Source organism: Tauraco erythrolophus, chromosome 1, assembly GCF_009769465.1.
Source record: "Tauraco erythrolophus isolate bTauEry1 chromosome 1, bTauEry1.pri, whole genome shotgun sequence".
NCBI classification, from domain to species: domain Eukaryota; kingdom Metazoa; phylum Chordata; class Aves; order Musophagiformes; family Musophagidae; genus Tauraco; species Tauraco erythrolophus.
The window spans coordinates 128,829,207-129,033,235 of NC_141465.1; the positions used below are offsets into that span (position 1 = coordinate 128,829,207).

At 46.0% G+C, this 204,029-nt stretch overlaps 2 protein-coding genes across 3 annotated transcripts; one reads left to right on the forward strand and one right to left on the reverse strand.

Moving 5' to 3' along the window:
• Positions 1–4,483: 4,483 nt before the first annotated feature.
• Positions 4,484–154,731, forward strand: ME3 (malic enzyme 3). The gene is made up of 14 exons (XM_086614377.1): positions 4,484–4,672; positions 87,137–87,270; positions 88,833–88,982; positions 112,600–112,675; positions 117,803–117,964; positions 120,903–121,006; positions 136,468–136,577; positions 149,412–149,509; positions 150,816–150,929; positions 151,435–151,540; positions 152,047–152,189; positions 153,038–153,211; positions 153,641–153,739; positions 154,570–154,731. The coding sequence occupies exons 1-14, from the start codon at positions 4,484–4,486 to the stop codon at positions 154,729–154,731; spliced, it is 1,821 nt and encodes a 606-aa protein (XP_086470503.1).
• A 20,180-nt stretch (positions 154,732–174,911) lies between these two features.
• On the reverse strand, positions 174,912–176,012 carry FAM181B (family with sequence similarity 181 member B). Of its 2 annotated transcripts, XM_086614398.1 has the most exons (2): positions 175,574–176,012; positions 174,912–175,498 (listed from the first exon to the last, which is right to left on the reverse strand). In XM_086614398.1, the coding sequence occupies exons 1-2, from the start codon at positions 176,010–176,012 to the stop codon at positions 174,912–174,914; spliced, it is 1,026 nt and encodes a 341-aa protein (XP_086470524.1). The 2 variants fall into 2 exon arrangements, with proteins under 2 accessions (XP_086470524.1, XP_086470514.1); XM_086614388.1 differs by having other exon boundaries at positions 174,912–176,012.
• Positions 176,013–204,029: the final 28,017 nt, after the last annotated feature.

The window sequence follows — 204,029 nt, forward strand, 5'->3', positions numbered from 1 at the left end:
ACAATGACTTCATTTGGTTAGCTCACTGTGTGCTAGTTTATGGGCATTCCTAGTTAAAACAAGGTGTTCTGCTCATGTTTGTACAAAAAGAGGCTGTGATTCACAAGTTCGGAGAAGGCACCTCGAAGAACATAAAGAAGCAAAATAAAACTCCCGTAGTGTTCAGAAAATTGGAGCCCAGCCCAAAGTGGTGTCACAGTTGCCTTCATTCACTCGGGTCCAATGTCAAGAAATAACAGTTCCCCACACCATTCAGGAACAGACCAAAGCTGTCAGCCTGGCCAACAGTCCCATCGTGTGGGAAAGGCCTTTTAATGTCTTATTTCCTCCACCTCCAGCTTCTCTGTCTTTTATCAGGCAAGCATGGACCATAAATTTGGTTTTCATTATTGGTATTTGCTTTTCATGGTTGCTGTGCTGATGTCTGTGCTTTTGCATCTTATCTTTAACAGTACTTAGTCATTTACTTCTCCTCTGATGCGAAATGAAGTAAGGTCTACCAGAAGCTTTAGAGGATTAGGAGGCTGTAGGCTACACGGTTTGTAGATGCAGTAGCCAGGAGTGTCCTGCCCTTTTCTCAGACAGGGAAGTAGTATATCTTCAGTAGTTGCTACAGATGAGTAAATTTAAGCAATCAGTTCTGACAAAAAAAAAACTAATAAAAGTTATTCTTGCTTGGGTTGATCTAAAGATTCAAATCTATACCAGATGAAACTGCGAAACTTTTGTCATTAAATGCATCATAATTAGTAAATCGAACTCAAAAGTAAATTGACACAATAAAAAAATCTTTAAAATGTGTTCTCAGTAAATGATTTTCTTATAATTGATCTTTTTAATTCAAAATTGAAACCAGTTAGGCTTTCACCTTCACTGAAAAACTAGAACACTTATGTAGAAATGAAAATATTCTGTTATAACGCTCATTTTCATCAGTAAAACAACATTATTTTAAAAAAAAATTTCACTAGATCATATTCATACTTAGTATTTTACACTTTTATAGGCCTTTCTGTATTTCCAAAAAGTTGGAAATTTAGTCCATTGCAGTACTGAAATCCTCCTGAATTATTTGTTCCATCTACTTATGGTGACACAACAAGGAATTTTATCCAGCCTTGAAATTCTCTTTCCCTCTCTCTCCATTCTTATGGGGCTTGTATGTGTGCCCAGCTGTCACCAGGCATAGAAGAGATAATATTCAACATTCAAGGAAACCTTTTCTGTCTGTGGATATTGGGCTAAAAATATCAAAATACTTCATGAAAAATTTGCATTGAATACGTTGCAGTATAGATTTTTGGGGAATACTGTCTGTGTCATTCCGAACAGAGTTCTCCCTTTACGAAGGAGGCACTGATGAAGCCCATGCACGACGGTTTTGACTCCTGACAATTTAAGGTGCTAAAGCTACCAGTTAGTGAACCAGTTCAAACAAAACTAACTGGCACTCATTCGTAGCAGAGATGACAAGCACAAGGACCCCAAAAAGACCCGTATGTAGTCTACAGTTAACTCTTAGACATACGCAGCCAAATTATACAGAAATTCTGCTCTTCTCTTAGACCATTTTCGACACGGAATGCGGGAGGATTTTTCCAAGAAGAGGCACGCAGTATTTTACAAACAGGCAAAGTGAACTGATTTATTCTGAGTTTTGTTAGTGGTGAATCTTTCCCCTAGAAAGCACTAGATGGTGGAATTAGTTCCTGCAGGTAGGAAGAGCTTGTCTAGATTCTCCAAGGCAGAGTAAATGCATTTGCTCTGAGCCTGAGGGTGGACATCTATCACTAGGAGAGCTACTGCTACTGCCTGAGACACTTCTCAGCCGTGCAAAGCAACCTCATTGTGCAGGCTCTCAGCTTGGCACTTTTTTCTCTATGACATAAATCCCCTCAAACAACTTAATGGTGCACTTTTGCAAAGCAGTCAGAGAAGTTCCTCCTCTTTTTTTATCTTTGCTCACTAGGACCGGATCAAGAATCTGGAGATTTAGTGTTATAGACTCTCCTACAAACAGTGGTGCCAAATGTCCTGTTTGCTATGCACAGGGCCACAACCATCACAAAGACATTGCAAAATTTACAGCAGATCTGTAGTGGGATGGAGAATAGCTCCCTCAAGTTTAGCCTGGCTGACACTAATGTGGTGCTGCCTGATGGGAGCAGGAAAGCTTTGACGAGCTGCCGAGATATTGACTTTATTTCTATGCAAATTGATCCTCACAAGACCAAAGTCTCAATATTTTTCCAATTTATAGCTACACAAAAAAAAAAAAAGCAATAATACTGGCAAATTCCTTCTTGTGTCTTCCACGCACTAAGAATCTCCCTGATTATAATATGGCCTCTTTATCTCCACTGTCTGGGTCTCCCCTGTAGTGTGTCTCTACTTATAGCCAATTTCTGGTATTTGAAAGGAAAAGGGGAAAAAAAATCAAAGACCAGAGAAACAAACTCACTCTCAGAATGTATCTGACTAGTGTGGGGGGAAGTAGAGAGTTTTTTTCCTCCATAGTCCTAGTAATTAAGTGGCCACAGTCATCGAGTGTGAAGTTTGAATATAATCATTGTCTTACAGCAGAGGCGTAAATATCCTGGGCACACTGAGGGCAATGCACGAAGCCATATACTCTTTAGGGAGAAATCATGGAATCGAAATGGTCTATTCTATTCCATGGAGTAGCTATAAAATGCCAAGGCAAACGGACAACTATATCCATCTAATCAAAATCTTTTACTCTGAAGTCCATTCTTTTCTGCATGGACTGTATCACTTATCCCCCAAAAAATAAAAGCATAGTAAAAAATACATCTGCAGGCAGGGACACAAATGGAAAGAAAAGCTGGAGAACCCCCTTTCCTGAAGCAGGCCTGAGCTTTGTGATGAGGGCACAAGTACAGGAGGAACAGTGATCTGAACATGGAATTGAACATGAATCTTCCACTCTTTTGGGGAGTAATTCAGCCACTGGGTTTTTATATGAGAAGTGGCCGTAGTGATGATGATATCACCATTTTAAAGGATAAAAAGACCTCATTTCTTTGAAAAAATCATAGAATGGTTTGGGTTGGAAGGGACCTAAAAGATCATCTAGTTCCAACCCCACTGCTATGAGCAGGGACACCCTCCACTACACCAGGTTGCCCAAAGCCTCATCCAACCTGGCATTGAACACTTCCAGGGATGGGGCATCCACAACTTCTCCGGGCAACCTGTTCCAGTGCCTCACCACCCTCACAGTGAAGAATTTCTTCTTTAGATCTAATTTAAATCTCCCTTCTTTCAGTTTAAATCTGTTGTCCCTTATCCTATCACTACACACCCTTGTCAAAAGTCCCTCTCCAGCTTTCCTGTAGGCCCCCTTTAGGTACTGAAAGGCTGCTAGAAGATTACCCTGGAGCCTTCTCTTCTCCAGGCTGAATAACCCCAACTCTCTCAGCCTGTCTTCATAGCAGAGGTGCTCCAGCCCTCTGATCATCTTCATGGCCCTCCTCTGGACTCGCTTCAGCAGCTCCATGTCCTTCTTGTGTTGGGGACTCCAGAGCTGAACGCAGTATTCCAGGTGGGGTCTCACGAGAGCAGAGTAGAGGGGCAGAATCCTTTCCCTCGACCTGCTGGCCACGCTGCTTTGGATGCAGCCCAGGACACGGTTGGACCTGCCTTCTTCAGTGAATAGAATATATAGATTATGATACACAGAAAAATATATGTAATATACATAATATATACTATATGTGTAGTACATACTTTATATATACAGTATACTGCGTAGATAGACTTTATGCATAGAACATACAGATTATGGGTAGACTGAAATGCCTGACTATCCACAGCTGCTCACAGTCCGGAAAAGCGAAGACTGGAAAGTCCTTTCCAAGCGCTTCCCAACCACTTCCAGCCCAAACCACGCTCTGACTCTATGAGCAGCAGCCCCTCCGAGCAGCTTTGCTCCCCCTCCCCTTCCCCTCCTGCTGAGGGCCCCACACTGTGCCCGGGGACCGCGGCCCCAAAACCAGGTGCTGCGGCACCGGCCCCGCGCCAGGGCCGACGTGTCCCCCCGCTCCCCACAGCACGGGCCCGGGCTGTTCCCTCATGATGCGCTTTATTCGGGCTAACGGAGAAAACACAAGGCGAAGCCCCGGCCGGGCACACCCGCTCCCCTCCGGCCCGCGGAGGTGCCGCCGCGGGGTCGCCGGGCGGCCCCGCTGTCCCCGGCGGAGGCGGAGCCCCGGCAGACACCCCCCTCCCCTCAGCCGCCGGCTGAGCCTTAACAGGTAACGGAGGAGGCGCGACTGCCGCGGGGTCGGGGCGGGATCTGCTTCCTGGGTTTCCTTTCGCTTCGGCGGGCACCGCCGCTCCGTGAGGGGCCGGGCCGGGCGCACCTGGGCCGGGCCCGCCCCGCCCCGCCCCGCCGCGCCCTCCCGCCCAGCCGGGCGCTCGTGTCCGCTAACGCCGTCTCCGCAGGAGCCGCGGCAGCGCGATGGTGCCGGTGTGCGGCGGGGCGGGCGGCCGCCTGCTGCGGATGGCGGGGGCCGCCCGGAGGCCGCTTCTCCTCGGCGTCGCGCTGGGCCGCAGCCGCCAGGCGGGGGGCAGCCGCGCCGCCCATGGCGGCGCCCCGGCCGTCAAAAAGCGCGGCTACGACATCACCAGGAACCCCCACCTCAACAAGGTCGGTGCCGCGGGGGGCTGGTTTTCCAGCGGTGCGGGCGGCCTGGGTGGGAGGTGGGGGAAGGTGCTGGACAGGAAGCGCAGGTGTCCCGGCCCGGGAGTGCTCCCGCAGCGCTGGCCGTGCCCATCGCTGGGTTCAGCCCCGCTCCGAACGGGGATGAGGTGCCGGGGGAGGTGGGGCAGTGATGGCGGGTCGGCCCCACCAGAGCAGGGGGCAGTTCTGGGGGTGCCCGCCTGCTGGTTCGGCATCCGACGCCTCCTTCGGAGCCGGTCATCCAGGGGGATTGGAGTAGATGATCCTTTGAGGTCCCTTCCAATCCCTAACATTCTGTGATTCCCTGTCCGCTCAGCCGCTGCAGTGGTGGCACTGGAAGAGCCCGTGTAGGGCAGAAGTGCCTTCGGTGGGCACCTGAAGCCATTTGCCTGAAATCATGAAAAACTAGGAAGGAGAAAGCATGGCTTCTCCTAAAAACCCAATACCAAAACCTGGGGTATTTTGATACACATTGTGTTATGCGTGTAGCAGGGGAACCGATTGTTTACATCTTCATCGTAAACCAAAGACGTGTGGTTGTTCTTGTTTTCAATCTCCCTTTCGTAGCATATCCATAACAATGTGTGTCCCCCTACCAAAGCAGCGTGTTTTGCCAGGATGAAGATGTATTTGTTCTCAAATCTGCAGAAATGGCAATATTATTTAAAAACAAACAAACAAACAAACTCCAGGAGAAAGATTTTCAACAGTCTGCAAGGTGTGGAAAATGAGACCCTGTAATTTAGCCCCACACTACTTTTCCGTTGCTGCCCATAATTTAAAGGGGAGAAAAAAAATCTGGGTGCTAATTTTGGGATCAAATATGTCAGATTCAAGAATGTTGGGTTCTAGTTTCTTGTATTAATATTGCTAGAAAAAACTGCAAATACATGAATTACCTTAAAAATAAGCAGATACAAAATATGGTGTTGATAGTTGATGGGGCCATGACCGTTTATCATCTACTTGGTATGTAGTTATCCTGCATGTGAGCCTCCTATGTCTTCTTCTGGACTAGAGACTCTCTGGATGACAACTTTTCCTTTGTGTGATATGCTGTACGCTGGGCTGGACTGCATCTGCTGGTATTGTTTCAGCATCCATAGGGGTGCTCCCCTAAAGACCAAGGCACGCGATTACAGAGGGTGTTACTGAATCCATAACACCTTTGTAGACAATAATCTGATTTGAATTATTGTACAATGCGTGTCTGTAAGACTGAAGAGAAGAGGAATTGCCAACTCTCTTCATAAGCAGCAGTAATTCATCAACATTAAGTGGTTTTGGTGGGATTTTCTTCAATATTGGGCTTATTTTCTCTGATGTTCAGTGATAGTTATAAAGAGTAACATAGCTAGTGTATCTAGTAGTCTTGCATACATAGTTCAAAATGAAAAATTAATACTTTGACCTTCGCTCGGTGTAAAGCAATGATAACACGCATACAGTTGAATCTGTCACGTTTTAAATTGCTCTGGCTACCACAGAAGTAGATTTTGAATGTCCCACTTGATAATTTTCAGAACTGAGGCTTTTCTAAAGTGTTTTACCCCCTTCCAGTGAAATAAAGTATTTTTTTTTAAGTCTAAATGGGATTTTGGTCCATGTGCAGAGAAGGGAATAGAACTGCTTCTATTAGAGGTAAAATATATTCTAGTGTGCTGTGTTAAATTGGCCATGAGAAATCTCCCAGCTGGTCTCCAGCCTGGATGTTTGCTGTTTATGTTCTTGTGTTCCTCTGTCAGTACAGACCTTATGTTCATTGATGTAGTCATCTACAGAACGTCCAAGGGAGGACAGAAATGGCTAACATCTGTGGTAAGAGATAAAGACTACTTGTTTATGCACCTAGGTAACTATTAAGTAGTCGTTAGCAAACGCTCAGGCCCTCTTTCCAGACTTTTCTAAGCAGGCTTTTATTTCTCTGTTGCTCTTAACAGTTCATTGTAGTATCTAAGGAATTAAGTGTGTGCAAGTGAAATGGGCGATTTTGGACAGTTCATGTGTTGTCAACATATCATAGAATCATAGAATGGTTTGAACTGGAAGGAACCTTAAAGGTCATCTCGTTTCAACCCTCCTGCCATGAACAGGGACGCCTTGACTGATGGCCCTTTAGTCTTCTGTGCTGTGATGGTGTAGGCCAAAACTAGGGATCTCGATGGGTTTTCAACTGTTGTACACTCATCGCATAGCAATCGCTGTTTACCCCTGCGGTAGCTACATGCGGGCATGGGGTCATTGTTGCTTTTCTGCAGTGGATCTTACTTTAACCTAAGCTTTCATCTAATTGAAGGCTACTGTGCAGAGGATGGTCCTTACGTCTCTCCAAGAACCTCTGAAAAAGTTTTCTGGAAGTGATACTTTGGGCAGCAGGTCTTTTGCTGCTTTATTCACTGCCCTGGCTGTTTTATAGCTTTTTGGGTGAAGTTTAAAGTGTCAGTCTAAAGCTATGAAATGCGTGGTATTTATTCAATGAAGAAGACTATGTCCCTTCAGCAGAATCACAGACAGATTTATGGTCTGAGGTTATTGGTCCAAGTCTTTGCTTGTTTAGTAGGTTAAAGGTGCTTTGAAGAAGAGGCGGACTTGGAAGTCACTGCTGCCAGGTCCTCTGTAGTACCCTGAAATCAGGCTGTCCTCTGAGAATCTCCTCTGTTGTCCAAAGCTACCTGAGAAGAAAAAAAAAATAGAAAAACTGGTGATCGATGGAAGAAATTTACAGTTGTTTCTTTCCTTTAGTCATTGTTTACTCTGTGAAGTTGGCTGGTTTTTCTTTTGTAAAGGAATAGAATTCCTAAATATTGATCAAGAGTGCCAACACCGCATTAAGCGCAGATGGTAAATGAGTTATTTCCAGTCCTTAAATTATTCGGCCAATCTACACATTGTCTATAAGAGCTTGCTTGACTAGGCGTTTGGGGGAAATTTTAGAGGAAAAAGCTGTCTTGCAGTTAAGGCAAGACTGCGTTCCATCTCTGAGACTGGATTTGACTGTGTCTTGGACTTTGTGTGACTTTGGGGAAGTCGCGTGCAAGGAAATCTTGTAGCTTAAGTCCTTGGACAGTAGGAGGAACTTTGAAGACGGAACCTGTTGTGCTTCATCTATGCTGATGAGACTTCAAGCGCCCTGCGTGTTTCTGTACTATCCAAATACTGCTCTTCCTTCTGTTGTGAAGTATTACAGCACATTTCTGATCCAAGGGCAGGACTCGGAAAATGTCACTGTTCTTTTGAGGGGTACTTGCAGTCTTAAAAGACAATAGCAGTTGTTCTCAGCTGACAGAACAATCTCAGAAATAATAGGAGGATGACAAAGAGCTTGTCATATGTTTTCGTGAAGTGCTTCATGAAGTAGTTCTTCTTTTCTTGCCTTTGAATGCTGCAAAATTGGAAAACCTAAAAATTTTAACCATGTCAGAGAACCACTGACACTGTTCTGTGACGATCCAGGTGCAAGCTGCATTCCAGGAGGATTTGTTAGAAGGTTTGGACATGTGTAAGTGACTTGCTGACAGGGCAGCAGCAGGGGGACAAGTCTGTTCTGCTGTGGGACCTCAGCCTTGTGAACAGCTAATTCAGCACTCGGACCCTGGGAGGAAAGATGAGGCATCTCTTACCCACTGCTTCATTTCTCAGCGTTGCCTTGTGTTTGGTGTGGTCAAGGTCATGTTGTGTCCTCCCTCTGATACTGCTGTCAGTTCTTAAGATTGTGCAATTCTTCTCATCTTAGATGTGCTATTCATGATTCTCCAGTTCTTCCAGGGACTTCATCAAATCCATATGCCCTCTCTGTGTTTCAACAAACACAGACTGAGCTGGACAAGTCTCAGTTTGACCACGCACCTGTAGGAACTCAAAAGTCTTGTCCAAAATTGACTGTAATTTTGTTCAGGACATTTGGCTGCGCTATTCAGTTGAAAGGTTGATGGCACATCATGCATTTTGCTGGAAGTCCTATCTTTGAGATAAATCATGCCTCCTTGGAGCTCTGCCATCACAAACGGATGCAGAACTGGAGGTCACAGTTTGTTTTCAGAGTGGCAGCATGTTGCCATGTTTGAAGGGTTGAGATAATACACTAAACTTTTCTGCAAGGTGCAGTGCAGAGATCAAAATTTGGGGTCTTTTGTGTACATCTGCATAATACCCTGTCCTCTTTTGATATGCATGCATGTTCACCATAGATTTTCATGGAATGTGTCATAATGAATTACCAAATAACTTAAAAACAAAAAAAAAAAAAAAAACCCCAACAAAATAAAATTGCCAGTCTGGATCTGTAAGAATGAAACTTTAAAGAATTGCTGTAGGCTTCTGCAGCATTTTTGGAATGTACTGCTGTACACATCATTAAAATGCAGAAAGCTTGTTTGTCCTTCAGCTTTGAGGGGATCAGAACTGAGCTAACTGACGGTTCTGTAAACACAGTGTCAGTAATTTGCCACTGCAGCTGAGGAAAAAATGATAGTCTTGCACATGGCTGTACTCTGCAACTGTGGTGAAACAGGCCTAAAATTAGCTGGCTTTGTAAAATGATTGCATTTAAACAAAATTGGTAATGAGCACAAGAACAGTGCATCTGAAATGGCAGTTGGCAAGATCGAATCAAGGCAAGATACTGTTTTTAAATTAGTAAATGTCTTGTCTAAATGAACAGGGTTTTATTCTTACAACTGGAGTTCCTGAGTGGTTAGCTTTAGGTCTCCATAGACGTTCAAGCATTGAGGTGGGCAGAGGGCTTTACATGGCTGTGTGACTCCCAGCATTTTTTTAACTTGGCATGAGGAGGAGATGGGCAGAGTTTGTAGGTTCCCCTCTTATTTTTCAGGAGACTGTAGCTGTTCAACCAAGTTTTAGGGGACAAGTTTTAGACTGGAGAAGTTCCTTTAAAAAAAAAAATAATCCACTGGGAGTTACTAAATACACTAAAACCACACCTGGTTTAGAAAGTCCCCAAACTGAAAATGATGAAAGGATGGGAGTGTGCAGGGGAAGAGCGTCCCATTTGCCTGTGCTCTTTACCCTTCTTAAGGCTTATGGCTGCTGCTGGAGACAGGATGCTCGTGTAGATGAACTGACCTAGTAGGACTCTCAAATTTCTAGGGATATCAAACAAGATACTTCCATGGGCAAACCCTGCAGCACATGGGCCACTTCAAACCCGAGCCGGACGGTAGCTGAGAGCGAGCTCTTTGGCAAATCGTGCTCTAGCTCTTCTTTGTTCTGGAGTTGAAACATGAGCGAGCTGGAGCGCTGTGCAGTGTGGTGAGTCTTCCGTGGTGTCCAGAGCAGAGAGGCTGTTTTCATGTTTTCCCTTGTGCTTTATTTTATCAGTCAAGCCCAAGTGTGTTGCTGTTAACTTTGGTGGAAGCAAACTCTAAGGAGATGAGCTTTGGCCCAGTATTTTGCAAATGTGATGGTGTTCTGGAAATATGATTGCTCAGTTGGATTTGGCCTTCATCCTGGCATGTGGAGTTTCATTTTTGTTTGTTTGGTGTTAATGTCAAGCATATCTTTTTTGAGTCCAAAATGTCTTTTGGTAATGTCATTTCCTAATGTTTCGGTACCAAAAAACTTGTCGTTATGGCATGGTCAGCAAACTAAGCTCAAACTAAATTATCACTGCTTCTGGTATTGGCACCAGCCTGCAAAAGTCCCTTCACTTCCCCAGCTTGGATTCCAGTCCCTCTCCTTTATCATAGCCAAACCAGGAGGCCGTCTGTCTTCCTGTCCCTCTGCCTAATCTCTTGCCAACACGGTCACTCTGCCCTTTGGGATACCATTAATGCTTTGGGAATAGAGCTCTTGTGGAAAAGCTTGGAAGCGCAAAGGAAGCCTGTTGCTGCCGAGGTGAGAGGGGTGTGATGCAGACCCTGCCCCTGTCATACGTTGGTCCTTGTTTTGCCTTTAGCCCTTGTAAATGCATTGAGAGGTCTTGGAAGTATTGGTTGGGCAGCTTTTATGAGTGCTGAGTTTACGCTTACAGTCGCTAGAAGATATTAATAAAAATAAATTGTGTTTGGACCAAAATACTAGTTTCTGTTTTCTAAGCAGTTTATGTTGTAAAAATACCTTTAAAATTGCCTTTAAGTTGTGGAAATTCATCAGTTTGACAGCTGCCTCTGTTGCTTTCTTTTAATCATGCCCCTTCTTTTAGAGAAGCCTTGATCCTTACACCAGGCATGTTTGGCTAGGGCAGAGCCAAGACTGGACGTAGCTCTTGTTTCATAGGGTAGACTAAGTTTTTTTGACACTTGAATAAGAATTACACTTAAGTAACACGAACTGTTTGATAAATAGTGTGAAAATTGATATTGTTGTGGTTAGAATAGATCTAAGGCTGAATGTGACAGCTTCTGCAGCATTCCTGTTCATTGCATCTAGTGAAATGTGTGACAAACCACCAGTGGATTACTTTGGAAGCACTGTGCATGTTGGTGGGTTGTTGTGTGTGGGTCTGGTCCTGTAAACAGTCTGCACCCCACTGATCTCGGCAGGCTTCAAGCCTTGCCCCACGTGAGCAGCGTGACATATAATGTCATCGATGTTGGAGTCTGTGTGCTGCTGTATGTTGAGGTGAGTCAGTGGTGCTCGTCAGGTTTAGTGAGGATTTAACCAAAGCTGCTGAAAGGCAGCGCTAGTTCACAAGATGAAGTGGAGAGCAGTACTTTGTGGCTTGGTTTTGATTTCAGATGGATTTGCCATGCGGTGAGGTACCTACTAGAGATGGGTCTGGCAGCTTTGTAGTTCTGAGTTTGACCCCTGAATTTTTGCTTTTGGTGTGTTGTAGATCTGACACTTGCTGAACAAAACTGGACCTCGAGCAAATTCCATTTAAATTGGTTTTGGATAAAGCAAATGTAAACTGAATTCCTCTTCAGCTTCTGTAGCAGCCACGTCTGGAGAAACACTCTGGCTACTGTTACTGGCATTTGTTCAGAGCTGAGAAGGAAAGGTGAGCCTTTAATGAAGGCCAACCCCGCAGTTTCTTAGGAACAAGAGATAGAAACTATTCAGTAACTCCACTCCTCTGATTTGAAACCTGATGGTAGGAGAAACTGAGTGCTTGGGATGCTGAGCTTTGGGTCTCAGTGCACAATGTCCCTCTTTCTAGGGAGCAAAGCCCCTCTGACTGATCAACCCGTATGATCTGTATACCCAAAAGACCCATAGACTACACCAGCTCTCTAATAGTGTTACTTTAGTGCAAGCTGCACATGGATTCCAATTCCTCTCTTACAAGGTGAGTGTTTTATATACACACTAAGAGTGTTTATAAAAATGTCACTTTGCCCCAGTTTTATCACTTCAATATAATGAAATCAGTAAGTGTCAAAAATGGGGTTTGTTAGGCTTACAGCGGACACAGATATGCAAGAGCATTCTATAAACTTACAGGATGACCTCAGCTGTGTAATTTGACCCTTAATCTTGTATCTCAAATCACCATATTCCTAGTTTCTCTTCTGCTTTTCATCTGCTGACACAATCAAGTGCATTATGCGATTTCTTAAAATCAGCATAAATTTCGTAGCCTGCATATGCTATGGAACAGAACATAATAATTGCAAATGGTACTGTATTTTTTTTAGATTTAGATCACAATAAATGGGATTCAACGCAGTAAGAGGGAGTTTTTCAGCTTAATACACAGTTGAAATCTTCTTGCTGTACACAGTTTGTCCCCTTATGCTCCCCTCCCTGCCCCCGCAAATTATTCTTAGTTTTCATGGCATCTGCAGAACTTTACATAAAATTAACCATTTTTTTTTCTCTTTAATAAGAAAGCATACTGGAACAAAGCATACATGATCAGCTTTATATTCACTTGCTGTGTTTTGCTGATGGACTTGTGCTCCAGCACTATTCTGCAGTATGAATAAGGTGGACAGAGTTGCGCTTTACGCGTAGCAAGAAAGAACTGGACTCCATAGATTTGTTTATCTGAAAGCCTGGTTTGATCCTGCGGTAAACCATGGCCAGTTCCTGTGAGTTGCAGTAGACCAGGATTTAATCCATGAACTGTTAAAACAACTGCACTCAGTTGATACCCCGTGCTCAAGGGGGAAGTTATGTGTGTTTATAATATTTAGGCTCCCCTGAGGCTTTGGGTTAGTTTTCTTTCTCTGACTTTCTGTAGATGATGCTGATTTGCCTTTTTGCCCCCTGCAACTCGCCTGGCTGATGGGAGATGCTGTGCAAACCTCTACTTTTGGCGACTTTCCTGCGGTTTCAGTGTTTTGCTCATTCTTCACTTCAAAGAGTGCCACTGCCATCGCGTGCTCCTGTGCACACAGCACTCGGGCATTTCTTGCACAGAGCCCCATGCAGAATTAAGGCCTGGAGTCTGATGTTGGAGCTGCCAAAGCACATACCAGCTGTAGCTGAAAGCTGGATGCTACCCTGCACAGGAGAAGCCTTGCCTCTGGCTCTCTCTGATTAAACACCATGCAGGAGTGCATATTGTCCTGTTTTGTTGATTTCTTTTTAATCAAGGGAAAGGAAACTAAAAGGCAAATTATTATTTTAATTACCTTGGGGTTCTGGATCCATAAATATTCTTACACTGACAAAATCTAGCAGACAACTCAGACTGAAAAAACAAAGTTTTTTTCCTTTGTCTTTCGCTTTTCGTCTGCCTGCTACTTATTTTTCTGTCTTTTTTCTCACTGACTTATCAGACCTGCTATCAACCCTTGAACAGCCTATTGTAGCTTTCACCCAAATAAATTCTTTTGGGACAGACTTAGCTTTAGAGCTGTTGTGAGCAGGTCAGACAGGCCTTGATGCTTGGGGGAGAATAAACACTGTGCTATAATTCCTTCTCTTTCAATAGGGGGCTTAGCACAACAGCAAACTTGACTACTTTCAGCTTACAATGTGCTGTAGTAGAGATGACAAGCATGTTTTTAATTTTTAGCCTCCTCTCTGAGGCCCAGGGGTGACACTTGCTATCTGTCTCCCCAAACAACATGACGTTTTGATAAATGACTAATGTATTGTCTGCTTAATACAATATCTTTCTTTTAAAAATGTTTTAAATGGCAATGCTTTTTATAGTTCTGCAGCTGCCAAACACAAAACTCAGACATAAACTGAGCAGACTGTGGTTCTGACAAAGAAAATAACGCCGACAGAGAAGTTTTCTGCATATCAACATTTTCTGCTTTGCTTCACTTTGCAGCTCTCTGTTGCACATATATCCTTTTTCAACACGTGGAACTGAAACAGATTTTTGGTAAACTTCTGTATTGTATATGAAAAAGATTAGCTCCGCATCTCAGAGCAATTTTTTTCTGTGTGCCTAGCTTACAAAGTGATAAGTCTGTTTTGTAGTATGTCCATATGGATTAGCTCTGTTCAGCCTCGTAAAACACGTAGTTAAGGCTTTACTGTATTTCTCAACATAGGAAGGAATTAGTTATTTCAGATACAGCAGTGTTATGTTCTCCTGGACAAGACATCTTGAACTTTAGCTCCTTGGCTTGGCTAATGGATTTGTCGCTTCCTCTAGTGGTTAAATTAATTATGGAAACTATTAAACTCTGTTTAATCTTTATTTGAAGTTAAACCTGCATGTAATTTTAGTTGTGATTATTTGCGAATAAGAGAATGTGTTGTATGTGCCAAATCCTGCGGTTTTTGAAAGTGTCTAGATTATTAAGGCTTTCTGTTGTCAGGATGGTCTAAGCGTGTAAGCAGGGCAGGGGCTGGAGGGAGAGATAATGTGTTTTATGCAACCAACTGATTTAGATGGGGAGGAGAAGTAAAATCAAGGATTTTCATGTTCATAGCCCTTCTTCTAGCAACTCTATTTTTTTTTATCCCCAACTAGATCAGTTGGTCCAATATAAGAACCGCAACAACAGCAACAAAAATACCTGCCAAACTCAAAACAAAGCCTCTTCCCTGTGAGCAGTTTTGTACTCCAGAGGGAATTAGATGTCTTCATGTTACCATTTGTGTCTATAGCTGGGGTAAACAGTTGCTTCTGTAAATCTGATCCCTTGATCACAATTATTGGAAGGACGAGGCAAGGCCCTTCTCTCCCTTAATATTATATGAAATTTTCTAAATCTAGCCATAAAATGAGCCAAATAAAAAAAAAATAAAAAATTACCTGCTGAAGTGCCAAGTGGAAAAAACTAAATATAATCTAAAAATGTATCTCCTATTGATTTGGAATTTTTTTTTAAACAAATCCTCTTTAAAGACAAAAAAACAGCTGGGAGAGAAAACCGCTTGTGCTGGTGTGATGTGCACAAAGTCTGAATTCCTGCAGACAGTCTTGTAGGGAGGAGAAAAGCGTTGTATGATGGCTGCAGGAGCATGAAAGACGCTCGTAGCTGTATTAGAATAGTTTTGCAGTGTTGGTGCTTTCTGGGTGAGAGACGCAGTCTGCGCCAGAGGATGTGAAAGGGTTTGAAGTGACGTGGATGTTGAGAAGGAGAGTTGAAAGCTCTTCTCTCTTCCTGCAGTGCCTAGCAGATGGCTTGGCTTGGTGGGTGAGAGTGATGGGAAGCAATGATAAACGTGACCATGTGCTCAAGGTAGGTGCACCTGCAGAAAACCTTCCAAGTGTAAGCTGACACTCATCCTAATGCAGAATGGCTCGTGTTCTGCGGTGCCTGCTACTTTATACTCACTAGCAAATTTGCTTACTTTGGCATCTTACAAGCTTGTCGAGTAAATCACATTCAAACACACACTCAGTTGCTCAAAGGTAATAAAAGAATTTTTTTCCCTCTCAAGTTCGGAGGGTTTTCAGTGCATGTGCCACTGGGACTTGTTTCTCATGGCACACATGCAACAGATTCCTCTTAGGTTTGGTAAACTGCCCAGGTTGTGATGTGCAGCAGTATTTATTAGAAGGAGACACGTGTGACATGCCTTTCCCTCCATGTGCTGATGCCAGCAGCTTTGACTGGCTTATGTCAAGGGAAAAAAGAAGTGCTTGCACCAGCACAGAGATCTCCCTGAGCATTGTTATTTGGTTTCTAAGAGGCAGCACAGGCTTAAACCGTTGGGAGGCTTTCTGCTGATTTCAATTAACTTTGCGTCAAGCCTTCTTCAAATACAGGAGCAAGCAACTGCACCATTCAAGATGTGAGATTATTTAATCCCGAAAGGATAAGATTAAAGATAGTATAGTGTGAAATTTTACCATCTTGCTCTGTTAGTAGATAGTAATTAAAGTGGAAGCATGTGTGGAAATTTATACTTCCAAAATCTCAAAGCAAAAATGGAGTTTTCCAATATCATAAATTTCTGCTGATACAGAATCACATGAAGGCTCCAGCTGCTTCCATAGTTGTGTGTCCCAAAAATCAAAAGTGCCTTTTAGTACTCCTTATTTTAGCGTTATCCATCCAAGCTCATTCATCTTCCTGATGAGTTTTGGAGCAACCAACTCGGTGATGCCTTTCCAATGCCAAAAGCTGCCTCTGGCACGCAGGCAAGAAGAGCTGGACTTCTTCGCAAGAGGTGCTGGAGAAAAAATGAGGGTTTGAAGCAAGGTACCACAGAGAGCTTGAAGCTGCCCCGGAGAATTCTTGTAGTAGCTTAATAAAACTTAGAAAAGTGCCTTTGAATTGTGACCTTCCAAATGTCCACTGGTCAAGGGTAACTGGGATTATGAAACCAGAATGAATGCATGACTGATGCTTGCTGAAACTGGACCACTCTCCCTAAGGGCAAGTAATTGTTTTGGATTTAACATGTTAACTGTATTTGAAGTTATAAGATAACAACGTGGTTTCTCATAGGAATAGAAGGAAGTGATGCAAACATGCTGGAAAGCAGCAGCAAGACTGGCTGCAGCTGGAAAATAGGATTGGTGTTGGCCACTTTTAAGAAGTTAATTGCACTTTAAAGATAAGCTTTAATGGATTTGGCAGTGAAAGTGCAACTGTAACCAGATCTTGTTGTTTTGTACAAGTGCCTTTCAGGTTGCTCTGCAAGGTCAAATGTCCTGTTGACTGGCAGCTGGACTGCTCTGCATCTAGGAATGTAACTGGTATTTGGTGCAGTTGCAAAATGAGTTGCCCACTGAAGCCAAATATAAAAGTGTGTGAGAGTCCAGCAGTTTCACTTCCTGCAAAGCTGGAAACCCTTGTGGAATTTATTAGGATTTCCTGCAGGGAAAGAGGGATATTAATCTCTTTTGACTTACAGAATCATAATATTTGCATTGCAATTTGTGACACAGAGCAGGAAGTTTTCAATTAGTATTTCGTGAGGAGCAGCAAATTCAGTAAAGCAGTGGCTTTTAACTTTTTACTTTCTGTCAGAAAATAAAGCAGCTTGCAGAACCTTAAATGTTCCACAGTGTTGGAGGAGAGAACAACAGTGAACGAGGTTACAGATCTACTAAGAAGCAGTGAACAGCTGAAACTGTTCTCGTGTCTTTCTCCATGTCTTTGCTTGACATCATCATAATTTAATCCCTGAACTGTAGTACTGTATCAAGTGTGCTTGTGGGAGGCATAAACCTCAGTCTTGTTGATATAATAGTCACTTGGTCAGTTCACTACTGGTTTGAATTTTCCTAGTGTTACAAAATTGCTCTCACAGTCTGAGCTGATGGCAATGAACCCTGATGTAGGGCCCAACCCAAATTTACTTGAAGTTTTAGGAGCCTCTTCCCTTTCAGGTTCGTAGTAACTCCATACCATAGGACACGCTTTATGTCTCTTAGAGAGGCTTAAACCTTAATTTTGAGACATCGCTTTTTCCTATCAAGGCAGAACAACATTGCTAGGAGAGGTGAGGCATTCGGGCTGAGGAGCCTCTACTAGCTTCCAGATCTGCAGTGTGCACGTATGCATGTGGCCATGGTGGTGGGACCATCTTATTCTGTGCATTGCAAATATTCCCTGTCTCCATTCTGGATGAGATGAGGCACTCCAATCCCTTGAGTATAAGGAGATCTTAAGGTGATCCGTTCACCCACAGATACCCACACTGTAAATGCCTGAAGTAGCTGAGATACATTCATGCTGTGAATGGGCATGTGCTGGATGGCTCGTGCCAGAGTTGCTACTCTCTTTGTCACTTCACTGATGTTTCAGGTACTCTAGCAAATAATTTCTTCTCAGTGCTTCCGTGCGCCCATCACGTGCCCAGAGCATTGCTACACAGACCTCCTTTACATAGTGGTCTTTGAAGACTGATTTAGTCAGTCTTGTAGAACCTTGTAGGCAAAGAATACCAAAGGACAAACAGTGCAACAAAATGAACAACGAGTTCTTCGAACCAGTGTCTTTGTACTCCCTATTTTTGCTTACTGTTGTTTTCCTGGATGTGGCTGGAGATCCTCTCTTTACTCAAAAGAGGTGGGGAGAAGGGCAAAGAGGAAGGATGAAAACAGGGAATAGAGGGACAAATAAAGGAGCTCTCTCCTGTGAAATGAGGAAGAGGCTTTATCCAGCCTGAATTCTGTTGCTCAACACATACTTTAGTATTAAAGATAATCAAATTATCTCTGAGATTGAGGAATTTTCCCTGCCCTGTATGTTATATAAAGCAGGCAGAGATGTTAAGGGTTGCTCCTCCTGTGCAGACCACGAGCGTGCAGAGCGCCCTGACAGTTTGTAACTGTGTGGGAGATCCTGTGTCTGGTTCAGGTACTGAGTCTGCACGCTTGCCTGTGGCTTAATAGAAGATCTAGGTGAAAATAGAGAACATGCCTTGAGATACTGGTACTTGAGAGATTAGATCTCAAAGCTCATTCTTTAGAGAGGAAATCTGTATTCATATTTGGTAATTCATCCAACAAATATGAGGTAAAGAAAATAAATGCTAGAAGTTATAAAGATACTTACTTATTGCTCCACAAATTAAAAAAAAATATCTTCATTATCTAGAATGTACCACGTAAGTATAGAATGTTCTCCAACTTGAGCCTGAGGTGGGGACACTGGTTACTTTTTCACTTCAGTGAGACTGTGGTTAGGCACATCGTCCCTGGCTGTGGTTGCCAGATTGTGGCAAAATATATGAACTATTGAGTTTGAGCATCAAGACGTGGGGGGAAAAAAAAAAAAAACAAGAAAAGAAAACAATGTGACTGGGAGAAATACTTGTGGCTTATTTCTTATTCCTGACTCTTGGGGGCATTCAGCACATAATAGGACTTTCAAGGCATGTATCATACAGCTTCTGTTTTTCCTTAATGAGATTCATTCAGGCGTTGGAGTTGAAGCAAGTGGAGTCCTAACACGCTCGCTGTGTTGCATTCTCTTGTGCTTCCTATCAAATAGTTCTGGAGGGCAGTTTCTGAATCAGTCTGCTACGCGTTTGAGAAAGGATTGAGCAGTCATGGACATCGTATTGGTGTAGAATAGCTCACATTTAGTTTTGGAGCGCTCTTCTGAGACAGGGAAATTGAGTTATTCTCGCTTCAGTGGGAAACTGAATTTAGCTTGCCCAAGGTAATTCGGGATGTTTGTGGCAGATCAAGTAAGTGAGCATGAGTCTCTCCAAATTAACGTCTTACCAATTCAGCCAGCATACCTGTCTGCTCAGTTGTCTTATCAGAGGGTCTTTTATCTCTACCAACAATGATCTCAACCACAGTCTGTTAGAAACACATGATATTTCAACAGCTACATCCCATACATGCCATCAAATATGCATATTTTTATAAAACAAAAAGCATTTTGTGAAATATTTCCCAAAAGTTGTGTGCAAAGGAAGGAAGCACTAATAAGCAGCTGTTCTAGGAAGATTTTTTTTAATTCCGTTTACCAGAACTCACTTCCTTTTTTTCTTTCGTCATTAATATGCTTAGTTAATAACTTAAAAATTCTGTCTTTATTATATAACAGTTCAAAACCTCCAGTCTCACTGTCTATAAGTTTACAGGTGTTGGCATCTGTAACTTGAGGTAATTAACTTGTCTACATTATTAAAGTAATAATTCAGAGAGGCAACCCAAATAGGCTAAATACTTACGCTTAAAGCTAGTGTGCCAGAGATCTGGGTGTGATGTGTGGTCCTGCTGTGGCTGTTGCTTAAGCATCTGATTGGGCAGATACTGCAGGGATTTCTTAGAAATCAAGACATTATTGGCCTGACTTTCCTCTCATTATATTTAATGACACCTTCCAGCAAATGCCTAGGACTAGATCCAAAGCAGATTGAATTGGTGGGAAACAAACAAGTAATTACAGCCCTTTGCAGTAAAGTATTCAGAGTTCCAGCCTTATTGACTTCATATTGTTTAAGAAAGTGCTTTGCTGAACTGGGGCATAGGTTGTTGGTTTAGTATCCCACTGCTGTAAGACTACAAGTCCGAAGGCTCCGAGGAGTGGCTTTGTAAGAGCACAGCTGGGTTGTAAGCAAATGGTGATGCACTTCTGCTCTGCATTCAGAGGGAAGAGAAGCAAAAATAAAAACCAATAATGTATCTGTATTATTGAGTACTAGGCAGAAAAAATCAACTGCAAAACCAAAATGAACTTGCAGAATGAGATTCAGACAGCTTATAATATCTCTCCAGTTGGCGTTTGCTTTATTAAACAAATAAGAAGAAAAAAAAGTAATAAATACCTTACAGAGTGACACAGTCACTTCAGGTGTTAAAACTTTTGAGTGCTATGAATTTGCTCTCAGCTTCACACTGTTGAGATAACATGAAATGTTCTCATTGATTCACTTTCTTTAATCTAAGAAAAGAGGAGCTAAAGAGTAGTGGATGAAAGGAGAGGGTCCTGAAGCAGTATGACAGACTCTTATATTAGTAGTGGTCTTAGATCCTTTATTCTTTGATGCTAGTAGAGGAGTTTGACCTGTCCTTCCCGTGTACTACGCAGTGACTGAGCAGTTTGCTTAAAGTATGATATGATTAAGGATGTTCGGAGCCAGGGTCTGCCCCTAAGCCATGGAGTGCAAACCTTTTCTCCTCCCTGGATATTTAGATGTTAAATTTTGGTTCACTTTGTCTTGGTGCAAAAGTACCTGCTCTGATACATTTGCTCTTTTGGTTGACAATTCCTTTGTCTCAACTCCCTAGTTCCGAGGTTTGGGAAGTTCTGGAAAAGAAACAAAGTGTAGCAGTAACAAAAAACATAGTGAGGATTGCCTGTAAGCTATGGTAAAAGGAATAAAACCCCACAACCATGACAAACTTGGTCTCTCTTCTACATGTCAAGCCCTTTACAATCAAAAAGTGTATTTCTTGAAATGTGTAAATGTTTGTATTTTGATCCTACAGGTCTGTAGATGCAATGCTTACAGTCAGGAAATGGAATCATAGAATCATAGAATGGTTTGGGTTGGAAGGGACCTTAAAGATCATCTAGTTCCAACCTCCCTGCCATGGGCAGGGAAACTCTCCACTACCAGGTTGCCCAAAGCCTCGTCCAACTTGGCCTTGCACACTGCCAGGGATGGGGCATCCACAACTAAGGGGTAATGGTTTTAAAATAGAGGGAGGTAGATTCAGATTGGATATTAGGAAAAAATTTTTTACCATGAGAGTGGTAGAACACTGGAACAGGTTGCCCAGAGAGGTGGTGGATGCTCCATCCCTGGAGACATTCAAGGCCAGGTTGGACGAGGCCCTGAGCAACCTGATCTAGTTGGAGATATCCCTGTTCCTTGCAGGGGGGTTGGACTAGATGACCTTTGAAGGTCCCTTCCAGCCCTAACCATTCTATGATTCTCTGGGCAACCTGTTCCACTGCCTCACCACTCTCAGAGTGAAAAATTTCTTTCTTATATCTAACCTAAATCTGCCCTCTTTCAGTTCAAAGCCATTGCCCCTTGTCCTATCACTACATGCCCTTGTAAAAAGTCCCTCTCCAGCTTTCCTGTAGGCCCCCTTTAGGTACTGGAAAGCTGCTATAAGATCACCCTGGAGCCTTCTCTTCTCCAGGCTGAACAGCCCCAACTCTCTCAGCCTGTCTCCATAGCAGAGGTGCTCCAGCCCTCTGATCATCTTCGTGGCCCTCTCTGGACTCATTCCATTAGCTCCATGTCCTTCTTGTGTTGGGGACTCCAGAGCTGAACACAGTATTCCAGGTGGGGTCTCATGAGAGCAGAGCAGAGGGGCAGAATCCCCTCCCTCGACCTGCTGACCACGCTCCTTTTGATACAGCCCAGGATACGATTTGCTTTCTGGGCTGCCAGCGCACATTGCCAGCTCATGTTGAGCTTCTCATCCACCATCACTCCCAAGTCCTTTTCCTCAGGGCTGCTCTCAATCCATTCTCCGCCCAGCCTGCACTTGTGCATGGGATTGCCCCAACCCACATGCAGGACCTTGCACTTGGCCTTGTTGAACTTCATGAGGTTCTCAGAGGCCCATCTCTCCAGCCTGTCAAGGTCCCTCTGGATGGCATCCCTTCCCTCCAGCGTGTCCACAACACCACACAACAAGAATCCTTTCTCCTTGATCCATATAGAAAGACTTGTACCTGATAGCAGGTTCAGGATGAGGCACAAATTCCGAGATCTGCTGGGAATTTGTATTGTTGTGAGTAATACAAATGTGGATGACCAGATCTGTATAAAAAAAAAAAACAAAAAACACACTCCAAGGCTTGGATTTTCAATGAAGACAAAAATAAACCCAGAATGTTTGCTTCATGCTGAATCTTAGCAGTGCTGTTCCAAGACAAACATAGCTTAGAACTTGGTGGCTTTTGGAAGAAACCGTATTTTTATTTTTTTTATGTCTTTAAGTGATTCAGGTAATCTCAAACTTTGCAGAACTGCTTTCTTTTGTCTGGGGAGAAAAGGCTTGGAGAAGCATCAGGGCAACTTTTATGCAGAAATTTTGACTGAGACCAGCGTAACGGGGTAGGGAGGTACCTGATTTGATAAACTTACGTGTAACACAAAGCTGATTTAAAACGTTCAACTGCAGGGACACCCCTCTGCAATTCTCACAGAGTTTTAATTTGAAGTAAGATTTTGATAGGTACAAAATATACATCCCCAGCAGCATAGGAATTGAGCAACTTTAGTATAATTTGGATACTCATCAAAGTAGAACTTTATATCAAATTTGTCGGAAACCACTTTTTTTTTTTAAAAAAAAAAAAAAAAAAACAAACACATGTATGTGCCTAGACCATGATTTTTGGCAGAATCTGGTCTGTTTATTCTGAGTCCTAATTCACCCCTGCTGTTCTCTGAAATGAAAACCTTCTGATTCTCCTGCAGGAAGAGGCATTGGTACTGCCATCTGCAAAACATCAACATCTTCTACATCATGCTAAAATTTCTCTGACCTCTCAGCATATGATGACTTTTAAAGAATGTTCAAAGGCATACCCTTATCTTCTATTAAACACCAAAGTTAGGAGACTGAGAATGTCTTGTCATGTAACCAATTTGTTAAGGTGGGCATCAGTTAACTTATGCTGTTTCTTGTCAGCCATTAATCCATGCTTTCACTCTTGTATTCTAGTGATGGAAAAGTGATATGTTTATCTACTTTGTGTTAACCCATTATTTTGTGCGCTTCTGCATTTTACAATTAATGTTTCTGTGAAGCAATAACAGCTTGCAAGTGCTGAGCTTTGAATAGAATGTTTGGGATGTATTTGCACAAGCCATCTCTTTTAGAGCTCTCCTTTTATGAATATTGGATGTAGATCACGAATGGAAATGCCCAAGAGATGCATTCATAGCTTGAAGCCTAAAGCTGCTTTCTGTGAATAATCTGTAACACTTTTGAGAAAAGTATGAAACATTCCATGCTATTAATATAACCTCATTTTGAATATGACATACATGTCAAAAAGGGATTTTAATATAACAGTGGTAGGGTTTTTTTACCATCAGGAGTACAAGATAAGGAGATAAGCAAAGTCTCTGTGCTATAATAAAATGAAGAGTGATAGCAGAAAACAAAGCAATTTGGTGTGTTGCTTGTGTCTATACTGTACGTAGGCTGGCTCGGAGGAACCCAGGTCCTGGTTCTGTCTGTCCACTTATCCTGGTAAGCAGCCCAACTTCAGCTTGTTTGTGAAATTCAAAGACCCTTGTGCAGAAATATGTGTTGTCTTGCCTGTTGGCATCAGACCTCTACAAAGTAAGATGAGAGGTAGAGGCATCTGAACCTCACAGTGATCTGCTGCCCCACAGCAGATGGACATGTGCTTGAGCGTACTGTAAAGCGCAGACTGTACTTTGGACCTTGAACAGGTCTTGAAACTGGCTTTATAGAAGACATGGTAGAAGTAGGTGGTATTTCTGATTCTAAAATCTTGTATAAAATATTTTTGTTTCCAGTAAGTTCACTGTTCTACATCTTTAAGCAAAAACTCTTTGAGTTTGCAGCAAATTAGTACAGATACAGGCATCTTGTGCCATCCTGACGTCAAGGAGAGGATCATGCTGTCCTGGTTTAGCCCAGCCAGCAGCTCAGCCACCACGCAGCCGCTTGATCACTCCTGCCCTCAGTGGGGTGGAGAGAGAAAAATGTAATGCAAGGCCGGAGGGTCAGGATAAGAACAGGGAGGGATCACCCACCAACCATGGCCTTGGGCAAAACAGACTTAGCCTGGGGACAAATCAATTTAATTTGTTAATGGTTCATTCAGAGAGGATGACAAGAAACAAAGCCAGATCTTAAAAGCACCTTCCCCTCACCCCTCCGTTCTTCCTGGCTCTACCTCCTGGCCTTAAGGGATGGGGCATCCGACCTGCCCAGAGACCAGTCCGACGAGTTTTGGAGCTGGGGAAGCTTTTCGCAGCTACTTACAGGGACCGTTTCTGCTGCCCCTCCCGTAAACCCAGCACACATGCCTTTAAACGTTACTGGTATATCTCAGGAGAGCAAAGGTAGAATGAATACATATGCCTCGTTCTTACTCTTTGAGGACTTAAAAACCAGTGAGAATTTACAGTGAAGTTCATAGAATCATAGAATCGTTAGGGCTGGAAGGGACCTTCAAAGGTCATCTAGTCCAACCCCCCTGCAAGGAACAGGGATATCTCCAACTAGATCAGGTTGCTCAGGGCCTCATCCAACCGGGCCTTGAACGTCTCCAGGGATGGAGCATCCACCACCTCTCTGGGCAACCTGTTCCAGTGTTCTACAACTCTCATGGTAAAAAATTTTTTCCTAATATCCAACCTGAATCTACCTCCCTCTATTTTAAAACCATTACCCCTTGTCCTATCACAACTGGCCCTCTTGAACAGCCTCTCCCCATCTTTCTTGTAGGCCCCCTTGAGGTACTGGAAGACCGCTATAAGGTCACCCCGGAGCCTCCTCTTCTCCAGGCTGAACAGCCCCAACTCTTTCAGCCTGTTGAAGATTTTTGAGATTTTCTGTTTATCTGGCAACCTCTTCTGCTACCAAGGGAAGAAGAGGGAAACCCTTTTTTAATCCAGGTGCTTTTTGCCACAAATAAATTTATTCATTGAATGTAAACATATAACTACTTTAATTGCCCATAGTTTACTGAGCTTTCTGATACATCTAGAAAGACTTGAGGAAAATGCCTGATTTGAATTTGAATTGGGGATTTTCCATTATAAATACTTGTGTGTTCACCGTGCTTCATCAGATAGCAGGTTTTGGAGGTATGATGGTGTTAAAAGAGGTGTTTGTAACCTTTTAACAATTTTTAGGGGTAGGTAATGTACATAATAAAATAGAAGATCTTGGGGAAGTGGTGGCCATAAGCTTTTTGAAAGTGGTTAGAAGTTTCTGTGTGTGTGATATCCAGGAAGCTTGATCTCTACAATCAAAATCAAATATGATCTATTACCCATCTCAACATCCAGGTAATCTGCCAGATCTCAACTGTTTTGTGATCACTGGCAGCCTTCCTTGAACTGCTAATCAACAAGTGCATCCTGATGCTTGTTTAAAACTACAGCTGATGAGCAGCTTTGCCATGTGAGCTGGTCTTAATGACATAATTAAATGTTTGCATTCATAATCTGGTTACAGTCTCTTAATACAGGCTTTATGGCACGAGTCATCCCTGCCTCATGGGAAGGCTTTAGTCAACACGCTCTGTGAATGGGGCTGCTTTGAATTTTGTGTGGTAATGGATTCCTACCAACTCAAAAACTCCAGAAGCCCCAAATGACATACAGCAGATGTGGGCAGTGTCTGTACTAACAAATTAAGCACACCCAGGACCACTCTGCCAGCTGCAAGGTCTGCACGCACACTGCTAAACTCCTACTCTTCAAAACAGTGGGTCTGCTTACTGGGTACGGTCTGGGACCCATTGTAACTCCCACATGGCCAATCCAAGTATCACCAGCCCTATAAATAGGACTGACTGCTCCAAAAGTTTTGAATCTAACTGTTATTGGGCAACATCAGGGGTTTTCAGTTAAAATATGATATTGGTAATTACAGCTTTTGATAATCAGCAGCTGTTGTGTATTTAATTATTCCTCTACATTTGTTTTTAATATAATTTGTTATGAAACTGTGATTCTACTTTCAGTATTAACAAAAGTATCATTTAGGTTTTGTTAGCAAAGTCTTCTTTAAATCTCAAAATACAGACTAAGCTTTTAGTTTTGCAACTGATTTACAGCTTGCCTGTAGTCTTTCATTTCACCTTTCTATTTCCATTTTTTAAGCTAGGGAAACTTTTCATTCATACTGGGTTTTTTTGAAAGAGATGCTTTGTTTGGTGGCAGTTTTTTTTTTTTCATCAGTAATGACCCCAGGGTCTCATTTCTTTTGTTACATGCTTTCTACTTAGGGACTGGTGCATGAATCCCCATACGAACCACTTCTGGATAGAAATAGCATTTCTTAGTGGAGCCGAACCTATGTATAATTATATTAATAAAATACAAAATACAAATGCTTCTTACTGTCCTTGATGTACCTCGGTTGTGCTGTTATGTCTGTTCCTGTTGCTTTGGAATAGGATTTACAGATTAAATTAAGAATTACTTTTTTTCCTCTATTCTTTTTCATGTGACAGTTTCTTGCTTTAGTAAGACTTACAAAGTGGTGGCTGAAAGCTTAGAATATGGAAAAGCCTCAGCACAACTCTGCTTCCCCAGACCTCTGTGGCAGCACCTTTTCAGTGTAAGTCCTGTGTACTTAAAGGGGGCCTACAGGAAAGCTGGGGAGAGACTTTTTACAAGGGTGTGTAGTGATAGGACAAGGGGAAATGGCTTTAAACTGAAAGAGGGGAGATTTCCATTAGATCTAAGGAAGAAATTTTTCACTCAGAGGGTGGTGAGGCACTGGAACAGATTGTTCAGAGAAGTTGTGGATGCCCAATCCCTGGACGTGTTCAAGGCCAGGTTGGATGAGGCTTTGAGCAACCTGGTGTAGTGGAGGGTGTCCCTGCCCATGGCAGTGGGATTGGAACTAGATGATCTTCGAGGTCCCTTCCAACCCTAACCATTCTGTGATTCTATGTATGACAGCTGCTTGCTGATTTTTCACACTAGTCCAAAGCAGAGTCAAAGAGATGAAGACCTCATGTGCAACAGACAGGGATTTCCCACCCACATATTTTTAAGGAATTCTTTGAAAATTATATTACTTGCGGGCTACCTCAACGTTGGTGAATCATGTGGCACTAAAGCCACTAATTATAGCTTGGTTAAGCGGTCTACAGTAAACAAAAATTTCCAGTATTTGAAGAAGAATTTGTGACCCTGAAAGCTTGTCCTTTTTTTTTTATTCTTTTATTCACTCTATCAGTTGGCATAACTAAGCTTGGTGAGAATGACTGACATATACCAGGAGCTCATAAGTCTGATGCTGAGAATAGCAACATATACAGTTAATCCAGAAATGATTAATGTATTTGCTGAGCATTTCCAAGTGGAAGGTTGTTCATTGCCCCAGGACAGTACTTTTCACATGGCTTAGTCTTTCGCAATGGTTAGTACTATGAAAGTGGAGAAAGCAATTGCAGATAACTTTATATAATTGCATTGCTCTTTTTAGTTTTCAAATTTTATTATGTAAAATATTTCATTCTATAATAATGCTTTTTATCTCTTGGGTTCTTAATTGGTTTGCACTAACTAATTACTAGTTTACAGTATGTTGCTTGCTTCTTCGTATCTGAAGTGGGCAGCTCTTTCAGTAAGGAGTGAAGAACTAGAGCCCATTTATGAGGCCTGTTTCCTGCCAAAGTTGCTTAAAAACTCCACGGCTTCTGGTGATTGTCAGTACTCTGAGGTTTTTTTACCAGATGATGGAAACACCCTCTTATCTGCAACACCTATAAGGTTTATGTGACTGAAACGTTTCCATAGAGATATCTGGATGGAAAAGGTCACAAATACGAGACAAGTAATCTGATGGACCTCCTAAAAGTGGTACTTCATCAGCCCCAGAATAAGTGATGACTTCTGTTTCAAATAGTTGTTCATCATCCTTCCAGAAAAGCAGCTTGTCAAGGGAAGTATCTTTGGTGGTATTCAGTAACCAGTAATTGATGTTCTGGAGTTAATGAGACAAGTTCAGAGGGAGTTTGGAAAGTTAGGTCTATCTTGCTTCACAATTATCCCTTCATTGGTAATTTAAGCTCGTTACTTCATGCTTTATGTGGACACAGTAGACTCTTGCTCACTTTACTAGAGAAGCAATCAGCTTCAGCAAAGCCAGACGATCAAATTGGACCATCAGAGTTTGTAAGATGTTAAACTGCTGCAGCAGTTATCTTCAGGACCTTGTGACACACATTCTACCCTAAAGCAAATGTTCACGCTTGAACATAACAAAAAGCTTTGCTACCACAGTGGTTCACGGACCTTCAAAGGACTCTCGTCTGTGTTGTGGTGTGACCCCTTCTATGTGGGTGTTTGGATTTTGAAAGGGTTCGCTGCATCTGTGAACCCTGCAGAGACACCACTCATTTGCAGTGTTGTCAGGTCTCTTTCCTACAAATAAAGGATGTGTTTCTGTATAAAAAAGGAAAAGGTGTTTTGGGGTATGTTTTGCAGACAGATCTCACCTTCATTAAACACCGAGAAAAACCTGCTGTCATTATGCTTAGCAAGACTCAGCTTGGAAGCGTCAGGTGTTGGCGTAGGGTTTCAGACGGATCTGGCAAGGGGATGGGGATCTGACTGCATGACGCACGCTTTTTCTGTGCTGTGCTTCAGCACTTCAGAGAGGCGTTCAGTTCTTAAATGTCTTAAGCATCTTCCAAGAAGCACTGCATCTTCATTTCTCGCTTCACAAGCCTGTGAGACAGCGCTTTTGTCTTGACTGTTTATCTGAGGGAAACATGAAAGCTGGAGAGGGACTTTTGACAGGGTGTGTAGTGAAAGGACAAGGAACAATGTCTTTAAACTGAAAGAGAGGAGATTTAGATTAGATATAAGGAAGAAATTTTTCACTCTGAGGGCAGTGAGGCACTGGAACAGGTTGCCCAGACATGTTGTGGATGCTCCATCCCTAGAAGTGTTCAAGGCCAGGTTGGATGGGGCTTTGAACAACCTGGTGTAGTGGAGGGTGTCCCTGCCCATGGCAGGGGGGTTGGAACTAGATGATCTTGAAGGTCCCTTCCAACTCAAACCATTCTATGATTCTCTGACAGTTCACATAATGAGCTTCTTTTCTGTAAAGACTTGTCCTGGCCAGAGAGTTCACCCACAAGCAGAATTTTGAGAGACATCCTGCGATATTTAAGAGTTCTCTGTGTGTGAATATATAGAAAAAAAACTCTGGAAGATGTAGCTGCTTTTTAATCTTGCTTTAAATTTCCTTCTGGATAGCCTTGCATTAACAGTGGTGTTGCAGCCAAACAATTTCAAATTGCCAAAGTGCTCTTTCATCTGTTAATTTACAGCTGGTTCATCTAAAGCCATTCAGGCACGTTTCACTGTGTCGGGGGTGCTATTTCCATGGCACTACCTAGACCATGTCTGAGCTTAATACAGCATTTTTGCCTCGCTGCTGTGGCTGGAACTCCACATTTCTCAATGACAGAACACACTGGTTCATGTAGGGCTTTTTGGCCAATAACTGATGCTAGATGATATTTGGCTCTGTCAGCAGGGTTTGGCTGGTCAAGCTGACTCTATTCTCTCCTCCCTCCACCCACCCTCTCATTTGTTTTCCCCTGTTCCACAGCTTGGAAAGGAAAAATCTGAAAGTGAAGAAATCTCAGAGATTCCACTACTTCATTCCCAGTCCTCTGCCTTTAGGAAATCCAGTTCCCCAGTGAATAATAACCACCTCAGTGCAAAGCTTACTGCAGAGAAAGTGCAATCTTGTGTTGGTGTTAAGAATCGATTCCATGATGCGCAGCTACTTGCGTGGTTCCTGATGCTGTTACAGTGCTTTATAAACTATTAGAACATACTTTTGCCTTTTTAGGGGATCTTGTTACAAGCCAATACTTGGTAGTTGCAGAATTTTGGTTTTCGCCCAGACTGTGTGGTGAGATCCCCCGGCATGCGCCTCGGCTCGGCGATGAATTGGCCTTGGAGCATCGATGCTAAAGATGCCTGTGGAGAACCCCACAGCAAGAAACAGTATGAAAAAACATGAGAAACTTGAAATAATTTGAGGTTTCTTTGCATTCTTCCAACCAAATGGTTCTTTGCATCCTACCTTCTCTTATATCTCAGGTATCTTGATAAATTCACTGCTTTGATATGTCTACATGGGTTTAATTAGACCAGACTGTTTATGCCAGTATCCTGTTCTCACAGTGGCCAACAGCAGATGCTTAGGGAAAAACAGGGATAGGCACACAAGCATCAACAATGCTTCCGACTGCCAGCGGTTTGCGGCTCAGGGACCTACTAGCTTAAATCATTGCGTTTAATAGCCTTCAAAATACTTTCTTCCCCTGTTTGTTAAATGCCTTTAAACTCCATATTGGAAGAAGTAACATAGAAGGCAAGAAGTTCTTTAAGATGACTGAGCATTGCTTAAAGAAATACCTCATTTTTATTTTGAATCTGCACTTTAGTGGCATCATTTGGTGCCTCCTTGCTCTTCTGTTAGACGAGACTAATAACCACAGATTTCTCTGTCCCTCCAGGAGAAACATGATTTCCAGCAACTTCTTAAGAGAGACTTCTAGAGAATCTCAGCACCTGAGGTGATGATGGGATGAAGATGTTACTGATGAAGGCCTTGTGGTGGTGGGACGAAGGCTTTGCAGTAGGACAACACGTACTAGCCTAATTCAGTTTCTCAGATTTAGGGACCAATGACTAGGGTTAAGTAGATAGGGTGGCTATCTCTTTATTGTTAAGTTTTCTGCTTTACATAACACATTAGTAATACTCAGATGTTCATGACCTCCTGAATCTCAACCCCGTTTTTTTCTCTGTGTGTGGGGAAGAGAATAACAGTAAGAGTAGGAAGTGTGGATTCCCTTTGAAGTAGATTAGTTTTAAGTCACACCAAGGTTAAAAATGAACAAACAAACAAGCAATACCTCCCCAGCCCCACACAAGATGATCACCAAAAATTAGCACATCTAAAATCAATGAGTTTTTAAAAACTAGTTGGTTCTCAGCCTGTTGCTTAAATTCTCATGGGAAATGAGTGGAAAAATTGAAAATAAAATGGAGACTTGATAGTGAAAAGCCCTAGTGTGGTAGAGTAGAGATAGAAAATGAATTTGAAATGTGCAGTTATAAGAAGTCAATTTTCCCATTTCATAAGAAAATAAGAATTGTAAAGCGATGTCTAGAATACAGCTCTGCAATGGAAATTACTTTCATAAATTGAATCTGTAACTTCAAGTGCATCACATAAGCACATATTCCACAGCCTCAAAACGTATTTAATAAACTGATATGATAGAATTTCAATACAAATAGCTCTGTGAAAGAGTAAACAACAGCGTGATGGTAAAGCTGTAGAGATAAGCCTTAAGGGTCTTTACAGTCGTTTTTATATGTTGGATTTTTTTAAAATAACCTATGTTTTTAAGGAGACAGTCCTTGTCTGCTTTATGTAATAATCTACTCTGAGTCTGGCTTTAATTTAAAATAATTAAATAGCTGCAGTGCCACAGGCTGGGCTTGAAGTTTCTACATATTTTGAAGTCATCTGCTGCACAGCGGGCTCTGAGGATTCGTTATGAGCTGGTAAGGGATGAATGCAAAACGAGCAGGTTCAGCCTCGCAGCCTCGGCAGACACTCCCTGGGATGCTGCACCTGGGGAGCCGCAGGAGCAGACCATGAAGCTCGTTTATGCTCCCAGTCCATCTACTTTATCTTACTAGGCGCTCATCTGCTTCACTAAGGAGTGTATCTGAGCTGGGCTGAGTATCTCACACCGGGCTCTGATTCTGCAGAGAATGTGAAAGAAAATGAGGCTGAAACCTAGAACCAAGGGAAAAAACAGGGAAATAGGGAGACGGAAAGCCCTGTCATAGAATCATAGTATTCATGCCTTTTATTCTGTGAACTGGCTGAAGGATAGAAGCCAGAGAGTAGTGGTCAATGGGACAGAGTCCAGTTGGAGGCCTGTATCCAGTGAAGTCCCTCAAGGGTTGGTACTGGGACCAGTATTGTTCAACATATTCATCAATGACTTGGATGAGGGAATAGAGTGCATGGTCAGCAAATTTGCTGATGACACTAAACTGGGGGGAGTGGCTGACACACCTGAAGGCTGTGCTGCCATTCAGAGAGACCTGGACAGGCTGGAGAGTTGGGCGGGGAGAAATTTAATGAAATACAACAAGGGCAAGTGTAGAGTCTTGCATCTGGGTAAGAACAACCCCATGTACCAGTACAAGTTGGGGACTGAACTGTTGGGGAGCAGCACAGGGGAAAGGGACCTGGGGGTCCTGGTGGACAGCAGGATGACCATGAGCCAGCAATGTGCCCTTGTGACCAAGAAGGCCAATGGCATGCTGGGGTGTATTAGAAGGGGTGTGGTGAGTAGGTCAAGAGAGGTTCTCCTTCCCCTCTATTCTGCCCTGGTGAGGCCGCATCTGGAATACTGTGTCCAGTTCTGGGCCCCTCAGTTCAAGAAGGACAAGGAACTGCTTGAGAGAGTCCAGCACAGGGCCACAAAGAAGATGAAGGGAGTGGAGCATCTCCCTTATGAGGAAAGGCTGAGGGAGCTGGGTCTCTTTAGCTTGGAGAAGAGGAGACTGAGGGAGGACCTCATTAATGTTTATAAATATGTAAAGGGTGACTGTAATGAGGATGGAGCCAGGCTCTTCTCACTGGCATCCAATGATAGGACAAGGGGAAATGGATATAAGCTGGAACATAGGAGGTTCTGCTTAAACATGAGGAAGAACTTCTTCCCAGTAAGGGTACCAGAACACTGGAACAGGCTGCCCGGAGAGGTTGTGGAGTCTCCTTCTCTGGAGATGTTCAAAACCTGCCTGGATGCATTCTTGTGTGATCTGATCTAGGTGGTCCTGCTCAGGCAGGGGGATTGGACTAGATGATCCTTTGAGGTCCCTTCCAATCTCTAACATTCTGTGATTCTGAAAAGTGAGTCTGAATGATGAGATCAGTGTTATGCTCCAGTCTTGTTATTCTCTTTGCTCTGTCAAACCCACCTGGTTTTTGCAAGCTGCTGAGAGGCATGATCCTGAGCAAGCTGACCCTGTCTGAGCAGGGGTAGGACGAGATAACCTCTGCAGGTCCCTTTCTACCAAAATTAATCTGTGACTGTGTGACCTGCTCATGTAACTGAGGGACATTCTACTTCAGTGAATTGAATTACAGTATTTGGGGGTTTACCTCTGCTCCTGCCCTGGGCAGCTGGAAGAGCAGCTCTGTCCTTGTGGTTGAAGCCAGGAGCTCAAGGGGTTGAAGACTCTCATTTCTAGCTATTAAAAAAAATAAATCAGTTTGTTTCTTTTTATTTAGCTTGACTTTAATTGGTACTTTGTTGCTGCTTAAGGGATATAAAATGTAGGATTTTAATGTTCTGTGATGTTTATTTTTCAAAGGAGACCAAAATTAAACTACAACTTTTGGCAGAAGGCAGTTTGTGGTTTTTTTTTAATCTGTGCCAAGGAGAGCTGTTGTTTAATTTCTCCTTCCCTTTTCCTTAGCACAGAGCTCTTAAAATTAAAAAACCAGCACATCCATGCAGCATCTCTGAAGCAGTGAGGGGCAAGGACATTGCTCCTGCTAGCTAGGTCTTCACAGATAGCTTAAACCCACTCTTGGGCAGCAAGAAGTACTTTGACAACTTGTTTTCATGCGCAGAAATCTCTGGTTCATCTAAAACTTGAAGCCAGGGCTTGACCTGTTTTCCACTAGAAATATTTGGGCCATCACTCAAGATGAGAGTCCGTGTGCTCGGTATAGCGCTATAGGGGTGTGAAAAATGAATTCTGAGAAGAGCATCTCCTGACAGTGCTTTGTTTATGTCAAAGCCAGGCAGACAAATAGCTGCTGCCATTTCGTCTCTCACAGGCACTGGGTTAAAATCCTTACAAGTAGCAGTTCCATGTAAAAATGGGTTCATATTTTGCAGCAATTTTCCAGACTTTTTTTTTTGTTATTTAAAAAAAAAAAATTTTACATAGGTGATTTCTTTGTTTCTTTAAAGGCCATCAGGAAGACCTGTCAGTGGCTTATTTCAGAGGTAAGAGAGAGCAGAACAACTATGCTTCCAATATTTAGATATCGCTGGCCATCTATAAGGCTTCATTCACAATAAGATGTGAGTCTGGACATGAAATTGTGGTGCTTGAGCTCACTCAACCGACACACGATAGTTTAAAGGTCGGGTTTGGTAGCACTTGTTGCCATGGATTCTATACAATCTGGATTGAAATTTCATGTCTAAATAGGAAGAATATAACATTGGATCCTTATTATTGGCCCTTCTGCCAGGACTGAGACTCTGACTGCATAAATGGAGGTCACAGAGTCAGAAAATACTCTTGTATGTGGAAAATTCGGTTACCACCATATCTGTTGCTTCATGTCTTGTCTAATATTTGCCCAGAGGTGAAATGGGGAGACACAGTCAGCACTTGTTTCCTGCAGCAGCTGATCCAGGTGCACTACAAAAGAAAATACAACCCTTGCCTTGGCATTGGAAGCTTTGCAGTTTGAAGTGCTGCCCATACCTGTGACTACAAGGCATTTCAGATTCGGTGTCCCTACAGAGATAAAAAGGCCAAACATCCATGTCGTGGTTTTTGGACTGAGGGTCGAGACAAGAACCGAAAAGGGAGCACCCACCAAAAATGGTCTTGGGCAAAACATGACTCAGGCTTTCTTAATAAAACAAAACAATTTATTAACAGTTACTAAATAAAAGACAAAAGGGAACGAAACCGGTTACTTGAGAGGAGAAAGAGAAAACAAGGCCCGATCTTAAAACAACACCTCCCCACCCCCTATTTTCCTTTCGTTCCTGGCTCTGTCTTCCCCCCAGCGGCGCAGGGAGACAGGGAATGGGGGAGTACAGGTCAGTTCATCCATGTTGTTCACTGCCGCTCCTTTCTTAAAGGAGGAGGAGTCTTTACACCATTTTTCCCTTGCTTCGGTGGATCCCCTACTCACAAAGAAAAAAAGTCCCCAAACTTTTCCAAAGTAAGTCCTGCCCGCAGGATTGCAATCCTCCCCATGGATCGCACCAGTTCGGGCTTTACCAGTCTCGGCCCACGGTCTCCAGATGCCTCCACGACCTCGTCGTGCATTCCATGCCCCATTATCAACAGTACCTGGTCGCGCATCCCCTGCTCCACGACCTCTCCTGGGCTCAGGCATCTCCTTCCCGACGTGGGTTTCTCCACGGGCCACGAGTGGGTCGCTGCTCCGCCGAGTACACCCTGGCTGCAGGGGGGCCGCCTGCCATCTCACACCGATTGCAAGGGAAGCCTCAGCTCCAGTACACCTCCTCCTGCTCCATCTTTGCTGACCCGGTCGTTGTGGTTGTTTTCTCTTAGATATTAATCCTCTCTGGGGAAGCTCGGCCCGGCGGGCACCCCGGGAGTGGGGCGCTTACCGAGTCCCCCATGCGGCTCCCCCGGCGCCATCTTGAGCACATGGCGCCGGCCCGGGCCCGAGCGGCCGCTCGGCCGGGAGCCGGGAGCGAGGGCAGCGCCCTCCTGCTCTCTCCTCGCTCCTGAGCAAAAAGCCCCTTTCCCGCCCCTTTGTCCCAACTTAAATAGGGCAATTCGCAGAGGCGCCGCCTTGGCTCAACCTCCCCCGGGGGGGATGGGACTCAGATCTGGTGGCACAGGGAGCAAATCCCCTCCCCTGCCACCAGAACACCCCCCCACACATCAAACTATCACAATCCACCACAGTTGTGCTCAGCTTCTGTAAGCTTAAGTATATGTGTAAGAGGAATATCGATAGAAATATGTTAAAAAGGGCTTTTCAGGGAATTAAACACTTAGCAGGAGATATGGAGATGCTGAACACTACCACAATAGAATCACCAGTATGCTTCACCTTTTAATAAGGGCTTAGGAAATGGTCAAAGGGAGCAGGTACAGGATAAACAGCAAAGTAAATTAGGTTATGGAAACATGAGAAGGCAGTCTTCAAAAAGCTGAAAGCATATCCAAAGGACGGAAATAGAAAGAATCCTAATCTTTGACAGATGAGATCTAACACTATAAAGCAAAAAGAAGGAAAGACTAGCTAAAGGACTCAAAACTAGTACTAAATTCTTCAAACATATCAAGAGCAAAAAGCTGACCAGAGAGTCTGCAGGGTGACTTTATGATCACAGTTTAAAGAGGAGCAGTTGGAGACAATGGACACCCTATTGCAGAGAAGCCAAATTTTTTTTTTTTTGCATTGGTATTCACTATGGAAGAAACAGGTGAGACAGCCATAGAGCATTCCAGAGTAAACTCAGGAGAGAATCTGTCCAATATTGAGGCTACTGTGGAAGAAGTTACAGTACAGTAGATACTACAAGCGTGATGGTGTTTGCCTAGGAGCTCTACGGGAACTCAAGCATTAAGTAGCTGCATTACTTACAGTAAAATGTGTCGTCTCTTAAAACTTTCTCAGTATCTGAAGGCTGCAGGGTGGACAATCGATGTCCACCTTAAAAAGATTCTAAGGGAATGTGGGGAACTGCAGGCTTGCAACATCAGCAAATTAGCAAAGACTCTCTACTAAAGGATAGAATGAGTAGATGCTTGGACATATAGAATCTGCTGAGGAAGAATCCATATGACTTCTCCGAAGGCTTCCATAAACCTCTTGGTTTGTAATTCTCTGAAGGGATCAACAAATACATGGGTAACGTGGTTTGGTTGATATTGTCTGTATGGATTTTGATAAGTTTTTGATGCAGCCATTGCCAAAGGCTTTTTAGGATATAAAGCAGCTGTGATAGAGGAGGGAAGATCCCGGCATGGTTATATCAGTAATTAAAAGATAAGAAACAAAGGCTTGGGGTGAGTGGAAGGAGGTTACCAGTGAAGCCCAGGAGGAATCTGTGCTGAGATCTGTCTTGCTCAGCTTATTCATAAATGCCCTGCAGAAAGGGATGCCCTGGCAAAGGTCCAGAGAAGGACAGCAAGGCTGATCCTTAAAGATATGGGAGTGCTTCCATATAAAGAACAGTTGGGACTATTCGGTTTCCAAAATTGTGAGTGGCATGGAAAAGATGGACAAAGATGACTTTTGTTTGCCGAGCATGTATGAAATGTAGAATACCATTTTTATGGGTTATCTCATGGAAGAAAATCCCCAGTAATTAAAACAGGGAGATGAAAACGTCACAAGTTCCTGTCACAATTCTCAATTTCTTAGTACTTTCCTTGACTTTTCAGACCCTAAATTGAGATATGAGTTTATTTGCTTGGTTTCAGTCTTCTGTTTTCTTTTTTTTTTTTTTTTAAGTCCTGGCCATCTCCAGCGCTTGCTGAAGTCCTGAGTTCTCAGGTACCTAAAAATCAAACACAAAGTGCTTCAAAACAAGCACTTAAAATTAGTGACAATTTTCAAATTGTTCTAAGTGACTTTGAGTATTGCTCAGGGCAGTTTTGTTAAGACACACATTGTGTCTAAGCGAATGAGTCTAGAGAGACTTGAATTTACCTGCTTGTGCTAGAAAACTGGCCAGAAATAATATAGCTCCACTTCAGAAGCCTGTGGCCACGTTGGTCACTGATGAAGTGGCCCACTCCTTAGTTTCTAGAGTGGAGCAGGATTGGGTTTATTTAGATTGGAATGTGAGTAAATTTGTGCTCTTTCATGTACGATACAGTCTCCAGACTGTTCACAGTCTTCTGAAGGATGTTACAGACCTGCTGGAATAGAAGCAAGGTGAGGAAAGGCATTTTCAAGTTTATTCGTGTTGGGGGAAAAGTAGTATTTAAAGCAGTTTGCATTCAGTGGGTAACTAAGGGATGGCAAGATCAGAAGCAGCCAAAAATATTTCAGGGCATGCTCTTCCAAGTTTATTTTGTACCTCTCGTGCATTGTACGTGCTTGTTCTTTGTGAATACACATGAAAGTTAGATCAGCCAGGCCAAGCTTGGACCTGATATAGACAGGCACAAAAGTTTTGTTGCCTGTGGTCCTGAGTCCTTATTTTCACTTAGCCTGATTTTACCCTGTCGTTACATTATTAATGTCAGCGGAGTTGCTCCAGGTATTGCTGATAAGTGATATCAAAATCAGACTTTTAATGAGAACTAGGCTCACTGTTTCAAGGGAAAACAGTTCCCTTAACTGTTGCCCGAAGGAGAACAGTGCTCATTTCCAAACCAGCCCAAATGTTGCTGACATTTATTTGCTATGAGAGTTGTTGCAGAAGTATTGAGGTTTATGCTGATCAATAAAGGGACTCCTGTAAGCCATATGGGCCAAGGTATTAAAGCCGTTAACTTTTTCTCTGTGGGTCACTTAAAAGACTTCATTAAAGGGGCGTGGGCATTAAATCACTGCCATGAACATAAAATCCTGTTGTGTTCACATGCGATACAATTAAAGGTTTCAGGCATTCCAATAAGGATCAGCCCACGCTGATCCGAATCACTGAACAGGAAATGCTGCTAGGCAAGATTCTGAGCTTAACTAATTAATTTTAATTTATGTATTAAAGTGTTGATCTAGATAATGCAATAATTACAAATGCTTGTGTTTGAAGACCATGAAAATTGCTAAAAAATGAAATTTTGCAATCATCAGAATGTGAAGGTTGGTCACATTTGGCAAAGAAATGTTTGTCTTGTCCCAGGGCAATGCGTTTGTAATTAAGATGCAAGTAAAGACTCTTGAATAGACTTAGGTCTTGGAAGCAAGTACCTACTTTTAGACTCGATAATGCACTACGTTTGTTGCTTGTGCAGTCACAGAAGAGGATATTTTTGCAAGATGCCCAGCAAATAATTTCAAAACTAGCCCAAAGTCCTGAATACCCAAACCATCCTTTTTCAACTGTGTCCTTCAAATGGCTTATATCTTTCCAGGACATTTGGTTTAACCATATGAATTTCTGAATGATGGAATGAGACAGTGTTTTCAGGGTCGGTAGTTGATTTCACACTCCTGCTCTTTGCCTTTGGGCAATGGTTTCTCACCCACTAAAGAGACCTGAAGAAGTTTGTCTGTTGTCCCACCAGCCCCTAAATCAGCTGCTTTCAGGAGAGCATAAAGCATATCTCCAACTTTAGAGAAGCGGTAGCTCATGTCTGAGAGTATTTGTCACTTCGCTTTGCTTAATGAATTGCAACTCCCAAAGGTTCCTCACAACTGTCAGATCACTGGGAAATTGTTTTAGTGCCAGATAAAACGTAAAGGTAGGAATTAGGTTTGGCCATTATCTTCGTAGAACAGTCATAAGTTATGATTGTACTACCTTGAACATCTACAAAAGAAAATCATAAGAAAATGTATTTCTAGAGAGTATTAAGCAAATACCCTTCCTTTTTCATGGCAGTGTCTTGGCTCGCTGCAGCTGACGTCTCTTCCAGCCACGTGAGGCTGGTTTGCCAAAGAGTTCACTCTCTTCTTTGTGATGCCCTTGGGTCTCTCAGGCTAAATCTTGGCCTTCTGTAGATGGAACGATGTTTCCTCCTTTCTCTGTCCTTTTAGGCTCCTTGTTTCAGGCTTTTCAATAGGAGTTCTGCTTTAGGACTTGCATTAAATACATGTTGAAAATGTCTGTCTTTTTCTCCCTTTGCATCGGTGCTCTGGGTGGACACTGTTCCTCCATGCTCCTTCTAGACTGGACTTCCCTCTGCTTTCCTGTCCTCGTGTAACTTACACTACTACCGTGTGCTCCTCAGTCACCATATCTGGCTTTAAGCTGATTTTTCCTGTTCGCAGCCTTCAGAAAACCCAGGAAATGGCTGGAAATTTCCAGCCTTCAGAAATACACACATATCTCATTGGATTTGTCACGTGGAGCTTGCTGCAGGCATTTCATACTTCACATACAGTACAGTAATGTATATACAAGATTTGGCCCTGAGTCTGGTCCTAAATCACTCCCCCCACCTGCCCACCCTCCCTTTGTGCTAGTTGGAGGATTTTGCGATTCCAGCATCCATGGATTGCTTTGTTGCATCTGAGTATGCTCTGCTTGAGGCATAAGAAGGTTATATTCTGCCAGTTTCACAGTTTTGTTTCCTTTTGAAGATAAAAATACAGACTCTCAACATGTACCGTGAATGTTACATAAATATTAGAGTTGCATTAAAAATCTCCAGAAAGGCAGTTCCTGCAGGAACCTTAAAATCTAGTAGGTTCACAGTGTAGCTCTACTGCCTGTACAAAATCTCACCTGTGATTTGTTGTCACTTTACTTTTCATCCACTCTGGCCGTAAGTGTTCAAGGCCAGGTTGGATGAGGCTTTGGGCAACCTGGTGTAGTAGAGGGTGTCCCTGCCCATGGCAGGGGGGTTGGAACTAGATGATCTTTGAGGTCCCTTCCAACCCGAACCATTCTATGATTCTATGATTCTATGATTTTATATACATTTGATATGAAAATACCTCATGAAGTTTAATGAGGCCAAGTGCAAGGCCCTGCACTTGGATTCGGGCCATGCCAAGCACAAGTACAGGCTGGGTAGAGAATGGATTGAGAGCAGCCCTGAGGAGAAGGACTTAGGAGTGCTGGTGGATGAGAAGCTCAACATGAGCTGGCAATGTGCGCTGGCAGCCCAGAAAGCCAACCGTATCCTGGGCTGCATCCAAAGGAGCGTGGCCAGCAGGTCAAGGGAGGTGATTCTACCCCTCTACTCTGCTCTCGTGAGACCCCACCTGGAATACTGCATTCAGCTCTGGAGTCTCCAACACAAGAAGGACTTGGAGCTGCTGGAGCAAGTCCAGAGGAGGGCCACGAAGATGATTCGAGGGCTGGAGCACCTCTGCTATGAAGACAGGCTGAGAGAGCTGAGGTTGTTCAGCCTGGGGAAGAGAAGGCTCTGGGGTCATCTTACAGCAGCCTTCCAGTTCCTAAAGTCCGTTCTTTCCTACAAGAAAGCTGGAGAGGGACTTTTCACGAGGTCATGTAGTGATAGGACAAGGGGCAATGGCTTTAAACTGAAAGGATGCCCCACCCCTGGAAGTGTTCAAGACGAGGTTGGATGAGGCTTTGGGCAACCTGGTGTAGTGGAGAGTTTCCCTGCCCACGGCAAGGGGGTTGGAACTAGATGATCTTTAAGGTCCCTTCCAACTCAGACTGTTCTATTATTCTGTATATGGAGTTTATAATGTATAGGACACAGAAAGTTTAACTCCTTTAACAACAAATGATCTAGAGGTGGTGTATCTCTAATTTCTTCTGATTCTGGTTTTCATTTAAAGCCTAGTTCTGTATCTTGCTAAACTGTCTACTGCCATTGAGAGAAAAATGACTATTAGCCAACCATTTTTTTTTGACTCTCTCAGATTTTCACAGCTAATTCATTTCCTACATACATCCACTTCAGCAGCTGTGCGTGTGCCTGTCTACAATTATGGAAGTAAAACTACTGGTATTAGTTAGAACTACAGCGAGACATAAGTTGTGGCCTCATGTCAGCATGATTTCAGTTCTCCTGAAGTTAATGGGAAATTAGTGCGTGCTTCTGCACAAGCATTTTCTGACTTTGGGGCCACCCTCCAGGTAAATACCTATTGCATCTTCTGTGACCCTAATACAGCCAGGGAAGCTGAACACAGGGCGGTGGAAGAAGCACTAGGAAGAGAGCAAAGAAGAAATCGCAGCAGCATGTCATAAACACAGACAGCACTGCTCAGAGATTTAAGACTGTTGTCTCCTTTCATCAACTTTTCCCTAAAACTGTTTACTTAAGAGCTCCTCAGCTATTGCCAGGAATGCAGTTATCCTATTTTAGGCTATATGTACTCAATAAAGCCCTAAACCATTCCCACAGTGAATGAGAGAGGCTTTGAGCTGGTGGTGTGATGCTGCAGGGCTGTGGTCCACCAGACTGCAGGTTTTTAGAAGAAACCTCTTTGCTCCAAGGTGCTCACCCTCTCTGAAGGAATGAGCAAACGTTTAAACGTCGCTTTGCTCTTTGGTCTTTTTTCTCTCCCTTGTATAAACTGAACCTGCTAGAAGTAGAAAAAGTTGATGCCTCCAGTTAATCTACCAAAATTCTACAGGCTGAAAGAGTTGGGGCTGTTCAGCCTGGAGAAGAGGAGGCTCCGGGGTGACCTTATAGCGGTCTTCCAGTACCTCAAGGGGGCCTACAAGAAAGATGGGGGGAGGCTGTTCAGGAGGGCCAGTTGTGATAGGACAAGGGGTAATGGTTTTAAAATAGAGGGAGGTAGATTCAGGTTGGATATTAGGAAAAAATTTTTTACCATGAGAGTTGTAGAACACTGGAACAGGTTGCCCAGAGAGGTGGTGGATGCTCCATCCCTGGAGACGTTCAAGGCCAGGTTGGATGAGGCCCTGAGCAACCTGATCTAGTTGGAGATATCCCTGTTCCTTGCAGGGGGGTTGGACTAGATGACCTTTGAAGGTCCCTTCCAGCCCTAACGATTCTATGATTCTATGATTCTAAATCAGATGCAGGGGGAGAGGTTTGGAAGCAGAGGGAGTAGGCGGTAGACACGAGAGGCCATAGGGAGGATGTAAAGGAGGAACTGATATAAATTTAGCCTCGTTTTATGTGTGTTGCCTATCACCGATGCTTCTGCTGAATCAGGGGGTCTTGTGTTTTTAACAAATTACCTGCTAGTTATCTGTGTGAGAAACCAGCAGATACAGTGAAAATACAGGAAAGAAGGATTTTGTACTTATATAACCTGCTGCAGAAAAGTACGTGCTTATTCAGCCTGGGAAGCTATGGGGATTGTAATGCCTTTGCTGCTCTGTCTTTAAAGCTTTTTGTGTACAGCGTGGCCTCTTCTCTGAATCTAAACAAACCAACTTAAACAGCCCTGTGAGTGAACTCCATTCAGCTGCCCTGCCAGAAAGCCTCGCGTCTCTCATTAGCAATTTCGGATGGAGCAACCTTTGTTTGTCCGGCCTATGTTCTTCGTACCAGGTCTTTTTTTTTTTATGAATAGACTAAAAGGTGGAAAAATAGTAGCAGTTTGGGTGTGGGGAGGAGGAAGAACTGAAACAACCATCTTTGAACTGCTTGGATCAGATTCAGCCCAACAGCAGAAGTCCGACTCTGAATTTGGCACTGTCAGACACTGCTCCACCGCTGTTGGGGCTGGATTTGTCCCGCCTGGAATTTGAGAAACACGCTGTTTCTTGTGCTTTCTTCACTCTGCTGCTTATTAAGAATTTGACCTTTTGAGAGGTCAGTGTCGTGGTGCACCCTAGACTCATGTAGGTGAGTGGGTATTTGAGCTGAATCTTCAAATACCAGTCAGCCCCGCAGCTCTCTTGAGGAGCAACGTCTCTTCTGCTTATGGCCAACTCGCTGCCACTCCTCTGTGGCTTTCCATGTTGCACCATCACTCGTTTCTGTGAAGGCTTTTTGTTGGGACCCAAGAGCTCATCTCTGATTTCAGCTCTCTGTTATGCCTTCAGCTCATGTTGAAATCCTCTTGTGACTTTGTCCACCAAACAGTTATTTAATTTTTCCCGTTGCTCTCTACTAGGTGACACAGGGTCATCGGTTTACGGCCATGAGCTTTTCAGTAGTTTAAAACAAACGTATCTTTTTTTCTTAGACATCAGCTCATGACTTGATATCAACATGAAGGATTCAAGAAAGCCTGTTTTGGCTGGCATAGCAGGCTGTCCATCTGTGCACATGCCTAAGCCCGTCTCCTGCTGGGGGTCGGGAAGGGAATTCCTCTATCAGGAGCAGCACACAAAGAGCCAGGAGCATTTCTGAAGGAGGAAAAAGCTCACATTCCTCCAGGGCATCAGCTACCTGCGGCTTCAAGGGGCACATGCAACAGTGGACCTCTTTTTGCTCAGGGGACCAGCTTGGTTTTGGCATGTGGGTACCCATCTCTTTGACTCTCTGTTCAACACATCCTCCAGGAAGAAACCCTGACATCCAATTCCTACCTGCTCTTATTAAAGCCCTTTAATTTTTTTTTTTCTCTCTGGGTGAGTCGAGGGCACTGTGGTCTGGAGCTCCCCACAGTGGGAGATCTCTGGTAATGCCTCAGGCTTGAGTGAGTTTGCAGGGACGGAGGGGGGTGGCTGGATTTGGGGTTTTTTAACTATCTCTGCACTTGGCTTGTTTCACCCTTTGCAGGAGGTAAAATATGTCCCAAGTAATGAGATTTATTTTTTTTTATCAGTTAGTCTGCAAGGTTCAAAGGAGCAGAAATGCTTGGTAGCTTTTGTCTCCCCTTTGGGAAAGAAAAATGCAGCCCTCAGATTCCTGCTGCGCTGCTGCTGGGTGAAATCTGTGCTGAACTGCAGCCGTACATCGCGGAGGGCAGGCAGGGGAAGGGCTCTCGTCTAGACAGAATACAAGGACGCGGGCATCTGCAAGCCAAATACAATCCTTCATCAAAAATGAGGAGGGGAGGAATTTAAAAGCAGATTCTGGTTTCATTTAGGCCAGTACCTTTGGATAAGGTTTGAATCAAATGACATGGTTAACATTTCTCCGAGGTTTCACGCTCCTTCTCTGAAGAGCAGTGTGTGCTCTTCAGAGGAGGATGCCTGGAGAGGGGCCCCAGCTCTACTAGTCCCTTGGAACTTGGAGCTGGAATTTGTTGATGACTACAAGAGAGAATGATGGGAGGAAGATGGGAAAGAGAGTTGTGCCTTCATCAAGTCCCACCTCCAGCTGCTCAGGGCGGATGTTATATATTGAGACTGGTTTTGAGTACCTTCAAGCTGTGTGGAGAGGGAATGTCCCTCATAGGAAAGCCTTTAGCTGCAGCAGACCTTGTCTTGGACAAGTTATCTTCCAAGATTAAAACTCAGAAAGGTCCCTGTAGCTGGTTCCACAATGTACCAGTCCTGGGAAGGACACTGGTGAGCAACGGACCGTGGATGGACTCCTTGGGACTGTCTCATGGATCTGGGTCACACTGAGGCGAATGAGCCACCCACCACTGTTGACCATCTGCATTGAACTGGAGATTCAGTTATTTCAGTAAGCAACCACTTAATCATTTTCCAGGCTGAAGCAACACAAAATAAGATTTTCACAGTCCATGCACTGGCGTTTTTACAAGTGGCCGTTACCCACAACGGGACAATCCTACTTCCATGTCCCAGTCTTGTGTTTGCTCTTGAGGCCACGATAGTCACAAAGAACAGAAGAGGATCTTCCTCCTGACCTCCACCCCATCATGTTACCATGGTTGATTTGTGTATTTTTTTATATCTGTGTCTGTGGATAATGCTTTAAAATGCATTATTGCTTTAAAGCTTTAAAATTGCAACTTCAGAAGTATGATTTACCTCTTACATTTGGTGCTAATGAGCTTAGTTTTCATATGTGTGTGTTTGCTGCCACTTGCTATAGTTGCATTTCACTCAGCTGAAATAACAAGTGTCTGCACAGATCAATGTTCTGTTCATAATCTGTTTTGATTCCAGTTCAGTTCCCTGCATGCTCCAGCACTGGGACTCCAGCCTTCCATCCCTTCTTGCACCATGCAAATAGAAGAGGTGTCTTCTAGCCAGGAGAGGTCTCTCTGAAGGAAGGGAGATCTCTGTGTGGAAAATTTGAGAACTAGTGCATTAGTTTAGCATTGAAACTTTGGAACAGCACACGCAACGCGAAAATAGTAGCAGTCTGAAAACACTTTTCAGACCATTCCTCTTGGGCTATTTTTTCAGGTCAGCTGCAAACACAGACAGATATTGTGTGCCTCTGGTCAATATTCCTTTTCTTTTTTTCCTTGTACCTATATATGTACTTTATATGATGTCTTTATTGTCAAGGAAGTACGGTCTTTCACACAGATACTGAGAATGACCCTCTAGTATCTTCCCTTCAAGTCAGTCCTGGCCCGAGATAGCCTAAACAGTTTCTTGCATTCTACCTGGATTTGTGCAAACCATTTGACACTGTCTCGCATGATGTCCTTGTCTCTAAATTGGAGACATACGAATTTGATGGATGGGCCACTCAGTGAATAAGGAATTGGCTGGATGGTCACACTCGAAAAGTTGCAGTCAACAGCTTGATGTCCAAGGGGAGGCCAGTGACGACCAGTGTTCCTCAGGAGTCAGTATTGGGGCTGGTGCTGTTTAACATCCTTGTTGGCGACATGGACAGTGGGATCGAGTGCACCCTCAGCAAGTTTGCAGATGACACCAAGCTGTGTGGTGTTGTGGACATGCTGGAGGGAAGGGATGCCATCCAGAGGGACCTTGACAGGCTGGAGAGGTGGGCCTGTGAGAACCTCATGAAGTTCAACAAGGCCAAATGCAAGGTCCTGCACATGGGTTGGGGCAATCTCAAGCACAAGTACAGGCTGGGCGGAGAATAGATTGAGAGCAGCCCTGAAGAGAAGGACTTGTGCGTGCTGGTGGATGAGAAGCTCAACATGAGCCGGCAATGTGCGCTGGCAGCCCAGAAAACCAACCGTATCCTGGGCTGTATCAAAAGCAGTGTGACCAGCAGGTCGAGGGAAGTGATTCTGCCCCTCTACTCTGCTCTCGTGAGACCCCACCTGGAATACTGCGTTCAGCTCTTGAGTCCCCAACACAAGAAGGACATGGAGCTGCTGGAGTGGGTCCAGAGGAGGCCACGAAGATGATCCAAAGGCTGGAGTGCCTCTTCTATGGAGAGAGGCTGAAAGAGTTGGGGTTGTTCAGCCTGGAGAAGAGAAGGCTCCAGGGTGATCTTATCGTAGCCTTCCAGTACTTAAAGGGGGCCTACAGGAAAGCTGGAGGGGGACTTTTTACAAGGGTGTGTAGTGATAGGACAAGGGGCAATGGATTTAAACTGAGAGAGGGGAGATTTCAATTGGCATAAGGAAGAAATTTTTCCCTGTGAGGGTGGTGAGGCACTGGAACAGGTTGCCCAGAGAAAAGTATGGATGCCCCATCCTTGGAGGTGTCCAAGGCCAGGTTGTCTGAGTCTTTGGGCAATATGATCTAGTGAAAGGTGTCCCTGCCTGTGGCTGGGGGGTTTCTTTAAGTTCCTTTCCAACTCAAACCATTCTGTGATTCTGTGAATACATTTCATAGTGTTTAATTCAGTGATGATTTCTGCACCATGTTTTTTTCCACAAAACCCATCAATTGAAGGAAATATAAGCACAACACATCCTTATTTTGATTACATAAAATTTATTAAACCCAACTATAAAAATTACTGGTTTATATTGTATAACTTTTGAAAAACCGATAGTGAAGAGCTCTAGAGACCTCTTTGAAAAACTTATTTAAAGGGATTCTATTCAACTTGTTTCACTCTAATCATATTCAAGTAGCATCAACAGGAGTGGCTGGTGAGCTTCAGTGGGTACCGTGCTTCACACACTTGGGGTTTTCTGCCTTCGGTATTACACTGAGTGATTTGAAGAAGCAATATCATTTGTAATCATCTAAAAGCATGTAAAGTTTGGTTTTTAAAACCCACCACCATTGCATCTGTGCATTTCAGCTGCATCCCTGTGCGCTACAGCTGGGAATTGGCCCCTAAGCACTGAAAAAACGATCGTTTCCAGGCAGGTTGTTTCACAGGTCTGTGTCACTGCTCTAATTCTTGCCAGAGTTTTCCAAAGTTGTAAAAATCAAAAGCCAGTGCACTGGGAACTACGTTTTGCTATGGATACAGGTTAGTGAGGGCTTTTCCAGGGGAGAGGGTTCGCGCAGCACTGAGCGTCCAACCGTTCCTGTCCCGTGAGTTCAGTGCTGTAGTGGAAGGCTGCAATAACATCTTTGCTGCAAGCAGATTTACACAGATACACCCAGAACAAACATTTCCTGTCATTTTTTATCTCCTTTGTTAGGTACAAACACAAATGTCTCCAAGGACAATCAAATGGCAACACTTTGAAATGAACCCAAGCAGTGAGCAAGTGCATTAACATGCAGGATCCCATTTTAGTTTTTCTAATTAAACTCAATAGTGTTCTCTGACCTGCATTTTAAATACTGAATATTTAGTGAGATTCATACTTTTTTCCGCCTAGCCTGCCTCCTTTCAGGCTTTGTTCGGCGTGTGAATAGCTCCATTAGGGAAATGTGAAAGCACTGGACTATGCATTGAGTTGCTATTTTGACATTCCAGAGGGAGATGCTGCTAAGCTGTAAATTACAGAATTGGACATCATTGGTTTGAATTCAGATCAGTTTGGCCTGAAAAGCTGGGTTTAGCTGTTTGACCTGCCCTGACCCGTTTCTGTGCTTTGTTCAGTATGGCACCTGAGTTGTTTGCAAATTTCTTCCTACTTCACTGTGTATGGAAATCTGAAGCATTCAAATCTTTTAGCCCATATCTCTTGCTCTGATGAAATAAAAGTCATTTTGTGCCTCATCATAATGTAAGATTTTTAAACATTTTTATTGTTGCCCTTTCTTTTTCACTTTTTCCAGCATGCCTCAGTTTCAGAAGTGTAGCTAAAAAAAAAATAAAAAATTGCTTAGAAACCCATGAAACATGGGACATTGTGGAAACTAAGATTTAATGTGATGATTAAAGCCGGTATTTACAGTTACTTGAGATGATATTGGAAATGTACTGGTGTCGTGGTTTTTGGACTGAGGGTCGAGACAAGAACCGAAAAAAAAAAAGGAGCACCCACCAAACATGGTCTCGGGCAAAACATGACTCAGGCTTTCTTAATAAAACAAAACAATTTATTAACAGTTACTAAACAAAAGACAAAAGGGAACGAAACCGGTTACTTGAGAGGAGAAAAGAGAAAACAAGGCCAGATCTTAAAACAACACCTCCCCACCCCCTATTTTCCTTTCGTTCCTGGCTCTGCCTTCCCCCCAGCGGCGCAGGGAGACAGGGAATGGGGGAGTACAGGTCAGTTCATCCATGTTGTTCACTGCCGCTCCTTTCTTAAAGGAGGAGGAGTCTTTACACCATTTTTCCCTTGCTTCGGTGGATCCCCTACTCACAAAGAAAAAGTCCCCAAACTTTTCCAAAGTAAGTCCTGCCCGCAGGATTGCAATCCTCCCCATGGATCGCACCAGTTCGGGCTTTACCAGTCTCGGCCTCTTAGGGAGCTGCTGCCACTCGCGTCGGCGTGGGTCGTCCCACGGTCTCCAGATGCCTCCACGACCTCGTCGTGCATTCCATGCCCCATTATCAACAGTACCTGGTCGCGCATCCCCTGCTCCACGACCTCTCCTGGGCTCAGGCATCTCCTTCCCGACGTGGGTTTCTCCACAGGCCACGAGTGGGCCGCTGCTCCGCCGAGTACACCCTGGCTGCAGGGGGGCCGCCTGCCATCTCACACCGATTTGCAAGGGAAGCCTCAGCTCCAGTACACCTCCTCCTGCTCCATCTTTGCTGACCCGGTCGTTGTAATTGTCTTCTCTTAGATATTAATCCTCTCTGGGGAAGCTCGGCCCGGCGGGCACCCCGGTAGTGGGGCGCTTACCGAGTCCCCCATGCGGCTTCCCCGGCGCCATCTTGAGCACATGGCGCCGGCCCCGGGCCCGAGCGGCCGCCCGGCCGGGAGCCGGGAGCGAGGGCCGCGCCCTCCTGCTCTCTCCTCGCTCCTGAGCAAAAAGGCCTTTTTCCCGCCCCTTTGTCCCAACTTAAATAGGGCAATTCGCAGAGGCGCCGCCTTGGCTCAACCTCCCCCGGGGGGGATGGGACTCAGATCTGGTGGCACAGGGAGCAAATCCCCTCCCCTGCCACCAGAACACCCCCCCACACATCAAACTATCACATTCCACCCCTCGCCTCTGCGAATTCCCTATTTAGGCACAACTTCACTTAAAACATTGAACAAGAACACACATTTCACAAACAATCCACCCCTAGTCCCTTCACCAAACACAACAATCAAAGTTTCCCAAGGTCCCTCTGTTTTCACCACTCTGGAGTCCATGTTTTGCCCGTTACCTCTCCCAATCACTATTCCTATCTCGAATTCCTCAGCCCCACGTTGGGCGCCAAAATTGTCGTGGTTTTTGGACTGAGGGTCGAGACAAGAACCGAAAAAAAAAAGGAGCACCCACCAAACATGGTCTCGGGCAAAACATGACTCAGGCTTTCTTAATAAAACAAAACAATTTATTAACAGTTACTAAACAAAAGACAAAAGGGAACGAAACCGGTTACTTGAGAGGAGAAAAGAGAAAACAAGGCCAGATCTTAAAACAACACCTCCCCACCCCCTATTTTCCTTTCGTTCCTGGCTCTGCCTTCCCCCCAGCGGCGCAGGGAGACAGGGAATGGGGGAGTACAGGTCAGTTCATCCATGTTGTTCACTGCCGCTCCTTTCTTAAAGGAGGAGGAGTCTTTACACCATTTTTCCCTTGCTTCGGTGGATCCCCTACTCACAAAGAAAAAGTCCCCAAACTTTTCCAAAGTAAGTCCTGCCCGCAGGATTGCAATCCTCCCCATGGATCGCACCAGTTCGGGCTTTACCAGTCTCGGCCTCTTAGGGAGCTGCTGCCACTCGCGTCGGCGTGGGTCGTCCCACGGTCTCCAGATGCCTCCACGACCTCGTCGTGCATTCCATGCCCCATTATCAACAGTACCTGGTCGCGCATCCCCTGCTCCACGACCTCTCCTGGGCTCAGGCATCTCCTTCCCGACGTGGGTTTCTCCACAGGCCACGAGTGGGCCGCTGCTCCGCCGAGTACACCCTGGCTGCAGGGGGGCCGCCTGCCATCTCACACCGATTTGCAAGGGAAGCCTCAGCTCCAGTACACCTCCTCCTGCTCCATCTTTGCTGACCCGGTCGTTGTAATTGTCTTCTCTTAGATATTAATCCTCTCTGGGGAAGCTCGGCCCGGCGGGCACCCCGGTAGTGGGGCGCTTACCGAGTCCCCCATGCGGCTTCCCCGGCGCCATCTTGAGCACATGGCGCCGGCCCCGGGCCCGAGCGGCCGCCCGGCCGGGAGCCGGGAGCGAGGGCCGCGCCCTCCTGCTCTCTCCTCGCTCCTGAGCAAAAAGGCCTTTTTCCCGCCCCTTTGTCCCAACTTAAATAGGGCAATTCGCAGAGGCGCCGCCTTGGCTCAACCTCCCCCGGGGGGGATGGGACTCAGATCTGGTGGCACAGGGAGCAAATCCCCTCCCCTGCCACCAGAACACCCCCCCACACATCAAACTATCACATTCCACCCCTCGCCTCTGCGAATTCCCTATTTAGGCACAACTTCACTTAAAACATTGAACAAGAACACACATTTCACAAACAATCCACCCCTAGTCCCTTCACCAAACACAACAATCAAAGTTTCCCAAGGTCCCTCTGTTTTCACCACTCTGGAGTCCATGTTTTGCCCGTTACCTCTCCCAATCACTATTCCTATCTCGAATTCCTCAGCCCCACGTTGGGCGCCAAAATTGTCGTGGTTTTTGGACTGAGGGTCGAGACAAGAACCGAAAAAAAAAAGGAGCACCCACCAAACATGGTCTCGGGCAAAACATGACTCAGGCTTTCTTAATAAAACAAAACAATTTATTAACAGTTACTAAACAAAAGACAAAAGGGAACGAAACCGGTTACTTGAGAGGAGAAAAGAGAAAACAAGGCCAGATCTTAAAACAACACCTCCCCACCCCCTATTTTCCTTTCGTTCCTGGCTCTGCCTTCCCCCCAGCGGCGCAGGGAGACAGGGAATGGGGGAGTACAGGTCAGTTCATCCATGTTGTTCACTGCCGCTCCTTTCTTAAAGGAGGAGGAGTCTTTACACCATTTTTCCCTTGCTTCGGTGGATCCCCTACTCACAAAGAAAAAGTCCCCAAACTTTTCCAAAGTAAGTCCTGCCCGCAGGATTGCAATCCTCCCCATGGATCGCACCAGTTCGGGCTTTACCAGTCTCGGCCTCTTAGGGAGCTGCTGCCACTCGCGTCGGCGTGGGTCGTCCCACGGTCTCCAGATGCCTCCACGACCTCGTCGTGCATTCCATGCCCCATTATCAACAGTACCTGGTCGCGCATCCCCTGCTCCACGACCTCTCCTGGGCTCAGGCATCTCCTTCCTGACGTGGGTTTCTCCACGGGCCACGAGTGGGTCGCTGCTCCGCCGAGTACACCCTGGCTGCAGGGGGGCCGCCTGCCATCTCACACCGATTTGCAAGGGAAGCCTCAGCTCCAGTACACCTCCTCCTGCTCCATCTTTGCTGACCCGGTCGTTGTAATTGTCTTCTCTTAGATATTAATCCTCTCTGGGGAAGCTCGGCCCGGCGGGCACCCCGGTAGTGGGGCGCTTACCGAGTCCCCCATGCGGCTTCCCCGGCGCCATCTTGAGCACATGGCGCCGGCCCCGGGCCCGAGCGGCCGCCCGGCCGGGAGCCGGGAGCGAGGGCCGCGCCCTCCTGCTCTCTCCTCGCTCCTGAGCAAAAAGGCCTTTTTCCCGCCCCTTTGTCCCAACTTAAATAGGGCAATTCGCAGAGGCGCCGCCTTGGCTCAACCTCCCCCGGGGGGGATGGGACTCAGATCTGGTGGCACAGGGAGCAAATCCCCTCCCCTGCCACCAGAACACCCCCCCACACATCAAACTATCACAACTGGGTTGCAAACCTTGACTCCAGAAGGAAGTACGATGCTCTGCTTGAGTCATAGCCTAGCGTAGAGCCTTGCTTCCATGGAGCTGGGGGAGTAAGACCAGCCCTGATGGGTCTGTGCTGTGTTTCAGCCAGAGGCTGAAGAGGCAGCAGTAGCAGCTCTGAGATAGCGGGACAGGTGGAAAGAAGCCGCGAAGTGAGGAACATCACCTGTCTTCTCAAGTGAGATTTGGTTACAGAAAGGTTGGGATTTAAGAGACCTGGGATAGTTCCCTGGCTTTTCCTGTTTACTGAATGAACCTGAAGTTTTGGAGCATTGCTGAATCACAATAAAAATACAGGTCTTTCTCTTCTGCTTCCAAAAGCTCTTAAGCTGAGTGCATGAATGTCTCAGCTGGTGCATAAGTAGGTGCAGATAGACTGTTCAGGCATTACGCCAGACATGCAAAAGGAAACATGGGTTGGGCAATCTCAAGCACAAGTACAGGCTGCACAGAGAATGGATTGAGAACAGCCCCGAGGAGAAGGACTTGAGGGTGTTGGTTGATGAGAAGCTTAACATGAGCCGGCAATGTGCATTGGCAGCCCAGAAAGCCAACCGTATCCTGGGCTGCATCAAAAGGAGCGTGGCCAGCAGGTCGAGGGAGGTGATTCTGCCCCTCTACTCTGCATTCGTGAGACCCCACCTGGAATACTGTGTTCAGCTCTGGAGTCCCCAACACAAGAAGGACATGGAGCTGCTGGAGTGGGTCCAGAGGAGGGCCACAAAGATGATCTGAGGGCTGGAGCACCTCTGCTATGAAGACAGGCTGAGAGAGTTGGGGCTGTTCAGCCTGGGGAAGAGAAGGCTCCGGGATGATCTTATTGCAGCTTTCCAGTACCTAAAGGGGCCTACAGGAAAGCTGGAGAGGGACTTTTTATGAGGTCATGTAGTGATAGGACAAGGGGCAATGGCTTTAAACTGAAAGAAGGGAGATTTAGATTGGATATAAGGAAGAAATTTTTCACTCTGAGGGTGGTGAGGCAGTGGAACAGGTTGCCCAGGGAAGTTGTGGATGCCTCATCCCTGGAAGTGTTCAAGGCCAGGTTGGATGAGGCTTTGAGCAACCTGGTGTATTGGAAGGTGTCTCTGCCCATGGCAGGGGGGCTGGAACTAGATGATCTTTGAGGTCCCTTCCAATCCAAACCATTCTATGATTCTATGAAGCCTGCTGGGTGCAACGTGAATGCCCATTTGCCATCCCTGTGAATGAATTCACATTTTTTCAATCAGCTGGTGTTGGCCGGTGTCTGAGCCAGGAGAGCAGGTTGCTTGGGTCAGTGATCTGACACCATTGTGGTTCCGCCTGTGCCTCTGCACCTCCCTGGCTGCTGGCTGCTCTGCGTCCTGCCCGCATCTCCTGCCTTTTCCCCAGCTCTAGTAGGAGACATCTCATCCGCTCCCGCACTGCGATGTGCATCCCTTCAGGCACACAGACACCCAGCTTTGCTACCGCAGCACCCTTGCTGTCCTTGGAGGTGCTGGGGCTGGAGGGGATCTCACCAGGGTGCTTCGCTACTGCTGCTGCTTCTGCACCCTTCCCTGTGGGTAAAGGCCTTCCAAGCCAACGTTTTCCAACCTCCACAGCTTGCTGACTGAAACTTGTAAAAAAAGTAGCATGGACAGATGTAATGCAGCAGGATGGCTTCTCCAAGCTGTCTGCTTCCTGTTTCCTTTTTGATTTGGTCTTTAGAGAGGCCAGGAGAAATGGGAAAATGTAGCTTAACATTGTTACTTATCCAGGTCTCATGCCTTCTTGGTTACTGCTGTTTTTCCTTGTCCACCACTAGGTTATTGTCCAAGTCTGGAAGAGGAGACCTTCTGAAGCCTGAATTATGGTGTTTGGCCTCCCTGGGTGTAGGTCAGGGAATGGGGAAATTTTTGGTTTTGCTCTCCCAGCACAAGTCATGAATGCAACAATACTGTGCTTAATATTTGGTTTGTAGATTGGCTGATGCAGGGTCATAAAAGGCCTGTGAACCAGGCAGGTGAAGCTGATCTAAAAGGTTTTTCTTAGTGTAGAGAGGAGCTGGTACCCAAGCTCCGTACGTCTCTTTCCGTTTCCATTTCAGCACTGGGAATTTTCGGGGGAACTGTAAAAGTCATGGACTAGAGGTGACATTGCTGGGACTTTGCAAAGAGAAACAAGCCCTTGAGCTGACTGCAGCAGCCATCAGTGGCTCTGAACGTGAGCTGGCAGCCACCTCTGCTGCAGCCCTGAGCTCTCCTGGCTGATTGCAGCGACAGCGAGAGCTGCATCTGGAGATGGAAGGTAACACCTGACAGCAGTGAATGCCGGGACGCTGCACACGAGGCTGTGGTGCAGACCATGTTAGCGTGAAGAAATCATAACTGAAGAGTGCTCATTACTACAACATAGAACAGCTATGCCTAAGCTTAAAAGAACAGGAGGGAGAGAAGAGGGGTCAAGAAGACAGAGAAGACATACATTGACTGTGTTCCCTTAACTCATTTTTGCTTTGTTTCATGATTCCAGAGCCATTTTTCCATCTAATTTTAGTGCTTTTATAACAACTATGGCCCACAAAGTAAAAAAAATCACTTGTTCCATTTTGCCTTTTCCAGTCCTGCGTTGTTCCCCTGCGAAGCGCAGTGCGGAGGTCCTCCGGCAATAGCCATTGAGTAACTCGTTCCGATGGGAACGTGCTGCTCTTTGAAACAGCCAGTCTAGGATGTTTTCTCCTGAAATGTGTGGTGTAGCCAACAGTTCTGGTGGTGGCAGCTGCAGTACTTACTTTTTTGTTCACCTGAACAGCTTGTGCTTTGTGTGTTTTGGATGCAACACGTAGAAGTGATACGGTAAAACGCCTCCATTGGTGTGTTACCTCCTCGTTCACTCTACTCAAGGCTCTCTCTAAGTCCTCGTGGACTGGGGAGGTTGAAGCAATCTGCATTTATCAGGTGCTGCTGGTTACTGCCGCTTGCAATCATGGGAATGCTGTTGGAACTGAGAGCAAGGGTTCTCCTCTCCTGAGTTTACTGAAACCAGAAGAACCTCCCATCATGCTCCCATGCACTTTGCCGTCACAGAAGACAGAAACTGAGAAATCACTCCTCAAAGCTGGCTGGTAGAAATTCAGATGGCAGCAGTGATATAAAAGAAGTCTCTTTTTTTTTTTTTTTGGTGCTTTTTACTGCTTTCTGAATATTGTAGGCTCTGAGTTAGCAGTGATTTTGAAGGAAATTTAAGCAACACAAAGCAATTATTGTATTGAGTTGCTACGTTTGCTGATGTCAACGAGCTGTGGAGGGCTTGCGAGCACATCCGAGGGCAGAACTAGGAGTCAAAATGATTTGCACAAACTCCAGAAATTATGTGAAAAAAAACACGTGAGGTTGATTTGCAGTAATCAACAGTGCAAACACAAGATGAGGGAAGAAACCCAGACAGAGAGCAGTTCTTCAGGAAGGGATCTGGAGGGGTTGTGATGGATCTCAAACCAAACACAAGACAGCAATGTCATAGTGCTGTGAAAAAAAAGCAGTCTTTGTACTAGAATGCGTAGACTGGAGTGTCATTTGCAAGATGTGTTCAGTAAATCTCCTCTCTTTGGCCCATGTAGTTGGCTTGGGTGCTGTGCCCCATCTGGGGCACTGTGCTTCCAAAAAGATGTGGCCCACTTGGCCAGAGAGTGACCATTCAATAAAGGAGTGAGGGTGACACGGCAGCGGTTTTCAAATATAAAAAGTGAAGTGGTAACACAGAGGGATAAATTGTCTTTTGTAGCTTTGGGGGGTATGATGGGAAGTAGTGAGCTTCATTGCAGTGAGGGTTGGAGAGCAGGAAGGTCTTTAAACTGAAAGAGGGTAGATTTCGATTAGATCTAAAGAATAAATTTTTTACAATGAGGCTGGTGAGGCACTGGAACAGGTTGCCCAGAGGAGTTGTGGCAGTGTTCAAGGCCAGGTTGGATGAGGCTTTGAGCAACCTGATGTAGTGGAGGGTGTCCCTGCTCATGGCAGGGGGGTTGGAACTAGATGATCTTTGAGGTCCCCTCCAACCCAAACCATTCTGTGATTCTGTGATTCTTTCTGGAGTGAACTGAATGGGCGATGTGGAACTTGTAATGTGGGAGGTTGTTAGGACTAAAGTAAAGGTCTGTCTGGAGAGACGTAAGTGTAGCTCATCTTGCCTTATGGTAGGATCTCCCTCCAGATGTATTTCACACCCTGTGCCATGCCAACATGCGATGACGTGGGCTATGCTAGCAGGGCAGTGGCAAGGAGAGAGGTGCTGGATTATCCCCTGGAAGCATTCAGCTGGGATAACAACGTGCAGAGGGAGTTCACTGTCATTGAAGCAGCACATTCGGTTGGGAGTACGAGACTTGCAGAGACTGCTGCTATCTGTGGCTTGATGTTGGCACCACAAGCGCAGTCGGAGGTCAGGGTGGTGGAAATGCAGCACCCAGAACAGCAAATTCCTGTTCAGTGATTTTCATAACCCTTCTTGTTAAGTCTGTACCGCATCAGCAGCTCTGAGCACTTGCTTTCTCCTTCCTTCCATGCAACAAACAACCGCCTTTTTAACCATGGAGAAAATTGGAATTGGGTCAGAGTTTACTTTAGTGAACAAAATTACTATTTATGCAGAATACAAAGCAATTTGAGCTTTGCACGGTGGGGAATAAGACAGTAATTACAGTTTGTCATTTTTCCCTTGCTCATTTCCGAAAAATAAAAGACAGAGAAGATTTGGGATTTATTTGGCAGATTTGACACCTGTGCTTACTTCCTGAGACTGAAGGGGAGACAGAAAGTTGGAAAGTTCAGACTTAGACAAAAAAGAAACATCTAGGAAAAAAACAACCGCGATGCTAACAATTCCAACGTGATGCCGTTATGGCGTGTATAGGCTTAAGCACAGTCCAGGGAGCTTTAAACTCCTGAATACTAATTCAAGCATGGTTGTGTGAAGTGGATAGTGGGCCTTAACCATAAATAAAAGGGTTGAGGGAAGAGTCCTGGGGGTAGTTTTGGGCCAAACTTTTAATGAAGCCCCTCAAAGTTGTGCCACTAACTTCAGTAAGGTCAGATTTCACCCTTTGGAAATGATCCTCCCTAGAACTAGAGATGGGCTGAGCTTTTATATAGGTGGAGGGGGTTTGTCTCCAATTTCCTTGAATTTTCCAGATTAGCTTTGGGAGTTATGTTATGCAAATAAATTAAAAGAAATGGGGAAAAGCATGCACGTGTGTGCCTGCATGCGGTTTTAGAAAAACATACTGAATATATTAACACTGAGTGAGAGCGGAGGGAATTCATAAAACGTTTTACATTCTACTAATTCCTGAGCTATGCAACAGATGTAAGAGTAAACCAAGTGGCACTGGAAGAAAAAGGTTTTTGCAGGGTTCAGTGGACATCTGGCTACAGTTAAGGCAAGCTTTTTTAATACGGGATGAATACCCTCTTAAAATATGCAGTCCTGTAGGTTCTGAATTGGGAAGGGCCTACGTTGGTCAAGGGGACTTTAAGCAGAGATGCATGCTGTTGGGAGAAGTGTTCAAGAACTTGCATGTTATTTGAACTGGTGCTCAAATTGTTTTGGCCCTAGAGCTAAGAGTTGCGCTGATGAGCTGCTCAGGATTCAGAAGGAATCGAAAGAGGAAAAAAGAAAGAGCGAGGGGCCCCGGACTGCGGGGAATCTCCTCTCTTGACAGCTGCCTTCTGCCGTGACGTCAGCTGCTGGAGGTCGCTGGCTCAGCTTAAGACCTTGCTCCAGATCCTACTGGGGTAGCCCAGTACCGCTGCTGGTCGTGGTGTTGCCTCATTGTAGGCTCCATGTAGAGGTTGATGCAGAGACCTGGAGCTTTTGGACAGAGCAAATTCCTCAGCGAGGTAATTAATGGCTAGGAATTTATTTTTAAGTAGTGCAAGACTTCATACCTTATGGCTGGTTTAAGGCTGATAGAAGCTTTTCACATCAAAGTGTTCAACCTGTTTCCATTGGACAGGAGTTGCGCACTCCCAGATTATTGTCCTTCCATAGGCTCTGCTTAACCCTGTCTGAGGTTTTGATGTGGTTTTCATCCACGTATTTCTCCCTTTCTCCTATTTGCAGCTGAGCCGTGCCTTACGAAAGTCATAAATCCTTTGGATCACTTTTTGTTTTTTTGCAGAGGGAACAGCTGTGACACCAGAAATTGGAAGTTAGTGGACCAGATCCTGGTGATATGAGAGTTTCTCGTTCTTTAATAAAAGTTCAAATGCAGCATTTCTCTGTGCTCTAAATAACTGTGTATTACGCGCTGCATATTGCTGCTGGGAGAAACATTTCTAGTGACTTTGGCTTAGGAAAAACTCAAAGACAGTATTTTGCACCTTTCCTTCTGTCCCACTGTCTGCCACCTTCAACAAAGTCCATGACAGCTCTCTTGAAGTCCTGACATCCTTTGCCATCTGTGGCTGTTTGCCTCTACTTACCTCCACTGCATTTTTCTTTTCTTTTCTCTTTTCTTTTCTTTTTTCTTTTCTTTTTTCTTTTCTTTTCTTTTCTTTTTTCTTTTCTCTTTTCTTTTCTTTTCTTTTCTTTTCTTTTCTTTTCTTTTCTTTTCTTTTCTTTTCTTTTCTTTTCTTTTCTTTTCTTTTCTTTTCTTTTCTTTTCTTTTTTCTTTTCTTTTCTTTTCTTTTCTTTTCTTTTCTTTTCTTTTCTTTTCTTTTCCTTCTCTTCTCTTCTCTTCTCTTCTCTTCTCTTCTCTTCTCTTCTCTTCTCTTCTCTTCTCTTCTCTTCTCTTCTCTTCTCTTCTCTTCTCTTCTCTTCTCTTCTCTTCTCTTCTCTTCTCTTCTCTTCTCTTTTCACTGGTGGACTTCTTGGGGGAAGATCTTCTGCCATTTGTCCCCTTCTATTCCCTTAACCATAACTACAGATGCAACTACTATCACTACGTGTATATCTTCTGGTTATATTTCTCCATGTGCAGACCTCTTTCCAAACTACAGTCCTTTCTCTCTGAGCTACAATTTTAGCCTAATTCAGAGACAATCTTATCTGACCTTTCTTAAGGGGTATCTAGCTATTATCTCACCTCTATGTACCTAGGATGGAGAACTCGATATTTCATTCCCAGTCTTCTTTTTGGATCACTGTAAGCAGCAGCAACATCCTTCCTGATGCTTAACTCGTACCCAGTGTCTCTCTAAAGATTGTACTCAGTATGCCTGCATGTTATCGACTGCTTTTTGCATAACATCTCTAAGGCAAGGTCTTTCTTCTGCTAAAATGTCACACAGCTATCATTTCATCCAGGCTTTTAGAATTCTGCATGCGAATTAACCTGAAGCATTTTTGCTTTGTTCCTGGCTTTTCTGCGTGCCACTATTCTTTCTGCACTTTTCTGTAGTGAATCAAACCAGTCTTTGGGGTAAGAGCGTTCACAGGTGGTTCTCGTTGCATGGCTTCTTTTATTTATTGTCAAGATGTTGTCTCCCAATTCAAAGCAGCCTGCAACATGAGCCTCCATCATTCCCTTGTTATATTTTCTGCTTTCTCTCATTTTCCCCCACATTAGAAAGAACTTCCTCTGAGCACCTCCAAAACGGTGGCACATATCAATTCTTCAAAAAACAACTACCTTACCAAGTTAAGCTCCTGATACATCAGAATCACTGCTTATCTTGCAGGTACGTATTTGTGCTCTGCTGCCTGCCTGTACCAGCTGGACCTTCCTCTGCTTTGGGGCAGGTTTTTGCTCTGTTAGGACCATCTCCAGGACAACCACTCTTGGGTCTTACTAGCTGAGACCTCCTGAGGTGCCACGGTAATTCAAGGAGAGGAGGAAGTTTGCAGAATTTTTGGTAGGCTCCGTCTGCTTACCTTTGAGCCCTGGCCTTTGAGAGTCTTTCTTTAACCTAACCTTTTGTCCAGTATGGAAACAATGAATCAATTCCTTTCTCATTTTAGGAAAAGTGCTGTAAACCTTTAGCCTGTGACCTCCCTGAAGAGCTGTGCTTTGCATGTGCTTCTCAGCCCTTCCTGCAAGACTGAAACTAAACATCCACATTTGGCTGCAGTTCTTCTGCAGTGTGGAAAAACTTCCCTTTGGTGCAGTAAAACCAAAAATTAATTTTGCATGCTTCAGCCACAGACCACGAAATTCAGCTTGTGAACTTTGCATGGCAGTGGTGCTGGAAAACTGAAGCATCTTTGTGTTTGCAGTAAAATGTATATGGAAAGTGAGTTATTGGGGGAATTGAGATCATGTTTAACTTATTTACTACATGTCAGATTCATAGGATCAATGGTGGATTGACAGAATTTGTGAATCAATGTAATACGACTGAATTACAACCTCCTTGGTGATGGAATATTACTAGAAACCATCTATACCCTTTGGTGTAGTGCCATCTCCAAACATCTCCTTACAAGCTCCTGACCCGCGTTCTCCTCGGTCTGCCTTTGACACACCCAGGGTGTAGATATCTGCACCAGAGGTAGTTCCTTGGTCTTTCCCTATAACCAGTGGGAAGAAATAAGCACCTATAGGGTACCCAAGCTGAGAAATCTGCCTGCAGATGACAACAGCTGTATTGCCTCTGTTAGGCTTTTTTTTCAGCTGTGTGAAATAATGTTGCTTTACCCAAACCTTAGCTTAGATACCTGTGCCCTGCTAGGAGCTCTCTGGTGAGGCAGGAGACCACCAGCATTAACACTGGTGTGACATTTGCCCAGGTTGAGCCTGAGCCATCAGGCAAGAGAACATGGGGAATGTCTCTCTCCCTCTTATGGAAAGAGTCTTTACATATAAAACTTTATATAAATTTTACAAGGCAGCAGGAGTTTGGATTTCTTTGAGATCTCCTAAGAGGAGTTATCATATAACAATCCACATGTCACTATTTTAATGTTTTTTTTTTCACTTTAGTAATGAATGATTGATAAAAATAATGTCTTTAGGGACTCAAGATTCTGAGCAGATTTCTGAGCATTCAAATGTACCCTACTTGAAACATTAACTATATTTTAACATTTATTTAGATTGTTGGGTTTCAGTATTAGTGTGGCCAGCAGGTCGAGGGAGGTGATTCTGCCCCTCTACTCTGCTCTTGTGAGACCCCACCTGGAATACTGCGTTCAACTCTGGAGTCCCCAGCACAAGAAGGACATGGAGCTGCTGGAGCGAGTCCAGAGGAGGGCCACGAAGATGATCTGAGGGCTGCAGCACCTCTCCTATGAAGACAGGCTGAGAGAGTTGGGGCTGTTCAGCCTGGAGAAGAAAAGGCTCCGGGGTGATCTTATTGCAGCCTTCCAGTACTTAAAGGGGGCCTACAGGAAAGCTGGAGAGGGACTTTTTCCAAGGGCATGTAGTGATAGGACAAGGGGCAATGGATTTAAACTGAAAGAGGTTAGATTTAGATTGGATATAAGGAAGAAATTTTTCCCTGTGAGGGTGGTGAGGCAGTGGAACAGGTTGCCTAGAGAAGTTGTAGATGCCCCATCCCTGGAAGTGTTCAAGGCCAGACTGGATGAGGCTTTGGGCAACCTGGTGTAGTGGAGGGTTTCCCTGCTCATAGCAGTGGGGTTGAAACTAGATGATCTTTGAGGTCCCTTCCAACCCAACCCATTCTATGATTCTATGGTTCTATGATTCTATTTGTCTTTGGTTTTTTTGCTCACTAGTATAAATATATAGGTGACCTATAACATACGTAGTGTTGTGAGTAGCTAAGTTCGATCAGCAAAAACACATATAGCAATGTTCTATGGAAATACGCCTGTTCCGGGTAAATGCCATGAAATTACTTTCCAGGCACATGATCTTTTCTCCACCAAAGAAGCACAAGCTCTTTCTAGCCCCACAGCTTCCCCCTTGGGGTCTTCTCCAATTTACCCCAATTGTGTGACTCTACTTCTGGGGTTCTTAGTGTGGAGGATCATTGGCATCACATTGTTGTGGGCATCATACCGTTATGGGCATCACACCATTATACTTTTCTAGCCTTTTTCTTTTTGAATGTTCCTAGGAAAATTTTGGTTAAAATTTTGGGAGAAGCAGTTAATGTTGATCTACTGCTGCTACTGAGTAGCGTTAGCAGGAGAAACCTCATTTGGTGTCATTAGCTACTTTTATTCTGCCCTTCCTAGTTCACCCAATTAAGGGCAACTGTTGCATATTAGGTAGCTAATAATTAAGTAATTTATGCTGATTATGTACCTCCTGTGGCTGGTAATGCATCCCAATTACATGAAGCAAGGCAGAAATTCGGAGCATCTCATGCTTGGTGTTTCTTGCTCTTGCAAAGAACAACGTGCTTTCCTTTCCACCTACCATATAGGTCCATAATGTCTGTTCCATAGGTGTATAGTCCCTCTGAGGAAGAATTCCTTGGCTGTCTGTTATGCTATAGCATGATTTGCCTGCTTAGCCGCATCTTTCCCCAGCAGGCCTGGTTACTGCCAAAGCTGGCACTGGGAGCTCCTAATTTGCACGGCGTGCTCAGCTGGGTGTCGTGCGGCGTGTTGGGAGTAGCCTGATTTTCTATGCGGGCATTTCAAAGGAGCCATAGGCAATAAATCAGTGTCCTATGGCGAGTTTTTTTTTTTCTCCATGTCGCTCACAATAAGAATTCAGCCAAAGATCCTCTGTGTTTCACCTCTGAGACGGATGTCGTCCTGGAGCAAAACGATTTGCACAAAAGGATTACTTATAACAAATATTTTCGAGCTGACTTACCGACTTGGCTGCGGGCGTGCCGGGAGTACTGCGAAACTTGTGCTGAGGACAAAGCTCGTCGTGCTAATCAGTGCTGCTTCTGTTTTGTATCCCATCTCTCTTTAACGGTTATCCCTTTGGGATAGAGCCTGTCTCTTTTTCATTGCTTTGTTTTGGTCTCCTTGTTGGTTTTTTTTGCAGTGTGCTTTGGACCCTGAGGCTGTGATGCGTGGCAAGAGCTGTTCTAATACGAATATTTTTTGAGGTTTTGTTCATAGTCCGGAGCAAAATTTGAGCATTTATTGAAAAGAAATATGCTCCCATCCTTTCAGTCTGTCTGCAACTCACAGTCCTCTTCTGGTACCTGGAGTGCACTGAGCTTATTTGTCTGTGCTCCGGTTAAGCAGTGCTCTTAAGTGTAGTCATCTATACTGACTGCTGCCAGGCCCTTTCTGTAAAGGGCTATGGCTCACTACTGGGTTTTTAATAAGATGTCACGATTTAACCCCAGTGGGCAAGTAAGCCCCAGACAGCCACTCACTAACTCCCCGCCAGTGGGATGGGGGAGAGAATCAGAAGGGCAAAAGAAGAAAACTCGTGGGCTGAGACAGAGCCAGTTTAATAGTTAAAGCAAAAGCCACACGTGCAAGCAAAGCAAAAGAAGGAATTAATTCACCACTTCTCATCTGCAGGCAGGTGTTCAGCCATCTCCAGGGAAGCAGGGCTCCATCACATGTAATGGTGACTTGGAAAGACAAATGCCATCACTCTGAACATTCCTCCTTCCTTCTTCCCCCAGCTTTATATGCTGAGCATGGTGTCATATGGTCTGGAATATTCCTTTGGTCAGTGGGGATCAGCCATCCCAACTGTGTCCCCTCCCAATTCCTTGTGCACCCCCAGCCTACTCACTGGTGGGGTGGGGTGAGGAGCAGAAAAGGCTTTGACTCTGTGTAAGCTCTGCTCAGCAGTAACGAAAACGTTCCTGCGTTATCAACGCCATTCTCAGCACAAATCTAAAACCTAGCCCCATACTAGCTACTGTGAAGAAAATTAAGCCTACCCCAACCAAAACCAGCACATTCTCCACCCCTTATTCCATACCATTTATGTCAATTCCTCCTCATTAACCAGAACCTTTCACTACATCAGATTGCTCAAAGCCTCATCCAAACTGGCCTTGAACACCTCTAGGGTTGGGGAATCCACAACTTATCTGGCCAACCTCTTCCAGTGCCTCACCACCCTCAATGTAAAAAATTTCTTCCTTATATCCAATAAAAATCTCCCCTCTTTCAGTTTAAAGCCATTACCCCTTGTCCTATCACTACACGCCCTTGCAAAAAGTCTCTCTCCAGCTTTCCTGTAGGCCCCCTTTAGGTACTGGAAGTCTCCTAGAAGGTCTCCCTGGAGTCTTCTCCAGGCTGAACAACCTCAGCTCTCTCAGCCTGTCTTCATAGGAGAGATGCTCCAGCCATTGGACCATCTGCGTGTCCCTTCTCTGGACTCGCTCCAGCAGCTCCATGTCCTTCTTGTGTTGGGGACTCCAGAGCTGAATGCAGTATTCTGGGTGGGGTCTCACGAGAGCAGAGTAGAGGGGGCAGAATCACCTCTCTTAACCTGCTGGCCACACTTCTTTGGATGCAGCCCAGGATACAGTTGGCTTTCTGGGCTGCAAGTGCACATTGCTGACTCGTGAAAAACACTTTCTTCTTTCTCCAGTAAAAGATCCCAAAGAATCTGGATTAGAAATGTAGTATGAAATGGCAGTAGCGAGACATTAAGGTCACCTGCATACCCAGACCCCGTGGACTACCAGACTTCTCCAGTTAGGTCTTTGCAAAAACCTTCCCCATCACTATCCCACTCTTAGTGCTACGTTGCTCAACAAGCTTTAAACCAGAATATATGTACCCTGAGGATATATAGTGTCTGGCATGGGCAGGCATCAGGCTTTGTTGGAGGCTGCAGGTGCCACCAGACTCCGTGGTGGGAACACTCTACTCAGCCTGTGAGTGGGCAGGGAACCAAATCCAAAACTGACAAGTCCCCATGTGATGAATTAACTGTGGCTTTTCTTTCTGCTGTGGTGGGAGCACCCAGCTCTGATCTCAGTTGGAATCTGGGGGTTTCCTGCAAACTTAATAGCAGAGGACATGCTACAGAGGCAACGTGTCAGGAGCAGAGCCGGGCTTTGTGCAAGGACGGGCTGTGACCGACAGCCTGTACTGAAATGCTGCTAAAGCCTTCCGAGCCCCTTGCCACGTGTGACAGAAGGAATCGGATATTGTGCATCCTGGAGCTCGCTCACGGGTGGCATCTCAGTATTTTGGCCATCTGCAAAGGTTCCTTCCCCTCTTCACCTGAAGGGTTTCTCCTTCTGGAGTTGGTTCTGGGCTAAAGAAGGAGCAAAAGGCAAGCAGTGAAGTGATGAAAGAGGGTATTCGTATTGCCTGTGGTGCGGGCATGGCTGGATGAACTCTTGGTTTGACCTGAAGACTTCCTTTTTATTTATTTTTTTTTTAACCAGCATTAGGGAATTCCTCACCAGCTTGTTCTTGCGGTAGCCAGGCCAACAATGACAAGAATGTGGAAATCAACTAAGCAATTATATTCACAGTGGTGGTTAACAGCATCCCTTCATCTGAAACAAATCAGTTACAGTCCAGTGAAACCTGCTGTACCTAGTGAGGGCACATAATAGAGCCCTTGTTGTGCATTTTCAGAGCGTGCCAGATCGCTTAAACAGGGTCGACGAGAGGCAACAGGAGAGAAATTTTATGTTTTATTAACCAGAGATGCAGAAACCTGGACATTCTCTCGTTTAACCCCCTTCCACACAGAGAAATCTGCCATTGTATTTATAAAGGTGTTTCTCCAGGTGCTGCAAGACGTTGAAGGAGTGAAGTCCAGGAGTATAACTTAGAATTAGCTGTGAACAAGAGTGAAGAGGAGTTGCCAAGGAAGGAAAAGCCAGCTAAGGGATTTAAAATTAGTGGGAGTTACTCTGAAAATCTGTCATTATTTTCTATACTGCTGGTGTTTAACCTGCGGACCCCGGGAGTCCATGAATTGCTTCTAAGCGTGTCTGTGAAGGGCAGTCAGGAGCACAGGTGCACCTCTGCTAAAGGACATATGGACATTTCTGAAAAAACATTCGTATCTCGCTGGAAAATTTTCAGTGACCTACAACTCGAATGAGACTACAAAAATGCAATAACGTTATGATAGATAGAAGCTTATAGCAGTCAGCCAGGAGGTCCAAGTGGCAATTTGGAAGGTCTGCCCTAAGGTACGCTCCCTATAATGTCAGCCCCGACGTACATCTTGCGCAGAATTTGATCTTTGGTCTTACCTGACCTGAAGAATCAGCTCCTGCTCTTGGAAGTGAAAGGCGTTAATGGTCCTAGGCTGTGCACCATAGAAACTCCTTGTTTATGGAGCTTTTGTTGTCTTTTGATTGAAATGAGGGGGAAGACACTTCTTCAGTGTTTTCATTGACTTAGTGACTGTTAGCAGGTCGGGGAAGATTCTGCAGCTGGGTTTGGCAGTGTCCACTCAGCAGTCATATAGTTAATGCAGTTAATGCCTGCTATTGCTGAATTTGTTGTTTGAATTACTCTCTAGTCTGTGCAATTCTCTTGAAAGTGAAAACAAGCTGGTTCAGAGTGAATTGAATAACAGAGTCCTAAATGGGAGTGCAATGTGAACTACAGTAGCACATTTTCATGGATTAATGGCCAAATTGTTGTCTCATTAAAGTCCGATGGCAAAATTCCCGTGGGCTACAATAGGGACAGGGTCTGACCCTAAGAAAAGATTCCATTTGAAGCATTTGAGTGTCTCCCAAAAGCCAATTATTAAATCAGAGGCGCCGTAATAACTGAGCTGAAATTTATTTCAGGACAAGGAAATGCAGTTGGGAGGTCAGTCAGTGCTCGCCATGTCATTTCTATGGTGACTTCGCTGCAGAACTCAGCACTGGCCTGTGCACGGTGCTGACAATAAGGCTGAGATGAGAAAGGGACTGAAAGAATCTCATTGTGACCGATGAAAAGAAGCTGTTTCCATCAGCCACCTTGTCAAGCAACTTGGCAAAGCGGAAGCAGAAAGGTCTCTTGTGGTGGCTGACCTCCACCGCGTTTCTCTACTTTCAGTGCCATCAATAGGCACCACCTGGCTCTGCTCCAGGCTCTAAAGAAAGCTCCGAGCAATCAAACGGTTGCTGACAAAACTGTGCTAACAGAATGTGTCTGTCTCCACGGTACAGTCTAATACGTGCACATCATTATTGCCTCTTCCCCTAAACCAAAAAAAAAAAAAAATCAACAGAAGAAATACATTTACGTGGCTCCACGTGAAAGGTGTGTTATGTATTTATTTTAAATATTTATTTTTATTTTCTTTTGTTCATGGTTAAATAAGAGAAACCAACTGGTAGGGGCTTTCTCGAAATGCCATTTTATCTTATGCACTGCTGCTAGGGACACTAACCTCCTAATTAGTGATTCTGGACTCTCTCATTAACAAAACAATAAATGCCAGGCACATGCACATCCTCTTAATAGGATGGGGTGGTTTGAGCCTTGGAAATTTCAGAGGAGATCTAAAAATTAGAAGGTGAGGAACTTGGTTGTCCAGCAAACTGTATATCTGCAAAACTGACCTAGCTCTCTGAATGAAGTAAAACTCTGTACTGGAAGCAACTCACTGGTTACAGTACTGTGGTGCAGAACCAGCATCCAGCTGGAGTAAATGATCTGGAGGGAAGTGCTGGCTCACTGAGGTGAGATGAGCTGACCTATAACAAGCAGGAAACATGGTTTTGTATTTTTTCTTTGCTTTCCTAAATACTTTTTCTCCTCGGCTGGCGATGCTTATGCATGTGTTTGTCTGTAAGCGAGTTCTTGTTGTCAGAAGGCAGCCCCACAACTTTGGTTTTAAGTAGTCGGGTAGCTTGTCTAGATCCATTCATACATCATCTTCTTTTTTCCTTTTCCAGATGCTTTTACTCTGATTTTGTGTTAGGGCTATTTGGCTAAAAATTAGAGCTCTCTTTGAAAGCAATTTTTAATGGCCTTTTTTTTCTGTAGCCAGCTCCTTTTAGGGCAATTTTTTGTTACTGAGAAAAGCAAATGTGTAACATAAATAAAATGCTAGCTGGAAGTATTTAGGCAGTGCCATATTAAATCTCTGGGATCTGAACACAATGCAAATTAGAGACCTATCCTATATCTTTGCTAATCCCAGTAGATAGCTTTTTGCATCTACACGTGCCTAAATACCCCTGGAAAATATGGCTTCGTTTCATTAGGTAAATGAAAATTTCATTTTCATTTTGACTAAATAGATTTGATTCTTGATTCCATTTTAGTAAAGAATGGAGAAGGAAAGCAAGTTGTCCTTCATCAAATATGAGCTGTTTTTCCAAATTTGTGGCTAGCCCAAGTGGAGGAAAAATACTGTTCCTGCTAGCTAAAGTCAAATTCAAAGGTGTTAAGATGAGACATTTCAGATTAGCAAAAATGAAAGAGTTTATGTTTGGAAGAGTGTACTTCATTGGCATTTGTTACATACAGTACCTGATACTGGACTTTGACTCTGTTGATTCATAGATTCATAGATTCATAGATTCATAGATTTCTAGGTTGGAAAAGACCTTAGAGATCATCGAGTCCAACCATCCCTAATCCCCATTAAACCATATCCTCAAGTAGATCATCCACCCTATTCTTAAACACATCCAGGGATGGGGACTCAACCACCTCCCTGGGCAGCCTATTCCAGTGGCTGACAACCCTTTCAGAGAAGAAATACTTCCTAACATCCAACCTGAATCTCCCCTGACTAAGCTTATGCCCTATGATTCTCCTTCCAAGAAATGTAGCTTAATAATGTAACATTTATTTTGCTACATATTAGCAAAGTTATGTAGAAGTTATATTTATTTTAAAAACCTCAAGTCTATAATATCATAGACTCATAGAATAACTGGAGTTGGAAGGGACCCAAAAGGGTCATCAAGACCTACTCCCTGCTCCTCGCGGGACCTCGCAGGTTTAGTGTGATTAAACCTTGGTATGTCTTGCCATCACTTCAACTTTCACCTAAAGCAGATTTTATTTTGGAATAACAGTGGAATAATGGTCATTATTTACATTTATGGTTTTGTCTAGCAAATAAATCCCAAAGACTTATCGTATCTGATCTGCTGTGGAATCAGCATGAGTTTTGCTGGAGCCAGGGTTTTGTCACTGGAATCCAATTTGTCTTAAGCTGGAAAGAAGGGCTAGGCTGAGCGCTAAGCCAAACCCTCCAGCTAAGGAACAAAGAAAGCTTAGTCCACTTTGCTTTCCCTTTCAGTACATACAGGGTATGGTTTTGCGTGGCCTAAATGCCAGCTTCAGAATTTCCACCCTAGCCTGCTTCTGAACAAAGGCCTGCGTTAAGCTCCGAACAAAACTGCAAGCCTTGGGCAGAAGCGACAGCTTTCAAACTTCTGAAGTTGGTTTTAAAGTTTTCGTGTTTGAAATTTATTCTAGCAGAAGGATTAAGTCAGCACTTTTGGCTTTAGATCCTCCTAGTTGCTCATCTTTAGATGTCATATCACTGACTGTGGTCCTGGGACTCAGCCACGGACATGCTGCCCGCATTCCTTCGGGAGGTCCAGACTCTGTTTGTGGTTAGGCTCTCCTTCCTTGTGCTTTGTGGTTTTGAAGGGTTGAGTTGACAGACCTTTAGGAATAAAAGGTTGTTTTTAATTGTGAGGGGTATAGTTGCTGAAGGAAAAGGCTTTGGTTGTTTCCAGAAGGTCACACCCTGATCTACTTGACTTTGAAAGCTTCTTCCAGAGCTAGATATCCTTGAGAGCGTGTACGCAGCTTGCACACAAGTTGCCCTGGGATGCGGTATCTGCCCTGTCTCAGAAGACCAGGCACTGTGGTGGTTCAGAGATCAAGCTCTATATCAGAAGTCAATCATTGTAACCAAGGGCTCAGTCCGTGGATTTATTTAAAAAAGCAAGACCCAAGGTTTAACACTGCTGTCTGGAAACCAGCGTACACACTTGAACGTAAGGCTGAGGGACTCAGAAGTGCCGCTGTCCTAACGGGAGCAGATAGCCAGTCTGTGCCAACTGGAGTTGGAGTTCTGATCTTTGGATCCATGTGCACTGATTTGCCTAATGCAGCCTAGAGCAAGAAACGTGGGAACTGTCGTTAGGTACATTTGAAGGGTCCTCTGTATTTATCGCTGATGTTATTCAAACACAGAACATTTTCATGAAGGTAACCTGAGTTACTAATAACCGTGAAAATAACTAAATTTTAGTGGCAAGTTTTCTTTACTGTGTGGTGAAGCAGCAGCAAGGCTCAAACTGCAGATTTGGCACTAATAGTATTTGTTTCCTTAGTTTCTGACATGCACACGTCTAATACCAGCTGGAAAAAACAAAAAACTTGCTTCAGGAAATCATCAGAGGAAATATGATGACAGTGTGTGACTACTGCAGCCTATACACAGTGTTCACTGGCATTCTTGGAAGCTCTGAATGATACATCCTGGAAATAGCAACTTCAGCAAGATAATCTGGCATAAATTATCAGCTCTGCCACTTAGCTTCTTTGCGTTTTCTGTGAAAGGAAACTGGGAGAGAGCGAGATGGGACTGAATGAGCAAGCTATGTCTGTGTTGTAATAGAGAGTAGAAATTCCATTAGGAATGAAAATGCAATTGAGGTTGGAAATGCCGATGCCCGGGTGACTTTCCCGGGGAGCTCCTCTTGTGCCCTGGAGGAATGAAGTCTGCTTTTGGGGTAGCACATGGCCCTGCCGTGGGGGCTGGAGTATCCCACAGGCTTCCTCCTGACCATTGCACGGTGTTAGAGAGCTGCACAGTTCATAACCATTAATGGTATCATAACTGGCATCTCATCTCTAGAGATTCCAGACCTTTGTCCAGGGCACAGTCCCTGGTTTTTACTGAAGAAACTGTTGATGCAGTTGCGTGCCCATCCTTAAATAACTGCTAAATAACTCCCTGGGGTGCCAGTCAGCTTCACGCCTTCCCTCTGAGAGCATCCTTTAGTTCATCAACATCAATAATGGATCAGTCAGTCAAAACTGCTGACCTCTTCTCCTGGGTTGGGAAGGGTTGCTGTTGTGTGGCAGCAAGGCAGAGACACAGCCAGAAAGTAAATGATGTTGGTTAAGGACTGACCTGGCGAAGTCAGCACTTCTCCTAACCTATGGAACAGAAGACAAAAGCTATTTTAAACACACAAAAGACATGCCATACAGACACATACTCTGACAACCAGCCATGCTTTTGTTGTAAAGGATAATAAAGCAGAGTGTGACTTTCTAGGTTTTGTTCAATGCCGAACATAATGGTAACCCAACAATTTCAGGACTGAGTGCTCCCTCGCCCAGATTTTATGCACATTATGATGACTTCCTTATATCTGAGTTTCAGCCCCAGGAAGACCATTGTGTCTGAGAAAACATCAGATAGCCATTGAGAACTGACAAAATTATACTGATGCCAAAATGTAGCATTGTTTTCTCCAGAATATAGAACCATAGAATCATGGAATGGTTTGGGTTGGAAGGGACATTTAAAGATCATCTAGTTCCAACCCCCCTGTCTTGGGAGAAACATCTTCTACTAGATCAGGTTTCTCAGAGCCCCGTCCAATCTGATCCTTAACACTTCCAGGGATGAGGCATCTACCACCTCTCTGGGCAGCCTGTTCCAGTGTCTCTGCATTTTTATAATAAAAATTTCTTCCTTATATCTACTCTGCATCTGCCCTCTTTTAGTTTAAAATCATTACCCCTTTTCCAGTCACAACACGTCCTGGTAAAAAGTCCCTTTTCATCTTTCTTATAAACCCTCTTTAAATATTGAAAGGCTGTAACAAGGTCTCCATCTAGCTTTTCAGCTCTGAATATTCTGAACACATAATTCAGAGAGAGTTATTACAAAAACAGAGCAAGTTCAAAATCGTTTTACATTTGCTTTACTCTGGTGTCGCTGCATGTCTGTGGTGCCAGGCCAAAGAGAATCAAAACCCTGTAGTGAAATCTGGTTTTTAGGCGTCTCTATCCAAAGACGTGCCCAGTGCTCATGACCTGGTTTTGAAGAAAACAGAATCAGTGGCCATCCTGTTGTCCTGCATGCAGGTCTTTTGCAACAGGTCGTATACGTAAATCACTTCAACCTTCTCAGCCTTCGCAGACTCTGGCTGGCTCTGCCTCCTGTGCTCCCCACTCTGCACCATGCTCCTTCAGCAAGGCAGGCACTATCAAGTTGAAACCCAGCTTTGACTGACGGGTTTGAAGATCTAATGCATCAGCTGGTGTCCCTGACAAACAGATGGATGAGTGAAATTAATGCTGTAGCCGTTGCCTTTTCCTGATCATCCATACAGCAAGTTCTTTTGGGATAATGGTTATGTATTCAGGGAGCCCAGGCTGTGTTTGCTAACCTTACCGCAGTCATGCTTCATCTTTGTGTCATTTAGCCAAATTATTTCAGTTACAGAAGAATAGATGTTCTGTTGGAGAAAGGAAGCTGCTACGTTGGCCTTGGCCAATATTCCTCTAAGCTAGGAGAGGCTGGAGTAATTGTGCCGAGGTGGACAGGCAGCAGCCACGCCAAGAACAATATTATTTGCATGTTAAGTTATGGCATCTAGTGGAATCAAGAGGAAAACCAGTTTTTTTCTAAACTCATTTGAAGGTTTGCCAAAAGGGGCGATTTACAGCTTCCTAGTCACAGCGAACAGTTCGGCTCTCTTGACCAACGTGCGGTTACGCATGTTGCAAACTGACGTAAATATTTTATAACATCTTGCTGCAGTTCCTGTTCCACAGAAATGTTTGTCAAACAGCTCAGGGAATCAAAAGAGTTTTAATCTTTAAATGTCATCTAGGAGTAATTGCACCGTTCGGGTTTTTTTTTTCCATTCTGAACTTGGATAAATTGTTTCGTACTGTCCTTGATTAAAAACAGTTGGAAGAGGAGGATGGGAGTTTTCATTTTTGAACTTTTTTTGGAAAAATCTCAGGAACTTTATTAGTTATTTGATTTATAGTCTAGTGTAAATATCTTTCTAGTGCAACGGGTGCTTTTGAAACTGGAAGTGGTTAAGCTGAGTCTCAAGAAAGTGATAAAAGTTAAAGCACTTGTATGAAATTAGTGGTATTTTGTCACCTGGAATATTTGGGCATCATTCTACTCACACCATATGGAAAAAATAGAGCTGAAATTTTGAGAAGCAAAGAAAGTGAGAAATAAAAGGACTATATCACTGGAAGAATATTTAGCGGTCCTGGGGGGGAAGTTTGATAGAAAGGATGTATCATTTTCTGTTTGTGTTATTGTACAAGTTGCAGTCCAGATGCTCCGGGATCAGGGCCAGGCACGCCGAGTGCTGTGCATTCAACTGCGTGTAATTTAGAGACAGCTCAGATCAAGTCGACAATAGACCAAGAGAGCAGGGAGAGTGCACGCAAAGGTGATGAGAGCTGTAGACACGAAAGGTCAGATCGCACGTATGTGAGCACTTCATGCATCTTCCTTTTTCCTCTCTGCATTAAAAAGGAAGAAAAAGTTTGATGTAAAATATTCAGACGAGGAGGAGGAGGACGAGGGGCCGGGTCAGAGGGTAGTCACGGTAGGCTAGCTACTCTCCTGGTGATGCCAAAAGTAGTTTGGATAGTAGGATGATTGATCTTAGATTTTAAGAAAAACATGTGCTTGGCTAGACAACAGCCCCTGAGGTCAGCATGGGGATTGGCTTAGGGCTGGCTGGAGGCTGAACTGGAGAAGGGCATGTGTTTGTGCTACGTATGCGTATATACGCGTACGTAAAGCTTTGGCTACCTGTCAGTGTTAAAAAGGGGTTTTGTGAAACACGGTTGTAGAAATGCCAGAGTAAAGAGAGAGGGATGGAGGAAAAATGCTTAATGCCTTGAGAGAAAAAAATAGAAGACCATCAGAGGCCTGAGCCTGTGGAAGACTGAGGAATGGGAAAAAAGGTTCTTGGGAGACCTTATAGCAGTCTTCCAGTATGTAAAGAGGGCCTACGGGAAAGATGGGGAGGGACTCTTTACCAGGGAGTGTACTGACAGGATGAGGAGTAACGTTTTAAACTGAAAGAGGGGAGATTTCTATTAGATCTAAGGAAGAAATTCTTCCCTGTGAGGGTGGTGAGGCACTGGAACAGGTTGCCCAGAGAAGTTGTGGGGTTTTGGCAGCGGATGAGGGGATACAGGGATGGCTCCTGTGAGAAGCTGCCAGAAGCTTCCCCAGCTCCAAGGTGGACCTGCTTCTGGCCAAGGCTGAGCCAACCAATGACAGTGGTAGCGCCGCCTCTGTGATAGCATATTTAAGAAGGGAAATAAAAACAGCTGCAGGGGGACCTGCAGCAGAGAGAGGCGGGAAGTGTGAGCCTCACCCCCAGCCTCCCACGCAGGCAACTGTCTGTGCTGGGCCACCATCCCTCACCTGGCAGCAGAGTGGCAGCTGCAGCGACATAGCTGTGTGCGGCCCTGGGTCAGGGAGCGGTTCCCTGCAGCCGGGCGGCATCGGGCAAGGGCCTTCATCCCTCTAAATCGAGGCTTAAGAGGAGTGGGATGTGAGAGAAACAGGCACACAGACACCAAGGTCGGTGAAGATGGAGCAGGAGGAGGTGCCGGAGCTGAGATTCCCCTGCAGCCCGTGGTGAGATGGCAGCGGCCCCACTGCCGCCCGTGAGAGAAACAGTGGAGCAGAGACCCACCCGCAGCCTGTGGAGAACCCCACGCTGGAGCAGGTGGCTGTGCCTGAAGAAGGCGATGGCTCTGTGGGAAGCCCGTGCTGGAGCAGGCTGTTGGTGAAGGACTGCACCCTGCAGGAGGGATCCACACTGGAGCAGTTCATGAAGAGCTGCAGCCCATGGGAAGGACTCACATCGGAGAAGTTCGTGGAAAACTATATCTGTGGGAAGGGACCCTACACTGGGGCAGGGGAAGAGTGTGAGGAGTCCTTCCCCTGAGGAGGAAGGAGCGGCAGAGACAACGTGTAATGAACTGACTGCAACCCCCATTCCCTGTCCCCCTGCACCGCAGGACAGGAGGAGGTAGAGAAATTGGAAGCAAAGTTGGTGCCAGGAAGAAGAGAGAGGTGAGGGGAAGTTGTTTCTGAGATTGAGGTTTATTTCTCATTATCCTACTCTGATTTGATTGATAACAAATTAAATTGATTTTTCCTCAAGTCAAGGCCATTTTGCCTGCGGCCATAATTGGTGAGTGATCCCTCCCTGTCCTTGTCTCTTTCTTTATATTTTCTCCTCTCCATCCCACTGCGGGGGAAGGAGTGAGTGAGCGGCCGCGTGGTGCTTAGTTGCCAGCTGGGCTAAACCGTGACAATAAGCTGCTTGAGTTGAAGTCCATCAGTGACCTCGCAGTGCGGATGGATTGCAGAAGTGGTGAGGGAAGAAAAAATGCAGTGTGAATTACTCAGATGGGAAATGGAGGCTCACACAGATTTCCTGCAGGATGCTCCGTGCTTACGTGCATGTTTAGTTGTCTTCAAGTGGCGGTTGTGCAATTGGAGGAGAGTTTAGTGGTGTTTTTTCTAGTGCATTTGTTTTACTGAGATGATAGATTTCTTATTTAGAGCCTTCTTTATTTCTCATGTTCCTTATCTTTAAAAGAAAACATTAACTTTTGCTAGAATCTTTCATCTGAGGGGGTATCTGAATGATTTGTAAGCATCTCAAATGACCCGTAGTGCTCTGAAGCAGGCGACTTCCAGATGGCAGACTTTGGCCTGTTTGGGAGCCTGGTTGACAGAGTCCCTTGGGAGGCAGTCCTGAAGGGAAAAGGAGTCCAGGAAGGCTGGACATTCTTCAAGAAGGAAATCCTAAGGCCACAAGAGCAGGCTGTCCCCATGTGTCGAAAGACAACCTGGCGAGAAAGGCCGGTCCGATTGAACAGAGAACTTTGGCTGGAACTAAGGAAAAAAAGATAGTTTATGATCTCTGGAAGAAGGGGCAGGCCACTCAGGAGGACTACAAGAATGTCATGAGGTTATTCAGGGAGAAAATTAGAAGGGCCAAAGCCCGACTTAATCTGGCTACTGCTGTAGAAGACAATAAAAAGTGTTTCTAAAAATACATTAGCAACCACAGGAGGACTAAGGAGAATCTCCACCATTTATTGGATGCAGGAGGACACATAGTGACAAAGGATAAGGAAAAGGCTTAATACCTTCTTTGGTTGTCTGTAATAGTAAGACCAGTTGTTCTCTGGGCACCCAGCCCCCTGAGCTGGAAAACAGGGACAGGGAGAAGAATGAAGGCACCATAATCCAAGAGGAAATGGTCACTGACCTGCTACACCATTTAGGCACACAAAAGTCTATGGGGCTGGATGGGATCCACCCAAGGGTACTGAGGGAGCTGGTGGAAGTGCTCACCAAGCCACTTTCCATCATTTATCAGCAGTCCTGGCTAACTGGGGTGGTTCCAGTTGAGAAGTAAGCAAACATGACACCCATCTACAAGAAGAGCTGGAAGGAGAATCTGAGGAGCTACAGGCCTGTCAGTCTGACCTCACTGCCAAGGAAGGTTATAGAGCAGATCATCTTGAGTGCTGTCACGCAGCATGTACAAGACAACCAGGTGATCAGGCCCAGTCAACATGGGTTTTTGAGAGGCAGGTCCTGCTTGACTAACCTGCTCTCCTTCTGTGATAAGGTGATCCGCTTCAAGGATGAGGGAAAGGCTGTGGATATTGTCTACCTAGACTTTAGTAAAGCCTGTGACACCATTTCCCACGGCATTCTCCTGGAGAAACTGGCTGCTCATGGCTTGGACAGGCAAGCACTTTATTGGGTATAAAACTGTCTGGATGGCCGAACCCAAAGAGTTGTGGTGAATGGAGGTAAATCCAGTTGGCAGCTGGTCACAAGTGGTGTTTATTGTCTTTATCAATGATCTGGACAAGGGATCAAGAGCACCCTCAGTAAGTGTGCAGATGTCATCAAGTTGGGTGGGAGTGTTGATCTGCTTGAGGGTAGGAAGGTTCTACAGAGGGACGTGGACAGGCTGGAGTGATGGGCCGAGGTCAATTGTGTGAGATTCAACAAAGCCAAGTGCCAGGTCCTGCACTTGGGTCACAACAACCCCATGCAATGCTACAGGTGTGGGGGAGAGTGGCTGGAAAGCTGCCTGGTGGGAAAGGACCTGGGAGCATTGGTCGACATGCTGAGCCAGCAGTGTGTCCAGGTGGACAAGGCGGCCAACAGCATCCTGGCTTGTATCAGCAATAGTGTGGCCAGCAGGAGTAGGAAAGTTATTGTCCCCTCTGAACTCTGCACTGGTGAGGCCGTGCCTCAAATACTGTGTTCAGTTTTGGGCCCATCACTACAAGAAGGACATTGAGATGCTGGAGCATGTCCAAAGAAGGGCAACAAAGCTGGTGAAGGGTCTGGAGCACAAGTCTTGTGAGGAGCAGTTGAGGGAACTGAGGTTGTTCAGCCTGGAGAAAAGGAGGCTGAGGGGAGACCTTATCACTCTCTACAACTACCTGAGAGGAGATTGTAGTGAGGTGGATGTCAGTCTCTTCTCCCAAGTAACAAGTGAGACGACAAGAGGAAATGGCCTCAAGTTGCACCAAGGGAGGTTTCGATTGGATATTAGGAAAAATTTCTTCACTGAAAGGGATGTCAAGCATTGGAACAGGCTGCTGAGGGAAGTGGTTGAGTCACCATCCCTGGAGATATTTAAAAGACGTGTAGATGTGGCACTTAGGGACGTGGTTTAGTGGTGGACTTCGCAGTGTTAGGTTTATGGTTGTACTCAATGACTTTCAAGGTCTCTTACAACCTGAACGATTCTATGATTCCATGATTCTGTATGTTACATCTCATTAAACTGCTATCAAAATTGTGGTTCAGAAGCCAAGCCTGCTTGTCCTGGATTAGATAGGAATGAGCAGAGAGCATCTGGTTCGGCTTAAGAAGCTGCTGCTGCTGGTTCCTTTCTAGAGAGCTTTGGTAGAAGCAAACAAGGATATATGAACAGTACAGTGGAGAAATCAGCTCGGGTAATGTCAGTACCAAAACTCCTCTTTGTTTCATTCAGATTAAGCTCCCATCCAACTGATCTTCTTGTGAAACAGCGAGTTCACAAGAGCTGTGGCTTTTCAGTGATGTTCAACCATATACAGCGATCATCCATGAACTGTAAGCCAGCTCCAACCTACATTTGAAGCAACCTCATTTGCTGGAGTAGCAATAGCAAATGGGATACAAATTGCAGAGAGACTCCCATTCTCCAAACGCACAGCATGATGCAGTTTGCGTGCGAGCAGTCAGTGCACAAGCCTCATTTTATTTAATTCCCTGGAACCTCAAAAGGAAGTCAGTGCTCTCCATAGCACCAAACCCAAATTATGTGCAACCACTATTCACATGACCGGCTGCCTCTACAGTGGGAGAAGTTTCCAGACATTGTAAAACTGGCTTTTAAAACTGTGTTCTTTTAATGTTTTGGATCACATTTAAACCTTCAAATTGCCTTGATCTTTGTTCTCAGGCATATTTGCTTGTCCGAATTGAGGATGAGGGTTGGTTTTCATAGACTTAGGAATGCAAGCGTTGTAATTTATGCTGAATTCTTCCTGTCTAGGGGAAACATCATATTTGGGAGAAATGTGTGTCTGCAGCATCACAGAAAATGCCATACTCTGACAGAAATTCAGAGTTTTGCGCTTGACAAAACTGCAGACACTGATTTTATCCTGCTCCCTCTCCCCATGGGGTGAAAGAATAGCATCGTCCCCAGCTGAGATAGCCACATGGCCTACGAGCTTCTCATTTTTATCCTGGACTCGCTCATTTCACTCGCTAATTGGCACAAAAACATGTGACAGCGGTCGGTGTAAAACAGATGTGGATTACACAAGGAGGCTGGGAATCATGTAGTGAGGACAGACACCAAGGTGTCTTCATTTTCCTGGGAGTCAGGAGGGTCAGTCCACTGGGATCTGTGTGCCAAGATCATGTGGGATATTTTTGATAGAGGGCTCAGAATTCAGGGTTCACCTCAGGAATCCACCTATGTATAGCACAAAACCTGATGTCCTCATTACTGCTTGCTCCATCAGACCTCCCTTCTCTACCTAGTATTTTGCTGTACATGAAGAGGAAACCAGTGAGTGCTTCATGTTTTAGACTCATCCAGGCAGGAACAGTCCGTTACTCTGTTGTTTGTATGTATGAATACACCGTGTGTCCCACCCCGTTTGGGATTTTGTGCTGCTCCATTGCTCCTAATAATTTCCCAGGATTTCTCTGTTTTTTTGCCTGTGACACCAGGTTCTTCTGTAGCATGGCAATCCTATTCTCCATGCAGTGATTTTACTCTTCTCCTTTACTGAAAGACACTGAAAGTTGTATTTAGGCACTTCGTGCATGCAAAGACATTTGTGAAGCTAGTTAAAATCAAAAGAAATGTCAGCCTAACCTATTTCTCTCTAAAGCCGAAGAAGTATTCCCATTAGCTTGGCTAGAACTCTGTGAGGATCTTAATGTTGTTTTTGTGGGAAGAAGCAAGGCATGGAATTCGACCCAAAATTTGAGTTTCTTAAAAAACCAGCTGTATCTTGTCACCTTTTACTTGGCTGTAATTGTCTCTCTCCATCTTTCCTATCAATAGAGCAAGGATGCTATTTTTAACCATCTGTGAAGTTCATGGATCCTTCACAAAACCAGCCTGCCAAACCAGCTGTTCTTTGGGGAATTTCTTCTAGCTCAGTTTTAAAAATCTATTTTTCTCATTGCAACAGAGTCTTGTTTGCAGACAAAACATGTATAATTTCTAGCACATGGATTTTTTTTCCTGTGGAGGAAAAAATTGCTGCCCTGAAGGATGGCAAACTGGGAAATAGTAATGAGTTCTCCGCTAAATTCGGTATAGAGCTGTACCCCTGCAGTCTGAAATCATAGTGCAGGGCTTCAGAGGCTTTGAGTTCTTCCTATGGATTCATTAATAAAACCCTGAGTACATTTGGCTTATGAGTTTTATTTATTGAGGTAAACCTCCTGTAACATGTTGGAACAGCATGGCTTTGTTTCTTCTTGCCTGTGACCCTGTCACGTCTTGCCCGTCACATGTCCATCAAGGATGTCCTCATCAGGAGAGCACTTATTTCTGTGAGATAAACCTTGCAGGATCAGATCCCTGGTCAGTAAGTATTCTGGCACAAGGACTTTGTCATGTTCCAGTTCTGCTCACTCTTACGTTGGTGTAAATCAAAAGTCACTGTTGTAAGACAAGGTAAAAATGAGAATAATGGAAATACATCCCTCTGATCCAGTGAAAGGAAGTTACTTGCACAAAACAAAACAGTTACTGGTAAAACCTCTTTAATAGTAGGGATAACGTATGGTGTAATTGAATTAGTGGACCTCATTAAAGATGGTTCCCCAGGAACTGAAACAAACATGAAATTGAATTGCTTAATTGTCTTTGTCTTGGAGGGTGAAAGCTCTGTGGGAGAGGGAGGAACAATGATATGAAAGGATTAGAAATCCACCATTATATCACTTTGTAACAGAGGGGATGGCCAAGAGTTTGGGATTTTTTCAACTAGTGACTTTCAACCCGGAAAGAGGCAAAGACATTATCAGAAGAGTTTGTAAGTCATGGTCAACGAGAGGTTTGCCCAGCAGTAACTGCTGAGAAGGCACAGTGAGGAATCTTTCCAGGTTTCAGAGAAGACACATCTTCCACATACCTCAAAGCATCACGGGTTTGGGTTTTTTCCAAGCTTAAGAGCGTGCACACATACAAATTATGCCCATGGCAGGGAGGTCGGAACTAGATGATCTTTAAGGTCCCTTCCAACCCGAACCATTCTGTGATTCTATGATTCTATGAAATTAAAGGTACTAAGAAGCTACAATACATTTAAAATAAGAAAATAAAGGATTACCCCTCCAGTGTAATCCTCTTTCCCTCTTCTTATGCAAATAATATTATCAATACAGCTTTTCCAGGGTGGGACACAGTGCAGGACAGGGCCTGTGGCAGTCCATCCGTGCCAGCAAGAGAAGCTTGAATAGCTGAGAAGAAGCACTGTGAAGAGGGTTATCATAGAATCGTAGAATGGTTTGGGTTGGAAGGGACCTCAAAGATCATCTAGTTCCAACCCCTCTGCCATGGGCAGGGACACCCTCCACTACGTCAGGTTGCTCAAAGCCTCATCCAGTCTGGCCTTGAACACTTATGGCCAGAGTGGATGAAAATCTAAATCTGCCCTCTTTCAGTTTAGAGCCATTGCCCCTTGTCCTATCTCTACATGCCGTTGTAAAAAGCCCTTCTCCAGCTTTTCTGTAGGCCCTTTAGGTACTGGAAGGCTGCAATAAGATCACCCCGGAGTCTTCTCTTCTCCAGGCTGAACAGCCCCAACTCTCTCAGCCTGTCTTCATAGCAGAGGTGCTCCAGCCCTCGGATCATCTTCGTGGCCCTCCTCTGGACTTGCTCCAGCAGCTCCATGTCCTTCTTGTGCTGGGGACTCCAGAGCTGAATGCAGTATTCCAGGTGGGGTCTCATGAGAGCAGAGTAGAGGGGCAGAATACCCTCCCTGGACCTGCTGGCCACACTGATTTGGATGCAGCCCAGGATACAGTTGGCTTTCTGGGCTACCAGCCCACATTGCCGGCTCATGTTGAGCTTCTCAAAGTCAGCTGGAGTTGAGGAAGCCGCAGTAGGATCTGACGTTTGCAGAGAAATCCTTCACAGTGTAGAAAATGGATGTTTTCTGCTGTTGCTCCCTGCTCCCCAGCCCCTGTGTGCAGTCTCAGTGAGGATTAGTTTAGCTTCTGGCGCTGACCCCTTATGGGAGGAACTTTTGTTAGGAGCTAGTCAAAGTATGTCCCTGCTGTAAAATTGGACAGGTGCAAATATCTATGGAAAAATCTGGACTGAAGAAACTTATTAAGTTCCCTGACTATTAGGACTTCCCTACCATGGCTGTTAACATACTAATTATAATGGAGAAGCAGATTGGCTGTGCCTGCTCTTGCAGCCTGCAGTGGTGATCCCTGAGTGTCTCTATTTCCCCCGTGTCCCCTTCCAGGGCTCTGCTCTTACCAGACGAGGAAGTTCCATTTTCCATGGACTGTTTCCAAAGGATTGGGAGATGTTCACTGATCCTTGTTTACTCAGCTCAGAGACAGCCAGGCCAGCTTTCAGTGGCATGGATTAGGGACTGTGATCCCAGAGGCTGCCTGAGAACTGGAGCTGGAGTCCCGGCGTCACAGAGGGCAGCAGCCTGGGACTGTACAAAGTGCATGAACCCCTTGGCCAGGCCATTCCTGATACCCTAGGAGCTCCCATTTTGTGTCTTTGCTCCCACCCACAGCACTATGATCTATGTGTGATCTGATCTAGGTGGTCCTGCTCCGGCAGGGGGATTGGACTGGATGATCCTTTGAGGTTCCTTCCAATCCCTAACATTTTGTGATTCTGCAATTAATTACAGGGCTGAGCCACGCTTGCATCCCTCCTGCTTGTAATCATCCCTGAGTGAGACACCCGCCCTCTCGCTGCCGGGGAGCGCAGGCAGTGATAAAACTGATCGTAATCTGAATCGGCTTCGCCCTTCAGTTTCAGAAATAAGTGGCTTTTATGGGTTTGAGCTGCAAAGAGGGAGCTGCCACGTAGCAGACTCAGTGCTGGCAGCGGTAGGAAACCAGAAGCATTTGGTGTTGTTTGCAGCAAGCCTTTTTCAGCACAAAACCCCCTCCCCTGTAGCGTGAAGCCTTGCAGGCAGCTGATGATTTTGCCTTTGTTTTTGGGTAGTGACATAGCATTTGCCCTCTCCATGACAACTCATTTCCCACACATTTAAAAATGAATCGGAGCACCTGGCTTTAGCTCTGCAGGGCTGTGGCTCACCATCTAATCATTAGACCTTTCAAGACCAGAAAAAGAGTGGTACAATATGGCTTTCAGGCAGTCTTAAAGAAAAAATCCAACCCTAAAAGCTTTAATCTTAGACATAGCAATACCTCAGTGAATTCCAGCTTTTGATCGGGGGCAGAATGTGTTTCCAAATTCGTTTCACGGTGGGCTGTTTCAGTGAATATAACCACTTCACCCAGGGGTCCTGTTCCTAGACCTTCCGAGAAACTTCAGAGAGAAGCCTTCAAAGTCAAGGCAGGCAATTTCTGCTCTGCTCCCGACCCTGCCACAGAGCCACTGGATGTTGGACCAGCTCTGTGCTTAAAAATGTTTTGGAGATTTAACTGGTTGTGAAGGCACCGACCTCCTCATCACATGTGGTTGCAATCACTCCAGCATGAAGATGCATATACTGGTATAATCATTTGGATGAAGTAGATGCAAACCAGTTTAATCCACTCTCACAATCCAAAAACCTGCATCCATCTACTTAAGTCTCCAAAATGCTTAAGATTTAACTGCAGACTCTTGAGTTTGACGTGTCTTGAAATGGTGGATCGGCACTGGAGGAGACTGGACCTCTGGCACTATGCAGACATAAAAACTAGCCAGAAATGAAGCACCAAGCAGAGCTGTGTCCGAGGTGTGCACGAACGTCCCTCCCAGCCCCAGTTACGCAGACAAACCACTCCACAACCCCACACTCCCTTTTGACCCTATTCAATCTTATTAATGATTACGTTAATTCCCAATACCACTTCGAGAGATTTCCCAGCACACTGCTGAACACTTTCCAGTCTGGTGAGTTCCTCCCACAAAGGGAGGAAAAAAAGCCCATCCGGACTGAAGGGCAAGTGCCCAAATACCAGTGCTTCACCTTCATGGCAGCTCTAATTCCATCCTGGCTCTCACACTGCCCCTGGGCAAAAGGGAAGCTGGATGCTCCTGGCCATGCTGGCTTGTAGGAGATGATGTTATTCAAGCAGAGCCCAACCCACTGGAACAATAAAAAAGGGATTAGTAGTTGCCATGCAGACTGCTGTTTCTGTAAGGTGTCGTGGTAATATTTAGGATAGAGATGAGCTGACGTACAGAAATTTTGTCTTGTATTGAATGTGCCATCATTTGATGAACTATTGAAACTTTTCCTCATTTTAGTGCATGGAAAATAACTGAAAGGCCTTTTTTTCCTATAGAAAAAATACCACAAGAAGGTTTTTAGTGGTGGGTGCAGCAATGCTTAGGATATTGCATTTTCTACCTCTTTTGCTTTTAGAAGAGTAACCACCACTAGTTCACTTGTTTTGCTGAGCTTCATTTCTGTTCCAGGGGATGAGCAGGGCTCAGGTCCATGACCCTGATCCACCGACCTGGGATGTGGCTCTCTCTAGACAAGCAAGCAGAGTATTTAGCACCAAATACTTCTGTCTTCCGTTACCTATCCTCCGTGTTCAAAGGTCACACGAAGTAAATGGTTTGAAATTGTATCTTTTTTTTTCCATTCATTGCAGATAAACTTTGACATTTGTAGTAGCTGTGTTTTCCCTGCTGTGATACAATATTGTTGTCAGTGTAAAGCCAAATACTGACGTAGAGCTGATGTCCAGTGTTGATCTTAGTCTAGTATCTCAGAAGCCTCCAGTCTGGAGAATACAGACGGCTGCAAGTTTTCTGATGAGAATGTGTTGGGGTTTTTTTAAATTTAGAAATGATGACTCACAAAAACTCAAACATTATCTTGTGGGAACATACCAGTTCTGCTATGAAACTCATTTAGAGGAAGGGTTCTCAGGTCTAAGAAGGAAATTTGGGTCAGAAATGTCAGACACTTCAGCAGAACCACCCATGTCCTACATTCACTCACAACCACAGAGACCTTGGTACTGTTTCTGGATTTGACAGCAAAATCTTGACCTCCTGCCTCCTGGGCAACTGCTGACTCCTCATCTACTGGCTGGAAGAGGGTAATTTCTCTCTGCCATGTTCTTGCATCAAAGATTTGGAAAATGCTTGGCTCTTATCCCAATACTGAGCAGAAAAAAAAATATGAAAATATTTGTGGAATAAAGATCATTTTCTTCTCAGATATCCTGAGTATCTTTTCTGAAATATATGAAGACTTTTTTTGTTGTTTTAGTGTGTGCTAGAGCACAGTCAGGTTATAAAAGAGGTGTCACACTATGTCCAAAGTGTGGATCTGGCAAACAGGAGAATCAGTTCTTTCCTCTCTCCTTTTACAGGTGACTTGGTACCGCTGATAGTTTGACAAACATTTTCATCAGCAGCCGCACCACTTGCAAGCAAGCGGCTTTTCCAGCTGTCCATCCCCACGGCTGTGTGTTCCCAGTGGCCGTGCCCGGGTTTGCCAGGGTCTGTAGAGCCGTCTGTGGTGTATCATCAGCCCGGGGAGCTGCTCTGAGCTCAAACGACCTGGTTATTTTTAATCCAGGTACTTCCTCTCGCTGATTAACCGTGTGACCGCACACAAGCTTGTGCTGGCACAGCCGTTGGGATGGCACGGGGACGGGAACAAGCAACAGGGAGTGAGGGAAGGCTGCCAAAACCAAGTTCATCAAGAGATGTCCTCAGTTTTTTTCTTGTGCAAAACTAGTAATAGATATTTGTCACAGAAAAACACTAAATCCATGGAACGAAATAGCAGTTTAACAGCTATATAGTCATAAAACTGCTCGTTAAAATTTTTTCAGGCATTTGTCTGTGTGCTCAAGTAGATGTAGTCCAATAATTACTGATCTTGATTATTTTACTGCCAGCTGTTCATCAAGATACGAATCAGTTGGTTAGTTATGAGTGAAGTTTTCATTAGAATTTAAGCTCCTTAGACACTTCTGAAAATGTTTCCTTCTATCCTGCTGTCTAATCTGCTATCAGCGTATCAGAAATCCCATTAATTAAGGACTAAGACCTTTTATAATCTTCTTCCCAGACTGCAGAATGCATTTACCACTGCTGTTCCATCGGGCTGAGTCCAGTGCCGGGTGCTGCTGGCCGTCTGGAGCATCAGACCCTGCGTGCACGGGAGCGGGACACACTCAGGCTTCTGCCTAGGAAGGATGAAATTGTCCCATAAGAGCAGGGATATCCCACGCAAGCTAGCGTGCGAGCTGCAGCTGTGTGCCAGCGTCAGCTGCTTCAGAAGACTTGTGCTGCTCTGTGCTCCTTGAATAAAAAATGGCTTTGGCACTGAGAAAGCATCCTACATGTCAAGTCTGTCTTCTGTGCAGCTAGTATGCCATGAAGCGGTCAAGGCCAGGTTGGATGAGGCTTTGAGCAACCTGATCTAGTGGATGGTGTCCCTGCCCATGGCAGGGGGTTTGAAACTAGATGATTTTTAAGGTGTCTTCCAACCCAAACCATTCTGTGATTCTGTGAATGTGTGTTGTATCTGGTGGAAAACTAGAAGGTATTTGAAGTTGATGAGTTGGGTGTGCTATGATAAGTTGATGAGTTGGGTATATGATTCAGTATCCAAATCTAAACCTGATACATGATTTGTAAAGGATTGTGAGAACTGGGCTTTCCGGATGGCCGCTGAAACTTGTAGGCGTGAGCTAATTATGTAATGTAAGAGCATAAAGTGAAAGAACTCCTGAGGATGTATACACTGTAAGGCTTTATACACTATAAAGACCATCCAAATTCAAATGACAGAAGAGTGTGAATCATCAAAGCCTTGCTGGCACAAGAGACTGCTAATCCAGAAGCTGTAGGGTCTGGGAGGTCTGAGCCACGCACTCCCTGCAGCTGATGACTGCTGCCAGGGTCTCGGGGGCTGCATGCTGTTGGATATCCTATCTGGTAGTGCATATCATGCCATTTGAATGTGCCTTCCTCTTTTCTTCCCAGGGAATGGCTTTTACGCTTGAAGAGAGGCTGCAGCTGGGAATTCACGGCCTCCTCCCTCCTTGCTTCTTGAGCCAAGACGTTCAAGTCCTCCGCGTTATGAAAAACTTTGAGAACAAATCTAATGATCTGGACAAGTACGTAAAATCCCTCTTATTTCCGCCTCCCTCCTCCTTTAATTTTCAGTTCTTTAAAGCCCCCAGGAAGACTTGAGGATCCTGCTTCAAGGCACACAGCTTTCCTTCAGAGTCACTTTTTCCCACCTGTCCATACTCTCCAGCACCAGGAGTGTTTATTCTGGCCTATGTGCTGTCACCTCAGTTACATGCCATCCCAGGCCCAAAACAGCACTGGTACTGCTTTTTTCTACCACCACATTGCTGCAGAGCTCTGGTGTTAGCCTGGCACTTCACGGTAGTTTGGGAACAAGTACACAGTGAAAAGGCAATCCCTGCCCCAGAGCACTGGAAACAGAGTGAACACATGTAGTGCATGTACCTGTCTGTGTGCTCATCAGTACACTCACTAAAACACTGGCTGGAAGAACAGAAAGCACCAGCTAAGTGGTAGGGAAAAAATAAAAAAAAACAGAAGCAATGATGTGTGATGGCTCATCCTTCTGTTCCCAAGCTTGCATTGTGTCTAGTGTTGTTCGTCAGGGTTATGGGTGGAAGATGGTGTTTGACTCCTGTCGTGACGGCCGGTAGGGTTTGCATCTCCGTCTGTCTCAGTTGTTGTTGATCTGGGGACTGAGGCAGCAGGACTTTTGCCCTGTGGAGCAATTCCATCGCGTTGGCTTTCCTGTGCCACACATGCATGTGTCGCTCTGGCAAATTGTGTGTTGAGGGCAGCGTGCGACGCCTTTTGGAAGCCACACTGTAAGACTGGGCGCTGAACACAAAAGGGAGTTCACTCTTATGGTCATACAGGTTTCTCAGACAGAAAAGCATTTGCAATCTCTATTTAATTTTTGAGTTTTTCAGTTTTCTGGCTTCAATTTGACAAATTCAGTCTTAGCCTATAAAGCATTTTCAAGGAAGGAAAATCTTTGGATAAATGTGACATGCTCTAAGTCACTAAGTGGCCATGTAAAAGCGGTGATGCACATGTAAGTCTGGACAACACTAAGAATACAAAGTTGATTTAACATTTTCGTTTTCTAAATTAATATTTTTGTCTTCTTTTTTTTCCAAATATGGAGTTTAACTATCCTTCTTTGCTTAGTGATTAAGTAATTGAGGATGCAGGATAACGGAGAGAGAGGTTTTGCAGAAATATTTTAGGAAAAACTGCTTTGACATTTGCCCATTAATATTTGCATATATGCATATTTCATCTTATAGTTTGCATAAATATTTCAGTAATAAAGATGATGTCCCGCTCCGTACCAGGTAGCCTCGAAGTCTACTTTTGACCTTTTTCATTGCTTTTGTTTCTAATGCAAATTCTGAAATTCTGAGGGTATGCATGGGTCTGACTTCCAGCTCCACAGAGTCTTTGTGAGCTGTTAGTGAGGATGAGGATGATGGAGCTGGTCCCATCCTCTGAGAAATTTTGCTCTAAGTATCTGCTCACGATGTAGCGCTGAGGAGTGTCAGGGCTTGGGAGAACTGAGTACCGAGTGAGCCGACTGCTGCTTTTTATGAAACTGCCAACGTCCGTAAATACTGATATTTATCTGTTTTATTTTACTTTTAAGGTATATTGTTCTTATGACATTACAAGACAGGAATGAGAAGCTTTTTTATCGAGTGCTGACCTCCGACATCGAGAGATTCATGCCCATCGTTTACACCCCAACGGTTGGCCTGGCTTGTCAGCAGTATGGTTTGGCTTTCAGGAGACCCCGGTGAGTGAAGAGGCTGTTCTTGCCCCTTTTTTTAATTTCATGTGAATGTTTCTTTTATATCCTCAGTCCATCTTTATGTGGGTGGCCCAAACCCTCTAAAACTCCATCCCTCATCAAAAAAGATGGACCAGCAAGCAGCTTCGTGTGTGTACATTTGATGAGGAGCTGGGGAGTTGAGAATAGCTCTGCCTTCTTCCTCCAAACAGCAAACAGAGTGGTTTTGTTCTCAAACAGTACCGTACAGTCTGTGCAGCTCAGCTCCAAAGAGCTCTCTGCACTTAGGGCTGCAGCCCTCCCCATCTGCCGTCTCAGGAGCACCGAGTGCCTTCTGCAGTGCTGGCCTTTGAGTAAGTGTTGGATTTTTGGATACGTTGTGCTGGTTTTGAACTTTTGTATCCGCTTCCACAAACCACCCTGCCAGGAATCATTTCCATAGGAGGTGATGCTCTGCATCAGTACCTTCATCACTGCTCAGAACAGTTACTGTGTAAATTCATGCAACATTAAACACTGTGTACCATGTTGGAAGGCCCTGTTCTGTTCTGCATAATTCTTTTTAATGATTAATATTTAGATAAAGCCCTCATTAGCATTCTGAAACATGTTCTAGTCCTGGCCTGAAAATTCAATGGTAAGGTTCAGTTTTCTTTGCAAGCTTTTTATTTTTTTGTCCCTGAAATGTCCCTGAAATGTCCCTGAAAAGCAGATGAATATTTTAGCTTTTGCTATAGAAATATGCAAAGTAAAGGAACAGAATAATGCCATTTTAAAAGCATTTTCACAAGCATGAAGTTTAACTGTAGTTTCAGCTGAGAGTAGTGTGAAAGATGAGGAAACTGAGGCAAGTTCTACAGACTGACTTGAGGTCACAGGGGGACCCTGAGGCAGACCTCGCAGGTGTAAGGGCTGTGGACAGATAATGAATAACATACTATGGGTAAGATTATCTTGGCAAACACACTTGCATCCTGCTTGTCATCAAACTTTCTAGTAAAGCCACTATATTCCTTCACGTGAGCTGCTCCTCAGGGTTTTTTGGCTTGTGTCTATCTCAAGTAATTGTGTTCTGTTCCTTCATACTCATCTTCTGGATCTGCTGGGCTGTGGTGAAATCATAGAATCATAGAATGGTTAGGGTTGGAAGGGACCTTAAAGATCATCTAGTTCCAACACCCCTGCCATGGGCAGAGAAATCCTCCACTACACCGGGTTGCCCAAAGCCTCATCCAACCTGGCATTGAACACTTCCAGGGATGGGGCATTCAAAACCTCCCTGGGCAACCGTTCCAGTACCTCACCACCCTCAATGTAAAAAATTTCTTCCTTATATCTAATTGAAATCTGCCCTCTTTCAGTTTAAATCCATTGCCCCTTGTCCTGTCACTACACACCCTTGTAAAAAGTCCCTCTCCAGCTTTCCTGTAGGCCCCTTTAGGTACTGGAAGGCTGCTATAAGATCACTCCGGAGCCTTCTCTTCTCCAGGCTGAACAGCCCCAACTCTCTCAGCCTGTCTTCATAGCAGAGATGCTCCAGCCCTCGGATCATCTTCGTGGCCCTCCTCTGGACTCACTCCAGTAGCTCCATGTCCTTCTTATGTTGGGGACTCCAGAGCTGAACGCAGTATTCCAGGTGGGGTCTCACGAGAGCAGAGTAGAGGGGCAGAATCACTTCCCTCGACCTGCTGGCCACACTTCTTTTGATACAGCCCAGGATACGATTTGCTTTCTGGGCTGCCAGCACACATTGCCGGCTCATGTTAAGCTTCTCATCCACCATCACGCCCAAGTCCTTTTCCTCAGGGCTGCTCTCAATCCATTCTCCGCCCAGCCTGTACTTGTGCTTGGGATTGCCCCGACCCACGTGCAGGACCTTGCACTTGGCATTGTTGAACTTCATGAGGTTCTCACAGGCCCACCTCTCCAGCCTGTCGAGGTCCCTCTGGATGGCATCCCTTCCCTCCAGTGCGTCCACAACACCACACAACTTGGTGTCATCTGCAAACTTGCTGAGGGTGCACTCGATCCCACATCTAGTCATTCATCTAGTCAAGCTTGATGATATCCCCTCCTTCTCCTCAGCGTGTATGAAGAAACCAGAGAAGGAATTGCTCTTTATACAGGGAAGACACTTCATCTGGATGGGGGGAAGGCAGCAGAGATAAGAGAGCCCAGACTCTGTCTCAAGGTGTTGAGCTGTGAGCAATGTCAGGCAGGGAAGAGCACACTGCTGGTTCTCAGCTAATCAAGATTCACAGCAGGCAACTCCTGCAGCACAGCTGCTGGGTCTCTGCCTTCAGTCTGCCTTTACCTTGCAAGAAGTTCGAACAATATTTGGGAGCTTCGCCTCTTCTATTTTCCATCCCTGTTGTTATCCTCAGGAATGCAGAGGTGTCTTTCTGTATACGGGACTCTTTCTGCACTTGTTGCTGTTGGAGAATTCCCCTTCCTGTAACTCGCTTCTTTCTCATGTTTTAAACACACATTATTTTACCAGTGTGGTAAGAACATCTGTTCTCGTAGTCTAACAGTTTTGCTGTTGAACTTGGGCTTGGAGCTGTTCTGGATTTCAGCCAGTAACTTCCACAGGAAAGGGCAAACTATCATAGAATCATTGAATGGTTAGGGTTGGAAGGGACCTTAAAGATCATCTAGTTCCAACCCTCCTGTCGTGAGCAGGGACACCTTCCACTAGACCAGGTTGCTTAAAGCCTCATCCAACCTGGCCTTGAACACTTCCAGGGATGGGGCATCCACAGATCCTCTGGGCAATCTATTCTGGTACCTCACCACCCTCATTGTAAAATATTTTTTCCTTATATCTAATCTAAATCTCCCTTCTTTCAGTTTAAAGCTATTGCCCCTTGTCTTATCACTACATGCCCTTGTAAAAAGTCCCTCTCCAGCTTTCCTGTAGGCCCTCTTCAGGTACTGGAAGGCTTCTAGAAGGTCTACCCGGAGCCTTCTCCAGGCTGAACAGCCCCAACTCATATTTCTCCAGGCTGAACAGCCGCAAGTACATATTTTCTCTCCTGGAGCATATTATGTATATAAGGGTTTCCAAGCACTGGAACAGGCTGCTCAGGAAAGTGATTGAATCTCTATCTCTGGAAGTATTTAAAAGACGTGTAGACATGGTATTTGGGGACATGGTTTAGGGTGGTTTAGTGGTGGACTTGGCAGTGTCTGGTTTATGGTTGGACTCGACGATCTTGATGGTCTTTTCCAACCCAAATGATTCTATGTACATCAGGAGCTGGCCTGTAAGACACTTAGTTCAAGGTAGGATGCCAACACTTTCTGCTAAAATCATTGGGACCTGCAGATTTGGGGAGCTCAGGAATTAAGATCTAAGTTTGTATTCCCAGCTCTTCCCATATTTGTTATCCTAAGCTGCACTGACGTTCTGAAAAGGTCATTCTTCTAACCTAACTGTGTTTGTATCAGGTTTTTCAAACAAAATGACGCCCACTTAAATATATTTCACTGTTGTTTTACGGAGAACAGAGCACCCAGAGCTGGCGAGGATGTCCGAGCTGTTCAGTTTTGCTCTGCTGTCAGAGGAAGCCTTGTCATACAATCCTGTTCATTAACTGACGAGGTGTTATTCTAAATCTGCAACAAAGCCCATTCCAGATTCTAAATCTACAGAGCCCATTCCAGTACTCACTCTCAAATAAGCAGAAAGTGGTTTTCCCCCAGTATACAACCTAAATATTCTTTGCCAATGTCATACTCTCTTCAGTAACGTTTTCAGGGTAGAAAACTGGGATCACGTTCAGCCTGGTGGTTTTCTTGCCTGTAGTTCTTGCTGTTCTGTCCAGGTTGTTCTGCTCTGGAGTCTCGTCTTTGGCTACATTTCTCCTGAAATGAACCACAGAAGAGCGAGCTCTGCTTTGCCACCGAGGCCTGCTGAGGGGACCAGAGCAGCCAGCTTTTAGCTTTTTCTAACATGTCCCAGCATGCCCTCGTTTTTGTGGCATTATCTGAGTGGTCTGGTTGCTGTAATTCGCTTTGTCTTCTCCCTCTGAATCTTTTCTTTAGCACGATTACCCCACCAGAGCTGTGCCACTCCATAATTGTGCTTAGTATTTCTCCTCACTGCGTGTCCTGCTGTAAACTCTGTCCTGTTGGTTTTGGGTCATCTCTCCAGTGAATCAAAGTCTTTCTAAATCTGGCCTCCGGAGCACCACGCCTCCCAGCCCAACTCTTTGGACAACGGGGAGCTGGTTTGAATGTTTGCTGCAGCAATTACCTTTTCGTCCAAACTGTCACATTGAATGCTGTTGATCAGGCAGGAGAGATGAGATGTCTCAGTTTTAAAACACCACGTGGTGCTCCAACATGGATGGACGTGCGCATATAGCACAGCTCTTGGGGAGGAGGGAAGTCTGCAGAGTATTGTGCAGTCTTTCTGCGGCTGCAGCGGCAGCAATTAGTGACCAGTGGACACAATAAACTTTTTCCCTATGTTGAGATCTTTCTCAGCCCCATTAGTGCTTGGCTTTATATTTGAAGGTTGAGCCTGGAAAGATTAAAGCACAAGTAACTTGCTTACAAAGCAAATCTTTTACAAGAGCATCTGAAAATAGTCCTACGAGGTCCAGCACAGCTCCTCTCATCAGAATGAGTTTATCAGTGTTCACATGGCTGCAGATTTTGTTTGCCAGATACTGCTGTCGGAATTGCAGGGCTTAATGTCTCTTCTGCCTTTCCTGGTCTCTATGTACAAATTCTTAAGGATGGACTTTTTACCTGCACTTCTATGGGGCTGGTGTCCAGAGTTCTACTCCCAGGTCAGGGCTCTGGCATCCTCTCTGACAGCAGATTTATCTGCTCCCAATGGAGCTGTTCTTTCCTTTCAAAGAGCTACTCAGCCACCAGTCTTAAAACACAGATTTTCTCTGTTTACCAGTAGAAAAGAGCTACAGGGAAAAAAAAAAAACAGCAAACATACAACGCTTGGCATGCCCATCTGTGATGCCCATAGTCCCCTCACTTCTGCTGGTGGCCCAGGCAGGCCTCCTGTGCTCCGGCAAGTTCCTGTCTCTGCCTTCCCCAAACTCCTACTGCCTTTCTCCTCAGGAGTCATTTTAAATTCTCCAAGCAGACTTTTCTTTTTCTGTGGCCTCAGACTTTTTCCTATGTGATGAAGACTCAGTGTTTTAGAATGACTGGAAGAGAAGAACCATCAAATTATTAAAAACGACATTCTGGCCCTGTCCTCTAACAGCTCTGAAGTTTTTGCTGGAAGGTGTCTATGTTGAATCACATTTTTCCTATCTTGTTTTCCAGACAGCTCCCTCCTGAGTTACCCGTGTTAATTTATTCAAAGTCATGCGACAGGCATTAAAATGTTCAGGCCAAAGTATAGTGTTATTTTATATTTTGTATTTTTTAAATGAAAAATAGAAATTATTGTGTAAGCTGTAAGTACGGGTTGAAGCACCAAGCAATAGCACCTCTGTCACACTTACGATGAGAACCTTGTCAAAATCTCTCTTCTGTGATCAGACCATGTTCATCATCTACCTGGACTTGTGCAGAGCTTTTGACACTGTCCCGCACGACATTCTTCTCTCTAAACTAGAGAGGCATGGGTTTGATGGATGGACCACTCGGTGGATAAGGAATTGGCTCAATGGCCGCACTCAGAGAGTAGTGGTCAACGGCTCGATGTCCAAGTGGAGACCGGTCATGAGTGGCGTCCCTCAGGGGTCCATGTTGGGCCCGGCCCTCTTCAGCATCTTTGTCAGTGACGTGGACAGTGGCATGGAGTGCACCCTCAGCAAGTTCGCCGATGACACCAAGCTGTGTGGTGCTGTCGACACGCTGGAAGGGAGGGATGCCATCCAGAGGGACCTCGACAGGCTGGAGAGGTGGGCCCGTGCCAACCTCATGAAGTTCAACCAGGCCAAGTGCAAGGTCCTACATCTGGGTCGTGGCAATCCCAGGCACAAATACAGACTGGGTGGTGAATGGATCGAGAGCAGCCCTGAGGAGAAGGACTTGGGAGTACTGGTGGACGAGAAGCTCCATATGAGCCGGCAATGTGCTCTTGCGGCCCAGAAGGCCAACCGCGTCCTGGGCTGCATCAAGAGGAGCGTGGCCAGCAGGTCAAGAGAGGTGATTCTTCCCCTCTACTCTGCCCTCGTGAGACCTCACTTGGAGTATTGCGTCCAGTTCTGGAGTCCCCAACATAAGAAGGACATGGACCAGTTGGAGAGGGTCCAGAGGAGGGCCACGAAGATGATAAGAGGGCTGGAGCACCTTTCCTATGAGGACAGGCTGAAAGAGTTGGGGCTGTTCAGCCTGGAGAAGAGGAGGCTCCGGGGTGACCTTTTAGTGGTCTTCAGTACCTCAAGGGGGCCTACAAGAAAGATGGGGAGAGGCTGTTCAGGAGGGCTAGTTGTGATAGGACAAGGGGTAATGGTTTTAAAATAGAGGGAGGTAGATTCAGGTTGGATATTAGGAAAAAATTTTTTACCATGAGAGCTGTAGAACACTGGAACAGATTGCCCAGAGAGGTGGTGGATGCTCCATCCCTGAGACGTTCAAGGCCAGGTTGGACGAGGCCCTGAGCAACCTGATCTAGTTGGAGATATCCCTGTTCCTTGCAGGGGGGTTGGACTAGATGACCTTTGAAGGTCCCTTCCAGCCCTAACCATTCTATGATTCTAATAAGCAGAAGAGACGAGCAACTACATCTAGAAGTCTTCCTAACCACGGACCCCATCTGCAGCAGTGGCCAGTTCAGGAGGAATATAATACTAGGACGGACAAATATACTCACTTCTTGGGGGCTTCTCAGGTTATACTCCTTCACAGTTTGTGTCTCAGGATCTTTCTTCTTTAGTGAAAAAATCTGCTGCCACATTTGTCTTCACAAGTTCTGAAATGGTTGAGAGGGGTCCCAGATGTATTCACATTGTCATGGCCAAAGTATATTGCTGGAAATAGTGTCCGAAGGTTACAAGGTTTGGATCATGTATAGGTGTGATTCCAGACTCTCAAGGGTCGCCCAGACTTACAGGAGATTTCCTGCAGAGTTGTACAGCTTCAGATCCTGTGGCTGGCATACTCAGCTTTGCAGCCTGTCTTGTGCAATCCATCCCTGGTTATTCGCTACTCCCTTCCACCACCCTTGTGCCTGCACAGATGTCCATGCAGCTGTGCGATGATCTGGTTCAGGAATAAATCTGGGTAGATCCAAGTCTTTTTTGGGCCTGACTAGTGATAATTCAGATAGCCAGTTCACTGCCAGCTGCAACACGAGTTGTGTTGACATGATGGAAGGGATGTGCAGAAGGAGGAGGTAGCTGTTCAAGGCATGAGGAGAGCAGGTTTGCTTCTGTTCAGCAGTGGTGATAACATAATTATAGCTTCAAGCAAAGGACAGGTTACCCTAGGCACTCAGGAACATGGGCCTTGGAATTGTTTGCTTTTCAAAGACTGGGGAACCTTTATCTTCATCGGAAATTTGGTAAGAAGGAATGTAGCAGAGGAGGGCTTGCAACTTTCTGAGATATTAAAAGAGGGAAGGAAGGAGGAATTTGTTCTTTGATCCCATTAACAGAAAGTCACCACTATCTTAGGAAATTCTTCTACCAGCCCTAAAAGCTTTCAGACTGTGATTGAGAGTCCTTTTTGCTTTAGAGTGAAGATACAAAGTCCTCTACAAAGAAAAGTGCATGGTAGTAGTATTGTGATCTTTTTTACTTCTTTTTCTTTTTTCTTTCAATGTAAAATGTAGCTAATGAATATCACGGGAGTCCGCATGCAGCACAGGACTGAACAAGTGCAGTGGTATTTAAAAGGTATTTTTTAAGCTGAAGGATTTCTTTTAATTGTGACAGTATCTTTGGAAAGAGACTTTATACTTTTTCGCAAAGAGAAAGCAGAGAGGGAACTTACCTTAGGGCATGGAATTAGGGTTTTGTTTCTTCTATGATAGAGAGGGATAGTTTATTACAGTGGGATAAGACCACAGTCTCTTGAGACACTGGGTAATTCGTGAGTATTTGAAAGTATAAAGTTGTCAGCTGCTCTGCAAAAGCTTTTGGCATCCCCTGAGAGCAGGACTGGAACAGGTTGGTGCATCACCATTGAAGGAAAGCTATCGGGACAGAAAAAACTTGCTTAAGTTCACTCTTCCTTTCTGGAGACATAAATACCCTTGAGAACTGATTGCAGAACAATGCGAAACAAGTTGGGGTGAAGCTGAACCTGGAGAATGAAAGCTAACAGGATGCAGATGGTGCAAAAATTAAGTCTGACAGAATAATGGTCTCTGTCTCTGATGAAAATGAGCAAGTGAAACATCAGTCAGTCTACAGAATTGCCTTGTCAACAGATCTGGCTCTGCTGAGGTGCTTTTTTTTAATGGTGTTGCGCAGTCTGAGCAGCAGGAGAGGAAGTTACCTGCCATTTCTATGCACTTTAAACCCAAACCAAATGGAAATTAGAACAAAGGTGTAAATCGTAGAATGGCTTGGGTTGGAAGGGACCTCAAAGATCATCTAGTTCCAAGCCCCCTGCCATGGGCAGGGAAACCCTCCACTACATCAGGTTGCCCAAAGCCTCATCCAGCCTGGCCTTGAACACTTCCAGGGATGGGGCATCCACAACTTCTCTGGGCAACCTGTTCCAAGGCCTCACTACCCTCAGAGTGAAGAATTTCTTCCTTATATCTAATCGAAATCTCCCCTCTTTCAGTTTAAAACCATTACCCCTTGTCCTATCACTACACACTCTTGTCAAAAGTCCCTCTCCAGCCCCGAAGCCTTCTCTTCTCCAGGCTGAACAGCCCCAACTCTCTCAGCCTGTCTTCATTGCAGAGGTGCTCCAGCCCTTGGATCATCTTTGTGGCCCTCCTCTGGACTCACTCGAAAATCCCATAGACTTGTCCCTAACCACAGCATTGTCTTCACTCCCTTTCCTATAGAGGAGGAACAGTGGAGAGCAAAAGTGAGTAGGAAGACTGAGTTTTGGATTATTCTCCTGAAAATTGTGCTTTGAAACCCCTTTAGGCAGTCTCTGCTTCTTGTTAGAACACTGGTTGTCATAACTGCTCTTGTTGCCACCAGCCTGGTTCAGCCTTCTTCCAGAAGGAGCTGAAGTCAGTGTAAGAGAAGATGAATGAGTTTTAACAGTCCGTGTTTAGATAACATCACCACAAGCAGACTGGTCTTGTAACAGACTGAAGAGCGTCATCTGTGGAAAGTATCATGAAGATCGTGTGAGTCAGGAAGCCCAGAAGAGGTTGGCAGGAGATATAGGTGGGAGACAGTCCTTTGTATGAGACCAGGTTATGGAACAAGGAGAAGACCAAGGTTAGAGTATGTACAGAGGAAGCAGTTAACACACAGGGAGCCCAGGGCTGCTGAGAATGACTCAGCCTGTCTGCAAGCCTTTGCTGAGAGGTGGCAAAGTAGTTCAAGGGCTCCCAGTCCTCCCTCTGTGCTGACCCTACTTTTTCCAGGCAAGTCTTTTCAGCATGCTGTACCCCATCCTTGTCCCTTCTTTGCTCCCCCTTTAGTTAAGTGGTTCTCAAATAGAGAGAGGAGCACAGATTGGCTTCTGGGTGTACGGAGAGAAGAGCTGGTGTATCAACTGTGGTCTGGGGTACCATGGAGACTGGAGGAATATGATGAACACTGTTGGTGTTGGGAGGCTGTACCACAGTTATTACATTGTGATGGGAGTGAAAAAGGACTTAGATAGTTTTTCATTAGAAAAATAGTCAGTGCTCCTCCCTCCATATCTCCAGTCTTCTCTTTTTCCCTCCTCCTTTTTTTTTCCTGGTCCAAATGTATGTGCAGTGGCTCTAACAACCAAGAGAAACTTCCACGGGCATGAGGTAAAACCTCAGGCTCACTGAAGTTAACAGCAAAGTGTCATATTAATTTGTGAAGGTCTGGCTTTTCCCTGCTGTCAGAGGTGAATTAGATTTAAATCTGTCGAAATTCCCTGATTTACCAGGAGAATCTCAAAGGAAGAGGTGGAGTTGGCCAAACGAAAGAGGTTGACTTCGTGAAGGAAATTCAAGAGGATGCATTTGCCTTTAATCTGTCATAAATCTATGCTGCTGCCACAAGGAACAACCCCACCTTAAACAACAAGTGCCAAAGACAGGGAGGAGAGAGAAGAATTGTTTAGAATAATGAATACCAGGATGTAAATTGAAGGAGAAATAACACTGGCTATCATGAAAATCTTGGACAGCAATGTCCATTGGATGGTGGGACAGCCCCCTGTGGACTACACATTGTGACTTGGGGACATTTTTTATGGGGAGCAATCCTCTTTCTGAACCATTTAGTTTATAGAATATTTATATTAATAAATGATACGTTTTTATTATCTAATTTATATTGACCTTTATATGCCACTGCAAGGTAACTGCAGTGCAGCCTTGGGTTGTGTAAACAACAGCGGTGTCAGAGCAGCACCCTTGTCCTCTACAGGGCATCCATTTCTGAAAGAGAAATCCATAGGCGGCTTAAAGAGTGGTTTGCATTTGCCAAAGGCTTCCCCAACAGATCTGCACAGAGCGAGGGCTTCTCTGCTTTGGCACTGTAATTCTTACCTTCTTTGGGTTTTGCTTTATTTTGGGGTTTGTTTCTGGAGAACTCTGTGTGCAGATACTCCATTTGAACATTTTGGCAAGGCGAGCCACACACATCTTCAGTACATGATTATGGAAGACCTGCTGTAAAATCTGCTGGTATTTTCTGTATTTGCTGCAATTTATGGCAAAAGTTAAGTTTTTTTATTAGGCGGCTTCACTAAGACAGAGTCTGCCAGGTTAGATTTAATTTATCTGAAAGCTGATTGCTCTGGTATTGTCAAAATAATATCTCTTTTCTTCATCAAACTTTGTCCTAATCCTGTGTTCGTTCTTGGGGCTCCCTGCAGTGCACTTTGAAAGTGAAGGTGTGGGTCTTGGAAGACTTTGCACAGTGCAGGAAGGAAATATAATCAGGGTAGGACTTAATTTAACTTCCCAGGGATTTTTGATCCCACCTTAACCTCTGTACTATCAAGTACAAGGAATGCATTATGTGCTTAGCGGTGGAAACAGATAAGGGCTCCTTGGTCACCATCACTGAGCAGCAGCACTGATTGCCCATCTCAACACGTTTCTCTTTGCAACCCCGTAATCTTCCCATTGCTGAGATACTGCCACGATCCAGCGTACAGGCAGGTTTAGGACTGAGCCTCCAAAAAGGCACAGAAAAATCGGGGCTGAGTCAGCTTTTCCTACACTTAAAGTTGATTTTGAACAGAGGGCTGCAAGCCCATGAGTGTGATGAGCAAAATGCAGCAAAGGATACTGGATTTGGGAAATGCCCCACTGGTTAGTGGAATCGCTGGGTGGTGGGATCTTATGTCTCACCTCAAAGCCTGGTCTTTACCCATGTGCATCTGTAAATTCAGGAATGGGAGGCAGAGTAGGTGTAAACTACTCTGGCAGGGGAGTTGGAACTAGATGATCTTTGAGGTCCCTTCCAACCCAAACCGTTCTATGATTCTATGATTCTATAAACAGCCTGGTTTCTCCCTCTCCCTCCTGCACATCTGCACAAAGGGAGCTCTGGGTGCCGAGGGTAAGCAAGAGTCAGGCCCCGTGCTGCAGACCCACTTGGCTCTTACCCAGCCCTTGGCTCCAGGGGCTCAGTCCTTACACAGACCTTCTCAGAGGTCCTCTTAAACACCGCTGTTGGAACACCACTGCTGAGAAAGGCACTGAAAAAAAAATGGTTTCTGAAGTTTTCAAACACAAGCAGCATTTAACCACTGAATTATGTTATGACATGACAGTTCTCTGGTTAAACCAGAGAATCCAGTCCTGAGGATCCAGCAGGGATGAGCAACTCACAAAAAGCCAAGAACAACATGGGTCTGTTTGCCTCCTTCCTTAATCCTAGACTGTGAATAGCAGAGATTCACTGGGTACCTGATGCCAATCCTCTACATAATGACTGGTTAACAGGAGTTACTGAGCTGGTCTTTCTCCAGTGACTTCCCTCTGGAGAGGAAGAAAGGACTATTTATGCTTCAAACTGTTTCCTGGCTCACAGGACCAGTGAATCCGGGATTCCTCCTGGTTTCTATCCACTGTCCCCTAGCACTTCATATTTGTGATACCTTCTGTTCCCTTCCACATCCCTTCTCCTTGTCCAATCATAGAATGGTTAGGGTTGGAAGGGACCTCAAAGATCGTCTAGTTCCAACACCCCTGCCATGGGCAGGGACACCATCCAACCTGGCATTGAACACTTCCAGGGATGGGGCATCCACAACTTCTCTGGGCAACCTGTTCCAGTGCCTCACCACCCTCACAGTGAAGAATTTTTTCTTTAGATCTAATTTAAATCTCCCCTCTTTCAGTTTAAATCCGTTGCGCCTTGTCCTATCACTACACACCCTTGTCAAAAGTCCCTCTCCAGCTTTCCTGTAGGTCCCCTTTAGGTACTGAAAGGCTGCTAGAAGATTACCCTGGAGCCTTCTCTTCTCCAGGCTGAACAACTCCAACTCTCTCAGCCTGTCTTCATAGCAGAGGTGCTCCAGCCCTTGGATCATCTTTGTGGCCCTCCTCTGGACTCGCTCCAGCAGCTCCATGTCCTTCTTGTGTTGGGGACTCCAGAGCTGAACGCAGTATTCCAGGTGGGGTCTCACGAGAGCAGAGTAGAGGGGCAGAATCACCTCCCTGGACCTGCTGGCCACGCTGCTTTTGATGCAGCCCAGGACAAGGTTGGCTTTCTGGGCTACCAGTGCACATTGCCGGCTCATGTTGAGCTTCTCATCCACCATCACTCCCAAGTCCTTCTCCTCAGGGCTGCTCTCGATCCATTCTCCACCCAGCCTGTACTTGTGCTTGGGATTGCCCCAACCCACGTGCAGGACCTTGCACTTGGCCTTGTTGAACTTCATGAAGTTTGCTCGGGCCCACCTCTCAAGCCTGTCAAGGTCCCTCTGGATGGCATCCCTTCCTTCCAGCGTGTCCACAACACCACACAATATCCACCTGTGCCCCACCATTTCCACTCACACCAGCTTGTGCTTCTCTCCTTCCCTCACCTCTTCTTCAGGGAGCAATAGGCACAGCTTTGAGTGCTCTGCTTGCTGTCCCCTCTGGTTCCCTATCTCTGCATTTTTCATCTTGCCCCGTAACCATCCCCTTTTTTCATTTGGTTTCCTCTTCAGTCAGCTTCTCCTTCCTTTTCTCTGCCTTCTGCTTTGTCCTGCAGCGCAGGAAGGCTAAGGTTTTGCTAGTGAGGGCTCAGTAGGAACTAGGTGTGAAGCAGCACATGTTGAGTCTAACTGCAAGTATCTTTTTGGCCAACTGTCAGAATAATTGTCAGTGGAAGGTCTACATTCCCCTCCCCAGAGTGGTGGGGACATGAACCACATTATCTTTTCCCTTTATCTCAACAGTGATTTCCGTAAAAGGATGTAGGAACAAACATCTTTGAGACCTTTGCCTCTCTGATAAATTTGCTTGAAATGAGCTAGCAGGTACGAGAGGACACAGTGACTGTATAAGCTCCCTTTTCCTGGAAAAAAAACAAAAAAAACAACAACCTGCTAAAAGTAGTGCTGGATGTTAACAACTTGGCAGACTAGGAGATGGATCCGAAAGCTTTGCTTTAGGCTCTGATCAGGACCTTCCTGCCGTGGCAGGGTTGGACTGTGCCAAAGAACTGGGAGGGCTGCAGCTGGCACTGAAGCCTGCGTGCACTGCTCTCTGCATGCAGGAGCAATCACTCCGAGATGCTCATTCCGACCTCTCTGTTCTTCATCTTTGGTGTTTTCCTACATCTTAGCTGCTTGCCATCCCTTAGGATCACGGAGATTTGCCTGGGTGGGTTTGGGAGGTTGGTGTGGATAGTGAATCCTTCGTTATTGTACCTTGGAGCCGGCACCTTCTGGCTCCCACACTGAACTTTGATTTTCCTGTCTAAAAGATACGATGAAAATTTTAGGGACATTTATAATATTAATGCAATCATTCACCTTGCAGGTTATTTGAAATTAAATCTCTTAGTGTACTTAAATTATAGGATATTGCCTTATAAATCTCTGCATAGATTTCATTAACAGTTGATTATGCTCAGTTTCTATTATTTTTTCGTCAGTACCTCAGGGTACTGTTCAGTATCCTACGATTTACACAGAAAATTATCTAAACCAACAAAAAGTCCTTGGCTTTTGTTATAAACAAATCTGCAGAAATAGCTGATGAATCACCACAGAGATTTTGTTCAATTTGATGATTAATTGTACTGTATTTAGGCAAATCAGTGCATGCTAGCACATCCTTTCTCTCCAAAGCCTGTAGCCCACAGGCGTTTATCATCTCAAGCTCCCTAAAAGAGCCAAGCAATTTCAAAGTTTATTTTGTTATTCTGAAGCCTCTTATCCTGTTCTGGCAGAGACCTGAACCAAAGAACTCAACAATAGGAGTGCAGCTGGTGGAAATGTCTCCAGAGGCTCGTGTTGCTCAACCTGTCAATTCTGTGTATGAGTCTTGCACGTGTAAATAAATAAAACCAAATGTAGGGCTTTAGTGTAACCACATTTTACTGCATCTCTAGCACAGACTGGCCTGGAATCCAGAGCGGGTCCTCCAGCCTGTTCTTCTGGCACGACAGTGACACATTTCTGTGGTTAGCATCCAACGAAAGCCAAGGCCATCAGCTGATCCCTCCCTTGTGTGTGTCCCCATTGCAGCCATGGGCAGTCAAAATACCTACCAGTCGTCTGGGCTTGGGGCATAATTCCGCCAAACTCCAAAGAGCACGGAGCAGCTTGCAGCAGCAGTCAGCATCATCCACAGCGACAAGCCAACTTCCAGTTGCAGCCTTCCAGTACTTAAAGGGGGCCTACAGGAAAGCTGGAGAGGGACTTTTTACAAGGGCATGTAGTGATAGGACAAGGGGAAATGGATTTAAACTGAAAGAGGGGAGATTTAGATTGGATATAAGGAAGAAATTTTTCACTCCGAGGGTGGTGAGGCACTGGAACGGGTTGCCCAGAGAAGTTGTTGATGCCCCATCCCTGGAAGTGTTCAATGCCAGGTTGGATAAGGCTTTGGGCAACCTGGTGTAGTGGGGCAACCCATGGCACGGTGTTGGAACTAGATGATCTTTAAGGTCCCTTCCCACCCAAACCATTCTATGATTCTATGAACTTGTCTTTTTCTTTCCTGAGTGTGAAGATAATTCTGCCAAGGGAACTTCAACGTTACTCTGAGACAGTCTTGCTCCAGGCTTTCCAAGAGCATCATGCCTTTATGAAGGGCGAGGGCTGTGATCACTGCAGAAGGTCAGCTTGTGCCGTGCTTGTCAGAGCCCTTTCCTGTGCAACCTCGTATCTCGGTGTCAGTTTCTGACCGCTGTCTCACAACTTTTCATCGCTCTTCAACCGCAGCCTCATGCAGGCTTGGATATTAGCAAAGCCCTGACTCATCTCTTTTGTTTATTGCTTTTTTAAACAATGGCTTCTCATGGACTTCCAGCTCCTTCTGAGGGAAGTCCAGACCGTACTAAGTCAAAACACTCAAGGACTTTCATGTGGGCAGGATTTCGTCACCTTTGTGTTGTGAGTAGAGACACTTAACCTTTGTCCTGAACGTTTTTGTTCTGAGAATGAGCCTCTCCTGTTTGGATGAAAACATTGAATCATGATGGCTGCCGGTCTGATATAAGTAGAGTGAGTATGTTCATTTTCTTAATGCTAACTTACCCAGTAGTCTTTATCCTCTCCTTGCTTGTGGAGCAAGTTCCTCTCATAGCACCCAGACTAGAAGTTGATAAGTGGAAAGAAAATGAAACAAAAGCCTGAGTTTTCATAGAATCATAGAGTGGTAGCATCATCCAACCTGGCCTTGAACACTTCCAGGGATGGGCAGCCACAACTTCTCTGGGCAACCTGTTCCAGTGCCTCACCACCCTCAGAGGGAAGAATTTCTTCCTTAGGTCTAATTGAAATCTCCCCTCTTTGAGTTTAAAGCCATTGCCCCTTGTCCTGTCACTACACGCCCTTGTAAAAAGTCCCTCTCCAGCTTTCCTGTAGGTCCCCTTTAAGTGCTGGAAAACTGCTATAAGATCACCCCGGAGCCTTCTCTTCTCCAGGCTGAACAGCCCCAACTCTCTCAGCCTGTCTTCATAGGAGAGCTGCTCCAGCCCTTGTATCATCTTTGCTCCATGTCCTTTTTCTGTTGGGCGCCCCAGAGCTGAATGCAATACTGCAGGTGAGGTCTCATGAGAGCACAGTAGAGAGGCAGAATCACCTCCCTCAACCTGCTGGCCGCACTTCTTTGGATGCATCCCAGGATACATTTGGCTTTCTGGGCTGCCAGCGCACATTGCCGGCTCATGTTGAGCTTCTCATCAACCAATACCCCAAGTCCTTCTCCTGAGGGCTGCTCGCAATCATGTTTCCATATTTATGGTTTAGTCTTGCAGTTCATTGCATGCTGGCACAGGAGCAGACACACGAAGAGCCAGAGTCCTTGCAAGCACTCTTTCTCATGTTGGATGACAAACAGCATGTAAGTATCTGGAGAATTAGAGACCTTAGCTACTGTTTTAACCTGCATCCTTTCATCAGTGTCTCAGGAACAAGTAATTATATAAGGCAAAGACTGGTAGCCCGTTAAAGAAGATGGCTCTGATGTTTGTTTTCTGAGATCAAATAAACAGGATTGATGGACTGATGGCTGTGCAGAAAGCATGTGGAACTTGCAGTTGAGTATTTTGCATTCTTCCAAACCCTGAGCAAGCCTGACCATTGCAGCATCAGTAAATATTGTATAATGCTGCTCAAATACATTCCTCCCTTACCAAGCAAGTATCTTTCTCTTCGGAGAGTAGTCCTTTTGGAGGAGTGAGGAAGGAAAAGAAGGATGAAGCTGCAAAAGTTGAGTGGGGTTTTTTGTGTTTTTCAGCTCCTGTCAACTTAGGAGCTTTTGAGATCCTTCTAGTGATGTCTGTTTTCCTCCACAGGGACATAAATATACAAATATGGTCCTATCTCAGCTAGTAAGAGAAATTCACATGAAGCACAGGGTAGGGTCCTTTTGTTTCACACTAGTGTATAAGTCAGTGGTCCAGCACCATCACCTGTTCTGTTCTTCTGTGGCTTTTGACCAGGATAGTAAAGTTGATGGATATAACTGCTGACTGTTACTCATACATGACAAGTGTAAAGAAGGCTTTAATTGTATAGATGTATACAGGTAACTGAAGTCATAGGAGCACTACCCAAAACCACAGCCCAGGACAAGGCTGTAAGAGGAGCTCAGCACTGGCCAAAGAGGATTTTACATGGAGCTTGATAAAGCAAAGGCACTGATTGCATTTGATTGCATTGGACTTCTGTTTGATCGCGTGTCAGAGGCAGCAGTGGGCTGGAAAAGTGGGGCAAGGCAACAGCAGGAGGGTTGCAAACACAGCCACAGAAGCACTGGTAATTGCCAAGGAAAAGGTATTAGGGAGAAGGAGGGAGACTTTTGGGTAGAAGGGAAGTGAGGAGAGATTTGGAGCCGTGAGGAAAGAAGTTGCATAATCTTTTTCACTCCCCTCTGTGTTTTGGGAAATGAAGCTTTGCACATTCTCTGTAAATAAACAATAGTGCTTTAGAGATACCACTGCTGGCTCCATCACACGCTGTTTCTTCTAATGGGAAATAGCTCACAAGGCAGCATTGCTAACCACAAAAATCAGAAAGGGGAGCACTACTTTGCCTTTTTGAGGAAGTAACCGCTCATTGAATGAAAGCATTAAAGAATATTTTTGTTTCCTAATACCTGAGACATGTTAAAACTTATTCCTTCACAAATGTCTAAAAGAAATGAATGTAATTCTAAAAAGCCATCACCAGGATCTGGCGCTGCTTCCTCTGGGCTTCAAATGTGCCCCATCTCCCTTGTCCCTGAACTCTTTCTAAAATGAGCCTTGCAGTTCTGGGCTTGTCTTCATTGTGGGTCTTTCAAATGCCATCAGGACGGCCAAGATGTAACCAGAACTGAGCACCGCAGCAGGATTCTTCCTATGGCTCACATGGTACACTGTGTAGCTCTATAATTCCATTCCTGGAGTACTTCCATGAACTAGCGAGGACAAAACCAGAAGGGAAAAGGTAATGTCCTTGACTTAGCAATGAGAAAAGGTCTTGTATGGTGTGAATGAACATACCCAAGCCCTTTGATGGATTCTGCAATGATGAGCTGCAGTCTACTGGATCCTGCAGTCCAGTTCAGGCAACTTGACTTGACTTGCTGAAATCCAGACAGAAATATTGCCTCAGTGACAAATTAAGAAGCTGTAACTCTCCTTGAAGTTTTCCGGAGCCTAACAGATGTGTTCAGTGACACAATAAAATCTAGTCTGACTTCCACCTTAACTAAAGGCAGCTGTAGTGAAACCTGTGATGTTAATGGACTGAATAGGAGCCTGCAGCTCTGAAACCCCTGATGACTATAGGCTGGAGCACTCCCCACTCTGAATTACCCCCACAAAGCCAACAGTTCTCTGAAGGTTACAGTTTAGCCAGAAATAGTGGCACAGTGTGTACATTCTGGCTTGACATTGCTGGGCAGTTAATTTTTACTGAGCTCTATTTCTTGTATTTTTACCTCCACGCACGTGTGTGTGGCTTCCAGCTAACTGTGCATAGCCGCTTCTCTGTGGGGCTGAAGACATACAATGACTAAGCTTATGTAGAATGGCAGGTTCCTGGGCATAGGTGAGTTTTGTGGTCTGGAAAAGCAGGTTGTGCGTTTGTCCCACGCAGTGCCCATGTTATATAGAATCATAGAATGGTTTGGATTGGAAAGGACCTTAAAGATCATCTAGTTCCAACCCCCCTGCCATGGACAGGGACACCCTCCACTACACCAGGTTGCCCAAAGCCTCATCCAATCTGGCCTTGAACACTTCCAGGGATGAGGCATCTACAGCTTCCCTGGGCAAACTGTTCCAGTGCCTCACCACCCTCAGAGTGAAAAATTTTTTTCTTATATCTAATCTAAATCTCCTCTCTTTCAGTTTAAAGCCATTGCCCCTTGCCCTGTCACTATATACCCTTGTAAAAAGTCCCTCTCCAGCTTTCTTGGAGGCCCTCCTCTGGACCTGCTTCAACAGCTCCGTGTCCTTCTTCTGTTGGGGACCCCAGAGCTGAACACAGTACTGCAGGTAGAGTCTCATGAGAGCAGAGTAGAGGGGCTTATGACTTATCTTTTTAGTGTTTTATTTTAATTGAATCATTTTTACCGAGTCCCAAGATTAAAGGATAACTGCCTCATTGTCTTTTTGTTTCTCTGAAGCAATTTATCCGATGCAATCCCAAAAGACATGGAGAAGGCGTGATGATAAAGGCACAATCTGTTGCTTAGGTTGCATTCCTTCTTCAGAATGCTTAGGCTGCATCTTTTCCTCAGAAGAATCAAGTTAATTGATTTTGTTACTGCTTGGATGTTTCTTATTTAGTACAGGTCCACATAGACCAACCTGTTCATCTCAGTATTTAGAGCTCTGCCTTGCTGTCCTCAAAGGCACAAATAAGCTCTTGCTCCTGTTACCTCTCCTATAAGCTGTGTACCCTTGGGAGAAACCTGGCTACTACTCTTCCCTGTTCAGTCATCGGCAAACCTTTTGCTGAGTTCAGTTCCAGAGCTTGTGTCTTCCTTCTGCCTGCCTTGCGGAAGGGATTTTAGGAAAGATTAAGCCTCTGCCAATTTTGGGCATCTCATTTCAACAAGTCAGCCAGCTCATCTCTGTGGGTAACCATTGTCATCAGAGCGAGAGCATGTCTCTGCTGGGGATCATACAAAGGGAGGACTTACCTGTGAGCCCTGACTGAAGTCTGATGTGTGTCTGTTTCCCTTTGCATCGTTTTAAAAACACAGTGAATTCACTGTACTGCCCGTCAGAGTTGGTCATTTCATACTTGTTCTGCAAAGGGACTTCCAGCTCCCCACTACCAGGATCCCCTTCTGAATGCTTGAACACTGAATGACATCCACAGAGCGTCAACCAGGTTCAGGAATGTGCTCCAACTGGATACCTAAAGGCATTGGAAACTTTCATGTTTTATTGAAAATGGGCCCTTGGCTCTTGGATTCAACTTTAGGAGAATATGAGGCTTGCTTAGATATATGCCCACTTCCTGATGTGGTTGTGTCAGTGAGAGAGATCAGTTTCCCCAGACGGATCATCATTTCTGCTCCCTTCCAAAGTTCTAGTGCTATTAGTGTCTTAATTATGAGTATAAATTAAGCCATCTGATTTTACCTGGAGTCAAGTAAGGAGTTCACCTGAGTTTCTCCATGCGTTTCACAGCTGACAGTGGAGATAAGCAGCTAGGACTAGGGATCTGGTCAATGGCATAGCCTGAAGGGAGAGCGGATGCATGTCATAGCTGTTCTGTTTTCAGAAAAGGATCCACGGAAGCCAGCATAGCCAATGGAAGGGTCTGATTGGCATCAAATAAATGTAATATTAAGGAAAGGAACACAAATTCTGAGAGGAGTGCCTCTCCATGCTTGGTTCTCAGGCACCAACCCGGGTATCTAAGCAAAGCCAGTCGTTCCTCAGGCAAAACATACCATCATGACAGCTGTGAGAGCCCTTCTCCCAAGGAGCATGAGAGCGGTCATCAGATTTTGGAAGACCCAGGCTGAACTCGCTCTTCTGCCGGATCCAGAGCAAGGATTGGAAACCAGCCCACTGCCCTCTTGAGAAAACAGCCGGAGTAAGGAGCTCTTCAGAGGCAGCGGGTATCTGCCCTCTCCCCTTTGCATGAAACAACTCACAGTTCATTGAGCCTTGGGACCAGCAGTGGAGAGACAGTTGGGTTTCAGCTTCTGCTGCAAGCACTGGATGTCTTTCAAAGGTTAAATAGCTGGTGGACTCCCTTCAGGACTGAAGAGATGTGAGTGTATGAGGCACGAAGCTAGATAGACACTTAAGTAACAGATGTCTTTATTATGTATGGAAAACATAATGTTAAAACAATAGCATTCTTTTTAAAAGCGTATCGGAACTTGAAGTATCTGCAGTGATGTTACTCATTTGTGCTTTTAATTCCTGGTCAAGAACTCCTTTCTAAACACAGATGGCAGCAGTACAGAACTCCTTTTTTGTGAAGATTAAAATCTGTGAATACTGCCTTCGAGATAGGCCATGTGTGTATGATTAGTTCGTTGGTTACTGGACGCAGTTTTAAAGAATTATGCTGAATAAATGAACCGTTACTTTCCTTTTTTTGCATTTCTGATCCTTCTTTGTGATCGCGACTTGATCAGTGTTGAAGTCAGCACTTGAATTTTTCTTCTTTTCGAAGTAAAAGGCTTTTTTCTTAGGAATCCCGCAGTTGGCTGTGGGAAGATACCTGCTCCCTACAAGAGTCATGTGAGAGGTGTCCTCGCTGTAGAGAGTAGCCCAAGTATGTTTAATTATCCATCACTCATATGGAATCATAGAGTCATAGAATCGTCTGGTTAGAAGAGACCTTCAAGATCATTGAGTCCAACCATTCACCCTGCACTGTCAGAGTCCCTAAACCATGTTGCTCAACACCAAATCCACACGGTTTTTAAACACCTCCAGGGATGGGGACTCCACCACCTCCCTGGGCAGCCTGTTCCAACCCTCTCTGTAAAGAAATTTTTCCTAATATCTAACCTAAATTTCCCCTGGTGCAACTTGAGGCCATTCCCTCTCGTCCTGTCATTCATAACGTGGGAGAAGAGACCGACCCCCATCTCCCTACAACTTCCTTTCAGGTAACTGTAGAGAGTGATAAGGTCCCCTGTGAGCCTCCTCTTCTCCAGACTCAACAGTCCCAGCTCCCTCAGCCACTCCTCATAGGACAAGTTCTCTAAACCCTTCACTAGTTTTGTTGCCCTTCTCTGAACCCACTCCAGTATCTCAACGTCCTTCTTGAAGTGAGGGGCCCAAAACTGGACACAGTACTCCAGGTGTGGCCTCACCAGTGCTGAGTATAGGGGCACAATCACTTCCCTGCTCCTGCTGGCCACACTGTTTCTGATACATGCCAGGATTCCATTGGCTTTCTTGGCTGCTTGGGCACACTGCTGGCTCGTGTTCAATCGGCTGTCAACCAGCACCCCCAGGTCCTTCTCTGCTGTGCAGCTTTCCAGCCACACTTCCCCAAGCCTGTAACGCTGCAGGGGGTTGTTGTGGCCCAAGCGCAGGACCCGGCACTTGGTCTTGTTGAATTTCATACAGTTGGCCTCGGCCCATCGATCTACTTTGTCCAGGCCTGGACTTACAGTGAAAGTTGTTTTCAAGCTTCTTCTACCTAATATTTCACATTAGAACCCCAAATCGTGACTTGATCTGAACTTGCTGGGGCTGAGCAATAGTAGAGAGACGGAAGCAGCAAAAATGCATTTCTCCATTGTTCCAATTGCTGCTAATCACGGCCACAACTCCTGCTTTTGTGAGCAGATAACAAGGCAAGGAAAATGAGTACCTCCACCTGCCAAGAGGAGTCATCGAGTCAGAAACCTTGATTTGTGCTGATCAGAGAACCCTGTGAGCAATGTAGCAATTTACCCTGAGATGCATATGGAGGAGGTTGCTGCTTTGAGGTTAGCGCTGCCTAAAAAGAGTTTCAAAATATCCCAAAACATCTACATAGAGATCAACAAATGTGAATAATACTATCCTGGGTACTGGAAGAATCCCTGCTAAGGATTCTATTTCTGGTAGTAACAGAAAGAGGATAAAAAGTCTGAAACATGTTTCAAGAATGCTGTCTTCCAGCTCTTAATTTTATTAAAAAGAAAGCATTTTTGTTTAAACAATGAAGATCTTTGTGTTGAGAAGTGATGAGCCTTAGTGCAGTCAGGTATGCTGTTGTCCCTGCGAATGCTGCGTACTGAGGTTTCATCCAAACGTTTAATTTTCTGTTTCACTTCTCAGAATGTTTGGTGGTTTTCATAAGGTGAATGCAAGTGTCAAAAACTGGGGTCAGATATTCAGGGGAAAAAAAAGGTGTTGTAAGGGCAGGGTTGGCTTGGTCAAAGCGAATACCTATTCCATGAATACCACAGCAAATATTGATCTAATTGCATCCAGTTGGAGCTCTGTTGACTGGAGAGGGGACAGAAATATCTAGCTCTGCAATAGCCATCCACATCGTTGACATTGGTAGCTGGATGAGAAGGGTCATGCTTTTACTGTTTGAACTGCCAGCAATAAGCTCCCCAGGAAGGAATGTGTAACAAGGCTTATGGTAAAACCATCAGCCTCCCCCACATTTATCCAAATTATTGTAACTAGGCAGCTCGTCTGCACTAAGGCAGAGTTTGCTCCCTGAAGCAAAGATGTTTCACAAGGGTGAAATGTGCAACACCGGTGGCTCTTGAGTGAAGTTGCCATTAAGGATCTTGAGCCTTGGGGTTTTGAAAGGAGAACTAGTTACTAGCCGTCCCTTGAGGTCTCATTTCCATGTCGTTGAATGGCCTGGTTTTGTGCTCAGCAGCTCATTTCCCTGCGGTTTTAAGTTTCACCTGTTTTATTTTATCTTGGAGTTATTAATTTTATTACAAGGCTTCTTTTTCTTCTTTTGTTTCCTTTCTTAGGGGGTTGTTTATCACCATCCATGACAAAGGCCATATTGCAACAATGCTAAACTCTTGGCCTGAAGAAAATATTAAGGTATGTGGCCTGTCGTCTGTGGGCTGGGAAATTACAGGGAGTTGGGTGGAAAATGGGATACTGAGTGGAAGTGCTTGGCCTTATTTACAGAATTGCCTTTTTAAAAGGACAAGCTGAGAAACATTCCCTTCCTCAGAGAGTTTCCAGGCCAATGGTTGGACTTCAGAGACTCTGTCATGTGTGTATGTGGTCAAGAACATATTTATCAAAGGTCGCAAGACCTTGGGCGATAAAAAGAGCATGCAGGATAATAAATTTGTGCAGAATAGGCATCCTAGTGAAGAAATAAGTATGTTGAATTCTGTGGCTAACCTGCAACTTGTTAGACGTACCAAAGCTCTTTAAGATATCTCTGTAACTGACTGACTTGCAGAACTCCTTCCTCAATCCAATGAGTCATGCAGCATCCAGAACACTGGCAACTCTGCAAATAATATCTGATATCCAGCAGCTGAATATATTACTGACACCCCACCCAAAAAGTGATCTTGTGAAGTGTTTTTCACTAGAGCTCGGGGCTGGGCAAGTCCCTGGCGTGAAATAAAGTCAACACTTAAGACAGGTCTTGCCAGTCACCTGCTTCCATCAGTCTGAAAGTACGTGTGCCTGGGAATTTCCCTGGCTATTGACAGAGCTTTGGTCCCCTATCAGTCAGCTGTTTTTCCCAGAACAAAGTTTTGGCAGCGGAGAAAATCTTGCAAGCATTTTCCATTTCTAAGGGGGAAAAAAGAAATTAAATTTAACATGTTTCCAGAAAAAGTAATCATATCCCTATAACCTTGTCTTTGGAACCATGGAGAACAGATGCAGACTAGATATTTTGTCCTTTCTCTGTCCAAAGATCTCAGTATTTCCATTTGTTTCTGACTCAGGAATATGAGCAGAACTCATTATGGCTAACAGATATATTTTTGCAGATGGGGAAGCTGGCAGAGAAAGATTAGAGACTGTTGCTGAAACGGCCCTCTCCGGCACCCAAAACAGACCATAGGAAGGGCAGCAGTCCATGGAAGACATTCAGACTATCTACTTGCCAGGTTTGCCAGACTACAAAGGCATCTAATTTCATCAGTATCACTGGTTTGGACCGCAGAGTTCCCTGTGTCTTTGTGCACAGACTTCTCCATGCCTGAACTGGTAGGCACTGGAACACTTGAGATTTTGAGATAAGTAGGGAGGCACCTGGACTGCACTTAAGTCCCTGGTGGGGGACCAGGGAACTTTTTGAAAAGGCTTGGACCACGCTGAACACCAACAAGAGTAAGTCCCATTAAAGACAGTGAAGAAATACTTGGAGATGCTGCCTCACCTTTTGCTTTGCAGCTCCTTAGAGCCCCGTGGCAGCAGCATTTACTGTGGAAATGGGAAAACTGGGTTATAGGCCTGCATCTTTTGCCTGGAAGGGAGCTCTGCTTAGCTTGGCAAAGCTTTAGCCAAATTCTGATGTGTCCCATCTCCACCACTCTTATTGAAGCTGGACTGCTCTGAAAGAATCATAGCACTGGAAGCAGAACAAGAGAGAAGAAGCCATTTCTGAGCATACACATGTGGGAGTATAGGGTTTTTGTGTCTCTTCCAAGGTGGCTAATGAACCCTGCAATGGGGAAACATTGGATAAAATGCCCATAGCCCTCATCAGTGCCATTCCTTGCTAATTTTCCCGCTGATTCCTTGATCTTGTGCTCTTTTCTGCATGATGGCCCAACTAAAGCAGGAGGAATGCAGAGAATCATACAGGATAGTGTTGTGGTCAGGTATCGTCCTGGGGAATGACAGCTACGGGTTCAAGCCACCTCAAAGTGAGAGAAATCTAGAAGCCATATCTCCTATTCCTGGACAAGCATGCTGCCCTGCAAGCTACTGCACTGGCCTTCCCTCCTTCCTTCCCTCCCTCCTTCCACAGAATGCTTACTCTAGAAGTGCACTCAACATCTCGAGTCCCTGTCGGGATTGCTCCTATACAGGGCTGTTCAAAGTCATGATGCCCTCAAGGTAGAGTATCAATTCATCCTGCAGAGATTGACCTCGTGCAATCAATCCAGAGAAGTGGGAATGCCAGCATTGTCACTTGACTCTCTGCATTGCCTCCACAGCTTGGAGATAGTAGTTATTAGTACTCCAAGCTTGGAGATCCAGTAGTGCTCTGGATCACTCTACTGGGACAGATGCCTCCTACTTTAGCATTGCAAAACTGGGCTAGCCACATACAGCCTGTGATCCAGAGTCACCTCGGCTAACATCAGCTGCCTGAAGACTCAGTGTCTAATCTCAGCTTGTGAGTACTTCTGCAGTGAGCAATGAAGAGGGAGATGAGCATCTTCAAAGAGAAATGCCCCTTTCATCCCTTCCCAAAACAGCTGCTGGAGGGAGGAGATGCACTCTGGAGGTTTCTGTCTCTCCCCATCAGCTATCAAAGAAGTTTAGAAACCAGTTGGATGGTTGGCTTAAACTCCACACCTAACCTTTAGCCAGAGACTTGACTGAGTCATACAGAAAATTTGGAGCACAGCTGGATGTAGAAAAGAGGTTCCTAATTGTTAAACCAGCGGTTCAGTTAGAAGGGTCTGTCCTGCTCAGCCAGAGATTGATGTCCTGTTTGTTGAGTTCTGATCAGATGAATGTGAGCGATTAAAAGCATTACTTCGATGTGCTTGTGTATCAGGTACCCACTGGAACTTTGTGCTTTCTTTATTGGTGGTTTTCAAATCCAGAGAGCAACAAACAAACATGAACCCAGTTTCCCCTCTCTGATACAGCCAGTAATGAATGTCTCCTGTGCTGTATTTTGTTCCGTATTTTTCAGTGTTACCTTGAGGAGCTTTGGTACCTATAGAGTGCAGCACATCTAAAGCTGAAGAAATTTTCTCTCTCTGATGGATATCTAAGTGCTATCGAGAAGTTTTTAGGCTTGCCTGAGAACACTTATTTGTTTGGATGAAAGCACATCTGTGCTCCAGAGAAATATTTTGATTCATTAGAACTTAAAAAATAAATATATGTTCTCTGAATAGTTAGGATTTTAATTTCTTTTCATACAATTTGCATTAGTTTCAGGACAACCTGTAGCAGTGCATGTGCTTGCTGTGTTCCCTCTTCCCATTACTGCCTTCCAGTCCCAGTTCATCCTCTGGGTGTGGTAAAGAAGTCAGCGCACACCCAGAAACAGATGGAGCCCACCCAAAAAGGGACTTTCCCATCAATACACTTCACATGGACTCAAAAGGAAAAAACAAATAGGAAAATGTTCAAAAATGGAGGTGGATAAGTGTAGCACACCACGTGTCCAGCCTGTAGCCTAATGATAGGTGTCTAGTCCTTTTAGTTTTAATGGATGACTTTTAGGAATTCTAACTCCTAGTGACAAGAAAGTGGCAACACCACAACAACAAATATTCTACACAACAACAAATATTCTTCGTCCAGGAGGACCATTTCAAAATAATCCCTATTACATATCGGTTGTCACTATCATTATGTGCATTACAACCCTGCAATGTATCATGCCTTGAACTACCAGAGGTTTTTTTTATGCTAGAAGGAAAAACAGATGTAAAAGACAGACTAGATGCATGTGTCCTCTCTATCTGTAGTTTCTCCTCAGGCTTATTCCTGAACTATGCAATGGAATGTAATTCTGCACTACTGTTACCAACAGTGGTTTAGGTTGAGGGAGAAAATAGCCTTGCCGTGTGTATATATTCTATGTTGAATAAGAAAGGACACTGAAACAGACGAGTACGATTCTTCCTGAAATAGGAAAGTGCAGCAAGAGTTTTTTTCTGTTCCTGAACAACTAAATGTGCCTCCATTGCAGCGATAAACCAATGCATCTTTATTATCCTCTCCCTCCCCAAGGAAGTGCACCTATTGAGATAGCTTCTAATCTCCCTTTCTCTCATTTCTCACTAGAGCACACACATGTGTACGTCCTGTGTCTTAAGTTTAGCCTTTAACTTTGCAGATCAGCAAATAAAGAACTTCCCTGTAGTCTTCTCCTTTGAAATCCAAGCTAGACTGTGCACTGGAGGCCCCCACAGTCTGATAAACCATTTGGTGTAAGCGCTCTGTTCTCTGAAGTGCTGGGACAATGCTGAAAGTTGAAGTTTATTATTGTATTTACAGCTTTTCTCCCACGGTGGGACTGGACTCCAGTATCTTCCTGTTCTTACTGGATTTCAGAACTGCCCCAAAGAGTGCCTGACCCTGGGGGCAAAACCGACAAATAGAGTAGTGAACCTAAAAATTGTGAGGCTTAGTCAGATCTGCTTGGTCCTTTGCCTCCTAAGGTCTCGAGGTACAGTGTGGGTTGAACAGCTCAACTTCAGGCTTCTAATTTGGACAACATTAAGCAGGCTTTTATTTCCCTTCTTGTCACAAAGAAATGATACAATAACAAGAAAAAAACTAAAATTATGGGTCGGAGATTTTGGTGAGGTAGCACATTACGGTATTGCTGAAATGCAGAAGGCCAATTGCCCAAAGAGTTACGTGGCAATTGTTTAACTCCCAACTGGGTGGGGAAAAAGGTCTAATATTAAATACACAGTAGGTGAGCCCCTCCGCAATCCATAGTGCTGCTCGTGCTGATGGCTTCTGCCGACCTGCCTTGCAGTCAGGGGGACCAGAGGCGAAAGGACCCAGTTATAAGTAGTTTTGTTTTGATTACTGATGTTGACTACTCCACAGCTACTCTACAACAGTGTGAAGACATGAGCTTTTTACTTCCACAGATGCAGTTCAGAAGCACAAACACATTTGTACAGAGCTTTTTCCAGAAAAAAGAGGAAAAGTCAAGGTCAGATCCCTTTTGTGATGCTTCTTGTAATATAGCTGAGGATGCACAAAAAGCCATTCTGGTTGGGCTCTTCTACAAGTAAACAGAAGTGTTGGCAAGCAAAGCTGCCGCTCTCCCATGCTGTGGGCAGCTGCCCATCAACCACATTATCTCTACCCCCAAAACTGAACAGCCCTCTGTCACTAACAGCTATTAACATGGTGTCATGTAGAAGGAGCAAATGTCCATTGCACAGTGCAACTGCAAACTGGCATTGGTGTGAAGACAGTAGAGGTGGTTTTGCTTCTGGAGCCTTGGCAACACCATGCAACAGTCTCTTTTGATCCTCCTAGGCTATCGTGGTGACAGACGGAGAGAGGATTCTTGGTTTAGGAGATCTAGGAAGTTACGGCATGGGTATCCCAGTGGGGAAGCTTGCTTTGTACACAGCTTGTGGTGGAGTTCACCCACAACAGTGTCTCCCTGTCCTGCTGGATGTTGGCACAGACAACGAGGTAAGACAGTTTTTCGTAAATCTGGCAGAGGGGAGAAAGAATTGAGATTAATGCTTAACTGAGGCCAGTTCCCTAAACATGGAGGCAAAGCCAGAGACATCCAAGATGAGATGATGGCTGGACCAACACTGCAGGGAAGTGGCCAGGTTTCATTCCTGTCCGATGCTCAAGAAACTTTTGCTCTTTTGGGGAATGGATATAAACACTAAATAGCCTCATGGTCCCCTGGTGAGAAGACTCTTGAGTGTTGCCAGTTGGAGCTGAAGGGTCAGCTCCACCTTTCAGCATGGCAAGGTGAGTTGAAAGATTTTGTACAGGAAGTCCCAGATTTATTCTTCCTCTGGTAATTGTGAGAAAACAGACGGATACTCGTGTCTCTGTAGAGGTGACTGTATTCCAGAAAATGGAGAATCCCTGGTGGGTGGTTTGGGAATGATTCGTTGCAGTGTTTTGTCAGATTGCACACTTTACTGCACATGATAACCAGACAAGAGGACTCCATCTGTTTGCAGATTTTTGCCTTATGACTCTGGCTCAGAAAGGCCGAAGTGCAACACTTTAGCCATGCCAGAATGGACATCTGTGAGGATGTCTGTTTTAAAATGAATATCCTATAGTTATTTGTGATGGCATGGGTTTGTCCGTTTTTGTAAAATGTACTTGTGCCTCACTTGACCCCAAGTAAACTAAACGTGTTTCTTGAGAGAAAGAACAAACCTGGGGTGTAAGAGTTTGTATATGAAGACAGATGAGTGTCGACGTTTTCAGACATGCCTATGCTCGCTGGAAAGCTGGATTTTCTGCACCTCTTTTACTCCAGCTCCAAGTGTCTCACACTGGACACTTGAAAAGAATGAAAGAAAGCAAAATCAGTGGCCATAGGTGAGATCTGGGATAAGATTCCCAATTACCTCTTTGGTCTCTGATTGCGGGATTATTTTATCCCGTTAGCACAGAAGCCTGTCATGGACTGGTGGAATATAGGGTGTGCTCATCTCAGCCTGATCCGTGATCCTTCCTGAAAAGTGGGAACTCTGAGTTTGGGCCCTCTGAGGCTAAAGCAGGAATTAAGTCTCGATCTCTCACTTCTTGGAGTTTCCAGTAAATAGGGCATTGTACCTGACTTCGGCTCCTTCATCTCTTCCTTCTCCTCTATGCCGGTCTGCACACCACCAAGTGCTGGCATGCGGTGAGCCCCCCAACTGGAGCTTCCCTCCAGGGGAAACCGGGCGTAAGTGCTTCCCCACCAAGCTTGATCAGCCGTTTCTGTCTCAGCATCCAGGGGGAACACTAAAATCCAAAGCGGTACCAATGATTTTTAGGCATCTCCAAGGGTCAGATGGTGTCAGAAAAAGGGACTCTCAGAGTCAATCTTGAGCACTTGCGTTCTGCCCAGAATCAAGCGTAACTTATGTGTCCAGGAACTTCTCTGTGGAGTCAATTTCCACATCTGGGATTAAGATATAGAAGTTGCTGTTTTCCAGCAATATAAACAATATATTTCCTCACAACACAAATAATTTGTTTGTTTATTTCATGTCTTGCTTATATGCATAAACCCAGCTTAACCAAACCTTAAGCACGTCTTAGGAGCATCTTGCCCCACAAGTAAACTCATTTATCAGTGCAGAAATGAGACATCTCCTGTAGGCATTCATCCCATCCATCTCTGCCTGTCAATATATGGTGAGCCTAGGGTGACTCTGTTGCTAAAAACAGCATCCCAGGTAGAATAGAGTAAATATAGCAGTCATGTAATATTTTTAGCAACAATTCCCAGCTTGTCTTTCGGACAGTTCATAATACTTTGTATACTCTTTCAGCAAATCGATCTTTTTTCCGAGCTTGGCTATGGGAGAATTTTATACTCCATAAAGCAGCCCCAGAGCACATGGTGCTACAGGGGCAATCGGTGAAGTAATGGAAATGGGTCTGCGTCCTGTTTCATGGCCCTGAAGAGTTAATGTGTCAAACTCAGAGGACAACCTCTTTCATCTTTCCTTCTGAGGGAAAACAGCTGTGGCTGTAAAAACAGATCTAATTTTAGTATACCTGCCAATGTTTAGGGCCCATATGGCTGCAGGACAATAGGTTTGTGATGGCTGGTCACCTTCTCATGTGAATGATTCAGTTCCTGAAATCAGAAAGGAAGTAGAGTTGCTTTGCAGTGACTCACAGAGGAGTTAGCCCATCTGTCTCCTGCCACTGTTTGTCCTGTAATTTTCCCTGAAATATATGTTGTTTCCATGCTGACTCAGTCCTATTTAGGTGGCTTAGAGGTCCTGACTTAACACTCACTGGATTGGTTGGAGGAATGGCCTGGTTTTATATTCCTAGCAGGAGCCAAAAAATAAACTAATCTCTTGTATGAAAATACCTTGCCTTGACACCTGCAGGTAACTGACGTGAGTGCTACGTAGGTGCAGGGCTCGGGAACATTTTGACATCTGATCACTGGTTCTGGTCAAGTCTAGGCTGTCACCTAAAGGCCTAAATGACCCATGTCATTGCAAGTTACTTCAGGCGACCTTCATTGCTCAAAGCGCTGTTTGTGGTCAACAGCTTTCCTGGTAACCTCAGTGCAAAATTAAGAACTGATTGATCAGTAAACACTCCCCACACAAGGTCAGTTTTATTCAGTAGGAGTGAGGAACCTTAAAAAGGAGCCTTTGGTAGAGTTGTTCTGGGGATGCAGAGCTCCGTTTCCTATGGCAGTCAAGAAGCATTACATCCCTCTGACTTTATTTACACAAAAATATAGTCCATAGCTTCTTATGGAAACACTTTCTGCTCGGAAAGAGCTGTGTGGGCTGACCTTCACTGCATAGTAAGTAAACTTCATATGACCACAACAGACAAAGTTTTTGGGTAAGCTGGGACATAAATCTCCATCCATCCATGGAAGAGAAGATGTCAACAGAATTGCTTTGTGTCCTAGGCTCTCCTGAGTGATCCACTCTATATTGGACTGAAACACAAGAGGGTTCGTGGGAAACAGTACGACGAACTGATTGATGAGTTTATGCAGGCAGTTACCAACAAGTAAGTGGGATTATATACATGGCTCCTCCGGGCTGCTTCCATTTGAGAACAAATGTTGCAACTCGTGAAATAAACATTAGTATAATTGATCGTCCAAGCAAAGAAAGGTCATTTAAATGCAAGTCTCCTGGGTGGTCTACAAATGACTCTTTGTGCTTGAGCACTCTGTGTCAAAAATATTTGTCTTCAGAGAATTGAAATGGGACTGACTATTTATAACCATTTCCTGTCCATATAGGCCAGAGGTGGCAAACAGATGCCCTGTGGACTGTATCTGGCCTCCATCGTGCATTTGTGAGCCTCGTTCAGCACAGGCAGAATCTACACTTTGGTTTGTTTGCATTTTGTGAAGGAAGTTTCTAGCTTTCACCATTGTGAAGGAAATCGTCTAACTGGAAATGGCATGTTACTCCTCATGGTGATGTCTGTGTGAGTTGGCAGACTGCCTATCACTTTGTTAGAAACAGGAGCTTCCCTGCTGGCATTCAAGTCTGTAGAATGAGAAGGCCAGGATTATAAGCGTTGTCTTTGTAATGGTAGAACAGATCGAGTGCATATTTCCATTCTTGTGGACTAGCTGCGGTAGAGGGTCTCTGATGTACTAGAGAGTTTGATGCGGGAAGAGCAGAACCACAACCTCAGCACTGTATGTGCACCTCTTGCACTGCATTGAGTTCCTCTTTCTGAAAAAAGGCCACCAAAGGCTTTAAACAGAAAGAGGGGAGATTTAATTGGGATATAAGGAAGAAATTCTTCACTCAGAGGGTGGTGAGGCACTGGAACAGGTTGCCCAGAGAAATTGTGGGTGCCCCATCCCTGGAAGTGTTCAAGGCCAGGTTGGATGAGGCGTTGAGCAACCTGGTGTAGTGGAGGGTGTCCCTGCCCATGGCAGGGGGCTTGGAACTAGATAATCTTTGAGGTCCCTTCCAACCCTAACTATTCTATGATTCTATGAAAAAAGAAAATATATTAAAATCTCCATGACTATCTGGAGATGTTATCATAAGAGACAACAACTGTTAAGGATAAAAATAATATTTGGAAAGCCCCAAGCTCCTAAGCAGCTTTTTCTGCCTTTCCTAAAGCAGCAGAAGATACTGATAAGGAGTGGTAAGGAGCTGCAGTCTGTACCTGATTGATAGGCTGCTGCTTGTCTCTGTAATGTAGGATCTTTTCTTCACAGCTGAAGGAGCTAGGTTTGATCTTCCCTCACTCTGTGTCTCCAGCCAGCTCTGCATGTGTGTGTTCCTGCCTAAATGGAAGGGAGCAGGTTTCATAGATTTCATAGATTTCTAGGTTGGAAAAGACCTTAGAGATCATCGAGTCCAACCATCCCTAATCCCCATTAAACCGTATCCCTAATTAGATCATCCACCCTATTCTTAAACACATCCAGGGATGGGGACTCAACCACCTCCCTGGGCAGCCTAAAGTACCACCTAGCAGGTGGTACGTGTGTCATCAGCTCTCAGTTCATCTCATCTCCCTTGAGGTAGAAGGCATCATGTCCAGTGTCTAAGGACAACACCTATCCGTCCACTGAGAAGCATATCTTTACATAAGGTCTGACTGCCCTGCTGGCTGTGGGTGGAGGGATGTAGGAAACGGGCTGAAATGCTGAGGACTGTTCAGTCACAGCTGATGAACGACGTTTTGAGAGGGATGAGCACGTCGTGGAGAATGTCAGCACCTGTCGATGTGATGGCTCTGTGCAGCGTTGTGCTGCACCCTGTGCAGGTGCAACGCTGCTGGCAGGACAGGAGTCTCTCCTTTGCTGTTCAGCAGCATGGTGTGGACCTGTCCCATATGACGGCCGGCCTGTACATGAACCCACCCAGCTGCAGTTGCCCACTTACTGTGTAAAGATACCTGATATCGGCCAGTGCTACAGCCCCTGTGTCTGTGAATATGAGCAACACTGCCCTGCCTGTAGGATTAAAAATACCTAGGGATGACTGCAGAGGAGAGAATTTTGTGTTTGTGCTCTGGTTTGTCCTTCTTTATATTGGATAAAAAAAAGCTTGACTGAAATGTCAGTTGATTGGAGTGTAGTTTTATGTTAGAAACTCGTGGGTGATCTAGGGGGAAAAAATTCTTGGAAGCTAGAAAACTTGTAGAACACAACTAGGAAATCACAGGAGGCTCTACAAGTAGAAAAGATTTAAAAGTTGTCAGAGTTAATTTGTGTATTTTTGTTTGTTTGGATTGTAGTCACTAATTAATCCTTCAAGGAAACTGTCCCACTTTCTTCTGGCAGGGAGACCACAGGGGTATTGCAGCGTTGGTGTTGATGATGGAATGGGAACAACAGAACGAGAACCCAGATGATGGCCTCATACATCACAAGTCTGCCTCTGAGATTGATGCTTGTGGTGTTAAATGCAGAGCTCATTGCAACCACTACTCCTGCGATGTCTGTGACGGGGCCAGAAAGACCATTTGCATTTTCTGTGCTTGCTGCTGGAGAGGAAGGGTTGGCAGTTATTTTCCTGTTTAGTTTACATGAGCTGATTTCCACATGGAAGGGAGAAGACACTCAGCTGTGAAACAATGAACTCTTATCTTGTGAAAAGGTGATGTCATGTCTAATGCTTTCATCCAAGTGCTCGGAATCAAGTTCCTGGGGCCCCTGTCCCAGCTTTTCTATTTCTCTTAGCCAGGATGAATTGCTTGAACATAGTAAGCCCCAAAAAAGTTCTCTGCAAAGTAGGGCTGGGAAATTCCACTTTGCACTTCTCCATTTACATCTGTGAAGTATTTGGAGATCCTTTAGTGAAAGGAGCCATTACCGTATATTCTCATCCTGACCACCAGCATACCTTCAAGTGTTGTTGGAGTGTGATGCTCTGCGAGCTCTTGGCTGGTGAATAATCCTGCCGTCAGTCTGGGTTTGGCAAACTTGTATGAAACAGATTCATTTGGTCTCAAATTTCCACTGGGATGACTGGATGCAACCCAGTAGGAGCTCTAACTTCTGTTACAATAGGAAGCAGAAATTGTTCAGAAGGTCAAGAACACGCTGCTTTATTGCAGCCTGCTTCCATGCGTGAGGAGACCTGTGAGTAGGAGCTGCTGTGATCTTCTCCTGCTGTGATTTCTTATGTGAATATATAATGTCACAAGCAAATTCAGTTCTTCGAGGAGGAACCTTTGGGGTTGCCACAAATCTCTTGCAATTTGGGGGTTTCCTTTTCAATTAGATGTTCATGTAGAAATTCTGTCCGTTTCCTGAGGGTACTTTGACTTCTCATGGAAACCATTTGTCAGTTCCTCTGCAGGAATACCTCCCACTCTGTCAAATCACTGCTGGCTCAAGGGACATTTGTCACTGAAGTGGAATGTGTCAGAGCCCACAAGAAAGCCAGGGGAGTGAAGATTTACTCTTCTAATGGAATAATAATTTCAAACAGATGTCAAATTTCTATAGCTGAGACCCCTACAGTTGGCAGAAAGGGCTCCTGGTCTCATAATAGCCACCTAGTAATGAAACAAGGAGCGTGTCAAAGGCTTCAGAGTTAGCACGTACAGTATTTTGACATAAAGTGCAACTCCTGGGCAATTTTAGAAAGAAAAGCCCTTCTTCCTGAAACACCTGGATAAATTTCTGCATTTTCCTGCTGTCTAAACCTCCGTTCATTGCTCTTTCACCTAAAACACATAAAATGACTGAGCTCTTTAACAAGAGCTCCAAGCCATGCATTTTGCTCCTCTTGAGAGGCAACTATGTGCAAAATTTGGCCCGTTGAGCCTAGCCAAAGACTGAATGAAGCAGCCTGACAAATTGTTGTTTCCTCACAATGAGTAATATGCTTTGTATGGGAAAATGCGCTGCTTCAGTTCTTCGTCTCCTCAGTTACCACAGCAAAGGGCAAGTCAGTCTTACTCTTGTAGGCTGGAATAAATATTCACCTAATTTGTCCAAGGATCATAATTGGAGTAACCCACAGAATTTCTGGAGCTTGCCTGTATGAACAAATTAAAGTTGAAATCAAAATGCGATGGGAGATGATTTGTGCTGGGGCATGTTCTCTGGACTCCGCAGAGCTTCAGCTCAGCCTCTACAGTCACAATTGTCTTTAATCTTCTGAGTCTCTTTCAAAGCAAAGCACTCCCGGAAATTTTTTTCCTCCTCTTTTTCTTCTAAACTGGTATAGAAACTGGAGACTGGTTCCTTACCTGTCTTATTCCATTCACTCCTCCTGTAGTTTCATCATAGAGTGCAGTTTGGTGGCTCCAGGCAGCCAGAGGTGTTGGTGGATGGCCCATCCCTGAGCTCCAGCCTCCGTTTCGAATGCCAGCCTCAGTCGCTTGCCGGCAGATGCTGAGCATGCAGCCCGGGACTCTGCGAGATGCACATCCACGCACCAGCAAATGGTGTGGCAGAAGCCTCATCAAGCTGCCATAAATTCAGTGCCCTTTCCTTTCCCATCAGTGCTCATTAACAGGGCCGCCAGGGAAACAGAAGCTTCCTATCAACCTGGGCCATATGGCAGAGCACAGAAGACATCAGGAGATCAATCACTCAGTTTCTCAAAACGGGAGAAGAGGGGAAGTAGCTCTGCTGAGTTTGTTTTCCCTTGTGCTTGTTTGATACCTGATTTCTCTTTGCCTAATCCCTTCCCAGTACTTTTGCCCACAAACATACCAAGCCAGGTCCCATGTGCTCTCCAACAAGCTGCCTCTGTTTCAGCAGTTCCCCAGGAGCATGGATCACAAATTCACCAGCACCTTTCAGAAACAAAATCTCCAGAATGGGTGCCCATCTATTATTTATTCAGATGCTCTAGATATTTAGTCAGGTGCTCTGATTATTTATTCAGATGCCCTAGTTAACTTGGCTAATTGGTCCTGAAAGGCTACAGTCTCTAGGCTCCACTGGCCTCCACAAAGCCCTCATGAAATACTGCTAACACCTAAAGTCCCTCAGCATCTGTGTGTCTGCTAGGAGATCTGCACACCATCACCAGTGCTTTAGCAGGGCTGGTGGTATAGACCAACTCCAGCCTTCGTGGGAATGCGAGGTAGTTGCTCCTCTTGCGCATCTGCCCCAGTTGCCATGCCCAGAGGGGCTCTGACACCACCCAAAAGGAAGAAGTGATGATGATGGGAAGAGTCACCTCTACTGTCCAGTATCCTGGCTTGATGTGGGATGAGCTCATCAGCCAACTCCTACAATCTCCTTTTAGCCTCTGGATGATATTTAAAGTCAAAGAACGATATTTAGGTTTTATTAGCTTGATTTGCTGCTACTGAGGAACAATTGAGCTCCAGATGTGCTGCTACGGGATCTCTGTGATAGTGGAGTTTTATTATCTTGCCTTCAAATCCTTTGGGATAATGCATCGACAGATGTCAAAAAGCCCTCTGGCCTGAGCTTTCTGTCTGTGCTTTCCACCTAAGACAGATTTACCACAGCTAGTTTAGAAAGATGTAGCTGGAGGAGACCTTTTGGATGGAAGGCAGGTGGTGAGGCTCCGTTCCTTGTTGTCTTGCAGAGAGTAGCTCAGGGCTGCAGCTGAGGGTCAGCACTAACATGGTTGCATCTCCTGCTTATGCCCTGCTCCTAGGAAGCCTTGTACCTCCAGCTGCAGTCGTTCCTCAGACCCACTGCCAGGAGGATGACATCATTTTTCATAAAAAGACAAGAATGGCCATAGCATCCATTAGTGTTGGTCTTAGTGCTTAGGTGTCATGAGATACACTGTGCAAAAGGGTTGATTTGGGGTTTTTAGTGGGTTTTTTTTGCTGCTGTAAGGACTAGAATCATAGAATCATAGAATCATAGAATAGTTAGGGCTGGAAGGGACCTTCAAAGGTCATCTAGTCCAACCGCCCTGCAAGAAACAGGGATATCTCCACCTAGATCAGGTTGCTCAGGGCCTCGTCCAACCTGGCCTTGAACGTCTCCAGGGATGGAGCATCCACCACCTCTCTGGGCAGTGAATGAAGACTGACTATAATTTTTTCAAGAGTTTTTTTTTCCAAGAACTTTGTGATTGATCTTGGCTTAATCTTGCCTCGTATCCTGTCTCCAGCAGTAGCTCATAGCAGATGCCCTGGCATACGACTAAGAACAGGCAGCAAGCAATCCTTGGCATACCCCTCAGCTTCCAGTAATGTGAGATTCAGGGATTTCCTGCTATCTTTGTGCTTCAAGAGTCACTTTCATTGATTTAGCACTCACTGAGTCCTCAGCAGGCTCCATGCCTCAGTGAGACTCCTACCCAACGTTAGAAATTGTCTGCAGACGCAGATGACGATGAGGCAGGCAGCAGTTCCTGTGGGGTTCACCATGCAGCTCCCTGGCATGGGATTTCTAAACCCAGGACCTAGAGCTCTAAATGTTGTATTGGCTGCAATACAAAAGGCTACAAGTTTTTACAAAACTCCCATCTTTTGGCTCAAAACCACACTTTCTAGCATAAAAGCAATTGCATTTTTGTCTCAGTCGTGACGACAATCTTAACTGCTACATCTGCCGTAACAGTCATGACCTCTAATGTGGATCCTTGAGTCCAACTTTCACCATGCTGTGATTAACCTGGCAATCAATGAAGCTTATTCATGACATTTCTATTTCAAAACAAAGTAGCAGGTATGATCATGTTTTCTAACTCATCTCTTCATCTCTCCTTTTAACACTACTAGAACTAGTTAATGAGCGATATAAATAGTACTATTAAATCACTTTGTGGTATTGAGTGAGGGTTTGAAGATTTTTTTCAGTGGTTTCAGAACCGGAAGGTCAACCTTTATTTTAATTTACCAAAATTTTAGTTCCCATCGTCAGTTTTTTAAGGGAAAACTTGCCTTCCTCTTAGCTATGTGGAAGTCTTAGAAATGAAAGGCTTTTTCTGACGTTGAGTGTAACATCTGTCTGCAGCCTGGAAGCACACAAACCTTGTAAGATCTCCCTGCAAACGCCAGTGCACTTGCCTGGCCCCATGCCAGTAGTGAACTCGTCTCACCGTTGCCTCTTTACCTATCTGGATTTCTTCTTCTTGGCCAGAAACACATAGGAATATCCAAACTGTGTGATCCTGAAGTAAGATTTCCAAGAAATGAATGACAGTAGAAAAGCCTTAGCCTTCTGGGACGTACTTATGGTTTTGTGTAACCTGCCGATTGCAAAGAGCCCAACAACCACATCAGAGCTGCCACTTGGGCTATCAGAAGACTCAGGGATTTTCCCTCTAATCCTCTTCTTAGCTTGGCATCACTGTTTGCTTATGTAAGATTGCTGGTTCTGTCTTTATTTCTAATGTAGATGAAAGCATATCTTGTTCTGTGCCTTGAGTTCTCTGATTCTACAGTTGTGTCAACCTTGGTGTCAGATGGGACAACAGTCTAGTTTTTTTCCACTCTTGTCTGTGAAAACTCAGTTTGCAAAGATCTTATGGGAATGACTTGCCTTTTCTCTCTCCAAATCGAAGAATTAATAGAATGGCTTGTGTTAGAAGGGACCTCAAAGATCATCTAGTTCCAACCCCCCTGCCATGGGCAGGGACACCCTCCACTACACCAGGGTGCACAAAGCCTCATCCAACCTGGCCTTGAACACCTCCAGGGATGAGGCATCCACAACTTCTCTGGGCAACCTGTTCCACCCGCGCAGTGAAAAATTTCTTCCTAATATCTAATCAAGGTCTACTCTCTTTCAGATCAAAACCATTACCTCTTGTACTATCACTACACTCCCTGATAAAGAGTTCCTCCCCATCTTCTCTGTAGGCCCTATTTAAGTACCGGAAGGCTGCTACAAAGTCTCCCTGGAGCTTTCTCTTCTCCAGGCTGAATAACTCCAACTCTGTCAGCCTGTCTTTATAGGAGAAGTGTTCCAGCCCTCGGATCATCTTCGTGGCCTCCTCTGGACTCACTCCAGCAGCTCCATGTCCTTCTTGTGTTGGGGACTCCAGAGCTGAATGCAGTATTCCAGGTGGGGTCTCACGAGAGCAGAGTAGAGGGGCAGAATCACCTCCCTCCATGCTGACCACATTTCTTTGGATGCAGCCCAGGATACAGTTTGCTTCCTGGTCTGCCAGCGCACATTGCTGGCTCATACTCAGTTTTTCATGCACCAACACCCCCAAGCCCTTCTCTGCAGGGCTGCTCTCGGCTGGCCTCTTGAGGAGGTGCCTGACCAAACTGACCCCTATGCTGTGGCCAGGAGTTGTATGACAGAGTACTGCTGATCTGACCAAAAGCCTGCCGAGAATCATGCTAACAATTTAACAAACAGTAAGAATGGCCTTGGGACACTGGCCAGACTCAGGTACGAGTGTTTTTTAATTTGCTAGAATGGAGTTTGTTTTTCCAATCCTAAATGCTGATCACTTGCCAAGCATGACTTTTTTCTGATGATGAATTCCTTTAAGGAAAATTTCATTTTTCTTGGAAATCAGAACTTTGGTTGCTGGTGTATCAAGCAGCAGTAAAAAGATCTCAAGGACAAGGAGAATTTGTTTCTTCTCTGCCTGGTTTTGTCTAAGACTATGAATAGGAGTTGCAGTGCATCCAAGTAGATTCCTTACATCATGAATGACTGAAAGCAGTGCTATAAAATGCTGAATTCAGAAGAGGACTGGAACCTCCTTCTTGTGATTCTTTCCATAGAGGAACTGGACCTTCTTGCAGATACAATTTTTTTTCATGTATGTAGGAATGTTTTATACTCTCTGCTCATGGTGAAAAAAAAAAATGCCCTTTTGATACTGGCCAGCAAAGGTGCTGCACAGGTCCTCAGGCCACCCTTGAAGTTCTGACTTGAGCAGTTTTGGTCAGATGCTTCTCAAATAGTAAGTGCTGCCTCACGAATTTTTTCCTTTCTGACCTCGTGGCTTATAATGAGGCTGGATGAACTTGGAGAGGTATGTACAAATGAGGATGAAAGAACCAAGTTACATAATGAGGTTGTTCAGGCAGTTGAGAAGTCTCTTAAATAAAGAAGCTAAAAGCAATGTCATGAGGAAAACGTCCGCCTCCCTCTTCTGGGATTCACACGCTTTTGTTCCACACTTTGTGCTCATCCATGAGAGATATGTATCATCCTCTACAGGGGATACAGACTTTACTAACAGCATCTTTTCTGTTAACGTAGCCCAGAGATTCAGTGTAGCTCTAGGCTGATAGTAACAGCACCAGAATGACAGTACAGTGATCAACAAAGCGTGAATCTCATGCTTGTTTGCTTTCCAGGGAATGGAATAATTTCTTAATAACAATTTTTGAGTGGTAATTTTTACAACAAACTTACATTATTGTGTGTATTTAGCTCCTAGAGTCATCCTTCATTAGGGCGACAGTGTTACTTTGGTCAATGGTATATTATTTCATTAAAAATCCTGTTTGTGCAAAATTTGCTAGGCAAGGTCTGGAGATTGGACTAAAATAAGCGTACGGGACCATTCTGTAAAGCTTTTCTCAGTGAGGCTATTTTTACAGGAAGCTTTTTTGCAAGGTATGGGAGAGAAAGTCAGACTTTGGGTCATAATTATGACACAACACCCCCAAATATGCAAATTAGTGAGACAGTAGTATAATCTTTGCCATGAAAGACAAGTGGGTTTTTTTGATGAGGAAGAACTGGCAAAGTACATCTTTTTGTTTCTAACTCTATGAAATGGCTAAATTGATTCCAGAGAAGGTGGAGAACAGGGTCCCCAGGTGGTGGTCTGGCAGCCAACGGTGAACCAGGAGACATGGTGATGGTATTAAATAACGACTCTTGTAGTGTCGCCAGTTACAAGTTTCAGTATTAATTGCCATTGTAGCTGTGATAACATGAGGACAGAAGCACAGAGCTGTTTTAGAGAGAAATTAGAGTCCATGTTTTATCTGAGAGAAACACACAGAGCATTCAGCAAAGGATATCAGTTTGCACCTGACATTAACCTGCCATACAAGGAACCAGTACAGAGAGTTTGGCTTGTAACTCTGAAAGGTCTCATTTTTGCTGAATGGTGTGAGTGTGTTGTAGTGGTTGAGGGGTGGGTGCTGAGACATTAACCTGGATAATATTTAGTGGCAATAAAATACTTTGTTGTTATAGTCTCTCCCCATTTCTCTGCAGCATGTCTGAATTCTTTCAAAGCCACCTCTGTCAGGGAGGTACAGAAATGAACTGTCCAAGCATCCTTTTCCACAGCCTGCAAATGTACGAATTTCTCAGGCTAAGGGGAAAGCTCCAATTCCACAAGGTGACAAAGGACTGCAGAGATCCCAAGAAATGCACACTTCAACGTGACCAAGAGAAATGGGAACAGCTTTGAATCTAAAATCAAAAGGTCGAAAAAGCAAAACTTTCCTTTTTTGAAAGTGGAGGAAAGAGCTGGAGAATGGAAAAAGCCAAACTGGAGATTGGCACTTGCTCTATTTCAGGGCACCTTGTTGGTCTGAAATCCTGATAGTCTACATTTAAGCTTTCACTTTAGAGAAAGGCAATTAGATCCTGGATGTCTAATTACTAATGTCCCAGATGCAAGAAGATGACAGAATGCTCTAGAGATGAGTCACTGACAGTCAGGATGAGGTTACTGGAGGGATCCAACCTTAGCTGGCCATCCCTTTCCTGGGCTGGAAAACATTCAGTCCTGATATGACCTGCTGCTCTTGGCTTCAAACTCTCCTTCAGGCTCTGAGCTGAAAGTTAGGAGATGAGTCACATGAGTCGGTCGAACCATGGAAGAGTCTATGAGAACTGGCAACAGGCCAAGCAGACTGACCTCAGGAGCCCCTTCGTACCACAACAGTTTGCAAGATCTCTCCAGAGGGCCATCTTCAATTCTAGCTACAAATTTAAGGATATTTAAATGTCTTGGAGGGAATCTTCAGAAATTCTTGTTCAAATATTCACTTTACAATATTTTTTTCCTATAAAAAGCCATCCTGCACCTGTAGACAGCAAGAATGTATGTACGAACTGGGACTGTATTCGTATCAGACATCACAAGTTAAAGAGAGCACAGTTTCTTAGCTGGTTAGACAAAAGCATACCTCATTAAAATTATTCCTCCAACAAGAAATCATTAATTTTGGTTTCTTGATAGAAACTACGTTTGTAATGAAGCACAACAATTTTGCAAAATCAATTTTGTCAAAATCCAGTTTTCACTTAAAAAACATCGTGATAGGGGAGACTGACCAATGTATTTCATTCCATCCTGAAATATTTCCATATAACCTGATAGAGGACCACTTGAATACCACACACAAGCAATGGAGCAGGGCAGTTTCTATAGAGAAAATCAACACAGAAACTACAGCCTTTGAAGGACAGCAGAACATTGCAGTTGAAAGGATGATAAGATACAGCCTAGGGTACATGACGTATAGTTAGGATCTTCCTAACCAGCTGTGATAATTAGATAACATTAGATTATCTCTCCTAACTTAAGTGTCTGAAGTTAGACATCTACAATGAAGTTGGTCATCTTAGACTGCCTTCACAGAGACTGTGGAGAAAGAGGCATCTCCAGAGATGTTATCTACTTCCATTTTCCGTTTGGACTAGTTCAAAGAAGTTGCTATTGGACGTGCCTCTTTCTCTCTTGTCTCAGAAAGCAGCCAGAGTTGTCTAGCTCAGCATTACACAGCCAACTTTTAGATATGTAAAGGTAGTGGAAGAAATCCTAGTCTGCACTGTGTTTTGTTGGCTGGATTCCAGTCCAAGTAGCAGCTCTTTGACCACCCTTTCCCTTTGCAATAACAGATATTCTCCACCTTCTCTCCTTAGCTAGATTTTTTTTAGCATTGTTGCATATTAAAGCACTGCTGTACTCCCAAGTCCCACGCTGGCTACGTTTTACTCTTGGATGCTACCCAAATAGTTTGTAGAGCGCTCTGAATTCCCTCAAGATGAAACAGGTTACACGAATCTTGAGTTACTGTGCTGTGGAGGAAGGACAGTGGAACTGACTCATCACGTTGATGCTCGCAAGGATGTTATTGCAAACGGCCCAAGCAGTTGTTTTGTCCACGCTCCTCGCTAAGTTTAACCTTAGGCTGATGTCGTCATCCTAAGATGGAGCATTGCAGCCACCAGAGTACCGTTAGGAGAGAGCAGTAAGCATTGACTGGTGGATTTTTAAGAAATCAGCTGCCTGATTTGTGTTCAATTTCAGTGGCTTTGAGCAGCAAAAGTTCTTTAAACCCCAGTAAGGTGGGTAGTCCTTGAGGACTAGGATTTGAACGTCATCCCAAGATTCCCATCTTTAACTGTAAGTCCTAAATATTTTGTTTTTTCATTTAAAGCATCAGGTCTTAGTGTCTTGTTATGAACAATTTGTGGTCTTTGTTAATGAAAACTTTAGTTCTTACATTATGCAAAGGCTCACATAGGCTCAGAAATGTGGTTTATACTTCAAAAGGCTCAGTGGACATATTGCAGAGAAAAAGAAAATCATCTTCTAAAAATAGCTCAGTGAAAAGATTTTGCTTTCTCGCATTCTCCTGTCATACTGAGGGGCAGTTCTCTGTTAATAAAAAATGATCGAAAGCAAAAATAGATAGAAGTATCTGTGCACTGTCTCATGCTGCAGACCAGGCATGTGAAGTGAGAAAAGAATTCTGTGCTCAAAAGAGGGAAGAAAAATGTTGAGGTTAATACTCTTGCAAGTTTGATTCTGTAGTCAGAGACACCCACCCACCTACCCTTTATGCTCTTTGGAGAGCTGGTCACACATACATTAATACTGGCTGAAATCACTGATTTTATTAAGCACATCAGTAATGTTACTTCCTCAGTAAAGGGAAAATAAAGAATAAGACTGGTGTTAGAGAAATAGTTTCTATAGCAACTGAAGTTGTTTAAAAATTTGCTAATTCTTTGCTGTGAGATGTTAGCAGATGTTCTGGATAGTGTGTCATCTCCCTCTTAGCCATGCTTTCCGTACACATTCAAACAACGGATTAGAGGATCGTCTGTTAGAAAACTGATTTTCACAGTTGCTTTTTGTATTATTTGGGCAAATTGCTTGGATATCCACAGTGTTCGTCTTAACTTCCGAGACTTTACAGAGAAAAAGGGACTTGAGAATCTGCATCTTTTGCTTTTCAGAGTGTTGTTCAGCATTTCAGAAGAAATTTTGATACTGGATGTCTCTTTGAGAGCTGCCAGAATCTGCAAAAGAATTTGTCCTGTTCAATGGGAGCAGTTGTCCAGTCCTTTTTCTAGGGCTTTTTTCTCTTTGAAGTACAGCAAGCTGGAATTTCCCTACCTGAGCATCTAGATCCTGCTGAATTTCAAAGCCTGGTGATCCCCTAGAAAATCCATGCCTAAACCTCCATATCCAGAGTGAGAGTTGTGGTGCAGCTACAACATGGATATTGCACAGAGTTCTTTTGTTGCTCCTTTCAGCACAGTAAACAAGACATGAAGTTGCTGCCTTTCCAGCCAGTATGACCAGTGATGCTTGCATCTGCCTACCTAGAGGGAGCTCACCCAACTCTGACAGCAAAATTGACAGCAACATTTAACCCCTCTGCACTGTATTGCTACAGGAGAGATGGGGAGACCAGATATGGTGGGGACTGGGCATGGTAGTCCATCTCTGATAGTACCCAGGTAGTAGAAAGGTACCTAGGCTGCACATGAGATAAATGGAAGATGCCCTCAGTCATTGGATTCCACATTAACTGGGAAGAAAACCACTTGCGGTGGCATGTCCTCCCTTGCAGATGTGCCACATCCATGCCCAACATCACCAAAGGAGAAGCTGAAGAGAGCTGAAAGGTGCCCAGGAGAAAGGAAACAGCACCATGTTCTGGCATGAAGCTGTGCTGTACACAGTCAGGGATCTCTGCACACACGGCTCTCTAAGGTGGACATGCCCCGTCCTGCTGCTCTTTGGTCACAGGAGCAGTGACACTTCCCTCTGGGGATGACACTGCATTGCAGACCCCCATAGAAAAGTTTCCACAGCTTCTGTGTGCCTGATTCAACAAAGACTCCCAAGCACCTAATTTTTAATTGAAGTTTTTTCAAATATTAGTATTATTTTGCAAATATTAAGCTTAGTAGGATATTGGGACACTTAACTGGAGCGAGGCATTGAGTTGAATCTGAGCTTTTTGTATCTAAAAGAGTCGTACACGGCCCTAAAATCATTGTGGTCCTTTTCTAAAAGAAGGCACAGAGAATGTGAAGTAAGTGTAAGAGCCAACTCTTTTCCCTTTTTGAGACCAGAGGGTTTATGAAGCAAAAGTTTCTCATGATAGCAAACAAAGGAGCACAATGCACGTGCTTATCGCTGTCTCCTTGCTGACAGACATACTTGAAGTGGAAAATAATAATAATAAAAAATTCAAGGCCCTTCCAGCAGAGCCTGACTGCCCACGCCGCGAGTGCTGTGAAAGAGCTTTTCACAACAGGAGCCACGGTTCTCAAATGGAGCATGTTTTAGCCAGTATCAACTTCTACTTTAAAGCAGGGATGTCCCCTTCCTCGGATTTCAGTGGCAAAGGAGGAAAGTCTGAATGGGAGGTATGTAAGGTGATGCCACCTCTGCACTGCTTACAGTCCCAGAGAGACTGGGGTCTCCAACACAGTGCAGCTATTCAGAGCCCTTTCACCTGCTTGCAGGCCAGAGGTTGCTAATAGTTGCATTACTCATTCCCAAAGCTTCTCCCACTGCCCCATCACATTTACGTGAGAGAAAAGAGTACTTGTGGCCCTTTTAGGTTCTATTAGCAAAGCTTTAATGCAGCCTAGAGTGATACAAAGTGCTGAAAGTGCATAGATATGGAGCAGTCTGAATATTTCCCAATTATTAGAAACTGCACACTTGCCCTGATATCACTGGATAATTATGGAAAGTTGGCAATTATTTCCTGCCATTTGACTCTACGGGTCACTAGCTGTCATTGCATGCTGGGTTCCAGCAAAGCAACTCAGTGGAGAGAAACATGTTTCCAAAACACAAAAACGTGACTATGAAATCACACCGTGAAGCACTCGGTCCATGGGATCCTACAAGCAGGTTTTTTCTCATCTCTTGGTCACCTCCAGTTGAAGTGGGCACTCGGTGGTGTCCCTTTAACCAGTGTTCCCTTTGCAGTCCAGTTTGCTGTATTGCAACGTGGCAATATCTATTGCAAAAGAGCATCTCCTTCACTTTGGGAAGCTCACTGGGAAATATGCCAATGAAAATTTGTCACACCAATAGTCCAAAGATGCATATATGTGTGTATATGTATACATATATAGGTATACATATTAAGAAGTCCTTTGCATCCCTTGAATAGACAGACTATAAATACAATTTATTCCTGGGGACTCCACATTTCTGAGTGTACGGATCTTGGGAAGGGTGTGATCCTGTTTGCTCTTACTGTGATGCATTTCTCTTACGATACATTTATGTCTGTGCTGAAGTCTTTAACTACATTGTCCTGGTAAAAGCTGTATATATTATCCTACGTTGGAAATATTTTTATCCAATTTTTAATTACCCTTTAACTCGCAGGTATGGCATGAATTGTCTAATCCAGTTTGAAGACTTTGCCAATGCCAACGCTTTTCGTCTCCTCGATAAATACCGCAACAGATACTGTACATTCAATGATGATATTCAGGGTAAGTACTACCAGGAAAATACAAATTTAACCTTCACCTTCTCAGGAGGAAAGGTGATTAAGATCACAAGACTGTTTATTCCACAATACTCAGATGTGTGATAAGTTTTAGAGTTTACACATAAGCGTTCAAAGATATAAACAAAAGCACAGCAGTCTAAGCTGAAAAGTGAGTCTCCGTTGTTTTTAGTAATCTAGCTGTTCATCACAGCAGTGTCATTCAAGGGAGGAAATGTGCTTGAGATTATTAAGGTGATTTAGAGAGTTCCATTAATTTGCTATAATTTAGCAAAAACAATGATGATGTTTTACGTTATGCAAGGCTTTCAGTTTCCATGTGGTCATTAGCTGATCTTGGCATTGTCCCTCTATTGTTATGCTCCTTATTACATGCACAAACAAAAAGGTAAACCAGCTTTTTTCCTCTCCGTGGATGCTAAGTCCAGGAGAATCTGAGAACAGATATGTTCTCCCCTAGACCGATTAACATAACTCTTGCAGCGCCAGAGAGAAATGACAGCAGCAAAGCTGGGGCTCTAACCAGCACGTCTCCCAGGCCCTGTGAGGCTCAGCAGTCAGCAGAATTGCTCATATGCACAGAAGAACTCAGGCTCCATATTGATGGCATCTTGGTCTGGTACTGACATTGCTTTAAACCATTGGGAGGGCTGTTGGCCCATCCAACAGAGACAGGATCTTCCCAAGTGATTACAAATAACCAGTTCTTCTCTGAGTCCCATCATCTTTTCTTCTTTTGTCTAGTCCTGCTTGCAACATGCAGAAATTTCCAAGGTTTGTTGATTTAATTATTTGCAGTCAGTTGGGCTTATCCTCACTTGTACTTGAAAGAGACTGAAAGAAGTGCCAGTGTCATTTTTCACCCAATGATGACTCTTTTGTGAGCAGACTTTCCAGCCCCATTTCTGCATCTGCAATATTTGGCAGTGTGTGTAACAGCTTGTTCATATCTGTCATGGCACAAATCTTGTCTGGCACAAGAGGGAGTAAGACCCTGGCATGTAGGAATATGTATGGTGTGACAGGATGCATGGTCCTGCTCAAGGACACTTGCATGAAGAGGGTTCAGAAGTAGAGGAGCTTAAGGCATTTCAGATAAGGGGAGATAGATACTCCTCTACAAGAAGACTCATCAGGTGTTCTTGCCACCCATAAAATCTTTCCGTGGAGAGAGGAGCACAGAAAAAGGAGATGCACTTTTGAATGGAAGTCTTGAATGGAGGAATCAAGAACTCAGACTTTTCGGGAGATGGACAGATGAAGCCCATAATAAGAAGCCGATGATGTAAAGATTTCTTTTGGATTAGTTGCTTTCGCTGCAAGTGGAAGGGGACTCAGCAGTTGAAAGGAAAAGAGGCCAAGCGATGCAGCAGATCTGTGGGCCTGGATGTAGGTTTTCTTGAGGGAACTAGAGTGAATTTGAAAGGTTTCTTGGTGAATTGGGACAGTTTCTTAGAGAGAGAGAAGAGAAAGAAGATGTTAAAGCAAAACTGAAGATTCTGAGTGGGAAGCAGGAGACTATTTTATAGTATCTTATTGACTATAGGTCATAGCTACATGCCTCAGACAGTTCCTGAAAATGACCCTCTCGGAGGGGCTGACCACATCTAGGAGGATGCTGTAAAACAGCATTGCCATAAAATGGACTTTGTCTGCTTCTCCCCAGTTAGATGGCTGTCATGCTGCATGGGAGATGTCGAGTCCCCTGAAAATTCCCCAGAGTCCCATCTGTTAAAACAATAAGATCTGACCTCTTACAAAACTCCCTTATATTCTCAAGTAAAGCATCTAGCTGACACTGGTTTCACAGTAGTAGGTAAGGAAAGAAATCCTGTTGATCTTTTGCACAGACAAGAGCTGAGTCAAGGGAAGCAAGACACTTTATCAGGCTTTTTTTATGTAGCTGTCAGAAAGAAAAAGAGATTCCAAGCCAGGGTTGTAATCAAGGAATGAATTTTGGGGACCTTTGGGAAGTTGATGTAACTTGGATCTGCTCAGCTGAGTCTGTCTTAGAGTCATGTCAGAGATTAATGGCATCGAAGCTGGGATGAGTAGTCTGATTTACCTACCCTAATATATCCCTCTGTATCCCCAGGTGATATGAGAAAGGTAGGAAGTGCCATTTTCTCACTGATACTCTCCTGTTCTTTGGTTTTGCCTCAGGTTCTCTCTTTTCTAATGTTCTGGTGTTTCATGACTTGCCTACTTGAAAAAATGGGAGAGTTCAATGCAAATTGTGTTTTAAATGATTAGTGAGAATTATACAAAGCCTCGTTTAAGCAGTCCTGATTCACTTCACTGAAGTCAGGCAGGAGCAGATCTCCTGAAGCCTGAATAATCCCAGCTTCTGAGCCAGCATTGTTCTAAGCGTATTGATTTAAAAGCACATCTCCAGCACAAACAGGGCGAGTTAGATCAGGCCTGAGCTACACAAATTTAAACTCCTTGCCCGTCGGTAGCGGGATCTGAATGCAATGTGCCAGCACACACACACAGACGAGATGTGGGCAGGAACTATAAATTGTTCCACCTCATCTCCCTTTGGCCTCCCTCTTGCCACCCCAGGGCCTGCACAAGCAGAAAGCAGTTTAAAATATTAACACCTACTTTTTTTATGTCACACAAATTACTATATTGCCAAATCCATCCCAACCCTGCAGAATCAAAGTGACTCAGACCCCTTCCGGTTGGAGCCAGCCTGCTGCTGCCGAGTGGGACGCCTGCCAGGTGCCACAAGCCGGGAGGAGGTGATTGCTCTTATTCTGAAAGCCATCAGCCTGGGAGCTCGCAGGAGCTGGCAGTGCCCGCACGCGCGTGGGAGCTCCCCGGTCAGGGAGTGCTTCTCCTTCCTCTGTGAGGGTGATGACATCAGTCCTTTCCCAGCTCTGTCTGGGTTCATGCAAGGGGCAGCAGCTCCCATTTCAGCTCTACAGGAGAAAATTGATTGTCACTTCTTCCCTTTTCCCAGTAAAGGACCAGGGCAGGCGATGAAGCACATAACAAAGTTGGAGGGACATGAGAATGCTTTACATCCTGCTCTTTCTCTTCCTGCTGTAACTTTGCTCCACTTCATTGTGCACAGTGATAAACAGAAAGTAGACAACTTAAAAGTCTCACAAAGGTGTCAAGTCTTAGGAATCCCTGAGACAGGCATCTCTGGCTTCCTTCTCCAGACAAGAAAATATATAAAATCATTGAAGAGGATAGTTTGGAAGGGACCTCTGGACATCACTCAGCCCTCACTCAAATAAAAAGTGATTTCAAACTTAGATCTGACTTTGACATTAGATCAGGTTCCTCAGACCTTGCCCAGCCAGATAATTTTCGATATCTACAAGGGTGGATACTCACTATCTCTTTGTGCTGCCTGTTGCAAAGTTTTTTCATTTTCCTTGTGCATTTTTTCCCCCTAATATCTAATTGAAATTTCCCTAGATGGGACTTGTATTCATTGCCCCTCATCCTTGTGTTGTGCACCTCTGAGAAGAATCTGGCTTCTTAACAAACACTTAGTAAATAATAGGAGACAGAAATTAGACACCCTCTTAGTCTTCTCCAGACTATTCAAACCCAGATCTCTCAGTCCTCTTTGTACACCCTGGTCATATCTACGGCCATCCTCTGGACTTGCTCCAGTTTGTCAATATATTCCTTGTGCTCAGAGCCCCGAACTGGAGGTGCTAGTCTAGAGATGACCTCAAAAGTGCTGAAGTAGAAAGAAATTATCACTTTCCTTGACCTATTGCCGAGACTTCTGTGGACGCAGTCCAGCAGGCTGTTGGCCTTCAGTGCCACAAGGGCATATTTCTGGCTCATCTTCAACTTGTTGACCACTAGTGCCCCCAAGTCCTCTTCTGCAAAGCTGCTTTTCAGCCATCAGCCCATACTACCATGTGCTGTTGGATGAGGTTATGTCTTCTTCCCACATGCAGGACTTTGCATTTGCCTGTGCTGACCTTCATGTGGTTTCCTTGAGCCCATTTCTCCAGCCTGCTGAAATCCCTGTGAGTGACAGTCATTGATCACTATCCCAAATTTGTAATCATCCCTGAACTTGCTGGGGGTGCACTCTGTGTTATCATCCAGGTTGTTAATAGAACATAAATAGTACTGTTCTCTTTGTACCACTTTTACCACTGATCACAAGCCTTTGAGCCTAGCAGCCCTGCCACTTTTTCACCCACCTGCTAGTCCACTTGTTCAGTCTGGATCTCTCCAGTTTGGCTACAAGGATGCTTTGGGAGATTATTTCAAAGGCTTCATGCAGGTCAAAGAAAACAACACCCACTGCCCTCTCCTTGTCTGCATAGTCTATTGTCTCATCATAGAAGGCAGCCAGGTTGCTCAGGCATGATTTGCCTTAGGAGATCCATACTGTTCTCAATCACCTTCATGTCCCTAGGCGTGCCTTCCAGGAATCATAGAATCATAGAATGGCATAGGCTGGAAGGGACCTCAGAGATCATCTAATCCAACCTCCCTGTCATGGGCAGGGATGCCTCTCAACTAGATCAGGCTACTCAAGGCTCCGTCCAACCTGGCCTTGAACACCTCCAGGGAGGGGGCATCCACAACTTCTCTGGGCAATTTATTCCAAAGTTTTACCACCCTCATACTGAAGAATTTCTTCCTAAGATCTAATCTAAATCTGTTCTCCTTCGACTTAAACCCATTTCCCCTTGTCCTATCAGTGGACACTCTTGTCAAAAGTCCCTCCCCAGCCTTCCTGTAAGTTCCCTTCAGGTATTGGAAGGCAGCTGTTAGGTCCCCCTGAAGTCTTCTCTTTTCAGTGCTGAACAATCCCAGCTCCCACAACCTGTCCTCGTAGCAGAGGTGCTCCAGCCCCTGGATCATCTTTGTGGCCCTCCTCTGAACACGCTCCAACAGATCTATGTCTCTCTTATGGTGGCGACACCAGAACTGGATGCAGTATTCGAGGTGGGGTCTCACAAGAGCAGAGTAGAGGGGGAGAATCACCTCTCTTGACCTGCTGACCGTGCTCCTCTTGATACATCCCAGGATGCGGTTGGCCTTCTGGGCCGCATGAGCGCACTGCCGGCTCATGTTGAGCTTCTCATCTATAAAAAGCCCCAAATCCTTCTCTTTAGGGCTACTCTCAACCCACTCTGTGTCCAGTTTGTATTTGTGCCTAGGATTGGCCCGACTCAGGTGAAGGACCTTGCATTTTGACTTGTTGAAGCTCATGCAGTTGGCACTGGCCCATTTCTCAAGCCTATCAAGGTCCCTCTGGATGGCATCTCTTCCCTCAAGGGAGTCCACGGCACCACACAACTTGGTGTCATCGGCAAACTTACTGAGGGTGCACTCAATGCCGTGAAAGCTTTGTTTTGTCATCCCTAGGTACTGAGGTCAGGCTGATTGGGCTAAAATTCTCTGGATCCTTCAGCTTCTTGAAGACAGGTACAACATTTGTCGTTTTTCAGGAATTGAGAATCTCCCCAATTACCAAGACTTTTCAAAGACTGACTTTGTAATGCCATTGGCCATGTACCCCAGCATCCTCAGATGCATCTTACCAGGTCTCATGGACTTTGTCTGTTGAATAACCCCTGCTAAATAGGCAGGTGTCCATAGAAACCCTGTAAATTTGCACACATAAGGATCTCAGCATGGGACTAGGGATCCGTGTGCACATGCCTCACTGTCTTTGTGGTAAAGAGCCTGTCTCATTCCAACATAGCCTTCAAAGATGTGCACTGAGTAACTGAAGAATCAGCAGAAGCTTGTTCCTGGACTAAGCAGACTCATCCACCTGTCACTGGAATGAACTATTTGGCTTGCTGAGCTGAAGTCTTTATGCTCCAAGAGAGATCTTTCACTGTCATTATTCAGTTATCTGATCAGACATAACAAAAACATGATTCACCACAACAGTGGTTGAGCACTGGGACAAGTTCTGCAGAGAGGCTTTGGAACTTTTATGCTTTGAGAAGGCCCTGAGCAACCTAATGTAGTTTGGAAGCTAGCCCTGCTTCAAGCAGATACTAGGCTAGGTGACCTCTAGGCATCTCTTCCAACGTTATTTTTTCTATGAAAAGTTCATTCTCCTGGTTGATCAGTGCGCCACCCCCCTGTATTCGTATCAAACATGAATTCTTCAGGCTTAGATACTCAGTACTGAACAGCAGAAATTGTTCTACAGGTTTAGTCAGAGTTGCAGAAAAATTAAGAGATCTCTAACATGTCATTTGATTAGTTATATCTGATCATGTCATTCAAAAGCCTTTCACACATATGGGCAGGGCAAAGAGAATAGTGCACAGAAGCATGAAGCCTACTATCTCCTGGCTCTGGGCATCTTCAGCTACACGATGTAAGTGCAACATTGATAGCTTCTCAAAGAACCACCAATCTGAGTGTTTCAGATATATCCGTGTTCCAGTTTGGGACGCTGTAAAAACAGACAGCATTTCTAAAATGGGCTGAACACTTACACCATGCAAATGAGACTTCTTCAAGGCACTTCAAGATGGGAAACCCCAAATCACTAGGCACTTTAAAAACACTCAGCCTTTTCTGTTTTCATAGTCCCTCCACAACTAAAGTAGTCTACAAGCAACGCACAGGGGTCATCACTTTCGCAGAACCTCTCTGGGTCATTCCCACTCGTTACAGCAATGGTTCCCCTTTGTTGTTGGATGTGCGACTGCTGATGAGCCTCAAAATATCTCTTGACCCACCAACCACCTTTTCTCATTATCATAGCAGATAACCTTTCCATAACCTTTCCAGGACACTTCAGGAAGCCATCTCAGCCCAGAGCAACAGTGCTCCCAGACCTCAGCTGAGGTCTGGAACAAACTGACTCCAGCACCACAAACCAGAGTGGCTTCAAACATTTGGGTGAGTTAGAAATCAATCATGTGCAAACGTGGCCTAATTTGCAGGCACGTTTCCATGTGCTGTGCAAAGTTAGTTTTTGGCTCGGCATTAACTAATTGCAGCAGATTAAAATGGTACAGTCTCTTACTTTGTTGTTTCAGCTGGCGTGGAAAATGCATCAGTAATTATCACAGGAAACTAAAGAGGAGGGGGAAGCACAATAGGAAGGGAGCGCTGGACGATACCCTGCTGCAGAACAAAGCAGCCTGTGTCCTGCCAGGCAGCTCCTGAGCAGCACGCTTTCCCTGCGGGGATTTACCCGGCCTGAAGATAGATCTGGAGATGTTCTCAGTCCTGTAGGGTTTCACCATTACCAGGCGCTTTTGGACCTGCTGTGCCCTGCAGCAGAAGGGTCTCCTGTGTTTTCTCTTGATGCTACTACATTAACTATTTAAGGGCCAGCTCCTAGACTTGCATCTCAATCACACATGGATGGCTAAACAAGCCAGGTCAGAACAGCACGGACTCCTGGGGGTAAATGGGCCTCAGTTTCTTGGGCTTCGTGGTGCAGGGCTCTAAAGATCTGGCCCTTATCTTCCATCATTTTGGGGATTGTAACTTTTGTTTCCCTTCCCTCTCCTGCTTTTCTTGTTCGCTGTTTCTTTTGTTCACCGGATGCCATCACAAACTCCTCTGCAGTAAAGAGCAGCGTGCATCACCTCTGTGTGACACTGGCTGTGATCTTGAAGTCCCAGCTAAATGAACGGAAGAACAGGGCTGTGCTCTGACCTGGTTTAACTTGTTGGTACAAAACGGCATCCACAGGGTCTCCACTGCGGCGATGGGGATGGGGATATTGTCCTGCGAAGTGCTGGCAGCTGCCTGGTAGGCTCTGCCTTTGTGGACCAGGTGGGTCCCGTCTGCCTGTTGGCACAGCCCATGTGCCCGCTGGCAGTCTGCGCAGGCAGCAGCCAGGGCAATGCTGCCACGTATTTTTAAGACACTGCGCTCTATGGTCCAAGCACTTTACAGTGCAAGGATTAAAAAGAGGCACCTAGGGATGACCTGCATTGGGCATCTACTTTGAGAGGAGCTCTACATCTCCATTGTCAGACAGCTCTTCACCGTGCCACCACCTCTTCTGGGTCACCAGTGTCTCTAAATGTGTTAGTGGAGAAAGTGAGTTCCTTCCCTGAGCATCGATGCTTTGCATTTTACTGCTGTTCTCAGGGACTTGCTCCACACCATTTCTAGGTTTATTTTCTTAATGTCTCACAGAGGCCCTTTGGAGGAAGGGTGACACTCACCCACAGCCCTGGAGATGAAGACCTCGAGCTGCAAACACTTCGGCAGCTTTTTGCTTCAGCCTTGTTGTGTCTGACTTTTGATTATGTATTTGGAGTAGATCTGGACAAGCTCCACTCTGCTTTCCAGTAACAGGCGGAACTGCTGCAGGGAGTTAATGTGAACCAGGATTTGGAAAAGCCCTCTACTTCCTCTGCATCCTTAAATTTAGATATAGTTTCTTGGCTGCCTTTTGCTGGAGCCATTAAACTGGTGTTTGCTATTCCCTGGGCCCTCATCTTGGCATGGTTTTGATGGGGCGAAGCTTAAGCAAGCGAGACAAGGGTGAAAAATAAAAGATCAGGCTGAACTTGGCCATCTCTTCCACCAGAGTGCTGAGGAGAAGGGAGAATCACCCACGTGGGCGCGAAACGAAGGAATGGGCAGCGGTGTGGCTGTATGCTCCCATCACTGCCGCCGTTGGAAGGATTCGGGATGGTGGTGACGCTGTGCTCTGCTCAGCTGGCACCTGGGCTGGGTGACAGGGCAGTGCCAGACCTTCAGCATGGGAGACTCCTGCCCCTGAGCATCCGCAGGGTCCCCACTTCCCCCCATGTCCCCTGCTTAGCCACTGGCTACTGTCACACACGGAGCAGCCTTGACATCAGCGCTGGGCAGCACTTTCCCTGTCACACTCGTGCCAGTGCTGCCCATAGCTCTGTGTGTGAAGCCGTTCGCCCTTCTGCCCGCTCTCCCCACTCTGAAGGAAGGATGAGGTCCCCGGGCATGAGTGCCTCTGGGTTGCAGCCTTTTCCATCCGTGCAGTGTCCTGAAGCTGTGGAGCAGATCCTTTTCCCTTGGTTCTGCTCCAGTGTATCTCCACTGACATCTATCGGGGCTCATTCCGACTTACACTAGTGTAAGCGGAAAATCAGGCTCAGAGGGGGTTTCCTTCATGTTTTACTGTATTCTGAATGTGCCTGAGTGTCAGAGATTAATTCCTAAAGGGACAGCCTGAGTGTAGCTTAGCTTTAAATGCCTCTTCTCTTCGCTGGTCCTGGTGCTCTGGACTCCCCAGAGAGGCTCCTGAGGTCTGGCTGCTATTTTGTGATATTAGGTTGAGCGTTCATTTTGAGTCTTGGATGGACGGGATGATTTGTGAGCAGTTTCCTTTCTTCTCCCTGTGCCCTTCCATATCTCACCTCAGATACAGACCAGCCCAGCTGGCTTTTGCCAATTACTTAAGGAAGTAGTTATCTGCAACAGCAGCATTCAGTCTCTTTGGAAAACAGATAGACCAACGTGTTGAGGGGTAGTTGACTTTTTCTTGCCAGAACTCACGGTGAGGGGGTGGGGGTTCCCCCTCTATCTCATTTCATGGCCTTTTTGGAATTGAAGCACAATGATTAGCCAATTCCTCATACGAACCAGCTGTGAACTCTCCTCCATAGACATATTTTATTGTTCCATGCTCAGAAATTGTAATTATCAAAGAAAAATATTGAGCTGAGGCCAAGGTACGGTAACTTGTTACTTGAGTAATGGGGCTGAGCTGCAGTTTGGGAGACGTGGAGGGATTAGAAACGCATTGGAGACAGAGGAAGAGGATTAGAAACGACAGAGTCCTGCTGTTAGTCAGAGCTACAGTGCAAGTGCGGGGAGATGAGTAATGGCACACCCAGTCCCACAGGTGTCCACTCTGCAAAATGCACACTGCTCTGCAGACTGAACCCCTGCACCCTCTCTTTCCGTACCGCCCCCTTCTCCAACTCCCACTAGTCACATCTTTAAAAAGACCTCGAGTCCCTCTGCTGAACGTCCCTCCAGCATTTTGCATTTAAATGAGTTTGCAGATAGCAGCATTCGTCCCATCAGACTTCTTGACAACCGTAGGGTATAAAGTAATTTTGCCTGGGTCAGGACCAAGAGAAACAAGACATTTCTCCAGTTACGTGTCTTTCTTTTCAATACTTCCCAGGCATCTATTGCTGCAAACGCTGTGACCTGACACACTGTCACACTGTAATTGTTCCACTTCAGGATTTTTTCCCTCTGATCAGTTCCCCACTCCCATCCGCACAGGGATTTGGGGATTTCTAGGCAAAGTAAGTCTGGGAGACGGTGTGTGAGCATGCGTGAGCATATGCACAGATGTTCATATTCTGCTGCATGTCACAAGCTTGGCATTGCTGACAACTGTAGGACCCTGGTCTCTCCTCACTTCTTTGCAGTACACACTGCCAGGGTGGGATCCCTTTCTCCACAGTTTAGATGTCTGCAATAGAAGTGTCTACAAGTATTCCAGTTATCTTGTCTCTCTTAAAAAACTGTGGTGGTAGTTACACTTTTAGGGTGTGTTTCATTTGATTCAGTTCAGGTGTCAGGCTTTAGCATGAGCAGGATCACACATGTTTGTTCAGAGGAGTCCCATCCTTAGCATCTGGCATGGCAGCAAGCCAAGCAGTCCTGCTGATTGTAGCCTTACCGAAATACAAAGAATGAGCGTGGACTAGCTATATGACAGCCATAAAAAGCAAAAAATCTAAAAACTAGGCAATTATCTGGTGTTCCCTTAAATTCCTTGGATATTCATTATGTCCCTTGGTAATTTTTCTAGTCCGATGGCATGGCTTTTTGCCATTAATAAACAAATTAATCTAAATATAGCTTAAAAAGGCAGAGATTTAGTGCAGGAGAAGCAAGAGGAAATCCTTCATATCCATCCTTCAGTTGGCTGAGCTGACACATTAATACTGAAGCAGCAGAGCGTTCAGTGGCTGGTTCCCTCCCCATCAACTTCCTTTTAAACTGAGTGAACTCAGATGGTCTGGACCTGGAAATAAACAGATCCCAACTGTTTTCTGAGCTAATGAAGGGAATTCATCTTTGGTGCTGAAGAGAGCATCTCAAGTGCTTCTTTGCAAGAGAGAAGCTTAAGAAGCCACCAACTGTTTGCCTAGTCCATTTCGTGTTTAAGACACGGATGCTCGCGGTGCCCTCATGAGTAAGAAATGCTGCTGCTGCCATTCTGTACTGGCGTCCCTGTGCACGGCACTAACCTTTGCTGCAGGACTGTGGCCACTGCCACTTCTGCTAAACCGGAATCACGCTTAAGTGGCACTAATTACTCATTTTTGGAGAACCAAACTCCTCCGAGTTACAAAAGCAAAATGCTGGTGAGCTAATGGTGCTGATAAACACTTCTGGGCTGGCCAATAAAGATTTTCTTTGTCAGAGTAGCTTATATAGGTTCCCTAAGCAAAATAAACCATGTCAATAAAAGTTACTTCTCTGCCAGAGTAACTGTGCTCCACCAGATTTTCTGCTTGCATGGAAATGAGAGAGAAAATCATTCCCTGATGCCATGATTTCTAGTTTAGCTGTGGCTTTTGCACTAAAGAAAAGGAGCCGGTAAAGCTGAATTTATCTTCTCGGTCCTTGACAGATGAGCCAGCACCATCTGCTGGTTTCGCTGCTCATGGTCACGCTTCGCTCATGAGCTGCTCTCCTTTCCCAACCAGAATGTTTGCTGATGCCCTGCAGCAGCCCAGGCCCTAAGGACCCTGCAAGGGGTCTCACTGAAGCACTGGCTGGTTGAAACCCTGATGCACTGGCTGATTAAATGGACAGGTAAATAGGAGATGCTGGAAATTTGGTGAAATCAGGTTTATTAGGTTTATCAGGTCCACTCCATCCATGACCACCCACACAAGGCTTGTTACTTGTGGACTCCCTGTTTTCTCACAAAGCTTCTGAAGATGAGAATGGAGAGACCAGCATTAGAGCTGGGGATGGCATCAGAGCTGGGGACACATCCAAAACAGCATCCTTTAAAAGGCTGCAGAATAAAACTAATGGAATTGATGATCCTTATGGGTCCCTTCCAAATTCAGATATTCTATTATAAAACTGCCTCCTTCAATCCTAGCTCACCTTTAACCCTTGTATCCAGCTTGCCCAGGTGACCTGAGATCCCATCGGTGCCTGAATCATCATTAGTCCGTACTTTACTTGATTTCTTCCCACCATGTTCCTTCACCTGGGACAGGACATCAGGTGAATACTATATGCGATTGATGTAGGGTGAAGGCAGTCTAGGCATCTGCCTCCCTCGATGGAAGGTAAGATGGACATACCGCAGTGGCTGTAACAGCAGGATTCTGCTCTCCATATACTGGATTCTTTTTCATTAATCTGGGACCAGCTCGTGTTCTCAGTGACTCCTTAATGCTTGGCAGTGAGGCATGATGGCTCTGAGTCAGGGTATCAGGGAAGGAAAAAAAGAGAAGGTGGCACTGGGCTGTGAAGGTGAATGAGGAGAAGAGGATGGTAATTCCGTGATCACAGAGGATTTTGTGACAAGGGTGCTCAAGTTCAGACCACCACTCTGCTACAGTGTCTTACGTGACCTTAGACAAGTCACACGCATCTTAAACCCTTCAGAGCTGGATTTTAACTTCTGGCATTCTGGGACTCAGTGTCCCTTTGAGTCTATATGGAGGGAAATTGGTGTCCTCCTGCCTTGCAGGGATCTTCTGAGTATTAATATTTCAGAGTAGGGAGGGCACTCTGATCCTTAGTGACAGGATCTAAGAGAATGGTTCCTAACACAAGGTTTCTAACAACACATCAGTAGGGTAAATGATCCATTTGCCAGGATGACCATCTCGTGGTGTTTCTCTCTTTTCAGGCACTGCGTCTGTTGCAGTCGCTGGAATCTTTGCAGCCTTAAGGATCACAAAGAACAAGCTCTCTGACCATAAGTTTGTTTTCCAGGGAGCTGGAGAGGTAGGAATGTTCTTGAGTTTGTTCCTAAATATGATCTATATTCAAATTTAGAGAGAGAAAAGTCAACCAATGGCTTGGCTTCATGAAAACAAAGCACAGAAGCAGGTTCCTTGTCACTGGGCAGGAATGGGCCCTACAGGTGGATCTTGCTGCTGCATAGAAGTTGCCAAGAATCTTTCAGTGACCTCTTAGCCCGTGAGTCCTGGGCAGACTTCCTGGATACTACAAGGCTGCCCATGTGTCAGGGAGTGCCTTGAGGGAAGTCTCTTATGAAGCAGGAAGCTGCAGGAACATCAGGGCTGGTATTTAGGGTAAACCAGAGCCTCGTTTGCAATCGGGTCAAAAGGACTCAGACTCAAAGGAAACGTAAGTACATAACCTCACTTTTTGGAGTCAGTCATATTGCCCCTATGGCAGAAGTCAAGTAGTCTGTAAGGTGCCTTGCTCAAAGACAGAGGGGGAAGAAAAAGTTTCTAAAGCCTGGACTGTGGACTAAAGGCATTGGTCCAGGTCCTGGCTCAGCTCTCACTCACCTGTGGGACTTTGGGCAAGATCCATAACTCACTGTTTGTCTATCCCTCTGTGAAGCAAAGATTGCTGCTTCTCTTTCTCCACCCCTCCTGACAGACATGTCTCTGCTGTGGCATGGAGACCATCCTGCCTTGTTAGTCCCCATCTGGGCAGGAGGGCTGGGCCCAGCTGTAGGACCCCTAACACACACATCACATCCAGGGCTGCTTCCTCAAGCAGGAACAGGAGAAGAGGACTTTCCTCTTGGCAGTACTTGAGATGCAGCAATCCCACTTTGCTTTGAGTTCCTCTGTACTGGCATCAGCACCAGTATTTGTTCAGTGTCTGCCCCTCCTTTGCAGCAGCTGGTTTAAATGAGAAGACAGGGTTTAAATGATGATTGCCCCATCCGTGGAGGTGTTCAAGACCAGGCTGGATGACACTTTGAGCAACCTGGTCTAGTGGAAGGTGTCCCTGTCCATGGCAGGGGGGTTGGAACTAGATGATCTTTGAGGTCCCTTCCAACCCAAACCATTCTATTACAGCCTCTGCCTGTCAAGGTACCACTTCCACTACTCCAGCCTCATGGGCAGCCTGGTCTGCTGGACTGGCAGCACCAACAATGCTAAAATCAGCCTCATGCCATGTACAGCCTCATGGCACTGTACAGCCACAGAGCAGAAAACCTCCCAGTTTTGTGCAGTGCTGGGGGATGACCCAACACATCTCTCATTTAAAATCTTCCCCTCTGAAAGATGTTGATAGCCCAATGAAGTGTTTACGTAATGTGTTCCAGGCTGCAATGGGCATAGCTCATCTCATCCTCATGGCCATGGAAAAGGAAGGAATTTCACGAGAGGATGCCATCAAAAAAATTTGGATGGTGGACTCCAAGGGACTGATTGTGAAGGTAAATTTGTCTCCGGAGCTGAACTCCACTCCTCCAGCACCTCTTGCAAGGCAGAGAGAGGCCAGAGCAGGCAGTTTCCCTGGGCCCTTGCTCAGCCCTAGAGTGAGGGATGCAGTTTTACTGGTGTCAGCAGAGCTGTTCCTCCTTTCAGAGGACTAGGTCTCGTGGTGACAGCAATGTACCAGCAGCACTGGCTGCCCTAAAGGCAACACTCTGGGCTGGGGCTTGGACTTGAGGAGACTTGTGCTACGTGTAGAATTTCTCCGCCCTGGCAGCCAGATCCTTCCTCCACACAATCAATGTGTTTTGGAGAGTGAGAGGAGCAGAGACCAGCCCCACCACGACATTACACCAGCAGCTCAATGCCTGACTGGCTGACGCTGAGCACCTGCTTTGAGGAATCTGATTTAGGTAGAGGGCCAAGAGATGAAATGAACTGATGAGTTATGTTATGCCTTCACCTTTGCCCACAACCCAAAGTTTGACTTCTTCTTTTTCCTCACAGGGCAGGAGCCACCTGAACCATGAGAAGGAAATGTTTGCCCAGGACCACCCCAGTGTGAACACGCTGGAAGAGGTTGTGCAGAAAGTGAAGCCTACGGCAATTATAGGTGGAGTTCCCTGAGCATGAGCTTTTCACGTCAATTCAGTTCTCAGGAGAGTTGCAGTCTTTGTTCCAGGGCCTCCTTGTGTTTTCCCTGTCAAAACGAAATAAGCTTTTTTTACTCCCAAAACAAAATCTCAGCTGAGTTCTCCACATCCTATCCTCGTCAGCAGCAAACATGGCCCTGGCAGGACGAGGATGACAACAGGCAGCTCGGGCAGGTGTTTGGGAGGAGAAGGGCTGAACCTTTGGGAGTCGAAGTGCCGCAACTGGACTGGCCTAAACACTGGTCCCCACTCTTCCCAGAGGAGCAGGGGGCTTTATTTTGAGACAGGCTTTTAATCTCACCATAGCATGAGAAAGAAACATTCCCGCCTGCATCTCCAGAAATGGATCCTGTTCCCTTCTGCCATTCATTTACAGCTAAAGGCATGGCATTCAGGAGGGATCAGCCCAATGCCCTGAAGTCAGACAGTCAGAAAGCACCGTCTCACTCCGCTGTCGTTGTTTTAGGTGTTGCAGCCGTTGCAGGAGCTTTCACTGAGAAGATTTTGAAGGACATGGCGACCTTCAATGAGAGGCCCATCGTGTTTGCCCTGAGCAACCCCACGAGTAAAGCGGAGTGCACAGCGGAGCAGTGCTACCGCCTCACCGAGGTACGGGAGCTCAGCGCGGGGACGCTGGGTGCTCCGGGGACACTGTGGCCATGGCTGTACCAAGGAGACCATGGCAGTGCATGGTGGGTGGACAAATGATGGTGGGCAGAAGTTGAAGGAAAAGAGGTTCAAGCTGGTCATAAAGAAAAACTTGCACGCTGTGAGGAGAGTCAGGGGGTGTAACAGGGGCCCAGATGGCTCATCAAGACCAGGCTGGATAAAGCCCTGAGTAACCTGGTCTGATTTCGTAGCTGACCTTGCTATGAGCAGGAGTTTGGGTCCCTACCAGCCTGAATTACTTTGTGATCCTCGGTGAAAAGCACTTGCCTCCTTCACCCACAGCTGGCTGAGGTGTCCCATCCTCCCAGGTTACTGTCCCCTGTGTTTTGCCACCGTAGTTGTTTGTGTGACAGTTTCATCACCCAACTCGGGCTCAATGTCACTGAAGAATTATTGTCATGTGGATTGACTTGGGATGAGAGAGAAGGCCTTGTCTCACTCTCCCCTTTGGCTAGGGCAATCACACAGCCCCCAAACCTTTATCCCACATGAGTCCCTCTTCACACTCAATAAATGGTTGATAGAGAGGAAGAAAGACTCCTTCTCAGCGAGTTCAGAGCACTTGCAGTTGTGCGGTGAAAACACCTACTCAGTGCTCGGTGGCCCTGTCCACGGCCCTGTTTGTGGCTCTGGGGACCAGGCACTCCAGGAATATCAACTGGAGATGGCTCTGGGGGAGGTGCCTACCAATGACTGGCTGGAGATTTGTCCGCTTGGTCACCAGAGTCCCCTGAGCGCAGCAATGCAAGATGTCTCTTCTGAATTTGGATGCCTCTTTTTCTCATCAGGGAAGGGGAATATTTGCAAGTGGGAGTCCTTTCTCAAAGGTAACCCTGCCCAACGGACAGACCTTCTTCCCCGGCCAAGGAAACAATGCCTATGTCTTCCCAGGAGTGGCACTGGGAGTCATCGCCTGCGGAGTCCGGCACATCTCTGACGATGTCTTTCTCATCACAGCAGAGGTTTCCAACTGGTGTTTAAGTAAAGCTTTCGAAAAGATTGTAAGAGGCACATGCGCCTACTTCAGGTGTTCTCAAGAACCTGGCCTGGGGCAACACATTGAGTGGAAATGGCGCAGCCTCAGCAAAAAGCCATAGCCTTGCCCAGAAAACTCAAGCTTCCGTTGCACCTATGAAGGTGCAGGAGCTATGACAGGGTTCTCCTCATTCTCCACAACTGATGCCCTGGCATAGCACTTCCATCATTCTGGCTCCAGTTTTAAGACTGTAATGAAACATGCACACACACGTATTTTGAATAGTTCAGCAGTTCCTCTTAAGAACCAGTCCCAGCTCTGCGCTGCTGAGCTTTCAGCCACGTGTCATGTAATGCTAGTGAACGTGGTACGTGCTTGAGACCATCTTTTTAAACTACCTTTGTCTTCTTTCTAGGCCATTGCTGCCGAGGTGACAGAGCAGAACCTTGCAGAAGGAAGGCTCTATCCCCCCTTGGACAGCATCAGAGAGGTGTCTCTCAAAATCGCTGTGAAAGTGAGTATTTGCACTTTTATTTCTACTTTCCATGGCAGGGAGGGCAAGAATCACCTTGGCATCATTTTTACTTTGTGTTTTTTTAATTGAACTCATTGTACAGCCTAAAGCAATGATTCTCAGGAATCCTTCCAGCCAGAATCGCTGCTTTGATTTCTCCCATCATTAAAGCCCAAGTGTGAAAAATACCTTCTGATTCTGGGTGCCTCATAGCTCACAAAGCTCTCCTTTATTGCTTGGAGCTGTGAGTGCTCAGCACTTCAAAAAAGCAGTTTTAAGGTCAAACTCAAACATGACGCAAGTTGCCAAAAGATTTTAGGTTCCAAATTGCTATTTTGGAACCTCTCCTCCTGTATTTGATAGGGGCCTAAGTACCTAAATAGTTTTGCAGATCTGGGCTTGTTGTCTAATTATGGGATTGGTGCCCTGTATACATCAAATCAGTAATTCCCGTTCAGGGGACACCCACTGAGAATCACATTGGCTGTTACTGACGGATGCTTGGTGTGATGAGGAGCTTAAGGGTGTGAGCAGAGGTAGTTAAAGGGCTGCTCTCCTCCTTTAATTGCACACCCCAACCAGTTTGCCAGGGCAGGGGTGTGCATTTCCAAGCAGCCAGTAATTGCAAGCATCTTGCATTCCCTCACCCAAGGGAGACATGTAGCTCACTCAGGGAATTGCCCAAAGAGAAAAAAAAGCCCAAAAAAAGACACAATTTTGAGGGGGGGAAAGGGAGGAAAAAAATATAGCCAGGGCCAAACTGCAGTTAGTTCCAACTTCATAAGGTGCCAACTTTATTTCATCAGCCCGTTTTGCTTATCTTTTTGCAGATTGTTGACTGGGCCTACAAGCACGGTCTTGCTTCTTGGTACCCCGAGCCGGCAGACAAGGAGGCCTTTGTGAAACGGCTCGTTTACAGTCCTGATTACGATTCGTTTGTTATCGACGATTACAGGTGGCCCCCCGCAGCCATGCAAACACAAGACGTATAAGTTTTTGTGAGAACTCTTCTCATGTTGACCATCAGTTCCCATGGTTCACATCACTGCTGATATAAATGCACCTCCAGGCTTGCAGAATGATAAAAGTCAATGAATCCAAGTAGTTTTTTACTCGCCGCTGCTTTTTCTCTGTGGGAGTGTATCAGTAGGGAATAAAACGGAGTCCAAGCTGGGCTGTCAGTACTCCAAGGAGAGGGACAGGCTACGGCTGCAGCCCGTCCCAGTCAATATCAGCGCTGCCCAGCTCCAGCTCAGCTGCCTCGGGAGAAGCTACCTGGGCCACCTCAGAAGCAAAGAGTCCTATTCCTAGTGGGAGTGGGTGCAGGAAGCTCGGAGCTCCACTTCCATGGTGGCAGCTGTATGTGCGATCACCTCACTCACAACAGCCACACTTTGCCCGTGGCTCTCTGGATGTGACCGGAAGTGTGTGCATTGCCCGGGAGAGGTGCACGCTCGAGCAGCACTACCCTTTCCTGCTTCGAAAAGTCTCCAGTGTTTGGGGAGGCTCATCCAACCCAAGCTGGTGCATGGGCCACACAGTCTGGCACTGTCCTGTGCCTCACCCCCTTGGAAACAAACCCCAAAACCTCCCGCAGCCCCATGGGGACAACAGGCTCCCCCTCCTCTGCAGTCCAGGCTGCTCTCCAAGGGCACAGGAGGCAAGGGACACACAGGGGAGAGCTGAGCTGGATACCAGGTGTCCCGGTTTATCCCAGCCGGCAGCTAAGCCATCACGCAGCCACTCACTCACTCCTCACCCTTGGTGAGGTGGAGAGGAGAAAAATTTAACAAAAGCCCTGAGGGTCGAGACAAGAACAGGGAGGGATCACCCACCAACTATGGCCCTGGGAAAAATGGGCTCAGCATGGGGACAAATCAATTTAATTCGTTAACGGTTACTTGAGAGGATGACAAGAAACAAAGCCAGATCTCAAAAGAACCTTCCCCCCACCCCTCCCTTCTTTCCTGCTCTACCTCCTCCCCCAGTGGCACAGCGGGACAGGGAATGGGGGGCATTGCAGTTCAGTTCCTCACACATTGTTTCTGCTGCTCCTTTCTTAAAGGAGGAGGACTCCTTACACTGTTTTCCCCTGCTCCAATGGATCCACTCCTCACAGGACAGTCCACAGACTTCTCCAACATGAGTCCTTCCCACAGGATGCAATCTATACCTGTCAGATTGCTCTGGTGCAGGCTTTTCCCTCAGAGTCACAGCTTCTTAAGGCACAGTCACTTGCTCCAGTGTGGGGTCCTCCATGGAATTCAGATGCCTTTCTGCCTCGTCATCAGTCTCCAGCAGCATGGAGTCCTGCCTACTAAGGCCATCTATGACTTCCCTTAGGCACAGGCATCTCTGCTCCAGCATGGGGTTCTCCACGGGCTGCGGGTGGATCTCTGCTCCACCATTAATCTCCACGGGCGGCAGTGGGGCTGCTGCCATCTCACCACGGGCTGCAGGGGAATCTCAGCTCCGCCTGGGAGTCCAGGAGGGCAGCCCCCGCCTCCCCCTTCTCTTCACTGCAGGTCCAGCCCCCAGTTTGGGCTCCTTTGTCCCTGTCTGAAATAGGGCATTAGCAGAGGTGCTGCTGACTCAGCCCTGGCCCGAGGGGATGGGGGGAACTGATCCGGCCAAAGGCCGGTCTGACCGGTTTTGGAGCCCGGGAAGCTTCTCACACACAGCTTCTTACAGGGGCCATCTCCGCAGCCCCTCCTGTGCCACTAAAACCCCACCACAGAAACCCGGCACACCGGGCAGCCCCAGAACCACACATGGCTGCCCCACTGCATCACTGCACCTTCTGCTGGGCGCTGCTGAGGAAGCACCACCACCAGCCAACGGCGTCCCAGACGGAGTCCGGGGGAGGCTCCCCTGGCCTGGCACAACTGTCACGCCCCACTAAATACTATCCCAGTGGAATGACACTGTTCTTGACTGTAACTGGGAAAGAACAGAGGGGGTTGCTGGCAGCTCTTCCCTTCCTGGTTCTTGCCACTCACGCACATCAAGGCCAAGGCTGGTTACCACAGTCTTTAATGAGTATTTTTAAGTGGCTTTTAGCACCAGGAAAAACGTTTCATCCCTTTGCTGATGAGCCACAGTCTCTCCAATGGCCATGTGCCTGTAATGCCAGCACCGTTCACGCTCCTCACATGGATAGGTCCACTCACCTAGGCTAAGGAAGGAAAGAGAAAGCCATCAAGTTTCAGGTTCAGGGAGAGACACTGAGAAATACTTGTGTTTCCTGAGCAAGAAACCCTGAAACTGAGGTTTCCTTGCCTTTTCCATGCTTCTGGGAAAAAACTGTCTGCTTTTGAGAAGGGAGCCAGCAGAGTGGCAATTACTTTTTCTGTTTCAGAAAGGTGCCGACACAGTTTCTTTTAGTTTCTTCCCTCTTCTCCTTCCTATGCACCTCCCCACCACTCAATTAAAGGCTCGACCTTTCTGTGTGTTCAGCTTCTGGGCCTGACTTCTCAAATATTAGGCAAGAATGAAGGGAAAAAAAAAAAGATAGAGAGAGAGAATGCCTTATAGGTGGGGCCACAAAGAGAGGAAATTTTCCTGTACAACCTGGGAGCATTGGAGAGTGTTCATTCGGTCTCATGACAGTCACCTGATAGTCTTCCTTTTCAAATACTGCCACAAGAAAGGCCTTCTGCTTCCACTAATGAAGCCAAAGACAAAACACGTTTTCACAGGTGGCTTCAAAGTCTTAACTCTTCACGGTTCCAGAAATGAGACTTCCAGAAGCATAGTTTATTTTTCAGAATACTGGTTCTGGTCCAGCTTGTCTTGGCCAGGCAAAGAGTGAGTCCAAGAGAGGGAGGATCAAGCCATGCCCTTGCTATAGCAGGGGCCTCTTTTTATCCGCTGGATTTGTCTGACATCTGTCATGCCTTGCAGAGACGAGGCCAGCCAGAGAGACAGCAGCCCCTGCCTGGCTCTTTGGAGGCAACGACACTTCTGGGACCTGGGTACCTTTAACCCTCAGGTCCCATGGTGGAGGCAAGAACCGGTTTGAGGGAAGTCTGAAAATGCTTTCCATAGCTGGGCCCTTCTCCCTGTATGTCTGAGCCATTTCTCGTTGGACTCCAGGAACAGCCCAGGGTGTTGAAGAAGCTGTCATGCATGGAGTGATCCCAAGAGCATGTGGCCCTCTCCCCATATCATGAACTCTGATCATTGTTATCATCTCTTGTTGGTTAACAGTTGTAGGCAGCCAAGTACCATAAAACAGCTTGTGCATTGTCTGGCAGTGGCATGGGGAAGAGAATCAGAAGGGTAAAAGTAAGATACCTCCAGGCTGAGATAAAAGATTAGCAGGTAAAGCCAAACCTGCACACGGAGGCACTCCCAGGAGCCAGCTCTGTCATAGAATCATAGAATCATAGAATCGTTAGGGCTGGAAGGGACCTTGCAGGATTTTCCCTGGGCAGCATCCTGTCCCAAGGGGAGAGTCCTGGACTGCAGACCCGCTGCTCCGAGGAGGACTGACTCGATTCGCCCTCTGGCAGGGCTCCATTTGTACCCTGGTCAGATCTGGTCTGTGGTCACACATGGTCGTGTCAGCTCTGGCTGGCTGAGGGCCCCACCTTCCTCATTCCTCAACCAAGGTGTGTATGTGATGGTCAGCACTCGCCCGAGGGGTGTACATGACCGCACCGGAAAGATGTGAAAGTGAGGGCATGAAAAGCAAGGACACAGCAGTCCTGAAGCCCTGGTCTTTATCAGAGTGGGTGCACCTGCCACACAGTCCACCCTGTGACCACGGTCATGATTCGACTTGGAGTGGTGATACAGTCATCTCTTCCCTCCAAAGTTAAAAGGGAGCGCAGTCTCAGTGAGCTTGATGCTCCCTGTGAACCATCACTTCTCAGTTGCTCAAGGTCCTCCTGGAACATAATTACATGAACAGATTCTAAGGGAACGTCAGTTATATGGACAGACTTCAGGAGAGTGTTAACTACATGAGCAGATGTTGAGGGAGTGCGCCCCATGGTTATCACAGATCTCATTGCGCGTTTACACAGCTTGTAACAATACAGACCACAACAAGCAAAACTACAGCCATTATCAGGGGTTGGAGATGACTGGTTAGCCATCATAGAATCATAGAATCGTCTGGTTGGAAGAGACCTTCAAGATCATTGAGTCCAACCATCCTGACAAAGAAAACACAAAACATATCAAAAACTTTCCCCAATGAATTAATGCCCAGCACAGCAACGATTGCCCCCAAGTCCTTTGCCACTTTTTTAATTTTATTGATCTGATCCTAAGGGAGCATTGACACGTTCGGGATGTGGACACATCTGCTGACAGGTTCAGGACTCCACATACACCTTTCTCCTTTAATAATATCAAATCTAACACGGCTCAGTTTTGGATTGTCATTTTGCTGGTGTGTTGTAATTGATTATCTAAGAGCCTCAAACTAGCGTTGGCCAAGGCTGACAGCTGCAGGCCCAGCTCCAGAATAGCCTGCTGATTCCACACCGGAGCAATTCCCATTCCAAAAATTGATTCCAGCCACCATCCTACTCATGCTGAGGCTTCCTGCCATTCTCCCTGTAAGCCCCTTGGGCTGCAATCCCACCACTTGTGTGGCGTGGATCCTTCCCAATAAATGGGACAGAAAGACAGCATGGCTAATGTGCAGGCTAGTTCCGGGATGGTTGTGTGTCATCAGGAATATAAGCAGCCATCAGACCACGCCCACACTAAATTGGGGGTGCAGTGGCGGTGGGTCTTTGGCATGAACCTGGCACGGTGATAAGGGGACGACAGCAACCTTTCTTACTACAAAGTAGGGCAGAGGGCCGTAAGTAACTGGTACTGCTACATAGGCAGCCCTGTACTAAAGCTTCCTGAGCAGGAGGAGATAGCTACAACAGTGGCATTTTATCTGTATCCTTACATCCCATCTCCATCTGATGGTTCCAGAGTGGAGATTTCCCTACGGGGTATACCGTATCCTTTTCCCCGTACCAGCTGGGCACATAAGTGTACCTAGCCCACGTGCAGTTGAGGGGGACCTCCCATAAGTTCCCGTTACCTGCACTGGGACATTCACGATTATCCCTTTCAGGGTGTTTGATGCATCACAAGGCATTCAAGGATTTTGTATATCATAGAATCATAGAATGGTTAGGGCTGGAAGGGACATTCAAAGGTCATCTAGTCCAACCCCCCTGCAAGGAACAGGGATATCTCCAACTAGATCAGGTTGCTCAGGGCCTCGTCCAACCTGGCCTTGAACATCTCCAGGGATGGAGCATCCACCACCTCTCTGGGCAACCTGTTCCAGTGTTCTACAACTCTCATGGTAAAAAATTTTTTCCTAATATCCAACCTGAATCTACCTCCCTCTATTTTAAAACCATTACCCCTTGTCCTATCACAACTGGCCCTCCTGAACAGCCTCTCCCCATCTTTCTTGTAGGCCCCCTTGAGGTACTGGAAGACCGCTATAAGGTCACCCCGGAGCCTCCTCTTCTCCAGGCTGAACAGCCCCAACTCTTTCAGCCTGTCCTCATAGAAAAGGTGCTCCAGCTCTCTTATCATCTTCGTGGCCCTCCTCTGGACCCTCTCCAACTGGTTCATGTCCTTCTTATGTTGGGGACTCCAGAACTGGACGCAGTACTCCAGGTGAGGTCTCACGAGGGCAGAGTAGAGGGGGAGAATCACCTCCCTCGACCTGCTGGCCACGCGCTCCTCTTGATGCAGCCCAGGACGCGGTTGGCCTTCTGGGCCGCAAGAGCACATTGCCGGCTCATATTGAGCTTCTCGTCCACCAGTACTCCCAAGTCCTTCTCCTCAGGGCTGCTCTCAATCCATTCTCCGCCCAGTCTGTATTTGTGCCTGGGATTGCCACGACCCAGATGTAGGACCTTGCACTTGGCCTGGTTAAACTTCATGAGGTTGGTACGGGCCCACCTCTCCAGCCTGTCGAGGTCCCTCTGGATGGCATCCCTCCCTTCCAGCGTGTCGACGGCACCACACAGCTTGGTGTCATCGGTGAACTTGCTGAGGGTGCACTCCATGCCACTGTCCACGTCACCAACAAAGATGTTGAAGAGGGCCAGGCCCAACACGGACCCCTGAGGGACGCCACTCGTGACCGGTCTCCACTTGGACACCGAGCCGTTGACCACTACTCTCTGAGTGCGGCCATTGAGCCAATTCCTTATCCACCGAGTGGTCCATCCATCAAACCCATGCCTCTCTAGTTTAGAGAGAAGAATGTCGTGCGGGACAGTGTCAAAAGCTTTGCACAAGTCCAGGTAGATGACATCTGTTGGTCGACCCTTGTCCACCGATGCTGTCACCCCATCATAAAAAGCCACCAAGTTGGTCAGGCACGATCTGCCTTTGGTGAAGCCATGTTGGCTGTCACCCACCACCTCCTTGCTCTCCATGTGCCTTAGCATGGTTCCCAGGAGAATCTGCTCCGTGACCTTGCCAGGCACAGAGGTGAGGCTGACCGGCCTGTAGTTGCCTGGGTCCTCCTTGTTCCCCTTTTTAAATATGGGGGTTATGTTCCCTCTCTTCCAGTCATCGGGGACCTCGCCAGACCGCCACGACTTCTCAAATACAATGGCCAGTGGCTTGGCAACTTCATCCGCCAGTTCCTTCAGGATCCGCGGATGGATCTCATCAGGTCCCATGGACTTGTGCACCTTCAAGTTCCTCAGATGTTCCCGAACCTGCTCTTCAAGTACAGTGGGCGGTGGTTCATCCTCACAGTCCCTGCTAGTTCTTTCCACAGCTTGGGTGGTAAGACAAGAGGCTTTATCAGTGAAGACTGAGGCAAAAAATTCATTGAGTAACTCAGCCTTCTCTATGTCCCGGGTAACCAGAGCACCAGTATCCTTCCGGAGGGGGCCTACATTCTCTTTGTAAGGAATGGTCACCAGTGCTCCAGTGAGCACTACCTGTGGTAGCTCTCCGTGGAATTTCAGGACATGGTGTAGTGTAATTCCAGCTCCACCCCGTGGCCTCATGGGTAGGTTGAAGAATATAATCACATCTGGCATCCCATACCGAACTAGCGGTTGGTAAAAGATATTGAGAAACATGGGTCACTTTGGATTGCAGTGACATGGGAGCAAGCTGCAGGATCCTAACGTAGATGGCCTCTGCTCCTCCCTCCACCCATAAGGTGAGGTCTCTCAACCTGCAGGAGTTTCTCTGGGCGGCATCCCGTACCAAGGGGAGAGTCCACAACTGCAGACCCACTGCTCAGAGTGGGACCAACTCGATTTGCTCTCCGGCGGGGCTCCATTTGTACCCTGGTCAGATCTGATCTGTGGTCACACATGGTCATGTCAGCTCTGGCTGGCTGAGGGCCCCACCTTCCTCATTCCTCGACCAACATATGGACGCAATGGTCAGCACTCACCCAAGGGGTGTACATGACCACATCAAAAAGGCACAAAAGCAAGGGCATGAAAAGCAAGGACGCGGCAGCCCTGAAGGCACCCGTCTTCATCAGGACGGGTGCACCTGCCACATACACGTGCACAGTTTTTTCATGAAACGTTCTTTTTATTAATGAAGTCATTTACTGTTGAGGATATATCTTCTCTGGTACATCTTTTCTTTATTATCTCACCAAAAAAAAAAAAAAAAAAAGTAGTTCTTTGTGTGTTTCATTATTGAAACAGCATCTAAGAAATACCATAAGCTGAGACATGTCAGAAACACCTGGACTTTCATCCAACTGCACAGCAACTCCCCAAGACAGCGTAAATTCTTCTAATACTTGTGTCTTCACATCTTCAGCAACGTGTTTGCTGCATTTTCCAACAGTAATTGCTGGCCAGGGAATGTATGTTAGTTTGTTGCCATACTGTTTCCCTGTATTATTTCAGCCTTTCTACCAAGGCAAGAACAACGAATGTTTCACCCAATGGTATGTGGCTTACTGTCTTTTGCTGTTAAGTAAAGAAATCTCAGAGGAGGCTTCCCTACATTTGTCACTAAGTTTAGTGAAATCTTGTAACTGGGTTGAGTATCAGCTGAGTTGAAACCTCACTGAAAATATTGCAGAGGTTTGTCTTCATGCTCTGCATGCGTAGTTATCAACTAATGGTGATGGCTCCATCCTACCACTAGCTAACACCTCACGTCACAACGCACGCTTAGGGCGAGGTTCATGGTTAACGACAGTGGAGGTAAATGCTTCTTTGAAAGAGTCAAATAGAGGGAGGGAGCGAGGGAGGGAGGGTGCCACTGGGAACTCTTTTGGGTTGTGGAGCACCGGCTCTTCCCTTGGACTGCTCTTCCCACTCGTGGACCAAGCGTGACACAACCATCTGATACTGGGACCGACTGAGTGAGGGTGCCAGTGTCAAGCCATATATTAAATATGAGTGAATCGTTCGTTCGTTCTTTTTTTTTTTTTTCAGATAAAAATAAATACAGATAGAAGTTCTAGTACTTTCTTCCCACACCTCTATGGATCATCTTGCTCACCTCCTGGCAGGCACAGGAGGGTTGTAGGGGATAGAAATGAGACAGTTTCATTCTCACTCCCAGGCTGTTCAGATTATTTGTGGCAACAGAAAAGCTTTTTTGTTTCTGTCACAGTGGTTCAGAGCACTCCCAGTAGAAGGGCTGAAATCCAGGCCCAGCAGGAAGGGGGTGGTGGTGGGAAACTGGGAATACAAAGTACTGAAAATGAAGGAACTCCTCTAAAGACAGGTGAGACCCACATTGTCTGTCTGTAAGACTCATGTGGTACGTTCTTGCCATTCTCAGGCCTCACGGGAAATACGCTGCCTCTGTACACGGAGCAATAGTGGACAGCTGCTGTAAGAGAGGTCAGCTCCAGGCTCCTCCGACAGCCCTGGCAGCCGTTTTCCAAGTCTGGTTCCCACCGCGCCTCAAGCCACTTTGCCTCCCGTTTGGGTCACCACTCTGACCCACAAGGCAGAGAGAGTCTCACAGGACTTTAACAGGCAGCCGAGCAGCCCTGTTGTGCCGGATTTCATCCCAGAGAGATGTAGGGGGGTGTTTGAGGACCCCACATCATCCCTTAATGCAGAAGAAACACCCTGCAGCCCGCAGAGCCACAGGCCCCATTGCTCTGACGCTGGTGACAAAAAGAAGAGCCCACTGCTGCAGAGGGAACTGATCTGTGCTTCCTGCAGCTCGTGCATTGCCCGTGAAGAGAGTGGGCAGCCCAGCATTCCACCTGAGCCATTTCTCCAGGCTTTCCCCACTTATTGGAGAGCCCTTGGGGGGTCCTCCCTTGCTGGGAGTGTTTCTCTGTTCTTATTCTCTGCTCTTATATCTCTTGGCACCTCTGCTATGAAGACAGGCTGAGAGAGTTGGGGCTGTTCAGCCTGGAGAAGAGAAGGCTCCGGGGTGATCTTACTGCAGCCTTCCAGTACTTAAAGGGGGCCTACAGGAAAGCTGGAGAGGGATTTTTGACAAGGGCATGTACTGATTGGACAAGGGGCAATGGATTTAAACTGAAAGAGGGTAGATTTAGATTAGATATAAGGAAGAAATTTTTCACTCAAAAGGTGGTGAGGCACTGGAACAGGTTTCCCAGAGGAGTTGTGGATGCCCCATCCCTGGAAATGTTCAATGGTTGGATGAGGCTTTGGGCAGCCTGGGGTAGTGGAAGGTATCCCTGCCCATGGTAGGGGGATTTGAACTAGATGATCTTCGAGGTCCCTTCCAATCCAAACCATTCTGATTCTATGATTATTACTGCAGCTGTTCTTGACAGAGCAAACTAGAGGGAGGTAAAGAAGGAACAGAGGGTGAGGCCATCTCCAAAGCTCTCCAGACTGCCACTGTCCAGCCCTTTTCCCATGAGCAGTGGCCGGGGCACAATGGCTTATTGCCTTGCTTGGAGAAGCTATGTCCCATCTCAGAAATAATGAGGCTTGTTCATAGAATCATAGAATGGTTTGGGTTGGAAGGGACCTTAAAGATCACCTAGTTCCAACCCCCTTGCCTTGAGCAGGGACACCTTCCACTACACCAGGTTGCACAAAGCCTTATCCAACCTGGCCTTGAACACTTCCACGAATGGGGCATCCACAACTCTGGGCACCCTGTTCCAGTGTCTTACCACCCTCACAGTGAAGAATTGCTTCCTTAGATCTCATCTAAATCTACCATCTTTCATTTAAAGTCATTGCCCTTTGTCCTATCCCTACATGCCCAATCCCTGGAGATGTTCAAAGTCAGGTTAGATGGTTAGAAAGCTCTTGCAGAGCTTTTCTGTGAGCCTGGCAACTGCACAAACTTGACTGTCCTCTGCTGCAGCACTGTCCAAGTTAATTTGCTCCTTGCTTGTTTTTTTCTAGGTGCTTCTCCAAGCTGTGCAGCTCCTTCTAAGGAGGGGTTAACACTGAGGACAGCAAGCTCTGCCAGAGGGAAGCTTTCTGCCTTAGTAGCCCAAAGGCTGGCTGCCTTGGTTGGCAACAGGACCTTTCCCGTCAGGCAATGGTCTTACCTAGGGCTGTCTCTCCTGCATATGCCAGGGACAATGGGTTTGGCCGTATCAGGTAGAAACAACACCCTTTCCCAGACGGCTTCTGGTGATGCCAGAAGCAAGCTGGTGTAGTGGAGGGTTTCCCTGCCCATGGCAGGGGGGTTGGAACTAGATGATCTTGGAGGTCCCTTCTAATCCAAACCATTCTATGATTCCATGTCATTGTGTTTCCCAGGTGAAAGCCCTGTTCCTCCCCACTAGCCCCTTTCCACACCTGCATGCAGTGAGGCTCAGTCCCTGCCTGGTCACATGGTCACCACGGGGCTGCTCTGAACAACCTTCTCGTTGCCTCCTTAGAGGGCCTCATGCTGTCAAGCACCAGCTGCTCACACTGCTCTGCTACAGCGCAGCCCCAAACCCTAACGCTGGTCTGTGAGGGTGACCAGCGAGCAGCACAGGTTCCCCCTGCCCACCGGGGGCCACTGCAGATGCTTTTTCCCTCTCTGAACTTGACCTGTAAGCTTCCCTCCAGGAAAAAGCCCGGCACTTTCTCAGTTTCTTTTTCTTCTGCTGAGGACAAGGACTGCTTCCAAGCTCACTGCAGGGCAAGTTTTCTTCCCCTTGGCTTCAGAGGCCCAGGGCTTGAAGCCTTTCCTGCTGACTTTCTCGGAGACAGAAAGCTGCAGGGGAAACTGTCCTGAGCTTAGGCAAACCCCACTGGGAGACTTGTCATGCCATCGAGCAGCGGCTCCTGGCTTGGCACCTCCATCTAAAACATGTTCTTGTGCTTTTGCTTGCCCCATAGCTGAAAACGCAGGCTGCCAAGCTGAAGCTGCTGAAACGTGGTGCATCCTCCCTGTGGCTCCTGAAGCTGTAAAGGACGGGGAAGGTTGGCGAGAGCACAGCAAGTGCCATAAGCGCCTTTTCTGAGAGGGAAGACTATGCTCACTCTGGGAGCTTCCTTGCCAAGGCTGTGTTGTGTTCCCAAAGTGTAGGATTCAAAGTCAACCGCTTGATGGCTGTAGAGGACTTAGAATCATAGAATCGCAGACAGAATGATTAGGGTTGGAAGGGACCTCGAAGATCATCTAGTTCCAACTCCCCTGCCATGGGCAGGGACACCTTCCACTACACCAGGTTGCCCAAAGCCTCATCCAACCTGGCCTTGAACACTTCCAGGGATGGGGCATCCACAACTCCTCTGGGCAACCTGTTCCAGTGCCTCACCACCCTCACAGTGAAGAATTTCTTCCTTACATCTAATCAAAATCTCCCCTTTCAGTTTAAAACCATTACCCCTTGTCCTATCACTACATACCCTTGTCAAAAGTCCCTCTCCAGCTTCCTGTAGGCCCCCTTTAGGTACTGGAAAGCTGCTATAAGATCACTCCGGAGCCTTCTCTTCTCCAGGTTGAACAGCCCCAACTCTGTCCTTAGCTTTTGCTTAGCTGAGAAGGTCCTGTCAGTGGTACCTAATATTTAACAGGGACTAACAACTAGCAATGAATATTACTTTCTTGTCCCATCTTGCACAAGAAAAACCTCCTGTAGAGGGACTCCTTACTGAAGTCAGAAATTGCTGTGCGGCTGCCCTACAAGACATAATAACTAGTAAAAGAGATTAAATCAGTGTAGGAAAAACACAAGGTGAATATTGTGGGACTTTTGTTGTCTGTTCGTGTTTTGTAGTCTAACTTAAAGCAAGGATATTTGTAGTAGATAATTTTGGATTTTTCTGTTTGCTCCCGCTTTTCCTCTCAGCAGCGGAACGAGTCCTCTATTCCTAAGTTTTTCTTTTTCTTGTCCTTTGAAAAATAAGGTGATTTAAAACCAGTGATAAAAGTAGCAAAAGTACAAGAAAAAGATATCAATACAGGTAATAATGTGGCAATATCAATACCTACATCAAGTCCAAGAAGGATCACTCTGGCATCCCAACATCATGCTAAGCTTACGAATTGACTGATACCTGAGTTACCTCTGCCAGAAAAAAACCTTCAGTTCTCTATGGTTAGTCACTCATGTCTCTCCTCTTGTCTAACAAAATTGTATCTTATTTATTGTCCCAGCTGGTCTGGCTTAGTCAGGTAGCGCTTGTCCCATGGTAAAATGTGTTCTTCCTTCCCTGGCAGGGCTCATCTACGGGCCAAGCCAGCGCATTACTTGGAGCACTGTGCCAAAGCAGCGTCACTGGCTCATCCCCAGCACCCAGGAACCAGCATGTGGCTTTGACAACCAAAGGTCTCTGAAAAATACAATAAAAATAAATTATATTGAGGTCAGGGCCATGCTCCTCTGGCCAAACTTTTACTTCAGCCCTTGCGCCTGGTGTTTTGGTCAGCTGGCTCTAGGTCTGAAGGGTCATCTAATCCATAAAAATTAATAATCATAGACTTTTGGATAAAATACAGGCTATCTGGTCGTCATGTTTGTGCTTAGCCCACCAGGTGTGTTCTTACAAGCAGCCACCCTGAATTAAACCTCTACCCTTTAAGTCATTTTCTGAGGCTTCTCCCTCACAAGCCTTGACTTCATGTGCAAATCAGAGACATTTGTTTTGCCAGCACTTCAGGACGTGCTGACCTTCAAGTCCTGAATGGAAAATCTTGGTAAAATCACTAATTAATGACTGAGTTTGAATCATTTGTCCCAGATATGTGGATAAACAAAGCAGCTAAAGGTCTGGCTATTAAACAGGAACGAAAGGGGTTTTCTTTATAGAGCGAGCTTGGCTGTTCAAATACCTAAAATGCTGGTAATTGATTTACATTCAATTATTTGAGTGCAAGAAGCAATTATAGCTAATTTTTAAAGCCCAGTTCCACTGTGAATCGTTACTATGCAAAAAATGATGCCTTATTAGTTACCCACCGATGAAAAATGGTGGTAGGAGGATGGAATTTCTCTTTTATTTAGAATTCACACCCAATTTTACTTATCTGATCTCTGCTTTTTGTATATTGAGAACAACAGGCCTGTTTACTTAGACCTAATGAATCTAGTTGACAAACCACTGACAGGGAAGAGACTGTTGGAACTGGGAGAGGATTTGACCATAGAATTGTGACACTGGCTGGTATTATTCAAACAGGACATCTGTCAGACTCCAGCTCAACTCACAGTCACCCTGTATTCATATAGGCAGCAGCCAGAACAATAAATGGTATTTTAGCCCAAAAAGCCAACCATATCCTGGGCTGCATCCAAAGAAGTGAGGCCAGCAGGTCCAGGGAGGAGATTCTGCCCCTCTACTCTGCTCTCATGAGACCCCACCTGGAATACTGCGTTCAGCTCTGGGGCCCCCAACACAAGAAAGACATGGAGCTGTTGGAGTAGGTCCAGAAGAGGGCCATGAAGGTGATCCAAGGGCTGGAGCGGCTCTCCTATGAAGACAGGCTGGGAGAGTTGGGGTTGTTCAGCCTGGAGAAGAGAAGGCTCCAGGGAGACCTTCTAGCAGCCGTCCAGTACCTAAAGAGAGTACAAAAAAGCTGGAGAGGGACTTTTGACAAGAGCATGTGGCAACAGGATAAGGGGTAGCGGCTTTAAACTGAAAGAGGGTAGATTTCAATTAGATCTAAGGAAGAAATTCTTCACTCTGAGACTGGTGAGGCACTGGAACAGGTTGCCCAGAGAAGTTGTGGCTGCCCCATCCCTGGAAGTGTTCAAGGCCAGGTTGGATGAGGCTTTGAACAACCTGGTCTAGTGGAAGGTGTCCCTGCCCATGGCAGGGGGGTTGAAACTAAATGATCTTTAAGGTCCTTTCCAACTGAAACCATTCTATGATTCCATGATTTTAATCAGTAACTCCTACAGATTGGTTAAGAAAATCACTGAGATGTCCAGAGATCTCATAAATTCACTATGAACTTCATTTTTCACTATTGAAAGAGCATCAGCGTGCTCAGCCTTGCTACCCAAAGAAGCACTCCAGCTAGCCTGGGAGCTGAACACATCAAAGAGACATGGGAGGAGAAGGAAATATTATGTATGTATGTCATACTAGAGGAGGGTCCAGGACAGCTCTCAAGGCCACCCTGAACCGTTGTCTCAGTACCCACAGTAGAGACCTGAGCACATCCAGAGCTTCACTGTGAGGTTTGGTTGACTGTCTGCAGAAAGGGCCATGTCTACTGTGTGTCATTGAAACAGTCATGGGGATCAGTCCCTGTAAGCTCGTTCTTTATCTCGTAGTGTAGCAGAGCCTGTAGCACAGTCTGCAGTCAAGACAATGAGAAGAGAGAAAATCTGGGCTACCGCCTCTCCTGTGCCAGCACCCCTGGTCCAGCAGCCTGTCTCAGGCAGGATTCTTTACATTTGAAGAGCGTCTTGGCAACATCAAATTTAAAATCATTTACTGAGTTTTCAGCAGCATGGAGGCACACAGAAGTTTAAGCAGCGGGCCTGTATCTTTTATAAAGCTGAACACGAAAAATCAGTAATGATTATGCCCAGCTTCTACTCAGGAAACAGAACACAGTCTGAATTCCTTATCTACAGCTACTAGTAAAGTAATACTGTTGTCACCGAGTACCTCAGGTTTAACTCATTCCCCCTCTGCAAGCAGATTTCCTTAGCTGAGCTGTGGCTGCAGTGGCTGAGCTGAACTCCAGCCATTCCCAGGCCAATCGATACGACCTCCAGTTCACTTCAAACCATCTTTGAAGATGAACGCAGGCACTGCTCACAGGCTGGAGCAGCGGAGGCATGGGTACAGTTCCCTTCAGTCTCTGCTGCTGAGGGATGGCACCCACGGCAAAGAGGCAGGGTAGCAAATGGGGACAGTCACCTCTTCATCTGGCACAGCGGGACCTGCCAGAATTTGTTCAGCAGAGCCCGCAGACTGAATAACAATTAGCTGCTGAGCCTCAGGCAGTCTAAAACGCTCACCAGGAGATATCCTAATGCACAAAACACACACTAGCTGGAGCACCAGAGCCCATTACTACAAAGCTTGAATCCTGCTCTCCCTCCCTTATTACAGACCAGTTCACATTTTCTTATATGCCCAACATTGTCAGGGAATACCCGGAGGGAGCACAGGGTAAAGTGCGCAGCGTTCCCTGCCTCTGGGAGAGTCACAGAGATTTCATAAATAAGACGAGATTCTCCCGTCCCACAGAAGGAGATACGAAGGATCATTTGAGAGATGTTGCATATTCCTCAAATCCCACACAGGCCAATTCAAGCAGGTAAAAATATTTCCCATGGACAGTAACACAGTGATGTCGAGTCTGTGATCTCTGGACAACTGTGGGTCTGTGGACTACGACCAAAATAACCAAGAAAAATAAAGCTTTGAGAGTACATTTCCGTTTGACACAGAGGGAGTCCAAAAAGCATAAAAGGCTAAAAACCTTCAGTCTAGTGAAGTAGTTCTCTGCCAGCGAGGGAGGAGAGTCACCAAGGACAATCAAGGTTGCAGTGATGTTGAAAAATATTATAAAGCACAGCAAATAGAAGTTCTCTCCATCACCTTTCAGTAGCCCTCTGTCAGTCTTTACCCATACAGATTTTGGGAGAGGGGGTTGCTACAATACACTCTAATTTTACTCTTTTATGTAAATGTGTTAGAAAAAACATTGGATTTTATGCAAGCACTTATCAATCTTAAAAATGAGAGATGAGTTTATTGCAGAGAAGGCAGGCTGCAGTCTCTTCCATTGACATAAAGCTATCCTAAAAGCATTTCCAACTCTCATTGCATAGTCAGGTTTGTAGGCTTGAATTCTCATATTTCCATCTTAATTGCTTGCACATCACTACGGAGTTGCTCCACCACCTTTTCTCCTCCTTTTGCCAGTAACTGCAGAGTGACCTTCGGTTTTTGCACTATTGCCAAAAGCAGTTTATTTAAAATAGAAAACAAAAAGAGTTTCCAATAAACTTGTGTATCTTTTTTACTAACATTGTTTAAACACCTATGTAAGCTCATCGAAGATGATTCATCCTCAGTGGTTGGGCTGTATTAGAGCAAGCCCAAGCTCAGGTCATTAAATAGTTAGTGAGTCTGTTTCAAAAGCCCATCCAAGAAAATAAAGGAATCTTTTTGCTTTCTTGAAGCAGCTTTGGAAAAGACCCAGACTGCTTAAATCGCAAATATTGAGACACAGTAATGGTGAAGCCTTTGTTATTCATCAGTAAATCACCGTTACAGAACGGTAAGATTCCCTCACTTAAAAAGAGAGCGAAGAGTTCTTATTATTCCCCTTTATCATCTTTGACTGCATATGAAAAAAAATTAACATGTGCATGCTTTCCCACCAAAATCTCTAGTAAAACCAGAAAATACATGTAAAATACACCAGCAACAAAGTGGAATTCAGTGTATCTGAGGAACTCGGTGCAGGCTTTGTAAAACGAAATAGTTCGACAGACTGACCTTGATCCAATCAAACAGAACTCGCTTCCATTCAAAGGGACACACTTCTTTTAAGACAGACAAGCTAAAAAGGATCGGCTTTAGTTCTCAGGGACAGGCTCCTTGTAAAAGTGCACCAGAGAAACCAAAATATCTTGCTGGATTACAAAAGGTTTTATTCTTACAGCTGCTTAAGATGATGCCCTTCAGTGTTTCAGTGGAGAAAACAATTTCCCAAGGGTGTTTCCAAGTGAGACTCATGTGACATTTTCAGTGCCTGCACTATTCAAGCTGGGGAAAACAACCTCAACAAAAAGAGCCCACACATGCACAAAGAAGATAAAAGACACAACTCCGCTAGATGGCAACCCCTGGTCTGGCAGCAGTGCCCTCGCCTCCTCCACAGCACCGAGAGGAGCTCCAGCCCTTCGCAGGAGTTGCACAGAAGTCCTTTGTCTGGCCTGTGCTGTGGGAAAAGCAGCCGGGATAGACCCAGCCATTGTTAGCTCCTCTCCAGCCTTATCCGACTTCCCATACCAGGTACTCCTCAAATCCACCCTCTAGCAGAAATGCAGTGCAATTTTGAAGAATACTGATACTAAATTTTAAATAATTTTTTTCAGCGTAAGCTCCTATAAACTGAAAATCCCCCTTTAGGAACTATTGCGGAATAGAAGCTAAGCTGAAGCAACATCTGCAGCTGCTGCACAGTCAGGCTGACTCCTGGAGCCTGCCCCCAGCTTCTTGCAAGCCCACCAAGAACCCTCCCAACCCAGCAGCATCTGGAGTGAGCTGCCGTGACAGTTTTACACCAACTCAGCTCTGCTGACACCCCTAGAGTCGCTTCTCCCACTGGTTTGAGACCAGGAAGGCTGATGGTGCTCTGCTTCTGAGCACCACAGGTCTCCATCTACAAGGGAGCAGAGCACCCGAGTGAAAACCACCAGCAGGTCAGATTTGTGGCACTTCACAGCTACTTGGAAGAAAAGGGTGAGATCTGTGAGCAACCAAACAATTCAGATTTGCAATGTCTACGTGGCATACCCCAGAGTCTCTTCCTGAAGACCTCTTTTAGACTTTTTCCAAGTAAAATCTCACCGAAGTCTGTGGGACGGCTGACAAGTAAGATGGCTGTAAGGTCTTCAGGATTAGATCTCTGGTTAATACACATTTGCATATTGAGCTCATGAAAGAAATAAGTTGCTCAGTGCGATCCTAAGTGAAAAAAGGTGTTTTCTTTCCTTGCATTATCAGTGTACTATCAGCTGCCCCTTCGTTTGCTCGGCCTGCTGAAAGCGCACACCTCGGGCGCACGGCTCAGGTGACAAAGCTGGGCAGTCAGACATACATTAGGGCAGCAGCATCAAGCTGAAATACTCCAAGTGGCTGCCAATACGTGCTATAAATTCACATGCCTGAAGCAGTTGCTAAACAAACAAAAAAACCAACAACACCTCTCCAACCGAAATAACCCCCAAGTTGGTCTTGTCTAGATAATCTAAACCGTAGCTTTACGCAAGCTCTGCTTGGACCTGCTTGCGAACCGGGAGATTTGCCAAAGCAAAGGGGGCAGGATTCAGTTCCCAGAGCAGGACATTGTCCTGTCATCGGCAGAATTAACCAAATTTGTAGCTACCTTGGCCGGACCGGCCGCCCAGTGCTCCTCATACACGCTCTTGTGAAGCTTAGTTACATAAACTACCGCAAAATTGTACTTGAAAAGCGCGTTTCCTTAACGGCGTTCAGCTATTAGTGTTGGGGACATTCATCCATGGTGGTTCCTTTCCATACTGCTTATGGAGACCTCAAGTAGCTTTGGGGAGGAAAGAGGCAGCGTTAATTTACAGCTCTTGCTGTTTAAAAGTAAAATTAAACCAATTTCCAAAACAAGTTCTCCCATGATTTATTTCCAGATCTTGCTTCACCTCTCCACACATCCCAACATCTTGACCCCACGTCTCCGAAAATTAAATCTCTATTGCTGAATGAAGAAAACTTGTTTTACCTTCCATGTTACCTTTTAAAAGACGGAAGGCACGAGGATTTGCCACCGCCAAGGGTAAAACCTCAGGCCGATCCGTAGGTGGATCCCGTTTCAAAAACAAACAATCCGCTTGGGCCTGGCGGGGAGCCAGCCTGCGGGATTGCCTTTTCAGCCTCGCATCTCAATAGGAAACCTCCGAGTATTTTGATCTGTTTTCATAACTGTAACAATTTTCATCCCTCGGCTTTGTAGCATTATTATCGTTGCCTTCTTTCTAGTAGGTTAAAGAAACAGCCGGTACAAATGAAGGCAAAACAAGCACGGGTCGCTGTGGATAAAATACAGCGTTTCAAAAGATTTAGGAAAGACAAAAAAACACTGCCTGTCTTAACTCCTGCCAAGAAACCATTACAGAGGACGGAGGCGCGGTGAAAGCCCCTGGAACGCTGCATTTCAAGAGCAGTAACAACCACAGATCTTAGCTCTATTGTGTAGCTTTATTTTTATAGGACCTATCATAGACTCTTTTACATAACTTAAATGATTATCAAATAATCTCCTGTACACAACGAGACCGAGCCGCGCCGCTTTCCGAGCTTTGACACATTCCTGGAAGAAATCCAACGGTCTGTAGGAATCACATCGCCGCAGCGGCTACAGTACATTTTCATCCCGAACTTACGCCTTCAATTAACTTACGTATCGCTGTAAGTTGCTGTTTGCAAGATCCTGCAGGACATAGTTAAATTTCAGGACACTAAGTTTTGGTAGCAGCATTTTTAATTTTGCTTCACTGTTTGTTTTTTTTTTTTTCCCCTCGCCTTTGTGTCCTCCGCTGAATATCCCCCAGCACTTGCGACGCAGGCAAGCCTGGGAAGAACTTTAACCGCATCGCCAAGAGTTGACTGAGCTTTACGTTTAGACTGAAATAATTTACAAGTGGTCACGGCTGCCTTCAAGAAGAGCAGCCCCCGTTGCAAACGTCGCCTAAGACAGGTCCACCAAGCCTACAGTAGTAAGACCAAACCTGACCCCTACGGAAAGGCTAACGAAAGGTAGTCACCGGCCGCTAGAAAAACACCTGAAGGAACCCAGTATTTCACATTTTATTTGCAGCGTCTCCCACGCCGCAGGAGGAGGCGCCCGGCAGAGTGCAGGGGTGAATCCTGCGGGAGCCGTGCCCGTGGTTTCGGGGCGGGGTGGGGGGACACGCACCCCAGCCCCACGCGTGAGCGGCGGGAGGTCCCGGCTCCCTCCCGAGCGTCCGTGCGGTCCCCGCGGGTGGGCTCGCCCGCTCCCCTCTCCAACCCCCCCCCCCAGCATCGTCCCAGGCAGAGCGGTTCGGGGCGGAGGGGCCGAGCCCCGCGGCGCGGCCCTACAGCCCGGGGTAGGCGGCGCGGTGGTACCCGGCGCTGTAGTCGTAGGGCACCTGCGGCGGGGGCAGGGGGCACTCGGGGAAGAAGGGGGCGAACGCGGCCGACAGGTGCCCGCCGGGCTCCTCGCTGCCGCCGCCGGGGGCCGCCTCCCCGCCGCCGGGGTAGAGCGGGCGCAGCGCCTCGGCCGGCGCCTTCTTGGGCGGGCTGCAGGGCGCGGCCGGGCTCCAGGGCGGCTCGGGGTACAGCAGCCCGCCCAGCAGCGGGTGGTGGGCGGCGGGGAGCGGCAGCGGCGCGTCGTAGAGGCCGTGCTCCAGGCCCAGCTCGGCGGGCAGGCGGGCGGCGGCACCGCCGCCGGGGAAGGCGTCCGGCGGGGCGGCGTGCTCGGGCAGCAGCGCGCCGTACTCGGGGCCCAGCAGCTCGAAGAACTCGGCCGCCTCCGCGCCGCCTTCGCCGCCCTTCTCCAGCTCCTTGGTGCCGAGCGGCGGCCCGCGGGCGGCGGCGGGCAGCGCCGGCTCCGTGAAGAAGGAAGGCGGCAGGTTGCGGTCCCGCAGCGGCACCTTCCGCGGGCCGCCCGCCGCCCCGCCGCCGCCGCCGCCGCCGCCGCCCGCCGCTCCGCCGCCCGCCGCCTCGCCGCCGCCGCCCGCCGCCCCCCGGCCCTGCTGCAGGGAGCCGAAGAGGGCAGCCAGGCTCTTGCTCTGGAGGCTGCTGGCCGCTTGCGAGGCCTCCCGGCGCGGCGGCGGCTTGGCGGGGCAGGCGGCGGGCGGGGAGGAGGCGGCGGCGGGCGGCGGCGGGGCGGGCGGCAGCGTCGGGGAGGCGGCGATGATGCCGGTGCAGCGCTTGATCTGCTTCTGCAGGTACTTCCTGTGGTTCACCTTCCGCTTGGACTTCACCGGCTTGTCCAGCGCCAGCTTGATGTTGCTGGAGGCCGAGTCGATGAAGCTCAGCAGGTCCCTGGTGGCTTCTTTAAAGTCCCCCGCGTCGGCCCCGCCGCCGCCCTCGTAGCCCTTCTCCAGGTCGGCATAGCCCAGGAGGCCGCCGGCGGCGGGGAAGCAGAAGGAGAGGAGGTGATGCGGGCTGAGCAGCGCGGCTGGCACGGCCATGGCCGGCGGCGGGGCGCCGCCGCCCCGAGCTCCGCAGCGCTGCGCGGGGCGGGCGGCGGAGGCGGCGGCGGGGAAAAGGCGGCGGGCGGGGGAGGAGGAGGGCTCAGGAGCAGGGCTGGCCCCGGCCCTCCCCGCCTCCCCGTCGGGCGCCCGGGGGCCGGGCCGGGCCGGCTGCACCCACCCCCCCGGCCGGGGACAGCGGCAGCGGCGGAGGGGCGGGACGAGCATCACCCCCGGGGCAGGCACACACGCCCGGGACAGGTACACGCACCCCGGCGCAGGCACACAGAGCCGCTCCGGAACAGGTACGCAGCATCGCCGGACCCCATCAGTGTGACCCCCGTCACTGGTGTGCAGCCACCCCCAGTGCTGTCCTCCCCCTCCTGCTCAGCTCGCCCAAAATGTGTTCCTCTGGCCGAGGTCAGACCCGCTGATGCTGGATCCGCGGCTCTGGGTGCGAGGGCACAGAGACGTGCTCTGACACCTGCCAGGATGTGCGAGCCTAAATTATTTTGGAAAGGGTTTGTTGTTTGTTTTTTTTCCAAGCTCATTGCTGTGCACATCACCCGGCAGACTGTACTTTCCTAGTCAGGTCAAGTCCTGGGAATACCCAACACTCTGATCCAGTAGAGATTTTAAACGACTGGGCTGCATTCAGGTGAAACTGAAGATTTTTACTTCCATGGGTTTAGTGAAGCAGCGGTATAAATCTTCCATATGGAAGGCAGGAAAATTAGTGAGGCGGCTACTGGAAGTACTGGCAACAGCTCTTATCTTTTGGAGGGGCAAAAGGTATTTGGTTGATTTCCCTTTAGAAAACTTCTGTTCATGCAAAACAACCTCAGCCCTTTGAGCTCTAGATTTATTTTCCGTGATTTTATATGTCCAAGTATGAATAAAGATGCATATCTGATTTCGACTGAAATAAACTGAGTTTTCTTGATCTGCACTGATTCATTAGAAACGCAGCAGTTTTTTGTCGGAAGGCAAAAACAGAAAGCAAAACTGCAAAAGAAAAGGGAAACAGGCTCCTAAGACTGTACTTAGTGGTAAAGTGGAAAAATCAGCCAAATTCACCTCACTGAGGTTTCAAACACTTGTTGAATGGAAAGCAAGTGTCGCAAGGAGAATGGAGGAAAAAGTACATAATTTCATGAAAGGAAAAAAAGGCTCAAAATCCTCTACAAAACAAAAATGCAGGTTTTCTTGGTCTTTCACCTGCATCTCAGCAGGTTCCCAGGGGCAGGCAGAGCCCCGCAGTCCCAAGCACAGCCTTTGCTCTGGTGCTGGCACATCTGGTCAGGGTCTCCTTCGCAAAACCTGCTCTGCTGGAGCCTCCTGGATTCTCTTATTTGGGGAGTTCCTCTGAGTGCAACTGTGTAACTGAAGCAGAAAAAAACCCTGGTAGGCAGAAGGCGCTGGGAAATGTCTATAGCTCTCCATATCAGAATGAGCATGTCTACACAGGAGGTGGATTTAAACTACTTAGCTCAAGTGCAACTGACACGGATTAGCTACCCTGAGGTCCTGCCGAGCCCTGTCAAGCTTTGCAACCTGCTCCAAGCTCCCTTATTACCAGAGGAATGTAAAGGACAACATATATATCCCCTGTGTGCTCCTCTAGATAGTTTTGCATCCACTTCGAGGCCTCTTCAAACTGCACGTGGGTCTAGAAAACAGGGCTCACTACCTGTGGCTGGATGTGCAGCCAGTTTGGGACCATTTCTTAACCTGAGCAACGTGAAGCGACTCTGATGGAGCAGCAGCTACGTTGTCCTCGAGTTAGTATCTGCTTCAGCGGCACAGTGGCAATATTCTGTGGCCTGTCTAAAGGGGGTTGTATTTAATGAGCCTGGGTGGTATTATATGCAGAGTGGCTAAATATCCGGTGGCTTAGAGAAAAAAAAAAAGCTGAAAGCCCCGGCTTCACTTCTGTAAGGCTGAGTTCATTCAATTACCCAGCTCTGAGAGCTCAGCTACGGTTTAGCGGGAGACTTTATTACCTCCTAAAAATTGGAGAGTATTAAAACAATTGTCAGGCGTGCAAAGGAGAGTTTGCATTCAGTTGTGCTAAGCAGCCAAATTTACATATTCTCAACCAGAGCTGGAGATGTAGAAAGCCTTCATAATTGCATTAAACATGCTCATTCTCCATGTTCTCTCAAGCAGAGCTGATTACCCCAAGTCGGGCAATGCCTGGAGGGAAATTTGCTAAGCCACATGATGTCAACAACTTGCAAAGAAAGTGAGTTTTTCCAAGGAAATAGCGGTTCGGTTATTCCTGCAAAACGTCTCTCTTTCCCAGCGGCTCTACGAGCCGACGCTTGTCTCCTGCCTGTGCTCTTTCAGGATGACGATGCTCGGCCCGCGCATGGTGGCTCTCACGTCCCACCAACGATCCACCTCGGCTCGCTGGCAAGGCCTAATGTCTGGGCAGTGCTGGGATTAGAGCCACAAAATAACCCCAACCCCAGGCAAATGTCCCAGTCCCTCCGCTCTCTCCCCCCATCACACCGAGGTGAGTGAAGCAGTTGCAGAAGCGCTTCCCCCACCCCAAACCTGCATCCCACAGGATGTTCAGTGCTCACTAAGGAGCTCCAGGGGCTCTACTGCTATTTTCTCACCCACTTTGTGTAGGAAATTTATCTGGTTTTGTTTATTTTCTTGCTCATTAGAGGTAGCATCATCTCAGCCAGCTCTGGGGATTAAACCAAGGTTTTCCGGAACGATGCCCTTGGCATCAAGCTTGGCTTTTTCAGAGGGAACCATAGAATGGTCACCCAGTGAATCGAAGGGAGCAGGGACACGCCGTGCTCACTAATGCTTCACACAGGCCACAAACTGAGCTTAGAGCCGCACGATCAAGCCCTTTACACGAAGATCAATTTGTTATCCTTCCAGATCGAGCAGGAAAGAAAGGAGAGAGCGGCTTACGCAAACAAGAAAGCCTTACACCACTGAGGGCCACGTTACGGTGCCAGCACTTTTGTGGAGCAGCTCCCCACTGGAGGCAGCTGCAGAAGCCGAATTCACCCTCCTGATGCTCATGGGACTGCCCATCTCAGTGTCCAACACCAGGGTAAATCCTCTGCAACACAGGGACGGGATCCCACTGGGATCCAGCCTGAAGGAAACATCTCATGCTGTGCCTCATCACTAAAAAGGGTAGATTCAGACTAGATCTAAGGAGGAAATTTTTTATGATGAGGGTGGTGAAACACTCTCACAGGTTGCCCATAGAGGTGATAGATGCTCCATCCCTGGGAACATTCTAGGTCTGGTTGGACAGGGCTCTGAGCAACCTGATCTAGTGGAAGATGTCCCTCCCAAGGCAGAGGGGTTGGAACTAGATGATCTTTAAAAGTCCCTTCCAACCCAAACCATTCCATGATTCTATGATCACTAGCAAAACCTTTCCTTAGGGAAGGCAAACCCAATCCAGCACCGAGCCCAGCCCTCACGATTCACAGCCCCCGCTTTCCTTTCACCGACACATCGGGAAGGCAGCGTGAAAGTAAGAAAATCTCTACGACAGGGGAGGGAGGACTTTTTGTTTTTTCCCCTGCCCAGTTGTAGGGCCCGTATGGTTATCAAGTTATGGGAAAATGTGTCTGCCCAAACAGGTGTCACCGCTCACAACCTACGGTCTCATTTCCTGATCGCGTCTTAATCGGCGGGTTGGTCGTGAAAGTTGATTTCTTGCACATTCTTATATCAGTGGGAATTTCTGCTCTTCCCTGACAAGTATTATAGGCAGCCTTTGACATACAGCCCTACAGGACCTAAATAGGCTGCTATTCTTTCCCGACGCTGAAAGGGAGCTTTGTGCCAGGGATTCATTAAACTGCACTGCACAGCCCTTCATAAATGGGCTCAATAATGAACAGTCGATTTAACTGGAAAAGCTGCTGGAGCTGTTAAATTAAAGGGAAATAAAGTGCACTTCAGGCTCAGTCTGCCAGAAGAAAATGTTGACCTAAAAAAAAAAAAAGAAAAAAAAAAAAGAAATAATCTTCATTTTACTGAATCCCTTGCAAACAGGCTAAAACCTTCGGGAAGTTTATACTCTCAAGAGGAGGAGAAATATTAAAACGTTTTGCTTCCCTGCTAATAAGGAAAGAAAAATTGACAGTAAAAATACTCAGTAAAATCAGGAGGAGGAATGAAGGGTATATTCCCCTTAAGTCAAATTTAAGCTACTTAACCTAAATTTAGTATATGTGCCTAGATATAAGACTGCGTGGCTTGTGTAGATCCAGTCCTCACCTGCCTTAAGTCACCACAGATCCCTTCAAATGATGCACATGCGGACATGTGCATATACACGGTTCCTTCCTTTATGGTCTTGGCTGCTTAGAGCTGCTATTTTATCCGGATGAAACTCATAGTAGACATGGGACTGTGGCCTTGGCACCCTGCAAACGAAGCCCTGCTTTTCCTTTTGCAGCTTCTGGATGCTGTTGTCTCAGTTTTCCTTCCCCTCTTCCAATCTCAATGTGCGTTTCGTGTTCTCCCAGGATACATCTCCCCCAGAAGAACGGGCAAAGCAGGTTTTGGTGGCTCTGCTGGCACCGGTGAGTGGGTGACATGTGTTTGTAAGCACTGCGTCACATTGGAAAGAGCTGTGTGAAGATCAAGCACAAAGCTGCGTTGTCTGTGTTTAGGGCATCATCACTCCATCACAAGATCCCATAAAAGCTCTTCTGGTCCTTGCCTGGGCTGGGCTGAGCTCTGAGATGCCACTGGAGATTTCTGGGTTTCAGCAAAGTATTGCTGAGCTACACACAGGTGCCTGAGGTGGAATTAAACATTTAACCTGAGATTTTTTATATGCTTATTTAAGAAAGTAGAAAAAAATAAAACCCAAATATGGCTTAGAACTGGAAAAGAAATAGTGGGTCCCTTCAGGCCCCTCATCCAATCAACTTCATATAGGCAAAGTTTCCACTGGAACTGACTTCACAAATTCATCAGGGAGGGACTTTATTTCCCATTTGCCAGTATTTTGTGAAATCTTGGGGATTTACGCAGCCCAATCCGGTAGCACCCTGGTCTGGGGTCATGTTGCTCATAAGGCAACAGTTGTTTCACCCACGTGAAGAGCGCAGGAGTCAGCTGAAACATGACCCACACATGGGGGGGACTATATTTCATCTTCTGGATGAATAGGAAAGTTCATCGTTCAGCCGAGTGGAATTCCTTATTTCAATGGGGTGACTTCAGCATAAAGCTAGGGTTAGATCTCAATTAGATTTAAGGAAGAAATTTTTTACAATGAGAGTGGTAAGGCACTGGAACAGGTTGTCCAGAGATGTTGAGGATGCCCCATCCCTGGGAGTGTTCAAGGCCAGGTTGGATGAGGCTTTGAGCAACCTGGAAGGTGTTCCTGCCCGTGGGAGGGAGGTTGGAACCAGATGATCTTTAAGGTCCCTTCCAACCCAAACCATTCTATGATTCTATGGTTGCCTAGTGGTGAATCAGCTCTTCCATCATAGCCATTGTGTTCTCCTTCGGCTGAGCAGTTGTAAATATTTTTCTGCAGCTGTGTTCTGCACTTTGTGTATGGTAGATTGTGAAGGAAATCTGTCTATGGGAAGGGAGACTGGAAGCTTATGGACAAGATCAGAAGAAGCGTGCAATGGGGAAGGGATCATGTCCAAATCTAATGCCTGGGGCAGATCATCTGAAAACAAACCTCAGGACTAGCTTGAAAAAATTTGTGTTGCTTTTACTGTTTCAGATTGTAGCTGGTTGTTCATTATATAAACTTTCCAGTTGGAGAAACACTCGTCTTCTTCATAGTGTGGTAGCTTCTGTTCAAATCTTCTATATTATTTTGGAGGTGATCGCAGCGGGTTTTCAGCTCTTCGCTGAAGTTGCCTTTAGTAGGTTGAATATTTTTTTCATGCCCTCTAAAAACATGAGCATTCAGGAAAAGTATTAGCGATATATCAGTCTTCCACCTAAATTTTGCGGAGTTATTTACAGCTTGATTAAAAATTACCTAGTATGAATCAAAATCCCACAAAAGCTGCAAAACTGTGAACTTTGCAGCAAAAATAATGCATTGGATAACTTTCCTGAATGCAGAACTTGGGTGCATTGCTGGTGGCTTTCTGTCACCACTACAAGAGCTGTGCAACACCGTCACTTGCCTCTTCGGGAAAGAGTTTTGGGGGTTGAATTGTAATTTCATTTCATTAAAACCTGCTCATAGTCCGGCACTTGGCTGCTGTTAAAAAGGTGCATTGAGGAAGAGTTTACAGATGCTTATAAAGAATAAGAAAAGAAATTACTTTTCATACTATTGAGAAATATTTTTTCCTGTTATTTCTTTCCTCAGTCATTGTGTATTCCTGGAGATCTGCAGGGTTTTGTCTATACTCAGAGACATTTCTGCAGGTAAATGTGTGGGGTTGGAGATCAAACTCGTTCCTTTATTTTCATGAGGTGCTGCTTGGAAGTGCTTTGCTGAGTGGAAATAAAATGTGAAATGCAAACAAATAGCAACTAACGTCAAGCACCATTTTGTTTGCTGCACACTGTCCTTCCACTAATCTCTCTTTGCTTGGCAGGAACCAGTTCTTTTGATCTCCTGGTTCCTGACAGGCTTTGACAGGAGGTGCTGCGTGGTTTTGGGGAGGACAGGAGCTCCTCAAATCTTACCTGATTCAAACTGTGAGGATTTAGCAAATGCTGCAAAATAGTCTTCATGTATCTCAAACTGGTCGCTGAAACCAAAGGCACTGAGGTGTTCCTCAGAGGTCCAGCGGTACATCGTCCACTCCATGGAGAGCATGGAAGGGCTGAGTGCTGCTTGGTGTGTGGTCCATGGTCCTGCACAACCTGGCACCAGTGTTTCAGAAAGAAGTCTTCTCATCCATTATTTATGCTCTGAAATAAGGACCGTGTCCAACTGCTATTTCCACTGACTTTCACTGTGAGCCAACAATGTGCTCTTGCGGTCCAGAAGGCCAACCGCATCCTGGGCTGCATCAAGAGGAGCGTGGCCAGCAGGTCGAGGGAGGTGATTCTCCCCCTCTACTCTGCCCTCGTGAGACCTCACTTGGAGTATTGCGTCCAGTTCTGAAGCCCCCAACACAAGAAGGACATGGACCAGTTGGAGAGGGTCCAGAGGAGGGCCACGAAGATGATAAGAGGGCTGGAGCACCTTTCCTATGAGGACAGGCTGAAAGAGTTGGGGCTGTTCAGCCTGGACAAAAGGAGGCTCCAGGGTGACCTTTTAGTGGTCTTCAGTACCTCAAGGGGGCCTACAAGAAAGATGGGGAGAGGCTGTTCAGGAGGGCCTGTTGTGATAGGACAAGGGGTAATGGTTTTAAAATAGAGGGAGGTAGATTCAGGTTGGATATTAGGAAAAAATTTTTTACCATGAGAGTTGTAGAACACTGGAACAGGTTGCCCAGAGAGGTGGTGGATGCTCCATCCCTGGAGACGTTCAAGGCCAGGTTGGACGGGGCCCTGAGCAACCTGATCTAGTTGGAGATATCCCTGTTCCTTGCAGGGGGGTTGGACTAGATGACCTTTGAAGGTCCCTTCCAGCCCTAACCATTCTATGATTCTATGATTCTATGATTCACTGAGTGATGAATAACCCAAATTAATGGACCTAGTTTTCAGAATTGCTGAGCATCAGTGACTCCCATGACTCTGGTGAGCCAGTCCCTGTCTCTTTGCTCTCTATTTGGGAGCAACCAATTTTCTTGAGCCAGGAAACCCCATGCCAAGACCTTCATATGACATGTGGCATCTTCCCTCCATGCAGGTATGAGCTAAACTCAGCTTTTCCTGCCAGCTCTCCCATGGCCTGGGCTCATCCCTCTCTCACTCCAGGTAGCTCTCAAATGATGCTTTAACCACGCTGGAGAGCCCCTGTCATGGAGGTGACTTCAGGTACCTACAACTACAGTAACGCTGTCATAATTCTTCTTATTGTTTTATGTTTCTTAAATAAACCTGGTGCAGCTCAGCTGATGGATCTGTAACGTGATGACACTGACAAAAAGGTGGCCTCTGGCTATGGAGCTGTTCCAGTACTGCCTCATCTGCATCAGCCCCAGGGAGAGAGCTGGGGCTCAGGCGCCGGAATGGTGGGAGCTGTGTGACCCCATGGCAGACAACAACAGAGCTCACGTATTTACCTAAAGGAACATTTTTTTCTGGTGTGTTTACAATTGTTGGGAGATATTTGCATCATAAGATCATCTTTAAATGTTGGTCAGCACTGTGTCCCAGTATTTAAATGGTTAAACTCTGTTTCTTTCCAAGATTATAGTTTTTTTTGCCATAAAATGAGACAATTGAGGAATTTTTAATTGCTTTGTTTTTAATTGAAATTGCTATCTAAACTGTGACCAGTTTTGCCTGTTGAAAATGGCCCATTAGAAAGGTAATTTCTAATGAAACGCAAAACGCCCTCATCCAAGCACTTTTTAATACCTTAACTAAACAGGCAAATATGATTTTCTATTCCCAGTCCCACCCCCATCCACTGCAGGGCTGAGCTGCTCCAAGGAGGCCTCTGAGTTCTGGACCAGGAATATGTTTTTGAAAGTGCAACATGAAGATCTGACAGATCCATGTCAAAAAATGATGTGAGCGGCACATCCAGTGCCCCTTGCCGGGCTGCCATGGGGAAATCCAGTGGTGTTGGGACTTACCTATCTCGAGATCGCTTGCTGGGATGGGATGGGTGTTGGTCAGCAAGTGGTGAGCAATTACACTGCGCATCACTTATTTGTCTATATTATTATCAATGTATATATATTAATATATTATTATTTTATGACTAGTACTTTTAATTTTATATTATTATTATTATTAAATTGTTCTTATCTCAACCCACAAGTGTCCTTCCCTTTTCCCCTTTAATTCTCTTCCCCATTCCCTGGGAGCGGGGAAGTGTGAGCGAGCGGCTGCGTGGTGTTTAGTTGCCGCCAGGCTAAACCACGACACCCTCTTTATTTTTTCACTATTTCTTTTCTCCCCTGCTGAGGTATGTCTACAGGGAGTTTAATCTCGTCAGGAGCAGGAATGGATCCCAAGACCCCTTTCATACAACAAAAATAACCTTCTCATTGGTGCAGCTCAGTCTGCAGGCTGAGATGGCCACCGGTCTGCAGGACTTGGGGACAGCAGGAGTCCCTGCTCCTGCACAAAGCCCTTCCTTGGCCCACCCTTGGCCGTGATACGATCTCACACGGAAAGCTCCAGGCCCTAAATCAGCCCAACACAAGCCTCAGCCACCCAAGTCAACCTCTGGCTTTCAATGGGTTTACTCCCATACTTAGATTTGGGCATATCTCGCCGAAAGGAAGACTTTGTTCACAGCAAGAGGGGTTCAAAACCAGTCTGAGGTGCACAGCTACCTTTTAAATGTTCACAGGATTCATGAAGAGTTTAAATCCTAAGAGCTTACTTGCCTGTCCATTATCTAGATAGACACATAATAAATCATTATATACACATATATACCCAGCGTACTGTGATTAGGAGCTTCGCATGCAGCAAATAGGCACAGACTAAAAATACTGTAAAAAAAGAGAAAAGGCTTTTATTTTAAAGCTCTAGCTAACAAAAAATGTTGGGTTTTTGGTTACCAGCAATGTTTTCTTAACCAGATGTTTTCAGTGTTTTCTTAACCGAGCCGCTCGCGGATTGTTCCCTGAATTATTTCATGTTTAGAAATGGTGTCTTGTTAAAAGAGAGAGGGAGACGGAGGGAGAGAGTCGCACAAACTGCCATTATCATGCAAATGGCCCCAGAGGAAAAAGGACAGTGAAAATGATAGCACTGATCTAATTATCTGCAGGCCAATATAGCTAAGTCACTGAAAGAGGCCCACAGAAAAGGCTGCCACAGAAACACAAAAAACAGCCAGAAAACAATAAGGAACTTAGCAACAGTATAAAAACGCACTTCTTTCTGTGCACAAAGAGTAGTTTTATGAGCATTTTTCTTGCTTTCAGTTTGCAGAAAAGGTTAGAGCACATTTTAAATTCTATGCCAGGATTTCCACCACCCCCCCCTCAGCCCCCGAAGATCCTTTGGCACGCCGTCATATCGCCGCGCGCCCGGCGGTGGGAACGCGGCCGCTCCTGCTTAGCGTGTCCGGACCGCCACACGTGTTCGGCTGAGCTGGATTTCAGTAGCTCCCTGCTCAGGAGCTTGGATTTTGGTCAAGACATTCAAGCTTTGCCCTTTTGGTGTGCTAACCTTCTCGTCTTCTTTATGGTGCTCCCAGGAGGTTCCCAGCTGGTGGGATAGACTGTTTCTTCGCTGCCCACCCTGCCTTGGGTGACCTGAGCGAAGGTCTCGGTGCTCCCTCCGTGGAGAGCCGCAGGAGGAGTCACGTTATTGCGGCGTGCTACTGGACACAGCCATCCCCACAGCCATAGTTCACCTCAATGCAGACCTCAGTAAGGACCACAAGATGCTGCCCAACAACACATACTGACAACCAATTTTGAAAGACTCCAAAGCAACTGATTGTGGCTGCTGAAGAGGACCCCATGTGAGCATCTGACCCAAAGCTCCTCTTCTGTGGACCTGATGCTTAGGGATATGGTTTAGTGGTGGATTTGGCAGTGCCAGGTCAACAGTTGGGCTCGATGATCTTAAGGGTCTTTTCCAACCTAAATGATTCTATGATTCGTGTTGGTAGAAAGAAATGGGCAGCTCCAGAGTAACTTTTCTGCCCTATTTTAGTGATCCTTCCTTGTGATTCCATTTTCCCATTGACCTTGAAGGGAGCCCCCACGATCAACCTAATCAAACTAATCCCACCCAGATCTTAAAAGCTCAGGGCACCTACCAACTCAGCCCAACGTCCTTTGGAGCTACAGACGTCAAACCAGGTCAGTGCAATTGCCCAAAATGTCCTGAAAATACCTTTTAGCCACTCAGAGGTCACCACACTCCTTTTTGAGGAGGAAAACTCCCAGCCAGTAACTGTCTCTGTTCATTACAGATTTAGACCAAATAAACCAAAATTAGAAAGCAAAAGTGCAGAGCATCTCTCTACAAATTGTCTAAGTCATCTAGTCCCTCCTATTAAGCTTAACAAGCTTAGTAAGATCTGAAAATATCCATAATTAGCCTCGTGTCAAGAATGTACAGACACTGCAGCAAATAGCTGCCAGATGTGTTGACCCCTGTCTGTATGGCTGGATGCTCTAGAAAAATGAAGGTAAGGAAGGGCAATATCTTCTCTGGGATAGGGCTTTGAATTGTTTCTTTTGGGCCTACTGAAGGGACTTTTAAGAAGGATCTGAATAGGAATACGGACAACTCATTCAACTTGGGTGAGGAGAGTCATCAATATAGGCAAGATTCAGTCTTGTGGTGGCAGCACAAGGAGGAAGAAGAGAAACCACTGGGAAACCCTAAGGTCCGAAGGGATTTGGGCTATGTCCTCAGTCATAGGTTGGATGGGCACTTTTGCCAATGACTCCAGCCAGTTCTGAGCCTAGCACACCTCACCAACAGCCAGACATGCAAGATACGGAAATACAAACACTGTGCACTCAATTTTGCCTAGAGGCAGTTTATTTAGTCCTGCTTGGAAGAAATCTGGTGATTTTTTTTTTTGCAAGCAACCATCTTTAAGCCATCCTTCTGCAGTCTGAGGCCTTCAGCTCTGATTTCAGGTGAGGACCACTAGGTCTGGACCACCGCAGAGTGAACACATGGCTCAGATGTACTATTTAAAGGTGGATTTTCCTTAAAAGCTTGTTATGGGTTCATGGGACAGTATGGGTTTCATGGAGGAGGAATCAGAAGGAGAAAAGGGGTAGAAAGACTCAAAAGAAAAGAAAAAAAAACAAACAACAGACTGTTGGAAGGGATGAGTAGATCTACTGAAGAATTCAGTTCTTGAGAAAGATAGTTAACTTTCAAGTGCTTAAAAACTTGTTTGTAGATAAAGCTTTCTCTATCTAGCCAGCAAGTGCTTCTTGCTCTCCTGACCAGTCTGTGTCCTTAGAGGATAAACTGGATGTTCATAGCGCACCTGACTTGAGTGGAGATCTATGGAAACATGAGTCTGTAAAGGGTATTGGTCTGGGCAGCAGAGTCCTGTTAGATTAGAAATCTGCTAATGAGCCACTGGCAGATCTGTGTGCATCTGCCCTGGTCCTTCCTTCTTCTCCTGCCTCAGCCCCAGCTCCCACTACCGTCTGGAGCCAGCATCATGTGCAGCCCCATGGTGAACTGTCTGAGGAGCTGCTCAAAGTTAAACCTCTCCTTTTTTGATCTTCATAGAATCATAGAATCATTAGGGCTGGAAGGGACCTTCAAAGGTCATCTAGTCCAACCCCCCTGCAAGGAACAGGGATATCTCCAACTAGATCAGGTTGCTCAGGGCCTCATCCAACCGGGCCTTGAACGTCTCCAGGGATGGAGCATCCACCACCTCTCTGGGCAACCTGTTCCAGTGTTCTACAACTCTCATGGTAAAAAATTTTTTCCTAATATCCAACCTGAATCTACCTCCCTCTATTTTAAAACCATTACCCCTTGTCCTATCACAACAGGCCCTCCTGAACAGCCTCTCCCCATCTTTCATGTAGGCCCCCTTGAGGTACTGGAAGACCGCTATAAGGTCACCTCGGAGCCTCCTCTTCTCCAGGCTGAACAGCCCCAACTCTTTCAGCCTGTCCTCATAGGAAAGGTGCTCCAGCCCTCTTATCATCTTCGTGGCCCTCCTCTGGACCCTCTCCAACTGGTCCATGTCCTTCTTATGTTGGGGACTCCAGAACTGGACGCAATACTCCAAGTGAGGTCTCACGAGGCATCTTATCAGGTTCATCTGGAACATGGAACATCATCGTCATTGGAACAGGTTGCCCAGAGGAGTTGTAGATGCCCAATCCCTGGAGGTGTTCGAGGCCAAATTGGATGAGGCTTTGAGCAACCTGGTGTAGGGGAAGGTGTCTCTGCCTGTGGCAGGGGGGTTGGAACTAGATGATCTTGAAGGTCCCTTCCAACCCAAACCATTCTATGATTCTATGATTCTACAATTCTATGATTCTACGATCTGAACCCTGATCAATTCTCCAGTGTCCTTCACTGCACCGCCAAACACTTGTACCAGTTTTTCCTACTTACGGGCCTCTTGAAAATACATCAGAGAAAGAGGGAGCAGAAGTCAAGTTGGCATGAAGAGCGTGGCAGGTAGCTTTCTCTGCAGTGTGGCCATCCAACTGCAAGAAGTCTTTCCATATTTGAAGATGCGACATACAACAACAAGAGAAATAAATCAGATCACAGAATCATAGAATGGCATAGGCTGGAAGGGACCTTAGAGATCATACTGAGATGGAGAAATAAAAAGCACTCAGCCCCTACATCCATCTCTCTGGAGCACTCATTGCATCTTATTCTGATGCTATAAAGTGTCTCCAAAACTCATCTATTTCCTAGGAGAGCTTTGTTAGTATTTATAGTATTGGAGGGGAGGGGGTCTGTCATTTCTGTGAATAGTTGGTTAAGGTCAGAAAACAGATTTTGGTAGCAAAACTGGCTATGTCAGATAAACGTCAGCCATGGAGATTATCTGCCAGGGAACACGAGCAGGCTACAAAGCGATAAGAGGAGCTGCTGGCACCAGAGATCCTGTTTAAATGTGTTCCATGTACATGGAATTTAATTTATGCAGGCTTTGCAAACGGCATCTGATCACTGTGTCAGATGGTCCGGCAGCAGATCAGCAGCCGCCAAACTTGTACCCAGCCGAGCTCACCCACTTGTTTGCTGCACCAGAGAGAGATGGAAGGGATGTGAGCCTTCTTCCTCACGACTTGTGCATTTTTTTAGGTCTTCCACATAGCAAATCTCTTCCACCTGATCTCTTTTGTGACAGTGTCTACTCAATACACATTCTTCTTTCCCTGGTTTTGTTTTCACTTGCTGCTTCCCAGGCCACTCTGTTGGAAGAAATTACATCACCAGAGAAATATCTGACATTTCAGCTGATCTAAGTTCAAAATACACTGATTAGCGAATGGCATGGAAAAACACACAAAGACCACTGACAGTTACAGGCCATAGCAGATGCCTCAGGGAGGAACTAGATCAAGCGCTACTTTGGTTAACAAGAACTATGAAAATGAGACTTAATTGTCCATATCTAAACCACACCCTTATGATTTCAATATCTAATAGATTTAATTCCTTTCTGTTTCCCAGATGCAAAATACACACTAGTAATCTGCTGCGATGGAGGCATGGAGATGAGCCTTGCAGCCTGATATCCACGGTCCGTAAGCTGCCCCATGACATGAAGGGCCATGTAGAAAGGTCCAGCAATAACCCAAGGGGGTAACACTTCCTTAGAACTCCTCTGGATTATGGGGAGAAGGGAGCTGAGACCAGAGGCGACTTTGTGAGGATGCCCTGGGCCAGGCACCCTCAGCATGCCTAGAAGGGCTGCCCATCTAAGCACTCCAGCTCTTCCCATCACCAAGCATATATATGACCTTTTTAAAGTGCCTGGAATACTCGGATCCCTTTCAGAGCACACAGAGGACGTGTCTGTGCCAGTAGCCAGGGAGCTCATTTCCAGCCACTTTAACTAATAGTCTGATTTCTGGCTTGCCCTAATCCTTGCCCTGGTTGATCCTGCTGGCCCTGGTCCATAGTCACTGGCCAAGGAGGGGTTGGTTATGCTCCTACGACATTAGCCAAAACTGGGCACTTGAGGCCACAGGGGCTGCTTGGGTGGTGTGTGTTTAGGCTTATACAGGACCAGAAGACACTATCTGGGTCATGGAGCCCAGGCAACTACAGAGTAAGAAGTCCCCAAGTCATGAATGGAAGAAGGATGGGGACAGTCTAGAGGGAGTGTTGCTCTGTGCTCATCCCATCCTTACAGCTCTCCTCTGGCCTCTCTCAGGGTGAGGACATGAAGTTGCTGTAGCAGACATGCTGTTCAAAAGGGTCTGTAGAGCATCCATTTCACATGCCACTACACACCCTGGACTATAGGAAATAAACTCCAGCAAAAGACCAAATCAACAGTTGTAACACGCCTCAGAACGAGAGGATGGGAGACCTGCAATGTTGATGTCTGGGCTTCTACAATAGCAGAGAATTCATGGAGTAAAATCATAGACTCATAGAATGGTTTGGGTTGGAAGGGACCTTAAAGATCGCCTAGTTCCAACCCCCTGCCATGGGCAGGGACACCTCCCACTACACCAGGTTGCTCAAAGCCTCATCCAACCTGGCCTTGAACACTTCCAGGGATGGGGCAGCCACAACTCCTCTGGGCAACCTCTCCCAATATTTGACCACCCTGACAGTGAAGAATTTCTTCCTTAGATCTAGTCAAAATCTTCCCTCTTTCAGTTTAAAGCCATTGCTCCTTGGCCTGTCCCTATACTTCCTTGTCAAAAGTCCCTCTCCAGCTTTTTTGTACTCTCTTTAGGTACTGGACGGCTGCTAGAAGGTCTCTCTGGAGCCTTCTCTTCTCCAGGCTGAACAACCCCAACTCTCCCAGCCTGTCTTCATAGGAGAGGTGCTCCAGCCCTATGAAATCTCAGATGATGCTATGAAGTGCCCAAGCTTCACTATGCAGCAGGAGGAAAATAAAACACTAATTTAAAAACACAGCGCAGAAGAAGTTGACTTGCACCCCTCATGCTGATGTCTGATAATTCAGGATCCATTGGGACAGAGGCAGGAGTGTTCCTGCAGCTTCATGCCAAAGGCATCTGCCTGGGAAGGGAAGGCCTGGGTTCAGGTATCTGCTCCTGGTGCTGCTTGGGTATTTAACCTGACTAAACTGCTGTCCCCTGTCACCTCCACCCTCTCCATCTCCTGCTCTGTCAGCAATGACTGATGGACATCCTTGCATCCCCAGGACGTTCCCTGATGTCCCCTTCAGTTGTGACAGCAACCCTCTGCTTTTAGGATGAGCCCCAAAGACAAGGACATTTTATCCATTGAGGTTTTAGCTGGAGATCAGATATAATTTTCTGCCCAGAGGGACATTTCTTGTTGGGACAAACCTTGAGGCTTACAGCCCTAAAGGTGCCTAATACCCACCAGTTTCTGGTGTGACTCAGGGAATACTGCCTAAATTCAGAGATGAGCTGTGGTGGTAACTATCCAGGGCTGTAAGACTTAAAGGAAAATATGTCACACTTGGTCAGGTACAACCTCTTTCAACTAAAGTAAATCAAAAAGAAGAAATAAATAAAAAAAAAAATAACCCCCCATATACTTCAGAAAATTTGCACGGTTTTCAAGTGTTTTCTTGTTTTATTCACCACAGACAGTATTATACTTTTGCTTTTGAAAAAGAGAGAGAAAAAGAGAGAAAAATGAAGTAAGAAATAGTAAAACAAATAATTTTCATCTTGCCAGGGAAACAGCCTCCTCATTTAAAAAAAAAAAAAGTCAGATTTTTTATTTTGAGAATAACACTTGGTAAAAGCAATTGGATTTAGAAATCTCAGCCAGCTGTTGGTAACAAGCTGTCCCAAGAGCAGTGCCGTATTCCTGCATCCATCACTGCGGCAGTCGCACGGGCACATCGTTCCGTCCTCCCTGCCGCGTGGCTCTGCGCATCATCACTGCCAACGTAACGGAGAGCAGCTCGGCGGCTCCCACTGCCGCCTCCCTGCGCTGCCCACCGCTTTCCCTGGCACTGGGCAGGGTCATCCTTGGCTCCTGCTCCGTGCATGTGTGTGCACACGTGTGTTCTTGTGCAAATTCCCGTGCTCAGCAAGGGGCTTTGACTTTCTTCCAAGAAAAGATGTGCACACCTCAACTTGCTGCTGTCACTGTCTTCTATCTTTTTTTTTTTTCCCCCCAGGCAAAAAGTTGCCTAAAAGCAGTTGTGTAAAGATGTAATCAGCTAATTACTTGTAACTGGAATAACCTGGAAGGCTGGAGGACTGGTAATGTGGGATCCACACCCTCCTTGAGGATACCATCTACTTAGGGGGCCTGAAGCTGCCAGTACATTTTCAGGAGCCAATTGTTTCCCGACCCAAGGGTAAGGGCACGGTGGTCACTGCACTAAAATCCTGTTCTTTGCTCTGAATTTGAGCCTAGCAGGACCACGGCAGGCGCAGAGAGACCCGGTGATGGCTCCAAGCCATTGGTCCCAGCCCTGGAGCAGCCCTGTGCGTGCAAACCCACCAGGACATCACTTGTGTCACCCTCCTGGGCTCTCAGGGCTGTTTCTCTAGGAGCTGCTTATTGACTTGCCTCAGCCCAAAACAACAACGTCAGTCATCGTTCCTCCTCCTGGCTCGGTCCCCCCACCCTGGAGTAAGGAGAAGCGTCAAATAATCCTCCTCCGTTCGGTGTGTGGTCTGGTTTTCCGTGTCGTCATGCAGACAGTACAGAGCCAGGGGGTCAGGCGGGTCATCAGAATGCTAATAAGAAATCTGATTGATGAGCCGGTGCCTCGGGGATGAATGGGATACTTAATTAATGACTTCTGCTCTGTTTAAGAAAAAGTTTCCCTTAACTCCCATCCCTCTTCTCAAAAAAAAAAAAAAAAAAGGAAAAAAAAAAAGGAAAAAATCCCTCTATAATCCCAAGTTTTCCAAACAACATAAAGGGAACTTCAAAGACAGACATGGTCAGTTTTTATGTGTTGGGTTGGTTCAGTGATTCTTTCCTTTCTTTGTTTACAAGGGCAGCCAGGCTTGATTCCAAGGCTGAAAAATAAAAGGCCACATTGTTCAACCAGATTCTGGATTTTTACAAGAAATTTCCTCCTTCCCAGTAGGGCAATTAACTGCTTCATTTCTGGGTCCATGAGTACCAAACCGCCCCGCCGCCCTGTGAAACTGGGCAGCGGTGGGTTCCTGCCAAAGCACGGCTCTGCTTCGGAAACAAGACGTACTACGGAGACGCTATTGTCCCATTAAAAGCTAACCAGCGAGCCAGGATTGGGGGGGTTGTGTTGTGTTTTTTTTTTTCAGGGAAATAAAAGTCCATCAGGGAAAATACCTGGTAGGCACTTAGCTTAGGAACATCAGACCGGGTATTCAGGGCGATGCGAATGGGATTTCAACCCAGCAATTAGCAATGGAAACCAGCAACGGTTTCAAACGCTCTCTTCCGGATTGATCTGGAAAGTTATTTCATGCTAAATGAATAGCAGCAGGAAAGAAGATGAAAAGGGGGAGTTTAAAAAAAAAAAAAAAGGAAACACACACAAATGAATTTTTTAACTCTGAGGTCTCTTTTTAGGAACCAGCTGAGCTGTGGCATTCAGGGCAGAACAAGCTGCTCAGTATCAGTGCTGGGCAGATGGGAGACGGCAACGAAGGGATGCAGGTGAGGGGTCGGGCCCCATGTGTCTCCCACCCTCCCACTCAACTTTGGTCATTCCCAGCAGACAGCTCAGGCCACCTCATGGGCCCCAACACCCTGACACGCAGCCAAGTCCATGGGCTCAGCAGATTCACGGGACCTGAAGACCCTTGGTGGACCCAACGGGGGAAGGAAGCGGCATCCTTCAGCCCTGTGCGGGCTTCACCCGCCCTTTGCTTGGGTTTTAGCACATCCTTAATGCCAAGTCCATTGCGAGAACATTTTGGTAAGCAGGAGTCGTTCACGCACTCGGAGCTAAGCGTATATTTAAGCATCTGGTTGATCTGAAACCCAGGGGAGGAAAAGATGGATGCTGACCGAGCTGGCGGCTGTGCCTGGCAGCGATGCTCAGCCTGGGCTCACAGGACCTGCAGGCTGCCTTTTGCTGGAGCTGAATTTTGATGTTGGTGTCTCATTTTTAACTCCTTGCAGTAATGCTGTGTGAATTTGACATCACTCGCTCATCTTTTAAGCTGTAAATACAATTACAAATCATTTCTTTTAAGAAAGTCAAGGGACCCTGAGGGCACAGAGAGTCTGCATCAGTCTGAAATTTGGGCAAGAAAGAAAATGTGCCATCTCCAGAAGAAGAAATGGCAGGCAAGGCTTTAACCCAGCAGCCTAGGCTACCGACTATTTGTATTTTTTTTCAAAAGGTGCATTAATTTTCTAAGTGAGTAGACACCTGCTTTGGCCTAAGGATTTGAAGCACCAGTTACTCTCACCAGCCTCGCTGGTTAAAATCCCACTTGTTCAAATCCCACTCGTTCAAATCCCACTCATGGGGGATTTAGTAGTCCCTCATTGAGGTATTTTATTACCTAAAAAGCACTGACCTATTTAAAGTGCTGGGAAAGTTCAGAGTCACCTTCCTCCTGCTGATCGCGACTCCTGCAGCTGTGATCTCCTACTTGATTTTATCCATGAGATGAACCCTGAGGAGACGCAGCAAAGCAGGAACATAAAAAAACACTCAAAAGTTCTCATCTGGGGCTGGTGCGGCCCACCTGACCATTATTTTGGGGATTTTGGGCAAGTCCTGGTTTACTTTTAACCCTTCAGATCTTTCAGCTTAATAAAGAAAAAGGCTTTAAACAAGTTGGGCAACAGGAGGAGGTGTTGGGAATGGAGCAGGTCTCCGACCCTCCTGGAGAACTCGCTTGGGACACACCAGCTAAAGGAAAGGGAGGAAAAGAAACAAGTGAGAAAATACCTGCCAAGTGATGATGAGCAGCCAGGAAAAAAAAAAAGAACCAAGGTTTACCGCCTGGAGCTGATTTGCATTTGTATTGAGCGCTTGGGGAATACGGATAAAACGCTCTTTATTTTTCAGGGGAATTCAGGGAATATCAGCAGCAACATCCGCGCATAAGCACAAAAGGGGAAACAGAAGTATTTTGGTGACCCTGTGCTTAGGCAGCGGCGGTGATCACATCAGAATAACGCATCTCTCGCCATGTTTTCACGGGTCCTGCCGAGAAAATCAGCACAGGCACGGAACGACGGTTACTTCTGGCAGTGGTGTGTGGGGGAGAAGTCAGGGAGGGAGGTTAGAGGGGGGGGGATGTTGTTAGAAAATTGTTGCTGAACTGAGAACAAGAATCATAGAATCATAGAATGGTTAGGGCTAAAAGGGACCTTCAAAGGTCATCTAGTCCAACCCCCCTGCAAGGAACAGGGCCCAGAGTCTCAAACTAACACCAGAGCCCTCCATATCCCCCGTCACCGACGTCTGCGGTGCTCCTCGGCCATCCCGTCAGTCTGTGGGGCACTGGCAGCGTAAAAGCAAAGCAAAACTGGGAATTGAAAATGAGAACTGGCCAGACATTGAAAAAGGCCACAGAAAGAGGAGTCATTTGTGGCCAGAGAAACACCTTGTTTGGCTGAGCTGCTGCTTAAACATCAGCCTGTGGCTGCTCACTGTGGGTGTAGGACACACTTGTCAATCCTAGATCCCCTCCAGTTCGTAGATGGAGACGCCATCTGCATGTGTTTCATAGACCCACAAAACCATAGAACGGTTTGGGTTGGAAGGGACCTTCAAAGATCATCTAGTGCACCCCCCTGCCATAGGCAGGGACACCTTCCCCTAGATCGAGTTGCTCAAACCTGACCTTGAACACTTCCAGCGATGGGGCATCCATCCAGTTGTAGGATTAACTATCCCCGTATCCCCTAAATACGTTAAATGCCTTCCTGCTACACTTCTGGAGATCTCCTATCTGGTGGCTTTGCAGGTTCGGGACACCTCTCCTGGGCAGATGGACATCTACCAGCTGCTGGACCTCTGCTCTAATTCTGATTTAGTTAAACAGTCATCTGAATTCTACCTAAGCTGTGAAAAAGCAGTGAATTGGCCAAAGTTGTGGCAGCTGTGAAAAGGGAGTCACCCAGCACACTTTGTTTTCTCATAGGAAGTGTGAAGACTGGTCCCAGGCACTGCTGCACTCTGTCTCCACTGGGGAGGTGACAGCCTTCCAGACTGTGCTCTGGCAGCCCCCAATCCAGTAACGCTGTTATAATTTATTCAACACGGGAGCCAGTGAGTCTCATTACAGCCATAAGTGCTTTGGTGGATCATGGACCCAGACAGCTTTGCAGATGGATCCATGTTCAATGCTCACATGCCAGACGCTCCCAGCGGAAGATGAACTGGTTCACCAGTGCACCAGTCCAGGGCATTGCGACCACCAGGCAGCTCCACATGGTCAGCTGCTTCTTGCTGCACAATTTTGTGGACATTTACTCATTTTTGTACTTTTAAGGACCAAAGAGAACCACTGAGTTCATCTCATATGTCAAGTCAAGGTGTTCATGCTGCTTCTCCCGTAAGAACCTCAGCCTGAGCCTGTGGCCAGAGTGGTGCTCCAGGAGGGTTCCATGCACAGCTGGTGCAGAGGAACCTGGGGGCAGCAGTTGATTCCTGGCCATCAGCAGCAACCTCTCTCCTGTGCACACGGTGGATCAGAAGAAGACATGGATCTACCACCTCAGGTAGTGCCTGAGGCAACAGCCCAGCTCTATACTGTGTTACGGGAACAGGCCTGAGGCAAAATCTATTCTGTTATAAACCAACATCTGCTATTTATCCCTGAGATAATGGCCAGGAAGCCTTCTCTGATCTTTTAAACACCCTTCAGAAACATTTACCCCCATGTTTCAGTAAACTACGTCCTCTTCTGCATGAGGAAGGGTCAAAACCAGGAAGGTTTTCCTTGTCTGTTAGCAGTATGTACCAGATCAAAGCAATGTAGTAACTAGCTCTCTGCTGTCATTTCCCAGCTGAGAAACAACTCACTGGTTACTTCAGGCTTGATTCACCTCAGGCTTTGCTCACGTAATTCCTTGTTGTACCTTCACAGCAAACTTTAGGCCACGTAGAGCTTCAGTTGGGTGAGGAAGGGTCACAAAACCCAAAGCAGTGATGGAAAAAGCTTTAAAATTGCAGATGTGGCAGCACTACCCTGTAGACACTTGCACCTCCTGGCACCCATGTGCTGGGGTCTGTCGATGTTGCAGCAGATGTTCTCAGGTTTCATAGAATAGAATCATAGAATGGTTAGGGCTGGAAGGGACCTTCAAAGGTCATCTAGTCCAACCCCCCTGCAAGGAACAGGGATATCTCCAACTAGATCAGGTTGCTCAGGGCCTTGTCCAACCTGGCCTTGAACGTCTCCAGGGATGGAGCATCCACCACCTCTCTGGGCAACCTGTTCCAGTGTTCTACCACTCTCATAGTAAAAAATTTTTTCCTAATATCCAACCTGAACCTACCTCCCTCTATTTTAAAACCATTACCCCTTGTCCTATCATAACTGGCCCTCCTGAACAGCCTCTCCCATCTTTCCTGTTTCGTGTATGTCCCCTTCATCCAGGAAGTCTCCATTCACAAAGACAAGTTTCTGAAGGGAATTTGCTGCCATTTCAAGATGTTTTGGAGGATGGGGGGTGGGAGGAGAAGGGAGGGACTGAGATAGCAGAGGTCGAGCCCCTGGCTTACTGCGCTGATCAAATCCCGGGCTGTGGCATTACCTTCCTTTTCAGCTGACCCAGTTCCAGCGCTGCAACTGCCTATTCCCACGCCACGTCAAAGAGAAGGTTTACATTGTTCGCTGGATATTAATTTAAATTATTCTGGGGCGCCTGGAAACCACTTTCCCCCCCCAGCCAGTCTCCATGGGGACTATTGCAGAGGCTGGGAGATATCAATGGGCAGCTACTGACACACCGATCTTCCTCCCCTTCTGCTGCGACCGGCCGTGAGCAATTTTCGCTGTAAGGGGACACACTCGTATTTCGCTGAACAACTTGCCAGGACAAGATAGAGAGATAGATTGATTTTTTTTTTTTTTTTTTTTTGGCTCATTAGGGAGCAGTACAATATCCTATTACTACCGTTTTCCATTCGTTCCTTAGGTTCACACGCTTGTGTTGTGGTTCTTTTCTTCACACCACCATCCTGCTGCTTGTTGATGGTATTAATAACACACCCAGCAGGAGGCTGTGCCCCCCGGGGTCCGGGCTGGCTGAAAAATTATTGAATGACATTCGGGTTGTTCTGTAAATTACTTTGTGACCCAGGAATTCAGCAGGTTACCGCTGTAACTCAGGCTCTCGCACTTGATTGCACTCACCTCCCGCTGCCCCGACGTTTATTAGCCTAGTTTGCGTAGCAAGTACTGACTTCATCCGCTGGGAAGAAAGGTGGGAGCCTCCGCTGTCCTCCGGCACGACCTGGGAGGGCCCGGCCTCTTTTAGCTAGCTCCGTTCGTGGTGACTGAGAACAGGGAACTGGTCTTTGTGAGGAGATAACATCCTTCGCTTCCTCTCCTGCCCCCTCTGACACACGGCGAAATGTTGAGGGGCAGCAGAAGAGCCCCGTTTGCATGGCTGGAAGCATCAGCAGGCTGCAAGCAGGGAGAAGGAGGTCATTCCTTCCTTTCTGGAGATGGAACACAATTTTTTCCCCATGCATGCTCACATAGACACGTTTCGTGGAGAGGGGACCTCCATTCTCCCCTTGGACCAAAGGAATGGGGGTCCACATGACCAGAGTCTGCCTCAGCCAGGAAAGTAAAGGCAGGCAGTGGATCTGTGGGATGCTTGGAGAAACAGCAACAGGCGTTAAACACAACACGGTGTTGAGCTGCTTCCCGTCAAACTGACGCACGTGCAGGTGTGGAAGCAGAGCTCTGGGTGCTCAGGGAAGCCCAGTGTTGGAAACAGTGACCCACTGGACCGTGCCTGCTGTCGCTCCTGAGACCCTCCGCAGCATCTGCCCAGTTGTACTGGATAACTTCCCTAGGAGTGGTGGGCAGCCTTGGAGCACTGCTTAAGACTGGGACAATGATCTCACATTCAAAGGTTTATAATTCCTCCTGAAGAAAACCAGTCAAGACCTGTCTGGTCTTCTTTGGGTCCAAAATCCTCAGTTACGAAACGATGATATACTACCTGTGATAAAGCAATCATAGAATCATAGAATCATAGAATGGTTAGGGCTGGAAGGGACCTTCAAAGGTCATCTAGTCCAACCCCCCTGCAAGGAACAGGGATATCTCCAACTAGATCACATTGCTCAGGGCCTCGTCCAACCTGGCCTTGAACGTCTCCAGGGACGGAGCATCCACCACCTCTCTGGGCAACCTGTTCCAGTGTTCTACAACTCTCATGGTAAAAAATTTTTTCCTAATATCCAACCTGAATCTACCTCCCTCTATTTTAAAACCATTACCCCTTGTCCTATCACAACTGGCCCTCCTGAACAGCCTCTCCCCATCTTTCATGTAGGCCCCCTTGAGGTACTGAAAGACCGCTATAAGGTCACCCCGGTTCAACGCATGTTCTCTCACACTCATTTGACCATACGAACCACCCTCCAAAAGAAATCCCTTGCTGCTTGCAGGGAGGCAGCCCAGGCTGCTCGTCTTCCCCCATCCTAGTTTTTTGGACAATGCTTAACTGTTAAAACTGTTCCACAGTCCCTCCCAGAAACGTCTGGGTTCTGTTTTCATTGCAGCATGGAGGCTGTGGTGCCTGAGTGTCACTCCTAAAGCTCATGAGGATGACAGCAGGCACATCTCAAAGCCCTGCTGTACGTCAGGGCTCTGAGAGCAGAGTGGCGCGGGGCTTTCCTCCCGTGTCCTGGCAGCTGGTCAGATCTCAGCTGCAGGATCCATGGCAGAGTTGATGCAGGGATGCAGACAGCAGTCAGGAAAGATGTCATCCTTCCAATGTTGCAAGTACCTTAGAGGACAAGTGCTTTCAAGACTAGTCCAAGCATATCTACCACAACAGAGAGAAAAAAGAAAACATGTTGTTCTCAGGTTTCAAGCTCTTTGGCATTTCTTAGCCTTGCAGATGACACTAAGTTGGAGGGAAGAGCTGATACACTCAAGGAAGGGTGGCTGCTCAGACAGACATGCTGAAAGAAGAAGATAAGAACCTCATGGAATTCGAGAGCAAGCACAAAGTCCTGCCCCTTTGGGAAGGAAGGACTCATTGCAGTGGTGCAGGTTGGGCACTGACAGCCTGGGGAGCAGCTTTGCAGAAAAGGTCCTGGGGGTCCGGATGGACACCAAGCTAGGCATGAGCCAGCTGTGAGTCCTGACAAAGAGACTAACAGCCTCCTGGGTCATAGGAACAGGAGCAGAGCCAGGAGATCCCGAGAATGGATCATCTCCCTCTAGTTTTGTGCTTGGTGACCACAAATCAAATACTGCATCCAGTTTGGGGCCTCCCAGTGGAAGACACTGGCAACTGGAGCGAGGTCAGGGTAGGACCACTGGGATGGCTGGGCCTGAAGAGCTTAGCCTGTGAGGAGAGGATGGGGGAGCTGGACTTGTTCAGCCTGAGAAAGGGACAGCCTTGGGGACACCTAATAGCAGCACCAATGCTTATAGGGCTCATCAAGAGGACAGACTAGGGCTCTTCATGATTATGCACAGTGGGAGGATAAAAGGCAATACACACAAACTGAAACAGGAGGTTCAGAGTAGATACAAAACTTTTCCACCATGCGAACAGTTGAGCATGTTGCCCAGAGAGGCTGTGCAGGCTCCGTCCTTGGCAGTTTTCAGGACCCAACTGGATACATCAGTGAGTATCCTGCTCTGATCCTGTAGCTGACCCTGCTGTGAGCAGGACGTTGGACCAGAGACCTCCTGAGGTCCCTTCAGCCCAAGTCATCCTACAATTACTTGACTGTGCAGCAGCCTGCTGGGGGATGCTCAGGCCTCATCCATACAAACTGCTTTTCCCTCCTTCAGAAAACTCGAGAGTTTGATACGATCTGGGACTGGTTTTTTGGTCGTGCACTAAGTTATTGAATATTGTCTCCCTCCCCAACAGAGAACCCAGTGCCAACTCCTCAGCTGGGGTAGCCAGACAGGCGTGTAGGGCTGTAGCTCAGTGCCTGTCTCCGTGAAGAGGAGATGCTGACATTGAGGTACCTCTTTTCCCTGCGTCACTCTACCGGGTGGTGAGAGGAGCCAGCGCGTTTCACTCGAACTGGAAAAGGCAGCAGCTTAATATCCTTTTCCTCCTTACATGCTATTTTGAGGATGTTTGGATAACAAATTACAAAATGCTTTGATAGATACTTCAGCAAGGTCGGGGATTCTACCTATCTTGCTGATTGTTGCAGACAATAGGATTTCCTAAGGTTTCTAAGACCAGTGTATCCAGACGGACATGCGGAAATCAAAGATTCACAGGCACAGACCTATGAACAGCGGAGGAGCTGAGCCAATGCCAGGCTGGTACCAGCCGAGGTCCAGCTACAGCTGCATCCCGCAGCATCACCCCTCAGTGCTGCCCTCCCTGTCTGAGCACAGCCGTGTTCACCCCTGCTCAGGCTTCACCCTAGGATAACTTGTCAGCAGGTTCAAACCTTTCCAAAGGGTTGATATGGAAAACGTGACCTTCGGAGAATTCCCCAAAGCTGTGGATCCGTGTGGGAAGGGCTGCTCACCCAACATACAAAGCCAGGCAGGTCCTGTCAGCCCAGCAACCGAGAGCAGCTTCTCCGTACGCTCAGACAGGAGAAAGCGTTTCTGTATGTCCCGTTGTGGGGAAGGTGGTTTTGCAGGAGGGCAAAAGGAGCACCCTCTATTCAGGTCGCAGTCAAAGGGAGCGGAGGGTGCTCGTCCGCCTGCCGGAACTGGCCCCGTATTGGTTACACCCCCAGCTATTTGAGGAAAAACTTGGCCTCTCAAAGCTCTCTGCCTCTCTCCTGCGCCTTTGTATTCTCTAGAAGGTGAAGCGTAAGGGTATAAAAAGCTGCAAACAAGTTCCTACCTCTGGAGACCAGGCATTTACTCTAAGAAAGAAAGACCAATTGCTTCCCAGAGCATTGTCCACCCACATTAGAGAAAGGATTAAGCAGAAACATTCAGCTATTCTAACAGATTTTCTTTAAACCTTGAATACGCCTCTCACACTCGGTAAGATAATCACATTAGTTTTGTCATTAAAAGATCCCTTTTATAGAAAGTACCTAAACCGCTTAAACCACCCAGAGAGGTCGCATACATTAGAAAACAACAAGACAAACGGAAGGGATTTGCTATTCCTGCTCCCAGTGTTTCGCTGCCCCCACTTTCTAAACTGGGGGATTGAGCTAAAAGATTTTGCAAATCACCAGCGGAGGGGAAAGCCCCCGTGAGCCGGGCAGCAGCCGCCCCCACCTGCCCCGAGGAGCCCTCACTCCATGCCGGAAAAACACTCAGCTATAGCACTGGTGCCTTCGAGAAAATGCATTTTCCAGTATGGAGGTGCCCACGTGTTACACCCACAGCACCCCGACAGCCAGCTGGCACCCAAACCTTCACAAAAATCCCAACTGTGAGATAAGCAACGGCTGGCATAGTTTACTGATGTCTTGGAGAGCACAAATACGGTTGATTTAAGTCCTTCCAGTACCTAAAGGGGGCCTACAGGAAAGCTGGAGAGGGACTTTTTACAAGGGCGTGTAGCAATAGGACAAGGGGCAATGGATTTAAACTGAAAGAGGGCAGATTTAGATTAGATATAAGGAAGAAATTCTTCACTCTGAGGGTGGTGAGGCACTGGAACAGGTTGCCCAGAGAAGTTGTAGACGTCCCATCCCTGGAAGTGTTCAAGGCCAGGTTGGATGAGGCTTTGGGCAACCTGGTGTAGTGGAGGGTTTCCCTGCCCACAGCAGGGAAGTTGGAACTAGATGATCTTTGAGGTCCCTTCCAACCCAAACCATTCTGTGATTCTGTGATTCATTCTGCTCGCCCAGTTCTGCGAGGACCTGTTGCATTATTCTAACAGCACAAGTCTGTCCCCACGGTAGTCTCTTAGTACAGGTAATCCCTTCAAGCTGGTTATGGCTGTGAGTGCAAGTATCACCGGGTCACAAGTCTGCGTAGTTTCAGACATTTTATTAATTCCAACTACCACAAAAATCTTTTGTTTTTTTCTTCTAAACACACAGTTCCATGAACGCGCACCTCTGGTTACAGCGTGGCGATGATGCTCTCCTGAATCAACAGGGGAGAGCAAACAACATGAACTTGGAGTATTATGGTCTCGTTGATGGGTTTCATAGCATCCACCTGACTGTAAGAAAGACACAAGAATTCCACCATTAGTCCTGGAAGGAGCTAAAATACCTGAGTGCCAATGAGCAAAGTCTTT

What these genes read in the sequence shown, in the direction of transcription:
- ME3 (XM_086614377.1), top strand. Translation starts at nt 4,484, where the DNA reads ATGGTGCCGGTGTGCGGCGGGGCGGGCGGCCGCCTGCTGCGGATGGCG. An exon ending in CCAAGGGACTGATTGTGAAG is followed by an intron (nt 150,930 to 151,434) that starts GTAAATTTGTCT and finishes TTTTCCTCACAG; the next exon opens with GGCAGGAGCCACCTGAACCA. An exon ending in GAAGCCTACGGCAATTATAG is followed by an intron (nt 151,541 to 152,046) that starts GTGGAGTTCCCT and finishes TCGTTGTTTTAG; the next exon opens with GTGTTGCAGCCGTTGCAGGA.
- FAM181B (XM_086614388.1), bottom strand. Translation starts at nt 176,012, where the DNA reads ATGGCCGTGCCAGCCGCGCTGCTCAGCCCGCATCACCTCCTCTCCTTC.